General features: G+C 36.7%; 7 protein-coding genes and 1 long non-coding RNA gene across 20 annotated transcripts in view; 7 read left to right on the top strand and 1 right to left on the bottom strand.

Moving 5' to 3' along the window:
• Positions 1–29,617, top strand: part of LOC120772965 (GTP-binding protein Di-Ras2) — a 98,045-nt gene extending 68,428 nt beyond the window's left edge. Inside the window, exons 5-6 of the mRNA XM_040101869.1 lie at positions 29,031–29,142; positions 29,252–29,617. Coding sequence (XP_039957803.1) covers positions 29,031–29,142; positions 29,252–29,327 — 188 coding nt within the window. The 3' untranslated portion in view covers positions 29,328–29,617. The remainder of the gene's footprint in view (positions 1–29,030; positions 29,143–29,251) is intronic.
• Positions 9,303–9,643, top strand: LOC120772966. Its single transcript, XR_005705111.1, has 2 exons — positions 9,303–9,385; positions 9,450–9,643. It is a non-coding gene; the product is annotated as an uncharacterized LOC120772966 (long non-coding RNA).
• A 23,636-nt stretch (positions 29,618–53,253) lies between the features above and the next one.
• LOC120771017 (protein SGT1 homolog) lies at positions 53,254–54,057 on the top strand. Its single transcript, XM_040098792.1, has one exon. It carries the CDS (start codon positions 53,378–53,380, stop codon positions 53,921–53,923), a length of 546 nt encoding a protein of 181 aa, XP_039954726.1. The 5' UTR covers positions 53,254–53,377; the 3' UTR covers positions 53,924–54,057.
• Positions 54,058–54,381: 324 nt separating this feature from the next.
• On the top strand, positions 54,382–55,453 carry LOC120771015 (deoxyuridine 5'-triphosphate nucleotidohydrolase). 2 transcript variants are annotated; one of them, XM_040098790.1, is made up of 2 exons: positions 54,382–54,518; positions 54,587–55,453. In XM_040098790.1, exons 1-2 carry the CDS (start codon positions 54,405–54,407, stop codon positions 55,277–55,279), a joined length of 807 nt encoding a protein of 268 aa, XP_039954724.1. In that variant the 5' UTR covers positions 54,382–54,404; the 3' UTR covers positions 55,280–55,453. The 2 variants fall into 2 exon arrangements, with proteins under 2 accessions (XP_039954724.1, XP_039954725.1); XM_040098791.1 differs by having other exon boundaries at positions 54,435–54,522.
• A 269-nt stretch (positions 55,454–55,722) lies between these two features.
• On the top strand, positions 55,723–56,986 carry LOC120771014 (putative deoxyribonuclease TATDN1). The gene is made up of 4 exons (XM_040098789.1): positions 55,723–55,872; positions 55,935–56,114; positions 56,202–56,808; positions 56,869–56,986. The coding sequence occupies exons 1-4, from the start codon at positions 55,830–55,832 to the stop codon at positions 56,975–56,977; spliced, it is 939 nt and encodes a 312-aa protein (XP_039954723.1). The 5' UTR covers positions 55,723–55,829; the 3' UTR covers positions 56,978–56,986.
• A 618-nt stretch (positions 56,987–57,604) lies between these two features.
• LOC120771156 lies at positions 57,605–58,659 on the top strand. Its single transcript, XM_040099032.1, has 3 exons — positions 57,605–57,734; positions 57,849–58,032; positions 58,088–58,659. Exons 1-3 carry the CDS (start codon positions 57,721–57,723, stop codon positions 58,571–58,573), a joined length of 684 nt encoding a protein of 227 aa, XP_039954966.1. The 5' UTR covers positions 57,605–57,720; the 3' UTR covers positions 58,574–58,659.
• A 5,390-nt stretch (positions 58,660–64,049) lies between these two features.
• LOC120772320 (serine-rich adhesin for platelets) lies at positions 64,050–196,698 on the bottom strand. 12 transcript variants are annotated; one of them, XM_040100841.1, is made up of 20 exons: positions 196,165–196,239; positions 115,871–115,932; positions 112,282–112,355; positions 101,525–101,643; positions 101,119–101,454; positions 100,793–101,047; positions 100,499–100,579; positions 99,401–99,718; positions 99,238–99,252; positions 97,223–97,328; positions 95,783–96,901; positions 90,465–92,594; positions 89,730–89,921; positions 84,486–84,595; positions 82,852–83,247; positions 80,162–81,049; positions 75,917–76,349; positions 74,471–75,310; positions 69,005–69,156; positions 64,050–64,835 (listed from the first exon to the last, which is right to left on the bottom strand). In XM_040100841.1, the coding sequence occupies exons 1-20, from the start codon at positions 196,237–196,239 to the stop codon at positions 64,728–64,730; spliced, it is 7,809 nt and encodes a 2,602-aa protein (XP_039956775.1). In that variant the 3' UTR covers positions 64,050–64,727. The 12 variants fall into 12 exon arrangements, with proteins under 12 accessions (XP_039956775.1, XP_039956772.1, XP_039956773.1 ...); XM_040100838.1 differs by having other exon boundaries at positions 89,730–92,594; positions 196,165–196,698; XM_040100839.1 differs by having other exon boundaries at positions 80,162–80,902; positions 89,730–92,594.
• Positions 171,069–174,858, top strand: LOC120772321 (sodium channel protein Nach). The gene is made up of 6 exons (XM_040100851.1): positions 171,069–171,377; positions 171,460–171,616; positions 172,852–172,985; positions 173,086–173,185; positions 173,784–173,975; positions 174,039–174,858. Exons 1-6 carry the CDS (start codon positions 171,085–171,087, stop codon positions 174,546–174,548), a joined length of 1,386 nt encoding a protein of 461 aa, XP_039956785.1. The 5' UTR covers positions 171,069–171,084; the 3' UTR covers positions 174,549–174,858.
• Positions 196,699–216,925: the final 20,227 nt, after the last annotated feature.

Genomic DNA, 216,925 nt, shown 5'->3' with positions numbered 1-216,925 from the left:
GGAGGCTTATCCCACGGTAGTTATCGCAGATTGTGGAGTCTCCCTTTTTGTGGATTGGGCAGAGCTTAAATTCCAATCGTTGGGCATGCTTTCGTCCGACTATATTTTACAAAAAAGCTGATGCCTGCTCCTTATCAGTTCTTCGCCGCCGTGTTTGAATAGCTCGGCCGGCAATCCATCGACCCCCGCCGCGTTGTTGTACTTTAGGTGGGTAATTGCTATTCGAACTTCTTCATGGTCGGGCAATGGAACGTTCGCTTCATCGTCATCGATTTGGGAATCGGGTTCGCCTTCTATTGGCGTTGTACTTTCACTGGCATTCAACAAGCTGGAGAAGTGTTCCCTCCATAATTTTAGTATGCTCTGGGCATCGGTCACTAGATCACCTTTGGGGGTTCTGCAAGAGTATGCTCCGGTTTTGAAACCTTCTGTTAGACGCTGCATTTTTTCGTAGAATTTTTGATCATTACCCTTGTCGGCCAGCTTTTCAAGCTTTTCATCACGCATTTCGGCCTCTCTCTTTTTCTGTCCGTAATTGCGTCTCGCTTCCCTCTTCAACTCTCGGTATCTACCGCATCCCCGCCAGGTAGCTTAATGAATTTTTCTATGCTGGAATCTAGTACCCTATTTTGGGCCCCGACGAAGTCGATCACCCTCATATTTGAGGATGCTTCTTCCTCGTGGAGGCTGAATATACCGACTGTTGCGCCAAGGATACCTTCTTTGCCCACCCTGGCGTTAAAGTCGCCAAGCACGATTTTGACATCGTGACGGGGGCAGTTCTCATAGGTGCGCTCCAAGCGCTCATAGAAGGCATCTTTAGTCACATCGTCCTTCTCTTCCGCCGGGGCGTGTGCGCAAATCAGCGATATGTTGAAGAATCTCGCTTTGATGCGGATTGTGGCTAGACGTTCATCCACCGGGGTGAATGACAGTACTCGGTGACGGAGTCTCTCTCCCACCTCGAATCCCACACCAAACTTGCGCTCCTTTATATAACCACTGTAGTAAATGCCACAAGGACCTACTCGCCTCAGTCCTTGTCCCGTCCATCGCATTTCTTGGACGGCGGTGATGTTAGCCTTCACTCTAACCCCCAGCTGGGCACTGGCACCTTCCTAATTAAGGGACCGGACATTCTAGGTGCATGCGCTAATATCGTAGTCTTTATTTCGTTTGTCATGATGGTCATCAAAACGGGGGTCTCTCATCCGAGGCAGTTGGTAATCTTTCATTGGGGGCGCTTTTTACGTGGCGGGTCCCTTACCCAGCGCACAACCCTGTAAAGGGGGTGTTTCGCCTTCTCACTTTGGCTCGCTTTCAAACGGATGTTCTTAGGCTACCCAGAGGATACTTGATCAAAGACCGGAACTAGTTGGTTTTCCTGGGGCAGTGTCCGTAAACTCGTCATCAAGCCGCAAAACCTTGGCTGTATTCGAAATTAAATAATTCACAAACCAATAATCCTACAGTTGTTAAATTCATACACTCGTTTTTTGAAGGTTAGGGCTAACTAACCATCTTATGGGTTTAATTCTAGTAGCGCGATCTATGTGAAAGGCCGGGGACTTTTCAATTGACCTCTTATGTATGGATATATATGCAATATGTATATGTGCGAGGGTGTGCGTGCGTGAATGATTTGAAGTGTATGGTAAGTGGGCCAGTGGCACTTCATTTATTTATATGCAGACATGCGCACATATCTACCCATATATCGTTGTAAATTATATGCGAAAGAGTTCCACACACAAGTCTAGAATTATTTGTGTGTTATGGGCAGGTGAGTGTTGCAAATATACAAATATAAAATCTGTAGGCCACATTCTCACGCTCACAAATATTAATATAATTCCTCAAACATGTAAGACGTGGTTAGCCTACACCACAATCCCCGTAACCATATGGAAACTCTCTCCTTCCCTATATTTGAATTGATTAACGTGGATTGCTGCAGCTTGGCTGCACCGATCAGTCAATGCAAAGCAGAAATAATCATGCTATGGTAGAGTCATTTACACATATTTATAATTAAAGTTCAAAAACTGATCGCTGAGGGACCATCTCAGAGAGTTTGACATTATGTTTACTTAATGCAGGAAGTGTACTAGGAATCTACCAGCTGTTTTTGTTATTATTATTGTCGAGTTCACCTAAGCACTACTGACTACAATATTTAAAAATTTCCAAGGTCAAAATTTTTGGGAAGATAAAGCCCTCGGTATCAATGAGTGGTCATGGCGCTGTAATTATAGGATGATACTATTATGATGCAAGAGCTGAATAACAAAGTTTCCCGCAGTCATCAAAAATGTATTTCGCATAGAGCGCTACCCGCTGCAGATAAAGATAAACCTCTGATCACATTTCTGTGAAGAAAAATCTGTACATAAAATGCCTGAGATGTACCTAAAATCTTGTAGAATCACTCTTTGTCGGAGTAACTGCAGACACACATACAAAACAGTAATTAAAGTTCGCCTAAACAAGTAACATAGATATTCATGGCAATTCAATTACAAATCATAGAATCTTTGACTTCTGTGACCAATTTTCGCAATTCTCGATTTATTTTGGATCTCCTACTTCTACTCAAGCGCCTAAACAGAATGAAACTCGAAACCAATTTGAGCCAATTTTATCACTGATTCATTAGCTTTTCAAAGAAAGTTATCTGACATTTCGTGATACCTAGAAAGAATTTAAAAACCTGTAATAGTCAATTTATAAACATAAACGAGAAGGCGGACTATTATTGTGATTGCTTTTATCAAGGACGAAATTCCAAGTAGTGTTTACCATATACCATCTTATCTTAATATAGTTATTAACAAACAAAATCTCTTTCGCCAACCCAAATAAGGTTCTTCAGAGGTATAAATAATATCTTCTTCTTTCCAAACGAAGCCAGATCCTTCTCCACCTGGTTTTTTCGACGGAGTAGAGGTCTTTCTCTTCCTCTGCTTCCCCCGCCAGGTACTGCATCGAATACTTTCGAAGTTGGAGTGTTTTCGTAAATTCGGACGACATGACCTAACCAGCGTAGCCAAAGTCGTCTCATATCTCATACAGCTTCATCGTTCCATCGAATTCGATATTCGCCGTAGCCAATACGCAAAGAAACATAAATCTTTCGCAGAACCTTTCTCTCGAAAACTTGTAACGTCGACTCATCAGATGTTGTCATTGACCATGCCTCTGCACCATATAGCTGGACGGGAATAATGAGTGACTTGTAGAGTTTGGTCTTTGTTCGTCGAGAGAGGACTTTATTTCTCGCTTGCCTACACAGTCCGTAGTAGAATCTATTGGCAAGAGTTATTCTGCGTTGGATTTCGAGGCATTGCTGTTGATGTTGATGCTGGTTCTAAAATTGACGAAATTACGTACGACAGTTATGACTGTCAACAGTGATGCGAGAGCCAAGTCGCGACGACTGTTTACTTGATGACAGGAGATATTTCGTCTTGCCCTCGTTCACTACCAGACTCATTTGCTTCGCTTGCTTATTCATTCTGCAGAAAACAGAACTAACGGCGCTTATAAATAATATCTAGACCCAAATTTATAAATAGAGAAGAAATGGTAATTCGTGACTTAATTCTAAAAATTTTATAATACTAAGACAACAATAATGTTAACAACAATAATAAAATATGCGATTGTCATTTTCGGAATTTTACAAGTAGATCTAGTGAGACAGTCATCCTACTCCAACTATTTTTGTATTTTTTTTCTATCCAGCTTAGGTTAATTTAGCTTATGATGTTGATTCTAACAGGGATCTCACTTGAACCACTTAGAACGCCGGTCCGTTTAGGTACCTAAAACGCCTATATATTTGATCGTAAGATCCTAACAAACCACAAAGCTCTTTGTGCCTATCAAAAACTTGTCGGGGCGGCTAATATCAGTTTCTGCTGTTTCCTGGTTCGCCGTAGGAAACACTACCAAAATATTTCAACTTCAGTCTTACAAAAGCTGCATAATGGAGGAGAAAGTGTCTGGACTTTTCCACCTCATCCTGCTCCAAAATACTTTGATGACCTTTGCTAAGGACAAATAGTTTATAAGATCTCTTTCAGATGGATCTTGTAATCGCGGTGATCATAATCGACCGGTGCTAGATGGATTAGCTTCTCGGCTTTGCAGTTGCCAGTACTTCTATCTGGTGAGAAAAGCACCTCTTGACTAGCTTTGAGCGCATAGTTGGCCAGTTCGTCGCTAGTATTGTCGCTCTGCTAAATGTTGAATGCTCACCTCCTGAAAGAGGTGCGTCTTCCGCACTTCAATAGCAATCACTCTCGTATATCAAGTAAAAATTTTCTGAACTCGAGAAAACTACATAAAAAATATATAAGATGGTATATACCGCGGCCGTAAGTAGGAAAAACTCAATCAAATAGCTAGTGAAGGCTAGCTTGAAATTGGAACATGCATTGTTTTTCTCGAACCAATGGTCGTCAATATAGCTCGAATTTGCTTCTGGACCTTTTTAACAAAGTGACCAGAAATTAAGCCATTTAAATTAGTTAGAAAGCCTGGTGGAATGGTAAATTAACTGGAACCTTTTAAAATACTTCGCTTCCAGTTTTCAAGCGCTCCAACTTAAAGTACATATTGGCGTCATACATAAAATGATTATTAACAAACCTATTGGCTATTAATTTTAAGTGCTTGTGAATAAATTTATGTTTGAATTAAGCGTTATTAATTTCAGTGATTTATTACTTGAGTGTAAATACATACGGCTATGTACATACTTAGGTATAACTGTTTCTGAGAGCTCTCAACAAAGCATTAATGGTATAAATTAATATTCCAACGTAATTAAACGCTTATATTAATGAAAAGTTTTGCATAAATCGATTTATTAAGTGAAGTAAATGTGTTTGGTTAGGGATATGGAATTTTGAGGACTCGAAAATTACAATCTCTAACAAATAAATAAGTAAGTATTAAATTGTAGTATAACCGAACATTGTATGCTATTTCAAATTGCGCGGCTCAATGCCGGCAAAATATCTTTAAGTGTTGGCGAATGCAATGCAATCAAATTTAACATAATATTAACTTATTTTTATGGTCATAGGCTACCTTAATCTTATTACTAAATTTTACTTCTTGTCAATGAAACTTATACTTAAATCATCCCAAACTCCTCCACATATATTGCATTATGATATAAACTAAACCGAAATTAAAGATATTTTGTTGATCTGAAAAATGTCAACCGAAGTATCGGAAATAATTATATTAACGATATGAAGTTGAGCCCAACACCAAACCATCAGTGTAATATAAAAACTTTTAAGAAAACGTATTCATTTAATTTTATTTAAATATTGCAGCTTGTCATCAACATAATTTAATTCAGAATCGGAATTCACTACATAAGGGTTATTGGAAGCAGAAGGTCTAGGCTGATTGCATTAATTTTTAACATTGTTCAGATATACATACATACATATGTACTTGAAAACTTATTATCAAGCAATTTTATAAATACCTACATATGTATGTATAAATCTTATATATAAAACTTAATCGCAAAATGTGTTGCTAAGTGCATAACTCAACAACGCCTGGACCAATTTGGCCAATTCTTTTTACTAAATGTTCGCTGAGGTTCAAAGATGGTTTTTACGGCGAGAAAAATTCGAATAATTGCCGGAAAACCACTAAAAACATCTCTTTTCTTTTTCCCATACAAATGAATGAATGTTTGTTTGTTAGTAACGCTAATGCTCGAGAACGGCTGAACCAATCTTCATGAAATTTTCAGAGGTTGTTCGCTGTGGATCGGGGAAGATTTAGAAATCACAAAAAACGTATGCTTTCGTGAGGAAAATTCGGAAAATTGCACAATTCCAAAAAATAATTTTTTTTCATATGAAATTTTTTTTTTAATTATTTCAATTGTTCAAAATTGTCATTTGCTTTCTTTATTCTGACTTTTCAAAAAAAAAAAAATTTGAAAATTACTCAGTGAAAACGTCATGTGTGTTTCACACAAAGTGGTAAATTACAGATTGAAATTTGTTATGAAGCCACGAAGAGGTCGCGCTAATATCGGTCGGCGTTCTTTTTGCCATCAACATATATTGGCAGCCCAAGGCACATGACAGAGTACTCCCAGGAAGCGATGACATACGTGCGGTATTATGGATCGCGGTCAATCAGCAAGCGATCGTCACGATGTCACAGCACGACTTTTCAAACAAGGTTACACCAGATCAAATTGATGAAATCATTTCTGCGGAAATTCCCGATGCAGAGAAAGATCCAGTATTATACGAAGTAATGAAATCCGATATGGTTCATGGTCCTTGCGGACACCATAATCCCACTTCGGTTTGTATGTCTGACAATAAATTTAGAAGAGTAAATATCGAAGTTGACAACACATGGATCATACTATATTCACCATTTCTGTTTAATTCACCTTCAAAACTCATATCAAAGTTGAGTATTGTAGTTTGGAGAAATCGATAAAATACGTTTGTAAGAACGTCATCAAAGGAAGCAACATGGCGGTTATTGGTCTTGAACGATACGGTCGGTACGTGAACTGCAATAAAGCGCTTTGTAGGATATTGACTTTTGCAATTCATGAACGTTTTCCGACTGTTGTGCGTCTCGCAATTAATCTAGAGAATGGACAATGAGTGCATTTCAACCCAGAGTACAGCACAGCCGGTGGAAACACCGCCAGCAACAAAATTAACATTGACGAGTTTTTTCTCAACTTTCTTTCTCTATTCGGAAATACCTTGATATTATACGTGGAATGCATCGGCGAAGAAATAGTTACGCAGAAAGCAAGGCCAACCAGTAGATGGACAACTAATGCATTAGGACGAATTTACACAATTCACCCGAAAAACAATGATTGCTTATACGTTCGGTTGCTATTGATTAATGTGCGCGGCTCAACTTTATTTGAGTCATTGCGTACTGTGTATGTACGTTTTGGAGAAGCCAGCCAGCAATAACAATTGCTGGAGCATGATAATCAATGGAATCAAACGATAGACAATTCGATAGCTACTTCGCACGCCACTGAAGTTCGCACACTTTTCGCGATGATCATTTCGACATATCAGCCTTCAAATCCACGTGGGATACGAACAAAAATGACATTGCCCAAGACATGTTACATCGTCTTCGCTAAGAATTGTGAAAGGGTCAATTCCGGTTGATACTTTCGGTGGTTTGACATCAATTCCATCTGCCGTTTATCAATTCTTGAAAGATGAACTTATCACAAATGTTCGGACATTGGCCAAATTATCGTAACTACGATTCCTTAAGTGCACGCGCAATCTTAGCTGCCAAAAATACCGATGTTGTTTACTTAAACTGGAAGATTCAAAGTAAAATTCCAGAAGACTTGCGCTCATAGGAATCGATCGATCGTCTTGAAAATGAAGACGACGCCGTGAATTATCCAGTGGAATTTCTAAATTCTTTGGAGAGGCTTGGCCTGCCACCGCGTCATTTGCGTCTCAAAGTTGGACCTGTCGTTATTATGTTTCGCAATCTTCATGCACCAAAACTGTGCAATGGAACCCGACAGGTTGTGACGCACCTATCGAATACAAGGGGGGCAGAGTGCTTGATTCTACAAATTCTTTTGAGTTCTAACGGTTTGCCATTTTAGTTCAAATGTATTCCGCTTCCAGTGAAAATTACATTTGAGATGACAATCAACAGGACACAAGGATGGTCGCGTAGTGTGTGGCATAAATTTGGAAGTGCTATGTTTTTCACACGCCCGGATATACGTGGTGTGCTCACGAGTTGGAAAACCATCTTTTCTGTACACCGGAACAGAAATCAAAAAAAAGTTGTTTATCAAGATGCGTTACTTTGAAAAAAAAATTAAATGATAAATTCAACTTTCTTTTCATTTCAAAACACATAATTTCACACAGGACAACGGCTGCGGGGTAAGCTAGTATAAATATAAATATGCAAAGAGGCTACTGAATATTTCACAATCCGAAATGTAAGTCAGAAGAGGGCTAAGGCATTTTAAGGGGGGTGCACTAAGTTATTGATTTATCGCGGTTTCGCAGTTTCTAACAAAAACGTTATGTAGAGAGAGGGCGGTTGTAATCCGATCTCATCCATTTCCTCACTGTTTTGCAATTTATACTAAAGTTATCGTTCGCACGGAAGTAGAAATATCTATAAACCCTCTGCAAAGAAATTGCTGACTTTACAGCGCTTATATAATTTTACATTTATGTAATTTGTTTCCAATTTAAATTATCTTTCATTTATAGACGTCTTTTTTCATAATTTTTTCTGAGTAGTTTTCCGTTTGCTTTTTGATCTTTTTTCAGATCAGAAGAATCCACGTGGTGATAATTGTTGGGGAAGTTTCTTTGAGTCTACTTGTTTGTGTTTCTTGATGGTAACATCATTAATTGTTAAACTCTTTTCCGATTTGAGTCCTTCTGAATATGTGGCCAGCGAGCAGCATTTCTAACATTTCAGAACACTCTTTCCTCTAGAGCTGCATTTGAAGTGCCATAGACGATAATTTCGTCGATTGATGTGATTGATATTTGTTCAGCACCGTTCCGTTGCAGGACCATATTGCTGCTTTGCCACTTATATCTGTACTTTCCGAACGTTGGGAATATTACTCACTCAGTAAGGCAACATCTATGTATGTTGCTTACTATAATGGTTTGATGGCAGCAGGGCTTGTGCAGCGACGCAGTGATTTTAGTTCAGCTGCAGTATTCTAATTTTTTCATTGTCTTTACCAACTCCAAGTATTTAGGGAAAGTCGTACTCAGAACTGAGTGCTCCTCTTTGCACAGCATGCATACTTTTGATACATGTCCCGGGCTTCCACAACCTGTCGATAACACTGCAACACCCGATCTTTACTTTGCCTAATTTAAGGGCATATAAGGGCTATTTAAGTGCCGCTTCTTGTTTTCTGCATATTTTTGATATTTTTTGAATATTTTTCTGAAACCCGCACTCCTTTTGTAACGCGTCGCAAATTTCTTCGGACGTGGCCATTTCTCCAATCAATCTCTCTACAATGCTCTCGAACGTGTCGGCTCTCTTGTGCTTTTGCTAACTATTTTCAGAGGCCATGTTTCTGCCAGAAAATATTTGGGAACACCTGTCAATGGGTATGTTTAGTCCTTTGTCCTAAAACCTTAGCTGCTTTTTTTTAATGGCTGGCAATGCCATAACCAAAGGCAAAGCGAAGAAAGAGAAACGAAAAAAGGAGAAACAGCTGATCGAGAAAAACAAAACGGCAGATTAAAACTAAATGCACATTTTGATTCGCTGTTATAAGGGGAAAACTAGAATTTAAATTTTATTTTATGTAATTTACCACGAAGAGGCGCAAGTAAATAAAAATAAAATTTGTAACACAAATCGGATTTTACTTATTTGTTTTCGCAAATGTTTAGGGACTAGAAAGCTACCCGTCTACTTCACTCAAACACTAATATGCAACCCCAAAGCGATCGGACTCATGCTGAACAAATGCCGAACACTTCAAATGACGAAATTATCGCCTGTGGCATTCCAAATCCAGCATTAGAGGAAAGAGTGTTCAGAAATATGAGAGATGCTGCTCACTGGCCACATATTCAGAAGGACGCAAATCGAAAAAGAGTTTCACAATTGATGCAGTTGCCCCCAAGAAACACAAACAAGTCGATTCAAAGAAATTTCCGCAAAAAATTGTCACCTCGTGGACACTTCTGATCTTCAAATTGATTAACTGACAAACGAAAAACTATGTAGAAAAAAAGAATAAAGAAGCCTATAAACTCAAGAAAATATAAATTGCAAATAAATTATATAAAAATAAAATTAAATAAGTACTTAAAAATCTGCAGTTTTTAATGATAAATGATATTTTTGTCCATTGCTTTATCTTTGATATCGCATAAAATGGGTAGAAGATTTTGCAGGCACCATGTTGTACGCATCGCTTTATTAAAATATGCAAAAAAATTCTGTCACACCATCCTATTTGTATTTATATATTATTTTATATATATAAATTAATATTTATACTCTTGCAACATTTTGCTACCGAGTATAATAGTTTCCTCACCTTACGGTTGTCTGTAACACCTATGTAGACTCAATCGAAATACAAGGTGCTTTCTAAAGTAAACAGGACTTTTGAAGTGGCGCCATCTATATGTCGACTGGTGCGTTATAATCTGCTATCTTTTTCGATTGTCCAGTGAGAATTTCGTGACATTTCATAGATTGGAAGTGAAGTTATTGCGTTTTAAGTGTCAGTATGTTTATGTTATCGGTGCGAAAATGAACTTCGAACAAAGAGCCAACATTAAGTTCTTTTTTAAATTGGCAAAACTTTTACCGAAACGTTTCAATTGATAAAACCAGTTTATGGCGATGATTGCTTATCCCGTAGCAGAGTGCATGAGTGGTTTCAACGTTTTCAAAGTGGTCATGGAGACATAAATGACGATCAACATGTGGGCCAATCGAAATCAGTGATCACCAATTCCATCGAAACTGTGCGTGAATTCATCAAAAGTCAGCCGAAATCATCATTGAAATTCATGGAAATGGAATTGAACATCTCCAAAACATCGATCTATCGCATTTTGACCGAACATTTGGGTTTACGAAAGGTGTATGCACGGTTTGTTCAGCACAAATTGACTGACGACCAAAAATTTCTCAGAATCCAACATTCGATCGACGCTTGGGACCGATTTATTGGCCAAAAATCACATTTTAAACATTAACTACTCCCCGCATTCACCTTAGATGTAGCACCGTGCGACTTCTTCCTTTTCGGCAAAATGCATGGGTCTATGAAAGGAAAGCGTTATGCAGACGTAGAGGCCATTCAAAAGGCGTGTACCGAGCTAAAACACTCGTTCGACATGCTTTTGGACCATGCAAAAATCTGTACTGAAGCAGAAGGAGACTATTTTGAATAAAATAAATTTGCCGAAAAAACCATTTGTTCTGTTTATTTTTTAAAAGTCCTGTTTACTTTGGAACTCTCCTTGTAGATATGTAGTTCTATATATATAAAAATTATGAAGTTGGTGAGACGATCTTAATTCCGAGTGGCTGTCAGAAAAGAGGGCTTTATGAGTGCCGGGGTCAAAATTTGAAGATGGGCGTGGCACCGCCCGCTTTGAAGTAAAATCATATATCTCTGAACCTACTCCACCAATTTCCACCAAATTTCGTACACAACCTTACACTGACGATCCTGTCTTATTATGAAAGCGTCTACTTTCCACATAGCAAAAATTTCAATTTCATATAATATAATTCTTTCACTTTCCACTGCACAAATCAAGCAACAAGCATAACCATTCAAACCTACACATATCGAATATGTGATCCACAGTGCATATGGTTGACCGTTTGCCGATAATATTGGTCAATCTGTGAGATGGCCATTAAAATTCCGAGAAAGTATTGCTTTGAAATAAAAGAACTTTTACGTAATTGCTTCAAATAATCGTAGAAATAGCCCACCGGTTATAAAATCCGTCCAGAGTATGAGGATCTGCCCGATTGTAGTTTATGCTTCAATGAACAAATTTAAGGAAATATAATATAATCAAAAGTAGGCGTTATTTACAATAATCCAAAGCTTGTTGCAACAGAGTTTGGAAAGCATTTGGCTTGCTTTTACTCTCAACACGAAGACAACGTTTCTAAGTACAGTGACATCACTAGCACCTTTTAGCCAAAGCTCCTTCACGCCAAACACTCCAAACTTCACTTTCTGATACTTTAGAAAGCTTTCCTTTATATCAGAATTACTGATACTTTAGACAGTTCTCCGTTATATCAGAATTGCTGATGCTCAGTTGATTTTTCCTGCTGTCTTGCTGTCGACAAATACTTTGTCGCATCGTGTATTTCGGCAAAATGAATAGTTGACGGCTTAGTAAACAGCGACTTCGACCATATGGCAAGCAGTCGCTCTTCCTCGGCTCTGCACAGAAGGGCATCTTTCAGTTATTGCCCTATAAACGGTTGTACTCACGCTCCATAGTTTGATGAGTGACGAGTGGCTTTCTAGCTCAGTGGTTCGTGCGAGAGCAGAGAACGCAAATAATTGCTCAAAGAAAGTCGGAGGCTATACTATTGTAATTCAATTTTTTATACTCTCGCAACAATGTTGCTAAGGAGAGTATTATAGTTTTGTTCACATAACGGTTGTTTGTAAGTCCTAAAACTAAAAGAGTCAGATATAGGGTTATATATACCAAAGTGATCAGGATGACGAGTAGAGTTGAAATCCGGATGTCTGTCTGTCCGTCCGTCCGTCTGTCCGTCCGTCCGTGCAAGCTGTAACTTGAGTAAAAATTGAGATATCATGATGAAACTTGGTACACGTATTCCTTGGCTCCATAAGAAGGCTAAGTTCGAAGATGGGCGAAATCGGCCAACTGCCATGCCCACAAAATGGCGGAAACCGAAAACCTATAAAGTGTCAGAACTAAGCCATAAATAAAGATATTAAAGTGAAATTTGGCACAAAGAATTGCATTAGGGAGGGGCATATTTGGACGCAATTTTTTTGGAAAAGTGGGCGTGGCCCCGCCCCCTACTAAGTTTTTTTGTACATATCTCGGAAACTACTATAGCTATGTCAACCAAACTCTACAGAGTCGTTTCCTTCAGGCATTTCCATATACAGTTCAAAAATGGAAGAAATCGGATAATAACCACACCCACCTCCCATACAAAGGTTATGTTGAAAATCACTAAAAGTGCGTTAACGGACTAACAAAAAACATCAGAAACACTAAATTTTACGGAAGAAATTGCAGAAGGAAGCTGCACCCAGGCTTTTTTGAAAAATTGAAAGTGGGCGTGGCCTCGCCCACTTATGGAAAAAAAACCATATCTCAAGAACTACTATACCGATTTCAATGAAATTCGGTATATAATATTTTCTTGACACCCTGATAACATGTACGAAATATGGGTGAAATCGGTTCACAACCACGCCTTCTTCCAATATAACGCTATTTTGAATTCCATCTGATGCGTTTTCTGTATAATTATACATTAGGAACCAATGATGATAGCGGAATAAAACTTTACACAAATACGGTATTTGAAAAATATGTAAATGAAGTATAATGAAATCTCGATTATCACTTTATCATGCGAGAGTATAAAATGTTCGGTGACACCCGAACTTAGCCCTTCCTTACTTGTTTTTATTTATGTTTTGATTGGTGCGTCATTTGATTTTCCAATATTATTGCTTTGCTAACTAAATATGTACATTATGTAATTTCTTGCTTTTCATGTTATGATTTTTTATTCATTTTGTATGTCTTTTATATACCTCTTCTACGTCAGCGCAAATATTCGGCATGCTCAAGGTCTCGCGTTGCTTTTGGCATTTTTCAAGCATTCTTTTTCAGATATTTCAAATTTTTGTTACTGTGCTTGTACCCATGTATGTATGTATGTTGCTACGTATTTATTTGTATAAATTTTCCGCTTTCTTCCTCTCCAGCTACATTCAAGCGCCACAGGGGCACACTTCCTTAGAAGTATAAATATGCCTTTATATCCTTTTTACGACGTTTTTCGTCATTCTTTAGATTTCTTTAAGCATTAAATTAAAATATATTTTTTGTTTTTTGTTTTTTTTTACAATTTGAATGCTTTACTTAATTTGGTCTGCGGCATTGGCACGCTGCTGCTTATTCCAACAATTATTTAATGTTGCTGTTGATTTTTGCGACAAAGTTGCCTCATTAAATTTATCCTGCGTGGAAGTTGTAGTAGATGGCGGGTAATTAAAATACCAGGCAATTAGACGAAATTTACCATTTTTATGCCTTGTTAAGTTTTATAGCAATTCTACACAGTTTCTTTTTGTTACCCTACTTAGCTATTTGACTTGAAATACGCTACCAATTTCGGAATGTTTTTGATTACGCGTTATTGTTTCACTTTTTATCCCCTGAAGTTTGTAGCACCCAAAAGTTAGAGACTCTTCAACCAATGTATATAACGGGTGATCCAACTAGAGGAATTTTTAATAGCCTATTTTTGACAGATCTTGCGTAAGTTATGTCAAGCTGTCATGCAATTTTTGTGCAGTGTTGTTTGGCATTTCATCATGGAAAGACGGACGCCTGAACAACGTTTACAAATCGTTCCACTTTATTAAGAAATTTCACGTTCTGTAAAGAATGCGTTTTGTCCGCTTCGCACAACTAAGGGTCCACATAATCGACCCACTGAACGTACTATTCGCAACACCATCACCCATCTTGAGACCTAGCATTCATTATTGGATAATATTCGACCAAATAGACCACATTCAGCGCGCAGTGAAGGAAATATAGCAGCCGTAGCTGAGGCTGTAAACGAAGACCGTGGAGAGTCGATTCGGCGCCGTTCGCAGCAAATCGGACTGACGTATAGAATGACTTGGTGCATTTTACTCTGAAGAGATTCAAGAGCTGCCATTTCTTCCAGAAAAAAAGAACGGTTTGGTGTGGATTGTAGGCCGGTGGATTCATCGGTACATATTTCTTCAAAAATGATGCCGGTGAGAACACCGTCAATGGCTGCCGTTATCGCGCCATTATAATCGACTATTTAATGCCTGAAATTAAATCTCGTGACCTCAGCGACATTTGGTTTCAACAAGAGAGCGTCCCTTGCCATAAATCGCATCAATCAATGAATTAATTGAGACAATACTTCGCAGATAATTTCACGTTTCGGGCCGCTCGATTGTCTGCCAAGATCGTGTGCTATCACACCGTTAGATTTTTTCTTTGGGGGTGTAAAGTCTAAAGTCTATTCGGACAATTGAGCTTCGGTTCAGATCTTGGAGTAAAACATCGCGCGTATCATTCGCCAGTTACCATTCGAAATGGTCGAACGAGTCAACGAAACTTGGACTCAACGAATGGATCATCTGAGAAGAAGCCACGGCCAACATTTGAAAGAGATAATATTCAACAATTAAATGCCAAAAAATGTTATTTTGAATGATGATAAACATTCCCCATTAAATTGGAAGTTTCTAAGTTTTTTCTTTAAAAAAGTAGGAAACTTCGAAATGGATCAACCTTTATAATTGATCAAAGGGACGAGCTTGACAAATCGTCAAAACTTTATGAACACATACTTTTCTCTCCAAGACGCTATTCATTTGTTGGAATCGCCGATATCGGACTTCTATAGCTAGTACTTGTATAGAAAGCATTGTTAGCTAAGGCAATAATGCAATTTTCGAAGGATCAAAGCACTATATCGTATATCTGTCATTCAAACTGACCGATCAATATCAAGATTAAAATCGTGTTATACTCTTTTATGCTTTAAAAATGCACCTGTAAAGGGTATTATTACTTCGGTGCAGCCGAACTTAACATTTTTTCTTGCTTTATGATAAATTTTGGTACAACTGTAAAATCAGGTCAACACTTCCCCTAACCCTCGTATGCTATCAGTATTTTCGAATATCGGCTTGACTTTCTACCATATTTATTGATCAATCTCTGAAGTATCTTAATGAAAAAGTTGTAATATCAAAGCTGAATAAAATCTGATTAATACATTCTCTAATCCCTTAACCTTATAAAAAAACTTCAAACCTCCTCTAGAATTTAATGTATGGTGATTATACTGGTAAATATGTAAGGTGTCGTAGCAAAATTAAGCGATTTGATTTTCGAGCGATTTCGATTTGCGGCTTCCTAAAAAAGTCGTTATTTACACTCAAGAGTAGCTTAAAAACTATTATGAAGAATCTTATACCTTTGATCCTTTTACAGCGGCTCCGAAAACATTGCTTCAACAAAAACATTTTAGAATTTTGAGAGCCGATTACAATAAGTTAAAAAATTCTTACAAATACACTCATATCTCCGAAGCTAACAGATCAATTGCAAAAACCATAGTAAAAAACATTTTTTGACAAAATTCGTTTCATCAACTCGTCGTTGGTTTTGGTCAAAAGTGAGATCGCGCGGCAACCACTTTGCACAGAGCTTTATCGTACCCAATTATTAGCGAATGATATGATGTACACATTCAGTTGATACATTTAGAGTGCCTGCTATCTCGAACAACTTCACTTTACAGTCCTCCGAAAATATTTTGTGGACTTTGTTGATGTTTTCGGCGGTAACAACCTCTTTTGGGCGTCCGCGTCGTTCACTGTCTTCGGTGCTCATTTCATCACGTCTAAACTTAACACACCAATCCTTGTTGGTTGATTTTCCTGGGGCAGTGTAATACACTCGAATGAAATAATTCACAAAATAATGATCCGACAGCTTTAAAATTTTTACAGGCGCCTTTTGAAGGTTTGTACTAACTAAAAATTGTATGGATTTAGAAGACAATTGATCTGTCATGTATGTACACAAAACAAATTTTTAAATGAAATCGCAATAATTTTGACTTTGGATTGCAAATTGCGATCAGCTATCAAGGTTTGCTTAGATGACGCTTATACTAGTATTTTTTGGCTAATAAAATTTAGATTCTAGGATTGCCGATTTGTAGGGATTTTAATTTTGCTTTGATATTGAAAAATTATGCGATGTAAAAAATATCATAAAAACTTGACGGCTGTTAATCTTTAAGATTGATAATTCTTCTTGAAAAATATTGGATATCTTATAGTTTTATATCGAAACGGTGTGAGTTTGAGCCACGAATTACCCCAGCTACCGTATACTAAATATAATGAATTGGTTTAGTTTAGCAGAAATTATGCTCAATATGCCAGTTTGAGTGTGAATTATCTTCACAAAAATCATCAGACATTGGCAAAACTTTTTTATTAAACAAGTAAAGGATGGCTAAGTGCGGGTATACATTTTTTATTAAGCATATTGCTAGAGTATAAAATCTTCTACTGTGCCCGAACTTAATTCTTCCTTACTTGTTGCCAATATTATTATACTTTTTGAAGTCGAACATAAATTAATTTCGAATTTGTTTAATAGAAAACCAAAGTGATAAACGCAGTCATGCGGCCGCCAAGGCACACGTGAGTAGATTTTAAAAATTTCGAGAAAAAAACTTTACAATGAACGCACACGAACACGGGTTATATGGTGCTGAATTTTCTATGTTTTATGCGCCAACACCACCAAACACATATAAATAAAAACTTCCGCCCCCATCTGCTCTGAGCTGAGTTCGCGGATGACTAAATCAGAATTTAAGCTGAAAACCTAATAACGCACACATAAACACAAGCACACTCGCACAGACAGTCCAGATTCGAAAAAGTGTCGAAAGAGGATGGTACATGATAAAAGCATACAAACCACATATAGATACACATATGTACATATACTCGTATGTCCCATTGTGTAGAGTGTGTTTGCTATGTTGAAAACTCTTTTAAATTTTGTGGGACCCGGTTTCGGCACGTGTTTGCATACATAGACTTTTCATACGATAAGCTCACATGCCAAAACGCGCCTTTCTTTGGTTTGTGTATATATATATATATTAGGGTGTTTGTTTTTTAACTATTTATTTTTTTTAGTCCCGTCACGAGATTTTCTTGGAAATACCCTAGAAAAAATTGCCTGAAAATTTTAGCCCTTAATATTAACATTAAGAACTGGACCAAGGCCTGTAAAAATTTTCCATAGAAAATACACTACAATCGTGAGTTTTTATTTTTAAATTCCTACAGATCAGAGGTATTTTATGGCATCGCTTTGACTTTAGACGCATATTTCTTAGGAAATTTTACTTGCTATAAAAAAGTTTCGAGGTCAAAATCGCTATCATTAATACTTCTCGAGATATTCGGCTTTTTAAGTAGGGCTATATAGAATTTTTATAGATGGTTTGTATTAAAAAATCTATGAAAATTGTAATAAGTCCCGGGACCGACGCATAGATGGCGTTGCCAACAAATATTCCGTAAGATTTTTCATAAGTACCAACCTTCAAAAGATACCTGTCAAAATTTCATGTCATTCTGATGTTTGGTTCACGAGTTACAGTGATTTAAGTGACGCTTGTCTTGATATTCTCAAAACAATGGATTCGAAACAGTTTCATGTGTTGATTTATCATTGCTTTTTGATGAAGAAAAACACAGTGCAAGCTCAGCAATGGCTTGGAAAGTGCTACGGGAAATCTGCTCCATCAAAAAAAAACCATTTGTCGGTGATATGAGCGCTGTTTGAAGCTGTATCACCGGAACAAACCGGATTTTTTGCGTCGGTATGTGACAATGGACGAAACCTGGATCCATCACTACACTCCGGAGTCAAAGCGGTCGTCAGTCGAGTGGACTGCAGTCGGTGAGAAGCGTCAAAAGCAGCCAAAAACGCAAATGTGGACTGGTAAGGTAATGGTCTCAGTATTTTGGGATGCTCATGGAGTTTTGCTCATCGACTACCTTGAAAAAGATCATCAATAGCGAACGTTACATTGGCCAATTGATGCATTTGAAGGACGAAATCGCTGGGAAACGCTCCATATGAAAAAGAAGTAAGTGCTCTTTCACTAAGGCAATGCGCCGTGTTACAAGTCGCTCGCTACAATGGCGAAATGCATGAATTCGGCTTCAAATTGCTTCCGCACTCACCAGATTCACCGGATCTGGCCCCCAACGACTACTACCTGTTCGCAGACTTCAAAAAAATGTTCCCAGGAAAGAGATTCTACTCCAACGAGGAAGTCATCGCCGAAACGAACGCTTATTTCGAGGCCAAAGATAAATCGTTCAATAAGAAAGTATTGAAATGTTAGACGCTGGACTGATTGTGTTGCTCTTGAAGGAGACTATGTTGATGAATAAAGTCGAGTTTTGCCAAAAGAATGTGTTTTTCTTATTTAGTCCCGGGACTTATTGATCCACGGTTATATACATATGTGTGTTTATGATTATGAATGAAAATGCGTCACATGCATCGCAAGATTTCAGTCCAGCGGTCAGTCAAGTGACTTCACTTTATTGTCTAGAAAACCCGAGAAATTTGCCCGAAAAATTTGAAAGAAACGAAAAATGGTGCTTAAACAAAAAGAGAATCTATTTATGGTGATAATATCTCAACATATCTATTAGTTGGAAGAAAGAACGACATGGCTTTATGGGTTTTGATGCTCTTTTGAAAAAACGATTAACCGCAATTTAAAGAGACGCACTTACACATACACGCTGCATGGGTATCTCTTCCGCACTATAAAGCAAATGAAGTTCTAAACTTCTTATGAAAATTTTTAAAAATACGCTTACGCGGTTATAGATAGCCGAGTTAACAACAGCGCGCCAATCGTTTCTTCTTTCCGCAAGGCGGCGTCAATTGGAGATTCCAAACGAAGCCATTTCCTTTTCCACCTGGTCCTTCCGAGGAGGTCTTCCTCTTCCTCTGCTTCCCCCGGCGGATACTGCGTCGAATACTTTCAGAGCTGGAGTGTTTTCATCCGTTCGGACGACATGACCCAGCCAGCGTAAGGCGAGCAAAGGACCATAAATCTTCCGCAAAACCTTTCTCTAAAACTCGTAACACCGACTCATCAGATTTTGTCATCGTCCATGGCTCTGCTTCATATAGCAGGACGGGAATAATGAGTGGCTTATAGAGTTTTGTTTTTGGTCGTCGAGGGAAGACTCTACTTCTCATTTGTCTACTCAGTCCATAGTAAGACCTGTTGTGAAAGTTATTCTGCATTGGAATGCGAGGCTAGCATTGTTGTTGCTGTAAATACTGATTCCAGATAAGCGAAATTATCTATGACTTCAAAGTTATGACTGACAACAGTAAGGGGGGAGCCAAGTCGCGAGTGCGACAACTTTTTGTTTGATGACAGGAGATATTTCGTCTTGCCGTCGTTCACTGCCAGACCCATTTGCTTCGCTTCCTTATCCAGTCTGGAGAAATCAGAACTAACGGCGCGGTTGTTGAGGCCAATGGTATCAATATCATCAGCGTACGCCGGCAGCTGTACACTCTTATAAAACATTGTACCTTCTCTATTTAGTTCTGCAGCTCGAATTATTTTTTCCAGGAGTAGATTGAAAAAGTCGCACAATAGGGAGTCTCCTTACCTGAAACCTCGTTTGGTATCGAACGGCGATTCTGACGGAGCTTTTAGAACGCTCAAGATCAATTTTCACAGCCATATTATTTGTTGATTTTCCAGGCCTAAAGCCACATTGATAAGGTCCAATAAGTTTGTTGACGAAGGGCTTCAGTCTTTCGTCTGAGCATATATTAATATTCTTTAATGAAACACAATCTTCAGTGCCACATTAAGAACTGGTTTTCTTTATTTTCTTATATTATCACTAAGCATAAATAACATAGAGCTTATTATAATTTCTCTTATTATTAAATATTATGCTGTCACGATAAGTTCTCTTAATACTCTTATATCTAATGTTGTTGTAGCATCATACATAATTTGTATGTATGTATGTATGTATGTATGTATGTGTACATTACTATATTCTACAAAGAATTGGTTTTTTTCGAGAACCAATGGTTTCTTTGCAACTGTACGTTGCTGATGAATGCTCTCAGAGAGCATGATTGCAGTTTCTCAACGTCGAACCTTCCTTCTGTGTGTTGACGAGCGTTTTTTGCTACACAGAGGCGGGTGCCTCTATTCGATCGTGGTCCGAGTCGATGTAAGAAGTACGCACGTCTGAAACACTGGGGACGTGTCTTTCGTCTATCACAACATGATTGATCTGGTTGGTGGCTTTTCGATCCGGAGACACCCAGGTAGCTTGATGAATTGTCCTATGCCGGAATGTTGCTTTCTTTGGTGGGCGTTTTTTACGTGGCGGTTCCCAAACGCACTGCAAAACCCTGGGAAGGACCTGGAACTAGCACCTTTATAACTAATATCAGAATTCTCGAACATCCGGCTGATATTACTCAATATAAATTGGTGATTGTACGTGAGGTGCCTTAAGGAAACCCAGAGAGCAAGAGGGGCATGTTAATAGTTGTGATATTGACTAAAATGGACAAAATCGATGGAGGATGATTTGGTATAGTTTCCGCTTTAATTCATTCACGAATAAGTATGTGTGTTTAAACACTATTTTAAAAGTTATAGGCAGTTAACGTTACGCATCAGTGTACTATATTCACAAAGTATACCATGTCGTATGAGCAACACAAAATGCATAAATCACTTGTATGAATGCTGGGGTAATTTCAGATATAACTTTACCTGCGTCTAACTTTGTAAGTAATGTTTTTAAAAAAAAATTAATCGGATGACTTTTATAGAGCGAAAAATATTTTTTCACTTCTTCGAGGTTGTAGATTTACTTTCTTAAAGCAAATATCAAAAGAATTCCATGTTATATAAATACTTGGAAAATAATTTTGGCACGATTTAACTTGCAAAAATTCAGGAGGAGTTGAAAAAAAACAATCAACTTCGGAAGTAACGGACGCCCCAGTGTATGCCTATATGTGTACTGGCGCATGATGTTCCCTCATCCCTACATTTGCAAACTCCCATTCAAGCATATTGCCTCTAAATTGCTTATTTGCATGAGACTGTGTGAGTGGCTGCACACTCCAACATTTAGTCCATAAAAGTCTCAAATCGACTCACAAACGTAATATATTATCAGGCAGCTGTTGCCAGTGCCATTACGAGAGCGCCTGCTATTCTGGGCAATAAAACATTCAGATGATAGAGTGAGTACGAATATTAGCGGTTTTGCTTGACACTTTTCAATGCCGCCTCGTTGAGCTTGGAGAAATCAATAAAAATTTGCAGTAACTTGGGTATGTGAACCGCTTGCTTGTATATTAGGGTGGGTCCAAAAAATATTTTTTCGCTTGGTACTCTGAAAAATCGGTTAAGTTCTTAATTGCAACCGGAAAGTCATCCATTTAACGGTTTTATATTAACTTTTGTACAAAACATTTGTGCGGAGGACCTTTCTGTTAAAATTTAAAACTCATACTAGGAGAGCCTTTCTTAGAGCTGTCTATCAACCATATTTTCAGAGTACGAGACCGTAAACAAACATTATCTCTTTTGCCGCACCCTAGTATATGCAGTGCAGTGTTCGCCTACAACTTTATTACAAATTTTCCCATCATTGGGGGCGTGCAAGTTTTTGACGAATGATTTTGTTTATATCATCCCTTTGTTACATTCGTTGTATTTTCCACTTTATCGCTTTCGATCTCAACATAATATTCAATTTAAAATATCACTTTTATCGTTTGTAGTTTTTCTAGTTATTTTTTAAGCTTTCGTGCGCACTTTTGATATAAATTAATATTTTAAATTTCATTTAAATAGTATAAGCCGATTTATTTTTTCAAAATCTCTCCAGTAATTGGAGACGACATGACTTAGCCAGCGTAGCAGCTGTCTCTTAATTCGCTGAACTATTTCAATATCGTCGTATATCTCGAACAGCTCATCGTTCTATCGACTGCGGAATTCGCCGTTGCCAATGCGTAAAGCACAATAAATCTTCTGCAGAACCCTTCTCTCGAAAACTCGTAACGTCGACTCATAGCCTATGCCTCTGCACCATAAAGCAGGACGGGGATGATGAGTGACTTGTAGAATTTAGTCTTTGTTCGTCGAGAGAAGACTTTACTGCTCCATTGCCTACTCAGTTTGAAGTAGCACATTGTTATTGCTGTTAATACTGGTTTCAAGATAAACAAAATTTTCTACGACTTCGAAGTTGTGTCTGTCAACAGCGACGTGGAAGCCAAGTCGCGTGTGCGACGACTGTTAGTTTGATGACAGAAGATATTTCGATTTGCTCACTACTATTACCATTTGCTTCGCTTCTTTGTTCACACACTCAACTTTGAAGCCGACAAAGAGATGGTGTGTGTCAGTCCAAGATTTGGCGCATGGTGAATATCTGGTCAGTTGTTGATTTTCCTGGCCTGAAGACACACTGATAAGGTCCAATCAGTTGGTTGAGTGTGGGCTTTATCTTTCATATAATACGCTCGATAGAACCATATCCGCGATGTTGAGGAGGCTATCCCATGGTAGATGGCGCAGATTCTGGGATCTCCCTTTTTGTTGATTGGGCAGAGCACACTTAAACTCCAATCGCCGGGCATGCTTCTACAAAGATGCTGATGCATGCTTCTTAACAGTTCTTTGCCGTAATCCATCGGGTTCACCATCTTCTGAAGTTATGCTTTCACTGCCATTTTTAAGTGGACCAAGCTAGAATTGAAGGTCAGGAAGGGGTTTTGCTATGTGTTTTGGTGAATGGAATGGAAATCATCTACTCCAAACTCCGTCTTGACTACCAAATTCTCCATTCGGAACTCTACTGTCAACAAGTAGATTAGTTAAGAAAGAAGGCACCCAAGACACCCAAAGAAGGTTTAAAATGCATTCTGCTTATAGTCCAGACCTGTAATCAAGTAATTGTTGCCTTTTTCTGTCTATGACGAATGATCTGGCTGGTGCGTAATTCGCTTCAAAAGTGACTTGTGAAAATCGACTGTCCTAGTGTTTTGGCAATAGATTACAGGATTTCTATGAGCTTATCATTATAAAATTACTTTCAAAACGACAACAAGTTATCGAACAAAACGCAGCATATCATCGAATCATTCCAATTAAGCTAAATAAAACCTTCAATTTATCCCAATAACAAATCCATTGTATTTTTTGTTGTTTTTGTTGAGTATTAAAATGTGTTGTTATTGTCCTTCTCCATGATTTATCATACTTTAATTTGACAGATTTCAACAAAATTGCCACATGTGGCGTCTAAATTCCGTTGAAATTCACTAATTTCTCTAACTTGTTGAAATTAATGCTTTTGCAAATTGACCGAGTACTCGTACATGCGGTTATGTAACACAAATGTTCGATACAAACACATTCCACCCAAATACGTTATAATTTAAATGAAAATATTTTCAATAATTTTGCTTCAATACATCTATGTATATGGTACACATGTACATGAAATATACGATATTTAAACAAATATTCGCATGCCTTGTAGGGGTAGCGTCCAATTTTGTAGAGACGGTTCTGAGCTGATAAATTAGACCTTTTGAGACTTTCTTTAAGACAGTAGTCAGATTGTGTTCTAAATTTATATATGAAATCCGCCAAAGTTTGGCTTAAGAACTTTACATATGCTCTTTATCTAGTTTTCGGTTGCTGTTCTCAAGGAATTGGTCTCCATTCCTAAATAAAAGCTTTAATAAACTGTGTTGAGGTAATTCTATACTTTGTTAATTTTCAGAATTATTTTATAATCACTAACGAATACCTCGCTTTCCTTAGGCCCAAACAAACTCAAAGAGCAATGCGTTTCACATAGTAACTTAAGCATTGAAGACTTCAGTGTAAAATATTCAAGTGTATTTTACATCGCTATTTAAATACGGCGCCGAAGAAAAAACTGATAAGGAGCATGCATTAGCTTCTTTGTAGAATATGGTCCAACGAAAGCATACCCAACGATTGGAATTGGTGTGAACTGCCTAATCCACACAAACCAACCCAAACGAAGTTTTAGACAAGGCTAATCCCTATCGTGCGATTTCTTCAGTCTACTGCTGGAGAAAGTAGTTCGAGGTGCAGATCAGAATATATAAGGTACAATCTTATATAAGAGTGTACAGCAGAATGGATAAAGAAGCGAAGCGTAGGCAAGACGAAATATCTCCTGTCATCAAACAAACAGTCGTCGCACACGTGACTTGGCTCTCACGTCACTGTTGACAATCATTACTTCGAAATCGTAGATAATTTCGACTATCTTGTAACCAGTATTAGCACCAACAACAACGTCAGCCTCAAAATCCAATGTAGAATAATTCTTGCTCTTAAGAAATAAAGTCTTCTCCCGACGAACAAAAACCAAACTCTATAAGTCACTCGTTATTTTCGTCCTGCTACATGGTGCAGGGGCATGGACGATGACAACATCTGATGAGTCGGTGTTACGAGTTTTTGAGAGAAAGAAGAAATCGAGAGAAAGTTTCTGCGAAAGATGTATGGCAGCATTGGCCACGGTGAATATCGCATTCGTTGGAATGATGGGATTTTCGAGGTATACGAAAACATTGATATAGTTCAGCGAATTAATAGACAGCAGCTACGCTGTCTAGGTTATGTCGTCCGAATGGCTGAAAACACTCCAGCTCTGAGAATATTCGACCGAACATAAATTAAGTCAATAAAAAAACTTTGAGAAAGAATAAAAAAAATACCAAACAACTTTCTTAAGAATTTCTTATATACATATGTCATGAACTATTGGAAGAAAACTTAGACTTATGCAACTAAAATCATCTAAAGATATCTAAAAGTAACTTTTTTTACATAAACTTATTTGAAGGAGAAAAAAAATACAATTCTTTTTTTCTTGCTGGATGTAATCAAAGCTTTTCCTACAGGGTATGTTGGCATAACAATAACTTAAAATGCCAAAAACAATATGAAATTGCACAATGATTGTCCAAATATGAGTTTATAAACTCGAAATATTTTCAGCCATTTGTGAATTGAAGCGAAAAGTTTATCGCTTGGGCGAATTGGTTTTTGGGTTGAGTTATACGTTCTGCTTTGATGTCATTTCGGAATACACAACTCAAGCAATTAGAAGCTTGCTGAATGAAAACAAATTTTAATGGTTTTCGCATATTGTTGACGGAAACAAAATTAGATATTTTCCGGTACAAATATAACAAAAGCAACAATTTAAGCAGGAATGTGTGTATGTTTATGTGCAGATTCACATTTTCCTATAAATTCTTTAATAAATATAAATATCAATAAAGAAATTGCTCGCATTTCTAAGCAACAGCAATTTTAATGAAAAAATACACGAGTTATTCGATGAAACGCGTGAAATTTCAAGCGTATAGACATAACGGCAATATCGAACTATTATGTCTGACCATAGTTGCACTTGAACTTTGCACTCATTGGTATTCAGTTCGCTAGAGACTCGCATACGCTCTGACCGGTCAGCCCTCCCAGCCCTTTCAGTTCTCTCAGTACTGTCTGCCACTGGTTCACTTCAGTACTTTGCCGCCAAACATATTTCATTGCTTCCATTATTCTGCACTTCTGCACCTCGGCCGATTTCTACATTGTACCGTTTGCCTTCATTCGAAACTTTTTCTCTTTTCATTCTAGTTCTTCTGCGCTACATTCAATTGTAGTTCTGGGGTTTTATTGGCCCACTGGTATTAGCATGGCAACTACTAAGCTGCATTAAAGCTGTCGTTGTTGTTGTTGTGTGCCGATAATCTTCGCCACTTCGTGCACAAGTAATTGACAAAAGTTTTTATTGCCTCGAACTTGTGGCTATTTTTAGTCATTTTGCATAGCAGAGTTGCATTTTTAACACACATTATACCATAAATGTGCATTTGCATGTGTGTGCAACTTTTCGCTTGGCCTGGTTTTGTCTACACATACATCTATTGATTCCTGCTAGCCTCTGATATTTGCATAAGCATAACCATTTCTCCACATCCTTTGCTCCGTTAGTCATTCGGTCCTTTTCGAAACCCAATTTCTTTTTGATGCCTGTGGATTTTGCCAAGATAAATGGCAGTTTAAATGCGCAATTAAATTGTCAAATGGCTTTGTGTCTTAAATGCAATTTAAAAAGTTTTGCATAAATTAGGACTTTGACGTTTAACGCAAAAGGAAATGGAGATTGTATCTCTTTTTATTCTGATTTTCTTAATATTTGTTCAAAATTTTAGCAGGAAATGTTATTGAAAGCAATACTCATTGAGTGTTCACAAAGAAACGGAGATTCAGGGCTTGTACAGAAAATTATAGGACTGGTTTTCTTCCGCCGCGACTGTACTTCAGAGACTCTATTCGGTAGAGGGCGTTTCTAGCTAACGAACCAGCGGCTACCATTGCCATCTGTTTATTAACCAAAAGACCTCAAATTCAAATAAAATAAAGGATTTTTTTTTTTTTTTAACATGTGGTTTTCAAATAAATAACAACTAATAAATCCATCATAGTGTAATGTTATGGTCAAACTTAAGCTTTATCATAAAGAAGCGACCGCCGCGTATGGTTCAAATAAACTCCAGGCGCGAGACCTTCGACCACTTTTTGCAGCAATTAGGGTCGTATGTCAACAGTGACGCACTGTGTACTATCTTCGAAGATGTCAATCGCTTCTGACTTAGCTGCTTAGACAGACGAATTCACATAACCACATAAAAAATAGTCCAGCGGTGTTAAATCGAACGTTCTTGGCTAACGACGCCAAATAATGCGTTCCCAAAAATTTTCTTCAATAAATTGATTGTTTCATTAGCTATAGAGTAAGTAGCGATGTCCTGTTGGAATCAAAGGTTGTCTACATCACCATCTTACATTTCAGGCATTTTTGAAAAATTATTCCCTCTGCCCACAGAAAACTCCATAGAATGACTGTTTTGGAGTGTAAAGACGTCTCAACAATGGCTTGTGAATTATTACCACACAAAAACGAAAATCAAAAACAAAAAAAAAATTAAGAATATTTTCTTGTGAAAATTGGGTGCGGTGGACATCTCGTTTCGGGCCCTTTCATCGAACTTGCAACGCGTTTGATGGACGTTCGACTTCTATTCTTGCACGAGTAGGATTTTGTAAGTCGGCGATCCCAGTTCCTGCACAATCTTCCATAATGTAGATGGGCACATTTGATATCTTTAGAGTGCCTGCTATCTTTAACAACTTCACTTTACGGTCACCAATAATAACTTTGTGTGTGTCTTTTTTGATGTTTCCGACGGCAATTAGCTCTTTTTGGCGTCCACAGCGTTCACCGTCTTTAGTGCACATTTCACCAAGTCTAAACTTAGCAGCATTATTGGTTGTTGGTAGATTTTCTAGGACAGTGTCCGGAAACTCGTGAAGCCAAGTGTTTGCTTCAACTGTATTTTTTTCCTTCAAAGAACAATATTTATCCACACGCGAAATTCTTTTTTATTATTTTTTTTTCACAATAAAATTGTTTCACTAACTAATTACTCCGCAATTCTCAAATTTATACACGCGCTTTTTGAAGGTTAAGTCTAACTAAAAATCATATGGATTAAATTCTGGTAGAGCCATCTACGAGTACTATATAGTATGAGTCCGGTCGCGTCTTTTCAATTTACCTGTTAGTTCAATGCGACGGTGGATGAACTCATGGAGTCTTATTCGATACTCTGCTCCACAGCAACAATAGCGTCTTCGATGCACACTGCACAGCGTCTTTGAGGATGCGCATTATCCACTAGAATAAACGTAATGCGAAACCGATTCATGGCTGCTCGAATTACCGACTCTAATGAGCAATTATGTCGACCGAATATTGAGCGAACCACTATTTGGGTAATAGCTGTCAAAAAGATCAACTTCGAAAAAAGTATTGCTTCATTGAATACCACACGTCTAAAAAAAACAAGCGTTTTACTACAATGCTAATAAACCAAACCCAAATTCATATTATTAATATTTTTTTATAAAAAAAATACAATCCCTTAAAATATTTACTTGGCAATTTTATTTTAATAATATTTAAATAATTTTAGATCGGCAAAGTGTGCGAAAAGGTGCGGGTCCAACAAATGGCAGTGGAATATGGCCAAAACAAAATCTTGGTACAGGTAGTACAGTACTCTATTGATGTTTCCTACAACCTGCCAATCCCAATAGAACACCAAAGCCTACTCGTTGTTGTTGTGTATACAAACATAACTAATATATGTGTTAGAACCTCTGCGTACCCGAGTGTATGTATGTGTCATAACCTATAATAGTTGGATGAGAGCAACCAGCAACCTGCAATATATAAGTCCTATTTCTTCTACTCTTTGCCGCCTTCTAATACACCTCAGACTTAGAACTATAATTTTCAAACTATGTATGTAGTCTCCACCTGACTCACAAGCAGTCTTTCTGTGTAATATTTCAACTGCTTCCGCTATGGAAAACCGTATTTTTTGTATTATTGTTGTATAGTTTACTGAATATGTATTAACTTAGTGCTTATATATCTTCTTCCGTAGACAAGAATCGCAATGCCAGTCCTTCCGTTTCCGGCGATAAAAAGTCCAGCTTGGTCGAAGCTGTTGATCCAGCCACCAGCAGCGGCGATGCCAAACTAAAGCCCAGATCTAGGTCAGTATGTATATTATTAGTTTGCTCTATATTTACCACCCCCACGCTCGTTGCTTTGGTGGGTGTGTTGCTGATGAATGGCTACTAAAGAATATGCTTCAAATTGCAGGTCACTCATACGCCGTGCTTCACGTAAAACCAAACAGCAAATCAACAACGCGTCCGATGACTGTAATTTGCAATAAAGCAGCGGAAGGAGGCAAGCGTGAAAGGTTGATTAGGCGAAAATATATATAATTATATAATAAACAATAAATCACAGAAGCAAACGGACAACAGCAGCAACAAAAGCATGCAACAATAAGCAGCAAAAAAAAGCAAAGACAAGCGGAAACTCAAAGTTCCAATTGTCGACACGGGCATGGGCAAGTGTGTGTATGTGTGCGTGCTGGTGTTGGTGTGCAAGTAAGTAGGCATAGACGCGCGTGTGTGTGTGTGTACATTGTGAATATGTACAATTTTAATTAACAGTCGTCAAAGCGAATTCACCGCAATGATCGCGTGAATGATGACGCGGAAAAAATTACACATTTTGATATGAACGCTTAATTCGAACTACTACACTTATATAATACATGATAATAATAAAAACAAAACCAGTGTCGTTGATTAGACGGAAAATAGCTATGTTTTTGTTGATATGAAAATAAGTGAGTGTGTGTGTGTTGTTACATATGTTTGTTTGCACATACATAAACCTAGTTATGTATGTGTGTATGTATAGTCAGGCAGTTATTACGGTTAAAAAGCAACAAATTAACGGTTTAAAAAAATTTAAAAAAATATATATGTAAACAAATATTTTCAACTTTTACTAAAAAATTTATATATAGTATATTGTAGTTTAATGACGCACTAGTTGTTATTCAAATTTAAAAAATAACAATTAAAATGATAAGCGTAATTTTTTTATAAGCATTAAAAGATAATTCCATACAAATGCGGTTAGTATACCAATAATTGACTTGCAACAACAAAATTTTTTTTCATGTAATTAATTTTTGGTAAAAAAACTTGTTTTTTAACTATAAAGTATACACTTTACAGTTAATATAAAAACAAGCATATTTTTCATTTAAAAAGTAAGATTGTATTGTATTTATTTATATTTTTTCAACAATTTAATGATTTTATTTAATTTTTTATATTAATTTTAATGAAAAAATACACGAGTTATTCGATGAAACGCATGAAATTTCAAGCGGATAGACATAACGACAATATCGAACAATTATGTCTGACCATAGTTGCACTTGAATTTAATTTTATTTAATTTTTTATATTAATACTAGTTTTAATATTTTTATATAATTATATATAATTTCTTTTGTCTTTTATTTTCGCTTTCCAGCTGATTTTTGGTCAACAGTAGCATACTTCGTATACAGATCCTATACAATTGATTCTTGTGTCATAAAGAACATACTCCAAATTGCAGGTCACTCATACGCCGTGTCAACTAATCAAATAAACCCCGAAAATTTCGATAAGTCACCAATTTTGTAAATAAGCATTTCATTGGGTGAGGCACCAGACAAATACCCCGTGATATAAATAATTCGTCAAATTTAGTTTTTTTGTTAATGATATGGAAGGTGGAATTTTCGAGCACGATACAATTGTAAAATTATTTTCTCAGAAACTACTGCAGAAATTTTTTTTGGCAATAAGTCCATGTTATATTATAGACATTTTGTTATGTTCAATTGGCTTAAAAAATAATATTGTTCAATATTTTATTTAAAAAAAAATACACGAAAATCCGAGTTTTTCATGGACATCACTGGTATAGTCCCGTAAGCCTTTGTAATTTTCCGTTTTATGGTTTATGGATGCTTTCCCATATACGTACACAAAACATTTTCTGGCGAGTTTTTACTGATCATTCAATTTTTCTTTGAAACTCCTATCCTTTATCAGTTGCCATGTTAGGGTAACTACAAATATCCCAACTTTAAATCTTCCCCCGTTGAGTTTGGGAAACTTCTCTTGCAGATATGGAAATACAATTGCAATTTTTGGATTTGGGTAGTGTTTTGACTTGCTTGTAATGCCTAGCTCATACTCTCGCGATTTTTCCAAATTTCAATAATACATCACACAGATTCGGATGCGAGATGGCATGAATAGTTGTATCCAATTTTTTGTCATCAGGTGGCACACCTCAAAGGCACTATTCGTGCTAAGTTTTATTTGAGGTTTGCATTTTTTTGGGTTGAGAATCGATTTCAACTATTTTCGCAGTATAAGATATTGGTTAAAATTGGTTGAGCAGATCCCGAGACGCATATGTGTTTTCGCCTAAATACGCCTATTGTTCAATTTGTTATTCGCTCCTAAAAATCTTTAAAAAGCTTGGATTTACTGAGTTATTGCACCTTTAGTAGTTTCCAACATAACGATTAAATTGGGAGTGGGCGGAGATATAATCCGATTTCAATCATTTTCATACTTGCAAAGGAAGATTTGGCTTAAGCAAGCTTGGTTGAATTAGCTTTAGTGGTTTGGCACATATGTACATACAACTTAACTGGGAGTGGAAACAGGCCTCATTTTCAAAATGTTTAAAATATTTTCAAATCAGACGTGCCTCTCACCACTGCAAACACCTGCACCAAATTGCAATATTTTATTTGAATTTTGAGCTTATTTGTAATAATCCGATTCCAATACCAACCCTCCTTGGGTGTCAAGAAACATGTGTAATTGCCATGAGATCAGAAAAACATATATAGCTATCATAAAAAACGGGTCATGATTGAAACAAAATTATACAATGTGACAAAAAAAAAGTACGCATGAATAGTAAATAAAAAGCAAAATATTTAATTATTCATCAATATTTGTATGTAGCACCCTTACCCATGTTTTTATAATACACTTACATATGTCAACGATTTTTCAGTCCTCGAAAAACTTTTGGGATGGACAGCTCCTTAAGTGCATTTTGCTTTAGATCGACTGAAAACGGGTTCCGCAGAGCAGCAATTTCAGTTTGGGGAACAACAAAAAATTACACAGAGCCAAATCTAGTGAATACGGTGGTTGATCGATGGTATTTATGAGTTTTTTGCTTTAAATTCGATCACAATCGTGGCTCCATACGATGGTGCATTAGCATTGTGTAAAAACCATGAATTGTTCTTCTACAATTCCGACTGTTTTCAATGGATGTTCTCACGCAAAAGCCTTTATATGACCAAATAGAACTCCTTATTGACCGTCAGACCATCCGGAACAAATTCATGATGCACCAAAGTACGAATAACGAAAAATCCAATAAGCATCACCTTGATTTTTGAGCGGCTTTGACGTAGTTTTTTTTTTTTGTTTCGGCTCGTTTTTTCCTTCCATTCCTAATATTGTTGACTTATTTGCATGTCAAACTCATAAACCTATGTCTCATCGACAGTTAAATACTTTCCATGAAAGTGGGATTGGAATTCGCAAGATCAAGCATGTCCAAGGAAAACTGTTTACGGTACTATTTTTGAAAAAAAATTTAGCTTTATCAGGACGAGTTGAGCAAGAACGCGTTTCATACCCAAATTTATCCACTAAAATCATTCGAACGGATTTGCAAGAGATGTGGACCATAGCCCTCATCTTTTTAATATTTTCATCAGTTGAAGAGGTTACAGGTCTTCAAGAACTAGCCATGTCTTCAACGATCTCTCGACAAATTTGTACAAATTCTTTATTCGATATTTTTATCCATTGTAAAAATCGCAACGCACTACTGAAATGTACCAACTTGAGCAGTTGCTGTAAACAAACTGGTTAACAGATCGCGCTAATATTTGGCCTAGTAATTAAGGACTGTCCTACCAACTTAGCATAATACCTTTTTGAATTACCTTTTACCCAGGGAGTTTAATTAAAATTTCCGTGTGCTTTTTGTCACAAAGTTTAATGATTTTCAAAAAATTATTGCTGACCACAAAATTATTTTATTGAAATTTCTAATGCATAATGCGGCCACAGCTACGGAATATTTTAGTATGCAAATCCTCAATCAACAATTGCATAAAAAATTAGAAATTCATATGATTTTGAAAACACCGCCCAAATGCCGAATTTGCATAGCAAACGCTTTTCGCGAACTTTAATCTTATTTGCAGATTGCCTCGCAGTCCTTCGCAATGCATTATTTATCAGAATTATGAAGCCTAAGAGCTCAATGGATTTTTAATTATGCATGACAACTGCATGGTATTTTCACCTATACACAAACACACAAATATTTGTTCGCGTGTATTTCAATCTATTAGTTGAAACGCTGCGCTTTTGCCGAAATTTTGAACAAATAAACAAATATGATAGCTGAAAAGACCAAAATAATATTAAAATAAGTAAAAGTTTTTTTTAGACAGGTGGTTTTCAATAAGCAAAAAGTATACAGGGCACTCGAAGTGTAACCAATTAAAAAAGGCTATAAATCCGGTTTGAAAAATTATTTTTATTTATTTTTAAATACAAAATGTGTGAAAATAATCATAAATTCAGGACCATTTCACTTTTGCACGATATGACCAACTTTTGCCTTAACTATGGCCTTGACCTGTCAAAAAACGAATCGCAAGCTGCCCGAATGTAACTTGCCGGTATTTTGTCCCACTTACATACAATGGCTTTCTTCAGCATCTCGAGACTGGTGTATTTTTTACTTCGGACTTTGCTCTCCAGAATGGCCCAGAGAGAATAATCCATTGGATTCGCATCTGGTGAATTCGAGAGCAATTGTGTGGTCGTAATGAAGTTCGAAACGTTGTTTTTCAGCCATTCTTGGTACACTCGCGCTTTGTGAGACGGTGCTGAGTCTTGTTAAAACGTCCATGGTTTGCGACCGAAATGTTTGTTTGCCCACAGCTTCGAAGCAGCCTCCAGAATACTTTCCCGATAATATGTCGCATTTACTTTGACGCCAGGCTCGATGAAAACAATTGGAGAGCGTCCACATGCGGTGACAGCGGCCCAAACCATCATTTGTGGCGGGTGCTGCCTCCTGGTGGCCAACCAATGACCTAGATTCTCGTATGAACGGTCGGTCAAGTAAACCCTATCATTTTGAGAGTTTACGAATTGCTCAATTGGAAACATTTTTTAGTCAGAAAACACAACGTTCGGAAATTGACCGCTTTCGGTCAAGCGAAGCAATTGCTTCGCTCTCTCAAGTCTTACTTGTTGCTGCTTCGGCGTGAGATCATGGGCCCTTTAGAACTTGTAAGACTTGACCTTGAGCTCATTTTTCAATATGCGTCGGATGCTGCGGTCGGATATTTTCAGTTCTTTAGCCATTTGATTGGCACTTCGTCGTGGATTTCGCTCAAGTCGCTTCTTCACTTTTCGAACCATCACACGTAACGTTGCAGTCTTTTGATGACCACCTCCACGGCGTTTTGCGATGCTAGCAGTAACATTGTAACGAGTGATGGTGCGATAAACAAAAACTTTATTCACGAACAATTGCTGGCTGTGATTTTCCAGCTAAATATAAAGCAATCACACTATTACGTTTGAATTCCATCCCTGATCACTTTTTTTGCGTTCACTTTTGGCAAAACGGTTTTGTACACTTGTGAACAATACTGCGAACTATCCTTCAGCAAATTTATTAACAGCTGATTCCATTGCGACAGCTGCGCGAACGGCTTGAAGTTGGTTACAATTCGAGTGCCGGATGAGTCTTGCGTGATATTTCAATCTGAGTCTGATAAAATCGGGTCGATTGAGGAGAATATAACAAGATTATTCCATCTTGCCTTTCTCTATATAGCTTTGGCAAAGAGTGTCCTGCAAATATTTGGGCACACCGCATGTGGATAGCGTCCAGTCAGAACTCCTATAATCGCAGCAAGATTTGCAAGGAAATAGTTTCGAGGATCTCTTCCGATTCACTCTTGGCCAGAAGAATCCTGCAGTCGTTGAAGTTCTATTTGTTAATTAGTGCTTGCCGAGCTCACTATTGGTATATAGACCATACAATAGGACGCAAGAGGACATCGGCAAACCGACTCACTTCCAATCGGGTATAATTGGAGTAAGGGTGTCTTTTCTAGCAAACTTATCTACTTTGGAGTCCGGGCACCCATACAAGTATAATATGGATAAGATTTGATGCTCTTGCTAACTAGGTCGAAGTGAATGCACACCTCTCTAAAGAAAGCTGTACTTAGGAGCAGCATATCTACTGCTACATTGATAGAAGACATTTAGGTTTGAAAGATGCTACAGACTTCCGACAGAGGACTCAGCCTATTAGCCATCCTCCTAGCTTCGACCAACCGTGAAAAAGCCCATAAGCCCCATGTTCTCCATCCTTTCCACCGGTTGAAAAATATAGCCTTCCAACGAGGTGAGAGAAACATCAGGTATTTTGTATAAATCTAGTTCAGTTTTATTTGGATTCCTCGCTAATCCATTCCTATCTGCTCACTTGATTATCACATTTAGATACCCTTGAGTTAGATCGTAAGAGGTGTTTAGCGGTGTTTCCTTTTACCAGAAAAGCTACAACGTCTACGTAGGCAACCACCTGGTAGCCTCGCACCTCAAGTTCTTTCAAAAGGTCTTTCACTAGCAGGAGCCAAAGCAAAGAGAAAAGGATGCCACCTTTCAGGTTACCTCTATATACTTTCTGAAATGCCGTGAACTTCCAACCAGCCTTAGCTCTAGGATGTTGAGCACTTCACAGCCGGTCCTTGGTATTCGGCCCTTGGGAGTCACGAAGAATTCATTAGGAAAACTTGCTTGCTTCTTACTTACACGGTACTGACGGCTGTTGGCCTCTTCACCGTTCACAACCTACTGGCATCACATGCGAGCCGGATGGGCATAAGTGCTAACGATACATCCAGAAAGTGCAAAAAAGTTAACATGAGAGAATCGTTGGAACACCACCTATGCCTTTGTCCAGCACTATCTAGAACTCGTCTTAAGTGTCTAGGAGCTTCGGAGTTCATCGAGGTATCCAATCTAGACATCAAGTCGCTCTTCTGACGGAATTCTTCACCTCAACCTAAACTGAACCTCCATCTGGCACTACTAAGAACCAGGTCTATATATGGCGTGATAGCCGGCCAGTATAAAGTAACCTAACCTAACATAAGAAGCAAATTTATAGCTCATTCCACTCTTAAGCCTTCATTAATAAAAACCTACTTCGCCTCAATCTGTGCTGAACTCGCTTCACAGTTGAATACAACTAGTTTTCCAGTTTACCAAGGATATTTACAACTTTTAGTACGATTTCATCATTATCATCATTTATTTGGTGTGAGTTTATCAACTTTGCATACACACACATAAGCAACTAACCATACATACGTATATTGCCATTATATGGCATCCATGCGCATATAAGTTTGCGAAAATTTGTTTTTAATTGTCTGAAACTTCAAGCAATGCCACTGTTCAGACACACAAACACACACACTCGCTTCTTTTTCAAGAGTTTGATTATTAAAATTCTTCCTGATATGAGTACGCAGTTGCCTTGCCAATTTTCGTATCACTTACCACGGGCACAAATGCATACAAACATACAGGTATGGTGACGTGTCTACGATAATGTAGATGAGTCTCACAAGCTTTAGACACCGTTTGTTCTCGCCGTAACAGCAGTTAATAAGTTCAGTTGTTTTTGCTGTTTTTCGGTTGTCATGCAAACATGTATGTATGCGTGTGTGTATGTGCTCGTTGAACTTTTTAATTGTGCTCGAGAATTGTTTACGCCGGCTCACAGCACTCACAAAGCTGCCGGGTTTGTGTTTTGTTGTTTTTACCTTCCGACATCGCATTACCTTACACACAATCTATCTGTATGCAGGGCAAACAAATGTAGAAGTCTACATTTTGGCGCAATACATATGTGTGTGGGAATGAAATTGCTAGGGAAATGATGTCAGTGTGTCCCAGCTTAAATGGAAGTCATTAAAATTTTCGTATTTATCCATTTCGTGGTGAAATCGTTGTCAAGTGGCTGCTGAGGTCAATTATTTCTTGGAGTTATCGACTAAAAGTAATTATGCAGACAGCTTTTTGTAACCTTTATCGGAAATTGAAGGCCTAAATCGTTTTTGTTTGGATTATAATATGCCTGTCTCAGTATGCAAAGTGCATTAGTCGCACATCAAGTTTGACTCACTCAGATATGCTGCGTGCTGCATAAACATTAAATACAGCGCTTTTGTGAAAAATATAACTTCTTTTTCGCCATAAAGAAAATAAGTTACTTCATTAAATTAACTAACCATTATGTCGATAAATAGCTCAGATTTAAAAAAAATTGTATCTCGTCTTCGAATAAAAAGACCGAATTGTTTTCCATGAGTACCTTCCTTATATAAAGCGTAAATATAATAGCTCAGATGAAAAGTATCCCGTCCCACATAGTAAAATACATTCTTTTTTGGCAAAACTTGTAGTTTTTTATTCAACATAGCTCTTCTCAGAGGTGATAAACTGATTATAGCGGTCCTGCAACTTTGCGATACTATTTTTGTATTACAATTTTTACTTTGCTTTGAAATAGGCCTCAGTTTCGGCGACCAGCTCTTTATTCGACAAAAATTTTTTCCCAGCGAGCATTCTTTTGAGACCTTATAATAGGAAATAATCACTGGGTGCCAGATCTGGAGAATACGGTGGATACGGAATGTGTTCGAAACCCTATTCATAGAAAGAATTTTTGCCATTTCATTGGTTTGTGACACGATACATTGCCTTGCTGAAACAGCACATTTTCTTTCTTCAAATGCGGCCATTTTTCGGCGACTTCGTACTTCAATCGGTCCAATAACGATATATAATAGTCGCAGTTAATAATCCTTCCTTTTTCAAGGTAGTCATTAAAACTCATTCCATATGCATTCCAAAATACAAACGGCAAAACCTTACCTGCCGACAACAGTGGATTTGCACTAAAATCTTGGTCCAATGATAACGATCCTATTCGATATCAAAAATATTACTGTGTGGAGTAAGAAGTTATCCTATGTACCATATACAAATTCGTCGAAATTTTTTTGTTAAGTATGAACAAATATTCTGTAGATTTTACTTTATTTTTTTAACATTTATTATTCTTTACTGGCGTAGACACCGTTTACACCGTTATAGCCGAGTTAACAACAGCGCGCCAGTGGTTTCTTCTTTTCGCTACGTGGCGCCAATTGGAAATTCCAAGCGAAGTCAGGTCCTTCTCCACCTGGTCTTTTCAATGGAGAGAAGGTCTTCCTCTTCCTCTGCTTCCCCCGACGTGTACTGCGTCGAATGCTCTCAGAGTTTGAGCCATTCCATCCATTCGGACGACAGAATCTAGCCAGCGCAGCCGTTGTCTTTTAATTCGCTGGACTATGTTAATTTCGTCGTATATCTCGTACAGTTCATCGTTCAATCGACTGCGGTATTCGCCCTTGATGTCCATAAATCTTCCGCAGAACATTTCTCTCGAAAATGCGTTACGCCGACTCATCAGATGTTGTCATCGTCCATGCCTCTGCACCATATAACAAGATGGGGATGATGAGAGACTTGTAGAATTTAGTATTTGTTTGTCGAGAGAGGACTTTACTTCTCAATAGCTGTGTTTTGCAGAGTAGTTGACTTCCAAATCTTGTATGTATATACTTTCTTCACCGTCAAATTTAAACATGAAGAGTGAATGAGTGTCAGTTCCTTCATATTTGCGCTTACCTCAAGCTCTTCGTACTCGTATCTATTTTGAGTCGTTCTGTTTACTTATGAGCAATAAATAAATTCTATGAACTTTTTTGACCTTCAGTAATTTATTATGGAATAAGGTGGGTTCTAAAACAGCATTGTAAGCTGTTTTAATTGATATTTCCATTATTTTCCATTAATTTCGTGGCATTATTCCGCCAGTGTGTGATAGTAAGAAACAAAAACAAGCTATAGAAACACTTCTTCATTCTGATTTAAAATGCATTGAATTTTTGAGCTTTTCTTTTCTACCAACTGTAAGTTTGTGTTGAAATCTTCTACATATTTTGTCATTCAAATTGGGTTCTGAGCTCTTACGATAATAGGACCGTCAATACTCGGTACGGCAGAGCTCAGTGCCAAGGCAGGCACTGAACATCATTTTACATTTACGGCCAACAGACTTATTCTAAAAGCAACTGGCAGCGAAGTCAGATCTTACACTGAGAGAATCCTCCCAATTAGTCGCCTGTAATAAGAGATATTCTAAAATATTTAAGTTAAAGTTACAATTTCCAACTTAAACCACGGATTATAATCCTATAGAGAAACCTAAATCCGGACCCCAATATTACCTCCCCTTCCTCACAAGAGTGGGAAAGGAGCGAGGTGAACAGACTTCAAACTAGATAATCGACAGGAAGGTGGTGTCTTTTCAGCAAAATTGGATATTAGAGTCGGTGAAGTTAAACCCTAACTTGTTTAAGCAGACAAACATTTCATAAAGGAAACGAATATTAAAATTCAAAAGGAATGGCATAAGAAGTCTAGTATCAATGCTTACAGGTCACTGTCTAATTGACAGACATGCTAGCAAACTGGGAACACCACTCGGTGACTATTGTAGAAGCTATCAGGAAGAAGAATAGCAGACTTAAAAATATCTTTTATGCGAATGCAAAGCTTTCTCATAGGATAAAATCGCATCTTATAATCGAGTGTTTTTGGACGATACATATTTCGGACTTTCGTTTCGTACTGAAGAGCTTTTGAACCACGGGGTGGTTCAGAGTGGAGACAATAGAGTGAGGTTATTTTTCACAATAGGCGTCCTTTTTATAGTAGGAGGAAAGCATTTTATAGTAGGAGGAAAGCATCAAAAGCCGATATGCCGAACTTTAGTCCGCTAAAGCTAATCTACACCCTACTCATATCTGTCTCACGGAACCACCGGATTAAGTATTCCTTCATAGTAGAGAGAAAGACTTTAAGTCTCATCTATCATACAGACAGACTGACACCTATTATATCGTATATGTCTCAGTTTCGTCATATTTAGAACTGTCAGCTTTCTATTTACCAGAAGACTGATACATGAGTGCTGCCAAATTTTCCACAGAAAAACTACCGCCAACTGAAGTTTTTGACATTTCCCTTACATTTGAAAAACGAGGATATTGAAAAAATACTTGCTCAGAGTCTTCTATGCACTCTGTGTACGTCGGACAAAACCAAGGTCGTGAGGGAACAGATAGCTTCTAAAGCAACTAAGTTCACTCAGTATTTGGATTAGGTGGTTAGGCATCCTAGGTACGCCGACAGAGAGCCACTCTACCTATCTGAGACCGTAATAATGTGTAGAAGCACTTCCTCAATCTTATAGGATAGAATTTGAACTGCATTGAGTCTTCACTTTTCGATTTCGCCAACAGTCGGTTGGGGCTGAAATCTTGAATAATTTGTAGCATTTAAAAGGGATCTTGAGTTCTTCCTGTAGTAGGTCCATCATAAGGTATAGAGCCACCTCTTCACTTTACTTGAAGTCGGTTCAAGCTAAAATCTTGTACTATATAGGTTTGTATTATATTAGGTCCGATGAGAAGGACCCTACGGAGTGGAGAAGGCAGCGATCCTAAGTCTTCTTTTTCTTTGTTGACGTAGACAACGCTTACGCGGTTATGGCCGAGTTTACACAGCGCTTCAGTCGTTCTCCCTTTTCGCTGCTTGGCGCCAAGGCTGTTGTTTCTTTTTCATTGGCGCGTTTTTTATGTGAAGGGTCAAAAACCCAGCACAGAACCTTGGCGAGGGATAGTACGTCTTCAAATGGATGTCCTTTGGCTACCCAGAGGTTATTTGGTCTAAGACAAGGAAGTCATGTGTTGCTTGAGCCATATGTAAAAGAATCGTTTCTGGCCTTTTCCAAGTGAATGGCACTGAGAGAACTTTCCTCACTGGCGTGAACTTCTACACATGATTCCATCCTCCGAGCGATCCTTTGTAAGTATCATATACAAATTCGTCGAATTTTTATTGTTAAGCATAAAAATGTTTTCTGTAGATTTCACTATACTTTTGTGTAGATTTGCGCAGACATATTAAAGTATTTTGATTCACACAAAAAAATAACAATTTTAGAATTTATTTTATTCCCACAAAAAAATCTACAAAAATTGCAAAACTTAAAACTATAATTTCTTAATTCAATTTTATTTATTCAAGCTTAACTTTTTTCCTAAAAACGCACTTAATTTTTCCTTTTTTTGACATATATATGTATGTACATACATATTTGAAAAAGTCCACATTGAAAGAACAGTATTTACAAATTTATAAAATAAATCGATCTCACAAAAAAATCTAGAAAAATTAGAAAACTTCTCAAATAAACTAAGTAGAACTTTACCGTTAGCTCTACAACACAGTTACTGCACACTTTTGAACTTAATGCACAAGACAATTTACACGTAAACAAATTACATATGCACGACTTTACTCAATACTCAAATTCTAGACTTATTGTACTATATGTATGTATATTTACATGTGTATTCAAATTGTGACTAAAAAGTACCCGGAAATTGTAAACTTTTACGTCTATAATTAAGAAAACTCAAACAAAAAATCAAAGTAACGACATTTTGTGGCGAAATAATTACACTGGTCAACAAATTTGTAATTTTTTTTTGTCACATGAAAATTTATATCAAATTTTTAATATACCAGGGCCACCAAATAATAATATAGCAATGAAAAAAAAAAAACTAACACATCCTGTTTTCTTGTGACATCAAAACATATATTTTCGTAAAAAGTACAAAATTCAGCCACACTTACAGAATTATTTCCTAATATCTAATAGATACATACTTATGATTTTCTTGAATATTTGGCTTCCGGTAGGTCCCTTTTAAGTCTCCAACAATAGTCTGCTAGCATTCCTGCACTCCATTTCCCTTAATAACGCTTCTTCATTAAGGAAATGTCTTGATGGAACCTCTCACCTTGTTCGTCACTCACAGCACCTAAATTTGCCGGAAAGAAATCCAGATGAGAGTACAGCATATGTATTTTCAAGGACATATTACACCCCAAAGCTTTAAATGATATCATAAGTTCATTTATTAAATCTTTGTAATTTTTCGCTTTATGGTTACCTAGAAAATTTTGAACAACATTCACAAAACATTTTAAGGCGAGTTTTTCCTGATCATTCAGTTTTTCTTAAAAGTTCTTATCCTTCATCAATTGCCGTATTTGTGGGCGTACAATTATTCCCTCTTTGTTTTTCGCCTCGCTGAGTTTAGGGAGAATTTAGATATAAAACTCCATCTCGATCTTTCGGACTAGTATTCTCACCTTTTGTTCGATTTGGAGGCATCGGCACTATGTGGGATGGGTCTCTTGGCCGAAGACAAGTTTGGATACTGGATAGTGTGTTCCGATTTGGTAGTAATACCTTTTGTTTGAGTCAAACAAAATTAACAATCACTTACATGATCCTTTGGTTCCGTCCAAATCATTGGTATAGCAAATGACAAATGTCTAGGTTCTTGTTTAGCCCAACCTAATAGGAGCCTCACACACGTTACACAACATTTATGTGGAACCCAGGATTTGTCTTGATTCCTCACAGGAAAACCAAAATAGTCTAAATAGCACTGTTCAATTAGTGATGTGAAATTTCGACGCTGAGATGTAACAGTTAATTCTCCACACACATAACAAAAATTGTCCGGGTTGTTCAAACACTTTCGTGGCATATTTACGATCTAACTAATGTAAATAAAACGTAATTTAGCAAACTCACTAGTTACACAGTCGACTAAATGCAGTTATGTAAACAAAGAAACGTATATGAGGTCAGAAATGAATATGTAGCTGTCACAAGAAAACTGGATGTGATAGAAACAAAACTGTTATATATTTTTAATGAGGGTACACCAACATGAATAAAAATCATAACAAAGTTCATTTGACAAAAACAGTGTTTACCAGTGTTATTTTTAGTCTAGCTGCTGACCAATACCAAAAACTGATAATATCTACATACTCACAAACTACTTTAAATTATGTAAAACAAATATGTATTTAGCTAAGGCAATTAACAAATAATTGTGGAAGAGTGCTGGTTGAAGCGTTTCGTAATGGACTTAAGCGAGTTAAAAATAGACGCATATACATATGTATTTATGCATGTTTGTTGCTGTTTGTGTATAATTATATTTAAGGAGCTAGGTATATTTGTAAGGCACTTGGATGCAGTTTTATGTTGTAACGTTATTACAAATAATTTATGTATTTTTTTATATGCGAGAAAGAGTTTCTCGTCTTAAAAGTAAACTTAGGCGAGTATTTGAAAGAATTTATATTTATAGAAAATAAAATTTACTAATAGTACAATTTAAATATTTATTCGAATCAAAATTAGTAATTAATAAATAAATAACAAGAATAAAGCCATGAGGTAAATTAATGAAATGGTTAAAAAGAGAGCTTTGGAGCTTACTTTCACTGCAAAGGATTTGAAGCCCATTAAGTAATATTTATAAAACAAACTAAAATAAAAATTTAGCAAATTGAGCGCGTGAATTTAATAAAAAAAAGTGAATTTAATAAATAAATATTATATAAAGAATTTTTTTTAGTAGTATGTAAGTTTTTCTCTAAGTCTTAACATTTTTTTTAATTGTTTTCCAAATTAAAAAAAAAATATTTGTAAATAACGTGTAACTAAGAAATATTATACCATGCAGCTAACGATCTATAGTACCAGGAAATAGTAAATAAAAAGCAAAGTATTTTATTATTCATCAATATTTATTTTGACGCCTTCAAAGTGATTCCCAGCAGATGTACCACTGTGATCAAATTGAAAGGTGAATTTTGTCCATCTCATCTCCTTGAGAGTAATCCCCTCCCGCTGCAATACACTTATGCCAACGAATTTTCCAGTCATCATAGCAAATGGAAAAATCCGTCGTGATGGCCATCAGAACCCTCTTCGATTCAGCTTTTATATACGCAATTCAGTCAAAACGGTCTCTTCGGAGTGGTCATGTAAATTTGCTGAATAGCCAGAAGTTACACGAAGGTAAATCAGGCGAATGCGGTGGTTGCGGCACTACATTATTTGAAAATGTGGTGAAATGATCACGAATAACAAATACTGTATGAGATGGTGCATTATCGCACTTCTTTGTTCAATAAATTCAGACATTAAAAATCGAAGAATTCACTTTTAGAGCCTCACAAATGGTGGCGTACCTCAAATACTAATAAATATTTTGACGTGAAATTTAGCATACATGTCACTAACGGTACTACCAACTTACAAAAAAAATGTACCGATTCGAAAAACACGCGAAGTATAAATTAGAAATTCACCTTTGAATTTGATCACAGTAGTAATGCACGTATGCCTACGATTTTTCCAGTCCTCGAAACTTTTCGTAAGAACTTTTTGGGATGGCCTTCAGCTCCTTCAGCGAATTTTGTTTTATCTCTTCGATCGACTGAAAATGGCTTCCACTGTGCGACAATTTCAGTTCGGAGAACAAGAAAATATCACACAGAGTCGAATCTGGTGAATGCGATGATCAATCGATAGTATTAATTGCGTTTTTGGCTTCGAATTCGGTCACAATCGTGACCCGATTGGATGGTGCATTATCATCGTGTAAAATCCATGAATTGTACTTTCCGGTCTCCAGATATTCTCACGCAAACGCTTCAATATGGGTAAATAGAGCACCTTAACCACAAATGTCGGAAAAATAATGGGCATCCCCTTGATTTTTGGGGTGGTTTTTGGTTTCGGCTCGTTGTTTCCCCCTCCAATTCGTTGATTGTTCCCTTGATTGCTTGTCAAACTCATAAACCCATGTCGCATCGGCATAAACCCATGTCCATGAATATGGGATTGGAATTCACACGATCAAACATGTCCAAAGAGATCTGTACACAGTACTCTTTTTGAAAAAATTCAGTTTTATCGAGACGAGTCTAGCAAGAACGCTTTTCAGACCCAAAATATTCGTCAAAATCATTTGAACGAACTCACGAGAGATGCCGAGCTCTGTTTTCATCTCTTCAACTCTTTTCAAACACCTTTTTCACTTTTTTAATATTTTCATCAGTTGAAGAGGTCGAAGATCGTCCTGAACGGTCTATATATCAAATGACATAAACGCAAATGTCGAGTTATGATTCAAAAAGGTTGATTGCTCTCATTTAACAGAGGAACTGAAAAAATTAATGCCCAATAACTAGTTTCACTGTTATTTAAGGGATTACGCAAGTTTTGAAATTTCAGAAAATGATATTTTTTATATACTATAAAAGAGGATTTAGAACCTTTGTAAGATCGGCCCGTCAGGCTAGACCGATCGGTTACTTAAACCTTTGATCGATGATATTTTTCCCGAAAGTCATTTTCAAAGTTGGTGGTAATGATTTCTTAGAAGCTAGTAAAGCGGTCTTATTGAAATTTTTCACAGTTCTTCTACAAGTAATCTTGTAGATAGGAGGACCTCGTGATTGATCGAAGGTTTTCTTTTCAATTACAACTAATTTTTTCAAGGCAATTTGTGCTGAAAATTCGGCCTAAAAGCAACAATATATTCAATAAATATTCCAACACTAAGAAAAAGTAAAATAAAGTCTCGATCATGGTCATTACTAGAGTGCTGTCAAATTATCATTCAATCGTACAAACCAAGTTTTTGGCCGCAAAGTCACCCAAGAAGTTTGCAATACCGAGAAGGAAACCTCAGAGTTTAAATCTTGCATTAATTTTGGGACACCTCTTTATATAAATGAAGAGCGTGGCACACCTACTCAAATTAGCCATTTCCATCTATCTGACCGTCTATCCGACCCAGCAGTCAGGGTTAGAATTTGGCCGCCGAAAGGCATGCCTTTCATAAAAAGCGACTAAAATCCAATAAATATAAGCAAAGCCTTGTCAGAAAATGGGCTATAATACTCACCTTGAACAGATATTATAGACTTCAAATGAGATGCCAGCTAATGAAAAGCCATTTAAAGTTCAAGCGATAATGTCATCAGTTTAATGGGTGCTACACTGTTAGTAGCAAAAGCTACAAGGTCTGGCCGAGGACTTAAATCTAGTAGCGCGGGAAGCAGTAAGACCTTGGGGTTCGCTCCAATCTGCTTGGGGTTTGTCCCTTGGGGGAGATTTATTGTAGGTATGTTCAAACCAAAATGCAGGTAGGCTTGAAGAATTCGTATTGCGACCGGACCACAGAACCGCAGAGGTTTTAAATCGGCCGCAAACCCAAACAATATAGATACATTTTTTTCAATAGCCTTTTTTTGACAGTATGAAACGATTTGGCGCATTTTACATCGAGATCTTAAATTGCAAGAACTGAAGCCGCTCGATCTTCCAAAGTGACAACGCTTCGCTCTAGTGGTTTTTAGAAGTTGAACGATCAAAATTAGGTTATTTCTCATTTGTGAAGGGTATACTAGTATACTCTATGCTACCGAAGTTAACGTTTTTGCTTTTTTTATTACTTTAAATTTTATTTCTGTTTGAGCAATCTTCAAAAGTTTCACCATTTTACATTTAAAAATAGCCTTTGCACTTTATCTGACATAACCTTAAAAAAAAATAAATTAAATCCGAAAAGAATGTAGCTTGTAATTGCATAAAATTAGTTAATGACAAGTAAAGTTTTGGTAAAATGTTTAAGTTTTGTTAGTAGGTTTGTAAATCGTAGCAACAAATGAAAACGATGCAAAGTGAATTGTGATTATAAAAAACAAAAACAAGAGCAACTACAACAAAAAAACTTAGAATGAGTAAAAAGTTGTATTTGTATTAAAGTATTAAATGAAATATATTGTAGTATGTAAAGAGATAAATATTAGCAGAAAAAAAGTAATTCACTAAGGTAAATAAGCGACAACGTTTCGATTTAAAATTTACAAAAAACTAAAACAACAAATTATGAAGATAATATTAAAGTTTTACGATACAATTTTGCTCTCTTTTTACAAAAATAGTATAAATCATAGAAAAAAAAACAAAGAATATAAACACGTTATTGTTAAAAATGATTAAGTGATTATTGCGCATGCGCAGAGAAATGCCGTAAGCGTTTGGAAGACAGAAAAACTAGAAATGGACCAGTGCAGAAGCATTTGAAAATGCTAAAAAAAAATTAGAAAAAAAATTATGAAACTTATTGGAAACGAAAAGTAAAATAACAAAAAAATATAAAATATTATTTAATATATTTTTCGGGCAATCTATGGTCGGGCAGAGGAAGGAAGTGCCTTGTTGAATTTTTATGGCTTAAAATGGTTTAACTCAAATTTTCTCAAAGCTACGAGTCCAATAGGAAAAAATTATATGGCAAAGTTGTAGGTAATGAAAGGATTTACAATTTAATTTTTGTATTAACATCTTTTTCACATAACCTCAAGATTTATGTGAAAAGTTTAAACAACCCAGTTTTTGTGTTTTTTTTTATTTTTATCTTGTGCAAAAACAATTTTTCTTTCACAAGTTTTATTGGGAACTTAATGTCTTAAATAGAATGGGGTGGGTCGGTGCTACCGTATCTGGTTGTGTTCTACTACTAGATAGGTGGGCTTCGCCAGAGCTTGGCCAGCGATAGGCCATCATCGGCGCTGTCGCTAAGTCCTTTTGGCCCAAGATCTATCGCAAGGTATCCAATGATCAGTAAGGCTAGCTTCTACCCTGTTGTGGGGCTTTCAAAAGGCCATTGTCCTATTGGCGTTCATGCTGTGAGCCTGGAAATCTTACCGCCAGCTACAGAGAAGCTGCATGGAAAAAGACGAGGTGGAAACAACTCAACCGTCCCGCGTTTGTGAGGTCATAGCTTAAACACTTAGAAGCGCATACAGTCAGATAACTCACCGAACTGGCGGGAATGGAAATTGAACGACTGTGCAAATTTGTATTGGCTACAAAGCGATTTGGTAATTTAAAATTTCGAACAACTCCTGTGTTCTTCTTTTCTATGGCATCACAAAGAACTGCATGTAGCAGTTCACTTGCAATCTCTTCAGTCATCTATCCTAATCTAACCTAACTTTTAAAGCCCAAACACATTGTATTTTTTTATAGAAAACATTAAGGGTGAACACTTATTTCGACTTATCGAAAAAAAAAATTTCAAACAAAAAATCTAACGTCAAAAAATCAGCGTTTTTTAAAAAGTCAGTGGGCTATGTTTTGGTGAAATCTCTGCTTTATGACGGTATAAAAAATATATATGTATATTACTATGTCAAAATTTTGTAGAAAAAACAAATAAGAAGATATTTCAACAAATATAAAAGCCACTTAGTTTTTGAAAAAACCTTAAATTTTGACTTAAGATTTTTTTATTGATAATTAGTGTATTTTTTCTTACTTTAAGTCGAAATAAGGTTTCCTTAATACTTTAAATGTAATAATACTTTAAATTAAAAAAATACAGCATATTTGGGACCTAAGGAGATAAGCCACCAAATTTCGTTAAAAGAAAAATGTCGCACAAAAAACCAAAAATCTTGGTTATTCGAACTTTTCGGTTATGTGTTTCGACTTTGAGGTTATGTGTAAAAAGTCTATACTACTATAAGCAAAAAATATTAAAACTTTGTTTATAATTTTAAAACTATTAATTAATTCTTTAAAATTTATGTCGTCCCCTTCAGACCAATCGCCATTGGCCTCAATGCACTTGTGCCAACATTTTTTCCAATCCTCATAACTGTTCATTAAGTAAATTTCCGGAATGGCCTTCAATGCGCATTGCGATGCACGTTTAATGTCTTCAGTTGACTCAAGACGGTTTCTCCACAGCGGTTATTTGAGTTCGCTTAATAGCCAGAAGTCACACGGAGCTAAATCAGGCGAATGTGGTGGTTGCAGCACGATATTGGCTGAAAATTTGACGAAAAACTCACGAAGAATCAGTGCATTATGCGACGGTCATTAAATTGGTGCAAAAACCAAGAGTTGTCGGCCCATAATTTCGGACGCTTTTTTATGAATTGCTTCGCGAAAACGACGGATAACACTCAAATTGTCTTCCTTTTTGACAGTTCGGCCGGTCGGACGGAATTCGCAGTGCATCACAGCTCGATAATCATAGAAAACTGACAACATAACCTTGATTTTGGACTGCATTAAGTTGGTTTTTCAGCTTCTGCTCACCTTTGCCACTATATTCGACCGATTGATCACCTGTTTCCGGGTTATAAGCATAGATCCAAGACTAATCGCCAGTAATAATACGTTTCATAATATCCAGATAGTCGCATAGCATTGTTTTACCGACGTTAATGCGTCATTGTTTTCTGAAAAAAATTTAATGACTTTGAAAATGACCTTTCAGAGTGGTTTTCACTGATCCTTCCGATATTCCGAATATGCCAGTAAGATCTCTGACTATTAATCTTCGATTCTCAAACACCAATTCCTTTATTTTATTCACGTGTTGATCATCAGTTGTTGGTGATGGCCGTCTTGGATGTGGTTCGTCGTCAACGCGTTTTCAATCCCTTTGAATAATTTGTACCAATCAAAAACAATTGCTGATGACAAATAATTATCACCGAAGGCTTGTTTCAACATTCTGAACGTTTCGGCGTCGGAAATTTGATTCCGCACACAAAATTTAATGGAACTTATTTGCTGAGTATTTTCACTCATCGTAAAAATCGCAGAATGCGCTTGATGTACTTCAGAAATGCAAGCGAATACTAAACACTAATGATTATTTTCATGTGACATTTAGCTCAGATGTCACTAACAGACATACCAACATTGAAAAAAATATTTCGACGAATGGGTTTTCAGGCGAAATTTAAAATAAAAAGTCTTACTATTTTTTGCCCACAGTAGTACACCAAAGTTATAGGCCTTTTCTCTCCTATAGCACTCGTAATTATTATCGGAAATCGAGATAAACCATTTTCAAACCTTATATTTAAATACAACTGCGCTCTTCCCCTGGCACTTCGCGACCACGAATCGCCGATAAAATATATTTATTTTAATTTTTATTATTTTACCTCTCTCTTTTCCAGTGGGTTTCATACAAGTATAATTTTTTTTTTGCTTTCAAAAAATATCTGCCCTGGTCTACAAAGCGCAACTAAAAACAAAATAATAAAAAAAATCTGCATATAATATATTTACATTCATATATGAGTATATATACTACATATATATGTATGTCCGAATGCACTGCAAAGCAAAACAAATAATTATGTATATTCCTTGAAGTAGGTACATACATATGTGTATAACAGATACGCAAAAATATGTTTTTGCTAAAAAAAAGTGGCAACGCTGCATTATAGTTAATTAAAAGCGATGATCAAAAAACAAGCATTTTGCACATTGGGCATTTAGTAATCTCCGGCATTTATATAAATCAAAAAGAGTTAGCTAGAAGGCACAGATAACGCTTAGCTAATGTATTACGTAATGAATTACTGAATTAAATGCGATACAATATTTATGTAGGTTAGAGCGTGTACATAAGTGAGGGCATTCAAGTGGAAAAGCCGACAAATATCATATAGTAAAATATATTTAATTTTGTTATCCAGCTAATGAAAAATAAATTAAATTTAAGCAGCGTGGAGTATTTGGGTGTATTGCCGTATTATATAATACAAATAGGAAATTGCCAACGGTGAAAGATCTTTGTTAAATGTCCATAAATAAGAAGAATAGCTAATAAACGTTAAAAACAAAACAAAAGGAAAAAGAAAACAAAAAGAACAAAAACAAATTGCACTGGAAATTCTTAGTTGAGAGTTAGTGGTAAGTAATTTAGTCTTTTTTTGTAATTTTATTTTACGGATGATCGATTTCGAGGTTCCTTACTTTTTTGAAGAAAAAAACAGAAACTTCAAATGCAGTGGAGAATGTTAGTTATCATTTGAAATAATATTCTTTGGCATTTATTTTTTGAAGATTATCCCTTTCAAATGTTGGGCGCGGCTACGTCTCAGGTGGTTCATCCGTTGAGTCCAATTTTTGATGATATATTCGAGCATTTCGACTGGCAATTGGCGAATGACACCCGTGATGTTTTGTTCTAAGGCCTGAATCGAAGTGGGATTGTTCGCATAGACTTTAGACTTTATATATCCCTACAGCAAAAAGTCGAACGGTATGATATCACACGATCTAGTTTGCCAATCGATCGGCCCAAAATGTGGAGTTAGCAGCAGCAGCAGAAATGACATGTGTCAGTTGAATTCAGTTGCTTTGCTTTTAATTTATTTGTTTGTTTACATTTTTTTCTGTTTGTAGTGTCTAAATCAGCTGTGCAACGCTTAATGCGCATTGAAATTTTGTGGTAACAGACGACAGACTTGTGCATTTGGACAGCTGATAGTGAAATTTGTTTATTTATTAAAACAAAAAGTGAAATAAAAGTGTGTGAAAAAGTGAAGAATATTGGAAAAATGGATAGCAAAAAGTGCGTTGTTTACTTTCTGACATCTAAAAATATTAAAATTTGTTTTTGTTAATATACTTGCACATAATTTAATTAGCAATATAAAAACAGTTTACCTCTGAAGCAGTAAACGCAAACAAGGCGGCAGATTTCAAGCGACATCTGTCAAACAGTAGCAGAAACTAGCCATTTTTGAGCAATGTTGCCTACTCTAATTTAGTAAATTCACCCTGCAAGACGAAGGTAACAGATTGCACAAACACATTGAAACATTTTCAGCTGTTCACTAACACTGTTACATTTTCTGGAATTTTTAATTGAATGGGAAAATACGTAAGTAAGATAGAGAAAAACTATCGACATTCTAAACATATTGTAATATTAACTTGCTAGAATAGGAGAGACGAATGCCCAATTTTTCAAGAAGAAGAAAACGAAAAGCGCAGTTTATTTTGGTTTTTAAAGAGGTAAGTTCGTTATTTCATTATTTGATATTTTATAATTAATTTCTTATATACATTTATACTATATATTTTATTAATTTCTTTTATATAGAGTAAACGAAAAAGATTAACAACGAGACAAAGGTAAGTATTGTGAATTGAATGTCGTGTGTGTAATTAAAATTTTTAATATTACAGAAATCATTTGGAGCGTTTGGATGCGTATAACAAAGACGCACAATTCAATTAGCCGCATCACCGGTGACTTGGAGTACGAGCATTACGTGGAGCTTGCTATTAGTTTAGTAAATATTTGATTATTTTGATGTTATTATTAAATAAAGCGAAATAATAAAAAAAACTGAATTCTATTCAAAAGAATTGAATTTGCTAGAAGTAACAAATGGGTAACAGATAATCTTGTTACTGCTTGTTCTTGCTAACATGCTAATATGTTATAGGTAACAAACTGATAACGAAAATAATAACACTAACAGATATTCGGATAACAAATATTTTTTGTTATCCATAACACATAGGTAAGCAATGCGCTAACAAAAGAATTTGTTACCCGTAACATACTGTGAAGAGATTTGCTAACAAATGCATGTATTCTGTTAGAACAAGGCAGCATGCGATATTTGCCATTGGTTAGAGCGAGATAAGCATTGAACAACAAATAGCTATGTGTTACTTTTTTCCCACTCACTGAACAAAAGTAACAAATATTTTAACGAATGCAAAAGTGAACAATAACAAGCCGCTTACACGTTTGCTAACAGCTACCCGTCTTGCAGGGCAGCTAAATACACGGAGTTCTTGTGCTTTACAAACTTGCATTAACATGGGTCAAATGCACAAGTAAATGTAAATTAAGCTCGCTAATGCATATTAGCGCTGTCGCCTGTCAGGGCTATTAGACAAATAGTCTCTTAGCAAAGTTGTTTAGAATGATCCGTAAAACATTTTATATTATCCTATTCAAGAAGTAGACATTCTTCTAGTCTGATATTATTTTCTTTAACTCCACTGACAAAAAAATGCGTTTCTCAAGTTTTTCTTTTATGTCAAACTTGTCAATATATTCCAGATTTAAACATTGGATTATAAATAAAAATAATAATGGAAATATACAACGTTATAGGGGGTACATTTATTTAATCACATGTGGCCGTTGAAATACAACTCTGCTTACAAGAAATGATTGTCATACCTTCCGAACAGTTCCTCGTTCTAGAAATCAAAACAAATTACAGCTGTCAAATGATAGATTCTCATTGACTAGCGTAGAACAAAAATAATAAGCAACAATTTTGCAAATCAGCTCAATTGTTGTAGGTATCGCTTAATAAAGAGTCATTGAAAACAAAATAATAAACTACATAAAAAATGTCGGTGCGTCACGATTGGTATCAGTCCGAAACAAAGGTGGTGGTAACGGTTATGTTGAAGGATGCAGTTGGCAAAAATTACAAAGTTGATATCCAGCCGGAACATTTAAACATGACAGCCGATGGTTATGAACTTGACCTGCAGTTATATCGTCCGGTTGATGTTAGTAAATGCTCGCACAAAGCTTATTCAACTAAAGTGGAAATAACGTTAGCAAAGCAAGTTGGCGAACGATGGGAAAGCTTAGAGAAGAAGGAGCTCCCACCACCAACAGCTGCGCCACCACCGCTTCACAAAAAGGACTGGGACAGTTTGGCTAAGGAAGTGGAAAAGTCTGAAGAAGAGGACACCAAAAGTGAAGAAGCGTTAAATCGACTTTTTAAGAAAATCTATTCTTCATCATCTCCAGAGGTACAGAAAGCAATGAACAAGTCGTTTTCCGAATCTGGTGGCACTGTGCTAAGTACAAACTGGCAAGAGGTATCCAAAGATAAAGTTGACATTAAACCACCAGAAGGTGCGGAATTTAAAAAGTGGGATTAGTCGCATAGCGAAAAATATGGCTCGACAAACACATATGGATTGGCCTTTGCATCACTTTAATTTATCATTTATTTATAACGAAATTCATGGAATAAAAAATTTTATAGTAACATTTACTTATCGTTTCCAAAGCATTCTGGTGTATGTATTTTTATACGAAATAGCTGTAAATTCGGTAAGCATTTTTCAAAAATTTTCGAGGAATCTTTTTATCTACAAAGCATCAACAATAGCACAGAAAGCTTATAATTTTCGAAAAAAATTTGTATCATAGAGAAAATTTATTGTTTGAGCAATTCAGATTTCGCATTTCAATTTTTGCATTTCTCTATTCACAATAAACATAGAATTCGATGTTCAGCAATTGTGAATGATTGTGTTCACAAAAGAAGAGTAGGTAAAACATCTGTCCAACTGCTTTCGACGACAAAAGCAAACGTTATCTACCAACAAAAATTTAAAAGCGCGATTTTTGGCACAAATGGCGCGAATTATAGCATCTTTTGCAAAAATCACCATTCCAAAATTGGCTGGCGAACTGACCGGAGTTGTAAATCTTCATATACGTAGCTGTACACAAAAAGTTGGTAGTGTAGTGAGTTAGTATTTTGTTTTTTATTTGGAATAGAAATCCATTAACTATATAATATTGCTGTCCAACAGATGTCGACTGTCGAAGTATTGAAGAAAAAATTAGAAGACGTCGAAAGTCCCTTGCCAAAAAAGATGAAAGTTGAATCAAAATGTGTACTGCGTTTCGCAAAGTTGACAGAGCATGCTCAAGCACCGGTACGTGGTTCGCCACGAGCGGCCGGTCTTGATTTGAAAAGCGCTTACGATGTGAAGATACCAGCGCGTGGCAAAGCTGTGGTGAAGACTGATTTGCAAGTACAAGTTCCAGAGGGATCTTACGGACGTGTTGCGCCACGCTCTGGACTAGCTGTTAAGAACTTTATTGACGTTGGTGCTGGAGTCGTAGATGAAGACTACCGTGGTAACTTGGGCGTTGTATTATTTAATCATTCAGATGAAGATTTCGAAGTGAAACGAGGAGATCGCATTGCACAATTTATCTGTGAGCGTATTTTCTACCCAGAATTGGAAGAGGTAGACAAACTTGATGAAACAGAACGTGGCGCTGGTGGTTTTGGTTCGACGGGTATAAAAGAGATCGTTGCCAAAAATGGTAATGGAAGTGCTGCTATGGAAACTGAAGAAGTTAAAGATAAAGTGGAAGAATCTAAAGTTGATGGCAAGACGGATGAAAACAAGGAAGATGCCAAGGCTGAAAAACCAAAAAACGGTGATACAGTTCCTGAAGAAACAAATGGTACTACTGCTACTGCCACCGCTTGAACACGAATGTTATGATCTTGCGGTGATGCAAGATATTCTGCTTAAAGTTATTACTAGTTTCTAAGCTCATCATTTCATTCCCCTAAAATTGTATTTTTGTATTAACACATTTTAATTTGTAAAATTCGCAGCCAAAAATGCCATAACATTAAAGTTTTTAATTTATGTTTAAAAGCATTGTTTATGTCTGAAAAAATAGCTAGTATGTGGAGTTTGTACGGTATAGGCGGGTTCGATATAAATTTATTTTGTTATCGATATAAATTATAATAACGTTATATTAATAGTTTCTAAAGTAACATTTTCTTATTTAAGGCTAATATACTCGAGGTTAAATTTGGAAAATATATTCTTAACATACACTTGTTTTGAGGCTAAAATTAATTAATGGCTCATCGATTTTTTTTAGTAATCGGCTTATCGATACTTTTATTATTACATCTCCATCTGTGGACCATTAGGTAGATGTGAGGTATTTATTCCTACTAACCAATATTGGCTGTTTGGGTTTAATCTCATAGCACGTTTGCTTAATTTTCTACCGGGCTGCATGCGAATTTTCAATCAACTCAAAGTAGCAATGAAGTACATAGGTGAGCTTGTCGACTTTCATACCATATATGTATTCGTTTTAAAGAAGTTTCTTGGTTCGTAGATATTGGTGCCAATCTCACGGACCCCATGTTTCGTGGCATCTATGGCGGTACACAAAAGCATACTGACGATTTGAACTTGGTGTTGGAACGTGCATGGAGGCAAGGTGTAGAGAAGATGATAGTTACAGTAGGCACACTGAATGAGGCGGATGAAGCATTAAATTTGGCAAAAACAAATGGTAAGGCCAATTATATTACATACTGCCCAATATAAGTATGTTAAGAATACAACGAATTATATATTTAAAGCATTCATAACACCACAGATCGCCTGACTGTTACAATGGGTTGCCATCCAACGCGCTGCAATGAATTCTCGCCCGATCCGGAACAATATTATGAAGATTTACGTATGAAAATTCGTGAAAATCCAGACAAAGTTATCGCTGTGGGTGAATGTGGACTCGACTATGATCGGCTGCATTTCTGTGAAAAAGACACCCAGAAAAAGTATTTCGAAAAACAACTCAGTTTGGCGGCTGAATTTCGCTTGCCACTTTTCCTACATTGTCGCAGTGCACATGCTGACTTTATGGAAATACTCGAACGTAATCGAGACAAGCTATTGGAATGTGGTGGCGGTGTCGTACATAGCTTTGATGGCACTTTAGAGGAAGCAGAAAAAGTAATCTCTTACGGTGGCCTTTACATAGGCTTAAATGGCTGTTCGCTTAAGACGTTAGATAATTTAGAAGTGGTGAAGGAATTGCCCAACGAATGCATTATGTTAGAAACGGATTGTCCGTGGTGCGGCATAAGACCATCGCATGCCGGTTCTAAATTTGTTAAAACCAAATTTGCGGCAGTTAAGAAAAAAGAGAAATGGACAGCAGAGACACTGGTGGACGGACGCTGTGAGCCATGCCAAATAAGGTATGCAAATAGTGCTAGCAAATGTCAGCTATAATTAATAATTTATTTATTTACTTCTAGTCAAGTGTTGGAGGTCATTGCTGGGGTGAAGGAATGCGATGTTAGCAAACTTGCCGAAATTTACTATGATAACACTTTGGAGTTGTTCTTTAATAAAAGTAAAAAGTGAGCATTTTAATTTTTACATTCTTGCAATAATAAATGTATAAAACTCATGGAAATATTTGTATTCTTTAATCAGCTGTTAAATACAAAGTTGGTAATGCAGTGCCGTGTCGTCATAATGGTGTTCACACTTGAGACTAACGCCTAAAAGTATGTAAATACTCTCCGGCAAGTCACACACACATGCGCGCGCAAATTTTTGTGTGCGGCACCTTCTGTGCGCTTATGCGTGCCTGGTAGAATCGCACAATTTCTCAACTGGTCGCAGTCCTCAAAATGCGTCGAGGTGACCAGCCGCAATTTTTTTCATATTCATTTATTTTTATTTAATCGGAATAGCTCAGAAGAGCATTTTAGTATATTTTTTTAAATTATATACATATTGTTGATATTTTCAACTTTTTTTGATTTTCTTTTCTTACTTTCTACATACTTACTTACCATTTTCAATAAATATAAATATTTAGCACATTTAATAATTTTTCTTCAGTTTATTAGAAATCCATATGCTTTTACCATTTCTAAAATGCAATTTTAAAATATTGTAAAACCTACATATAAGTAGTATTTATCGTGGCCCCTGTTATGATTCACAATTGAGTTGTTTGTTGCTTCGGTAGTTGTCAAAACAAAACGCTAGTTGTCTGTTCACAACTCAACGCTGTTGACTTCGTTAAGTTGTATGAGAGCTGTCAAAATCATATAACTGCCTTTTATTAGTTTGTTTATACGCTTGTCAACGTAAAAATGGAACGGATCAAGTATGTGCACGAAAATATAATAAATATATACTTCATTTTTATTTTATTTTATTTGCAATCTGTGCTAATAATATTCAGCAAAATAAATACTTATTTAACAAATTATAATTGCAGCAAAGTATCAACCAAGCAACAACTAGACCGTCTTGTCGATTTAGTGAGAAAAAATCCCAACGTTGGTAGAAACAGACGCTTATATGGGTCTAGTCGTGAAGAATTGAAGAAAACTTGGCAGCAGTTTGCCGTCGTGCTGAATAGGCTGGGACCGCCGTCAAGAACAGGACCAGAATGGCAAAGGGTGAGTCGCAATAAAGCCAAAAAACACAAACAATTTGCTTATACAACTTATTCAGGTGTGGATACATTATAAAGCCAACCTAAAGCGCAAGTTGGCGCGTAATAGAGAAATCCAGGAGGCGAGCGAGCCCGGCATTTTCCGCGAAATCAGTTTCTCTGCAACCGAGGAGAAGGCGTATGAAATTACAAAAAAACTGGATTTGTTCTCGCCCAGTACAACCGAATTCGTTGATGTGATTGCGAATGGTAACGAAACTCCGCCGCCAACTGCTGAGTCGCCGATAATTACTGAAAACGCCGAACCGCCGCCAAGCAAACGTTCGAAGACAGCCGAAGCGCAGATGCAGTTACTCGAGGGGATGGCTGGCAAGCAAAACGAAATGCTGCGTACGCTCAGAAAAATGCAAAGCACCCAACATAAGTTGTACCAGTTAAAGTTGGAGAAATTCAAGTTGCTGAAGAAGCGCGAAAAAGAAGCGAGTGCGCTGCGAAATCTACGAATAGAGCTTGCCAAAGAAAGATTAAAGCAAATTAAAAAGTAAATGTATATATATGTGTGTGTGTTGAAATTATTTAATGGATTGCCTCTAAGGGATTTGACGAAAAATGCAAGCGCGTTTTAAAAACACTTTTTTTTATTGAAAATTATTGCAGTTATTGTTATAATTTGCTTCACATAGGAATCTGTATATGTATATGTAGATTATATTCTCAAGTATATTATATAATATGTATGTAATTATGTATGTATATTGTATATAATTGGTATGTAATTGAATCGATAAGATTAGCATAGTATACATAATACTACATATGTAAGTAGGTAGTTATGTATGTATATAAGTATGTATGTATGTATGTACGCGTAATATTCATGGCGTTTTCATAGCTTAACTCGGTTATTAGTCTTTCGTATAGTCTGCTATATATGTATATTATTTTAGTATTACGTATGTATGTATGTATGAGCGTTTATTCTTACACTTGCGTGTCTGCAGGCCGCGTGAGCAGCAATTAATAGTTTAACTGCTTATGTTTGAGTTTCGGCAAGTACGCGCTTTTCTCATGACTTGTGTCCACTTAGCGTACTTTCTTGTTGTTTTTGCAATTACTTCTTCTTCAAATTAAACTTTTTTCATACAATTTCTTTTAAACACACACATTTATAAAGTAGTACAGCTAGCAATTTTACAGTTAGGTTCCACTAAAATGTAAATATTATACATAAATTAATATATACAAAATGTTATTGTTATAAGTTTTTTTTGTTTTTTTTTAAGTTTTAGTTTTAACAGATATGAAGTTGACTTAGTAGAAATCTGAATTTTTATTTTGAAAACTATTTTTTGCTTGAAAATACATTATATGTATTGTTTTATATACTAGCAATTACATTGTAATTGTATATCATATACATATATGTTTTGAATTTATATGTACATACATATGTATGAAAAATGTTGGCGATTAGTTAATGGATTAGTTTGATAACGTAGTTGTAACCGCCACTCACATACGCACGTACTGTTTTTATGGCGCTATTGGTTATATGTATAGTAAATAAAAAAAACCGAAAATAATTAAAAATAATAATTAAAAAACATATAAATTAAAAAGAATAAGTTAAAAAAAAAAAATAAATTAAAATAAAAATAAAAAAAAAAATTAAAAAAATAAATAAATAAATAAAAACTAAATTAAAAAAAAAAAAAATTTCACTTGAATGCCATTTTTTAATTTTTATTATTATTATTTATTTAATTTTTTTTATTAATTTAAAATATATATTTTTTAAACATTAAAACTCTTGATTTGAGGATTTTGCTTCCATCAACCACTTGATTTATAGAAACTAAAATATTTTCCAGTTGCTAAAATAATAAAAAATTAAAACTTGTGCGTTTAATTAGCGAATTTTCGAAAGTTTCAAATTCTGAAAATATTAAGAAATGAAAAAATAAAGTATTTTAAAAAATAATAATAGAATTTTTTTTCGAATGTATCAAGAATGTTGTGTGTTCAGGGTTGATAGTTTTTTAATTAAAAATTTCGTTTTAAAAATACAAATTTCTATTTTTAATGCCAATGTTTGAAATTCAAAACTGGGTTTTATTTATTGTTTGGGGCCTTCCAACTGTATATAATCCCATAAAAATTAAATTTTCTATTTTTATTCCCGATGTTGGGAGTTATAAAAAAGAGATTTTCAAATTAAAATTAGATTTAATTAAAAATTAGAAGTTTTATTTTTAATATGTTTGATATTAATAATTTAAAATTTTATTTTTTAATTTTTAATTTAAAAAAAAGCATGAAAATGCGAAAAAATGTTAATTAACATTTTTTTAGTTTTAATATATGCTTGTGATTAAGATGTTTTGTTGTTTTAATCACATATTTGGCTTAAAAAAATAAACAAAAAAGAATTAAATTATTTTATTAATGCCATTATGTATTGGCACACCCTGGTTGTGTGTAAATTTCAAGTTGATCTCAGCAAAATTCAGGAAGTTACGAGTAGTTTTATATCTGTCTTGTAAAACTTTTAGAAGAGTATTCTACAGTACCCCGCCAACCCATTAGAAACATGGTAGATAGTTCGATAGATTTGAACAATTTTTTTAACACGGGTTCACCCTAATCCCCACTTAACTTCCAGCTTTAAATCCTTGCGCATTGCTTGCAGCGCCTTTTTTCAGCACCTTTCGAGTGATTTTTCAGCATTTTTCAAAAAGAATTTTCTTTAAAATTATTTTTAACAATGAAATTATTTAGCTAAAAGCATTGATATGGTGACTGTATTTTACTTTCTATGATTATAATTAGACGTTTACACATAGATAAGATGAAAAATCCTTTCAAATAGTATAGATGTGGCAGTCGTTTTTGAATTTTGACAACGTTTTTGCATTTTTAGCGCCGAATTTAATGTTGTTTACAGTTTTTTAATATTTGTTTCTTTCGTTAAGCCATTTTTTATGCGCTGACAATTTTTGTGAAAAGCACAAGCGAGCTATAAGCTATTAAATACACACATATACGTTTGTAGAAAAAGTCTATGTTATTTAGAAAAGTTGGCGAGTGCGCCGTTAAGAGGTCGTTTCACAAATTGTTAAGCACAATTGACTTTTACATTATTATTGTTATGCATAATTGCTTATGGGGCATGTCTGTACATGTACATATGTATATTTACTATATATAAATATCTTAAGCATTTCTTTTAGTTTATATGTTTATATGCATGTAAGTTTACGACTATTTATTATTGTTGTTCTTATAATATTATTCAATATTTTTTGTTTATAAAACGACTTTTTATAATTGCAAAAATAGTTTCGCGCACAATTTACAGTTGTTAGTTGTATTTAAAAAGAAAATATTAGAAATAAATGAACAAAAGATAAATATGCATATACATATGTACATATGTATGTATGTATGTATGTATGTATATAACCGAAGTATTAATAATACATAACATGATTTAAGCATATGCATATATTATTTCGTCGTAAAATTTATAAATATGAATATTATAATAAATAATAAAGTAACAAAAATAATAAAAAAATGTCAAAGATTAAAAAAATTAAAACAAAAAATAGTATATATGTATGTACATATATAGGTATTAAAACCTATAATAAAAAAATAATAATAATAAAAAAATCAAAACAAAGAGTAAGTTAAAAAAATAAATTAAAAAAATAATAACAAATCAAAAAAAAAATAATTAAAAAAATTCATTATTTATTTAATTTTTTTTTAATTAATATAAAATATATATGTTTTAAATATTAAAACTATTGATTAGAGGATTTTGCTTCCATCAACCACTTGATTTATAGAAACTAAAATATTTTCCAAAATTAAGTAAAAAATAATAAAATTAAAAAAAATACAACAAAAAACGTTAAAACGTTAACTTCAGTTGCTATATTGATAACTAAAAAACTGGAAAAAATTAAATAAATTAAAACAGATAATAAAAGCAAAAGAAATCGAGGAAATAAAAAAAATAAATAAAATAAAAAAATAAATAAAATAAAAAAATAAAGAAATAAAAAAATTTAAAAAAAAAACTAAAAAAAACAAGAAATACGGTAACTAGGGTTGCTATAATGATAATTAAAGAAAAAAATATATAAAAAAAGAATAAAAACAAAAAAAAAAATAAATAAAGAATCAAAACAAAGAAACAAAAGCAATAAAATAAAAAAAAACAATAAAAAATAAAAAAAAATAAGAAAACACGTTAACTTCGGTTGTTATAAAGCCCTTCACAAATATGTGTATGGCAGCTACATACTATGTACATACATACATACATACATATGTATATGTTATTATAGCCCAATCTGAACAATTTCTCCGCAGTTTGTGGCGTTGTCTTGGACAACTATACATGCCAAATTTTGTGAAGCTATCTCTTCGAATAAAAAATTTTTCCATACAAGCACTTAATTCCGATCGTTCAATTTGTATGGCGGCTATATGCTATAATGATTTGGTTTGAAGAATATTTTCGAGAATTGTAGTGTGACCTTGAATCATTGTTTATGCCCAATTTCGAGAGGATATCTATTCAAAGAAAATAGTTTTTCATACAAGCACTTGATTCCGATCGTTCAATTTGTATGGCGGCTATATGCTATAAGGAGCCGATATTTGCGGTTCCGACAAATAAGCGACTTCTGGTGGAGAAAAGAACGTGTGCAAAATTTCGGCACGAAATCTCAGAAACTGCGGAACTAGTTCGCGTATATACAGTCAGACGGACGTTTCCCTGCTGGTGCCGCGTGACATACTTAATGCAACCTGTTCGGGTGTAATAATTACATAAATCAAATAAAAATACATACATACTCGATTTAAATAAATTATAGATGTACGCATAGATTTGTAAAATAATAATATATAATATAATTTATGCAAAATAAATGAAATATAAAATAAAAATAAAAAACGCAACAATTTCAATTAAATTCTTTATTCAGCATATTTCTCAATATATTATTCATTTAAATATTATAATATATATATATAAGTATAAATTAATAATTAATAAAAAGTAAATACATTAATAATTAAAATATCGATTATAATTCGAAAAACACGTTATATACATTCGATCGAAACTATATAAGTTGAAATTATGAAAGTATATGAATATATGTATGTATAAAGTAATTTAATTAAGATAGCAACTTAGTTAAATTTTATAAACAAAACAAAAAACTATAAAAAAAACATTGTAACGCAAATTATGTGCCTTTTTCAAGCAAAAGGAATTTCGCCTGCCTTACATACATTTAATGCCTCAATTTATATACTTTTATGTTTTAAATTATTTTTCTTTTTTTTATTTTTTGGTAAAATTCGAGTTCTCTACTTTTATGGGAAAATGCGGCTATTTTTTCATTCAAACGGTTGTTTGTGTATATAGTCACCTAAAATGCAAAACAGCGTATCAACAAAAACGAATCGAAAATCGCTGTCGATGATATAATAACCAATATATAACCACTTTATAACCAATATATAAACATTTTATAACCAAACCAAATATTTTGTTTCAATATGAGTGGTTTTTGTTATGTCTTATATCGTTTTGCCTTCATTTGCAAACTTATGAAAAGTGATGTTACGTTATTTTGCATTTTAGGTGACGATTGTTTGTCAAGATATATGCATTCTTGTTTTTGTATACTACGTATATGTGAAATAGCATATATTTATGTTTGTATAAAGTATACTTATTATAGTTAAAATTTTAAACAAAAAATAAAACAAAATATTCACTGTTATAACATTTTACATTGTTGTTGTAAAATAAAAGCAGTAACTGCATTATGTTAGCATAAATGGTAAGAGTAAAAAGATTCGTTCTATGAACGAACGCACAAACACACTGCGATACAGAAATATAATTGCATATGTGTGCGTATGTATGTATGTGTGGGTCATACACAGCAACAGTGAGTCTAAAAAAATTATTTATAATAAAACTTCGCACTTTTTTGTACAAAAATAGTTGAAAAGTGACTTTATAAACAAAAAAGACCTCACTTTTGCCAACAACAACACACATAACGGCACAGATTAGCAATTGTAGATATGTATCTAACGCAGAGTTTGTGTCAAAATGATAATTATTACTTGATTTTTATAAATATATATATATTTTAGAAATTAATATGAATGTGGATATGGAACAGTTTCATTAATTCACGCTTATTTCTTATGTAGGTTCTTCATCTTCAACGCTTCTTCACATTTCATATACTATTTGCTTGAATTTCCTTAGATTTTTTATCGTAAGTGTATGATAATTTCTTCTCACTTTCGCTTACAACTAACTGCAATATGTATTGTATTTATATAGTAATTTTTATTTATGTATGTATGTATATAAGTATGTATTGTTTCAAAATTATTCGTAATTCCTCATTAGCGACGACAACAACAGTCTAAATATGTTCGGTTGAGCCTCAAAGCGTCGGCTTTGGAATCACGTAGCGAAAAAGAAGGAAGGAAGAAAGGAGGCGTGACATATTTCTTCACCTACTTCCTTCTCTTCCCCCGCCCTGGCCCTGTTTCATTGTTATTATTGAGTTTGTTAAGGACTCACGTTTGGTTGACTGCGACATCGGCATCGGCAACGGCAGCTCACTCGTACTCGTTTAAAGTGCTCTAGTGGATTTTCGGTGCACTGCGATCGTTGATTTTCTGATTTCGCTTCAGCGTAGCGCCGCGTTTGATTTGATCCATTAACGATTCATGGCAAATGCGGGGATCGGGCTGTAAGTTTTTACAAGATACAAATTAATAATTTAATTTAACCGTAAGAAAAGGGTTATATTTGTATTAGAAAATTAAATTGAGGTTAGATTAAAAACATAATGAGTTAATACATAGTTTGTATGTATGAATGTGTGTTGTATGTATAACATTAAGTATTAACCATTAACACGTTAAGGACGGCGTGACCCACCGGTGGGTATCGCACTAAGATTTCATCTGACGGCGTGACCCACCGGTTCGCTCTCCGCATGCATTCTGACATCTGCCTTAGCTATTTACCGTTCTAGGAGCAGCCAGATAAAACTGACTACTTAAAGCTGCACCGTCCTCAACGTGTTAAGTAAATAGTGGTAGTAGATGTGGAATACAACAACTTCGTGGAACATGAAAATATTACTAGTTACATTACATAATGCGTTTGCACAGTTATTAAAAGCGAAATTCATTTTTTGTTTGAAAATGTACACAAAGCAGGGTTGCCTATCTTTTCAATAAACATTTTTGGTTTAAAAATAAATTTTTCAGTTTTTATTTCTAAAATTTGGAAATGGAATACTAACATGTTTGGGATTAAAAATTGAAAATTTAAACATAAAACTTTTAATATTTAATTCTGAATTGAATAATTTTTCGATTTTGAATTTCAAAATCAGAATTAAATTGATAAAATTTAAATCGTTTGAATGTAGCGTTTTAGCGACTCTGTGCGAACTCCAAAATGGTAGAACACGAACAACTCAAGCGCAAAAAATTGATTCAAACACTTTTTTATTTTGGGATAATATTTTATTTTTAATTTTTCTTTGCAGTATTTTAGTTTAGAAATTTCAAAATTATTATTATTTTTAAAGCATTATTAACAACCCTGCTTTTAAGTGATACCTTTTAATAATTTAATTTTTGCTTTGAAAAATAGATATGTCTTTAGACAGCTCTAAGAAAATCTCTTCAGAAGGCGTTTATTTAAAAACTGTCAAATGATAAAATGCTTTCCCAAATCGATAATTCAGGCTTATATGTATATGCGGCAAGTAGCACACATTTGGCTGGTAGAAAAGTATTCTTCGGAGCGTTTCACCGCGCGAAGTTCACTATTATGGCTCCTTCCTGGGTCTCTGACGTCTACCAGTAACTGGTTTGTGTCGTCGTTCTTAATAACCGCATGAAACTCCTTCGGATTGTGCATGAAAAGCGTCAAATACTGCTGTGAAATATCCTCAGAGTTCCACTTTTCGTCCGTACTAAGCCAACGTGGCATGCATTTCGCAAATAGCACTGTTATGCCCAATATTTTTTGGCCTAATGAGATACCAACTGTTTTAGCTATGACGATGCTCCAATTCTTCAAGTGGCGCTCGGATAATATGAAATCGTGGAGTTTTGTCATGGTGTTCTAAAGAGATCTTAATGGCGAAAAACGTGGCAATAGTCCAAAATGCAATTATTTCAATTATTACAATAAGAGCTCGCTTTGTCGTTATCAAGAGGGATTCGTTCTCGTCATGTCCAGTTTTTCGAAAAAAAAACAGGCAACCATTCGTTTGGAAGTGCTTCATACGCGAACAACTTACTCATACGCGCAAGTCTACGATTTATCACCTGTCACGATATCATAGCCGCGTTTCGAAGCACTGTTATCGTATTTTTGCTACATTTCTCTCAAGTTGAGAGCCTCAACCAATCCACACGAGCCTTTTTTTAAGCGATTGACAAATTGTGTGGGATTCACCGAGAAAATAATAATTTTTCTGCAGTCAAATGTTCATACAATATTGAGTTGTCTCAATCTCACGATAGATATTATGACGATTCTGCAATATCAGTTTGCTCACAGCATCAATAGATTCCGAAGCAACAACTGACTCCAATTCGTCTTGGAGTGTTCTACGCCCTCGGTTGGACTCACCATGCCACTTAAAAACCGGTCATTGATGGAACTTCATCGTCAAAAATTTAATTAAGTTCAACGAAAGTTGTAAAAAATAATCGCGCGAAAATATTCCCGATTTAATTTCACTTTTTAGCCTAGAGTGAAAGTATTCGACGCTGTACCCGCCGGGGGAAGCAGAGGAAGGGGAAGACCTCCACTCCGTTGGAAGGACCAGGTGGAGAACGACCTGGCTAAGCTTGGAATATCCAATTGGCGCCACGTAGCGAAAACGACTGGCGCGCTGTTGTTAACTCGGCTATAATCGCGTAAGCGGTGTCTACGCCAATTAAGAAGAAGAAGAAGTCGAGATGAATATTTCAAGTTACTGTGAACAACACAAATAGCGCTCATATGTCAAAACGTTCTGAGTATGTATAACACCAAAAATGTTAAACTTCACGATAAAGTAGCGAGTTGCCGGATTGTAAGACCAGGGTTGCCAAATCCCGAAATATAAAAAGCAACCTACGTAAATTTCTGTTGTGATAGAATCACAATTGGTAGGTGAAGACTTATTACTCATCAGATTGCTTTTATACATTTTGACAACGGAACGGAAATTATAATTAAATTCCCCGGGTAAATGGTATTTAAAAAAAATGTATTTTGTTAAGTTGGCAGGACTGTCCTTAATATCTATGCCGAATATGAGCGCGATCTGTCAATCAGTTTGTTTACAGCAGCTGCTTAAGTCGGCACACTGCGACATTTGTTGGATGAATACAAAAATCGAACAAAGAATTTCGCTCAAATTCTGTATTTCTAATCAAATTTCGTGTGCGGAATCATTGCAAATGTTTGAAAGGGCTTACGGTGATTCAGTTTTATCAAAAACACAAGCCTACGAGTATTATAAAGCCTTCAAAGATGATCGAGAGATCGTTGAAAACATGGCTCGTTCTGCACGACCTTCGCCCTCTTCAACTGATGAAAATATTAAAAAAGTGAACGATATGGTGCTTGAAAATCGTAAGACAAGTGCTAGAGAGATGTCAAGAGAACTCTTTTGCGTGTCCGTTCGAATGATTTTGGCTGATATTTTGGGTATGAAACGTGTATAAAGCTGAAAGCTTGATCGTGCGAATTCCGATTCCACATTTATGGAGAGCATTATAACTGCTGATGAGTTTTATTTAGTCGTATTGCCTGAGAACATCCGTCGAATGTGGCCTAAATTGTGAAAGAACAATTCATGGATTTTACACGATGATACTGCACCATCGCATCGAGCCACCATTGTGACCGAATTTAAAGCCGAAAACGTAATGAATACCATCGATCAATCACCGTATTCACTAGATTTGGCTGCGTGTTGTTTTTTCTTGTTCCCCAAACTGAAACTGCCGCTCCGTGGCACCCGTTTTAATTCGATTGAAGAGATAAAACAAAATTCGCAGAGGAGCTGAAGGCCATCCCAAAAAGTGTTTATGAAAAGTGTTTCGAGGACTGAGAAAATCGTTGGCATAAGTGTTACATTTGGTGGGGATTACTTTGGAGGCGACAAAATAAATATTGATGAACAATTAAATATTTTGCGTTTTATTTACAATTTCCGGGTGATTTTTTATCACATTGTAGCTGTAAGTCCCTCAAAAATTTACCTTATTTTAAAGTTATTTAAAATTATTTTAATTAATATTTTCACTGCTAGAATTTAGTGGGTTAAACAGTTATGCGTTGTTATGTAAGCGTCTCTTTATAAATATAGTATTCACGGGTAAAGAGATTAGTGGCGCTGACAATGCAAAGCTTTTCTATTCAAATATTATTATTTTCGCTAGTCTATTTTTTTTTTAGACGCAGTGCATAACATAGCTTTGCAAGTTTTTAATATTTCTTTACTTTTCGCATGCACTGCACAATACCTTAATGCGACGAGGACTCTTCGGCGGAGGAAGTTGGCGGTGTCGGCGGTGCTTGTGGTTGCGGTTGTGCGCGATATTGTGCGCTTGGGCGCATAAGTGTTTGAGGATTTTGATACATCTACGGGAGGGGCATAGACATATACATACAAATATATAGAGAGTGGCAGGTAGAAATAAAGTAGAGTGGATGCGGGTGGTAAACAAGCGATTTTCAAAATGCACAAAATGCATGTTCGTATTTTTGTGCATAAAAAATAGTAAAAAAAAATAAAAATAGATAAATAGAAATGTATAATAATAAGAATACCTACAAGCCACGTCTGACCAATTCTTTAGCTTTTTGGATATTCAATTGTTGGTGCAAGACTTACCAATGCTTTGCTATTGATTAGATTGCGCACAGCGAAGGCGCGTCCAGAGAGGCCCTGTTTGGCCAGCTTGGCGTTGAGGTTTTCGAGAAATTCAGCTTTGGTTTTCGAGCGTATACTGCCGGCTTTCTCAATGTTTGAGCTGGCGTAACTCGCTGTTGTTGTTAGCCAATTCAGAGCGGTGCATGAATTTTGTAGCGTTGATTTGGTTGCGAAGCGTTGGTGGTGTTGCAAATATTTGCCAATTTCGAATTTTTTTTTTGAAATATTTTCCCAATATTTTTTGTTTCATTTATGTTTATTGTAGGTGCACAAATAAGCCATTGGTAGTGGTGAGATAATGCATAAAAACGTGTGAAGAGAACAAATACAAAGAAAATTGATATTATTTAAAGCCATATTGGTACATTGTATAAAAAAAAACGAATATAAATTGTGAACAGTTCAAAAAATCAAAGCAATAAAAATTCAAAATGGTTAAAAAATGCAGAATGTTTAAATATAAAATATATTACATTGGTAGATATGCAAAATATATTGTGTATCGCAAAATAGCTGCAAAAAAGTGCAATTAACAAACGCAACAATTTATCAAAATAATTGAAAAATATTAGAGATATCAAATATGTATATATATTAGGGTGGGTAAACAAAAAAAAGTATATATTTTTTTTAAATAATATAATAAAATAAATAAATAAAATACATTTTTTTCGCTTGGTAAAAATTGCTTCCTAGACACCTCTAAGAAAGGCGTTCCAAGTATGCGCTCTGAATTATAATGACAAAGTCTTCTCCGCCTACTTTTTTCTTATTAACATATAGCAAAATTTAAACCTAGCTTCAACTACTAAAAAAATAAGTCGTTTCATAGATTTTTTAGGGAATTAAATGCTCTACAAAAAGATATCTTACGATTTCTTCGTAAACCCACCAGGTTGTTCAATATATTATGTCTTTCGATAAGAGAGGGCGTTGCTACTAACACAAAATTTTTTTTGTTTTGTTGGTACACTCTTCATATGAACTGTCAATTCATTCTTTGTTTACGAGCTATTTAGCATCGCCGTGTCATAGTATTTTTTTACAATGGAAAAAATTGAACATCGTGCAGTGATAAAATTCTTATTTATTTTCTTATAAAAGTGTGATTCAAAAAGTGATTGTTCACCTGCAATTAGATAGGTTGCTGAATTTAAACGTGGTCTTACAAGCATCGAAGACGATCCAATTAATTATTTCTGAATATTATTACAACCTTTTGCGGCAGTTGAAGGAAAAAAATCGTGAAAAAAGACTCGGTTTGCAGAAGAAAAAATCCTTTTTCATCAGGACAATACACCTTGTCTCAAGAGTCTTTTGACATTGGCTAAAATCCATGAATTAAAGTTCGAATTGTTGTAGCATCTACCGTATTCACCAGATTTGGCCTCCAGCGACTTCCATTTGTTTCCAGAACTCAAAAAATGTATGCGTGGCAAGCGTTTTTCATCAAATGTAGAGGTCTTAACGGCTGTTGAAGCGTATTTTGCCGACTTTCCTGATTCTCACTTTAGGGATGGGATCCACAGATTGGAGAATCGTTGGAGCAAGTGTATTAATGTTTAGGGAGATTATACTGAATTTGTGTATTTCTTACCAAGCGACAAAACTTATTGAACAAACTGGTATTCGCTAAGAAGATATTAACTGTTGATGTTTGATTTTCTTTAAGGCAAATTCTTATAAATTTTGTCGGTTGTCAAGATTTCAACCGATCTTCATGAAATTTTACACAGGTGTTTGAGATACAATTACGCTACTTAAAAAAAATTTGCGAATTTTTCACTGAAATTTTCTTTTTTTTTGTAAAAATGTCTGCCGAAAATTAAATTTACAGTTGTTTTTCTTTCGTTTAAATTCTAAATTAAGGTTTTAACTAAAAACGTATTTTTTCTTATAAGATGATCCTGTAAGGAGTTATCATGCCATCGCGGGCACATCTTTTTTTCGAGGGGTTACCGAAAATGGAGTCGCAATGGCCGAATTAAATTTTTTTTTTTTTTACAAAAATTTAGAATTTGTTTGCTAATGTATGTTTGTAGCAATAAAAAATTCCAAAATATTTTATTTTTTATATGAGAAAAAAATTGTGGACATCCATGTAACCCCTTAAGCGCTTCCTCCTCAAACCCCAATGCTTATCACATTTTCATTTTTAATTATAAAAACACTGTTAGACAGACCTGCCTTTACATTTAAGCGCTCATGCTTAGAGAAACTTTCTTAGTGCTGTCAAAAAACCTATTTTTCAGCGGTAATTTTTTTATATTTTGTGCATATAAGATATGTACATACATATGTATGTATGTATATTATAAAAAATTGTGGTTATACGCATAAAAATAAATAAAATATAAATACAAACAATGCGATAACAATGTTTTTTTTTATAAATTTTAAGATACATATGTAAATAAATAAATGTATATGCATATACATAAATGTATTCAAAAATGCTTATGTACATATATAAATATGATTTAATGCCAGAAAAATGCAAAAAAAAGTGCATTACAAAACAATGAAAAAATTTTGCCAACTTTTCTACAAATTTTCCTTAAGTCTATAAAAATAAACAAAAAGTTTATATAAACATATGTATTGTGATTACATAAGCATGGTAGGTTATTTATCTACAATTTCTTATTTAAATTTGGATTATAAAATATAAAAAATAAAATGATTTGAAAAAATAGCTAAACAGAATCCAAAACGGCGTTGCAACTGATGAAATCCTTAACAATTGTATTGTAGAGATATTTACTCAAAAGTTATTGTGGGTTCCAGTGCAGAGGCTACTATATTTAGTTAACTCCAATTTATTATATTTATCTAAGAAGATTAAGTTAGGTAAGTAGCAAATTTCTTGTGAGGCCACGAATAACGCCACTTCGACAGGTAGAAACGATTATGGATTAAACCGACCTCATGTCGACAAAGCGTCTGCCACAAATTCATTGAGCTGGCTGATATTTACTCCAGCCAATTCGCCGATTGCAAAAAAAGTATGGCAACCGAGATGCTTCAATTACACTGGGCAGTTAAAGATAAATTGTCTAGATGTTTGCGTCCTTCAAAATCCTTCGATTGTGGTGATGTTAGCCTTGCTTTGAGCTAGCAGTTCAATGGACTGTTTACGTTCCAATCTAAGACAGCAGGCATTCACAACTCTACAAGTGCTGGTTGTTGGACCAACGCATGCAGAGCTCGAGCCAAACCTATAGAGTGAGCTCCAGACTACACGAGAACAGGGAAAATCCTGCTCGTTCCCATGCTAATGGTGGGCAGGCGTACCGGAAGCCAATGGAAAGGGTTCTGAGGCTTGCTGCGCTGCGCATAATGGGAGCTTTAGAAACAACTCCAAGGCAGCTCTTGAACTGGTACTAAACCTGCCACCTATAGACCTCTCCGCAACAAAATCGGCGGGGCGACCACTAGCTGCAGGATAATTTACATATAGAACCTTCGGGCATAGCTCGATGGGTAATGACGGTTGGGCCAACACCGACTACATAATCCCACTTTTCAACTGGGAAAGAAGGTTCAAAATAAACATAAAAAAAGATGGTTGGCGTAGAGGTATGCTGCTATGCACAACACTGTAAACAACTGTACGAATGGCTCGAAAATGGACGATGGAGTTGGTGCGGGAATACACTGTCCAGAGTTAGGCATAATTCAAGTTTTTAAGTTGAAGGACCACTGCAGTATATTTCAAGCTTAGGTCTTTGCTATTGCGAAAGCCGTGGAGCTGGTCTCTAATGTACCTGCAGGTAAATCCAGAGTCTATCTACATAGACAGCCAGACAGTAATCAAGGCCAGAAGTGTCTTGGGAATTAGAAAATCAGTGAAAAGTATTTCCAGTAGCAGCCTAAAGGATGACTACTTCTCTTGGACCTAGAAACTGAACTCCATCTGGTATAGCATAGGACCAAAACTGGCCTAAGCGGGGCTTATTGGCCTACCAGTTTAACCTAACCTAATCAAATTTAATACAAAAGATCACTTGGATTCATAATAAAAGCTACGTAAGTGCTTTATCTGTATTGGATTATCCCAGTTTATACTATTTATACAAGTTGTTTGTTCGATTCGTTACTTTCTAAAGTTAGACGAATAGAAGAGTTTTATTATGGAATGCGAATTTAGTTGTTGTTCTTGTGTGTATCTATCCTCTATTGGTGGCAAAAGTTAAGTCATCAAATTATTTACCGACATTGTCCTGGATTTTATGCGGAGAAGGAAAGTGCCATTTGGACAGGCAACCAACATTATTATTTAGTCTATATAGTATTTCGAGGTAAGTTATATCGCTGTATCAATGGATATCAAAGTATTTTCTAATAACGGTTGACATTCAAACGGCCATAAAAGAGCTTTCCTTAGAATATATTAATCTACTAGGCTTACAATTTGTAGGTTGACCTATTTTTAGGAACGCGCATCTTACAAATTTAGCAGGGATGATCCGTTCCGGTATATGTACCTGGCACGGAACCGAATTTTTATCCAGCCAAGAGCTGTCAAATCGACAGAGTTCTGCAAAATTATTTCAAGAACGTTTTTTGTTGTTACAACAACAATATCAATCATAAAAACATAAAAAAAATGATCTTTTCTGGAAATGCAGTAGTCTATGAGAGGACTGAGAGTTGTATAGGACAAAGAAGGGTGGCACTTCAGCTGTTTGTTTTATAGGTTACAACAACAATTATGGATAGTAGAACTGACGAAGAAAAAAGTGATTTATTTTGATGTTTATCGAAAAAAAACAACAATAAATATAGGGTTGAAGACAAAGGAAAATAATAGACACTACTTGAGTAAAGGGAAAGACAATTCTCTTAAACAAAATTTTGTTTTAAAATAAACATGTGCAACTACAAATTAAAGGGTATTACAACAACAACTTCTTTACTCCTCTAAGTGCAATTGATGATTTGAAAAGAGGTTATGAATGGAAAAATAGAGCTCGGAAGAAGAACGCTGTGCTGTATGTAGACGAAGGGGACGAGGAGACAAAATGCAGCGCCAACACGTTTTCTCACACGGGCGAGGTGTATGTACATAATATATATTATGTACATATGTACAGAACACATGCGCGTCGCAGCTTTCAAATAAATAAAAAAGAAAACGAAAAATTAAATGACAAAAGCAAAATATGATGAAAGACCGTGGAAAAAAATACAAAAACAGAAGCGGCATGCAACGCGGTCAACGGTCACGGTGTAAAAAAGGTGATGGTCAAAGCAAAAAAAGGTTTCAACAACCGAACGAAACCCAAGACAGCCAACTCAAAAGACATTCAAAGTCGAAAATACAAAATTTCAAAACTCCAAACGATATGAAAACAATTAAACGAAAATGCGCCCGTGAAAGCACACGTGACTGGATGCAGACAAAAACAAATAACGCGCGCTCACTTGGGTTGTGCGGGGCGGCATAGTAACCATTGCCGGTTGCGCCGCCGCCGATGCCGCTACCACTGCCACTGCCGTGATGTTGTTGCTGTTGCTGCTGCTGATGGTGATGGTGATGATGACTGCGTGAACTGGTGCCATAAATGCTCGCCAACGACGACGGCGACGAGCAGGTGGGCGAAGCCGGCTGCGAATGCACCGACGCGGGCGAGTGACAATGTATGGTGGTGGTTTGTATGAACGGATTGGTGGCCACGAATATCTTTTGTTGCACGCTGGAGTGACGCGACGGTATGGGCGGTTGACGGTGGTTACTCTGCAATGTGGCCGATTTTTGCTTGTAGGACATTTGTTGCTGCTGTTGTTGTTGGTGTGGCAGTGGCATCTGTGCGCGTTGGTTAACAGCCGCCGTCTGGGAATGTTGCTGTGACTGATGGTGTTGCTGAGCGGCTGCATTGGCGCCGATGGCGGTAGATTGTTGATATTGTTGCTGTTGGTAGTGTTGTTGCTGCTGCTGCTGCTGCTGATAGTGTTGTTGCTGTTGTAAACGCTGTTGTGCGAGATTCTTAGGTAATGTCATGGTGGCGGTGGGCGGCGCATAGGTGGCGCCTGCATTGGAGCGCATAGCATTTTTGGGCATGGTCGCGGTGGCATTGGCAGTGGCAGCATAAATGGATGAGTTCGTGGGTGGCGGCGGTGGATTTTCAAGCGGCGGCGGGCAGCTGTGTGTGTGTGGCTCGCGATGATGAGGATGGTGCTGCTGTTGTTGTTGCTGCAGCTGCTGCTGTCTAGCGACACCACCGGTTGGTGCATAAGACGACTGATGCTTGGGCGTCTGCGCAGCTGTGGCGTTTTTATTGGCATTAATTGTAGCGGCAGCAGTGGCAGCGATAGTAGTCGAAGAAGAATTGATGGAGGAGGAGGAGGAAGTGTAAATATTTGTGTGCATATGCTCTTTAGGCGTTTGTGCTGCATTTTGCGATGTAACGGACTGATACTGATTACTATGCGGATTGTGGTGATGATGATGATGATGTGGATGTTGTTGTTGTTGTTGTTGATGATCACGCGTGGATGTATGATAGTATGCGACGGAAGCGTTAGCTTGCGTTGGATTTGGTGTTGGTGTTGCGAGTGCAACGGCCGTTGAGGCGGCATTGGTTGCAAACGAACTGACTTTAGAGAGTAGCGATGAGGTTGAAGATGATAATGGGAAATGTGGTGAAGCATTAAAATTGGTGGTGGTGGTAGACGCTGATGAAGATGATAATAATGATGATGATGTTGATGATGTGTGTGAGAAATGGGTTGATGATGATGATGATGTTGTTGTGCATACAGAGACAGTAACAGATGATGATGATGAGGCTGATGCTTGAGCCGTATGCGTGGCATTTGCAGTGCTAAAACTACCATAAATTTTATTATGTTTCTCTATATTCGATTTACCGTCATAGTTTTGCTGCTGATGCATCGAACCGGTGGCGTTTGACGACATTTGCTGCTGCTGCTGCTGCTGCGGCGACTGGTGCTGTTGATGGTGAGGATGCGTGTAGTTTCGCATATAGACTGGCTCACTTTGGTGGTGCTGATGCTGATGCTGCTGTTGTTGTTGTTGCTGGTGCATATTGTGATGATTTGGTGAATTCGGTGTTGAGCCATAAATGCCATCACTGGTGTGCTGCTGTTGATTTTGCTTGCTTAGTCGCGCACTCAGCTGCGCAATCAAATTCGGATTGGTTTTCGGTTGTGTTGGTGGTATGACGTGATGGTGCTGATTGTGATGGTCATTCGTTGGTGCCGGACTGCCCGAACGGAAACTCGACATGCTTGTGACTATTTTCGGCTGCGCATAAATGCCGGGCGATGAGGTGCGGAATGACTAAATGGAAAGAAAATATAATAAAAGCATAAATGATGACATCGCAAGGCAGCAATGATGCTGATGATTTATGGGAAAACAACATTTAATGCTGATGGATGTTTTGTTTGGGTTTTAATTGATTGATGAATGGCTTTGTGCCAGGATATTAAACACCAATGACCAAATTTCACAAATAATTACGTCCATATATATATGTATGTATGTGTGTGCAAGTGTGTTAGCTGTTGTAGTTGTATTATATAGTAAATTACAACAGGTAATATTATATTAGACATATTTAGGTGATTGTGCTGTGTCATACTTGTATGTGTGTATGTATTTATACTGTCTTAACAAAAGTTTAAAATTATCTAAATTAATTATTAAATTTAGTTAATTAATTTATAAAATATTAAATATATTTTTAATACATATAGTTTTAGTAACGGTGGAAATTATATAGATATGTATATAATAAAATTGGATTAGCCATAAATAGTATTAAGAGTTAAACGTCTGCTAAATAAATTTAAATGAAAGATGTTAAAATATAAAAAATAATAATTATATTTATAAGATTTAAAAATAAAAAAAACATAAAAACATAAAAAAATTAAAAAAAATTTATAAAAAAAAATTAAAAAAAATTTTATAAAAAAATTAAAAAAAATAAAAATTAAAAAATAAAAAAATAAGAAAAAAGAATCAAATTAAAAGAAAAAATAAATACAAATTAAAAAAATAGTAATAATAATAATAATGGTATTAGTTTAAAAATAATAAAAAAAAAAACAAAAAATAATACTAAAAAATAGTAATAAATATTACATATACAATTTTTCGGCGAAATGTAGTAAATAAAGATTCATTAAAGCTTTTAATGCTTGTTCGCTATTATTAGGGCTTAGACATAGAATCAAAACTACCATCTAGAGCTTGTGTTAAAATATTAAAAATTAAACAAATAAAAAAATAATAATAATAAAAAATTATAACAAAAAATAAACAGTCAAAACAAACAGAAATTAGTAATATTTATTATCACACAGAATTACAAAAAATATAAACAATAATAATTAGTAATATGTTTATATAACAATATTAAGGAGTCATTATTTTTTCCAATAAAAAAATTAAATAAATTTAAGAAATGTTCAAAATACTAAAATTTGCTAATGATATTAGAAAAGATATTAATTGCATGATATCCGAGCGAATTTGAAAAAAAAGCGCTCTCAGAACTATCAACTGAGACCCAATGTCACGACTGATGACCGAAGGGTCTATTTTTTTCCAAATCATCTCCATAAATTCATATGAATAGATTTGGGTCTTCGTTATTGCCTAAATAGATGTTATTTTTCCAAACGTCACCTGAAACTTCAGTTTTTGCCATAAAAAATATTCAAGGTAAACAAGCCTTTTATCTTCAGTTTAAACCATGTCTAAATCATTTTACTTTTCCCTTCTATTTTTTATCGGATTTTTGATTTTTTGTAATAAAGTTTTTATCTGCAAAACTAATAAACCTATAAATTCGAAAAAAATATGTCATACTAAATTTTTATTTTTCTCGTATAAATATTAATTTAAAAGTTATACGCAGTTAAAGTTATGCATCAAGTGTACTGTATTTACGGTGCACCATGTCGTATGAGCAACACATAATGTATAAAGCATTGTCGACGCCAAAGAACCCCAGGCGGAGTTATTATTCGCAAAACAAAAGGCGTCAAATGAGTTTGTTTTTATCAGCCAATCGATTAATTTTTTAGTGAAGCTAATCCGTTGCGTCAACAGGAGAACAAATTACACAAAAATATTGAAGAAGAAAGTTATTATAATTTTGAGGTGAACATAATTTGGGGATCGGTTAAAGATACACAAGGCAAGTAAAAAGGGAGGAGTTCGCCCAATTTGTTTGGAGATTTGGGAGATAATGATCTAAATTTTGGATTCGTTCTTTACTGCTACAAGCTCAACGATTAAAATCAAGTTCTTATATGGAAAATATTTTTATTTGACGAGATAACTTCAGAAATTTTGCATGCATTATTGTACACGGTAACTGTAAAATTTTCAAGTAAATTGTTCAGTTCGGACTACTACAGCATATACATAGCTTTCATCATTTCGCGTGGAATACTTTTTTATTTGACCAGGTACATTGTGGCAAAAAAGCACACGGATGAATGTCGAAAAATAATTCGTCTCAAATTTTGTATTTCTAACCAAATTTTGTGTTGTAAGAGTGGTACAAAACCTACAAAGACGGTGCACAGATCATTGAAGACATGCCTCGTTCTGGACGACCTCCGACCTCTTCAACTGATATGGTACTTGAATATCTTCAGGCAAGCGTTAGAGAGATGGCAAGAGAGCTCGACATCTCTCGCGAATCCATTTGAATGATTTTTATGGATATTTCGGGTATGAAACGAGTTCTTGCTCGACTCGTCCCGAAAAAGCTGAATTATTTTCAGTACCGTAAACAGGTCTCTTTAGACATGCTTGATCGTACGAATTGCGATCCCACATTTATGAAGAGCATTGTAACTGCCGTTGAAACATGAGGTTATGAGTTTGACATGCAAACAAGTCAACAATCTTAGGAATGAAGAGAAAAAACGAGCCAAAACCAAAAATAACTACGCAAAAGACACTCAAAGAGCTGATGATGCTCATTATTTTCGATATACGTGATTTGGTATATCAAGAATTTGTGCCGGAGTGACAGACGGTCAATAAGAAGTTATGTTTGGATACATTGAGGCGTTTGCTTGAGAAAATCCGTCGAAAACAACCGAAATTGTGAAGAAAAATTCATGGATTTTACACGACACCAACGATGCACCAACGCATCGAGCCAAGATTGTGACTGAATTTAAAGCCAAAAACGCAATGAATACCATCGATTTACCAGATTTGGTTTTTTGTGATTTTTTCTTGTTCCCCAAGCTGAAATTGACGCTTTGTGAAACCCGTTTTCAGTCGATCGAAGAGATAAAACTAAATTCGCTGAAGGAGGTGAAGCCATCCCAAAAACTGCTTATGAAAAGTATTTCGAGGACTGGAAAAATCGTTGGCGTAAGTGTATTACATCTAGTGGGGATTACTTTGAAGGCGACAAAATAAATAGTAATGAATAATTAAATATTTTGCCTTTTGTGCACAAGTACCGGGTACTTGGTTGGTTTTTGAATTAAAAATATGTAGCAATCAGGGGAAGCACTAAAGGAAATAATCAAATATTAAAAATTAAAAAAGGCAAGAAAAAATAGTAAAAATAAGACCGATCTTAAAAGCTGTGCGGTTTTTAAGAGACTGCAGGAAATTTTTTCTAAGGAGTTTGAATATTTTGTACTTGAAAAATATTGTTTAAACGTAAAAAAAAGTAAAGCTTATAATAATTAAAAATCTTATAAAAATGTGCAGGATGGGTTTAAATGCGCTCTAAGCCTAAGGTTACTCAATATTACAATAACAAATATTAATAAAAAAAAATAGGAAGCAATTATCCCTTGTTAGTTAAGTTATGCGTGTGAATTCATGTTTCTTTTAGTTTTTAAATGGCGCTACTACTATGCTTAATTCCACTACGATTTTTGAATTTTGTTTAAATATTTTTTGAAATAATTTTTTATGCATTTTGTTAGCACTACGACACCCAGTATTCAAATTGCCGGCTATTGCTCGTGTTGCAAATGCGTTGATTACATACATACGTATGTGATGCAGGTGTGATGAAGCTGATTAGTATGAATTACAGATTACACTAGATTAGAGAATTGTACAAATGACGCTGCGGATCACACCAAAGCTGGACTTACGGCGTTGTCGCTATACACGGTCGCCTCATCCTCATTGTCGATCATGAGAGCGTCTAAATGATGTGCTAATTGCTGTTGTTGTTGTTGTATTTGCGATGGCTGCTGCTGCTGCGGCGGCTTATGCTGTAGCTTGGGGGAGTGGTGCAGGTGCTGATGTGACGGCAAATAATCATAAATCTGTTCATGTTGGCGTTTTTGTTGAAACTGATTGTTGTTGTTGGTGTGTTGATATTGTGTTGGATGCGGTGTGGATGTAGCTTGTGTATTGTATTGGTGATCCGCAAATTGTTTTTGTTGCTGCTGTTGCTGCTGCTGCTGCTTAAGCGAACGCTGTTGATTGGGATTGGGTGGCGGTAATGGTGGTGGCAACTCTATTTTGCTATGTTGGAAATCGTATGGTGGTGGTGAGGTATATGATGGTGACACCGGTGGATTGTTTGTCTTTGTGGGTGTACTACGAATCGTCGTGTGCACACCATACGTGTCCGGCAGTGCATTCGACTGCAAGTATTGTGATTTCGTTGGTGTTGTTGCTATTGTTGTTGTTGGCTGCGTGGTAACGGCATCATAGTAATAAATAGATGTTGGTGTTATAGGCAAAGTTTGATAGGCAGCTTCATTAGCAGCGGCATTAGCATGATTAGCATTAGTAAGCGGCATTTTGGCAGAGGTCAGTTGGGTGGTGGTCCTGCTGACCTCCATATAGGGATTATAGTATGAGTAGGCGTCGTAATGAAGCGTCTGTTCAGTGTTGCAGTCGGGCGGCAGCAAAGCGGTAGAGGAGAATGTCTTAACAGTGGTTGAGTAAATATTCTGTTGTAGTTGTATAGGTGTTGGTGTTGGTCTTGGTGATGGTGATGACGGTGTTGGTGTTTGTGTTGGTGAATACTATTGTGGTGGGCGTAGTGGTGTTGGTGCGAGCGGAATTCATTGGTTGTGCAGATTTTGATGTATTGAGAAAGGGGTTCAGAGAGTTTGTGCCAGCGGGTGGGTATGTGTGTGTGTACAGTGTTTGGATTTTATTTTTCAATTTAAGCGCAGACAATTTGCATATTTGAACATAAATATTTTGTAAAAGAATATGTGAGTATAAAAAATAATTGTTAAATCAGCGTAAATTAAAATAAAAAATAAATAAATTTAAATGAAATATATACAAATATAAAGACGTGTGGTTGATTAACATAAGATTATTGGTAAAAGTAAGAATTTTTTACTTCAAAAAAGCATTCAAAAACTATTCAAATTGTGTTCGAAAATACATTATTTTTTGTTCTATGTTCAGAAAAGTTGATTTTTCAAATTCTGGTAGGGCCTGTCAAGATTAAAGAATTTTCGAAAACAAAATTCCTGGTAAAAGCGTGATTTTTTGACTTCAGAAATCTACTCAAAAGCTTGAAATTTCTTTACTTTGGATATTTTTAAAGAAGAATTGCATTTTGAAACTTAGTACAAGCTTGTATGAAGTTAGAAAATTTTCGAAAACAAAGTTACTGGCAAAAGTGTGAGTTTTTGACTCCAGCAATCTACTCAAATGCTTGAAATTTCTTTATTTTGGATATTTTTAAAGAAGAATTGCATTTTCAAACATAGTACCAGCTTGTATTAAATTAGAAAATTTTCGAAAACAAAATTACTGGTAAAAGTATGAGTTTTTGACTTCAAAACCCGACTCAAAAATTAATATAGAGCTTGAAAATAATTCATTGTAGTTCGAGATCTAAAAAAATGTGGTTTTTAAACTTAGCACTAGCATGTATGAAGTTAGAAAATTTTCGAAAACAAAATTCCTAGCAAAAGTGTGAATTTTTCACTTCAAACATCCACTCAAAAGCTTAAAATTGCTTTATTTTGGTTCTTATCAAAGGAGAATTGTATTTTTCAAACTTAGCATAGCATGTATGAAGTTAAAAATTTTCAAAAACAAAATTACTGGCAAAAATATGAGTTTTTGACTTCAAAACCCCACTCGAAAATTAATATATCCTTGAAAATAATTCATTGTAGTTCGAGATCTAGAAAATTTGGATTAAAGAATTTTGGAAAAATTTTTGACTTCAAAAATTCACTCAAAAGCTTGAAATTGCCTTGTTTTGGTTCTTGTAAAAGAATAATTGTATTTTAAAATTTACTACCTACATACTAGTTGAAGTTAGAAAATATTCAAAAACAAAATTAGTGGCATATGAATTATATATAATATAAATTTTTTACAAATAGTAATTTCGACATAATTATGGTTTGAGGTTAAGAAAATTTGTTTTTTTTTTTCAAAGTTAGAAAAATTTCGAAACAAATTTTCTGGCAAAAGTAAAAAATTTTTAATTAACTATATTACTGATTTTTTTAATTTTTATATGAGCTTAAATGAAGTCTTAGGAAATATTTAAAATTAATGGAAATACCCGAAAACTTTGCACAAAGTTTAAAAAGTGTTAGCGAACCTTTTTTTCGAAACTTCGATTTTTTTTTTTAAATTTATAAAATTATAATTATATACTTTAAAATAATCAAAAATAAATATCAACGCTTTAAGCAAAGTACAGATAACTGTAAAATAAAACTTCAACAAAGAAGAAAAACCTCAGAACCACGTGGGCAACGCTTTCACTAAATGCCAGTTGTTGTTTCTATGCAAGATTGTTTGGGAGATATATTCGGTGGAGGGACGTTGCACTACATTTGCTCACCTGCAGCGATTGATGTGATTGCTGCAACTGTTGCTGTTGTTGCGAATGAAGTTGTTGCTGTTGCATATGCCGTATCGCGTTCGGGGAAGCGGGTTTATGACGCATAGCCGATAACGCCTTCACTGTTTCGGCAACTTTCAACGATGAACTCGGTATTGCCGAGGTCGAAACAGCTGATGGTGGTGGCGGTGTGGGAGTCGACGATTGTGCTTGTCTTGAGTCTAGCAGATAAGCGGGTGGGGGTGGCAGACTATCAACAGTATCGTAGTGGGAATTTTGTATTGTTGTTGTCGTAGCCGGCGGTGGCTGTTGGTTGGCATGAGGATGTAAATGATGAAGTTGTTGATAGTGTTGTTGTTGTTGCTGCTGTTGATTTTGATGTGGCGATTGTGTAGCCTAATTGCATTTTAGCATACGATAATGTTGCAAGTAAATGAAATTAAAATTAAATAAAAATTGAAAAATAGTAGAAGATAATTAAAAAAAATAATGAGAATTAAAAAAAAAACTATTTAAAAAAATTTATTTAAAAAAGGTAGGAACAAAAAATTTAGAAAAAATTGGAAAAAACGTTGAAAAAATTGTTAAACAAAAATTTTTGATACAAAAATTTTAAAATTAATGTTGACAAAAAAATGTTGAAATAAAATTTGAAAGAAAAAGTTTTGAAAAAACAACTGAACTTTTTTTAAATATTAAAAAAACAAAAATTTTTGCACCAAATTTTAAGAAAATTATAGAAAACAAAATTGTTGAAAAAAATGTTCAAAAAAACTTTGCAATTTTTTTATAATTTTTAAAATTAATAAAATAATAATAATAAATATATTTTTGTAAAAATGCTTAAAAACTTATTTAAAAAAATTATTAAAAAAAAAACAAATTTTAAATGTTTAAAAAACTTGTTTAAAAAAAATAAAAATTAAAAAAAATGAAGAAAGCCTGATATTAAATTATAGATCGGAAATTAAAAAAATTTAAAAATTTAAAAAAATTAAAAATTAAAAAAAATTGAAGAAAACCTGTTTTTGTTTTAATATTTAAACTTTTTTGAAAAAAAAAGAATTTGAAAAAAATTAAAAAAAAATATTAAATTAAACTAAAAAAAATATTTGAAAAAAAAATATTGAAAAAGAAATTGTTGAAGAAAATTGTTGAAATTTTTTTAAATTGAAATTTCAAAAATTTTCCTGGTATTTAAAAAACTTACTTGAAAAAATGCTTAAAAATAAAAATTGTAAAAAATTAAAAAAAAAAAATTATTGAAAAGAGATTGCTGAGTAAAATTATTGAAATTTAAATTTTTTTTATATTTAAAAATCTTTCTTGAAAAAAAATTCTAAAAACTTTTTTGAAAAAATTATTTTAAAAAATTTAAATATTTAAAAAACTCTTTTGAAATAAAAAAAGTAAAAAAAAAAAATAAATATAACGATTTTTTTTTAAATATGTTTTGGTGCTTAAAGCTGAAGTACATACATATGTATGTATGTGTACATAGTTTAGTGTTGTGTACGTTGCATACATAACCTCTATTCAAATACTTAACCTATTTTTTCGCTTTTTTATACGTAACATTTCACTTTTTCACTTAAATTTAGCTACAAAAATATTTTAGAAATATCTTCACTTACCGCTGTGCCGGTGGCATTGTGACTTGGCGTCACCGATGAGCTGCGACGTACTGGCGGCGGTGGCTTGGCCGTATTTACCGATGAGCGTCGCGCTATGCGTGTTACGCCTCCTGTTGCAACAAAACAAAATCTGAATTAGAATTTGTTGAAAACATTTTTGATTGGTATTAGATGATTTTAAATTTCCCATTAAGTTTGTTAATTGCCAAAAGTCATATTATACATTTTAATTAAATATAAATGTATATGTTATATATTTTTTATTATTTATTGACTGTTAGATGCACAAACACAAGACACCATAATATTTAGCAGGCCGGTTTAGTTACTCATATCACACGAGTATATTATGCTAGATAGATGTGTTTTTATATATACGAAGTTATGTATGAATGTACATATGTATATATACACTAACGTTATGTACATATGCTTTCTATGTACAGTTGACATAATGACATAACCAAATGCATAACTGAAGTATCGAAATTTTTTCTGCTGCCAAAATGCAAATTTAATGCAGTAATAATGAAATTGATTACATTTTGTTGTATAAAATTTCAAAAATGTTATACTATATATGCATATATATAATTCGATTAGCAATTGGCACAATTAGTAGACACTAATTGTTTTTTAGCCGTTCACCAAAGTTGCATATTTGAAGCATTGAAGAATATTTTGGAAAAAAAAAGAAAATTGATGCTTATTTTTTGTATTTATTACTTCTTAACACCACCGACTCCACGATTCCTCTTCCACGCAGTTAGTCCAACTTAAATTGGGAATAAGTGTGAGTGGTAGGTGCTTAGCCAGGCAAGTGAGTTATATTACAAGCAATATTAATGTGTGTGTGAATATGAACATTTAATGGATGAATTAATGAGAATGTTTAAGAGGAGAAATGATATGATGAGATTGATGGAGTGTTTAGGATGTACAGGAGTGTTAACTCAATATTTAAATGTTGTGAATGCACCTAATTTAATTATGTATGTGTGTACATGTGGTAAATATAACTGTTGGTCCGATAAAAAAACAACAGTAGTAATAACAGTATCTGCAATAAATTAGAATCATAAAAAAATTAAATGAAAAAAAATTTAATAAAAAAAAATAAAAAAACAAAAAAAAATAAAAAAACAAAAAAATAAAAAAAAAACAAAAAATAACTGAAAAACTAAAAAATTTAAACAAAAAATAACAAAAAAAATCTAAAAATTATAAAAAAAACAATATATATAGAAATAAAAAAATAAAGAAATTATAAAAAAATAAAGAAATTATAAAAAAATAAAAAAAAATCCGATCTATTATAAAAAAATAAAAAAAAACGAATTAAAAAAAATATAAACAAATGCATGTACGGTATTACATATGTGGTATTAATAAAACCACGCAAAGGAATGGCTAGCTAAGCTACAGTAAAACATTTGTAATAAGACCTAAAAAAATAGCAAAACATATAAAAAAATTACGAGAAAATATAACCTAAAACTTAAAAAATAACAAAATAAAAAAAAGCTATAAAAAAATAAATAAATAAAAAAACCGAATTAAAAAAAAATATAAACAAAAGTAGATTAATATACCCAAGCTTCAGTAAAAAGTTTACAATAGGAACTAAATAGTACAAAAAAAAAACAAAAAAAAAAACATTAACAAAATATAAAAAAAAAAATACAAAAAAATACAAAAAAATATATATATAAAAAATATGTTAAAAATATACTAAAAAAATAAAAAAAATATATATAAATAACCGAAATAAAAAAATATAAACAAAAGTATATAAATATAATCAGGCAAGGAATAGTTGAAATTCAGTAAAATATTTAGAATAGGAACAGGCGCAGGGCTGAAAAAATAATAATACCGAGTAGATCCGCAGAAATATGTATAATTTCACCTAAAGGTAGGCGGTACTACGCTCGTCGAATTTTGGCACCAGTTTCTACAAAAACGTCTTGTACCAACTCGGGTGTAAAAATAATGTCTCTGACACATTTATTTATTTTTTATATGGGGATTTGGCAGGATTACTTTCCGATTCCATCTATTTTCGCGCTGTCGGAGGGAATAACAAAAACATTTCTTCTAAGAAAATTTGGTTAATTTGGCTTAAGTGGTTTGGGAAATATGCACATTAAACCTCTTAGAGGGGAGGGCTATGCCCAATTTAAAAAAAAATTTTAAAGACACAGTTGCCCTCGCTACTGTGATCCACTATACCAAATTACAGGTAGGTAGGTAGGTAGGAGTGCAGCCCTATCGGGCTCAATTAGCACTTGATGTGCCATTTTGATACACTGTTCGTAGAACCTCCTGTATCTGCTATTACGTTTCACTTCCTCTCTCAAACCATTTTGAGGTTTCGATGAAACTACTTATGTCCGATATGCTTTTAGTGGAAATCCATCCAAGGTTTGGTGCTTGATGGATTCTAAGTGTTTTGTGTCGGATCTGTGCTAGAGCTGGGCATTCGCAGAGAAAGAGGTAGACCAAATTACAATTTAGTACTTTTATTAAGTGGTTAGTTATGGCACTTCATATGTTTTTGCTGAACGGCACTATGTAGGCGTGGCAGTGAACCGATTCCGCCCATCTGCAATGGCAACGGTCAAAAGTCTATGCAAAAGTTCGTGAAAGTTTTCTCTACAAATACTTGATTTTAATCGTTTAGTTTGTATGACAGCTATATGCTATAGTGGTTCGATCTGAAAAATTATATTTAGAGATTATAGTGCTGCCTTAGACAACAATTCCCACCAAATTTAGTGCAAATTTCTAGTCAAATAAAAAATTTTCCATACATGGGCTTGAGTTATGAGTTTAAAAGATCTGTGTGTACGATTCCATATCGGCGCTTCCGACAAATGAGCAGCTTCTTGAGAAGAAGAGAAGGTGTGCAGAATTTCAGTTGAATATCTCAAAAGCTGACTGGGACTCGTTGGCTTATATGTTGAAAATATCAAATAGGGTTGAAAAATAATAAGCTTAACAACTTTTCATAAAGGCGTTTCATGTAAACTTAAAAAGTAAAAAAAAATTATAAAAAAAAGATTTAAATTTAAATATAAAAACTATGTATAAGGGTCTATAATGTCAAGGAAAGAAAACAATGATATTAAAGTCTCTAAGGCATAAAGATGCCTATCCATGATTTGGATCATATAAAAACATTTTTATAATAATATCACTCCCTCAAAGATTTTGATCGCTTATTCTTTCACGCGAGTTAATAAATATATATATGTGTATGTGGATATGAATGGAATGAAAAATAGTATTTATGATTAATGTTTATGACTTTTAATTGGTTTAAAAGCTATTAGTTTTTATTCAGCGATAGTTAGACAACCGACACCGAAAATAAAAATCTAAAAGGTGAAAGAAATAATCGTTCATATACATATGTATGTGTGTAGAAAAGGAAATGGAAAAAGTTTTCAATTTTGAAAAGATTGTTTGCAAGATGTGCGATATTAAGTCGCATAAAATATCTTCATTTCAGGTATGAGAGCAGACGAAGATAGATCAAGTGAAAAAACTGCAACATGACCCTACTTTTCAACTGAGAAAGAAGACTCAAAGTAAACATAGAAAAAGATGGCTGGCGTAAAGGTATTTTAGCTACGCGCAACACTTTAAATATCTATACGGATGGCTCGAAAATGAACGATGCAGTTGGTGTGGGTATATGCTGTACAGAGTAGGGCATAAGGCAACCTTTTAAATTAACAGATCACTTCAAGCTGGGGTCTCTGCTATTACGAAAGTCGCGGAACTGGCTTTTAATGCACCTGAATCCATAGTCACCATTTACGTAGCCAGCCAAGCAACAATCAAGGCAGTAACATCGTATCGCATATCGGCCAGAAGTATCTTAGAAACCATGGCAGCAGTGGAAAGTGTTGCCAGAAGTAAGCAACTTCAATTCTACTGGTTGCCAGGCCACAAAGGCATCGAGGGCAAAGAAATAGTGGACGAGATTGCCAAGAATGGTGTACGGCTAACATCCGAAAACGTGATCAACATTGAGAAACCCATGCATTGTGTGTACGACGATTTAGACAGAACCTTGGTAAAGATAATCAAAACCCGATGGCACGAGCTAGCTGGGTACAGAACTGTAAAAGTCATGTGCAAAACGGTAAATCGGCAGAACACAAAAATTGCTATTGGTAGTCGATAGAAGAGACTGTAGGAACATGATGAGAATACTAACTGGCAGTGTCTGGTGGCCGCACACGCTCGAGAATACTGCAAGAAATGTTAAGAGCAGGCACCATGGAGACTCTCTTGTGCACTTGTCCTGCATTGGTAAGACTACGCTGTAAGCATCTGAGGTCCCCACAGTATGATACACTGGAGGAGGTATCGAAAATGAGGCCGCAGAGTCTGTTAAAATTTGCGTCATGTGCAAGCATCCTAAAGGAAGACTACTTCTCTTCAACCTAGGAACTGAAGAACTGAACTCCGTCTATGCGTGTCTTAATGGCCTACCAGTTGAACCTAACCTAACCTAATGATTTGTTTTTATATAAACAATGTCAGAAAAACGTGCTCCAGGAGATTTGCATTGATTTTTGAAAGAAGGAAGAGGGAAAATAGTGCGATAACTGTTTTTTTTTTGTTTTTTTTTTTTGTAAGCTTGAATATTGAAGGGGTCGCGAGGTGAAATCTCGACTTACATAGTGGGTGTCAAGTTCAAAAAGGGTCAATGTGCATTAAGAGTGTTTGAAATCATATTGATTTTTGTTATATACGATACTACAATTCAAAAACTCTTATTCTTAAAAAGGTTTTGATGAAATTAACAAACAATTATTATATTAAGTCAGTGTTTAAGAAACTCGAAAGTTAAGTGAACTCGGCAATGGCACCAAATAGTAATTTTTAGTATTTTAAGGTTGTGTTATTGTTGATTGGAATTGCAATATCTCGCTATGTAGACCAAAAATTGGTCACTACTGTTAAGTCAGTGTTTAAGAAACTCAACAAAAAATCATATACAATAATATTTAGTAAAGCACACGAGTTGGTTAATACACAAAGTAGAAGAAATACGAAGAATTGTTGAGCAAATCAGAAAAAAAAACCGAGAGTTACACAACACAAAAGCACCAAAGAAGAAATTAGGCCAGTTAAATGTGTGAGAATATTAGTTAGTACGTAAAAACAAAGTAGAACACAAAAACAAACAACCAAAAAGAATGTCAAAAGAGTCAAAAACGAACGAACCCGACAATGAAGCCGGTCTCGGCGTGATATTCGGTTTGGCGTTGGCGGAATTTATATTGGAGTTGGATGCATATGCAGATGCAGACGAGACCGAGGCAGAAGCTGCTGATTGTTTGGTGTGAATGGTGGGTGGTATTGATGTTGGTGTTGCACAAGTGGAAGAACACGCATAGGCGCAGGCGGAGACAGACACTGATGATGGGGATGACGATGACAATGATGATGATGACGACAATGAAGTTGTTGATAATGTCGCATGGTTGTTGGTTTGATTGTGTATATGTGGATGTTTTTGTTGTTTTGTTTTTTGATGGACAACCAATTGCGAACGCAACGGTAATGGCGGTGTTGGTGGACATTTCAACAGGCGATCAGTCGAAGCGCGAATTGCAGGCGTGCATAATAATAATGACGACGACGATGACGATGTTATGGTGGATGGCGATGGAGATGAGACACGAATGGTGGAGTTTGATGATTTTTGTGTAGATGACATGGAGGCAGAACGTTTGGGGCGTGTTTTAGCATTAATATTGTTGTTGTTGTTGGTAGTGGTGTGATTTTTGTTGTTCATGTTGTTGTTGTTGTGTGATTTCAGCGCATGAAATTGATAATGAGTACGATTAGAATGGGTTTGTTTACTAGTCTTAGGATATGCAGATGAAGCTGCTGATGCATTTCTTCTACTATCACTATTATTGTTCATATTTCTATTATTACTACTACTTTTAGTACCATTTTGATAGACAAGCTGTGGCCCTGCAAATGAGGATGATGCGGATGCGGATGCGGATGCGTTTGTGTGGTGATGGGATGATGCAGTTTTCACTACAAATGCCACATGATTGGATGATGATGCGGATGCAGATGCAGTTGTAGTTTTAGTTGTTGCATTCGACATAGCCGTACTACAACTGCGCTTATTTAAGCTAATTGCATTACAATTATTGTTATTGCTGTTGTTGTGATTGTTGCTGCTGGCGCCGCTGCTGCTATTGCGATTGCCAAGGCCATTGCCGACGCCGCTGGTGGTTGTGGTGGTAGTGATGGTGGTGATGTTGTTGGTAGTGGTGTTGTTGGAATTGCTATGATTGTGGTTGCTGTGGTTGTGGTTGCTGAGGTATATTGAACTATTCGTGTTGTTGGCGGCTGATTGTGGTGAATGTTGTTGCAATTGTTGTTGCTCCTGCAACAGCTGCTGCTTCTGTAGCAACAGCTCGTGGTGTTGCTGCTGTTCGTGCTGCAGTTGCAACTTCAATTTCTGCTTGCGAATTTTCGCATCTAAATCGGCCTTGAAATTGGCCTTCGTCAAAAGCGGTGGCGGCGGTGTGGGCGCAGCCGTCAGCCGCTCGCCCACCGCTTCACAACTACCTCTACAACTACTACTACTACTACTCTTACGCACGCTGGCGTTAGCCTCTAAACTCAAATTGTGGTCGGCCGCTTGGCCATTGAATATACTCAAAGTCGGTTTGGGTGGCGGTATCGCTGCTTTGCGACGTATTATGGTATCTGCGTGCATGTTGTGTGCATTTGGTGGTGTTGCCACCCTTCTACTACCTTCCTCGCTGCACGCTGCTTGCGCTTGTGCCGTACCTGCGTTTGCGTACTGCTGCTGATGATGGCGGTGGTGCGGCGTGCGCAGCAGTGAGAGTTCGCTGCCGCTATTGTTGTTGTCGCCACAACCGAGCAGCTGCAGTTGTTGTTCGCTGGAGGCGCGGAAAGAGGAGAGTCGCTGTTTGGCAGGCGCTACGGTTGCGGTGTGCGGTGGCGAGGTCGGTCCCAAGCACGACAACGACGACGACGACAAGGCCAGCACGGACATCATGCCGGCGCCCGGTGCAGCCAATCCATCGTGTGGTGCACACAAACTAGTCGGCAGTTGTGTCAATTCGCGCATTTCCTGTCGCCCCAATTGTTGCTGTAGTGGATCCTTTGTGCGCAGTACGACAATTTCAGAGTTCTGTTTGACATAATCGATATCAGGCGTGATGGGTATCTGATGATCGTAGATAACGACCACATTACTGCCGCCATCGCTGCCGTTGTCCGCAGCCTGTTGTGGCGTTTGGTACGTGTCGGAGGTGTGCGATGCGCAATCGTCGGCCGTCGTTGTCGATGACACTGCCATCAACGAGCGATTATCGCCAATAGCGCTGCCCACATCGGCGGGCTCATCCACGCCCGACGAGGCGGCTATCGACGATGAGGACACCGCTGTGGCGAAGTGCGCGAAAGTGGGATTCTCGTAGCCGCCCGCCAGCGAACTCGTTTCGCTTACATAGCAACGACTCAGCTCCGAATCGGAATTGTATTGTTGCAGTGTGCGACCGTTATTGTCATTGCCACCTGTGGCACAACTCTCTCGGCTGCTCAAGCTGGTATTGTGTTCATTATTGTTGCTGCTACTCTTCGTGTTGTTATTGTTGTTGTGATTGTTATTTATGCTCGTCAGCGAGCCGACATCAGCGGCCACATCATCGGAAGCAGTGTCGGAGAGATCAGTGCCGCAGCCGCTCGTTTGATTGCTGGCGCATTGCGGTGATTTGGGTGGACGCGGCGGACAAATAACGGTTAATGGCGTTGTTGTGTCGACACGCTCCGCCTCCGTGTCTGCTAATGTTGTTATTGCCTTGGCATTGCCGCTCATCTGATTGCTGTCGGCGACGACGACGCTGTTGCTGCTCGTGCCGATCAAGGGGAAGGGACGATCACCACAATTGTCGCTCACAGTCTCATCCGCTGTTGGGGTGGGCGTTGTTGTTGTTGCTGTTGCGCGCTTGCTTGCATCGATCTCGCGTTGAAACGAGTCTAATTCGCCAATTAAATTATTTAATTCTTGGATCGAGTCTTCAAAACTTTTATCTACATAATTGGGTCGGTAGTGTTGGTGGTGTTTGGTGTACGGTTGTTGTTTTGGTTGGTTTTGTTGTTGTAGAAAATTGCGGTAATTGTTGTGTTTTTGGTGCGGCAGAAAGTTGCATGTGTAAATGATGTGGAGTGGTTGTTGTTGTTGGTGTGGATTTATATACATTTTGTTGTGGAAGGTTTTTGGTTCATTGTTGTTTTTGTTTTTGTTTTTTTTTTTATATATAGATATAGTGCAAGTTTGACGTAAGAGTAGATTTTTTCATTAATTTTTACAAAGAAATCATTTTCAGAAATTGGGAGGCATTTTTTGTTGTTGGATTTGTGTGTTTTTGTTTTTTTGGCATTTACATTTCATGTGTTTGTTGTTCACGTGGTTGTGAAATATATAGTGGCGTTTTATGTGTTGTTGTTGTTTTTGTTTTGTGATAAAACAAAAAACAGTTGGGTATATAATTAATGTTGGGTAAAGTGGAGAAGAAAAAAGAAAAAGGGAGAACGAAAAACAAAGAAAATTCAATTAATTAGTTGTAGTTTTTGTTGGCAACAAATCTGAACAAAAGTAAAGACAAACAGGGTATAATATGTACATAAATCAGGCAAAAGGACGCAAGAGCAAGCTTTAAGAGGTCAAAATGTTGAGTGGAAAATTTTTTCTTTTTGTGATTTTGACGGTTTTACTTAATAATATATGTATATTTAAAATATATTAAAAAAATATCTAATAAGAATTATTTAATTAATAAATAACTAATCTTTTGTAATATTATATATATTGAAAAAAAAAAATTATATCTATATAATTATATATTAATCACAACTATTTAATTAATAAAAACTAATTAATTTTTTGTGCAAAAAATGTTTAATTAAAATAATTTCAAATTAAATTATTAAATACCTTATTTAAAATTTTGTTGAAAAAAAAACAGAATTTAATTATTAAAACTATATTATTTTTTTTTTAATTTTCACATTAATATTTTTTTAAATTCAAATTAATTTAACTTTCTTTAATTATAATAACAAATAAAAAAATATTCGAAATTATTCTCACATAAAGAAATATTATAATTTTATTTCAAAATTTCTTTTTATGGTTTGATCTTCTTACTTAAAAATATATACATATTTATAATAATATATGTATATTTAAAATATATTTAAAAATATGTAACATCTCTTTAACATCTTTAACTACAATTATTTAATTAAAGAAAGTAACTAATTTTTTTGCAATATTGTATCCATATATTTAAAAAAATTAATATCTTTAATTATAATTATTTAATTAATAAAACTAATTATTATTTAAAAATAAATTATTACATTTTTAATAGTTAAAGAAATAAAAAATAATTAAATTAATTTGAATAAATATTTTTTTATGTAAACATAGTTTTGAAATGTTTTTTTTTATTTGTTGATATTAAAAAAAAATTAATTTTAATTTGAATTAAAAAATTAAATAATTTTGAATGTAAAAATGAAAATATAACAATTTATTTAATAAATGAAATTTCAAAAATTTTTCCCACTATTTTTTTGTAATTAATTGTATCCATATATTTAAAAAAATTAATATCTTTAATTATAATTATTTAATTAATAAAACTAATTATTATTTAAAAATAAATTATTACATTTTTAATAGTTAAAAAAATAAAAAATAATTAAATTAATTTTAATTAATATTTTTTATGTAAACATAATTTTGAAATGTTTTTTTATTTGTTATTATTAAAAAAAATAAATAAATTTTAATTTGAATTAAAAAAATTAAATTAATTGGAATGTAAAAAAGAAAATATAACAATTTATTTAATAAAAAAAGTTTCTAAAATTTTTTTCCACTTTTTTTTTGTAATAAAAAAATTGATTTTAATTAAAAATATTTTAAAATTTATGAATAATTTTTTTCTTAAAAAATGTATATTTATGATATGTAAAAAAATGTAATATACATACATATTTAATTAAAACTATATGTGACCTGGTCTACGAAAAGGGAGCTAACGTGCGAAAACTAGTTTTCTGTTAAAAATAAACCGTTAATAATCGTTATCTCATTAATTGTTCTCCTTTTTTTGACACCTAAGCCCCCTTTCCGTAGACCAGGTCACATAATTTTAATAAACGATGTTCTAAAAAATTTCCCCTCTATTTTTATGTAATAAAAAAAATTAATTTTAATTTAAAATATTTTAAAATTTATATACTCCTTTTATTCATTATGTAGTAAGAAAATTTACATATTTATTTCTTTAATAAAAACCGAAATATTTTCCCACTAATTTTAATGTAATAATTAATTTTAATTAAAATTATTTTCAAACTTACATACATATATACTAAGTTATTTTCAGATAATTGAAATATTTTGATTTAAAATTAATTATTTTTTATAAAGAGTTTCAAAATATTTTCAAAATTATGTTTGCCTAAAAAATATTAAAAAAAAAATGTATTAAAGAAAAATTTAATAAAAAAAACATTTTATATTTATCAAAAAAATATATAAAAAATAATTTTTTTGAAATATATGTATATATTTTTTCAAATAAAATTATTGTTTTATTAAAATATATTATATTATTTAAAACGTTTTTACTCAAAAAAATTATACTGTAACCAAGAAAGAATTTTGAAATATTTAATTGACATTGAAATTCAGGCAAAGTCCGATTTTTATAATCACAAAAATTTATAAAAAAAATTTTAAAATAAAAAAAAAATAATAATAAAATAAATAAATAAAAATTTTTTTTTGTATTTCAAAATTTATAAAAAATAAGATCTAAAAACATCATGCAGTAGTTGTTTTTAACCTTGCTACAACTACGACTTTCCACTATTCGACCTCCAAGCTTAACCCTTGTGCACACGGGACAAATAAATAATAAATAAATTTGACAAAACAGGTGGTGATTAATACAAATGTAGTTGAGGGTTGGGTGGTGAGACTTTGCATGGCATTGCAAATTGTATAAACAAAAGTGCTTGATTGCGCTAAAAGGGGGGCGGGGGACATAATCAAAGTTGCATGTGGTGTAGTGCTGGTTGGCTGGAAGGCACGAGTACACTTGAGGTGGTGTTTACGAGTACAAACAGTGAGAGTAATTCATGTTCGTTTGCGCCCAGAAACAGACGCTCGGTAAGCTCAAACACGCCATATGCCTACTCACCCACTTCTTGCTGCTCCACGTGCTGCTGCTGCTGCTGTTGTTGTTGCTGTTGCTGTGGCAACGGCTGTTGATAATGATTGCCAGCGGCGCTGGTGTTTGCCGCGCGATAAACCTCATCCGGAGTCCGGCGCGTACCATATATGGCCTCGACCGTGGAGCGTCCCGGTGTGACCGCAGCGGTGGAAGCAGCTGCGGCTGCGGCTGCCGCCTGTTTCTCGAACATCGAGGCTTTCTGCAGCACTGAGGCGCGTGAACGTTCATCATTCTCTACAATAGTTGGGGATTCTGTATCGTTTGCTGTCGCAGTTGAATCGGTGGCATTTGTATAAGTTTGTTCGGACGTTTCGGTGGGTGTGGTTTGGGACTCTATGCATGTAGCATTATTCATAGCATTGTTATTGGTAGTATTACTTGTTTGTTGTTGCTGTGTATTTGTTTCGTGTGCGGGTACAATGGTGGGTTGTTGACCGGCTGCATCGGTTTCGGTGATCTTCAGCACATCACTATCGACTGAAGCGGTGCCACTTTGTGGTGGCGTTGGTGAATTGACATTGTATACGAAACCGCTCAACATGCCGCTCGTCACGCTGCCGCCACTTGGTGTACCAGCCGCCGTGGATGACGGTGAATTGGTCAGCAGTGGTGAATAGTGGTTTTGTGGTGTTGAGCTGCCACTCGACGGTGTCGGTGTTTGGCCAACAAGTGGTGTGGCTATCGTGCCGGATTCTATGGAGGGATGCGAATGCAGGGAGGGTGTGTTCGAGGAGGCAGACGAAGAGGAAACGGAATGTGAACGTGTTTTGCTGCCGCTGACCATAACACCTGATTGGTGCTGCGATTGCTGTTGTTGTGACTGCTGATTGCCCGATGCAGTCGAATCGTTGGAAAACTGTGAGGATATAGAGTCGATCGAGTGTTGTTGTTGCAGATTGGCGACTGGCCGTTGTTGCTGCTGTTGTTGTTGTTGGTTAGTAATTTTTGCTGCCGCCATGTTGGCCAACTCAGACATATTGACGTAAGTGGGCGGCGGGGATGTTGTCTGCAGATGTTGTTGCAGTTGCTGTTGCTGCTGCTGCTGCTGCTGCATGTGTTGTTGTTGTGCATGATGCGCTGATAGCTCTGCTTGCAGCATTTTGTTAATTCATTTATTGTGTTTTTTTTTTGTTTTTGTTTTTTATTCAGCACATTGAAAGCGAGCGAGCGAGCGTGCGTTGGGCGGTGGCGGCGTAGCGTGTGTGTATGTATGTGTGTTTCATTATTTTTTGTACATAGGATATGTTAGGCATAAGAGAAGGGAATAGAGAGCACAAAAACAGGGTAAATTAGTAAACTCGTCTAACTCGGGTAATTAGCAAAGACATTGACGGTAGACAAATTAGAGAGACACAATGAGCACTCGTCGAGACGCTCTCGAAGTGTGGTGGAAATGCGTTTACTCACCTTTTGTTATGTGCGCCGGTATTGGTGAGGGGCATTGACGCTGTAAGAGATTGTTGGTGCTGCGATTATTGTTGGCCGAAAGTGGTCGTTCCAACGAAGAGCAGCGCTGTAAAAAACGATTGAGTTAATTAGTGAGTGAAAATTAAATGAAATTAAGGGGATTTTTGAAGGATGAGTTGAGCATATCAACAGATCGATAGTAAAATTTATATATGTAACAGTCAGTGGAGGATCAGATCAAAGATTATCACGAGAACTGCCTTCGTAAAAACTGTTTATGTTGTTCTTGTAATGGGTACCTAATCCCCGCCAGACTGGTAAGGATTAGATAAGTTGCCATTGGTAGGCCCGAGAAACGTGCTGTTTCGACGGGGGCGGACCAATGGGAGAAGGGTGTCAGATGTGAAGGGATAATAGGGCATACAAAGGGGTGGCTAGTATAATGCGGGGACTCATTACATGTGTTTGATATGTCTATTCTGAATAAGTAGGATTTTAACCTGCTACAGTATCCAGAACGAAGCTACGCAAAGGTCACTATTGTTCCTCGCGACAACTCGAGTTCTTCGTCTGCAATGGGTGCTGGTTTGACTCCATGTACGCCATTCACTGGGAGGGAGTCGGTGAAAAAGTTATTGGTTCCGCTGTTAATGGCGGTCAGTGCTTGTCGGAAGTAAGTTGCGTCCGAAGTCTTGTCAGCGTATTGTTTTATGGCCTCAACGTATTGTAGATGAAGGTCATCTTGATGCTCCTAGGAGGCGGTTCCGCTCCAATCAGGTAACTGAAGGGATAACTTCTGTGAAAGCAGGAGAGCATACGGGCCACACTATGTCGTAGTTTGAAGTGCAGTGCTCTGACAAGTTTGGAACATCCTCGTCTGTGTTTCACTGTATCCAGGCGACCATATTGGTGCGGTGTAGTTAAGGGCCGGCCGACCGATTGCCTTGCAAGTTGCCAACAAAGTTTCTTTGTCCTTTCCCCATGTGCTGCCGGCTAACAACTTGTAGGTTTTGTTGAGGCTCTGTTAAAATCTTAGGGTTATTGACAGTCGGAATCTTAACGCCATCGACTGCAATATTAGGGTCAAGTCTATACTCCTTCGTCCAGTTTGTGAATATGGTCGCCGTGGATTTAGGTAGAGTGTTAAGTTCCGTGCAGCGAAGAAGCGAGAAAGGCCGTTTTCTTTTGAGCACATGCCATCGATTCCCTTGTACGACGTCATTATCGTGCAATCGTCAGCATACGAGATGTAGAAGTTAAACAATTACGGGTGTTACTGTGCGCTTTTCGGGAGCTATGCTGGAGGTTTGCTAGGTTAAAGTTGTGTGTGAAGGTCGGGAGAGGCAAGACCTCAAGTGTCTTCACTACTGGGTAAAGGAGAGTTAACGGACGATAGGACTTCCCTTTGTTCGCGGGTTTCCCGCATCGGATATATGAAGAGTGGTCAGGGACAGGTTGAGGACCTTGGTGAGGTAGCTTACTCCCTTGGTGAGGCAGCTCAATTCCATTAGGGCCAATGGATTTGGACAATTATGCCTTGTCAATTGTTGCACTCTCAACCTCCTCATCCGTGAAAGTAAGTGGTGCGCAGTCTTTTGGTATTTTGCGCAGCCATCGGGTAACACGGCCGAAGGGTGCAGTGTAAATTACCGGCTAAAAGAGCTCGTGCACTTCTTCGAGTCCGAAGAGGCATGGCCATTGAATTGAATTTCAACTCGGTCATCAACTCCTATATAATTTATCAACAACAATTAACTTAGACAAAATAAAATTTCAATATCGATCGGTTGAATGCTTCTTTAACACAAAAAAATCTTTATATACATAACATGATCTTAAGAGGAATACTTTTTGGGCAGACTTAAATGGGCTAGCGAATCTGCACATGCAAGCTATACGACATATACATATATACATAACTATATATTTTTACTGATTGGACTGAGAATGATGAAAATCGAATAGTGGTTTCGTTTAGGAATTTAAATTGGAAGAAAAGTGCAACCTAAACTTACCACACGTGTTGGTTTCTGATGTCATAGTATAATAATACAATTAAATTTAACAACAAGATTTATATACCGCAAATACAAACACAGAGAAAAAAAAAGAAAATTGACATACATATACATAAATATGTAGTTATTAGTGTATATAAAAATATATATAGTAACCTACCACTGGCAACGGTGGGCGACTCAATGCACCGGCTGGCGACTTTTGTGTAGATGGTGTATTAGCGCCGGATCCAGCACCGCCACTGGTGCCGTTTGGCGTACCTGGTATGCTGCCGCTGCCGCTGCCGCCGCTACCCTCCAGTATGGTCTCCGGATTCTGGAACGTGTAAACGGTAAGTGGTGGCCGCTGATGTCCCTTCTCGTAGGCAGTTGAGATTGTGTGTGGACGATCGGAGGCAGGTGGCAACACTGGCACGGCATCTTGGGAATGTGGTGGCCAAGTGGAAACAGCATGTGATTGACTAGTGGCATTAGTAGCCTTACAAGGGAAAGTTACGTTAGTGTAAACAAAGGAAAACGTACAAAACAATTTGAATTCAAAATTTATAGCTTACAAGAAAAAAAAAAGAAACTAAATAGCCTTCACAAATACAAATATTAAAAAAAATATTCCAGACAAGAATTTGATTTTGATCGGTTTGTTTGTATGACAGCTAAATGCTGTGGTGGTCCGATCTAAACCATTTTTTCGGAGATTGAATTGTTGTCTAGGATAATAAACCATGTCAAATTTCGTGAAGCTATATTGTCAAATAAAAAAGTACAGAGATTGGATTTGATTCGATCAGTTTGTATGGCAGCTATATGCTGTGATGGTCCGATCTAAACCATTCCTTCAAAGGTTAAAACGTTGTCTTAAGCAATAAGTTGAGCAAAATGTCGGTAAAATATCTCGGCAAATAAAAAAATTTTCCATATAAGGACTGATATTTTTCAGTTGTAATGACAGATATACTGATCCGATAATGGCGGTTCCGATAAATGATCACCTTCCGAGTATCTCAAAAACTAAACTAGTCGTTCGCGTATATACAGACAGATGAATAGACGGACGAGCGGACATGATTAAACTGACGCAGCTCGTCATGTTGTTATACATACATATATACATATATACTTCAACGTTTACTACTGGGTGTTACAAACTATATACCCTATTCATGGTATTAAAATGTCAATAACAATATATATTACAACAAAAGCATGACTTAAGAAATTTAGAAATTAATTTTAATAATATTAAGAAAATAATAAAAACCTGTGTGGTTAGCGCTGGCGATGAGCAAAAGCCACTATCACTGGATTCACCAGGTTTCAAGCGTATTGCAGGCGAAATTAACTATAAATAAGATGAGTATGAAAAAAAAAGAAACACACAACATAAAATAAACAAATAATGCGCCAAAATAACAAGTAATTAAAAATTATATAACATTTGACATATGAAGCATAAAAATTATTTGCTTAAAGGCCTGAAGCACACCACATTGACTTCAAGCAGAGCTGCACACAAAGTTCACACTCGAAGCTTAGCCAGCCGACCAACACTCACCTGCGATAGCGAACGTGGATAGTGATGATGTCCCGGTGAGTTGCTTGAGCCACTGCTGTTCATGGAGCTAATAGAACAAACGGAACTTTTGCGTGAGCCCAGCGAATTCGAGCAACCACCTTGTGAGCTCGAACCGCCACCCGGCGATTCGGGATATAGCGACATTGTGGCTTTGGTGTCATGTATAAGTTCCTCAGATGCTTGTGGCAGCACGCTGGGCTCTTTCGTAACGAGGGCGATTGAATCCATTGCTTCCTGGAGAACAAAAAAACACATAACTCAGTTAATATCAAAGTAACATGCTTGTGCTTTGCCCTATCACTTACCTGCAAATGCCCCAGCTCCGACATGACTTCGCACTCTTCCTTCACCACTGGCTGCAGCATATGTACAAACGTACAGTATCGTAAACGCTCCTCGATCATAGCCGAACGCAAAGATTTCTTTTCCACCTCCTCCAATTCGGCGCGTCGCAATGTCACATCCTGCTTATGCGAGTCCATAAGCGACTGTATAGTATCCGATTGACCTTTACGTGCTTTCTTCTGCAGTCGTAACGTGTCGCTGGATCGCTTTTTCAGTTCGGTGCGACAGCGCTTATACTCTTTGGCATGTTCCTTGTCGATGGTGATCACTGTGCGCTTCCAGTCTTCTAGTTTTTCCTGCGTAGAAAGTGGTGTAATTAATAAATATCTCGGATATTGAGAAAAGAGGGCTAAAGTTGGCACTTACTTGCAATGGCTGTACAAGGCAGTCCATTATTGCTGTTGTGAAAGTCTTCAGACGTGATTCGACTGCTTTGTGGCGTAGACAGACCCGCGTCAAAGCGGTGCCGATTTCTTTGGAAGCTCCTACAAGTGTGAAAAGAGATTATGTTTAAACGTTTTGATAAAAATCAAGATGTGCAATCTTTGCATTTTTCAATTTTTTCAGCACAAGCGGGGAGATATTATGGTATAGTATGTCTATGAATCTTTTCTAGTAAAAAAATTTACAGCAGTGTGGTATAATCTGGCAGATGACGACTATCGGTTTCATCCGAATCGGATTCGTAGTTTTGTTTTGATCGGATATGGAAGCGAGAGTTTCCGCGGGTTTTCGAAAAAACGCAGAAAATCTCACAGTGAAATCACAGAGCGCTTGTGTGTATGCGGTGATTCGTCGTACGACGACCGTCAAAAATTTGTTTCACTAATGTCAACTTGATTATCCCTCGATTTTTTATGAGCCATGCCCAGTTACTGCAAAAACGGCTACAAACGAGGATAACGCGACAAAAGTCCACGATCTCTCCTTAACAAATCGGCGATTGAAGTTACGCGAGAGAGCTGAGACAGTAAGCATCTCTAAATACAGGAAGTTACGCAAATAGGTGACGTGTTTGTTCACTCCGGACAACAAGCGCAATCATAAGAATCGATTCGTAACAGCTGGAGAGGTTACGACCACCTTTTTTGGAGTTTTTCCAAAATGTTCGTACTTCTTTTGTGCGCTAAGTACATATCATTCCGTCCACGTATTTTTAAGCAAATAACTCTTATATCGGTATTCTGCTTGAGACGATTGTCTCATGTCTCTAATTGTCTCAATAGTAATTTAGTGACTCTGTTAGTCAGGAGCCTAATTTTGGTATTCTGACAGATACAGTATAGTAGTATACAGTATAGTAGTATACTGTATCTGTGGATTTCGAAGCTGCTTTTGACTGCACGAGAAGATGCTGCCTCTATACCGCTACGTCTGAGTTTTGGTATTCCCGCAAAACTAATATGGATGTTATTGACGTTGAGCAGTACCAAAAGCTCCATCAGTTTCGGGAAGGACCTCTCCGAGAGATTCGATTCCAAACGAAGTTTCAGACAAGGCGAATTCCTTTCGTGTGTCTTCTTCTTTTGGAGAAAATAATTCGAGCTGCAGAACTAAACAGAGAAGGTACCATCTTCAATAAGAGTGTACAGGCCTCAACAACCACGCCGTTAGTTCTGCTTTCTGCAGAATGGATAAAGAAGCGAAGCAAATGGGTCGGGTAGTGAACGAGGTCAAGACGAAATATCTTCTGTCATCAAACAAACAGTTGTCCCTCTAGCGACTTGACTCCCACGACAGTCATAACTTCGAAGTCGTAGATAGCTTCGCCTATCTTGGAATCAGCATTAACACCAAACAACAACGTCAACTTCGACATTCAACGCAGAACAACTCTTGCCAACTGGTACTACTTTGGATTGAGTAGGCAACATAGAGATAAAGTCCTCTCTGGACGAACAAAAGCTAAACTCTATAAGTCGCTCATAATTCCCGTCCTGCTGTAGGGTGCAGAGGCTTGGGCGATGACAACAATCGATGAGTCGACGTTACGAGTTTTCGAGAGAAAAATTCTGCGAAAGATTTATGGTCCTTTGCGCATTGGCCACGGTGAATATCGCATTCGATGGAACGATGAGCTGTACGAGATATACGACGACATTGACATAGTTCAGCGAATTAAAAGACAATAGCTGCGCTGGCTAGGCCATGTTGTCCGGATGGATGAAAACACTCCAGCTCTGAAAGTATTCGACGCAGTACACACCGGGGGATGCAGAGGAAGAGAAAGACCTCCACTCCGTTGGAAAGGCCAAGTGGAGAAGGACCTGCTTACACCTGGAATCTCCAATTGTCGCCAAACAGCGAAAAGGAAGAACGACTGGCGCGCTGTTGGAAACTCAGGTTAGATTAAGTTAATCTGGTAGGCCAATACGCCACTCATAGACCAGTTTTGCTCCTTTGCTTTACCAGATGGAGTTCAGTTGCTAAGTCCATAAGCAGTAGTCATCCTATAAGATGCCTGCGCTTGACGCGAATTTTAACAGACTACGGCCTCACTATCGATACATCCTCCAGTGTATCGTACCGTGGGGACCCCAGATGCTTACAGCGTAGTCTTGTCAATGCGGGTCAAGTGCACAAGAGACGCGTCATTATTTCCCTGGTGGCCTTCTTTAGACATTTCCTGCAGTCTTCTCGTTCTGTCAGCCCCATATTGCGGGCGTGTGTCGACACCAGACAGTGACCAGTTAGTAGTCCCATCATGTTCCTACAGTCTCTTCTATCGAGTGACAATAGGAATTTTGTGCTCAGCTAAAACCGCGTAAGCGGTGTCAACGGCAACAAAGAAGATAAATAAGAAGGTATTTCCCCGTCTTTGATCCTTGCAAGTTGCAAGAATAAGACATGTTCGGTTACATCCCAACTTAGCTCTTCCTTATTTGTTTCATTATATATCTGTTTACTATTTCAACCGAAATCGGCGACTTTGTCATGATATCGATGTGACAAAAACCATATCCATTTATTAAGAACAGTTTCTCTAATGAATAAAAGTTGTTATTAATTGGTTCAACATTGTTATATATCAGCTTTATACATCCAAGAATATCGCAGAATCTTCAAGCGATGAATTTAAAACCATATGTATTTTTATGTATGTGTGTATGTATATACATATATGTATCTATAATGGTTTGATATAAAAAAATGCTGCATTCACGCAGCGGAAGTGCCCAATCAAGAAACTGAAGGCCGGAAGTAGAGCAGAGCAATTAATACATGACTGGTTGCAACTGGGGAAAATGCTGAGTAATAAAATATTGACATACTTTCCGTTATATCCTTACTCTCACGAAGTTGCAAGCAAAAGATGATAAGCAAAGCACCACTCTGTACAACATTTATATGCAAATATTGTATGCAACTGGACTAACCGGTTACAACTATGTGAGATGGATGTATCTAAGTATGTAGATTTGGGAGCTTGCTGGCCAAAGTGGAGATTTGAAAGATGATTGATGGATGTGAGGCTGAATTCAGACGCTGGCAATAAGAATGAATATAACATAAATATGTACGCACAGATGTCGTCCTCTTTCACCGGTATATGTACATACATATGTATATAAAATATGAATATTTAATTATTGGATGGAGAGAAGGAAAACTCACGAGAAAATAGAAATTTTTCAAGTTCAACCATTTTCGTCGTTCTTCACAAACTTTATTCCATTGCAGTTCTTAAACAAAATGTTAAATTATGTTACACAGTCACAAAAACCAACTTGCAGTCGAAAGAGTCTGCACAACAATAACTACAAACATTTAAAGTATGGCTGCAGCACCGCCACGCCACACTGTCTAGGCGTATTCGTACATATTTTGTTTGGTTGCAACATTAATGCTGCACAAACGCGTGCAACTTGTGCATAAGTAAGCAATATTACGCCCAACTGTTCAGCAAAAAACAACAACAAAGAGCATACGAAATGAGATAGACCAAAAAGGTGTGTGCTTTATTTGAGTTTTATTTTGCAACGACGCTTAACGCAGTAAGCTGGTGCATGCCACATTCGGCCAAAAACCGGTCTATGTGCGCCGGGCCGATATTGCGCTTGCCACTGCCGCACCACGTCACAACAGTTGGCACTAGCAGCAACAGCAACAACAACAGCAACAGCGGTGGATAATGTCATTGCAATTGTGTGCTAGTTGTTGTTGTTGGTATTGCATTTACCGTTGCAAGTGCCCCCATTTAACGATGACGATGACGGTGGTGACGCCAACAGCATTGCACCGTTGCGCGCTTGCAACTGAGTGGACAAATAACAAGAAAAAACGTTAACTTCGGCTGCACCGAAGTTAATATACCCTTCACAGGGGCATTTCTTTTAGTAACTATGTGTTCAGTTTATATGGAAGCTATATGCTATAGTAATCCGATCTGAACAATTTTTTCGGAGATTACATAGTTGTCTTAGAAAATAACCTGTGCCAACTTTTGTGAAGATACATTGTCAAATGTGAAAGCTTTCCATACAAGAACTTGATTTCGATCGTTCAGTTTGTATGGCAGCTATATGTTATAGTGGTCCGATATCGGCAGATCCGACAAATGAGCAGCTTCTTGAAGAGAAAATGACGTTTGCAAAATTTCAAAACGGTATCTTAAAAACTATATATATACAGATGGACGGACGGACAGACAGACAGACGGACATAGCTAAATCGACTCAGCTCAACATACTGATCATTTATATATATATACTTTATAGGGTCTCCAACGCTTCCTTCTGGGTGTTACAAACTTCGTGACAAACTTAATATACCCTGTGCAGGGTATAAAAATAAAATACGACCGACACTCGGTGCGGAACGATGGTGGCATGCATTTCTGGCGGGGTGTGACAAGAGACTGTAGGCTAGCGAAATGCAAACGCTGCTGGCTATTGGCGAGACCGACAGCGATTGTGACGGAGACGATTACACGCCAAACGCAACAATTGCGGCAGGAAATAGAAAATATGTGACAGCACTGAACCGGCTGATGCAATTTACATACACATTTATGATACATAAATTTAGAAATTATCAAAAGAAGTATTCCAGTGGAAGTCGTTGTGGTGAAAGGAATAACAATTACTTCAATCGATAAATTAATTAACGAGTGTTGTCCCTGTTTGCTGTTTGAACTTCCTAAGGAAAAATAACTTCAAAAGATAATCTAAGTCTTACTTTGAGCAGAACTTCGGCGAAATCTAATTTTCAAAAGTTTTGAGGAAACCAAGTGCTGGGTTAACGGTTCGAAGTAGAAATTATTGCTGGTCGAATCGTTGCATTCGGATTGGACTTGACTCGAACATATTGCAAAGTAATTACTTTAAAAGATTCTCCAGGTCTTACTTTGAGAAGAACCGAGGTGAAAACTTCCAATACCTTTCAAAAGATTTAAGAAGACCAAAATCTGGGTGATCAATTCGTTGTAATCGGATTGAACTGGAGTTACTTTGAAAGATTTCCAAGTTTTACTTAGAGCCGAACCGTGGTAAAAACTAACTAAACTTGTTAAAATTCCAAGAGAAATTATAGACAAAACATAACCAAATTCGGAACCGACGAACAATAAGTCCAGAATTATCGAGTTCTTGCAATATTAGATTATTTTTTTAACTATTTTGCATTATGGGGTTACAACAACAACAAATTCTGTGGTAAAAATCGAGAAGAGTCCATGATAACTGATACACTACAGAGTTTGATTATTCCTTTGCAGACATTTACCTGCAGAAACTGAATCAATATACACTTACATATGTATACAGGTACAGTTCAAGCAAGTGAGGAAAGTTCTCTGATTGATATTCACTTGGGAGTGGCCAGAAACTATTATTTTACATTTGGATAAAGCAGCTCACTACTTCCAGCCTTAGATCAAGTATCCTTATCGCCTTTGTGTGAAGGCGAGCTAAAGAGAGAAGGCGAAACATCCACTCCTCAGGGTTGTGCGCTGGATTTGGAACCCGCCACGTAAAAAACACTACCAATGAGAAGGACACAACAACCTCGGATGACAGTCAGCCTTGAAATCCAACGCAGAATAACTCTTGCCAACAGGTCCTACTTCGGACTAAGTAGGCAATTGCGAAGTAAAGTCCTCTCTCGACCAAACTCGATAAGTCACACATTATTCCCGCCCTGCTATATGGTGCAGAGGCATGGACGATGATAACAGCTGAAGATTCGTTTTTCCAATAGCTACAGAAGTAGACCAAAAGGCACAGCAAACCATGTCATTTCTTCCGCCCTTTCGACATTTCTCTTCAGTAAGTTTTGCCATTTCATCATTCGGAGACAGTGGTCCTCAACTTTAACAGCCCTACATCCAATTTTTGGTCGTCATAATCATCCTGACAGATCAATAATTGAGCGTCTAGAGAAAAAATTTAAATCCACAGGCACAATACAAAATGTTCCCGTGCTAGTGAGACAAAGAAGTGCACGTAGTGTCGAGAATATTGCTGCCGCTGACGCACTAATTGAGGAAGACACAAATCAGTCTGTGACGTCGTTGTGGCGAATTTTACAAAAGGATCTTGGCCTACATCCTTACAAGATCTAAATGACGCAAGAACTGGAGCCCCTTGACCACCCGAAACGTCGTATGTAAAATAATCCGGATTTTTCATCGAAAAATCAACTTCAACGATGAGGCTCATTTATGGCTGAATGGCTTTCATCAATAAGCAAAATATGCGTTATTGGTCAGGCAGCAATCCACACGTACTCCATGAGTCACCATTGCATCCCGAAAAAATTACGGTTTGATGCGGTTTATAGGCCGGCGGCGTCATTTTGGCCGTACTTCTTCCGTGATGATCAAGACCGGCCCGTTATTGTGAATGGGAATCGAATTGCAGCATTATTATGCCGATGTATGCTTGAAAACCGTCGAAAATTGGGTTCAACGTCAGGACTTCTGCAAGCATGCCCGTGGTGGCCAAGCAAAAGAAATCGCGTTCCATACATAATAGCATCGAATGTACTTGCACAGAAATAAAGAATTTCATTGATAGTACAAATCGATTTATTTAGAAAAATTTCTGTAGTGCGCTTATTGAAAAGCCTGTTACTTTATGAGATCTCTGACTCTTTCTTTCGGGTCTTACAAGCACCGTGGCAAACTTAGTATACCCTATCAGGGTGTAAAAATTGTTCGTATGGCATTGTGGAAACTAAAACAAAAAAAAAAATAACCATAAGTTGCTGCAGCTATTCGCAGATTTCTATATTAAAGTGAAAAATATATAAAATGGCTGATAAGCATTTGATTTGTAAGACCTCGCCTGTTCAGTTAGAGTGAAATGTATTTAGAACGCTTCCGACAGCAGCAGAAAAGAAAAGCTTTCACAGACAAACCGTAGGTCAATTAACACTTTGACAAATAATATCGTAGCATCAACCAACTTGACCCACGTTCAAGTGCGTCTCCAACAGTTTAGATGGAAAAAAATATCCACCCTTTGTGAAAAGGATACCTTTGGTTTATGATATACGCAAAAAGGGAGAATATTTTGCTTTTGAAAATGTAAACTTTACATAATTTTATATATGTATATGTAAATGTTATACGAGTATACACTATTATACACGAACGAACAATGAGGAGAGTCGGTTTTATGATATTTTGTAATATTTGTTACATTTTCATTGCGCAGACGGGTGGTAAGTAATATCCGAAGGGTTCGCCACAAATTTCTTGACGAGTTGACGATATTTAAGCTTTTAGCATTTTACGCTTACCGATGAATGCCATGAAGGGTAGTTCTGTCGTCTTTATGGACTTTATGTGAGAATTTAACATAATTAAGAGCACAAGGACAATTGTAATGCAAATATAGCAGGCTGGCAACCAGTAAGACCAGTAGAGGCTCTTTAGTGAAATTTAATTACATACAAAATACGCATTTACCCACTGGAGAGAATGCATAAAGTCTGCCGAAGGGGTCAACTTACGTTTACACACACATTTTAAGGGCCAAGTGAATAGTTTGACTTTGAAGAAATTTTTCATGGGGGTCTTTCGTTTATGCTTTCGGTTTTCTGCGGTCGTAAGTAAGTTATAGGAATCCAGTATGTTAAAAAAAATATCTAACGTTGTGAAAATCGACTGAACCAGCTAAACCCACTATATTTTTTAAAGACTATGCATTTGCTTTCGGTGTATTGGTATAATAGATGCTTTCTTATGTAATCTATATAGAATAGAGATGTAGAGCCGCCCACAAATAGATGATACATTTTTGTTTTTTAGTTGGAATAAATACGCTCGGGCAGCTGTAAAGAAAATGTGTATAAAATCGAAAAATGAAATAAATATAAATTTGCACGAAGTGATATATTATAAGTACACCTTATAATAAAGGCCGTTTGACTTTGAAAAAAGTTGAATTGAGAAAAGATAGCTTGCAATTAGTTCTTTGGTATATAACGGTGTGATATCACACGATCTCGGTGCCCAATCGGCCGGGCCAAAACGTAAAATTATCTGCTTACCGAAGTGCTCTCTCAACAAATCCATTGATTGATGCGATGTGTGGAAAGTGGCGCCGTTTTGTTAAAACGCGATTTGAATACGATGACGATGATCCCACCGACCCACAAAGATGAAGTGGCAGCTTTTGAATCTCTTCAGGTTGCTCTTCATTCCGAATGCTGCAATTCCGCTTGTTTACATACTCATTGAGCCAGAAATGGGCCTTATCGCTGAACAAAATTTGGCTCGAAGACGTCGGATCTTCTTGAAACTATTCTTCAGTTCTTTCTCAAGCTGTATTTTGTACGCTTCCAATTTAAAATCTCGATGTAAAATGCTCCAAGTCGTTCCATACGTCAGTCCGAGTTGCTGCCAACGACGCCGAATCGACTCTCCCCGGTCTTTGTGTACACTCTTAGCTACGGTTGCTATATTTTTTTCACTGCATGCTGGACGTCGCCTATTCGGTCCAATAATAAATGCTAGGTCTTAAAATGGGTAGTACTCTCAGTAGGCCGATTGTTTTGACCATTAGTTGAGTGAAGCGTGATTTGTAAACGTTGTTCAGGCGTAAGTCTTTCCATGATAAAATGTCAAACTATACTGAACAAAAATAACATGACACCTTGCCACGACTTTCGCGTGATCTGTCAAAAAAAGGCTATTGAAAAAAGTACCTCTAATTGGATCACCCGTTAGAACTCTTCGGTGTTATTAAAAACTGTTATTTCGGAACGGTCTCATTTACTTAACGGTTTACCTAATTTTAGGTATAAGACGTTTTGGTCTCTTACCATTTCTAACTGGGAGTTTTATGAAGGACTCTCTGAACATTACTTCATGAGGAAAGTATGATTGTTTAACACAAAGAACAAAGGTTAATGAAATGGCGGATTGCCTGATAAGGGATGTGGCGATAGAAGATTAAAATACCTTAGTCGATACTTATTTAATAATTCAACCATCTTTTGTTGTTATGAAAAATGGATAAAGAGCAATGTTGATAAAATATTACTTTTTGAAGGAAACAAATACAGTTGAAGCAAAAACTTGGCTTAATCACGAGTTTCCGGACATTGCTTCAGAAAAATCAACCAACAAGGACCGAAGACGGTGAACGCACTGGACGTCCAAGAGAGGATTTTACCGACGAAATCATTAATCAAACAAGTCCAAAAAATAATTTTGGACGACTGTAAAGTGAAGTTGTTCGAGATAGCAGGCACTCTAAATGTAACAACTGAATGTGTACATAATATCACTCACGAATACTTGCGTATGAAATAGGGAAGGGGTACCGCGCGAGCTGACTTTTGACCAAAAACAACGATCAATGGTTCGGAGCAGTGTTTGGAACTGTTCAAACGTGATAAACCAGAGTTTTTGCGTCGATATGTGAGAATGAATGAAACATAGCTCCATCATTTCAATCCGAAGTCACATCGATAGTCAACCAAGTGAACTGCACACGATGAACCAGCTCTAAAACGTGGAAAAAAGCAACAGTCTGATGTCAAGGTTATGGTGTCTGTATTTTGGGCTGCGCATGGAATAATTTTTATAGACCACCTTGAAAAAATAATAAATATCAACAGCGACTATTACATAGCGTTATTGGTGCATTTGAAGGACGAAATGGGCGAAAAATGACCGCATTTGAAGAAAAGGAAAGTGATATTCCACCAAGGCAATGCACCGTTTCACAAATCAGTGAAAATGATGGCAAAAATCCATGAATTGGACTTTGAATTGCTTTCGCATCCATCATATTCTCCAGATCTGGCCTCTAGCAACTATTACCTGTTCTTTGATCTCAAAAGAATGCTGGCTGGGAAGAAATTTTCGCCGTATGAAATGGTGATCGCCGAAACTGAGCGCTACCTACTTTGAAGCGAAGGACAAATTCTAACAAAAATGGCATCGAAAAGCTGGAGGGTCGCTATAAACTGTGTATTACCCTTGAGGAGAACTATGTTGAATTTAAAAAAATAATTCTGATTAAAAAAAATGTATTTTACTATGGTAGTCCTGGGACTTTTCAATTGACCTGTTATAATATACCCAATTCGATTACTAACCACATTTACATAAATAAAACTAGACGACCTTTGGGCAGCAAATTGTGCCCGGGTGTAAAAAACGCACATCTGAGATGTTGACAATGAATCCAGTATCGGAATAATGGTTTCTTGGAACTACGAGATTTCTTCACATTAAAGTTCAACAGCTTGCCACTAAGAAAATAAATACCAGTATGTTGAATGCAACAAATAAATACTACAAGTAACTGTGAGTGGTCAAGAGGCAAGCGGCGAGCAGCGCGGCGAGTGGTCAATAGCTTAGCGGTGTTTATTTGCGATTCTGGCAATAAACAGCATGATGCCGCAACATGTATCGCGGTTGGACACGCCATGCAACATTGTTGCGTAATAGAAAGCAACATATGTGAGCAAGTGCTTGTATGTGTATGTGTGAGTGGTGGCGTTGGCAGCTTTCATGCACGAGAAGTAGCACACAACTTTCGTGCTATTTGCCGCTAATTTCTTATACAACAATTTTACACTTGCCTCTGTCTATGTACATATGTATATGTGTGTGTGGTTGTTTTTTGTGTTGATCTTTATGTGCGTTGGGGATTTGAACTTACCTCTTGAATTTGTTGCTGCGTCTGCGATTTTTTGGAACGCGTCCAAATACGCGGCGATTGCCTGAATGGCGGCACTGCAAATAAATCGAGATAAAAAACATTAAATTTAATTTGAAAATATACATACATACGTACATATGTACTACAGAACTATAATATAACGGTATATATGATAACTCATATAACAGAAACGAAAATTGTTGCGCTATGAGAGTTCTGAAAACTTTTGGCTACTACTTTTTTATGCGAACATTTATTTTATTTTTATCGTAATTTGTTGTGTTTTTTGTTAAATGCGAAATTGTTTTGTGGTGACGATGATTTTATACAGAAACGCTTTGCATTGTTGTTGGCCGTCAAAGCATTTTGAATGTAGCAAAAATATAATAAAAAATTAAAAAAAAATGGCACAAGTTTAAATAAAGGTTTTATCTGCCGGGCGTGGTTTATGACAATGTATGGCGATGTATTCATGAGAATAAAATTTTTGATTTAAAAAAAAAATGGTTTTTTCTTCAAAAGTTTTTTTGGTTCGATATACTTGTAAATTAATATTTTAACTTAAAAGAAAAACAAAAAAAAATGTTGCACTGAAGCAAGCATACCCTTCACAGATAAATACTTATGTTTTCATACAAGAACTTGATTCTGATGTTTCAGTTTGTATGACAGCTATACGATAATTAATGTTAAATTTCGTGAAGATTTGACGTCAAATAAAAAAGTTGTTCGTACAGGAACTTGTTTTTGACCGTTTAGTTTGTATGGAAACCACTAGGTGCTTTCCAAACTAAACAGGACTTTTGGAATCTAGCGCCCTCTGGTGGCACCATCTCTATGTCGACAGGTGCGTTAAAATCTGCTATATTTATCGATTGTCCAGTGAGAATTTCATGACATTTCATTGATTGGAAGTGAAGTTATTGCGTTTTAAGTGTCAGTGTGTTTGTGTTATCGGTGCGAAAATGTGTTTCGAACAAAGAGCCAACTTAAGTTATTTTTTAAATTGGCAAAACTTTTACCGAAACGTTTCAATTGATGAAACCAGTTTATGGCGATGATTGGCTATCCCGTAGCAGAGTGCACGAGTAGTTTCAACGTTTTCAAAGTGGTCGTGAGGACATAAATAACGATCAACACGCGTGCCAATCAAAATCCGTGATCACCGGAAATTCCATCGAAACTGTGCGTGAATTCATCAAAAATCAGCCGAAATCATCATTGAAATTCATAGAAATGGAATTGAACATCTTCAAAACATCGATTTATCGCAGAAGGCGACTATTTGGAATAAAATAAATTGATTTTGCCGAAAAAAAACATTTTTTCTGTTTTTTTTTAATTTCAAAAAATCGATTTATTTATTGTTTTATAAATTTCTACAAAACCTCTAAAGTATTGTTTGATGAAAGTAAGATCCTCAACTGCGTCCTCAAACATTTATTTTGCGACCTCTTCTCGACATCGACAGAATCAGATTTTTGGTACGCGGCTGGCATTTAAACGCTTCGTCATTGGATGGTGGATGGATGACTCGCAAGAGACATGTTCTCGATGACTTCACCAATTTCACTGAATGATTTGAGCCACGCAACTATCGTTATCAGTTCTTCTGTTCGTGATAAGGTTGACTCCCCAAAAGACTTCTGGAAAATTTTTAACGGAATTTCAATCTACAAAAAAAATTTTATCGATTCATTTCCGCCAGCAATTTAAATGGACTGAGTAAAATTTATCAGGTAGACATGCTTGTACTATGGAACAGCGGATATGATAACTCTTCCCCTTCTACGTGGCAGGTTGAGCAAGCAAAATCCACTATTTTGACTCTTCTGTTTCTATTTTAACTTTCTGGTCTTGCTTTATGCTTTTTTAATACAAATATTTATTATTGTCGTCAACAGGCAGGACTCTTGCTTTTCCGGTCAATATCATGGTTTTCAACACAGCTCTTCATTGACACTAATAAAGTAATTTTTGGGGCAATATTAAAGAATTTTTTCAGACGAGAACCGCCCTTATTTCCTTTAAGAGTTTTGAGAACAGGAAAAAGTCAGAGAGCTCAATGTATCGAATGAAGGGACTGAGTAATGGACTTTTATGTGTTTATGGTGTTTCTGAAGTAGGGATTTTCTTATTCTTTTATTTGCGACTTCAGCTGTGAGTCTGTTGTAAGTTCTTATGCTAAATCTAGTGGAAGAACTGAAGCTGACCGATCTTCCCAAGCGACATCGCGTCGCTCTATGAGATCTTGAAAAGTTCCAAGAAGCTCGAAAACGTCGAGCCAAATTTGGGACGAAGAGCAGCCTTAAGAGATTCAAGCGCTGTCATTTTATCCACGGTTTGATGTGGTTTGTGGGCCGGTGGAATCATCGGTCTATATTTTTTTTTTTTTCAAAATGATGCCGATGAGAACGTAACAGTCAACGGCGACCGTTATCGCGCCATGATAACCGATTATTTGATGCCTGAAATTGAAACTCGTGATCTCGGCGACATTTGGTTTTAACAAGACGACGCCACTTCCCATACATCGTATCAACCAATGGATTCATAGAAAAAACACTTCGGTGAGCAGATAATTACATGTTTTGGGCCGGTCGATTGGCCCCCAAGATCGTGTGATATCACATCGTTAGACTTTTTCCTGTGAGGATATGTCTTTGTGGACAATCCCGCTTCGATTCAGGCCTTAGAGCAAAACAGCACGCATCTCATTCGCCAGATACAAATCAAAATGCTCGAACGAGCCATCGAAAATTACACTCAAGGGATGGATCATCTGAGACGTAGCCGCGGCCAACATTTGAAAGAAATAAAATTCAAAAACTAAATACCAAAGAATGTTCTTTCGAATAATAATAAACATTCCCCATTAAATTAGAAGTTTCTGTGTTTTTTCTTTCGAAAAGTAGGGAACGTCGAAATGGATCACTCTGTATAAATAAAACGAAGCAAAATTTTTGTAACACGAAATTAAAAGATCCCTATCCCAACGAAATGCTAATTACTCGGCTCTACAGCATTTAACAGTCATCTTAATTGATTATATTTGGGATAATAAATTTTAACGTTAAATTCTTCACAAAAGATAAACAATTTTGAGTTACAAGCTAGTAACCCGACCATAAATTGATTTTCCAGTGTTTAGAGAGAAGTAGGCAACTTCTCTTAAGTCAAAATACCTATATACATACATATGTATGTATGTGTAATTAAAAGTGGGTCATAACCTAAACAATTTAGGTCAAATGAGATTTACACTTTTCCACTTGAGCCATAAATTACTACTTCGACATTCCGAGTTCATTTACTACGGCCAAAAGCAGACACATATCTAACACATACGAGTAAGTTTGTACTCGTGGAAGATTTAAAGAGATATTTGCAGTAATGCTGCCACTCAATATTGAATCTTTTGTTTGTTTATAATCTAAACATTCGAACTGATTATCCACATTATAAACAATTTCAGCGAAGACACAATAACTGAAAAAGAATTTGCATAATTGCTAAGCGCAAAATATTTGAGAGAGAGAGAGAGGCTGAGAGATAGAACAGCGCTGTGGAGTAGTGGACAAACACTTACCGTAAACATTGATGCAATTTGGTGGCCTTGGTAACAAAGTCTTCCCACAGCGGCGATGTGTTCTGGAAATAAGAGAGGGCAAAAGTTATGAAGACATTAATAAAAGGATTTTATGGCTAAAATTCTTAAAAAAAAGTACTAGTTTTCGTATAAAATATTATCTTAGATCACCGAAATAATAACCACTTCGAAGACTACGAATACAATGGCAATTATAACGAAGAATTAACATCGTTAGCCTGTTGAAGGTAATGCTAATTAACTGTCTCCATCACGAGAAGAATTCTGGATTTATATCCGACTCAGATGTGTGCTTTAATTACAGTTTCTAAAAATTTGTAACTTACTATCCGAATAGCTAAGTTCTTAAGAACCTAAGAAAATTCATTGTGAGTCAACTCTTCATAACGTTAACGTTAATCCGATCAACCTGTAAAATAATTGACAAGAGGCTAAGGCAGAGCTTAAGCCACTACCGGGATCACAGCTGGCGGATAGTGCACGGCCTTTGCTAAGTAGATTAGCTGGGAATTGTATTATAATATGTAGCCACCGACCAAGAGCTGCGTGAGAGGAGGGCTTGGCTCAAAATGCCCTATGCGTCCAATGCGTGCAACGCCGAACAGATAAATGGCGCATTTAAATAAGCTCCACAAGAGACGAGCGAGAACCAACCAATGAGAGGGAGGCAACAACGTTCCCATATGGAGTTGTGTTAAGCCACGTGTGGAATTCCTGCTCGCATAGATAACCACAGGGTTCATACAGGGCAACTATTACACAACGTGCGAAAATAGTGGAATGAAGCGGAGACCTATCAGAAAAAACGAATACACCACAACAACAACAAAATAAAAATGGCCAAGATGAGAAATACGGGATCATCTTCCGTAGTATTACATAGTAGGATACACAAGCAAGATCAGCAAAACAAGGTGAAGGGAAGAGCACATCAGCCGCCATCACAGAAGGATCTCGGGACACACAAAACTCACTGAAACAAGAGTATATTATTCAAATGAGATGGGTATGGATGTTAAGAACGGAACGGCTTAGCTAGACGAACTCCTTGACGTAACCAAGAGTTACCTTAGAAACTGATTTGTCGAAACAGTGCGACTATGATACGAAAAGGATGGCCAGCGGTAAAAGTTTTGACTAAAAGGAAAAAAGAAAACCGACGCAAATGGAGGAACGGTGGTGGAAGCAGCTAAAAACACAGAAAAGAGACAACAAGAAAAGAATATACTTGCAACTAAGAGAGTTCGATACGCCTAAGCGACAATCAGAGGCCGTGAACATTAAGTCAGCAGCAGGCAATTGCAACACTGAAGTCCTTAAGAACATGAAGCTATTCAAGAGCTGACATTTCATCCAGAAAAAACAACGGTTAGGTGTGATTTGTTGGCCGGTGGAAACATCGATCTATATTTGGATTTATTGAGAGAACACTTCGGTGAGCAGATACTTTCACGTTTTGGGCTGATCGGTTCACCCCTAAGATGGTGTGATATCATACCGTTAGACTTTTTCCTGTGGAGATATGTAAAATCTAAAGACCATGCGGACAATCCTGCTTCGACCTTGTCGAAATGCTCGAACGAGTCTTTGAAAATTGTATGGATCATCTGAGAAGTAGTCGCGGCAAACAAAGAGATAAACTTCAAAAAATGGATGCCAAAGAATGTTCTTTCAAATAATAATAAACATTCCACATTAAATTTGAAGTTTCTGTGTTGTATCTTTAAAAAGTAGGGAATCTGGAAATAGATCACCCTTTATATACACGAAGTACAACACAACCCTATTAACGAAATAAATAAATTAAATTTAATAAAATTTTAGTCACGACACCAACGCTCACCCACTACTAATTAAATTATGAGCTTTTACGAAAAGTATTTCGCGCAAAATTTTTCACAAATTAAATTCGCAGACAACAGTTACGTGTGAACGACGGAGGGCCCTCAGCAGCGGAGGTGGATAATTGAGCGCAAAAGCAAATTCGCTGACAACAAAGGAGTAACTTTTTGGACGGCGTGAGTGCAACAGGGCAACAAAAACAACAGCAACACCAAACTACGTTATATGATAAATACAAAAACAAAAACAAAAAAGTGAAAATTTATATAAATTGTTGTTTTTGTTAAGAGTAACAATGATTTACGCGCTGCTGGAATGTGAACTAAAATAAAAGAATGGCGATATGGCGCACTGGAGCAACTTTCCGGTAGCTAAGTGATGGAAATTTATTGCTGCGGAAACCCGCTGGGCGAAATTCAATGCGAGAGCGGGAGAGCGGAAATGCGAAAGAGGTGTGGGGTAATGTACGGTGTATTGTTGAGTGAAATGTAACATTCTCACGGATTGTTCGACGAGGTCAATTTCATATATTAATTGCAGTAAAAATAAATAAAAATGTAAACAATTGAAATTTTCGGAAATAAAATAAAGTGCTTCTCTTGTTTAAAATATTTCGGGCATTGTAAGCATTTCCTTCCAACCCGTTTAATATGTATTTGAGTTTATGCGTTGATACCCAAGCCTAAATTGCGCAAACTTTTACGCATTACGGTAAATATGTAAGCCGCCCCTATATATGTATGTACATGTGTAAATTCTTATCTTATCAGCATATGTGCCTAAAAGCGTGCTATAAAAATTATTATGCGCACATTTTCGTGAAACCGGGTAACGGCTTATCTAAAAAGAACAATGGGGTTTCGAGTGGTTTTGAGTTGCCGAGAAATTGAGCAGTTTTCATAAAGGTTCGCACACTATTGCGACTCTTATCAGTAATTATGACGTAACACGTCAGCTCGAAATCTTTTTAACTACCAAATGAGTAAAGCTTTTGGTAACACATTTCGTGTATTGATGCGAGTAGCTTCTTTCGCCCGTCGAAATGCGCCTGTTTTGAAAGCACTACCAAAGCAAAAGACAAAAAGGAGTTTAGTTATTATTCGGAATGTGTAAAATATGAGATTAACTGAAAAATATCCGGCCTGACACATAGATGGCGCTACTAGAATTAAAAACATATGATTTTTGGTTAGCCCTAACTTTCAAACGGCGGGTGTATAAATTTGAGAACTGTCGGATCACTAGTTTGTGAATTATATAATTTTGAGTGAAGCTACTTTTGTTATTGTTAAAAAAAAAATAGATAAAAATTAATTTCGTGTGTTGATAAAATATCGCTTTTAGAAGGGAAAAAATACAGTTGAAGCCAAAACTTGGCTTGATGACGAGCATTTGGACACTGCTTCAGAAAAATCAACCAACAAGGATTGGTGTGCTAAGTTTAGACATGGTGAAATGAGCACCGAAAACGGTGAACACTGCGTTCGGATGCCCAACAGAGGTTGTTACCGACGAAAACTTCCAAAAAAAAAGTCGACAAAATAATTTTGGATGTCCGTAAAGCGAAGTTGTACGAGATAGCAGGCACTCTAATGATAACATCTGAATATGCACATCATATCATTCACGAATATTTAGATATGAGAAAGTTTTATGCCAAGTGGGTGCCGCACGTTGGACCAAAATCAACCAGTTTATGACTCGGAGTAGTGTTTGGAGATGTTCGAGCGTTATAAGCTCGGGTTTTTGCATCGATATATGACAATGGATGAAACGTGGCTCCATTATTTCACTCCGAAGATCAATCGACAGCCATCCGGGTAGACTGCAGACGATGAACACGTTCCAAAGCGTGGAAAAACGAAACAAGTTTATTGCGGACTATATGTATTTTGGGATGTGCAAAACGGCCGCATTTCAAGGAAAAAAATGCTGTTTCATCGTGCACCGTGTCACAAGTCAGTAATAACAATGGCAAAAATCTATGAGATTTGAATTTCTTCCGCATCCACCATATTTCTCCCCCAGCGACTTCGACCTTCTCAACTGAAAATATTTAAAGTGAAGCATATGATGCTTAAAATCGTCAGGCGGGTGTTAGAGAGATAGCAAGAGAACTTGATATCTTTCGCGAGTCCGTTCGAATGATTTGGTAGAAATTTTGGAACGCGTTCCTGCTCCACTCATCCCGATGAAGTTGAGTTTGTTTTTTTTTTGTTTTCAAAAAGAGTACCGTAAATAGATCTCTTTGAATATGCTTGAAAGGTGCGAATTCCGATCCAATATTCATTGAGAGCATTATAATTGCCGATGAGACGTGGATTTATAAGTTTAACCTGAGTCAACCAACCATCAGAATGGATGAAAAAAACGAGCCGAAATCAAAAAAAATCAAGGTGATGCTCATTTTTTTCGATATTCGTTGTTTGGTGCATCATGAATTTGTTCAGGAAGGACAAACGGTCAATTAGGAGTTCTATTTGGCCGTATTCATCTGTTTGCGCGAGAACATCCTTCGAAAACGGTCGGTATTAAAGAGGAACAATTCATGGATATTACATGATAATAATGCATCTCATTGAGGCAGCTTTGTGACCGAATTTAAAGCCAAAACCGTATAAATATCATCGATCAATCACCGCATTCACCAAACTGAAATTGCCGCTCCGTGGAACCCGTTTTCAGTCGATCGAAGAGATAAAACAAAATTCGCTGAAGGAGCTGGATGCCATCCCAAAAAGTGCTCATCAAAAGTGTTTCGAGGTCTGGAAAAATCGTTGGCAAAAGTGTATTACATTTGGTGGAGATTACTTTGAAGGTGACAAAATAAATATTGTTGAATAACGAAATATTCTGCGTTTTATTTACGTTTACTTCACAAATTCCAGGTACTTTTTTCTCACAATGTAGGTATATAGAATCTGAATATCATCTTTCATATTTCCCGCTACATTCATCAATAACAAATTCATTTATATTAATAAAATATAAGTTCATCACGGATTCATAATAAATTTTAATAATTAATACATACACACATATGTATTTAATTGTGATAACAACTGTCAATCAACTTGCAGCTCTTTTAATTCTCACCGACCGTTGGCTATGATTGAATTGAGCTCAATGAGCAACTAATTAAGCGCGAAAGGCAAAAATCAATGCAGAAGAAATTGCATTCCACATTTTTCTTCTTCTTTTTACAAGCAATCAACACAGCGCCGAACGGGCGAGCAGCGCTCTTCGAGTCCAAGTAGGTGAGGTAATTAAAAAGGTGGCAAGCAAAAACAAATGTGAAATGTTATCAACACAAATATGTATGTGTGTGTGTGTGTGGAGGCACAGTATGGTATGTATTATCACGGGTCAGACGACAAGCAAATGACAGCTATCACAACTTTATTGCACATTAACGACTGGCACTGTCAGTGCTGGTGCTGCCAGCGTTGCACGTTTTGATTGGAAAAGTTGAATAAATATACAAGCGCGTATATATCATTATTTATATGTACACTTGCATATAAACGCCGGGTGAAAATTAAATGCATTTAAAAATAAAATTTAATTAAAAACACCGCTGTGTGATTACAAACCCGTACATATCTACATACATATGTTCATGGTTGTGTGTAAAAGTGGTAGGTAGTAAACGCATATTCTCACAGCTGTCAAACGAGACTTCGGCTTAGATAGCGGCATATTGCTAAAATGCAGAGATGTGCAAAATATTAGTATTGGAATAAAAAAGCTTCAGTTGAAAAGTTTTGCAATGATGTCTTGCTCTTAATTTTTCTATGCATAAATTAAACAACAAAAAATAATAAGAGCTTTGTTGTCTTTTACTGAAACATAACCAAAATAAACACTGAAAGCTTTTTTGCTTTCTCTATAAAATCAAAAATATTTAATTATCAAGGCTGTTTACTGCCTTGTATCCTTGATTTATGTTGTTTTTTTAAAGTTATGTGAAAATTAATAAGGACATTGGTATACAATTAATAAGCTTAATGTGCATTCAGAATGGAGAGGAATAATGAGCAATTGACTAAGCAAGTCTCTTGCGAACAAATTGGAAATAATACTTTCTTTTTGTTAAGTTTTACCAAGGCTTGTATTTTATTTGCATTATTTTTTTTCGATTGTCTTCATAGTGCCTTATACTACACTAAGCAAAAAATAGTAAAACTTTGTTCATAATTTTACAATTCCAAAATTTATGTCGTCCCCCTAAAAGTAATCTCCCTTGGCCACAATACACTTGTGTCAACGTTTTTTCCAATTCTCGGAACAGTTGTTAAAGTAAATTTCTGGAATAGCTATCAATGCGTGTGGGGATTCATGTTTAAGGGGGTATTCTTGTCTAGGATTTTGAAAAAATCAATTTTTTTTTTTGCATATCTTGAAAGTTTAGACTTTTAAAAATATGACCTTGGAAAGATTTTTCAAAATTCGACTTATTTTCGGAGATACAGCCGATTTTGTGATGTGGCGTCCGTGTTCACTAGAATTGTCTCCTAAACTTTAAACGCGTTTTTCTCAAAACTGACGATTTCTCAGGTTCTACTGGACCGATTTACTTGAAATTTTTATAGAGTCTTCTTTATAGGCTTGTTTATGGTTGGAACTAGCCCCATCCCCAAATTTTTATTTTTATTATTTTTAAAAAATTCGAAATAGTCAGAAAAAGTGATCCAAAAAACTTTTTTTTCCAAGCAGTCGCCATTTCGTGAAAAAAATTTTTTCCCACTTTTCCGAAGGTTCCGGCCATGCGACATTATTCTAGATTAATAATCTTTTTTTTTGGTTTCAGACAACTAGGAGGGTTGAAATCATGGGTATGGTCACGTAGAAATTTTTAGAGACCCCCCATTTCGTCAGCTCATAATTTTTGAAACTTTTTAGTTTTTAATTTTTTTCTGTACTCTTCTAAAATTAACATATAACTAGTAAAAAAAATGGATGGTAAAAATATTAATTGCCTTTTTTTTTACGACACTTTAAAGATTACCTGAAATTCATGCTTCTAGACCAGAATACCCCCTTAATGCCTTCAATTGACTCAAAACGGTTTCCTAGAAGCGATTGTTTGAGTTGGCTGAATAGCCAGAAGTAACACGGAACTAAATCAGGCGAATGCGGTGGTTGCGGCATGATATTGAAAATTTGGCGAAAAACTGACGAAGAATCAATGCAGTATGCGACGGTGCATTATCGTGGTGCAAAAACCAAGAGTTGTCGGCCCGTAATTCTACGAATAGCCGCGCGCATACGACGCACAACACTCAAATATTATCCCTTGTTGGCAGTTGATTTCTGACCCGCATTGACATGGTTTTTTCGTAAGAGTAGATCTAAGACTCATCGCCAGTGATAACACGTTTCATAACATCCTGTTGGTCGGAAATAATTGTTTCACGAAAGTAAACGAAACGCTAGTTTTTGAAAAAATGATTAGGAACCAATCGTGGTTTAACTTTTCTCAGGCCGAAATTTGAACCATAAAATGATTTTCGTTGATTCTTCCGATATTCCAAAAATGCCAGTTAGATCTCTGATTGTTAATCTTCGATTCTCAAGCACCAAAACCAAATTTTATTGACGTGTTGCTGATCAGTTGATGTTGATGGCCATCCTGGACGTGGATCGTCATCAATGCGTTCTCGATACTCTTTGAATAATTTGTATCAATCAAAAACACTTGCTCGCGACAAACAATTCTCACCGTCGGCCTGGTTGTGAGCTGCATTATTCGGTTTTCTTACTTGATGTATACCTCGATCAGACTTAAATAAGTTTACTTTTATTTCGTCCGACCAGAGAATGTTACGCCATTTCAGTTTAGGCCGAAGCACGTGTTATTTAGCAAACTTTAGCATTTTTTGCACTTTTTTTTGGCGACATATGCACTCTTCTTGAGCTTCGGGATTTTCCTTTGTAAGCACTTTCCGGATAGTTGTTTTTCAACATCAATTTTTGGATTCGGCAACCCTAGTGTTGCAATCTGACAACTCACAACTTGATCGTGAAGTTTGAAATTTTTATATACATTTTTATACATAGTCAGAACGTTTTGACACACGAGCGCTATTTGTGTTGTTTACAGTAACTTAAAATATTCATCTCGACAAAAAAAAAATGAAAATAAATGTAGAACATTTTCGCGCGAGTTCTTTTTTAAAACTTTCGACGTGGATTAAATCATCAAGAGTGCATAGATGAACTTAATTAAATTTTTGACGAAAAAGCTGTAAGCTTCCCCAGCGGGAAGTGGGTAGAATTTGTCCGCGGTAAGGTATACCTGTCGTAAGAGACGACTAAAATCTGCACTATGTCTGTATTTTTTGCGTGCCTAGAAAATTCAACATATTCTTTGTCAGAAATAGTGAAATAATTCTTAGCTTGAAATTGATATTTTAGACTTTGAATGAGTTTCCTTCTAATGAAAAGACATTTGAAGTTCAAGCGCCAAATGTCACCATGTCACTGAGTTTGTTGAGTGCTCAACTGGTAGTAGCAAAAGCTACAAGGACTGACTGTAGACTGAAGTCTGGTGTCACGGGAAGTAGTTAGCTCTTGGAGTTCGCCACAATCTGCTCATTGGGTTTGGCCCTTTAGGGAGATTCGTGGTGGCTGCGGTTTAAACCTAAAGGCAGGTAGGATTGAAAAATTAAATTCAGTGTGGAGTCGCACAACGGTCGTGTGCCGGACCCACAGCACGGCAGACGTTTTATTTCGGCTTCGAACCTGACCGCGGTGGAAAAGGTGTCCCTTCCACCCGACCAATTGGAATTAAAAAATACGTGTAAAAAGCATTTATCATTTGGGACGCTGATAAACGCATTGTATTGATCGACAAGGTTTGTCCTGAAAGTAATAGGGCTGAGTCGATTTAAAAAAATTATTGAACCAAACGTTACAATTCTCTAAAAACTTTCAAAATAGTCTCCTTCTGTGTCGATGTCGATGCAGTGCTGCCAGCGCAATTTCCAAGCATTGAATGCGTCACGGATGGCATTCTACGGAATAGTCTTGAGAGCCGAGGTGCATGCTGTTTGGATCCACTCTGTCGTCTTAAAATAGCGTCTGCGACGGAAGATTATTCCTATTACTTTCCGGACAAACCCTGTATGTGCTTTTTAAAGAACCGCGAGGTTAAGCCGTCGCTGGCAGGTACTCTCGTAAATCACAACGATTGTTGTATGTGTGGAGGCACAGGAATCGAACTCCACTTTTCTCATTTTATCGAAATCAGTAATGAATCGGAATGATATTGTAAAGTCATAATGTCACAATGATTACTTTTGTGCTTGAACTATGTTTCTTAGAGAAAATAATTTAGCGTTATAAATTCATAATATCTAACCTCAAAATTACACATCGATTTTTTTTTATCTAAAATGGAGTTGAAAGAAATACAAATTGTATGGTTATGCAGTTGTACACACACACATACACAAACATAAGTTTAAAATCCAAGACCAAGGTCGAAGTCATGCTGTGGGAACAAGCGCAGCTTTTGATTTATTGGCAACAATCTTAATACATACATTTTAATATCTACATACATACATATGTATGTACTCTGTACACTGATGGCAACAACTAAGTACCATAAATAGCATTGAGCGCGACCAGATTTATAATGCTTTTCCACGACCCTGAAACAGTAGCTTGAAACTGAAAACTCTGTTTACCTCGTACTCATTCCGTCATTTCCCGCAAGTGTCTAGGCAACATGCCACGAGTAACTGCTACAAATTAAATGCCGGTGCGAGCAACAATTTACCACACACACATGCGCGCACATTTACGCACAAAATCAATAACAAGTGAATTAAAGAAAAAACATTCATAAAAATGTTGTACGATACGAAAAAGTGAAAACGAGTTTCCGATAATTGCGCGAAAGAGAGAACAAATCGATTTTAACGGGTGTGCGCGTGTGCGTCTGCGTGTGTATGTGAGGTGTTTAAAAGGCGTTTAAACCGCGGCCAAAACAACCAAAGCATTACACAAACAAAAACTGAAATCGAAATGTAAACATGTAATGTAAAACAAAAAAAAAAAACAAAAACAATTGAAGAAAAACATCCAGTCAACAGCGTGCAATTGTTGTTGCGCTCGGTTGTTATGGCTGCTGCCACAGCAATGACGCCACCGCCGCAGACTCGATGGCAGCATTTTGCCCACGTTCTGGCTTTTATATAAAAGCGAGATCTTTTTATGGCTAAAAAATATCAATCTGATGCCGAAAGCGGTTTTTACCATAGCTGTTGGGATGCAACAATCGAATGCAAGTGCTTCGCGTTGGGCGATTACATAAGAAATGACACTGAAAATTAGTGTTGCCACTGCGGCAATTAAATTTTTTTAATCATATTATTATATTATACCAATTTTGTTCGTTTCAACACTGATTTTTTGGTAGTCCTACATAATACCCTTCCATTGGTGGTGTTTTCAATGTGGCGGGTCCCAAACCCAGCGCACAACCCTTGGAAGGGATGATTCGCCTTCTCACTTTTGCTCGCCTCCAACCAAATGTTTCTTGACTACTTGATACTTGATCTAAGACCGAAAGTCGTAAGCTGCTTGAGTCGTATGTAAAAGAAACGTTTCTGGCCGCTACAAAGTGAATGGCGCTCACTTGCGTGAACTTCTACACATGGCTCCATCCTCCCATCTGATGAATCGGCATTACGAGTTTTCGAGAGAAAGGTTCTGCGAGAGAGTCCTTGGAGCATTAGCAACGGCAAATACCGCAGTCGTTGGAACTGTGAGCTGTACGAGATATACGTTGACATTGGCGTAGTTCAGCGAATTAAGAAACAGCGGCTACGCTGGCTAGGTCATTTCTTCCGAATGGATGAAAACACTCCAGCTCTGAAAGTATTCGACGCAGTACCCATCGGGGAAAGCAGAGAAAGAGGAAAACCTCCACTCCGTTGGAAAGACCAGGTGGAGAAGGACATTTGGAATCTCCGATTGGCGCCAAACAGCGAAAAGGAAGAACGACTGGCGCGCTGTTGTAAGCTCGGCGTAAGCGTTGTATGTGCTAATAAAGAAGAATTTACCCAAAAATTCTTTAAAGTACATCACTTCATAGAACGACGGAGCGTTTTGAGCTCAGCAACAATTTATTAAGGAGGTCCCAAGCACTTCGCCTCAGTATATACAGTAATAAACCTTTTCTTTGTTTACATACATATACTCACCTCCAGAAAATCTTAGGGTGTTATATTGCACTTTTTTTTGCTACTTTCATGGTAATCAGGGTGTTGTGTTAGCATTTAAACTACATATAAATTTTAAATTTTGATGACCGAGACTTTAAAAGATATTAAATAATGCAAGTGTTTACGTTATTTAAGTGATTATATTGAATTACTTTGCATATCTATTCAATTTTATTGGGATATTAGTTGTTGTTTAATGTTAAATCAGTTGTTTTTTTTGTGCAATTTCTAAACACGCTTCAAGTATTTCCAAATTTTTGCATGCAGTGGGATACAATCCTGGGTGGTAATTTGTCGTTTGACATATACAAATTGACAACTCGTTAGCCGTTATAGGAAAACATCAATTGGAAATTGAGTTTGAAATGAAACATATGTCGAAGTTTTTAATAAGAATACATATTAGTGTTAATAATAAAGTTTATATTAAAAATTGTAGAGCCTTTTTATTGCTGCGAAAATTCACAACCCGACGTTTTAAAATACTTTTTATAATATGTTTATTTTAAGTTGTAAAGGTGAAAATAGGCCTACTGGGGAACCGAACACCTAAAAAACGTCGGTAACGCGCTTTATTGCAAACCTCTGGGTAGGTGTGGAAAATGCAAAACTTAAATATTCAAAAATAAATGATCAAAAATATTATACGGATGAGAATTAGAACGATGTATTAAAAATTCAGCTTCAAATGCCTAAATATCTTCTTTCTAAATTAAAATTATTGGTAATAATATTTCAAAAACTTACGAATACAAACCGTTTTATGTTTTTTGTCTGTCAATTGTAAACAAATACATTCAGAAGAAAACTCACCACCGAGAAATCTAAAAACAGGGCTGCTTTTTATTAATAAGAACTCACTAAATAAAGAATATATTACTATCAGTAAATAATATTTTTATGGGCGAAACATGACACACTATAGCGTTTAAATCAAATATTAGTAAATATACATATGTCATTAATAAATTATTTCCTTTTATATTAAGCAACAATATTTATAGTTTTCATTATTTAATAGAATAAATTTGCTAAGTATTTACTGCCTCAATATATACAGCACTGCGTTGCTACCTCTGAAAATCCAAGATGGCCGCTATTCACCCCTCAGAAAGCTACCACGAAAAGGTTATCTACTGTATATACTGTGACTTCGCTAGGTTCTCCAAAGGCGTATCTACCGAGTTATTTCGAACTCAATCTCTTATGATTCACTTTGGGTCAGAAAGATGTCGCAGTCACAGAAGAATGATTGTTGACCAGTGCCTGCCCAGCTCACTGGTGCTAGGACCCCAAAGGACATCGAACAACAACTGCCTGACTAAGCTAGTGAACTCACACTTCTCTGAAGAGATTGCACTTTAGAGCAGTATATCTATCGATGGCAGCCACCTCTGCTTGAAAGACTCTACAGTGGTCTGGTAGCCTAAAAGTAGAATTGATGGAGAGCTCCCAGCAAAAGACTACGTACATATACATATACATATGTCAGAACGGGTTAATTTACAAAGGAGCCAAACACAAACGGAAAAATCGTGTATGCGGGAAATGTTCTACGGTTCATAAAAGTAACTTTGTCGAAGAGACTATGGGTCTAAAAGCAATGGGTTCGAGCAAACTATTTTTATGGCGAAGTTTTTTAGGATCATAAAATTTTTTTCATCAGTTGTGTAGATATACCAATAAAATTTAATACGTAGATACATTTTGATATTCCATTGATTATTTGTCAGATTAATCAGAAGGAGCACCCTTGCCCCGTCTGCGCTCTTGCACTGGACTCTTAGCAAGCGCAACTCGAAGTCCGTCTAAGATCTACTGAACTACTTGCCTTTAGCAAAGTTCATCTTACCGCAATAATAGAGGTTCTTACTGGACACTGTCCAATATGCTACGATAAGACTAAAAATCTTGTCGCACTTTAGTTGTATGGAAAGATGAGGCGGAAACATCCAGGCAATTTCTCCTTTATTATGCAAACTTTGCAAGAGGAGTCATTGGAGGTTAATTTTTCAAAATTTTTAAACTTACCGTTTAGAAAGAATAATCAGGTGACAGTCGTACTATTTGAAGAAATGTTAATAAATAATTGGTTACAAGATGGATAGTAAGATTATGAATAATCTTTTTAAGTAAATTCAAATTCTTTGAAGCGAAAAACGGTATCAATATTAATATCTATTTTGGCTCTGAAAACAGTCTTGGAAACATAATTCTATAACAGTTTCTGACGAAATAAAATGTCAAGAAATTTTCAAAAGTACCAGCAAACAATATGCCGAACAACCTGATGAGAGATTTTCACGAAGAAAAAAATCGAAAATAAATGAGGGCATAGGGCTCGCTAATTACTTTCTGGACTACAAAAACACATATTCTAAACACTTCTGTCGAAGGAAATCTAGCAAATTGCAAAACATTTTTTTTTTGCACTAAACCCACTAAAGCATGCAAAAGTTAGTTGCCAAGCATACAGTACAGTAAGAAAACCGCTAAGTCTTTAAACGAGCATAATATTGACACAGTCGTTAAGTAAAATTGTCAATCCATTGATAATTGCTGTCAATTTAAAGTGTGTGCGTGTGGCTGTGTGTGTGATACTCGACGATAGGCGACTGTAACTTGCAACGCCCAAGGAGCTGGTTAACCGACAAAGTTGACAGCACAATTGGCGCATATCGGTTGTGTGAATATACATACATACATACTTGCATAGATGCATATATCTCGTATACAGTCGTGCTTGACATATGGGGCCCAAACAATAAATGTGTAAAAAATGGCAGGCGATTGAGCCACTAAATATGGAGCTAAGCCGGAGAAAAATTGAAAAAAGAAATACATATATAGTATGTCTATATACAAACATACATATATGACAGTAATAGGCGATATAACACTGGATAACGTGGTTAGGCGTCCCTCAGACAGCTAATTTGTTAATATGTATGTATGCAACGCTGAAACACGGCACTTCGTCACGCAACGCTGAAATTAACCAATCAAAGGAGGGCGTACGAAATGATTTGCTAAAATTGTAGACATGGTATATTACGGTTTTGTAGCTAGCAAAGATGTGTTGAGAACATGTTGAGTTTTATTGGATATATTTTTGGGACATGGCCTGTCTTCTTCGAGGTAACGTAACCTTAATATGGGACTAGAGTTGGTCGAACTTGTATAAAAAATTGAACGTGTGTTCCACTTAAAGAACTAGCTGACGAACTGAGAGCTGTAAATAAATGAAGTTAATGCCTGATCAAAGTATTATTGGCTCATGCATCTGACGATTCAACAGGAGATGATCAGATCTGACAACTGGGGTGGTTGCGGCTCAGATTTTTGAAGAACAGTATAAATATTTTTGATAACATATAATTTCACTTGGATGAGTTGTGTTAAGTCTGTTCAGGCAAGTGAATACACCAAGGAAGGAGTTTCAAATTAAGCATAAGTCGGTGGTGAAACACGTCAAATGTCTTGGCTTACTTTTGTCACATTAACAAAAATGAAGAGAAATCTGAGGATGACGCAGAAAACTGTTAAGGAAGTATTCTTGTCTAGGATTTTGAAAAAAATCGATTTTTTTTTTGCATATCTTGAAAGTTTAGACTTTTAAAAATATGACCTTGGAAGGATTTTTCAAAATTCGACTTATTTTCGGAGATACAGCCGATTTTGTGACGTGGCGTCCGTGTTCACTAGAATTGTCTCCTAAACTTTAAACGCGTTTTTCTCAAAACTGGCTTTTTCGGAACGATACCCACGATTTCTCTGGTTCTACTGGACCGATTTACTTGAAATTTTTATAGTCTTCTTTATAGGCTTGTCTATGGTTGGAACTAGCCCCATCCCCAAATTTTTATTTTTATTATTTTTAAAAAAATTCGATATAGTCAGAAAAAGTGATCCAAAAAAACTTTTTTTTTCAGGCAGTCGCCATTTTGTGGAACTTTTCCGTAGTTCCGGCCATTGCGACATTATTCTAGATTAATAATCTTTTTTGTTTTTGGTTTCAGATAACTAGGAGGGTTGAAATCATGGGTATGTTCACGTGGAAATTTTTAGAGACCCCCACTTCGTCAGCTCATAATTTTTGAAACTTTTTACTTTTTTTAGTTTTTAATTTTTTTCTGCACTCTTCTAGAATTAACAAATAACTAATAAAAAAAATGGGTAGTAAAAATATTAATTGCCTTTTTTTACGACACTTTAAAAATTACCTGAAATTCAAGCTTCTAGACCAGAATACCCCCTTAAAGATGTAGCAGAAAAAGATAGGCTGGTAGGTGTTTCTGAACTAGAAATACTTCTAAAATAATAGTAATAGTGAAATTACTCATATTAATGACTAAAAATTATATGTGCAGAATCTGGTACAGTCTGAAATTTTTGATATGTGAGAATGACAGGAAAATGAGTCAAAACAAGCCGGATTCGTTGATTCAAGACATTCTTATAAGCATCATAAAACGAGTTAGTTCGTCCGGTATTTGATAATGACTTATACCTGAATGCCTCAGAATTTACCCATTTCGATTTTGTTAATTCTGGGAGATCTGTTGCTTAATCCATCTCTTGATACGTCCTAGTGGTCCTTCGGGTATCTCTATTACAGCCTCCCGCGCCTTAGAAATTAAAAAAGAGAGAAAGCCATTGAATATATAAAGTTATTTAGCTCCGTTTGGCACTGTCTTCCGCTGCTAGATCTGCTCTCTGATAACGCTAGTAGTATTACTGTCATCCCACAGAGTAGTACTCAAATAACGACCGTTTGCGTGAGAGAGCACCAAGAATCTTCGAATACGGTGAATTGGAGAAGTTGCTCAATGAAGATCCATGTAAAACGCAAGCTTGCTTCAGCATTGAGGTTCCACCGCCAAGCCATTTCAAAGCGACTACATGAGCTTCGAATGATTCACAAACAAAAAACTTGGGTTCCTTATGACCTCAATATCAAGGTATGCACGAAAAAGTGCCAAGCCCGTTAAAACTTACCGAGAAACGCTTAAATAGAAAGTTCTACAACAAACACGCGCCATAATCCCCAGATATTGTACGGTTCGATTATTATTTGTTCTGATGGCACACACTCTGGTAAGCAGTTCCACTTACAAGACGACATCGAAAAATACATTGATTCTTGGATAGCATCACAAGTTGAACAGTTTTGACGCAATGGTATTCAAGGTTTGCCAGAAAGATAGGAAAAAGTTGTGACTAGCGATGGGCAATACTTCGAGTAACTCATTTGTAACCATTTCCTTATAATAAAATTCCACTTTCATGAAAAAAATAGCGAGAACTTAGTCGCGCAGCTAATATATTTAGTCGAAAGTTTCTAAATTCAGTAGTTCAACTTTATTTTACCGTTATTAAATAAAACCTCTCTAATAAATATGTACAGTGCACACGCTGTCTCTTTGACGAATTTCAATGGAGTATTTACTGTGTTTTTCACCCGAGTAATTACAAAATTCCACAGACATTCTCGTCCATTGTCGACTGGAAAATTGGCAAATGCTCGCCAGTATGAGTCAAAAAGAGAAACAAAAGTAAGCAGTCTTGCGAGTAAAGTGAGTTGGAGCTGCCGCATGGCCACGTCTCGACTGCTCACCGCTGGCTGTCGGCTGTCCAATGTGCATGTCGGCCTGGCGTGTGAAGCGCTTCCAATAGCCTACTAACATCCTACACGAATTTGCGTATCTATGGCGACGCAGACACACACACAAACACACACAAACACCTACGAACACACAGCCGCCACACGGACAGTGTTGTTAGTGGGTATTTTCAATTTGACAGTGGGCTTTTCACTCCAACATTTCGCTTGTGGCAGCTGTAGCATGCAACAAGAGATACTATATTTATCTTTTCTTTATTTCAACGCGCCAAAGAAACACTTGAAGCGGCCAGTTAGGCCAAGAGGCAACCAACAAGCGGGCCAGACAGTTAGACACACTTAATGTGAGCCGCGCGAAGACACGTTGACGAGGTCTTGTGCATAGGCTCTCCTAGTCGACGCAGTCGCGCTGCAACTATGCGATCCCGACAACGAAGTAGCTCACCGACACAGGAGGCGGCCGGCCATTCAAACCCGCTGCGTCCGCTGTGCTCGGTCTACCGCTTGGCCTTTTCGCGTTTTCGCTTGTCGATGTAATAATTTTCATATTCGCTTGCGAATTAATTTTCAAATGTTTTTCTGTTTTTTTTTTTTGTTTTTCACTGACTCTTTAATTTTGTTGTTGTTGGTTTTTTGTTTATCTTGCAGTTAAAGACTTGCTTTCGCGCTTGGCTATCGCGCGCACAAACGAGTTCAGCGGCCTACATTGATTTTTGGGTTATGTGCGCTGTGACAGCTCAACAGAAACAAAAACCACAACAACAATAACAACAACAACATTAAGCTATGCTCATAAGATAGCGCGCACACTAGCTCGCTTTTCGCGCTGCACTATCACCGGCAATGTCCACCACGTCTCCTCACCGCCATGCAGTCGAGACCCCTTTGGCGCCTTCCATGCTGCCGCAGTCGTCCTACTTACCGGGTACGGCCATTCACTGAGTTGGCTCTTTAGTTGAGTAAGTAAGCGGTTTTAGTGTTGTTGAACTTTTTCATTATTTTTTCATGCTTTTGGTTTACTTTTTCGATTTTTTCTCTGGCTTTGCTTTCGGGTTTCTGCGTTGTTTTCGAGTTGCTACTGCAAGGTCTGTCTGTGTTTCTTCTTTTTCGGTGAATGTAAGTACAAGGCGGTACATGTTTTACATACACACACATACATACGCGCATACATTAGCGCTCGGTCGGCTAGATATTCTTGTAGATTTGTATCCCGCTAGCCGCAAACGAACACACAGTTGTGAGCGCCAAACGAGATTCTATGCAGAGCGAGTACAACATTGCCCCTGACAAGGCTTTTCTCGTCTAGTTAAACACTTGACCTATTAAACATTTTGAAAGGTTATGTTTAAAAAGCAGAAAGAATTGGCGAAATGGCCGCCTTACACTCAGGCTAACAAATGCATGCTAAAAAAGCTTCTTAGAAACTAGGCGGAGTGTGTGCATAAATGCTCCCGTTTGGCAAAGCAAGTTTGAACGAGTTTGACGTTTTAATGAGATCTTTGAGTTGGTCATAATTAAATAAAACTAAAGAGAAGATTGAGTCGAAAATTCGCCCTGGAAACGCTCCCAATCTTCTAAATTGAGTTGTTGTTATTTTCACAGGAAAATATATGTTATCAATGGTTTGAGGCTGTATTTTATTGAATGCGACCCAAATTAGTTACCGCCCTAGAGTCTGACCTGGCATGGAGGGGTAGATGTCACAGGCGCTGTCGTCTACCAACAAGAACTACGTAATATTTGAACTTATCGATTCAAACCAGGTTAGATCTTCGAAAGTATAGCCCTTGGCCGGATAAAATCCGGGTCAATTCCGCTAACAAAGAACCGACTGTTGTGGGAACTGCGTTGACGACATAAAACAAAACGCCGACCAGACTTCGGACGTAAAAACCTTCAGACACGCACTGACCGCCATTCGTAGTGGAGCTATTAACACCTTCACCGGCTTCTTCTCAGTGAATAGCGTAGCTGGATTTAAACCATCACCGATTGCAGACGAAGAGCTCGAGTTGCCGCGAGAATCAAGAGTGACCTCTGCGCAACTTCGTTCTGGATACTGTAGCAGGTTAAGCGCTTACATATCCAGAATCGATTCTGACATATCAAACATACGTATGTTCAGAGTGCAGTAAGTCCCCGCATGACACATCCACCTCTGTGCACGCTCTACTAATACTACAAATCTGACACCCTTATCCCTATGATCCGAACCCATCGAAATAGCATGTTTTCTGGGCCTATCGTTGATGACCTCGATGACAACTTATCTAATCCTTACCATCTTAACGGGGATTAGGTAACCGTTACAACAAAAACAACAACGTAATCTCTCGTAAATCTCGGCTTTTGTGCCCTGTATGTTGTCTTCGAGCTCCTCGCGTTGTTGGTTGATTGGCGTAAACCTTTGATTTAACATACTCCCCGAGGAAAACACATAGGCGTTAAATCGCATGATCTTGCCGGCCATTTGATTGAGACACTTATCGAAATTAACGAGCGGCTAAAACTTTGCACACCATGAGTCCATGTTTAGACGTGAAGGATAAGGAACTGACCGTGTCGATTGCATCAAAATTCAGAAAAAACGTCGGGGAACATTGTGTAATTATACTCGCTATTGATGTTAACGACATTTCCTACCTAATTTCGAAAGAAATAAGGTCTGATGATATCACTATTCTACAACCCACACCAAACTGTCAATTTTTGGAGATACAGTTCCGTTTATTGAACCACACGAGGATCTGGCGCATACCAATAGCGACAATTTTGTTTGCTGCTGAAGTCATTAAGCCAGAAATAAGCGTCAGGCGTTGTGCCAAAGTGTCATGTTTCATAATGACATGATAACAAATAATTTGACACAAATCATGCCTATTGGTATACGCAGTAGGTTTGAGTGAGCTATCGATGAGCGTTCGAGCTCTTGTTCTAACTTCATCAAAAATGAAACCAATTATGGAGCAAGAAAATACGAGTGCTGCAAATTCGACTCCGTTAACATTCTATGCGAGGTGGACTCTGTTCTGATGACGTCTAAGAGACCTTCGACTAAAACAAGTAACTTTTGTGCTTAGTCCAACTCGAGAATTAAAGCATCATACTATTCATTGGTCTCCATCTGTTTTATGCCGCAGCAACTATAAATAAATATGTTGAACGGAAATCGTTTTTAGGCATGGTGGAGCTTTCTTCTTGAACTAAGTTCAAGCTTTACTAATGTGTATTGTGCATACAACCAAATAAACAATGGAGCTACATTGTCAGTAAGAGTAGAGAGTGCTAACAACCAGAAAACTCTCTACGCTCTCTTGTACCCAGAAAACCATACTTTCAAGTGACGTTTGCATGCCTAAGGACTATACTTTTTTACAACTGAAAAATAAGCTTTGCGACTTTTTGATGCCCAAAAGGCCAATATCTACAGTTCAGAGACATCATACAACAACTAATGCAGTTCGTAAAATGATAGCTTTAGAGGTATGAACTTTGGACGGCCAGCTAATCAGACATAGCTGGCTTCGGAGATTTCCAAGCATTCGGACTGTTATTAGCAAGATTAAACTGGCTATAAAAGAATAAGTAGTGGTAAATTTAATAATAGAATATTTGTACGCGTTAGCCATAATCCAAATAGAAACCTATGTTTAGAAGTTTCAACAGCTTACATACAGTTGCGCATGTTTTTCAACCAAGGCTGTTTATAAGTTGCGGACTAAGGACCTTCGCAAGCTACCCTAGCCACATTTCACAGTCAAGTACTGCGTCTTAGATAATTTCCAATCCTTAAGCATACATACATATGTAAACTAGTTACACATACACATTTTGTCATCCCCCTAATCCTCTGCCAAGTTCATCTTAATGCTCATAAACGCTTCGCTTGCAGGAAAGTGGATAATCGTAACGCCTTCAAAGGCGTCCAAGTGTTCGCAATGCAGGAAAGCGCTGCACAAAAGCAGATTGCGCTTCCAGTATTCTATAGTAAATAATTCTTCTTTGGCATTTTGTTTTCTGTCATTGTCGTCGTCGCTGCTGAATTTGTAGCACACGAAGACATTACAGTCATCAACTCGGTGCTGAACGCGCCCATTGTGTGTTCGCTGGCGTCTTTCATTTCAATGAATGAACGAATGAATGAATACAAAAGCGCATTTGTGTTGCCTCAAAGAGTAAAGGGGGGAAAGAGCGCCATATAATTCAGATTACTTTGCTTGTTTGGCGTCTTTTATTTTGTGTTGGATTTCGGATTTTGATGAAACACTAAGCGCTGCGAACTGAACTGAAGGAAACTTGTTGCAAGTGCATCAACATATTGTTGTTGTATATGTATATTTAATGATTGCATTACAATTAGAAGCACTCAAATGCGCGCATTCATTGGCAACTCGGCAGACACGTCCGAAGAAACAAAAGCTATGCGATATTTCGTTTTATTGCTTTGGAGCGTGCTTCTAAGTACTTATATTTACTGATAGCTTGCCACGTTTCTCTAACTTGTTTGCTATTAAATTAATAATTTATTGATTCTTTTGGATGTTCGTGGGATTCATGTCCCACTTCGTTATGATACTGCTTCGAGTTTTTTACAGTCATTCACAAATTCATTTGCTTGAACAAGATCGATCGAAAGGGCTCCACTGTTCGCGCCCACTCAAAACAACTTTCGGAAAAAAAAACACTGGAACCAAGGCGACCAGAAAAGGAAGTACTAAAGTATGTAAGGGTTGAAAAAGATATACCGCTCCCTGTAAACCTTTTCCCTTTCCTGATGATCTTGCTTTGACCGGTACAATTTCGGTCTCAATAACTACGGAATGGGAACGAGTCGGAGCTCCATTGTCTTATTGCGGTTCAGTACTGAAGTGCTGAGTCTCAAACCAAATCAGCAAGCGATGATCGACTACCAGTCAGAGGTCCGGGGAACTTTCGTTTCGATATAAAGAAACATTTAGTAAAATTCCTCGTCGGAGAAAGACTTAAAACAAGCCGCCCTTTGTCGGATAACAAGAATTACCCCACAAGTGCAAAGAGCGGATTCGAACATCCAGCTATGAACATATATAACGGGTGATCCAAGTAAAGGCTTTTTACAATAGCTGTCATGTGATTTTTGTTTAGTATAGTCTTCATAGTCTAGTATACTTGGACCGATGTATGGAACGACTTGGTGCATTTTACTTCGGAATCTTAAATTGAAAGCATACACAATACAGCTAGTGCAAGAATTGAACCCGCTCAATCTTCCCAAGCGACATCGCTTCGCTCTATGGGTCTTTGAAAAGTTCCAAGAAGATCCGACGGTTTCGCGCCAAATTTTGTTCAGCGATGAGCCCCATTTCAGGCTTAAGAAGAGCAACCTGAATATATTTAAGAGCTTCCGTTTCATGCAGAAAATCAACAGTTTGGTGTAGCTTGAGGGCCGGTGGAATCATCGATCCATATTTCTTCAAAAATTATGCCGCTGAGAACGTAACCGTCAATGGCGACCGTTATCACGTCTTGATAACCGAGTATTTGACGCCTTAAATTGAAGCTCGTGATCTCGGCGACATTTGGTTTCAACAAGACGGTGTCACTTCCCACACATCGCAATCGCATCAATCAATGGATTTATTGAGAGAACACTTCGGTGAGCAGATAATTTCACGTTTTGGGCCGGTCGAATGGCCACCAAGATCGTGTGATATCACACCGTTAAACTCTTTCCTGTGGGGATATGTAAAGTTTAAAGTCTATGCGGAGCATCCCGCTTCGATTCAGGCTAAGGAGCAAAACAACGCGCTTGTCTTTCGCCAGTTACCAGTAGAAATGCTCGAAGGAGTTATCGAAAAGTGGACTCAAAACGATGGCCCAACTGAGACGTAAGTAGTCGCGGCCAACATTTTAAAAAGATAATCTTCAAGAAATAAATGCCAAAGAATGTCCTTCAAATGTTAATAAACATTCCCCATTTAATTTGAAGTTTCTGTGCTTTTCCTTTCAAAAAGTAGGGAATCTCGAAATGCAGCACCTTTTCCAAATACTTAAAACATATTTGCACATATCCTGGCACCTACCTACATATATGGCATATTTTCTTCCGCATATTCTCATATATTAAATTTTGAAAGCTCGAAAAGAGAACGTTAGTTAACGAATCGATTAGTTGTTGTTTCAAAACCGCTGACCGCTGACCGCTGACCGCTTCTCAATTTCTGCGGCTCAAGACAGCAAGCTGTCATTTCATCTTGGCTGTGGCAAGCACGCGCCGTCGAAGAGCAAAGAGTAAAAGCGCCACAGAGCGATGCTAACCAAACCAACACTGGCGTTTATGACATTTAGCGAACACTGTACACCAATATTCAAATACAATACAATCTGTTTATATGTACGAACAAAATGTCTTTTGTTTTTGCTTTTGTTCGTTGCCGCCTGGTAAACAAGGCAATTGTTGCATTTTACTTGTAAATAAAATTTAATGCAATTTAATTGTATGTTGTTGTTATTGCGGATGGCGTAATGTATATATCGGTTGGCTGACAGACGACAAGCGTAGCTGTCACAGGCGTTGGACAGACAGAATGCTAGTTGCTCGATATCAAGAAGAGTGTTGACAGCGGTTTCTGCACATTTACCCCAACTGGAGCAAACAGGCGGACAGACAGACAGACAGACAGTAAAGACAGTCATTTATACCCACAAACACACAAACACATTTGCAGTGATTTTATGTTGACGGCGGCGCTTTTTTACTTGCTACTTCGCTTATTATTGTTCGTTGTTATAGTTTCCACCAGCGCGTTGTTATTGTTGTCACTGTTGACAGCACAATATCACATTGACAGTTCTTGTCTCTTGACTGACTGCTCACAGCTTTCTGGGTGCTTAATTGTGGGCTGCCGCAGCTTGTTAAAGTGTTGCGAAATTTCGGCTTCATCGCTTCGCTTTCAGCTCAAGCCGTCCGCATGCAACACAATACCTTCGCGAACGCGCAGCACAATCGAACAAGAGACGAGGTTGACACAATGGCAGTGATGCCATCATTCACAAATATGCTGAACATTTTTTTTTACAGAAAATCGGCGTAATATTGGTTAATTGTGCGAACAATTGCATAACTCAAACAAGTTGAGGTATTTGGCAGTGCGAAATATTGAGAGCAGTAGACAAAGTGTAAAAAACGAACCGTTGATATTTGTATGTTCACATGGTAAAACAATGTATTTATACAGAGAATTTGTGAAGATATTAGGTGGCAGAAATGCTAATAACAAAAATGAGAAAAAAGGGAAATATTTTTGTATTTGTATTTTCTTTTTTTTCTTTATTGGCGTAGACACCGGTCACGAGGTTATAGTCGTTGTTACAGCATAGTCGTTCTTCTTGGAGATTCCAAGTGTAGCCAGGTCATTCTCCTCCCGGTCTTTCAAACGGAGTTCTGCTTTCCCCGGCGGGTACTGCGTCGAGTACTTTCAGAACTGGAGTGTTTTCCTCCATTCGGACGACATGACCTAGCCAGCGCAGCTATTGTCTCTTAATTCGCTGAACTATGTAAATGTCGTCGTATATCTCGTACAGCTTATCGTTCCATCGCCAGCGCTATTCGCCGTTGCCAATGCACAAAGGACCATAAATCTTTTGCAGAAACTTTCTCTCGAAAACTCGTAACGTCGCTTCATCAGATGTAGTCATCGTCCATGCCTCTGCACCACATAGCAGGACGGGGATGATGAGTGACTGTAAAATTTGATATTTGTTCGTCGAGAGAGGACTTTACTTCTCAACCGCCTACTCACTCCGAAGTAGCACCTGTTGGCAAGAGTTATTCTGCGTTGGATTTCGAGGCTGACGTTGTTGTTGGTGTTAATGCTGGTTCGAAGATAGACGAAATTTTTTATGACTTCGAAGTTATGCATGTTAACAACGCGACGACTGTTTGTTTGATGACAGAAGAGAATCCACATTGACCTCGTACTCTACCAGACCAATTTGTTTCGCTTCTTTATCCAGTTTAGAGGAAGCAGAATAACGGCTCAGTTGTTGAGCTTGGAGAGGTCCTTTCTTATCCTGACGGAGCTTTAGATATTGCTCAAAGTCAAATGTTGTTTTATACGTGTACTTTTCAATGAGGCAATACTCTTTCCGGAGTTAGTTGTTTTGATAGATGTTGCTTGATTTATACTATTTGGTTTGCCTTTTCATAAAGAACAGACTCACTCCTCAACAACGTTTGAAAATCGTGTAAATTTATGAAAAAAGTAATGGTTAGGTTGGAGCGACGTATCATCCAACAGAGTCTGTAATTCGAGCAACAATGGACCGGTTTCGCACCACGTTTACTTTAGTGGCTAATGCGCATCCTCCAGAGGTGCCATACACTCCGTACCGAAGATGCTATTAGTGCTGTGGATCAGAGTATCGAAGAAGTACCCTCACCTTAAATCGGAGCCAACATACGAGTGCAGAGAAGTCACGAAACGAAGTCGGAGGGTATTGTTATACCGAAAATATTCTACGACGTGGAAAGAATTACAAAAACAACACTTGCAAAAATGTCTATGCCAAATTTTATCTAAAATGCAAATGAACTACATTTAGTCATGCCTAAAATCGTTCATTGGCAATAAAACCTCTGACAACTGCTGAAAAGGTCGGTAAACTTTATGCTTTTACATAAAAAACAAAAACAAAGATTAAAACTGCAAACAAGAAATATTGTAATACTCCTCGCTAAACGCTGTCAAAGAGCAAACAACAACAATGACAGCAACGAGTAGTGATAGTATATGAATAAATGAATAAACAAACAAGAAGAAATGTTAACTTCGATTGGACCGAAGCTAGAATACCCCTCACAAATAAAAGTATAGTACATAAAAGAAATTGGTTTTGATGAGGCAGTTTGTATGCTCGCTATGACCCTCAGTGGTACGATCTAAAAAAAATAATCCGAAGATTGTAACGTAGTCTTTGAGAACAACCTATGCGCGATTTCGTGAAGAAATCTCGTCAAATGAATAAGTTTTACATACAAAAACTTGATTTTGATCGTTTAGTTAGTATGACAGCTATATGCTGCAGTGATCCGATTTGAAAATTTTCTCGGAGATTGTAGTGTTGCCTCAGATAATAATCCACGCCATATTTATTGAAGATATGTCGTCGAATGAAGAAGTTTTGCATAGAAGAACTAGTGATCCGATATCGGCGGTCTCGTAAAATGAGCAGCCTTTTGGGAATTGAAGGACGAATGCAAAACTTCAGATCGTTAACTCAAAAATTGAGTGGCGCATTTCGTCACGCTAATGATTTATACATATATGTATATTAGGGTGATTCAAAAAAAATTTTTTTTTTTTTTTTCAATTGGTACTCGCAAAAATAGGTTCCTAGACACCTCTAAGAAAGCCTCTCCAAATATGAGTTTTTAATTGTAACGGGAAGGTCCTCCGCCTAACGGTTTTCTATTTTTCTTATTATCAGATAGAAAAATTTATATCTCGCTTCCAACTACTTGAAAAAATATCTTGTTAATTAGGTTTTGTAGGAAATTGAATGCTCTAAAATATGGTCTCTTATGATTTTTTCGTAAACCCAACCGTTTAAAAGATATTAACAGTTAAAGTTTGATTATTTTTGGAAAAATTTTTTATTTCTTATTAATTTTATAACTCAATGAAAAAAATTATTATGAATAGATTTTTGGAGAGGTATTCTTAGAGGTGTCTAGGAACCTATTTTTCAGAGTATCAAACGAAAAAAAAATTTTTTTTTTTGATCCACCTTAATATGCATTGATGTTTGACGATGAATATCTCGTAAACGCTTAACTTAATCGAAAAATCATAGTAGACCATTTTTATAGAGCAGTAAATTTCCTACAAAACTATGTGTATCATCATTCATAATAATTTTTTTTCATTGAGTTATAAAATTAATAAGAAAAAAAGAATTTTTCCAAAAATAGTCAAATTTCAACCGTTAATATCTTTTAAACGGTTGGGTTTACGAAAAAATCATAAGAGACCATATTTTAGAGCATTCAATTTCCTACAAAACCTAATTAACAAAATATTTTTTCAAGTAGTTGGAAGCGAGATATAAATTTTTCTATCTGATAATAAGAAAAAATAGAAAACCGTTAGGCGGAGGACCTTCCCGTTACAATTAAAAACTCATATTTGGAGAGGCTTTCTCAGAGGTGTCTAGGAACCTATTTTTGCGAGTACCAATTGAAAAAAAAAAAAAATTTTTTTTGAATCACCCTAATGTATATATATTTTAATGGTGTGCAATCGATTAGCAGGTAAACCCTGGGGCTGTATATTTTGATCATGCAACCGGTTAGGCTCCAATTAACGAAGCTGCAAGGACTTGCGTGTATCTGCATGATGGCAGCTCTAGAAGTCATACTTGTATTCACAGCACTTCGCCTAGTAATCGGTCAGGTAGCCAAACACACACTGCTTCAAATGAGAGCAGAAGGGTTTTACAGAGGGAAGGCAATCTTATCCAATCGTATGTAGGACTTAAGTGGTGCAATACCATTGGTACTTCTCCCAAAGGGACAGCATTACTAAAAAGCTAAACTTCACCAAGAAGTTTAAGGTTAGTAGCAGTAAGGCTAAATGGAATGATTCCACTCTCGAGCTTCTGCTTAGGGAAAGTACTATATAATCAAGTGGTTCACCAACGGTTTGAAAACGTCGGTAGAAATTGGTGGAGGAGTCGCAGGTCCACGCACCAAACTCTACCTACGGGAAGAAGCATTTTTCAAACAGAAGTCTTTGTCATAAATCGGTGCGTACCTCCTCCAACGCAACTAACGTATAACCATACTTAGCGGCAGTCAAGCGGCACTTATAGCAATCTCTGGATACAAGATCAAATCACTACTGGTGCAGGAGTGTAGAGAACGGCTGAACAGTCTATCGGAACGTAATCAAATACACCTTATCTGGGTGCTGGGTTACAAAAGGAATGAACTGGCTGATGGACCCAACCGCTCCGCAGCATCCACTAACATGGTGGGGCTTGAACCCTTCATCGCAGTGGGTTCTCATACCATACAGCAGCTGCTGCGCAAAAAAGAAGGAACAAACAGGGAGAGATATTGGCAACAACTCCAAGGCATGCGCCATGCGAAATTGCTGATGGGTGTTCCCAACCTCAGCAGGTTTAAATATGTATCCCTAGGGAAAAACGCAGGCTACTTACACCGGCCACTGTAAGCTCAAGTAGCTCTTACATAACATGGACCTAGCTTCTTGTGCAAATTGTCGATTCTGCGATAAGAAGAATGCAACTCGAGAACACCTGCTAATTGACTGCATAGTCTGCAGACGCAGGATAAAGGCCCTTGGATCCAAGTTTCCAAATAGGGAATACATCGCCTCATTAGCAGCTAGCAGGATATTGGAACTTATCAATATGCTGAGGGTTATCTTATCTTATCTTATACATATATATTTTATAGTCTTCGATATTTTTTACGGAGTGTTACAAACTTAATACACTCTGTTCAGGGTATAATGAACGAATGAATGACTTGCCTACGCAAGCGAGACCAACAAAGTGTAAATACATACAACAACAAATATGTATGTAAGTATATATTGTAAGTAAATAAACATATGTATATGTAGATAACACAACATGTAACTAAGATTAACACATAACCTCTTCAAATTTACACCCATAGGGCCTTACTGCAGAAGAAGATCGGTATAGGTGTGTGTATGTATGTAAGAGTGTGTGTGCGTAAAAGAACGAGGCGGCTGTATCAAAAAAGGTAACATTATTTATTTGTGAGTAAATGAGTGTTTGTTTCACTTCGGTGTGGGAAGTTTGCCAAAGGCGAGCACAGCAGACAGATATCCATCCAACGACGTATCGAATCATATTAGAGACCGAAGTGCACGAACAAACCAATAATCATAATTATAATGGTAGTAAAAAGCAAAAACAAAAACAACAACAACAGCGGCAAGAACTGCAATTAGCCATGCCACAGATCCAATTGCTTTGGAGCATGGCTGTCAAGTTGGATGAGGTCTGAGAATGAATGAGTTGAAATAATTAATTTTGTTAAGAGATTTGGGCACATCAAACGCAACAACAACAAGAGCAACCACAAGAAACAACCAAATATGCCATAACACACAAATTCATTAGCGGCAGTACAAAATGGTAATAACAAAAACAACAAATAAACAAAATATGTTGTTGGTCTCTTTAGGTTCTTCTTCAAGTACAGCCAAATTCAATCTTGTTTTGTAAACTCAGCATAGTCTTCTTCAGATTATAAAATGAAATTGCTTGCGGCAATTAAATTGAGTAACTTTTGTTTGAACGATTTTGTGGGGTCAGATGTCTTTGTAGGCGCTCAGTTTGATGGGAATGAGGTGAAGATGCAGAGATACATAAGTATGTATATTGTTATTTCAATGATTGTGGATGCCTGATAGCTGTTATTGTAAAAATATTCCTTGTACTTTAGAGGATATGTATGAGTGTACAAGAATGCGATCTTAAGTTTGCGGTATTCGGGAATTGAAATGGATCCCAGCCTAGAGGCTTAGAATGATTGATCCAAAATATCGAAAAACAGTTTAAATGAGTTAACGAATTAAGACTTTTGGAGCGTAGTCAATAGCATTGAATTCTCGGTACGTAGCGAACGTTGACCTTAGTCATGCCGAATGGGTCTGCCAGGCAATTGGAGCAATTTCTTGGTATTCGCCGGCCGCCATAACATTTACATTTACTTAGGAGTGGCCAGAAACGATTCTTTTACATATGACTCAAACAGGTCACGACGTCCAGTCTTACACTAAGGATTCTCTGGGTAGCCAAAAAAAAAAATTTCCCCCCAAGGTTGTGTGCTTGGTTTGGGACCCGCCATGTAAAAAACAACCCCAATGAAAAGAAATCGGCTATAATCGCGTAAGCGACGTCTACGCCAATAAAGAAGGCTGTAGGCAACTTAAATGATTATTGCTTTAATTGAATTTTCTTTGTATACCAATGAAGAGATCTCTTCAAAAAAAGGTTTGACACTTGTCTACTGCAAATCTGTCGAGATTTTGAATAATCTTAAGTCCCAGATTTATACAATGTACTCGGTTATTCTCTTTCTAAGTTGTTATATTTCTATTTTTTGGGAGAAGACTAACTTCGAGAACTTTGGTTCGGTATCATATATTCACAAAAAACAATTTTCAAGAAGAATTAAAAGTCATATAATTTAATGTTATGATCAAGAATGTATAATTATTATAAAGATGAAGGTCTGAATTTGTTGGACCACAACGCAACTCATCAAAACTTTCCCTCAATAATTTGTTTGTTTGGTTGACTGTAGATCAAGTAGCACCATCAACAACCTTCAATTCAGGCACGAAAAAGTCCCCTAATAATGACTATAGCGTTCCCCATTGACTTATTGAACATTATCGCCGGCATCATTTTTGAAGCAATATGGACCAATAATTGTCCCTACCCATAAAGTAACAGTGATGTTTTTGAGGGTGTTACGGCGTCTCAACAATGGCTTATGGATTATCGTCATTCAACCAAACGTGAGCGTCATGGCTGCTCGTACGGCTTCATATTTCGAAATGGCAAAACGGACTGAGTATAAATCGAGTAATAGCTGTCTAAAGGACGAACACTAGAAAAATAATTGGCTCATTGAAAACCACACTCAAAAAAATCCGTAACTTTTGAAAATTTAAAAGACCTAAGGCTCAAGCATAAGCAGCAATTTTGAATTTAAGCTCTTAGCTACCGATTCAGCCTTTATTCACTAATCGATTTGGTATTTCGTATCGTAGCAAAATCTAACAATTAATGGGACAATATGTGAGACAAGTTGGACAAAGCTTGGTGTTATAAAATGTGCGCACTGATATTCGTTTCGAATGTTCTTACAACGGTACAACAGTCGGTGCTATGTAGTCGAAAACGAGCAAGTTTTTATTTTTTTTTCATGCCAAAGACTATCTGCTGAGACATTGCCCAAAAATTGTTGGAGAATTTCGAATGAAATATGTGCTTAACATGATGCAGAGGTCTCAACTTTTTCTGGTGGGGTTCACCGAAGTCACCAACTCTTAAAACTTTTAGTATTACCATTTTTTACTCCAAACACATTTTGACTTTCCCAAATCTTTTCAAATACACCAGCATGATGTTGAATATTGAAGTTCTGCCACTCTAACTCGTGTTTTGCGCCAAGTATAGTGGCACTCCTCAAAGCCAAAACCCAAGTGTATGCCATTCACACACACAAAGTCACTTAACGCTCATAAATGCCAAAATACTAATTTGCTAATGAATAGCAGGCAGAAAATAGATTTTGGATATGCATTCGTTTTGGCCAAAAGTGACTTCAACTCACTTTACACAAAGCCAAGCGGGCGTTGTTGACGCACCCAAAAAAATATTTGAAGAACCCAACGGTGGAGGTGCCAGTCAATGCAAGCCACTTGGAAAAGCAGTGATTATTTTCGTGAGGGATAAACGCTTCTGTTGCTGTTCGGTAATATCAATAATTTGTATACATAAAAAGTCAAAAACAACAGCAAAAACACGTACGAAGAAAGCGCCGAGTCGGCAAAAGAAGTCTTTTTTTGTAGCTTTTTGGACAAGCTTATCACTTCTAAGCCAAATAACCTAAATAAATTTATAAATATTTACGTGTAGACGAAACAGATGCTGCACACAACGCGCTGCTGCTATAAAAACAACAACAATAATAAATAGCAAGCAGTTAGTAAGCGAAGCAGCCATTCACTTCGGCCTCCAAGCGAGCATAATTTTCCACCAACACGAAATGCCAGCGGCACAAAAGAAGAACAAGATGCAGAAAACGAAAAAAATCACAAAACAAACAAAAAACACAGAAAGAATCACCAAAAAAGCACAAAAAGAATCACCAAAAAAACACAAAAAGAATCACCAAAAAAACACAAAAGGAATTACCAAAAAAGCACAGGAAAAAGCATTAAAATCGAAAAAAATACTTCCAAGTAGCAAAATATGGGAGCAAATATCGATTTTGATATGTTTGGCCATTTCCCGCACACGTCCCGCCTTTAAATCATGGAAAAGACATCTAATTTAGTAGCAAAAAAGAACGAATATACAAAAAAAAATGCTTGAAAATACAATCTGACAACAACGTGCGAACTGGCCGACCGGCTGAGCGGTGCAGGCTCCCATCGTGCCGTGTGGGCGGTAGGTAAGCAGCGCGTCTGATTTATTACACAGCGTCATTTTCTTTTATATTTTCTTTCGGCAAAACTCTTAGAGCAAAACCAATAAAAGAGCGTACGCGTCGTCGACATATTTAGAAAGCAAAGAAAGTCACTCATTCAACTTTTCGGCATTTCGGCGCTCGACGTTGCAACCATCAACATGTGTGTGGGCGTCTAATATTTTAGTCAATTTAAAGGCATTTGAACGCCACGCCACGCTATGTCACACCATTCACCAAGCGCACGCGCTCCGTCAGCGCAATCAACACTCACTCAGACACCGGCGTTTCGGGACGCAAGCGATTTGTCGTCAGCAATGGATTTGGTATTTCAATTGTAGGCTTTGAATGAGAACACAAAGTGGCTTTAGATGGCAGATTCAGTGTTGATAACAACACGACAGAGATCTTTAATGATATATACATTAGAGAGGATCGATTTACAGGGTGTCAAATAAACGGGAACGTATGCGGGAAATGTTCTACGATTCACTCTGAGTACTTTGCCTAAGAAACTATGAGTCTAAAACCGATCGTAAATCAGGATCGTAAAAATTTGTTCGTAAGTTTTTATACGAATGATATTTAGTAAGATATCCGGTCAACTATATCACATATCCCTCATACAACACATTGTTCAGATTTCTTAAACTTCGCCTAACATATCGTTGGCTCAAAATCTCGTTTTAGACCCCTAGTATCCCCTAGACAAAGTTGTTCACAATGACGCGTAGAACATTTCCGGTATACGCGATTTTATAGAAAAAGAAATCGAACCGCTATAATATATAACAAATGTTTTTTGCTTGGTACTCTGAAAAAGAATAAGAAAGTCTCTTTAAGTATGTGCAGTTATTGGTAACGAGGACTTTGCCCCGCGTTACATTCAAATCTCGCTTCCACTTAAAAAAATAAGTCGTTTCATAGATTTCGTAGAAAATTTACTGTTCTACAAAATGATTTCTTATACAAATCTTTTGTGGAAGCAATTTTAGAATCGGGATTATCAGATAACAAATTATCTGATTTTAAGAAGTGTAGAGTCATATTTTTAGTGCAAATGAAGACCAATTATACTCATTGTTTTGATAACTTCAATCAATGAGGAAGATCGCTAACCAAGAAGCCCATTTAAGACTCCATATTCATCTTAAGACAACCCATACATTCAAAAAGTTCTCGACAGAAACCCAAGAGGAGGAAAGTTTTTATTGTAGATGCAACTTGTTTCGTGAAAGAGGTTTATAGTCCTTTGCGCGTCGGCAACGGCGAATACCGCAGTCGATGGAACGATGAGGTATTCGAGAAAAACGACGACATTGACATAGTTCAGCGAATTAAGATACAGAGGCTACGCTGGCTAGGTCATAAATGGATGAAAACACTCTAGCTCTGAGAGTATATGAGCAGTACCCGCCGGGGAAGGCAAAGGAAGACCTCCACTCCGTTGGAGAAACTAGGTGCAGAAGAACCTGGCCTGAAGTAAAAATATATTTGGAGCGGCTTGTCATGTACTCAGTGTTTTACGAAATTGTATAGGTAAAATTATCACTAGAGTTGAGTTACCTGTGATCCAGAGCTAACCTAACTACATATATGTATAACAGGCAGAACCGTTTCTTTGGGAGAGTTCTTAAAATAGTCTTAACCTTAAAAAGACGTGTACACTTTACTACTACTTACAACCACAACTCGCTTGACGAGCTCTGCACTTTAAGATAAACCCAGTGGACCTCCAAAAGAGGTTTAAGAAAGGAAAACATTAAAAATCTACAAAGCGAAAGCGATGACCGTAAAATGAACTTAGTCGACGGGACTGTCACGCTAAAGCTAACGAAGGACCCTTTTCAAAATATCTGTATGTATAAACAGTACGTGTCACGTTGTTTGTCCGCGAAGGACTCCTACACTACTGAACCGATTTTAGTAAAATTTAACCCACTGTGTACAGTTCGAACCACCCTAGAAGATAGGATAGTTAAAACAATTCATAAATAAAGAATTCAGTGAACGCTGTCTTAAATGGACGCCCTTTGAAGCGGACAACTCTATTAACAGGTGGTAATCACTTGGCGCTATGTTGGGGCTATATGGTGGATGCAAAAAAACCTCCCATCCGAGCTCCCGTAGCTTCTGACGAGCCATCAACGAAGTGTGTGGTCTGGCGTTGTCCTGTTGGAACACTACACCCTTCCTGTTGGACAATTCTGGACGCTTCTGGTCGATCGCCTGCTTCAAACGGTCCAGTTGTTCGCAGTAGATGGTAGAATTAAGCGTCTGGCCATATGAGAGCAACTCATAATGGATGATTCCCTTCCAATCCCACCAAACACACAGCAAAACCTTCCTGGCCGTCAATCCCGGCTTGGCATTATTTGGGACGAATCAGGGGCTTTCGACCACGACCGTTTTCGCTTGATATTGTCGTATGTGATACATTTTTCGTCGCCAGTCACCATTCGCTTCAAAAATGGGTCGTGTTCGTTCCGTTTCAGCAGCATATCGCAGGCGTTGAATCGGTCCAGAAGGTTTTTTTGCATCAAATCATTCGGCACCCAAAGATCAAGCTTTTTTTGTGTATCCAGCCTTCTGCAGATGCTTTAAAATGGTTTGGTGACTAACTCCCATCTTCTGGGAACGTTTCTCTAGCAGATTTGCCTTTAACGAAGGAAAACTTTAAAATAGCTCTAACATCGGCGTTAGTGAACTCCATGTTTACACGTCTATAACTGTTGAACGCAATATCCAAACTAATCATGCATAGCGTCGTTTTGTAGGTTATGTCAAGACCTTTCGAATATGTATAATATTGCCAGATACGAGCTCTGTAACGCTTTATGCATAGCCGCGAAATGACAACCTAATACATCCCAGAATTCTACGGATCTGAATTCAAGCATCCTGTATGCAGACCTCAAGAGAATGGTGCTGAAAAAAAAATCGCCGAGACCGAGGCCTATTTTATAGCAATGACCAATTTTACACACGAAAATGGTATCAAAAGTGTGAGAGATTGTTTTAATGGGTGTATCACCCTTGATAGTAACTATATGAACAATAATAAAGCAGTTTTAGATTGTCTTTTAATCCTTGAATCTTTTTTATCAACTTCATGGCGGAGAATTACAGTGAGAAATACTTTTTAAACGTCTATTGAGACTTCGTTGAGAGTCCAGATGACGTTTTCTTAAGGTATGCTAAGCATTTTTTTGAGAACATAATTCAAAGAGCTATATACGGCTGTATATCTTGAGTATATATGTATTTTAGTTTGAGGTTATGATCCAACAATTACAAATTTTTATTTTTTGTAGGATTTTTTGATAATTTTTATTGTCCAATTTCGCACAACTTTCGGTTTTCAAACAAATTATGAGTGTATGTAGCGATTATACGCTCAACGATTGTTACTATAAACTGTTACTTTACCGTTAAATTACTGTCAAACTAGGTCGTTGGTTGCCGCCAATTGTTGCTCGTGTTGCAAATATGTATATTTGAAAATGGGCTTAAATTACTGATTGCTCACTTGACTTCAACAGAGTTTATTGTTACACACACGTATTTATGCTAAATTTTATTCAACAGTGATTTTTCAATTTAAGCCGACGAATCGATGTCACAAGTATTTCCAACATCCACGGATGCAATTGAAATTATTGCAACAAATTGTTGATGGTGACTACGCACAAAGTACATATGTATGTACATACGAGGTAAGCTTGATAAGTCGTGCGTTTTTCTATTGCGAGTGCTCAAACCAACTTAGAACAACATCAAACATTACTATGAACATTTGGCTTTAGTAGCGCTCATCGCTTTGGGTTTAGAACTAGGCTAAACAGAGTTGTATGCGTTTTCAAACAGTTTTTGAGATGCCGTTTACTTTCATGAAAATATGAAAACTTGATAAGAAAAAGATACCGCAAATATTGAGATTTATAAAATGAAAGAATAAGAATAAATAAGATAAAAATTAGAAGAAACACATGAAAACTTCGTCTCAGAAGTAATATCAACATTTGAAATGTTTGAGCATCAACTGGCGGAAAGTGACACAGAATGTTGATACAAGAAATTATTTGATTGTGGTTGAATGATAGTATGAGATTAAAAGTTCTACAGATGGATAATAGCCATTTGGTACCGGAGTTCTTGCTCAATTAACCGGTCTTTGCTCGATTAAGAATAGAGCGGTAGATGGATTTACCATACAAAATTAAAATCGAGTTGAAACTGGAATACAACTCTGCGGTTTGGTACCAACACTGTAAATTTGGCTGTCTTTAACTCTGCCGGTTGTTGTCCAGGCGGTACATTTGGTTGTGAGCATTGATAAAATCGCAAGACTGCTAATATTTAACTATAAATAAAGAAAATTGATGAATTGGAAATTTCCTCGCACTAATTCTAAATTGTGGCATAAGTCTATACGAACCAATTATCAGCGAAAATTACATCAGTGACATCTAAGAATCCGTACTTAAGGTTAAAAGAGATCCCTCTACTTCTCGCAGTTTTTCGGAATGATTACATTTCTGAACTGCTGCCTATGCGTATTCGAAATAAGAATTATCAACGAAGGGGACCTGACCTATTCTGTAACCCGTTTCGAAAATGTATTGTATTCGAAGAGCGGATCTAACTTATAATTATGCGAGAGCTGTATCACCCTGCGCCTGTATGAATATTTAAATTTTTCGTTTTTGCTTTCTATAACTCAAAAACTAACGAATATATTCGAAAATGGGATAGAAAATTCGAATAATCGAAAATCGAGTTACCAAATACAAAAAATTCGAATTCGAGTAATTTTTTTTTGTCGAATTGAGTTACAGAATTGGGCTTCAGAGATCAAGAAACAGTCGTTAAGAGCAAGCAAGCTAAAATTATGGATATTTTCGGGTTAAATTTATTATCGAACTCTTCAAAGCTCGCATTTTGAAATGCGAATCATCAATGAAGCCAGCAGAACCTTAAGGACAAGGAAGAGGGATCACTTCATAGAGGTTTTCGAGTTGAAATGTGTGCGTGTTCAGAAAATAACGAGAATTTTAGATTAAAATTTTGCAGGTTTGGAGAGTTCAATTATCGACATTTTTCGATTATGTTGATATGCATGCAGTTTGTCTGTAGCAGCCGCTAAGATTAGGCGTGTCTTTTATGAGCTTGGCGATTTTTGTTTATTAAAAGCCCCAGCCTCCACCTTTCGTGTGATTGTTTCTTATTTCCAAAAATAAAGAGAGCCACAAAGGGTGGCCGTATTGCAAGGTAGATCAAAATCGCTGATAGAGCTAAAGGTATTTTCTGGTTCCAAACCCTTTACCTTTGAAAAAAAAATAAGTCGAACTTAGAGGTCACTTTTTGGAGTTAAAGGTATTTTCTGATTCCAATCCCGATATAATAACCCTTTGGAGAAAAAAGTTGATCGCACTTGGAGGTCACTTTTTGGAGTATTTTTTGGTTCCAAACCTGAAGTAGTAAAGCATTGAAAAAAATAGATCGATCTTAGAGGTCACTGTCGAAAATTTTCGAAATTTGAAAAAAACACAATGACACTGGAAAGTGAAAATTATATTTTTGAATCTAAAATAGTTTGGAACCACAGTTTTAACTGAATGTTTTATTCAAAAAGTCACTAAGTTTTATCCAACTACACTCGTAAATATACGCATAATTGAAGCTTTTGCGCGCAACAACTGCAAATAGCCCAGCAACAAGCATTATATGTAATTGGCCACGCTGGACTGCGTTGGCCTGACCGTACTTGGCTGAGCTGCACCAAAATGGCACACACACAAACAAACATATGCGCAGTTTTGCAGAGATTTCCATTTCATCGAAGGCAGCCATGGTTCTGTGTCTCCATAGAAGTTCAACGCATGACACGACGCTCGATGAGAGAAGGGAGGCGAGCTATGCGAGGCCTGACGGGACACGAATGAATTAATAAAATGGCAAAAGTGACATTGAAAGCTTATTCAATTCAATTCAATTGAAAATGATTATGCGGTTCGTTGGCAGCAGCGGCTGCAACAGCAACGGTGGCTGAGAGGGAAACAGAGACAGAGAAGTGCCAGCAAGAGCAACAATACTTTAGTTGTGTGACAAGCAGACGACGAGTGTTGGCTGCAACAACTTGCAAGTAGCGGCAACAATTGCTTAAATTAACATAATTGCGCATGTAGACATTTGACAACAACTACAACAACAACAACAACAGCAACGACAACAAACACAGCGAGACTAGCAAAATATATAAAAAGATGAAAGGAACGTCACTAGTAGACACGGTTGTGCCACTTTGTTGTGCAACAAACAAAATATAGTAAAAAATTATAATAATAGAAACAATAACGACAACAAAAACACGTGCGTACTGCAATTTTTTATTTGAAATGCGACATTTGTGAGTGCTGTGAAAAACATTCCAGGCAAATTTAGCTTGCAACAATAATAAAAATGCTCCGAAAGATGTGCGAAAAATGCAATTATGTGGCTATTTGTGAGCAACATTTGAGTGGCGCGCACAGACGGGGGCATGCATGCAAGCAGATCTGTGAATTCCGCTCTACAGTATCCAGTGCAATCTTCGTGTTTGTTGCAAATCTCAAAACTCAACTCGCCGCTTGACGCAATTTAATATCCATTAAATTTAATTGTTGTTGCAGAGATACACAAATACAAATATACATACATGCGAATATGCATAACGAGTCGATATGCGGTGCTGCTGTTTGTGGCCGTGCATGTGACGTCGAATGGATGTAGCTGTCGTGTTGAATTGAGTTGAGGCGAGGCGAGTCGAGTTAAGTGTTTAGTGTTGGCGGTGCTCAGCGGACACGCCAATCAAAACGGCGATGAGCAAGATGGCATTGCCACAACAACAATAAATACAACTAAAAACTGCAACAATAGCAGCAGCAACAACAACAAAAACAACGGCAGTGCTAACAACAACTAAAGTAGTAACAACAACAATAAAAAAACGAACCACAACAACAATAAAAAAACGAACCACAACAACAACTAAAACAACACCAGCAACAACAGAAACAATAAAAACATCGACAATAAGAGCACTAAAAACATCAACAACAACAATAAAAACAACAACAAAAACTACCATAACAACAACAAGAACAAGCGTGTCAACAACAACATAAGTAGCAACAACAGAAACAATAAAAACATTCAAAATAACAACAATAAGAACGTCTACAACAACAATAAAAAACATTTCCAACAACAATAAAAATCACCAATAACAACAACAAAAGTAGCGACAACAAGAACAATAAAAAGCTGGTGTGTGTGTCGACAATCGCAATGACACCGACATCGCCATCGCCATCGGTCATCAGCAGCCGGCATGCAACAACAATGAGGAGAACAGTAAAAACAACTCTCGCCTGACCGCTTGGCAGCTAGTCAGCAGTAATTGTTGCAGTGGCAGCAAAACAATTTAAACAATAAAGCAAAGTAATTAATATGGCTACTGATGAATTCATTTCATATTATACCACTATTGTTGTTTTTGTTGTTGCTGATGAGTTATCGGATATGCTGTAGCAGAGCTACTTAGCCACTTTAATGCAGGCGATATATGAATACATATGTATATACAGACATATATACAATTGTATACTCAAATCATATGAAGGCACAGCCGTCACCATATTAATATGAACATCCTATATTTTTGCTGTTAATTAAACTGTTTCAAAAATAAGTATCCACAAAAGCTTAAAGCAAAGATACCGCTCGAAAGCAACCAGAAATTATATTCCGACCCGTTCCCACGACAGTCGGGTCTATACACATAACCAGAGCGGACCTGTATCTTCACCAACCAAAGACTGTCAATTCGGCAGCAGTGCTCCAAATTAATTCAGCGATGTTTTCTGCCAGAAGCTTTGGAAGCTTGGTTTGAAGATTCTTTTGCAGGCGGATGCATAATCCGGACTTGCCACCAAGTCGTTACTGCCTCTTCCTGACGCTGGCGAATGATGTAGTGAAGCTTGTGAAAATCGCTTGTCCCAGATTTTTTTAAAAAGGAACGAGGCTTTCTATGAGAGTGGCATTATGAAGTTACTTTCAAAATGTCAACAAGTTAGCGATCAAATCGGTACATATGTATTTGATCTAAATCGGAATATTCCGCCCACGCCAAATAAAATCTTCAATCTAATAAATAATAATGGATTTTGTTTTAACAGATCCTAAACATCCGTTATTGGGACGCAGATTGAAATGAAATTATTGAATAATGGTCTTATCAATAAAAATACGTTTTTAGGGATCAATAGTGTCCCCAAAATTACCACGTCTAGCACGCAGTGAGGACAACATAGCATAGCATCCGAAGCTGAGAGTGTACAAGAATACCGTGGAGAGTCGATTTGGCGCCGTTCGCAGCAACTCGGACTGATACAAGGAATGACTTGGCGCATTTTACTTCGGGATCTTAAATTTAAAGCGTACTAAATACAGCTTGTGCAGGAACTGAAGTCAATCAACCATACCACGCGACATCGCTTCGATCTATGGCCTCTTGAAAAAAACCGACGTTTCCAAGTCAAATTTTGTTTAGCGATCAGGCTCAATGGGTATGAAAACATGCAAAATTGCCACATTTGGGACGAAATCTGAAGAGTTTCAAGAGCTGTCATTTCAACCAGAAAAAACAACGATTTGGCGTGTTTTAAAGGCCGGTGGTATTATCGCTCCATTATTCTTCGAAAATGATGACAAATTGAACTCAACGGATGGACCATCTGGAATGTAGCCACAAAATGTTCTTTCGAATGATTATAAACATTCCCTATTAAATTTAAAGTTTCTGTGTTTTTCTTAAGTAGGAAATCTCGTAAAGGATCACGCTTTAGTCCGTTTTCAAAATTTGAAGAACATTTTCAACGCCAATTATATCTTGAACGCTGCTGTACATAAATAATTTACAACGCACTATCAACATACTTGTAAGTGGAAAGCTTGAAAGTTTAGCGACAGAAAAGACGTAAAGATATTTGCGAAGTAAAAAAAATCTCATCTAACTGTGTTTATGAATAGCGTAATGCTGTCTATTTTCCATTGTTGTGTCTTCGGCGGATGTCAACATCACTTTGAGTACAGTTTAATGGGCATAAATGTGCGACGACAATTTCACGCTTTCCAGCAACAATAAAACGATCCCACCGCCCCCTAACACATATGTACATATGTATGTATGTCCGTATTAATATGATTGTAGGTGCTGCTCTTGAATAATTTGAGACAATTTCGCCGTGTGGCGCAATTACACAATGCGTTCACTACAATCATTAGCAGCTACATACATAAGTGCCGGGACTGGCAGCGCAGTCAAGCGGGCATACATAGGTGTGTTTAACAAGTAGGGAAGGCCTAAGATCGGGCGTAACCGAACATTTCATACTCCTGCAACTTGTCAGGATCAAAGCTGAGTACCTTCAAGTGCATAAGGCTTGCTAGTTATATGAGGCCTAAGGCAAGTTTTCACCCCATTTTATCCATTTCGGCACAGAGATGCATCGCTCACTTTTTTTAATATAGATAACCGACGTATTGGCCGATAGTTTTAGTTTTTTTTTTTAACAAAACCGTTATATGGGGCGTGTGCGGGATTGTAATACCAATTCCCCAATTTTCACAGACTGACTAGGTGAACCAAAAAGATAATTGGTTGTTATGGCTAAATGACTTAGGAAATACATATGTACCTTGACCTTATTTGAAATAATTTTCAAAGAAAGATGCCACTCCTTACTGCAAATCGTTGTACTATTGAGACTTTGCTTCCGCCGTTTTCCAATAGATGTCTCTAGGGTCAAGCAGTGGTCGATTAAATCGTTTTATATCGATCTGGGACATTTGTGTCAACATTAACCCAACAAAATATTTGTAGAGATTCATCCCAAACTTATTGTCAACTGAAAATGTCACTTTTTGAGCAGAATTCTCGACATTTGCGGGAAATTTTGCTTTTCTTTTTTAATTCCAAGAAAAGTGCAGTTGAGGCTCATCGAATGCTTTCGAATACGTACGGTAAGGCTGTCCTAAGTGAAAGAACATGTCGCGAATGGTTTCAACGTTTTAAGAATGATGATTATGAAGTCGAAGACCGGCATGGTGCGTTTCAAACCCAAGAAGAATTGGCCGAATCGTTGCAAGTGACACAGCAAGCCTTATCAAAACGCCTTAAAGCCATGGGAATGATTCAGAAATAAGGAAACTGGGTTCGTTACGACTTGAAAGAGATGTCGAACGGTGCTTCTTTGCATGTGAACAGCAGCTTCAAAGGCACAACCGAAAGGGATTTTTACATCGCATTGTAACTGGCGACGAAAAATCCTAAGCGAAGAAAGTCATGGGGAAAGCCTGGACATGCCTCCACGTCGACGGCAAAACCGAACATTCGCGGCGCCAAGGTTATGCTCTGCATTTGGTGGGACTAGCTGGTGGTGATATATTATGAGCTGCTAAAGCCAAGGTTAAACCATCACAGGAGATCGATACCGAACGCAATTGATGTGTTTGAGCCGAGCACTAAAAGAAAAACGGCCACAGTACGAGGAAAGACACGATAGTCATTCTCCAACATGACAATGCTCGGCCTCACGTCGCAAAGGTGGTCAAAACATATTTGGAGACGCTGAAATGGGAGATCTTACCCCACCCGCCGTATTCTCCAGACGTTGCTCCATCTGACTACCACTTGTTCCGATCGATGGCACACGGTCTAGCTAACGAGCACTTCAGTTCTTATGAAGAAGTCAAAAATTGGACTGATACTTGGATCGACTCGAAAGATGAGGAGTTCTCTAGTAGCTAGCGACGGCCAATATTTTGAATAACATTTTTGTAACCGTTTTTTTACAATAAAACCTTAAATTTAGAAAAAAACGGCGGAAGCAAAGTTGTAGATCTAATAAATAACAACCTTGTATCTTATTGTGGCGCTCAGTTATGACACTTTATAGGTTTTCGATCAATGATATTTTTTATTTTGTGGGTGTGGCAAAGGTCCGATTATGCACATCTGCTATATCAATCCCTCTTATGTGGCAGGGAATAAATAAATTATCGCTTGCACGGATGGACAGACGGACAGACAGACAGTCACCCTGATCATTTATATATACATAACCGCATATCTAACTCGATTGATTTTAGATAATAGAAACAACCGTTAAGTTAACAAAACTATTATACTCCGTAGCAACATGTCGCAAGAGTACAAAAAGTAGAAAGGAGTTGATGTTCGCACTTTATAGGTTCATTTGTATGTATGAAAACGTGTCTGTGCCTCTGAGTGCTTGTCATTACACTTCCGCATACAACTTTACAACCATAATATACGGTTTACCGTTACTCATTTCAAGGTAACTTTCAACATAAATTCCTGCATTGGTAAATCAAAGACGACTTGAAGTGGGATAGAAACTGGAAAAAAGTGTAAAATTTTCTAGTAGAAGTACAGCTAAAGTAAATTTGAAAGTAGAAAATTTATTTAATATAATATTATTACTCGTATAACAAATACTTGTAGTATGTGATTATTGAAATTGAACCTGTAAAAGCAATGTGCGCCATCTGTTGCAATTTTCAAAATGTTTGGACATACCTGGAATAAAGAAAAAGAAAGAAGATTTTTAGTATAAAATGTATTAAAGTATTTGATAAAATATTATAATAAATATTAAAGGTTTCATAAGAATAAAGTCTCAAAGGTTTAATTGTAGTCTAAGACAAGAAAAAATTTGTTGAATTTTTTTTTTTGCTCGTCAATTATTTTATTTTGTAAAAGTAAAAATATAGCAGCATTAAATAAGTTTCGACTTGACTTGGCAGAAATTAAAAAAAATATATAAATTTTTAAAGCAATGGTTGTTTGTGTTGAACCAGTTCCAACCGAAACGGAGACCATCACTAATCCTTGGAGATTCAACGAAATTCAAACGCACAAACAAAAGTTTGATTTTTGAATAAATATGCTAATGCCTGATTGAAGCTTTTTTATATTAACAAAATGGCGACGTCAGGAATATTTTTCCCAGATTTTCGGAGAAAAATCAAAAATCTAAATTAAGTTTCATGTTTTCGAGCTACAGTGGTCACCAGTTCAAAAAATATAGTTTAGAGCAAAACGCATTTTTGTTTTACATGAACGTTCCAGAGCGCCCGAGAACCTCTTGCTAATAATCGAAGAACGCGTAAAGTATTTGTCAGATTTACTTCCAATGTTTAGAGAATATTTCTTAGATTCTATGCTTCAGTAAGATTCAACAATTTTTTGTTTAGTCTTCGCCAACATAAAGTTCAGTGTGGGGGCCCCTTCTTTATTATAACAAATAATTTTGTATTAAAAAATTCTGAATACCAAAAATGCACAACGCAGAGTAGACGCTTAATAGCCTTAACAGACGGCAGCGTTAATCCGGATTAACTGCGTACTTAATCAGATCCAAATTTGTAGGTGACAGACGGCAGCTATGCGAGTTTGAAACTCTCATAAACAGCTCATTGTCCTTTTTATAATATTTTCAATGAAAATTGATAGAAGATAAACATTACGGTTGTTAGCCGACCAATTTTTATAAAAATATTTTTTTGTTACAAAAACATACCAACAACAAACATAAAACTTCTTGACTTATTATTGAAAATTTGAAAGACAGTTGTCAGTGTTGCTTGTTTTTCATTCACAATAGATTAAAATTTGTCATTTTTAACAATGTTACCAACGAAAATGGAACTAATAGCCTTGACAGACGGCAGCGTTAATCCGGATTAACTGCGCACTTAATCAGATCCAAATTTGTAGGTGACAGACGGCAGCTATGCGAGTTTGAAACTCTCATAAACAGCTCATTGTCCTTTTTATAATATTTTCAATGAAAATTGATAGAAGATAAACATTACGGTTGTTAGCCGACCAATTTTTACCAAACCATTTTTTATTACAAAAGCATATCAACACATTATTTTTAAAACTGCATCATAACATAGAAGTTTTATTGATATTATATTGAGAATTTGATAAACAGCTGTCAGGGTTGCTTGTATTTCATTCACAATAGATGAAAATTGGCCATTTTTAACAATGTTGCCAACGAAAATCTCACAAACTCCCTAAAATTTTGAGAGTTATTTTGGGATTCAGCAACGGAGTTAGCTGTGGTAACTCCTGAATTAATCCCGAAAAATGCAATTAATCTGGTTTAACGCTGCCGTCTGTCAATGCTATTACTCTCTAAAATTAAAAACAAAAAATTTTGTTCTGCATTTTAGGTGACGATATATAAAAAATACGAAAAATTTCTTCTTAAAGCCTGACTTTCTGCTCGCAATATAATTATTAATGTCTTCTAACAACAATTATTTAGAAAAAAATTGTATACTAACTATTAAAAAAAAATGCGATTTGAATTCTATTTTGAACCATGAAGATCTAGTGAAGTTGCCACCGCTCTGAACTGTCATACACAGGTTTCTCAAAGATATTAGATCTTCGGAGCGATTTCACAATCGAAACGAAAATACGATAATTCGGAAGTGTGGCACTCTTGAACAAAGTCATTTAATAGTAAATACCGAAAATATGCTTCTTCGTATGTGTGGCTCTTTCGAACAAAGTCATTTGTGAATAAATATTCAATATTTTTCCACAGGCTTCGCTTTATTTATTGAAAATATGATACTGACTTTAAGTGTAGATCGCTAGGGAAATAGCTTTCAGGAACCAAAACAATTCGTTAGGTAAAACCGAAGAAGCTTTGTATCTAAAACTTATTTGTACATATTTACTAAATGAAAGTAATTCTTCCTCCATCAAATAAATAATAAATATCCACAATCGTTAATAACAAAACTCAGAAAAAAGTCACTTTCAGCAGCTTCTTTTATCTATTATATTCTCTATTACCCAGCTAGTGTTCCTTGGTATCGAAAACAATACGTTTGGTCACCCAAAACCGGGAGGTCTATCTATCAATCAACCTTAAGCCGATTATCAAGACCAGTTCAAAATTAAAATAAATGAAATAGAAGAAGTTTGTTCTTTACGCAAATAATTAAAGTGCCAATTTAGTGGCTGCTTAGTATTCAAGTTTTGAATTTTTTGCTGAACAATTTTTTATGCGAAAATTACGTCACTGCAGGCGAACGGTTTGAGAGAAGAAAAGAAAACGCCTTCAAATGAGCTCACCTGTTTATAAATGCATACATGTGAGTGTGTAGATATGTATGTATATATTTTAGTTAGATATGAAAACATATGCACATAGGTGATGTTCATGCCTCCGTCATACATATTGCTCATAAACATATACATACATAAGTATAGTATAGTATTATGTATGTATTTATATATGTTCCTGTGCACATTATTTAACTTTTCTAGACTTTTTTGCACAAGAAATTGCAATTTTTCCGTATTATGGTTAAAATTATTTGTTTCTTTGTTACTTTTGTTGTGCTGGATTATCATAGAAATTATATTAATAGACGTTGGTTGAATAAATCACATGAATGACTGCATTAATTGCTTCAAATAGCTCACAAATGAAATACATATACATCAAATCATATTCACAAATGAGTAAGTGTTCACGTACATTCATATGAATATTTATACACTTATGAGGCTGGTTTATAAAAGCGCGATGATGTAAATAATGCAAATCAAACGCATACTCGGCTATAACCGCAAAAGCAGAGTCAACGCAAATAACGAAGGAATAGGTTAAATGGACCACACACAACTAGTTACAAACTAGTCAGCAATATTTCTTCTGGGATTTTTTAAATGACCAAATGCTGCGAGAATGCAAATTGACATATTTTGACCCGAAATAAACTAGACCGGGACTAGTTCGAAACGGACCATATTTAGAATTTGTAAGTTAATGTATGCGACGTCCTAAGTTTCAGTTTCACAAATGTAAATTGAGTTTAAATCTTCACTATTGAAAGACCTGATCTCTTAAGGAGTTATAAGTAGTTTGCATTTTTATCTAAATTTAGTATCCCCGCAAAACTAATATGGCTGCGTAAACTGCCGTTAACCAATACCAAAAGCTCCGTCAGGATCGGGAAGGACCTCTCCGAGCCGTTCGATACTAAACGAGGCTTCTGACAAGGAGACTCCCTTTAACCTACTCTTGGAGAAAATAATTCGAGCTGCAGATCTGAATAGAGAAGGTACAATCTTCTATAAGCATGTACAGCTGCTGGCCTACGCCGATGATATTGATATTATTGGCCTCAACAATCGCGGCGTTAGTTGTTTTTGTTTTTTTTTTTTGGTTTGGCAAAGAAGCGAAGCAAATGGGTCAGGTAGTGTATGAGGGCAATACAACATATCTCCTGCCATCAAACAAAGCGTCGTCGCTTTCGCGCCTTGCCTCCCATGTCACTGTAGACAGTCATATCTTCAAAATCGTAGATAATTTCATCAGCATTAGCACCAACTGCAACCTCAGCCTCCAAATCCAACGCAAAGTAACTCTTGTCAACAGGTGCTACTTCGGACTGTGTAGGAAATTCAGAAGTAAAGTCCTTTCTGGACGAACCAAGACCAGACTCTGCAAATCACTCATCATCCCCGTCCTACTATATTGTCAGAGGCAGAGACGATGACATCTGATGAGTCGGCGTTTCGAGTTTTCGAGAGAAAGGTTATGCGGAAGATTTATGGTCCTTTGCGCTATTTCAATGGCGGATACCGCAGTCGATGGAACGGCGAGCTGTATGAGATATATGACGATATTGACATAGTTCGGCGATTTAAAAGACTGCGGTTACTCTGGCTATGTCATGTCTTCCGAATGGACGAAAACACTCCAGTTCTGAGAGTATTCGACGCAGTACCCGCTAGTGGAAGCAGAGGTAAAGGAAGACCTCCACTCCGTTGGAAAGCTAAACCAGGCTACAATTGGAATCTGCGATTGGCGCCAAACAGCGAGAAGGAAGAACGACTGGCGCGCTGTTTTAAACTCGGCTTTAACCGTAGAAGCTGTGTCTAAGCCAATAAAGAATAAAATGATACAAAACGACTCTCGATGAATAGATGTTTTGCGGGGTTGGCAGGGAATGTTCTCCTATGAGCTGCTCCCCTACGACCTTGCTGATGAACTTGTAGTCTCAACAACTAGACCGATACAGGAAGTCACTTGCTCAAAAGCGGTCAACTTTGGCCAATTGGAAAGGATTTGTGTTCAATTAGAACAACGTAAGGCAGTAAATACTTGTATTAAATTAAATAGTAGAAAATGTGAAATAATGTTTGTTGCATAACGATATACTTACGATTTATTCTTAAATTTATATTATTGAAGTCAAACCAAACTGAAGAATTCAACAAATAAACGCCTAGTATTCTCACTTTCGCCCACACAATGCTCTCGTTTCTATACAGAACCGTTAGTATTTTTATTCCACTTAAAGGATAAGAGTGTTCCCATACACAACTATACAACTAAACATATATGAATGTTCGCACCCTTCTCTGTTACAACTGCATCAGGGTATCGAGCTGGAGCTCATTAGAGGCAATAAATGGCTGATAATAGACAAATGGATGGACTGAGGCACCACCGCTGAGCGCTCAAATGTATGCCAGGCCAGTCAGTCATGCAAGCTTTCATTCATTTATTCATTCATATAAATAAGCATATACATGTATATGTGTGTGTTTGTATGTGTGTGAATGCCAGCAATTGTTCTCATTTTGCTTATTATTGCGGTTTTCTTTTTTCCATTCCATTTCTTGAACATTTTATTTCTACGCAAATGGGAATTGCCACTTTTATTAACTATCATGAGTCCTATCCTATCCTATCTATCGTCGGCATCCCTTCGTGCCCGCTGCCGGTGTTCCACATAACTTATTGTACTGCATGATAACAAAGAGCACAGTGTGTGGGCAATGCGTGTTAGTGTGTCGGAAGGTAAATAGTGGTGTGGAAAACAATTGCAGTACTTTTCAAAAACTTTTTTCTAGTAAACTTTTTAATGTGAAGATATTCCGAGCATTTACATAAAAATTATCAGTAATTAAATGAATTAGTCTCAGAAAACGTACGTATATTGCGAGGCCTAAATATATTTAATTAACCCCGTGGTTGAAATACACATTTACAGATATTTACAGATAATATATTTATACTCTCGCAACAAAGTTGCTAAGGAGAGTATTATAGTTTTGTTCACATAACGGTTGTTTGTAAGTCCTAAAACTAAAAGAGTCAGATATAGGGTTATATATACCAAAGTGATCAGGGTGACGAGTAGAGTTGAAATCCGGATGTCTGTCTGTCCGTCCGTCCGTCCGTGCAGCGTGTAAGCTGTAACTTGAGTAAAAATTGAGATATCATGATGAAACTTGGTACACGTATTTCTTGGCTCCATAAGAAGGTTAAGTTCGAAGATGGGCAAAATCGGCCCACTGCCACGCCCACAAAATGGCGAAAACCGAAAACCAATAAAGTGTCATAACTAAGCCATAAATAAAGATATTAAAGTGAAATTTGGCACAAAGGATCGCATTAGGGAGGGGCATATTTGTGCGTAATTTTTTTGGAAAAGTGGGCGTGGCCCCGCCCCCTACTAAGTTTTTTGTACATATCTCGGAAACTACTATAGCTATGTCAGCCAAAGTCTACAAAGTCGTTTTCTTCAGGCATTTCCATATAGAGTTCAAAAATGGAAGAAATCGGATAATAACCACGCCCACCTCCCATACAAAGGTTATATTCAAAATCACTAAAAGTCAGAAACACAAATTTTACGGAAGAAGTGGCAGAAGGAAGCTGCACCCAGCCTTTTTTTAAAAATTGAAAATGGGCGTGGCCTCGCCCACTTATGGACCAAAAACCATATCTCAGGAACTACTCAACCGATTTCAATGAAATTCGGTATATAATATTTTGTTAACACCCTGATGACATGTACGAAATATGGGTGAAATCGGTTCACAACCACGACTTCTTCCAATATAACGCTATTTTGAATTCCATTCGATGTCTTCTCTGTATAATATATATCGGGTGATTTTTTAAGAGCTTGATAACTTTTTTTTAAAAAAAAACGCATAAAATTTGCAAAATCTCATCGGTTCTTTATCTGAAACGTTAGATTGGTTCATGACATTTACTTTTTGAAGATAATTTCATTTAAATGTTGACCGCGGCTGCGTCTTAGGTGGTCCATTCGGAAAGTCCAATTTTGGGCAACTTTTTCGAGCATTTCGGCCGGAATAGCCCGAATTTCTTCGGCAATATGTTGTCTTCCAAAGCTGGAATAGTTGCTGGCTTATTTCTGTAGACTTTAGACTTGACGTAGCCCCACAAAAATAGTCTAAAGGCGTTAAATCGCATGATCTTGGTGGCCAACTTACGGGTCCATTTCTTGAGATGAATTGTTCTCCGAAGTTTTCCCTCAAAATGGCCATAGAATCGCGAGCTGTGTGGCATGTAGCGCCATCTTGTTGAAGCCACATGTCAACCAAGTTCACTTCTTCCATTTTTGGCAACAAAAAGTTTGTTAGCATCGAACGATAGCGATCGCCATTCACCGTAACGACGTCCCCATTTGACGAATCGACATTTCACGGTCTTCAGCCACACTCTCAGAAACAGACGCAATATTCTCTTCTGTACACACTGTACGCATTCGTGTGGTTGGTTTAATGTCCAATAAAGTAAACTGAGTGCGAAACTTGGTCACAATCGCATTAATTGTTTGCTCACTTGGTCGATTATGTAGACCATAAATCGGACGTAAAGCGCGAAACACATTTCGAACCGAACACTGATTTTGGTAATAAAATTCAATGATTTGCAAGCGTTGCTCGTTAGTAAGTCTATTCATGATGAAATGTCAAAGCATACTGAGCATCTTTCTCTTTGACACCATGTCTGAAATCCCACGTGATCTGTCAAATACTAATGCATGAAAATCCTAACCTCAAAAAAATCACCCGATACATAAGGAACCAATGATGACAGCGGAATAAAACTTTACAAAAATACGGTATTTGAAAAATATGTAAATGACAGATAATGAAATCTCGATTATCACTTTATCATGCGAGAGTATAAAATGTTCGGTGACACCCGAACTTAGCCCTTCCTTACTTGTTTTTTAATATTTTCATCAGTTGAAGAGGCCGAAGGTCGTCCAGAACGAGGCATGACGTCAACGATCTCTCGACCGTGTTTGAAGGCTTTTTACCATTCGTAAGCTAGTGTTTTTGATAAAACTAAATCACCATAAGCTTTTTCAAACATTCGCAATGAATCCACAAACGAAATTTGGTTAGAAATACAAATTCTTTGTTCGATAGTTTTATTCAGTGGTAAAAATCAGAATGCACTAATGAGGTGTACGGACTTGAGCAGTTTTTTGCAGTACTGCTATTATTTTGCTCATTACTGCCAGATAGAAAAATGCTAACAAACAATACACAGTCATCTATAAGAGCGTGCACACTTACACGTGTGTATGTATTTATATGTATGATATTTTGACGGCAGGAAGAAAAATGGGAGCAACACATGGTTCAACCTTGTGCCACTAAGTTTATTACACATTTGACTAGTGTAACAGTTTTGCATATCCTGGGCGGAATTCAAAGTACCAGCGCTGCCTATCATACCACGGCAAAGGATGCGGGTAATATGGAAATGGAAGGCAAAAACAAAAAACAAACAATTTTCGAATAGGAATAGAAGAGAGAAAACTAGCCTACTGTAATATTTAAGGTCCACCACAAAGACGGTTGGAATGATGAGTCTAGCGCTGGCATAGAAATACGCCTATAACATGATATCTAATTCTGATACTTCAGCCAGTACCCTGAACGGCGAAGCTCTTGGATATCTAAGCCGAGTTCTAGATAAGACCAGACATAAGCAAAAGAGGTGTTCCAGCGTCTCTCTCATGCCAATTTCCTTGCACTCCCTACATGTGTCATCGTTAATAATGCTCATATGGTTTGCATGTGATGCCAGTATGTTATGACCTGTAGCTTTTCAAGACCGCTGTTTTGGACCTTGGCTAAGGATCCATCTCCACCTGATCCGGCTATTAGCACTTTGGGAAATTTCATTTAGTAGCATTTTTAACGACTTGCGTATTTTAAGTATGAGATAATGTGGCAGTCAAGGGGATGGCACTATTGGCAATCTCATTAGCTATTTCGTTTCCCGAACACCCTTGTGGTCTGGAACCCAGTATACATGCAGGCGCAATTGGGTACACAATATATATGTATATACTGCCACCCTGCTCTTAAAGAAATTTTCTGACGTTTACCTGCGTTGTTTTGTACCTCAACAACAGTCTTGACCGCAAAGACTTCTGCCTGAAAGAAACTGCAGTATTTCGGCAGCTTGAAGGGTCGCTTGTAATCTTGTAATCGCACTTCATAACCCATTTTCGAGTCATCCGAATTTATGTGCGCTGTTGGTTTACGTACCCCTGCCCTAACCACAAAACAGCGAGCGAATATATTCACTCCAAAGGTTTACTGTATCAAGATTTAACTGAAAGCGGTTCATTACACCAAAGTACCATAAAGTAAGATTTGACTACTTCTGTGTAACACAAATGCTTAAGGACAGGTGATAGACCACATGTTGACCCTAACAGCTGCTTAAATTGAATAGTTAGTAGTTAACTCTAACTCTTAATTGAATATACAAGGTCTGTGGCAAATGAAACAGGACTATTAAAAAAAACAACAAAAAATTAATATTTTATAGCTATAGTTTTATAGTTATATTTTTTTTTAATTCAAAGTAGTTTCCTTGTGCTTCGATACAGCGTTTAGCCCGGTCAATTAGCATTTCAAATGAGTGTTTAAGGTCATTTTTCGGAATGCTCTTGAGAATATTGGTCGTCGCCTTTTGGACAGCTGAAATGTCCTTAAACCATTGTCCTTTCATGGGCAAATGAAGTTTTTCAAATAGGTAAAAATCACAGGGTGCCAGATCAGGTGAGTAGGGTGAGTGATTAATGGTTAATATGGAGTTTTTTGTCAAAAAATCAGTGACAAGCGTCGACCGATGACACGGCGCATTATCGTGCAACAGGCGCCAGAACCCTGCCTCACGGTATTGTGGTCGAGCACGACGAATGCGTGACAAAAGACGCTTCATAACACCAAGGTAAAACACAGCATTAATCGTTTGGCCAGGTGGGACGAACTCTTGGTGTACAATACCCTCGGAATCGTAAAACCAAATCAGCATTCTTTATTTTTGACTTCTGAAGACGACCGACTTCTGATCGTCACAGAGGTCCTCACGACATTCTTGGAATGGCTTAAACCACTCATGCACATTACTACGGCATAGGCACTGATCACCATAAACTTTTTTCATCATTTGAAATGTTTCAGTAAACGTGTTCTCAAGTTTAAAACAAAATTTAATATTTCCTTTTTGTTCAAAATGCATTTTACGACCGATGACTAAAAGCTGCTGTCACTTGTTGATCGATAACATTATGTAGTTATCCAATTGTCTTAAAATTTTTACGAAATGTCAACACGAGATCAAACATTTTATTTCATATATCCACCAATAGGTGGCGCCACTAGAAACAAATATATTTAAAAAGTTCTGTTTCTTTTGCGACAGACCTTGTATGTTCAACTTAGAACGATATTATACAGACAACGGCATTTCTTGAAGATTAAATATACTATAAACAAGCCTTATAACTAAATCAAATTTTATGTCAAATTCTGCTTAAACCCAAGAAATACTATCTTAGTCAATTACTACATAATCATGTCGGTTATAAAATGCAATTGGCATGCATCATCGACAGGCATCGCATGACTTCACGAAATGTTGTTTTAATATTTGTAGTACAGCGAAACGCAATCATGAATTATTCATAAACAACAAATTGTAATTAAGCGGACGTGTAAGGATGCATCAAAGCTGGCCATGCGATAATAAATGATATAATGGTAGAGATGCATTAATCAAATCCCGAAATTACGGAACTAAACCTTTATTATAACGAGATTTTTACAGAAATATAGTAAGTGCTTGTATTGAGGTGACCTATTAAGCTTATGTAACCCTAAATTAGACTGTAGGTAAGAAAATATTTCGGATCCACTTAACAATATATTATTTTCATATTGCAAACATTGTTTAATAACAGTCGAAAAGTTTGACACACTTTATGGACAACGTCCGGTGTGTACCTGCTGACGACAGCCTTAGCCCATGGCGCTCAAAGCACAGCGGATTAAATCAATGTGTTGATCAGCGCCCCGAAAATGCAGGCATTTTCAATACCAATTGGTAGTGTGGAATGGACACACTAACCAACTTGCTACCTCATTTAAGTCTCCGGTCAGACCTTGTAGCTTTTACTGCTACCAGTTGAGCACCCATCAAACTGAATGACTGGTGACATTTGTCGCTTGAACTTCAAATGTTTTTTCATTAGAAGGCAACTCATTTGAAGTCTATAATATCTATTCAAGTTGAGTAGTATATCACTTTTTCTGATAGGAGTATGCTGAAATTTCGAGGAAAGCTCAAAAGCTTGTGACATAGTGCATCATATTGGATTTTAGTCGCCTCTTACGACAGGCATACCTAACCGCGGGGAAATTCTACCTCCCGCCCGCTGTTGGAACACTTTCTAGAAAGAAAAAAGCCCTTGACTTGGGCCTATCGAACTGAATTGTGTATAGTTTTAACACCTTCAGAGTATTTGGTGTAACCTAACCTTCGCCAAGCTGTTTCGGCAGAAGGACCTCGAAACTAAGTGTTACTTCTTTAACGAAGATAAGCTGTTTCTCATGTTTTAAAGGCATTTACCTCGGAACGGAAGTAATCGTAAATCAGTACAGCAAAAACGGTAAGTTTAAACAAAAGCAAAGTTCAGGCTAAGTTCTGCTTGAAAGAAAATGTCTATCCTTAGAGAATACTGAGAGCACGTTAACCGATCTTACAAACTTTTCAAATAAAATCCGTAAAACCTTCAGACGATCCTTAATACAATGCGTGTAGGCTGAAAATTCTCGAAAACCCGAAACCAAGAAATTGTTTCGGGATTGCCCGTTACAGACTGACTAAGGCCACAACACTTTTAATATGCGACATGTTTAACTATTTAAGATATCACCAAATCTATAAAAAGTTCAGTTGCCAGTAAGATTAGCGCCATTATTAACGAAAGTCGTGAATTAAATAATATGAATTGTGCCACCTTTGTCAAAAGGAATGTCACCGAAACTGGCATACACGGTTTGCCCTACTTGATGCGTAAAGATTTGCATTGGACGGAGCGACTATTTTGGTTGGGCATCATCATAGCTGCGACTTATTATTCCATTTTTCTGTCTTTGGAACAATGGAAGCATTTTCAAGAAAACCCTCTTGTGTTTGCCGCCGAACTGACCTGGGATAAGAAGAACTTCCTCTATCCCGGCATAACAATGTGCAGCGATTTTCGCAATGCGTTGATGGCTGAAGAAATAATTATGGAGTAAGTGTGTGAATGGAAGTCAAAAGCTTGTGGTGTTTGCAAGTATATTATAAAAACATAAAATTTTCAATTTTTTAAACAGATTGTGGCAGCTAACGCCCAATGACACCCGTTACGACTACTACTCAAACTTTTTGCAAGTCTTAAATGTCCTACAATACGATACCTTGGAGACGCTGTTGCCATACAAAAATGACTCCACGCTGTGGGGCATAGACTATATCGATATTTTAACCAAAGTAAGAATGATTCCAAAATAAGAAGTAAGGTAGGTAGGTAAGAGTGTTGACTTTCGGGCTTAATTAGCTGTAGTAAAGCCATTTTGTTACACTATCGTAACACCTTATCTTGATATCTCATTCCATTGGGGTACTCAAACCGTTTAGTGCTCTCAATAAAACTACTTATCTCCGTTATGTTTTTTGTAGATAGCTATTCAAGGTTTGGTATCTGATGGATTCCAAAACTTCGATGACTTCATTTGTGATAAAGCTGGACACTCACAGAGGAAGTGAAGAACCGTTTGCTTCCTTCGAGTTTATAGCTAGGACACATGCTATAGTGGGGCATTCATATTTTTAATGCAAGTTCTCCAAATGGCCAGTGCGCCGTTATGGTAGCTGTAAGCCTGTATATACTTTTCCTGGACTGGAACTGACTCATTGGTTTTTGTTCTGTCATGCCTTTGCCTGAGCTTCCTCCTAACGGACATGGTATTGTTTCTGCCTCGGATTTGTCTAAAAAGGCTCCTGACTTAACCAACACGTCTGCTTTTTCGTTGCCGAAAATGTTCCTATTACCGGGAACTCAAGTTACAGATAAGTCGAGTTGACCTGCCAGTAAGCTTAAAAGCTGTTGTACAACAGAACTTCACAGGCCTTCTCTATGTTCAGTACTTTCGCTTGGAAGATCCCAGCAGAGTTACGTAGGCGGGAAGAAAAAAAAATATCGAGCTCATCGGAGAGCTGTCACTACAACGCAGTCCATTTTGGACCCGTCGGTATAAATTGAGGTAGTATTATCCAGTCCTACTAAACCTCTTCTCCATTCTCGTCTAGAGAGTATTCTCACCTGGAAGTCCCTACAGAAGTCCAACCTTTGAAGGATGTAGTCTGATTTGTTATAATTAGTTTCGTGTTGGTTCAAAATTTCGAAATGTCCATAAGTCTTCCTATTCTAAGCACCAATCTCTTTAACTTTTTAAGCAGAAAGTGTTGCCACTTTACGTATGAATATGTCTATAGGCAGTTAGTACAGAAGCATGTTTAGCGCATCATTCGGACATGACTCAGACGCTCCGGTTCTCTGAATTCCATTTAACTTCCTGATATTATGTTGTTTATTTAATGCTGACCACCAAAAAAGTGCTCCATACGTAAGGTTTGGTCTAATGCCGTCCGTATAAATTCACAAGACTATATACGGTTTTAGGAACCAAAATAAGAAAACTAAGCATTCATTATTATATTTACAGTTGCAGACACCAGACAAGTCAGAGGTTCAGATCTCCGAAAAGAAGAGCATCATATTCGCACCAGCGATTACAGAGGTTGGTCTGTGTCGTACAACATCACAGTTAAATAAGTACACCAACCCCAGTGGAGAAATGTATGTATGTATGGTGGACTCAAACAACTTTAACCACTTAAAACTGATTAAATAAGCCCATCTCCGATCTTTATTAAGCCTGTCTTCTTTATTATTTCAGAAAATCCCTTGAGGTTAGCCCCGTGCAATACTGCCTCTTCATGAGCATTTGTTTTACCAAGCTGTTTCCAGAATATTCAGATGAGGCGGAAGTATTTGTGGTAAGTTAATTGGAAACACTACTATAATTGGAGGAATTGGGGAAACTTTGATACATATGTATGTAGAATACAATGGTATCTAGATCTTTCGTTGGAATCACATCTAAAAAGACGTGGTTGTCAGTTCAAGATTCGGTTAATTGTCGCCGACATATTAAAACTGAATTGCTATATCTTTGGATAAAGTAGAGGTAATAAGGATAAGAAGAGATTTTGAGGTTTATGGAAAATCAGTTGAAAAAGAATACCGGATGGTTAGGTTAATAATCTAACGTCTCGATTAAGTCCAGGTTAACCAATTTATTTTGAAATCACATAAAACTGAACTATGGACGAGACTGCCTAGAGACATAATAGAGATCTTAGTAAAGTGTGTTTCTGTAAATCGTAGATAAGAATGCGTTCGAATTGAAACCTTTTCTGAGTCTAACCGAGAGCTTACTAAAGATTACAGTTTACTTTCATAGTACATATTAATTCCCCCCTTTCGATCAATTTTTCGGACCATATTTTATTTGAAATCCAACAATTATCATTTAATTCAGAACATCTTCAAATATGTTGAAATATTTTAAAGGAATTCTTTATCTGTTGCCAGTATCTGCATAACCCCTTAGACGTCGTAGCGCCCAACGACATAACCAATGTCTATCAAACTGCACCGCAAGGTCGAGTTTTAACTGTTGATCTGGAGATCACTGCATTCAGCGCTGAAGCTCAGGTGCGCCGAATACCGATAGAATATCGCAAATGTCGCTACCCAGACGAAAGTAATCTCAAGTATTTCGAGGTAAGTTTTTCTGCTTCATAAGACCATACTAAATATAGAATATTTACGGTGCTGATTTCACAGACCTACTCAACAGCTTTGTGTTGCATGGAACACCGCATTCACCGGGCCATGAAACTATGTAACTGCAAGCCACATTTCTATGCGGTCGCAGCCGAACTCCCCACTTGCACTATCGATCAGCTTTTGTGTTTGCAACGGCACAATTGGACGCAGACAAATTGCACCTTCTGCTTACAGCTCTGTGAGTACATGTTCTATGTGCAGCTACAGCAGAGTATTGAGCAGCCTATGCATGGGCTGCAGTTGGAGGGTGTAATGGGTCAAAAATTTGAACGCACCGTCAACATACAGCTCAACTTGCCGTATCGAGGTATACGGCGACGCGTGGTCTTCAGCTTCGATGAGGTGGTCGTCTCGTTTGGTGGTGCGTTTGGTCTGTTTTTAGGCGCCAGCTTTATCAGCACTTATACGATAATAAAGATTTTCGGCGATTTCCTGGTGCTAAATTGTTTGCAATTTTGTCGACAACAACTACGTCGCAGAAGAAGATTTCGCGTTCGTGTGATTTAAAGCACTGTACGACGAACGTGAAATGCTTCGAGAACAGTCTCTGTAGCTTGAAATGTAATTATATAAGGCAATTGAATTTGTATTGCTGGCGCAATCAACTGAACTATCGATTTTCTCTGACACATTTCCTTTCTCTTTTCGCCAAGAAAATTGCTGACACCTAACGAAGGCACGCCGCTATGCAATAGCGGTACAATTTATGAAGGTAAAATGCTATAAATGAAATTCACCACAGGGTGAAATCCGTAGAAAGTACATATCTGCTCAGCTCACAAATGCTTATATTTTGCTTGCAATCCATAAATGTATGTCGGATGTGTTGTAGAAGAAATGTTATTAAAATGCATTTGCGCATTATTTTTTCGATTTCGAAATGACTCGAAATATAAATAAGTGTCGCATTAATGTTGAAATTAATGAAAATTTATTCGGAACAGCTGTGGACTAGTAAATCATGGAATGCGCTTGAAATGGCAATGAGCATTGAGCTTGCAAAGGGAAGCAAGACAATGACAAGCTGTCTCATGAAATTGATTAGTGGGTATAAAGTAGTTAATTATTGACTTCTAGGCACACAATAGAGTTTATTATCCCTGAAGACGTAATGGATGCATGGAAGTAATAGTAAGATTCGGCGAAAGTATCGATGATCTTATATTAATATATGAGAATGATCACCAGTCTCAATACAGTCAGGAATTGAGCATCGCAAGCGGATCTTGGGTTGAACCCGGGGAAAACGTATCTGTGTTCACAGAATATAAGATCCGTCCATGGAGGCCGGACCTGGTTATTATCTGACTAAGATTGTCAACTCGGCATTATTTCCAGAAGTTAATTCAGGAATGTTTTCTACCACTACAGCAACAACAGTCAATTCTGCTTTACGCTGTAGTAGTGTGGAGGACAAGCGTACGGCGTACTACCTACCGGAGGCCATTGCAAGGGGTTCAGAGCTCTCTGCGCTGTGCATAACGGAAGTAGACGCTCCTCTGCTTATGCCCCGCGATAAGCTAGAACACATTAACACAACTTTATGATACCATTAATGAATAAGAATCCTAAAATATTACATATTACATACTGGGAATCGAAATCAAAAAGCTCTAGCGACGCTTTGAGCCCATTAAAGCGTCAACCAGGGACTGAGGGTTCTTTATGGCCTAGTTTTAGAGGATGGAGCCATGTGTAGAAGTTCGCGCAAGTGAGGAAAATTCTCTGGAACCTGCCACGTAAAACAAAAACATCCCCAATGAAAAGAACTCAACAGCCTCGGATGAGAGACCGCTTTTTGATGACGCCTACTACAAACGTATTACGGTCGGGTCCCTTAATTGGGAAGGTGTCCCTTCCTACTACGAAAAGCTTGACAACAAGCTGACCGACAGGAGTACTGCTCGAAAATTTTACGAAAAACTGCGGCGACTAACAGAAGGTTTCAGGACAGAAGCACATTCTTGTAGAACCACCAGAGGTGATCTAGTGACTGATGCCCAGAGCAACCTGAAATTATGGAGGGAACACTTCTCCAGCGTACTGAATGCCAGTGAAAGCATAAAAACTAGGTGATGGTGAAACCAATTCTTCAATCGATGACTATGGAGTAGTAGTGGCAGGGGCCGATAGATTAACGGCCGAGCTATTCAAATATGGCGGCGAAGAACTGATAAGGAGAATGCATTACTTTCTTTGTAGAATATGGATGGACGAAAGCGTGCCTAATGTTTGGAATTTAGTGTCTTCTGCCCAATCCACAAAAAGCGAGACTCCACAATCTCCGCCAGTATAAGGTTCTATCGAGCGTATTGTGTGAAAATTTAAAGCCCACCGTCAACAAACTGATTGGACCTTATCAGTGTGGCTTTAGGCCTGGTAAATCTACAACTGACCAGATATTCACCATGCACCAAATCTTGGAAAAGACCCGTGAAAAGAGGATCAACACACACCACCTCTTCATCGATTTTAAAGCTGCTTTTGATAGCACGAAAAGGAGCTGGCTTTATGCGGCGATGTCTGAATTTGGTATCCGCGCAAAACTAATATGGCTGCGTAAAGTTACGTTGAGCAATATCAAAAGCTCCGTCAGGGTCGGTAAGGACCTCTCCGAGCCGTTCGAGACCAAACAAGGTTGTAAACAAGGCGACTCCTTATTCTGCGAGATTGCTGGAGAAAATAATTCCAGCTGCAAGGCTGAATAGAGAAGGTACAATCTTATTCCTCACTTAAGAGACAGCGGCTAAGCTGCCTAGGTCATGTCTTCCAAATGGATGAAAACACTACAGCTCTGAATAGTCAACGCACTACCTGGCGGGGTAGCAGAGGAAGAGGAAGACCTCCACTCCGTTTGAAAGATCAGCTGCAGAAAGATCTGGCTACAATGGGAATCTCCAATTTGCGCCAAACAGCAAAAAGGAAGAACGACTGACGCGCTGTTGGTGCCTACGCCAATGAAGAAGCAAAAGAAGTGTAAGTTTTGCTTATTTTAATAGAATGGATCAGTAAATTCAGTAATGAAAATAGTCTTTCAAAACCCAAAATGGCAAAATTACCATAATGGCGGTAGAAAGCTGAAAATACCGGAAAACTAGTAAAAATCATTTTCTTCAATTTTTTACGAAGCGCTCATATAAATCATGTATTTGCATATATACATAAGTATGATTGCTTGTGTGTACATAAGAGTAATTGTATTAAATTTACGCAAAGAAGCCATAGAAAGGTTGTGCCAGCGAAGGTACCTTCGCTTCGTAATTCGAAATTATCACAAAATATAAAAAGAAACAAAAAAGTCAGAGAAAAGCCACCAACAACAACACTAATCCACTATAGATACGCATACATATACACATGAAAGCACATATGCCTATCTGCAGCATTTCACTTTTGCTAAATATTACTTTATGTGTTGAACGATTTTCTCGCGTGCCACAACACGTTGACGTTTGCTACACAAATGCATATCTGCAAACATACATTAGGGTGCTCCTTGAAGAATAAAAATAAATACTTTTTGCAGTCTAAGGTCCGTTTACTCAATGTCTGATAAGCAGCCATCGGTCAGTTAAGTTCTGGAAAACTTAACCAAAACTCCTTCTTTCGATAAAGAACCCTTTTTATTATGGTTATGGACTCCTCAGTACCCTGCTATCGCCTAGTTTTGAATTTTTGTAGGTCACTTAAGTGCTTTTCAATCATAATGAAAATCGATTGATTAAACTTAGACTGAATTAACCGCTTAAGTACCACCCTAATGTACATTAATATATAGTCATAGTTTAATGCTTTCATCCGCGTACTTCAGCGGTTTAAGTTCTTCGTTAATCGGTTTGTCTCATGCCAAAATGTTGGCTCATGGCTGCCGGTTGTTGGCGTTTGCCTGACGCCTGATGACTGCAATCCGCGTCATTATGTTACGTGTTGATGGCAAATGTGATGAAGATGCTCATAATAATAAGTAAATCTGATGCCGTGATGGCGTTAAAACGAACTAACGATGTTTATGCGCTGCGATTTCAGATATTAACGACGCCTGCGGTTACCAATTATATTTCCTCGGTGCGGTCGCCTTTCTATTTGACGCTTGGTCGGCCCACAATCTCATCTGCACACACACATGCACATATAGCTGTGTGTCTGTGTGTGTGTTTGTATGTAGGCAGATATAGTTAGGCGAACTTTGGTGGCGGTAAAATGCAGCGGATGTGCGCTTAGCGTGAAGAAAATGCCCACAAAACAAATAGTCAAAGCTAATAACCTTCATTTTTGCTTTTATTGTGTTGCCAGCAAACAACAGCGCCATATTTTGTGCCTGTTCTTGTTGTTGCTGTCAGTCAGCATGTGGAGTAAATGAAGGTTAATGACAGTTTTAATTTTGAAAATTTGTACGACTACTTGGAGGCTTATTAGAAGTCAGTGTGAAATGTGGCTAAATCACTGGAAATAGTAAAATGTTTGTGTGTGTATAATAGCGTATAACAAAAAACCTAATGACAAAAAAAACCGAAACTTCGGCTAAACCGAAGATACAATACCCTTCACATATAAAGAGTTTTCCATGCTAGAATTTGAGTCTAATCCTTCATTTTGTATGACAGCTACATACATATGTATATGCTATCGACCGAATAGACCGCATTCAACAACGCAGTGAAGAATATATAGCAGCCGTAGCTGGGAGTGTATACCAACACCGTGGAGAGTCGATTCGGCGCCGTTTGCAGCAACTCGGACTGACGTATGGAACGACTTTGCGAATTGCTTGTGCAAGAACTGAAACCGCTCGACCTTCCAAACGATATTTCTTCGCTCTATGGGCTCCTGAAAAGTTCCAAGATGATCCGACGTTTTGGAGCCGAATCATGTACAGCGATGTGGCTCATTTCTGTCTCAATGTGCATGCAAAAAATTGGGTGTGGTTTGTGGGCCGTTGGAATCAGCATCTTCAAAAATTATGCCAGCGACCGTAATCACGCCATGATAACCGATAATTTGATGCTTGAAATGTTGAATGTGATTTACAGCGTTAGACTTTTTCCAGTAGGGATATGAAACACCATACCAGGGCTGCTATATATATTCTGGCCTAGGGCAACACTAAGTGTTGCCAGGTGCAATCTGACATTTCCATTGGAAAGTTTGACATTTTTAAGCATAACATCACTCAGAACGTTTTGTCATTTAATAGTGAATTGTTTTATTTACAGGGAATTAAAAAATTCATCTCGGCCTAAAAATAGAATTAACTCGTGAACATTTTCGTGCGATCATTTTTCACAACTTTCGACGTGGATTATCACGACAAGAGTGCATCGATGAACTAAAATCTTTGTATGGCTATGAAGCACCATCCTATAGCACTGTGAAAAACTGGTACAACGAATTCAATCGTGGTCGACGCTCGCTCAAAGACGAATTCCGTGAAGGTCGTTGTGCCAGAAAACATCGATGCCGTACGTGAACTGATAATGCAAGACCGTCATGTAACATACCTTCTGATAGATATTTCTCCCACCAGCATCCATTCGATATTGCATGAACACCTGGCCGTAAAAAAGGTTTGTTCTCGTTGGATCCCGCACAATTTGACAATCGCTCAAAAAAGGCTCGTGTGGATTGGTGTAAAGAAATGCTGAAAAAATACGATCGAGGTGCTTCAGAAGACGTTTATAAGATCGTCACAGGTGACGAATCATGGATCTATTCGTCTGAGCCCGAAACAAAACAGCAATCGACAAAAAAATAAAAAAATAAACATTATTAGGCCAGAAATATATATAGCACCCTACGTATCAGTCGAAATGCTCCAACGAGTCACCGAAAATTGGACTCAACGGATGGTCCATCTGAGACGTAACCAAAGAATGTTCTTTCGAACGATAATTAACATACCCTATTAAAATTGAAGTTGAACAAGTAAGGAAGGGCTGAGTTCAGGTGTCACCGAACATTTTATACTCTCGCATGATAAAGTGATAATCGAGATTTTATTATCCGTCATTTACGAATTTTTTATTTTGCTGTAAAATTAATTAGATTAGTAGTTCCTGAGATATGGTTTTTGGTCCATAAGTGGGCGACGCTACGCCCATTTTCAATTTTTAAAAAAAGCCTGGGTGCAGCTTCCTTCTTCCTGTAGAGTTTGGTTGACATAGCTATGGTAGTTTCCGAGATATGTACAAAAAACTTAGTAGGTGAATTTCTCTTAATATCTTAATTTATGACTTAGTTATGACACTTTATAGGTTTTCGGTTGTCGCCATTTTGTGGGCGTGGCAGTGGGCCGATTTTGCCCATCTTCGAACTTAACCTTCTTATGGAGCCAATAAATAGCAAGTTTCAGCATGATATCTCAATTTTTACTCAAGTTACAGCTTGCACTGATCACTTTGGTATATATAACCCTATATCTGACTCTTTTAGTTTTAGGACTTACAAACAACCGTTATGTGAACAAAACTATAATACTCTCCTTGGCAACTTTGTTGCGAGAGTATAAAAAGCAAGGTCTTCGTCTTCAAGAGGTTTTTTAGGAATAAAAAATATGACTACTGCATTTTACTAATCACAACTGCGCTAGGCTAGATTAGGTAATATTGGCTGGTTGTAATGTCATACATAGTTTATGTTAAATTTAGGTGTAACCTTCGTCATGCATGCCGTGAAAGTTTAATAGTGACTTGAGATCTAAGAGTGATACTTCATCTAATACGCATAAGCAGAAGAGGTGTTCCAGCGTCTCTCTCATGCCTACTTCTTTGTACTTTCCTTTCTACATGTATCGTTATTACCTATGACCATCTGGTTCGATTGTGACCTCTCAAGAGGCCAACAACCGTCCGGGAGTCCTTTCGAGATCGTGTGATTAAAAAGCATGCGAGTTTCCTATGGGGCTCTCGCACATGATCTTGCAGATTCTGCATATAGTTGAGACATTCCATCCCGCCCTAATCTTCCTATCAGCACTTTCGGAAAAGTCATTGTGTATCATTTTTAGTGTCTTCGGTATTTCCTGTACTTGTACGATAGCCAGATGGGAAGCACTTTTGGCCATCTCATTAGATACATCGTTTCTCTGAATTCACTCACTCGAAGGAAGTTTGGTCATCAAAAATATCACCAAAAATGTGCTTGAAGAAACCATTTTGACTGGGAAGTTTAATGAAAAAAGTGTCCTATTTGCATTGCATTTCACTCACCACAACCCAAATTAAAGTTAACAGAGATCCGAAGAGTCAATATCTATACTTAAAAGTGCGTTCAATTTATTATGAAGGCAGATTAATACCAAAAAACTGTAAAGTAAGGCCAGTTCTAACATGGTAGAAGCGGAGTACAATTGGATCTAAAACCATTTTCAGCGATAGACATTGCTTTTTCCTTTTCTAAGGATTATCCAGAAGTGGTTATCTCTAAGTAATAATCCCATAAATGGCGGGGTTGCTTATAATAGAATCAATATTTATGCGATCTTAGTGTTTTTAATAGAGTGCTCAAAACATCCTCCACTGCTAAGGACGAGATTGCGATAACAAAATATGACATGATCATCTAAAATTGAACAACGAAATTTTCTTCACATAATAATTAATTCTAGCCTTTCAGCAACTACTCACCAAGTTTTCTCAAAGATCATTAACCCAACGACCTAAATAGGTTCCAGCAGCAGCGTCAAGGGAAACAAATTTCAAAATACTGGACAACACATAACCAAACATTTATATAAGTAATAGAATTATGTCTATATACTGAATTTCATAACACTAAATTCAGGCGCTAAAACTAATATTTTTGCAATAATGAAGCGTTTCGCTTGTCTGCAAACCGAAACGGTCAATTCGTATAAATTTGCCACGGTCTAGCAATTACTAGTTCAATGAACGCCACGAAATATTGCAAGTTAAGTGGAAAATTGAAATTTATGTATATATTCTGACGAGTATGCGCAATAATTGAGAGCTGGGGTGTTGAAGACACCAGTTGGTGATCACAGAGCTGTTGAATTGCATGCCTGTAAACTGAAGTTGAAATTTAATTGAAGAAAAGGTATGTGTTCTAGGTATAAAATACTAATACAAATGAGTGGTTTCGGGTTCTTTTTAGACCGGTCAAGCATGCAAAGCGCAGGGGTCTATCTAATTGACGAAGACAAGCGAAGACAAATAGTCAGCAAGTTGCAGTTTATGCCATAAAAACGTCAACTCAGAAATCCAAACAGTTTTACTTTGGACCCGACGAAGGCGAGGTGTATTATTGGAATCTTTGTCCGTCTTTATCTGTGTCGCAAAAACATGATTGGTATATATAAAAACAAATTGACTTATGAAATATTGAAAATAATTGATGAGGTATTAATCAATCGATCTGGAAGTAGTTAAGCAAATTACGGTACGGTGTAAGCTAAGCCTAAGGGTGCCTGCAGAATGGACGCTGAAAGCCTAGCTGAGGGTAGTTCCCGAGTTGCGTAAATGGGAGAATGCGCTCGGCTCGGCTTTAAGCGTCCACTTTGCGGGCACCCTAGGACGAGTTGACCGATTGAAACTCAACGCTTTAGTTTTGATGGTAATAATTGTTAACGGTGCCTTCTCCGTATTGAAATTAGTAAAACAAAACTTAACTTAGTCTATATTTGGAAATTCCAGGCAATCTGCAAAATTATTTACAAATTGGTTCGGTCTTTCATGGATTTAAATAAAATTCCCTGATTTTCGTGAAAAATGCACTGATTCCCTGGTTTCCTCCTGAATCGACGATTTTTTTAATATGCAACTGGACTGATTTTGACTGAGACCGATATGGTAATTCTAGCTATACCAGACGAATGGACCCAAACGCTACAGCTCGGTAAATTTTGTATGAAGATATCTGAAGCTGGTGCTGCAAATGAAAGCTTTCCTTGCATTGAAGTAATCTCATCTCAAGTCTCAAGGAAATGGTCTTTAAGGGTTATGGCGATACGATTCTGGTTCTCTGCGATCCTGATGAACTCAATATGAAGAACAAACAATTTATTAAAGCTTGATTTCTGCCTCTCAGACCTTTTCGAGCCAACTTGTAAAAGCACCTCTAGCCCATAAACAGCGAAACCGGGTGGTGTCTAGACGTTTCTCTTGCACATTTACGTTTTGGTTTGATAACTTCACAGTAGCCTTCACTTAACCAAGTAAATCAACAACTTTTAGCTGGTCTCAGTCTCGTTGATACAGCCTGACGGCCTATAATTTTTCTGCTCTGATTCGCACTCAGGCCAAAGTAAAGCAAACATATAAAAATCTAATAACAACAAATACGCATGCGAGTAGAAGAAACAGCGAAGCGGCAACCAGTTGGACAAGGTGCACGCTCGACACAAGCAACCGAGTGGTGAGCTCATACGAACGGAGCGATGTAAATATGTTTTAATGTATGTGAGCGTGAAGCAGAATTGCGTGCGAAGCAAATGTGTACTTCCTCAATGGATCTGAGAGGCGCGCATAAAGAAAACTAACTTCCAATCTAAAGTGGCTACGGAAATCTTCCAATAATTTAATAATGCAATATAAAGCATATTAAGCGAACCAAAAGCAATGAAGGCAAGGAAAATAAGCAGGGAAGGCAATAAGTAAGCGATGCAGCGACACAAATACAACTCTGAAATGCGCATAAATTATTAGAAGCTAAAAGAAAAAGCCCAACAACACTATACTGCACGGAACTGTCTGTCAGTGTGTGAAATGCTGTGACTGCAGCGATGCCGATGGCAGACCTTCCGACAGTCAGCCAGTGGTGGCAGCTACAAATCAGCGCCTTCATTTCCACGAACAAACTATTCATGGCATTTTGGAACTGACGTTGAGGTTATGTGCAACTTTGCTCTGTGCAATGCGGCGAATGAAATGCATACAGACAAGGGAGGTGGCACTAAGTGAGTAGCACGTCGCAAAGTGTGCATCCTCCGAAGGTATTAGTTGAAGAAATATACCATTCATGTAATTTTGAGCTTACTATTGTTCTTATATGACAGTATCGTCGGATAGATTTGGAAAGAAAGATGGGTTTATTTAACAATAAAAGAAGGAAAAAAGCTCTTTAATCACATGTATTCTCTGTTCTATTCTAGTCGGACAGTATTTCAAACTTTTGTCGACAAAATATTTTTAAATCCTTCCTTATTCTGCCTTTAACAAATCAAACATTTTCAGCAGGATTTTCAGGATCAATCTAATCGAGATCTGGAAGTAAGTAACAGAAAGAGAAAGAGAGAGAGAAACAGAGAAAGAAAGAGAGAGAAAAAAAGAGAGAGACAGAAAGAGAGAGAAAGAAAGAGAAAGAGAGAGAAAGAAAGAGAGAGAGAAAGAGAGAGAGAGAGAAAGAGAGAGAGAGAAAGAGAGAGAAAGAAAGAGAGAGAAAGAAAGAGAGGGAAAGCAGGAGAGAGAAAGAAAGAGAGAGAAAGAAAGAGAGAGAGAGAAAAAGAGAGAGGGAAAGAGAGGGAAAGAAAGAGAGGGAAAGAAAGAGAGGGAAAGAAAGAGAGAGAAAGAAAGAGAGAAACAGAGAAAGAAAGAGCCTTCAAAGAAAAAAACGGAATTAATCCTAGCATTTTGCTGAGTTTGAGTCTTTCCAGTTCTTTGCATTGTTGAAACGTGGGAGAAAACCCGTTACAACAAGAAAGTGATTCCATCTAATCGTATAACGAAAATTTATAGGATATGCTCTCAGTCAATCACCTATCTACGGTTTTGTCTAATTGTTTGATAAACTCTTGTTTTGTTTTAATCTATTAACATTAATTTCTTAAAGGAAACTTGATTTTTCGACAATTGGATTAAGGAACAAGGACTACAAGTCGAATTTCGATACAAAAATACATAAAAAATAGATTGTGAATATATGAGAATTACTGTTAGATCCATAAAATTTACTTAAATCGGGATGCAATCTAATATGGTGAGTTGAATTTAGCATTAATATACATATTTTCCGATAAAAGTATTAAGTAAAATTTAAGATTTCAAACAACAGCAATAAATTCGTCGAAAAATTGAGGTTTCGAATAAAAAATGGCTTCTTAATTCAAAAATACCAAAGATTTGCTTCTTATCTCCTAACAATTAATAGCGCGTTGACGACGAACCACGTCCAGGACGGCCATGAAAACCAACTGATGGACAACACGTCAATAAAATAGAGAAATTGGTGCTTGAGAAACGACGATTAACAGTCAGAGATCTTACTGACATCGTTGGAATATTAGAAGGATCGGTGAAAACCATTTTGAAAGATCATTTGGGTCTAAGAAAAGTGAAAGCACGATTGATTCCAAAATCTTTCTTAATTTTTATTTTTGAAAAACAGCGTCGCGTTAACATTTGTGAAACAATGTTTTCCGAGTACCAGGATGTTATGAAACGTATTATTACTGGCGATGAGTTTTGAATCTATGTTAACGAAACGGAAACAGATGATCAATCGACCAAATGTCGTGGCAAAAGTGAGCCGAAGCCGAAAAAATTACGTCAAATCAGGTCAAAAATCAAGGTTATGTTGACAGTTTTCTTGGATTATCGAGGTATGGTGCATTCCGATTTTCTTTTCGATCGGGCAAACTGTCAAAAAGTAATACTATTTGAGTGTTATGCGTCGTTTACGCGTTGTTATTCGTAAAAAGAGGCCGACAACTCTTGGTTTTTGCACCACGATAATGCACCGCCGCATACCACATTGAATCTTCGTGAGTTTTTCGCCAAATTTTCAACCTATATCGTGTCGCAACCACTATTTTAGCCTGATTTGTTGACTTTAGATAGAAAATAATATCGTGTCATACACATAAAGGGTATACAAGTTGGAACATAACTCAAAGCGTACTGTTGACAGTTGTGGCAAGTTTGTAGCAGCAGCAACAGCTACAAAAACAGAAACTTTTTAAAGCAGAATGCGGCATGTCAGAGGCTCCCAGTCAGTCACTTAGTTCATCAGTTCATCAGACGACATTTTTACTTTGCCAACAGCAGCTTCCTGGTTCATGCAGTCTCGTACGCACACACACACAAAAACACATTATCGCTTGGCTGCTGTGGCACTTAAAATGTATGTTATTTTTAATACAAAAACATTTGTCGGGCTGTGTGATTTCTATTTTTTCGAAAAGGGGGAAATCACAAACACACACTCGCATTAGCACCTGCTGCACACATTTTTTCCTTGCAGCTATTTTTGGGGATTTGCTTTTTTACTTCGCTTTACCTACTGAAGTCCACCAACAAAATGGTTTTGGCAGCGCGTGCGATTGAGGCTGATAAAAGCCATGCGACCGAAGTGATAAAGTTTATTTAAATTGAGGGTAATGCAGCCGGCAAAGAAGAGAAATAGATAAAAATTGGCACACAAAATCTTATAAATAACGCCTTTTGATGGTGAAAAGTGGTTTAAATGGCGAAGCAGATTTGCTAAAAGTGGTGCGTGTGTGGTTTGAAAAGCTCCAACGATTACTTAATTTGCATAAGAATTGCTGAAATTACGAGAAAGCTTACATTTGAGTTTGGCAAATTTGAAGCATTTACATATGTGCGAAGAATGTGGCATCAAAAGCGCTGGACCCAACTGCGTGGCAGTGCGATTTGCTAGAAGACAACGCTACAACAAAGACTTATTTCACTGATTGCTGAGTTTTTATAAGAACGCACTTAAGTTCAGTGATTTCAAAATTTCGCTCACATAACGGTTGTCTCCAATAGTATTATGGACCTAAGATTGGCTAAGCTGTATTCCCGCTCTAAATTTTCAGAAGTCCTTATCACATTGCTGAGATTATGTGCCTAGTTTTACCGTTACCTAAGACTTAGTTTCTTGTCCGCGAAGGAGTACCGACTTGACCTAAACATTGCAGTCGATGGCGTTAAAATTCCGACTATCAATAACCTTAGGATTTTAGATGTGACTTTTGACAGCTCGTGCTCCTTTTCTCCTCACACGAGACAAAGGAACGTTGTTGGCAACATACAAGGCAATTGGCCTGCCGTTTCTTAAATACGCCGGACCAATATGGTCGCCTGGTTGCAGTTAAACGCCGACGAGGAAGCTACAAACATGTCAGAACACTGCACTTTTGACTACGACAAGATGCCTCTTGATGTGACACATCAAACATCTGCACAGTGAGCATAATGAGATCCTCTCCAGGCAATTTCTGCTGGTGTGCTTTCGTAGAAATCATCCCTGCAGTAGTCTGTTTGGAGCGGAACGGCCTCCTAAGAGCATCAAGAGGTCCTTGCTCAACTACGTCGACGCCATAAAACAATATGCCGACCAGACTTCGGACGCAACAAACTTCAGAAATGCACTGACGGTGGAGCCATTAACACCTTCATCCGCTCCCTCTTAGTGAATGGCGTACTTAGAGTCAAAGCATCACCCATTGCACTTATCCAGAATAGATCCTGACATATCAAACAAATGTCCAGCATGTAATGAGTCCCCGCATGACACTAGCTAGCCCTCCACATCTGACATCATTCTCCTTATGGTCCGACTTCGTCGAAACAGCGCGTTTCCTAGGCCTGCCATTGGCTGACGTCGGTCATAACTTATGTCATCTTCACCATCTTAACGGGGAACGATTTGGCATCCAGTCGAACATTGTTAAGCGAAGGATTTGAATTAAATTTTCTCTTCCTAATAGAATATTATAAGAGCATTGAAAATGGGTACACCACGTGAGCGGAGCTTCCTGACTAATGCAACGTCTTCCAAGCGTAAGTGGCTGTCATTCAGGTAACAGTAGATTTATTGCTTCGGAGCGCAACCTACTTCAGAGTAGTGTCTATCTACACCGATAATAAAGAGGCGATATTAGCCTAGAGCTCGCTGACAGTGCGCTTAAGATCGGTTAAGGTATGACTGGACTCTTTATCTTTAGTATCGAGTTACTACGCAATTTGACTGGCTTGGGTGCTTGACGAAAACGGTAAGGCTAAAAAGTCTGCTAGAACTGGTACTTCAGTCTCAGCAACTGCGCAATGGGAAATCGTAGGAGTCTCGTTTGCTTCTTGTGACTGTCACTACTGGATTGACATGGATTCACTACGCAATTCTTTAGCCAGTCGAGTGTTTTGACAAGTAAAAGTGGCTGCAAATATAAACTTCGTTCAATCGAAGTTATGGAAGCACTGCTACTATATTATATATGGAATAGTTTTGACAACTCAAATTGGCCGTAAAATATGAACTTCGTCAAAGCCATATGTTCATATCCAATTTAACTTCTAAGACAAGTAGCCGATGGGACTGCTTATTTGAACCACTCGCAGATATATTAGATCAATCTATAGACATGGAGGCTTAGGATGATCCGGCGAGGAAGTCCAAACTCAATTTTTTTATATAATCTAGTTAATTCAGTTAGAAAATGTGCAATTAAGTGGTTCAAGCATGTATGTATAATCAAGTTGTCTATAATATTCACTTGCCGTCCGCAACTAGCGCTCCCTTCCTTGCGTTAACTTGCTTTTATTCGCTAAACGTAAATGTTACAAAGTATTTGGGACAGAATTTACCAAACGTTTGTTGTATTGCCCGCAATAAATAAATCGAAATCTAAATGCCGTGAGCATTTTATACGATTTGTGAGCGTTTTGTAAGCTTATCGAAAATGGAATCTCGCACAGCCGAGTGCCCGTGGAAAGCTTAAGCTGCTGTTGACATTTGCCATCGCTATGTAATGACATTATCTATGAATCGCCGCAGCAGCGCCACTTACGGCAATAGGCAAAAAGGTGCATAGCAAGCACATACATACAAACAAATTTAAATGCGCATTCGTTCAACTTCGAGCGCCCTCGCTGCAGTTGCAGTTGCTGCCGAGTGGTGGCGCAAAAAAAACGCAATTAAAACGCAGTTACAGTTAAATGATAAAACAATCGCTTGGTGAATTTCAAAGCAGGCACTGAAAGGATGTACAAGTGTTTGTGAGCTGCATGAATACCGTGCGGTCCCAGGGTGCAGCAAACCTGTATTGAATGGTATTAATCATTAATGCGACGTTTTATTTTCTAAAACTCGGCCGGTCGATCGATTTAACGCTGCTGAGAGATGAACGGGAGGGTATTAAGGCAGGTGGAATATTTTAGCGGATTTATTTTTATTCCATTTTTAAATGTCACGTATAACATATTTTAAATAAAATATAGCTGTACAACAATTGCAAAATGAAGGTGAGAAAAAATTAGAATTTATATTTTACTGCGTGGTAACTGAAAATGCCACACGGCTGCTAATGATTAAATGACAGCTGTCAGCTGAATAATATTTGATCTTCAGCGAGCAACGTTGGTGTTAGGCAGTTACTAAAAACAGGAAACTAAAATTCAAAATATACTGGCATGTTGCAGAAATCGTTTGATGTGATGTGCGAATTGATGTGATTTCGTTGTTTACAAACCGAATGATTTCAATTAAGGTGTTCTGCAAACCGAACGAATATACAAGGTGGTTTCCAAAGTAAACAGGACTTTTTGAATCTAGCGCCCCCTGGTGGCGCCATCTCTATTTCAACTGGTACGTTAGAAGCTGCTATCTTTATCGATTGTCCAGTGAGATTTTCATGACATTTTATTGATTGGAAGTGAAGTTGTTGCGTTTTAAGTGTCAGTGTGTTTGTGCTATCGGTGCGAAAATGAGCTTCGAACAAAGAGCCAACATTAAATTTTGTTTTAAAGTTGGTAAAACTTTTACCGAAACGTTTCAATTGATGAAACAAGTTTATGGCGATGATTGCGTATCGTCTAGCAGAGTGCACGAGTGGTTTCAATGTTTTCAAAGTGATAGTGAGAACATAAATGACGATCAACATCTGGGCCAATCAAGATCCCTGATCACCGGAAATCCCATCGAAACTGTACGTGAATTCATCAAAAATCAGCCGAAATCATCATTGAAATTCATGGAAATGGAATTGAACATCTCCAAAACATCGATTTATCGCTTTTTGACCGAACATTTGGGCCTACGAAAGGTGTGTGCAGGGTTTGTTCCGTATAAATTAACTGGCGACCAAAAATTGCTCAGAATCCAACATTCGAAGGACATCATTAAATAGATCAAAAAGGACAAAAACCTCCTTTACAATATTGTGACTGGTGACGAAACGTGGTGTTTCCAATATGATCAGGAAACGAAACGCCAAAGTGCCGAATGGAAGGCACCGGACGAGCCGAAACACAAAAAATCGCGCATGGAGAATTCAAAAGTGAAGACAATGCTGATTTGTTTTTATGATTGCAAGGGTATTGTTCACAAAGAATTTGTTCCACCCGGCCAAAACGTTAATGCGGTATTCTACCTTGGAGTTTTGAAGCGTTTGGTGCGCCGTATTCGATGTGTTCGGCCCGAATATCGCGAAGATGAAAGTTGGCGTTTGTTGCACGATAATGCGCCGTCTCATCGATCGACACTTGTGACCGATTATTTGACCAAAAATCACATTTTAACCATTTACCACTCCCCGTATTCACCTGATATGGCACCGTGCGACTTCTTCCTTTTCGGAAAAATGCATTTGTCCATGAAAGGAAAGCGTTATGCAGACGTAGAGGCCATTCAAAAGGATTGCACTGGCATACTGGCGGCCATATCGGACAACGAGCTAAAACACTCGTTCGACATGCTTTTGGACCGTGTAAAAAGCTGTTTGAAGCAGAAGGAGACTATTCTGAATAAAATAAATTGATTTTGCCAAAAAAACCATTTGTTCTGTTTCTTTTTTTTAAGTCTTGTTTATTTTGGAACGCACCTTGTATATCCAACCGACCTTCTTCCATACAGCTTTTATATTTTGCGGCCTTCAAAATCCTTTGCCTCACCCTGTATTTTCTTATTATTGCTGTGAGATAAGCCCTGCTAAGAGCAAGGAACTCCAAAAATCTTTTCCTTTGGACCGACTAAAGATAGACATTATCGCACAGGTGCTGGTTGCTAACCTGCGCTTTCTGAGCTGAGATAAGGTCTTAGTGTGATTGGATTGGAGTAAGGATGCCCTTTGTTGCGTGTTCATAAGCTTTACAGTTTCCAGCGATTGCGTTATGACCATGAACACAAACCAGTCTGATATGCTGATATAGAATTAAGATAAGATAGGATAAATAAAATAGGATTATACCGCAACCTAAGGTCAAATGTGCCTCAGCATATTGATAACTTCCAATATTCTGCTAGGTGCTAATGAATCGTCCAGGTGTTCTGGACTTTCAGGCTTCCTGAAAGCCTACGTTATGTAAGTGCTTCTTGAGCTTTCAGTTACCGGTGTAGAATGCGAGAAGTAGTCTGAGTTAGGGAGGTTGATTACATATTTAAACTTGCTGAGGTTGAAAGCACCCATTAGCAGCTTGGCATGAGGCATGCTTTGGAGTTGTTGCCAATACCTCTCCATGCTTTCTCCTTCTTCCTTGTAGAGCACCTCTTTTATGGTATGAGGACCCACCGAAATGAATGCCACGTTAGTGAATGCTGCGAAGCGGGCGATCTCATCAGCCAGTTCATTACCGGCTATACCTTTGTGACCGGGCACTCAGATAAGGTGCATTTGGTTAGCTGTAGCTAGGTATGATGACTAATGACAAATTATATGGAAGTAACTAGATTATATCGCTAATGAGGTCAAATAATCCTTGACTAAGCTAAAAGTAATGTAGAGCTCTTGACAAAAAACTCGCTCTCCAATCTTGCTCAGCCCACACGGTTTTTGTTGGTAGGTCTATGTAATAATATATACCGACAATATTAGGGGACTGCTTTTAGGAGTGTATATTGCTTCGGATATTTTGATCTGAAAAGTATTCTTACTCAACTACACCAACAACTTTGTGACGAAAGTACTTGGCGGATGCTCAACACTGGGTCCAGACAAAATTTTGTGACAATTCAATGGTAACGATTTACTATAACAAAGAAGCAGTGAACTTCTGAGGAAGCCTCTGGTCGAACTGTAGATATTGTCGTATTTTCTTAGGAAGATCAAAGAAGGCATCATCATGCACAAATAAGATTTATGATAATTTTTAGACTTGAACAAGACTACGGTTTTGTCTGACACTTGCAGAATCTGTTAGAATCCGTAGTTTTTTTTAATGAGGCAGTTTTTAAATAAAAGCAGAACAATCGTAGCCTAAGCGATCTCAAAAGTTTAATATGGTAGACTATTAGATCTAACTCAAGTTCTATTATTGTTAAAAATCGTAACTAACATGAGAGTGTCTGATTGTGAGGGTCCGTGAATGGCTTTACTTTAAACTAAGACATCGGATTTTTGAAGACACTAGCGATCAAGGAAAACACACACACATGCTATAGGGGTCCGATCTGAACAATTTCTTCGGAGATTGTAAGTGTGCGTTGAAAATGACTGATGATGAGAATGCACGTCAAATTTCGTGAATATATAGGTTTTCCATACAAGACCTTTATTCGTTAGGTCAATTTGTATGGCAGCTATCTGCTATAGTCTTCCGATATGGGCGGTTTCGACAAACGTGCAGCTTCATGAGGAGAAAAGGATGTATGTAAATATTTAAATCTATATATCAATACTTGGGGGACTAACTTCCATATAGTATACCAGCAGACGACCGGATGAACATACAGACGGACATATTTAAATCGGCTTAGCTCGTCATGCTGATCATTTACTTCGTAGAAAACTTAATATACCGTGTTCATATACATACATACATATATTTGTAGTATGCATATTGAGTAATAGAATTTCCCGTCTCCCCGACAAAATTTTGTAATTTTCCAGTTACAATTATGTTTCATCACCATAAAGTTGTTAGTTCTGGAATGAGTGTTTAAATGTAAATTTTGTGGATTATTTCATAGCTTTTTCTTGAGATTATTTGATCAGTCGTTGGGCGTCTTTAATACAAAAATACATGCAATAGAATATTTTTGAAGTAAAACGCACAATATAGTTGGACGGGGATGATGAGTGACTTGTAAAATTTGGTCTTTGTTCGTCGCGAGAATACTTTACTTCTCAGTTCCTTACTCAGTTCGAAGGAGCATCTGTTGGCAAGAGTTACTTTGCGTACGAATAGTAACTGCCGTCTTTCAAACAATCACAAACTAACTTCGAGACATTTTTTCTAATGCCAGAAACTAAAGCTGCTGAATATAGTGCCGTCTATTGGCAGAAAGAATTTGAGAGACTTCAATTAATTAATGATTTTCAATAATCGCAGTAATTTCGGTATACCAAGGCAGCCAATTTAAGTGTGCTTCACCAAATAAATTAATTTCCTTGCAGTTGTATTTCAAGGTCACGACGAAATTTAATAACAATTCAATTTCCGAGCAGCTGAAAACCACATGGCCACACAACCAATAATTAATTATATGCCGCTATTAGCGTTTCCTAATTTTTTTTTGGTTTTTTTGCTATTATTAATACTTAATATTTCTATACAAATGAGCAGAAAGCAATTTTATAAATCAGAATCTAACTGCGGGCTTGTTATATTGAGTGTGTGTGTACCCTTTGATTCCCAGCCAAAATAATTTGAAAAAAGAAGACAAGCAAAAAAGAAAAATTAAACAAGGCAGAAACCAAAAACGCTTGCGGCATTCACAATGCATGCGTGAGAAATATTGAAAATGACACACAAAAACCAATGTACACACACATAATCACACAAAAATGAAACGTCAAATGTTTTGTTTACCAATTTCGTATAACTTTCTTGTGTGCAACAGCTCTTATTAGAATATTTTTTGTTTTAATTTTTTTCTGCATTTATCGTATCATATGTTCGAAAACATCTGTACCGATTCGAGTGGCAGCCGTGCGTTGGACACTTGAATGCACGCCGAGCGGCAGTGAGACAGAGAGCAGAAGCGACTGTTTTGACCTTGCTGCCGCAATTCCTTTTATTCTTTCATTTCACTTTCTGATTTTGAGTTTTTTTTTTTATTATAGACCTCAGCTGTTGCCACGGGCTGTGCACTGAATTATAAATTTTTGATTGCACTTTGTGAGGTCTTAGAATAAACAAAATTAACGCACAGCGAATATGACGAGACAAACAAAGGAGCTGAGGTACCCTACCGTGCGTGGTCGTTCACTTGTTTGGTTATTTGATATTTTTATGAATATGAACATATGTATATGTATACACAAACTTGACTTCGGCCTTTGTACTAATAAAGAGGACATATAGAAGCAGAATTTGTAAGGCATAAAGAAAGCAGCAGTCGAGAAGCTTGTGCATTTCACGGTTAAAGGACGTTACCCTTTTGTAAGTTGTAAAACGGTGGATGGAAATCTGGTCACAAATATTCAGAGCATCTTCAAGAAACCAAATACAAATCACAACAAAGGACAACATTTGCTAAAACTTACTTTAGCACATTTTATACATAAATACGAGACCGGACCGTGAATGGCGTTGTCTCCCTAGCTGTTAACGCTATATCGCAGAAGCAAATTTTCCATCGGATAGCACATGCCCGTGGACGGCTAATGTAAAAATTTCAGCAGAATCGAAAGCGAAGTTTTCGGTTTTAACCGTATTTGAAGGAGGACGATTCAGAAAAATGCAAAAAGAAAAAGGAAAACCGGTCGATGAATCGATTCTTAGTGTTGGAAGACGAATCAAAGACCGCTTTAATACTGTACATTGATACTTTGCTACTTTGATGGCGACTCTCAAAAATTTGCTCAGCGAATTTCAATATGATCGCATGTCAGTTTTTGATGAGCAACGCCAAGGTGCCTCAAAAATGGCAACCATGGAGGAGAAGGTAACAAAAAGGCACGATTTGCTTAAAGAGGTTACTCACTCCGGATAATAACTGCAACTGTGAGATCACTACAAAGCAATGCATCACGCTGTTAAATCTCACGTAGTTTCTACGTCGTTTGTTGTTGTTGTAATAGTCATCTAGTCCCCGTTAGGGAGGTAAGGTTGAGAGCAAAATCGCATATAGGGTGGTAAGATTGAGATAAGTTGTCATCGATATCATTCAACGGTAGATCTTGTTTGGATGGAGTCGGACCATAGGGGTAGGGGTGTCAGATGTGTAGGATTAGCTGAGCTTGCAAAGAGATGGTGTCTTGCGGGGATTCGTTGCATGATGGACATATATTTGATATGTCGTCGATTCTGGATAAGTAGGAGGGTAACCTGCTACAATATCCAGAACGAAGCTGCGGAAGGGTCAATCTCGATTCTCTCGGCAACTCGAGCTCGTCGTATGCAATGGATGGTGGTTTGACACAAAGTTAAAAATTCACTGAGAAGGAGTGGATGTTTATGGCTCCACTGTGAATGGCGATCGGTGCATGTCTGAAGTTATTTGCGTACGAATTCTGGTTAGCGAATTGTCTTATGTCGTCGACGTGGTTGAGAAAGGACCTCTTGATGCTCCTAACTGCAGGGGTAACTACTTGGAGTAAAGTTCAATCATTATGCTCCTTGACTGTGCAGATGTTCGATAGGAGACATAAAGAGGCATCCCCTTATGCAGTGTTCTGACATTTATGCAGCTTCCTCATTTGTGTTTCACTGCGTCCAGGCGACCATATTGGTGCAACATAGTTTAGGGCCGGCCAGCCGATTGCCGAACTGAGGATATGACCAAAACCTATCGGACATCGAATTCAACGTCAATTTGGATTATTATATCAATGATCTCCCCACACATTAGTTGTTTGTAGAAGTGAAAATAACCTGAGCCCTTTTTAGGTGTCTCTTAGCTTGGAACAGACAGAACTATGAATAATCAATATCAAGATATACAACTGTTTGTAGCTTTTTATGCTTAAAGAAATTAATCTATGAAGGATTTTGTTGTTTTTTGTTTTAACGAGGTTAAATCGCCGAAATAACAGGCTTTGGCCGGATAAAATCCGGGTCAATTCCGGTGCGTAAAACCGGCAATCGTGTCATACAAACTATAAGTATATTATAGTTCGGTGCATCCGAATTCGAGATTTTTTTATGTCCATATTATAAATAATTCAATTTCATTATTAATCAATTTCTTTAGGGTCCATGAGAGTATAAAAAAGTGTTTAAAATGCCTAAGATCGATGAAATTTTTTATAGAAATAAAGCACATTAATTTAGAATAAAAAATGTCGACTCACCTTCAAATCGTTGATAATCTGCTGGAAGAGACTGCCCAGCGCAGAGCTGCTGTCGCGTTCTAAGCTCAAATCCATTGTGATAAATACACTATATTTGCCTTTTGAAAAAAAAAGAAATCACTTAACCTCAAAGTAGGAACACTGAGGCAACACTTTTCGGATATTTATTACTATTTCTTGCGGCTTTCGAGAATGTTTTGACAATTTTCAACAATTACGTTAATTGCCTCTAATTGCTAGCACTTCGTTATTATTATTATTACTGGTGTTAGGCGTTTCCTTTATTTATTTGCGGCGTCGCTTAATTTCGTCATTCGCAGATTTTTTTTCCTCAACAAATATTATATCAACACACATCAAACGACGACGACAAACATCGAACGCCTTCGGCGGTGGAGGGTGGTGGCTCAACCGCTTATATCTGCTCTGAAAATGCAGCGCATTAAAAGCTGCGCCGAATTATTGGAATTATTTTGACATTTCGACATTTTTATATTTTTCTTTGATTGACTGACTTTATTTATTTTGTTCGTATTTTTTATGCTGTCGCTTCAGCTTTTTAATTATTTTTAGGTTAGATTAATTTTTTTTTGTTTTGCTTCTTCTTCACTAATGCTTTCTTCACAATTTCTTCGACGCAAATGTTTTTAATTTTTTTTACACTTTTTTTATTATTTTGATTTTTGTTGTTCTTTACGTTTTTGTTGTTTGTTCGACATTTTCGTTCAGATCACTTGATGGAATCGTTTTGGTTTCGTTGCTATTCTGCTGGTTGTTCGCGTGTTTATTTTCATGCTTTTGCTGCTGTTGTTGTTGTTGTTGTTTGCGCTATTGTTATCGTAAAATGAAATTGATCATTAATTCTGTAAAGACAAGAAGAGAGAGCAAATACGAAAATTAATCATTGTCTTGCAGGCGACGGCAGTGAGGTTATGAAGCGGTTGTGAGGAGTCTGCGGAGTAAATTAGGAATTATTCATACGGAACATGCGCACATACATATATACGTATGCTTGTGATCTAGAACAGATTGCGATCTGATCGAAATGAGGGAGTGCTGAAGGTGGTGGGAAACGGTTTCTTTATGTTGAAAAAGAAATTCTTCGCCCGTTCAAAGGTTTAGTAGTGAGAAATTTATTCACGCACAGCGAGCGCGATTCGCCAGCTTAGATTGTTTGCTTAGATGGCGCCAGATCATTTATGTACATATGTATGTATGTGAATGAAATTTGCAAAAAAAAATGTACAACTAGCAGTGGCAAATACTTTTTTGTATGAATTAGAAATTAAAATAAAAAGGTTGTAAATAAATTATATTGAATTTTTTTCGAGAGTTTTTTTAAGTTTCGGGTTATGAGAATTATGTCTTAGTATGTTGGAGAGAAATAGTCTGCAGCAGACGATAACATCAAAAAACTTAAAGAAACGGTGCTTAAAAATTGTCATGTTAACAACAGTGAGATAGCAGATGATCACAACATCTCTTATTTATCAAACGCAGTATTACTAGTGACGAGGCTTGGAATTATGAATATGACGAAACTGTCCAACAATCTAGCGAAAGGCGCACCAAAAATGAGCCGAAAACGGAAAAAATATTTTTGCTGAAGACTCTGAAGGTCCTGTCCTCCCAGTCTAATGCATATTAGATGACGAATGTATGGAAAATCGGAGCGTTGGCATATTATTGGACCAGGAGCATATTTTAAAGGCGATTATAAGGATTTGTATTTGTGAAAATGTAATTTCTTGTTCAAGTCAAATTTGCTCAGATGGCAATATAATTATTTTTAAAATGTTTCGATATCATCTTCACTTAAATACAATTAAAATAATATGGGTTCGTTCATTATGGTAGCCGAGCAACCAAGCTGCGTTCCTAATTTGTCTGTTATCTCATTTATTTAGAAAAATAAAAAATAAAAAGGAGTGAGAAAACACGACTCGAAAACACAAAGGAATCTTTTTGGGCCACAGAAAAAATTAATTTCAAAAAGAGTCAATAAGGTCAAAAGGGAACCTAAAAAGTGCTTATATTTATAAAAATATATATACAACTGTGTTCGAAATAATAGCAGTGGCATAACCAAAAATTCAAATGAAACAAAAAACTCGTGTAATTGATTTTTATTATTGGTTATTATTATTGTATTTAGTTCGCTCATATTCAAGCTTAAAAGAAATATGGTTTCTTCAAAGATTAAGATAAAAAAGTTTGTAAATAACAATTTCAGCTGTGATTAATAAGAGCAGTATTGAGGATTTTAAATCAAAAATCAATTAATTCATTATAATAATATAAAATAAAGTTTAAACAATTAGTATTTTGTCGAATGACCGTTGTTGGATAACACAGCTGCGCATCTCCTAGGCATGGAGTCCACCACCCGCTTGCATTTCTCGAGAGGAATGGCCTTCCACGCCTTCTTCACAGCACTTCATAATTGCTTCGTATTTGACGGATTCTCTTTCCCAGCTTCTTTGACCTCTGCCCAACGATTCTCAATTGGATTAAGGTCCGGTGACTGAGCCGGCCAACCCATAAACTCAACTCCATTTAGCGCAAACCAATTTTTTGCCAACATGCTGGTATGTTTGGGGTCGTTATCTTGTTGATAGAGCCATTTCAACGGCATTTTCCATTCAGCTTGTGGTGGCACAGTGGACTCCATTATTTCAAAGTACAATTGGCATCCATGTTTTCTTTAATCCAAAATAACGGACCTGTACAATAGTAAGACCCCACACATTGATTTTGGCACCTCCATGTTTTACCGTCCGTGAAACATATTTAGGATCAAATGAAGCGTTTACTGGCGAGTCGGCGTCCTCGGAAACCAAATAAAATAATTTTTGTTTCATCGGACCACAATATGTTGCGCCATTTTTCGACTGACCACTGCTGTTGCTCTTTAAACCACTGCTATTATTCACAAACAACTGCTATTATTTCGTACACTATTGTACATACATATATATAGAATTTTCTATTTTTTCACCCTCTACTTCGAAAGTTTAAAAATATTGCCTCGCACTTTGCCAATAAATTTTCTATAAAAGTAAACAGTAATTTATTATTTTATACCAATATTATTAACCACAAATTAATCATTACTTCGACGCTAGAAAATAAACTATAATTTAGCAAGAACAAAAACAAACAATGCGCCAAAGTGCAATGCACTGCCGCACACAACGTGCGAGCAAGCAACGAAATTTCGTATATTTAAAAGTAATATGTATGTACATACATATGTGCGCTTGTTTGTGTTTGTTAAAGTCCATTTAGTAAATATAATGACCGGTCGTAAAATATGCTTAATTATGCTTAATGGCAAAGTGCGTGTCCGATTTCGGCTTTGGCCTTTCAAGTGGCTCTTTATGCAGCATTTGTGGTACAGGCGAAAAAAAAGTTACTATAAAAACAATATGTGGCATGATAACAACAAAAGCAACTGTTTACGTGAATTATTAAGCTTTTATCACAGAAGTAGCGGCTGGAATGCCCGCTGATAGAAGCACAAGCGATGGGGGGCAAGGCAACTGCGCCGTCAAAAACAAACGGCAAACGGCAAACGCTCTGCAGTCAGCCAACAAGCCAGCCAGGCAATCGAGCAAATAATCAATGCACTTTCACGGTTTCATTGTGACCTACATAAGAAAACATACGCGAGTTGTTGTAATTCTTTGCTGCATTCGCTGCATTTATTTGTCTGTATGCAGTTTTATATTTACACACACGGTTTATGGTTGTATGTGTAGTATGTGAGGCAAACAAATTTGTAGAAATACATTTTAATCCGCTGAATTTAAATGAATTTTAATTATGTGTGGGATACAATCAGCTTTCTGAACAAATAAAAAGGGATTCCGCAGTTTACAGGGTGCCATTTTTTATTTTGTTAATCGTAGAAAACAGTTGAAAAAGCGATTATTTATTAGCGATTGAGTTTTAGGTTTAAATTTTTAATTTCTTAAATTTAATGATTTTTGTAAACGAAATTTATAATCGTGAAGGAAAAAAATGTATTTATGTAAATAATATTTATGAATATTAATTTTGTATTCCGGTTTCCTACAATGTTTTTACCGTGTGCTAAAAAAATTTATTTCTATAAATGAAATTTATTTTATCAGAAGTAATTACAGCTAAATAGTATGGTTACTAACTTTGCACGTACTGTACGGCCATTTGAAGACAGCAAAGAACAGTAGAAAATATGACAATAGAATAAGTTAATAATTACCACATAAATAATAATAATATAATAGCTTAACTTAGCAAGTGCATGCCTATGCAAACAGATATTTGTATGTATGTATGTACATATGCAACCAGACAATTGAGGCGCGTAAAAAAGACGCAACTCGCTGTGTACAAAAGCAGTTAGCGGAAGAGAGTTTGACCAAGTCATTTCGCCGTCTAGTCGACTGGTGTGCTTAGAAGGCCAAAGCGTGAACGTGTTGGCCCCTTTTCTAGGCGACCACCTTGTCACCACACCTACATGAAGTTATATTAAAATGTGACTGTGGCAAGTCGTAGTATTTAAGATTTTACATTACGAGCCTTGTCAATATACAGAAAATGCATAAGTAATAATGTAGACGACTGTAAATGCGCTTTGACGAACGCATATGGGCAGCGAGTACGAATATGTATGCCGGGCAGAGAAGTGCATGGTGGGACATATTCCCAACTGGGCAGTCAAATGAAGAATGAATTTATGAATATGTGCAACTGTGCGCTGCGGTGCGGCAAGGAATGGGTCATAACTGCATTGTTGCGTCTCAGAGGGCCTTTTTGCTGGCCATATTACAATCGTGCAACACAAATTGGGAGCTTATGCTAGCAGAGCGCCTGGAAATTGGGCTCAGGGGATATGCACTGCAATTGCATTTCAATTAAATGCTTGTCAGTATTGATGCATGCATCCACAACCATGTTTGTAGGCGGCAATTGAATTTTTGGTTGCGGCGATGGAAAACTATGTTCGGTTGAGGTTATTTTTGTATTTTGGATTATTATGCAAGCATAAACGAATTTAGTGTGTTTTAACAGTCATGTAGCAGACTGCGTTCAAAAGCTAGATTAATTTACAACAAGCAAAAAATGGAAATTTTTTTTTTCAAAATAGTGGTGGGACCAAATTGCCTTATTATTCTATTAAAAGCTTGATTTTAAGAAACTTTCCATACATGTTATATTTTGATTTAATTGCAATTATGTTTTTTAATGCAACACTGTTCCGATCAAAAGTCAGCTGTTAACATTGTCAAATTTAACGCCAATTCCTTTTTTTTCATAGACAAAAAGTTTAATTCACAAATCAAATTTAGCTACTCTCATTTACGAAGACTTTTACAGAACATATTATATAAAAATATAAGATTATAGAAATCAAGGTATACTTTGAAAGCTACATCATATGTATGTAGTATATACTATATCAAGCGAAAGCAAAAATATTAATTTCACTTTGCGCAAACACGTCAATGGCGTGAAATTTCAAATCTTCAATGATCATAAGTCGCAACGAAAAATTAATTGGAAACATAGACATAAAAGTCATGCAAATGCAACAAACGAGAAGACCAAAAGTGTTGTGTTGTTTTGATATTACAAAAGAAAATGTAACACGAAAAGACACACGAATATGTGGGAATGAAAAAGCTTTTGAAATTAATGCCCAGTGAGTGAGTGGTCAATAACACGAGCATGTGGAAGGTCGTTAAGATGCAAAAGAAATGGATAAAGCAAAGTGTAAATATATCTGTAATACCTGCATATAAGTATATATGTAAATATTGCATATGTAAAAAAGCAAGAAAAATATATACAAGTAACCATGCACAAGTTTACAACATATGACCATAAAAACTTATAGACCAACTGTATAGTGATTAAAAAATTTAGCTTTACGTGTTGATTGTCACGCCATACACTTATACAAAAAATGTTAGCCCTTTTTAGGTAAAATTGAGACTACGAGCAATTAAGATTTTTCACCTACATACATATGTACACAAAAGTTCATTCAAAACATACAAACTGTAATTGTGTAATTTGATCAAATTGACAGCAGCTGTCAAGAAGGCATTTGGGGAGAAATCAAAGTATAACAAATTGAGGAGACACAGCGAAGTACTTGTCGAGATCAATTAAAGTTCAACGGACAGGCCCTTATGCGGTCTAATGGCACAAAGTAAATATTTTACACATCAGCAGCAAATAGAGGCATATATGTACATATTTATATATGTAAATACGTATATACACATGTATAACATTTGCATTTGTTTAAAAGTAAATGCACTTTAACATGCAAGTGTGTAAGAAATGCACAATTCGCAGGTGAACTGACACATCAGAAATACCAACAAATGAAAACAAAAAATACAGGGCAACTCAGAGAATACAAGTTAAGAAGAAAAAAGTAAATTGGTGACTGCAGAAAATTGCACAAACATCATTGTCTTGAGCGAATGAGTGTTGATAATAGCCGGATAGAATATATTTAGAAAGAAAAGCAACAAAAGAAAGCATGCAAAGAAGTGGAAAATTGATGCAAAGACAATGACTGAATGTAAATGACCTCTTGAGATAAACTTTGTGGTAGCTGAGCAAGCGAGGGGCGACAGGCGATGGCAGTAGAAAAACATTGAAGGGGCGGAAAAATATACATAAATGATAAAATATACACATACGTATAATAAAAAAAAAATACAAGAAATTGTAAAGAACAATAGGGGAAGACATGCATATGTTTGTGTATTTACATTTGTGTTTAAATATAAAAATATAATTATAATATTTAAAGAACAACAAAAACTGCAGCGAAATAGTGCAGAAAAACATATACATCAATTATATGCATACATATACATACATATGTATGTACATGCATATATTCACGAACATAGAAGCATCGTGCGGCCGCCACGAAAAAAGCTTGATATCTAAACGTCAAAGTAAAATGCGGGCAGAACGTAAGCGATGGAAGGCAGCACATTGCCGCCAACAACAAACACAAACGTAGCAAAACAAGTCAAAGTGAAGTAAAGTAAAGCAAAAAGCGGAATAAAATTCAATCATCGCCAACTTCACACATAATAAATCAACTGTTGAGTATGTGTGTGTTGGAGCGCGCGGCAACTTTGAGGCACCCCGCTCAACGAAGGCACCGCTCCAACCCATAAAAGTTTAGTGTGTAAATTGCGTGTTGAAGGCGAAACAAATGAAAAGAAGACAACGCTGCCTACTTAAATGTACATAAGTATATATTTACTTACACACATATAAATGTACCTAGTCTAGCAATATTTTCCCCGCGCGGCTGAGGCTGCTGCATGCTTACTTTGTGTGCCTTGTGGGCTGGTGATGTGTGTGAAGAAAGTGTGAAGCGTTAACCAGCATGCAGCTGGCTGCGCGCAGTTGAAGGAAATTGTTGCACGAAACGGAAATACAAGAGTGTTTGTGGCAAGTAGTGTACGAGTGGTCTGCTGTTTAACGCTTTCCACTGAGTGTGGATCGTGCGGAAATGGAAATTGAGAGGGTCACAATGACACAAGCTGTGGAGACGTAACAATTTTGATTTAGTTGGGATTTTAGGGAATAAATTGCGTAAAAATGTTGCTCATATGAGGAAACAATAATAAATAAAACAAAAAAATTAAATTTGGAGATAACATGGAAACTGTGGAGCAAATATATGTACATATGCACATATGTATATAGTGCATATTTATATTTATATTGTTTGATAAATGTTGTGCAAGTGCAATTGGTAACCACAAACAGAATAACTTTTTTTTTTTATCAAATATTACTCATTTCAAAATTGTTGTTCACTTTTTTCTGCAAATCTGCTTTTCTTAAAATTGATTAAGCTTGTGTTGCGGTTTTCGATTGCTTACTAGGCTAGAGCTTGTTTAGTCGAAACAGGCGTTGTGCATTTTCGCTACTTTTTTCCCACTAAGTACATCCATTTTCTTTTGCTGTGTGCTTATCAGCGCATAAATACGAATACAAATTGCTTACAAAAAGAAATATAATTATAGAAACACTTGTGTATTCTACATATTTGTGTTTGTAAATTGTCGTGCTAGCAAGCATTAAAGGAAATTTAAAGATAAGCTCCATTTCTTATTCGCAACGACTTTGGAATGAGCTATTCCCCCACTGCAAGCTTCGATTTGTTTGAATTATGGGGAAATATGTGATTAAGTTTTAATAGTAATAATAACATATGTATATGTATATAAAAAAGTAAGGAAGAGCTAAGTCCGGTTGTAACCGAAAATTTTATGCTATATATTATGTACATATGTATATGGGGGCGAACGGAAGAATTGACCCCTATAAGTACAGGGGTCGGGTCAACATACTCGATACCTAGAGGTTTGAACAATTTTTGACACTGGCTCGTAAAAAGCCCGCACATACCATCTCGGACAGAATGACAGACAGTTATCCGGATTTCAACTCGTCTCGTCATCCTGATTATTCGTTTATATGTACATACATACATACTTATGTATATATCCCAATATCCATTTCGATTAGATATAGGTGATACAAACAACCGTTAGGTGAACAAAACTATTATACTCTGTGGCAAGATGGCAAAATGAGAGCATAAATATTGCATTTGGCATAGAGATGAGTTCTAATTTTGGAAAAGCCATTTTAATTGCACGTCTGTTGCCAGCCAAACCAAACAAAATGAAAGGCTTAAAAATTCTTGACACATTCTTTAAGACGCTTAAAAAGCGCTTAAATATTATACTTAAATCTCTTGGCACAAAAATAATTGCACAACGCTAAAGTCAGGAAAAATATTTGCGAAATTATGAAAACTGCTGAATAAGCAGGAAACTTACGGGAAATGAGCTCAAATTGGCAACGCGGTTGATATGACAGCGCAGCAAGCATAGCCAGCCAAAAGCGTGACCCAGAAAGTTATTAAATGATTATTATAAAAGAGAACGTCAAGTGCGCGTGGCTTAATCCTTGGAGCAAAATCCTCAAATTAAAACATCAAACACAGAAGCACGCCGCACACATACATATTTACAAACTCTAAATGGTTGCGATTAAAAATGGAAAGGAAAAAATGGCAAAGGAAAGTAAAAAAGGAGGAACAAATTTTCCAATTTGAAGTGGATTTATATTTTATAACTTGTACCGGTAAAAGTTTGCTACGAAGTTTGTAATACCCAGAATGGAGCAATGGTGATATGCTTAGTCACTATAGTTGCTATACAAACTGAAAGCTCTAAATCAAGTCCTTGTATGAAAACCATTTTTATTTAGCAATATAGCTTCAATAAAATCGGTGTAGATGATTTTTGAAGGCAAGGATATAATCTCCGATGAAATTGTGCAGATCGGATCACTATAGCTGCCATACAAACTGAACGATCGAATTCATGGCTTGTATAGAGAACTTTTTTATTTAACAAGATATCTTCACAAAATTTCGTGCGTTATATTTTTCAAGTTAAGAGTGTAATCTCCGAAGAAATTTTACGGATAGGACCACTATAGCATAGCTGCCAAACAAAATGACCTACCAAAATCTCTTGTATGAAATCCTTTGCATTTGTGAAGGGTATTTTTGTTTTCAACCGAAGTTAAAGATTTTTCTTATTTTTAATATTGTATCTGATACATTACTGCAGGGTATTCATATTAACACACTTCCACCGGAAATTAGACGCTCGATGCAGAAAATTATTCAAAGCAGCAGTCGAAGCCAGAGTGAAAAGCGATCGTGAGATAAAATACATCACTTACATATATACTTTTATGTGTATATATAAACATAAAAACACTTTTGCACACCGTTCTTTGCAGTTGCCTATACTATGTATGCATAAGAAATGTTTGTATGTATGTATGTACATATATGTATATTGAAATAATAGAAATGAAATCAAAGCAATAGAAAGAAACTGTCGCGCTAATTCGCCGTGCAAAAGCAAAGAATTGAACGTTTAAGCCGTAAAAAATCGTTTAAGCATACAATTGAAAATGTATAAACAGCGCAATATAAAAAGCGAACAAAAGAAATTCAACACGTGATTGCTGCTCCAAAATGAAAAACATAAAAATCTATATTCAAATTTATTACTGAAATAAAAAAATTTGCCACTGAAGAATTTACCAATAAAATCGGCAAAAGAAAAGGCGCACACAGCAAATGCCAGAAAATGGCTGAGGTGAAGAGTTCACAGGGCCACACGAATGATGAATGAGCCAATGAAATTATACATAGCATAAACGGGTAGGAAAGAAGCTGTTTTAGGATCGGCAATGTTTTCAGCATCATTCACAAGACATAAAAAATATATATATGTGGTACTATATTGAAAAATGAAAATAAAAAAGTTACGAAGTAAATGCCAGGGTACGTCACGCCGACAATGATGTTGCGATTCGCTGTTGCTCAGCATACGGGCAAACATACACAGAAGTTTACATGTACGAGTATAATAAATAAAATAAATGTGAAGAAAAAGTAATGCAACCAGTCAGTGAGGCAAGTAAACAGGCCATCAGCCAGAAGAACTTCGCCGACAAGCTAATTGTGAAAATTTTCCCTTCATTGTGCGGTCACGTAGCGATTCGTGATGTGATCTACGGGCGAAGAAGTAGCAGCAACATCGGCGGCAACAATACAATGTTGCAACAGCCGCTTAGCATTTACTGCTCGCCAGCACCCGTCGTTCGGTGTATGTGGTATGTTTTTGTCTCAATCGACTGCTACCACTGCCACTGCTTCATTCTATATATTCAACTAAATTAGCCAGGTAATTTCAAAGCATAAAGTGGCTTTCGATGCTCCATACCTTGGAAGATATATTGCCATATCGAAGGAATGATGTCGTGTCAACAAACAGGAAGCAAAAAAGGAAGTAAAGTGGTCACACAATAAGTATACGTTCTTATGTAAGAAAATGATATATATTATAATAAATAATTTCAGAGTTAGTAAATTAACTTCATGTCGACAACTGTTCGTTGACTTACTGCCAAGTCAACAATTCACAATTAGTAAACATATCCTTTGTTTATACGAGTATCTTAATAGTTATGTTTGTACATATATGGCATAACTTCCCAAGCGGTTTCACCTTCCGTTTGGCATACGTGTCTACAAAGCTGAGAAAAAGTTATAATAGTGTCTGCTTTTTATATTGAAGGAATAATACATAGTTTAAAAAATTATGGTTTCTCTATTATAAATATTGAGATCAAAATACAAATGCACAAAAAAATTAGTTAAAAAGCAAAAATGTTAACTTCGGTTGCACCGAAAATGTAATACCTTTCACTAAAAAAAAGTTTCTATACAAGAATAAGTTTGGATCGGTCAGTTTGTATGGGAGCTACATATATTGGTGTGATATGAACTGATATGTTCGGGAAAGGTACTGTTGCCTTGGACTACAATCCATGTCAAATTTGCTGAAGATAACATATCCATTAAAAAATTTTTGATGTGATGGTTCATTTTGTGTGCCAGCTAAATGCAATAGTGGTCTAATATAGGCGGTTCCGACAAATTAGCAGATCTTTAAGGTGAAGAGGATGTGTCCAAAAAATAAGATCGTTACCTCAGAAATTGACGGAGTCAGAATGGCTAAATCGATTCAGTCCGTCACGATGATCAATTATTTTTCCGCTTTGCAGTGTCTGCGACTCTTCCTTCTGGGTGTTTATAAGGCATAAAAATCAGTACAATATGTGATTTAGAAGTAATGTAAAAAAACTTTCGCATTGATGTGTCTCATTGGAGCACATAATTTCCATCAAAGAAAATTGTATCAAAAACACTTAGCTGCATGATACAACACTTTCATGTTAATACCACTGCACATAAGTAAATATTAACTTAATACTTATATTATTATAACCAATGCAAAAATTGGTTTTAATTTATTTTTCTCACGGCCTATTGACATTTTCCAGTTGTCAAAAGTGAAAGCGAATTTCCCATCAAAGTTCATGCTCTTATTCTACAGGGTGTGTAGTGTGAAAAAAGAACAAAATGTTTAACAAATATGAAATAGCAGTGGCATGGCCTATGAAAATGGAAGCTTTATATTCAAATGTGTGATAACTAAATGCACAATTGTAAGATTGTTTGTATACATGAATGTGTACAACATGTATTATACATACATACATATGCATATAAGTAAATGTTGTGAATATGTGCACTTCAGCGCACTCACGCTAACAGAAGTGTCCATACAGTTTGTCAATACACTATTAGCTTTACACTTAACGCATGCATATAAACATTGGAAGCATTTGATTTCCATTAAAGCAGCAGCAGACAACAGCTGTTTTCCTCCATTTACGCCGTTGCATTGCAAAAAGTGACGGTCTCAACAAATGGTTAATAAATATTTGAACAAATCAGTGAATGATTTTGTTAATGATAAATTTATGTACATACATTTGTAAATAACTAAGTGCATTTATGGTTTGACTTTCAAGCGTATGTTTTTTTTTATCATTTCGGTTTGCTTATCGCTAAAGAATTGAAGTGTTTTCTTAAAAGACTGCGTTGAAAATGCGTTTCTGTTCTTCTGAAGCGAATTTACAGTTGATTTTATGATTATGTATTTGTAAAGCAAGTCTTGCGATTACAATTTTTGGAATACGTACATAAAATACATTTAATGACATTGAACATCTTATAAATTATCTAATAATGTTAGGACCCACCCGCCATAGCAGCATATACTGAAGTGTCTAAAATGTTATAAGGAAACATAAAGTCGTATTCCTTTATAAAATCTTGTAATAACGCTATATCACACAAGGAACCCAGGGGGCCTATTCTGTAACTCGATTCGAAAATGTATTCTATTCGAAATTCGGATCTACTTTATCATTATGCGAAAGTTGTACCACCCTGTGCCAGAAAAAATACGTACAATTTTCGTTTTTGCTTTCTACAACTCAAAAGCTATCGAATATTTTATTCGAAAATTGGCTTGAAAATCCGAAAATCGAGTTACAGAATATAAAAAATCCGAATTCGAGTAAATTGATTTTCGAATCGAGTTACAGAATAGGCCCCCAGGAAGTTAGTAGCTTATGACTTATTGAAGGTTACTCAAATATTGCTTTTGAAACATTCCAATTTACATCAGATATTTGCATATACTTATAGTGCAGAAATACTGAGAACCGTTACTAAAATCTGTTATCGAAGCTACAGTTACAAAATTATATTTATACATACATACATATGTACATAGTACATACATATATACTACCGAAGTTACATTGCATTATCAACATAAAAATGTATCCGTAGATGAATTTAAATTGCGAGTTTATTGTACCACGATTTGCATGAAATGTAGTTCTTTCTATTTCTACCACTTTTCCAAAGTTGTTTTGTGGCCATTGTTATAAAAATATTTCTTTTATATGACAAGAAGCCACAACCAGATTGTGCAGAAGTGGAGCAAACAAGAAATTATTTTGCGAGCACACTACGTACTTATACATATGTATGTATATGTATGTATGCATGTTTATATGTAAATCAGTGACAAACCCAAAGTTTGTCTACCGGTGTGTCTCGCATTTCCGTGTTGCAACACGCTCGCAACATAAAAGAAAATATGCCGATTTTTTGTTTGTGAAAGCCAAACAGCTCGAAAGGATGCTAGCGGCAGCCAGACTAACCGGCCGTACCAGCCTTTATTTCTCACGAAACGAATCTCAACGGTTCTTTGCTTGTTTGCTTTTGTTTTTGTAACAAATTGTACAGAAAATTACACTACTCCTTAAAGCCTGTAATATTTGTGTATTTGTATGCGTCTTCGAGTGCCAGAAGTAACGATACCTTCTTTGTATCAACTGGGTTGGGAAATTGTCTTTGCTGTCTGCCGCAGACTTCCGTTGGATAATTTCTTATTTTATTTCAAATTTAATTGGTCATCCTGCAATAAGAGTGTTGTCAAGCACGTATGGGATTGAAGTTTCAACGTTAACCGGACTGTTCATTTTATTTAAACCCAGTCGAATAGTGTAGATTTTGACGAGTGCAGTTCTTGGCAATATAAACCGGACAATTTTTTTTAATCTAAATACCTTTGTTGACCGAGTGCATATTCAGAAAGGAATGAGAATCTGAATGCGAAATCTTAACAAATATGCTGTAGCTCCCATTCCAGACTACCATTCAATGAAGACCGTCTTCAAAGTATTTATGGCCTAAAATGTTAGTGTACTATTTTCAGAAAACTAAAGGCCGTTTCAAAATCGTATAAAAATTTCACGTTCAGGTTCCACTTTTTACCCTACCCACCCACAAAACAACTATTTTAGAGTTTCCAACACATTCAGTTGCTTGAAAGATCACCTCAGACATATGTTGGCAGTAAACTTATGGAACCGCCACAAGCATCCTAACCTAAAAGAATCTCCAGATCATTAACTTCGTTAATTTAACCTTAAATGTCAACAGAATCTCTAATCTACGATCTTTAGGCACAGAGGAAAGTACGAAAAACTCCTACTAAGACCAAAAAACAAGGCTCGATAACAATATTAGAGTTGAAAAGCGCCGTAAACTATAAAAGAAATATTGATTTCACATATGTACATACATAGAGTTGCATGATATGTGGGTGGTCCGAGGCTTCACTGCCTTAAATTTACTACAAACAAAACCCACCTCATCTTTCAACTTATCAATATACAAAATCAGAAAAGCATATCTTATCGCTATTATATTACATAATTTTTTTTTTTGCTTGTGAAATGCAATGTTTGAAATTTATTTTTTTTACGGAATGAACACATTTCGGGCATTTTGACACCTTTTCAAGCAAACACACCTAATATGTATGTATGTATGTACATATGTATGGCTCCAGAAATATTTCCCAATAGTGGAAATATAACGTTTGTTGGTGTTTTCCGTTATTGGCATCAAATTACACTATCTTATCGATAATTTTGTGTGCATTGAATGGAGTTCAATGGAAATGCACCATTATCTATAACAACCAAATTCACAACAACATACGGGGCAAATGCAGGTATTGATTTCCAGTACAAAAATAAAAAAAGAGTTCAACGATAAAGTTTCCAGCAGACAGCGGCAATTAGTGTGTGTGTGGCAACCATCTGCTGGTGATCGATCGATCGGTCAAAGTGATAAGTGTGTTGCGCTGCTTGTAGAAAGTTACAGCAATCACTTTATCTTATCGCAATGCTATTTAAGGTAATTAGTTTTGCGTGATAAATGGAAATTATTGAGGTGCTGCCACATCTCAGTGGCAAGGATGAGTACTCCCATATATACGAAATAGTAAAATATGAATGAAAATGTTTTACTATCCAACATGTACGAAATCACATATTATATATACAAATACATATGTATGTTTACGATTTTAAGATTATATTGAATAAATTAATAAGTGTCTGTAATCAAATACGCCCAATTTCGAAAATTTCGATATTGGATTCCTGCAGCGTTTTAATTAGCACTAAATTAACATTGCCGCTCTTCGAACTCCCACTAAACGCAAATCACGCTGTCTCTTCGACGGCCAAAAGATTGTGTGGGCCATATGTTGGCATTGTGTGATAAATTTCGTGTCAAATTGTCGCTTGACCAATGAAATTTCAGTAACAAGAGCTGTAGGGCAGATCTTTTGCTGTCTTCAAAAAAAAATTGAGGTAAATAATTAAAAAAAAAAGTTATTTTTTGTAATATGTGACCTGGTCTACGAAAAGGGAGCTAACGTGCGAAAACTTTTTGGATTCTATCACGTGAAAAAGCATCTCATCTTCCATCCGACTACTCCGACCCGACTATAAAGTGAAAATTGATTTTTTGACACCTAAGCACCCTTTCCGTAGACCAGGTCACATATGTATATGTATATTTTAATTTGTGTATCCTGAACTGGGAATATTAAGTTTGAAATATCGGAGACCAAAATGCATGAAGAGATAAATGATAAGCGTGTGTACATAAGTCTGTCCGATATATGTGTATACCCGACTTTTTAAGATATCGAAAGAAGCTCCTCATTTGTCCAAATCGGCGATATTAGATCCCTGCAGAATATATGTATGTAGCTATTATAGCTTAACGGAAATGAAATTAAGTTTTGGAAATATTTTTTACCACACATACATACATACATCAATATACATATGTTAACAGCCGCGTAGAAAAATTGGAGTAATTTTGAAAAATAATATTTTTTTCGACGAAAAGTATGCATATGCAAACATGTGAGAAGAAATTAGAAAGCAAGTATACGGTATCGGACAAAACATTTGCAACTAGAGCGAAGTTCTAGATTTGTTTGTGTCTTACAATGCCATTTTTCCTTCGAATTCCGTTTTGTGCCTTGTTTTTAAATTTACAGCATTGAAGTTAAATATTTTGCAATATTTTACGAAGTGTGTTCAAAAAGTATCGCGAATTTCGAATTTTTTGTGGCGTTATGTTGGTACTCATATCTCTCACATATGCCGACAAGCTCGGCCATTTTGAATGTTCATTTAATTGTTGACGGCTGCTTTGCTTGCACGTGTTTTGGATCGTCTTCGATTTTTACCTATTCAAAAAAATGGTTCAAAGAACCTGTACCGATTGTGAAAGTTTTGCTGACAGTTTTCTTCGCTTGCAGGGGCGTGGTGCATCATGAGTTCTTGCCACAGGGAATAAGGAATATTACCTGCAAGTTATGCGCAATTTGCGCGAAGCAATCCGCCAGAAACGCCCGGATTTGTGGAAGAACAAAAATTGGCTTTTGCACCACGATAACGCCCCTGCTCACACATCGTTGCTTGTGCGCGACTTTTTGGCCAAAAACAACACACTAATGATGCCGCAGCCACCGTATTCCCCAGATCTGGCCCCCTGTGACTTTTTCTTGTTCCCTAAACTGAAGAGGCCCATGAAAGGACGACGTTACGCTTCTCTTGACGAGATAAAGACGGCATCGAAGGAGGAGCTGAAGAAAATAAAAAAAATGATTTTTTGAAGTGCTTCGAAGATTGGAAAAACCGTTGACACAAGCGTATAATATCTCATGGGGATTACTTTGAAGCTGACACATTAGATATTCATGAATAAATAAATAATTTTTGAAAAAACACAAAATTCGCGATACTTTTTGAACACACCTCGTATAGCGATCTATTTTTATTTCTTTTTTTGACGGTATTGAGTTTAAAGTAATTAGAACATATACTGAGCATAAATTTTAATTTTTTTTTACAAAAAAAAGTAATGACTCTAAATAAATTCGGTGATGCACTTCGAGCACGTATTATTAAAAATTATATTAACGGAACTTCTCAAAAAGAAAGTTCTAGAAAGTACAGAATTCACAAGTCATCAATCACACGAATAACTTCTAACTTTATTAGGAACACACAAGAAAAACTGATGAAAAAACTGACAGCTGAATTGTAAGAAAGGTAAAAAAATATCCATTTTAAAGCGCTCCGCAATTGGTAAAGGAGCTTGGGTTACCAATCTACGCAAGAACGGTCGCTCATCGCGTAAATAACGCTGATTTAAATAGTTACCGACCAGCGAAGAAACCGCTTATTAGCAAACGTAACCAACTAAAACTATTGTGTTTGCTAAAAATCATCTAGAATGGCCATTAAGCAAGTGGAAAACTGTTCTTTTTAGTGACGAGTCCAAATTTAATTTGGTAGGAAGTGATGGCGTGAGTTTCGTTCGACGCCCACGAAACAAGCGTCTTAAAAATTTCTATTGTCTAAAAACAGTCAAACAAAGTTGCTATGTTATGGCCTGGGGATGCTTTTCTGCTTCTGTTTTGGGGCCGCTTCATCGTATTAATGGTAGCATGGATCGGTACGTTTACAGAGACATTATGGAATCCGTAATATTGCCACATGCTGAATGGGAAATGCCACTTAAGTGGCATAAGTCCTAAAATGGTGGTTACAGAGGAATCAAGTGGATGTAATGGAGTGGCCTCCACTGTCCCCAGGCCTTAATCCCTTAGAAAATTTATGGGAAATTGTAAAAAAGCAATTGATCGCAGTAATGTGCCAAATACTGATCAGTTTTTTCAAAGGGCCCTGGAGGCATGGAGAAATATACACCAAACCATAGTGGATAACCTTATTTTTTTTTTATTTTATTTTATTAAAAATAGTGAACCGTTTTATTTGAGTTGCAATTGTTTTGTCTTATTGAATATAGATGTTATATCATATTTTTATATACATATGTACATTAAACAAATAAACTGAAAAATATTATTAAATTTGCTTTGTTTACCTTGAGGGGTTATATACGCTGTGTTGATGAAAAATAAAGGAAAATTTGGGAATTTTTTAAGGGATGTAGCGATCATTTATTGAATATGAGTTATGCGTTTCGAAAGAACATATTGCGAAGTGAAAAAATACATTTAACCATTCAGAAATAATGAAAAACATTGGATTTAGTGCGCATTCCTCAAAATGCGATTTTCTTGAAGAGGTTGACGGTGAGCACAATTTCGGTGCAGCAATTCAATTGAAATCATAAAACACAAAAAATTTCATTAGTATATAGACGTGCGGAGTCCGTGAACGAAGGGTTTTCCTAAAAAAAAAAAATTTTGTGGAAACGAGGATCATTTTTTCAAAAAGTCATGTTTACCGACTGAAAAAATTTTATTTAAAAAATCTTAACATTGCAATTTAAATTTATATAAAAAAGGTTTCGTTGACGGACTGCCTACATTAGTTATGAACGAATTAACGAAAATAAAGAAAATCGGTGATATAGATTGTTTGCAATCGTGCTCACCCAATTTCACTTTTGTAAAAAAAGCGATTTCCAGATAATCACGTTTAAAGATGCATGTGCTAGGCTTTCGTCCTATGACCACGTGCGTTATTTAACGCTATAACTTTGGTTCTAATGCACATATCTTTATGAAAATTCGGGAGAACATTCTCTGCGACTTATACTTTCTGATAGAGCAATAAAAAAATTTTCAATTTTATGATAACCCCTTAATTAACATCCAACCCTTTAATTAACATCCACTATTTAAAATAAAATTGAAATAGTAGGTCTCCGGCAATTATTTTCTGTGTAATCGACAGTAATTTCATTATCATATTTCCATTGCAAATGTTGAGAACTTCAAATAGAGAAATTCTTATATGGTAAAATATCAATTTTTTACAGCGCAGTAATGACATTACATGCAATCTAGAACATATTACTTAAGCGCAAAAATTTTTTGAAAATAATAAGTTACAGTGAAAAAGATCTTTGAAAATTGTGTAATCAAATTTTCACACTTTCATAAAACCGTATTTACATATAAACACATATGAAAATAAGAAACAACAACAACATTAGTACCTGGAAACAGGCCACACGCCAGACAAATTACAACAAACCAATTGCCAACTTTTCAAATAAAAAATCAAAAAACTATAATTCCCACAAAAGTATTGACGTAGAACGAACGAACTCGGAAAGCACTTTCATTGAGTCAGTATTTGCACAACATTTGTTGATAAAATTTTCACACCTGCCAGATTTCTTTCTTTTATTATAAACAAACGCAATCTAGGAGAAAATTATCTAGCGAATCGTACAAGTGGAGCAAAACATAGACGCTGCGAAGTAACAACACACGCCAGAAGCCGGGCAAGCACATTTAAATAAACACCAAACAAATCGCATATCCGCCCACGCAAAACCAAAAACACATATGTGCATACATACATACATATGTACATCTAGATACATTATTATACGGAGATATGTATGGACTTTGTATAAATCGAAATTAGCGAAGTAGGAGAGGAACGCTACGTGGACGGGCTTAAGGCTACTTTTTGAAAAATTAGAATGGAAATAAAGAAACCGCAAACAAATTATCTGTGATTTTACAACGCTTTTGGGTGCTAATTTACATGCCAATTGCAGGGTATAAGTATATAACTGCTATGTAGTATTACAGTTATATTATAATCTTAAAAACAATGAGATTTATCTTCCTTTTATTGAGGTCTCTCAAATTCTTTCTAGGCAATTAATGCAATGCAAACATTGAAAAGTTAACTTATCAGTTGGCTAATCGGTCGACATGGCGTGCACAGCTGCTTAGGTGTATTTACAGATCTTTAAATGTATATTTATTTTGAATATTTTTACAGAAAAGCAAATGCGTTTTCAACTGCAGTGTGGTGGTACCTGTTTATCTAGTGCACTCATTCATTATTCATGCGAATGTACCCCCACTGCTTTCATAGTGCAGACTGACCATCAGCCCATCCACAACCAACTGTTTTCCAATTCTGTTTTAAAATAATTTGTACTTTATTTTAGCTTAGGTATTGTTGATGCTTTTTCCTCTGCTTCTGAGACTGCTGCATTTCACCACCATTCACTCCTACTTGAAAATTTATTTAATGCCTTTAATATATTGTTGCACTAAATACGTTAAATTTAGCACACAAACATTTGTGCCTGTTAACAAAGATCTAGACAAATAGATTTTTATAAAGTAAACAATATAGTTATACATTTTTCTTCTCTGGCAACTTGTTGCGTAAAAGTACAAAGTTTTTTGATCGCAGGTTCTTGCATCATTATTTATTTTCTCTTTTTAATATATTGGATGCTACGGAAATATTCCTCTCATTAAAATCTATAATATTAAAAGATTGTTTTGAAATTTAACATTCCTCACATAAATAAATGCATTCAGTT

This window comes from Bactrocera tryoni, chromosome 3 (assembly GCF_016617805.1).
Source record: "Bactrocera tryoni isolate S06 chromosome 3, CSIRO_BtryS06_freeze2, whole genome shotgun sequence".
Taxonomy (NCBI): Eukaryota; Metazoa; Arthropoda; class Insecta; order Diptera; family Tephritidae; genus Bactrocera; species Bactrocera tryoni.
The sequence above is the reverse complement of the archived record's forward strand: the minus strand, read 5'-3'. Positions and strand labels throughout refer to the sequence as shown.

What these genes read in the sequence shown, in the direction of transcription:
- LOC120772321 (XM_040100851.1), top strand. Translation starts at nt 171,085, where the DNA reads ATGAATTGTGCCACCTTTGTCAAAAGGAATGTCACCGAAACTGGCATA. An exon ending in GCTGAAGAAATAATTATGGA is followed by an intron (nt 171,378 to 171,459) that starts GTAAGTGTGTGA and finishes TTTTTTAAACAG; the next exon opens with ATTGTGGCAGCTAACGCCCA. An exon ending in ATGAGGCGGAAGTATTTGTG is followed by an intron (nt 173,186 to 173,783) that starts GTAAGTTAATTG and finishes ATCTGTTGCCAG; the next exon opens with TATCTGCATAACCCCTTAGA.
- LOC120772320 (XM_040100838.1), bottom strand. Translation starts at nt 196,239, where the DNA reads ATGGATTTGAGCTTAGAACGCGACAGCAGCTCTGCGCTGGGCAGTCTC. An exon ending in ACAATGCCACCGGCACAGCG is followed by an intron (nt 83,248 to 84,485) that starts GTAAGTGAAGAT and finishes AAATGCAATTAG; the next exon opens with GCTACACAATCGCCACATCA. An exon ending in TGCCGCCCCGCACAACCCAA is followed by an intron (nt 69,157 to 74,470) that starts GTGAGCGCGCGT and finishes TAACAACAACAG; the next exon opens with CGAGTTACGCCAGCTCAAAC.
- LOC120771014 (XM_040098789.1), top strand. Translation starts at nt 55,830, where the DNA reads ATGCGAATTTTCAATCAACTCAAAGTAGCAATGAAGTACATAG. An exon ending in AGTAGCAATGAAGTACATAG is followed by an intron (nt 55,873 to 55,934) that starts GTGAGCTTGTCG and finishes CTTGGTTCGTAG; the next exon opens with ATATTGGTGCCAATCTCACG. An exon ending in TGTGAGCCATGCCAAATAAG is followed by an intron (nt 56,809 to 56,868) that starts GTATGCAAATAG and finishes ATTTACTTCTAG; the next exon opens with TCAAGTGTTGGAGGTCATTG.
- LOC120771015 (XM_040098790.1), top strand. Translation starts at nt 54,405, where the DNA reads ATGGCGCGAATTATAGCATCTTTTGCAAAAATCACCATTCCAAAATTG. An exon ending in CACAAAAAGTTGGTAGTGTA is followed by an intron (nt 54,519 to 54,586) that starts GTGAGTTAGTAT and finishes GCTGTCCAACAG; the next exon opens with ATGTCGACTGTCGAAGTATT.
- LOC120771017 (XM_040098792.1), top strand. Translation starts at nt 53,378, where the DNA reads ATGTCGGTGCGTCACGATTGGTATCAGTCCGAAACAAAGGTGGTGGTA.
- LOC120771156 (XM_040099032.1), top strand. An exon ending in CAGGACCAGAATGGCAAAGG is followed by an intron (nt 58,033 to 58,087) that starts GTGAGTCGCAAT and finishes CAACTTATTCAG; the next exon opens with GTGTGGATACATTATAAAGC.